Source organism: Astatotilapia calliptera, chromosome 7, assembly GCF_964374335.1.
Source record: "Astatotilapia calliptera chromosome 7, fAstCal68.1, whole genome shotgun sequence".
NCBI lineage: Eukaryota > Metazoa > Chordata > Actinopteri > Cichliformes > Cichlidae > Astatotilapia > Astatotilapia calliptera.
This window is the reverse complement of record NC_137428.1, coordinates 44,392,965-44,681,322: the sequence shown is the minus strand read 5'-3', so window position 1 is coordinate 44,681,322 and position 288,358 is coordinate 44,392,965. Positions and strand designations below refer to the sequence as shown.

Sequence of the window (288,358 nt, the reverse complement as noted above, 5' to 3'; positions counted from 1 at the left end):
TCAAAGACTGATTGTAACTTCAAGGCTGGAATATTGCAAATCACTGTCAGAAAAGGTAAGGCCTTAATGCTGGTGGTGCAGAATGCTAGCGCAAGATCCCGAGTGACACATGTAATTTGCAATATTTCCTCTATACTGCCATCTCTGTATTTGCTATCTATTGAACATATAATCCATTTGGAAATCAGATTGTTTCTTTATACATTTAAAGATTAACTTTCAGACCTGTTGCATTATTAGTTCACTCTGACTCTATGAATTGTTTTGAATCATCAGAATATTAACAGTTTTCTTGTCCCTTCAAAATACTTTCAGATTTGTATTTTGTTTCTTTACTGGATGCACAGGGGTGTAAATAATCTATATTTATCTATTTTTATATCCCTCTTGGAAAAATTGTGCTTGAATTAAAGTGAAAAGTAGAAGTATAACAAAAAATTTAGTGGGCCAACAGTTCTCCTGGAATATTGTGACAACGGTCTCTGTTGTCCTCCAAGATAAATTTAACATAGGAACTGTGTGGTCTTCTTTAAAAACATGGAGATTTTCATCATCAAAAAGTTTTGACAGACTTTCTGCCTTAACAGGCGGCATTTCCTGCGGCGACAAAAATGCGGCATGATATGCAGTACAAAAGAGAGAAACGTGGCGTTTGTTGGTGAAGCCAAAACTCCCGGTCGCTTTCATCGAGTCATCTAATTATTTCTCAGGAGGTCTAATTAGCAAAACGATGGCCGGACATGAAGCGAAACGATGGTCCTGTAAGGAGCAAATGGACTGGATATCTATGCATATGGTACAAAAGATGCTAAAAATACACAACTGCTCATGAAAATTCCAAGTAAAAGTTAGTGTTTTCCCTGAACTTTAAAAACTTTTTAGCGGTGGCACACGGATGAGACAGTTCTTTTGATGGCTACAAATCTGGAACCTGTCAAAGACAACGCAAGTCTCATTTTAGCAAATGACCAAATGCGGTTCCATCACTGCACACAGAAGTCCAAGTAACAAAGTTGTGTTGATTCCAGAAGGTTTTCGAATATGATTTAGTATAGTTATGTAATACAAGAGTCAAACATCACACAGTGCTTGTTAGATAACTTTACGAAAATAAAATAAAAATACCTTAATAAAGATATCAATTATGTTATGTTGTACACTAAACAAGCTCAGTTATACAGTGTGTGTCCAGCTTTTTATAATATGTAATCAAGGGTAACAAATACTACTTGCTGGATATATTTTAAAAATATGGGTTTATTCTTTAAAACCTCAATAACAGTCTCTACACCTGCTTAATTTCAAGAGTCATGACAAGCTCACTACTTATATGAATGTCCACCTTTGGAAAATAAACAGAACAGCTTGGATTCTCTCCAGAATGCTAGCTTGATCCTCCAGTCCAAAGACATGCATGTTAGGTTGACTGGTGATTGTAAATTGACCACGTAGGCATGTTGAAAAAACACGTTTTTACAGGATGCTATGCTGTCCTGTGAAGAACAAGTATGCTCTTAGTGCTTCCATACAAATTAAAAGGTAGCAAACCAGTGCTGCTAATCAAATGCACTTGATTAATACATCAGCAGCAGTTGTGATTACCTCTAAATACAAATTATTTAGCAGTTGTTTTGTCTGGCCTTCAGGTATCACTATAACACAATTTTCCACAGGAGCGCACATCCCAGCAAATTCCTGCAGATCATACAATGCTCCGAAATTTCAAGACAACAACAACAACAACAACAACAACCACAACAACAAAAAGCAAGAGCTCCTCATGTTCTACAGGGTTCATTTGGCAACGTTAAACATTAAAATTCATGTAGTAAAATTAGAAAAAGCTTGAACGAGATGGGACAGTGTCTTTTGGACAAATGAGTCCAGGTTAAAGATGTCTAACAGTAATGCTGAGTGACAAAAACCAGATACAGGATATCAACACAAAAACCTTATTCCAACTGTCAAAACAGTAGTGGAGGGGTGATGATTTAGCTTCTTTTACAGCAAAAGGATGTGGCATCTTGTAATCACTGAGTAGACCATGAACTCCTCTGCATAGCAAAGTATCCTAAAGTCAGATGTGAGGCCGTCTGTTTAACAGCTAAACCTTGAAATTGGGTCACACAACCGGACAGTGATCCCAAGCACACTTGCACACTGACACAATGGCTGAAAAAAAAGAGAAAAGATCCAAGGTATTAAAATTACTTAATCAAAATCTAGACTAAAATCTGAAACTTCAATGAACTGAAGCAAATCTATAAAGAGCCAAAATTGCTCCACAGTGATAAAGAGTGATAAAAATATAGAAATGTATTCCTTAAAGTTCTTGCTGCTGAAGGTAGCTATTGAATCAAGGGGTGTACTTAGTTTTTTGCAGGACTGCATAGAGTCACATGAAAATGTATTTATCACAGGTGTGATTGTGAGCATGAATGATTGTATCTCTTTGTTGGCCTTGTGATAGACTGACACTTTCCCCACTGCCGTGCCTTACACCCCACTTCCTGAACCTAGTGAGCATCCATCTTATGTTCTTTCTTTTGTAGTCTCTTCTTCTTTGCTCTACTGTGGCCAGCCAACACTCAGGACTGCATGTTAATCAAAGTTTTCTTAACAATTGATATGGGCAAGCTTAAAGCACAGACAAATGGACTAGGATGTGCCCCATCCATCACACTCGCAGAAGACTCATTGTTTGCAGATTTTAACCTAGAGGAGCTCTTCCCATTCCTCTCCTGTGAGACCCACAAATCACAAACTGACAAGAAAAGCCAGACTGAGTTGGCCAAGGGACAGGAAGCTCTCTGGTTTAACAAGGAGAGACTCTTCTGCTCTGCCTTCTTGGAAGTTTGTTCAGAGGTATGTCCTTTAAACAACCTCAACAGCTTGTTAATAACAGTTAGGTAATAAAGTTTAGCTCAGTTAACAGCTTTGCATTTATTTTTGTTTGCCTGCTAGTTTAAATATGCAGCAATGGTAAGAACAAACACTTTAACATTGCAACAGCAACAATTACTGGAAAAAGGCCCTAAGAACATACTGACAGTAAGATTTACACAACAAGAGAGTCGCACTCAGCATGAAGTCAATGTAATGTGGACATTAATGAAGCAAAATTGTGATGATGTTTGAAATTTGAAAGTTTGACCTTTCTTTTTCTTGGGAGAGCTGGAGAACAGAGAGAGTGAGCCATATTCACTGGTTGTTCCAGGAGGTTCTGTAATCCAGGAATACCCATCTCTCATCTCCCCACACTGACTGACTTCTTTATCAGTTATCAATTTTTTATACGTTTTACTCGACCCAAGCTAACGAAGAGAAGAATGTTTAAATATTTATTAGGATAGCAGTAGAAATAAATGAATGAGGGGGAGAGAAAAAACAAAACAAAAATCAAATGTACAGTCATAACTAAGTTGCTTAACAACACAGCATAAGGGCCTCATGACATGCCATTATTTGGTATACACTATTTTATTACCAAAACAATCAAATATAGAGGTGTCAAACTCATTTTAGGTCAAGGGGCACAAACAGCCCAATTTGATCTCAAGTGGGTCAGACCAGAAGCCTGTGCTATGAAGCAGGATTTGGGATTATCGACATAACTTCAGGGTTAAACCTGGGTTTTCTGTTTTATAAATAAATTGCTTCTTACTGTTATCATAATGTGATATTAGCATCAATAAGTCCTCTGACCTACACATATCTTCTCCAAAAGAAGCAGATAAAAAAAGATTACATGAATCTAAGAATGTTATTGCACATCATTCAGTTATTGCCTCGAAACCTGGATGTGGTGAGAACAAATATTGGAATGTATGTTTCTGGAATGTCTCTTAATGCATAATAAAATATTTATTTCACAAAAAATAATAATTTATTGTTGTTTCATTGTTATTGAACTATATATTCACCACTGTGCATGAGAGAGAGGGAAAGAGGGAGAGAAAAAAGAAGAGTAATGTTCCTGGGTGGAAACTCTGATCCAGATGGGAGCTACAAACCCAAAGAGAAGCTTTGATTACTGGAACATAAGCAGGTGCATCTATAGAATTTTCTACATGCCAAACACTTGTTGTAAACGTCAACAGTCTGTGAGATTCATGACCATATCTCCACCCTGTAAAACTCTAACCTGTTTAACCTAAACAAAAATGAATATGTAGTGTTTTAGTTACAGCCTTGCATTTTTATGATTGTTTTCTTATAAACAATTAATTTATTTTTTTGCTTAATAATAACACATTTAGGGGTGATACCTGGATGTGAGTCTCCCATGCCTTAATTGCAGAGTTGTGGTAAATGGACTGTTACTTGTGTAGTGCCTGTCTACACAACTCTTTCGATTTGCGAAACTGAAGTTTGTTCACTTCCACGATCAACATTTTTTCCAACTTCAAATGGGCTTAAGTTTATTGATATAGAAGATTTTTCTGACATTAGTTTTATCTTCCTTTGTAAAACCAGCTATTCTACTGACAGTATGCTTATCCATAATTATAACTGGTCAGTTTCTGCTAAATCCACCTTGGTCTTGTCATGTTGAAGGACATTGTAGAACCTTAAGCACCACTTCTCAGCCTATGTGCATTACAGAAAATCCAAAATACATTTCAACTTGTGCACCAAAGTTCTGCTTTTGAAAGACTAAATTTGTATGCTGTACAATCATTCCACCCTGAAAAGGGATATTTCAAAGAAATCAGCTTTTAAAAAGTGCCGTGACATTCATGTATATAATGAACTGTAAAGTGAAATTAATTTTGTAGGTGTTCTTGATGTATTCTGTGCTCTGTAACTGTGTTTGGCAGTGTTAAAGAGACTTTACACAATTTCTGTATCATAAGGTGAATACATGCACATTTTACTGACAATGCACTGTGTAGTTTGCACTGTAACATTTTTTCCTTTGTGTGATAGCAACAGTGCTGGGGACATCTTTTCCAGGGTCTCAGCTTCAAAGGCACTGTGAATTGTAATGTTACGGACAAGCTTGTTAAGACTTAACAAACAGTTGTAATTAGTGTTTGTTAAGATAAATAAAGGTGTGTCCTCATTGGCGTGGTAGTATTTAATAAGCTGCACCACAACAGAAGGCCAATTACTAGGGTAATGATGGGAATAAGAATTAATACCTGCTACCAGTTGGCTGATTGTAATGGTTTACAGACTGACAGATAAACAGGCAGGAGTGTTTACTTTCACTTCCACTTCCTGACATTTAAGAACCGAAGGTTCTGTTTAGGGATCACAGATATAGATAAAATACATTTGTAAAATAAGTCATTTCACTCAAAGATGCAAAAAATCATTTAGTATACAATTCTGTTTAGAATGTATCATTTTAATTAAATTATTTAATTGACTGAATATATCCATTTGTACATTTGTTGAGTCTAATCTTCATGACATTTTTTTTAAATGTTCTATTCAGTTCCCTGACTTTCATTCATAGTTTTTATTTATTCACTGAACTTCTAACTCCTCTCTCAATCCTTGGTATTTTTCGAGCTTCTTATGTTTGTTTTTCCCGATGTTGCTGTCAGCCTTAGTGACATTTATCACTACTGTCGTCTTCCTCTGGTTGTTCACCACTACTATGTCCAGTTGGTTAGCCATCACCAGTTACTCCATTTGTATCTGGTTTAGTCTTTCTCAACCACCCTGGGGAGTGTATCTTATTTTGACTTCCGGGGCATAATCGGCACAGATGTTCCTGTATACTATGCCGGCCACTTGGTTATGGCATTCTATTTATGCCCTGCTAGCATCTTGCACCCTGCTGTTATGCTCTGGGTTGTCTACAAACAGTAGATATATTTGCCTCTGGAAAATAAAATGTAAATGTGGCAAAAGATACCAATCAGTGAGATAGTCAGGGGCAAGGTTGTTTAGGCATTTGAAAGTAAGCAGCAGAACTTTAAAATCAATACGAAATTTAATAGGCAGCCAATGTAAGTCAGAGAGCACTGGAGTAATAGAGGCAAACTTTCTAGTTCCAGTTAGGAGACAAGCTGCAGCATTCTGAACGAGCTGTAATCAGTGGAGGTGAGCGAGTTGGAGTCCAGAGTAGAGAGAGTTACAGTAATCTAATCTGGAGGTCACAAAGGCACGTATCAGTTTTTCAAGATCTTTGTGCGGTATTGTTTGACCTTTGAAATTTGGTTCAATTGGAAGAAGCCAGATTTAACTACTAAGGAAACCTGTTTATCCAGCTTAAATGAACCATCCAGGCAAACACCTAGATTACTTACAGTATCTGTAAGAAAGCAAGCAAAGGGACCAAATCGGGCAGCTAGCTGGTCATGTGGAGTGTGACTATCAAACACCATAATCTCAGTTTTCTTCTCATTTAAAATGAGAGGATTGGCTGACAGCCACTCTGTAACCTCTTTCAAGCAGTCAGACAAACGATTCAGTGAAGCTGGCAGGTCATCAGACAACTGGAAATAGATTTGAATGTCGTCAGCATAACAGTGGTAGGAGATCTGATATTTGTCAAAGCTAGAACCCAGGGGTAGCATGTACAAGGCAAACAGTAGAGGGCCCAGCACAGACCCCTGTGGTACTCCACAACAAAGAGGAGCAGTGGCAGACAGAGAAAGTCCTACCCGAGAGGTAGGATTTAAACCAATTAAGGGCATAATCCTTGATGCCTATAACATGTTCCAGTCTCCCTAAAATAATTTTATGGTCTACCATATTAAAAGCAGCAGACAGATCCAATAAAATTAAAATGGCAGGGCAACCTGAGTCGGTGATTAAAAGAAGGTCATTAAAAACCCTCAGCAATGCCACTTCAGTGCTGTGGTGAGGTTTAAAACCAGACTGAAATTTGTCACTAATATTATTTGCATTTAAGTAGGCCAGTAGTTGGGAGAGGACGATTCTCTCTAATATTTTAGATAAAAACTGAAGTTTAGAGATTGGCCTATAATTCGCAAGGTCAGTGTGGTCGAGGCTAGTTTTCTTTAGGACAGGTTCCATCGCTGCATGTTTAAATGCAGATGGGACACGGCCCGTGAGTAATGATACGTTTATCCATGATAAGAAATGAGGCCCAATTACATCAACGCATCCTTTAAAATCCGGGATGGGAGGGAATCATGATCCGAGTTCGAACTTCTCGATTGATCAATTATGCTTTTAAAAGTAGAAAGTCAGATTGGTTCAAACTGGTAGAAGTTAAAGACTTCATAGTATCACATCTCCCCAGCACTTTCAGAATGCTGGTTTACTTGTGGTTCCTAGAGTATTAAAAAAGGAGAATGGGAGGCTGAGCCTTCAGCTTCCAGCGCCTTTTCTTTGGAACCAGTTCCCAGTTTGGATTGGGGAGCCAGATGGGTGTCATCACATCTTAAAGATCTCATGGTTGTTACGTTTCGGTGTTGTCAGTGTGTTGTTTTTGGCGTGACTGTTATGTGTTTCCTGTTTTACTTTGAAGGTCTGTGTTATTTTAGTGTGTTCAGTTTACGTTTTCCCTGTCTCGTCAGTTCTAATTTGCCCCAGCTGTGTTTCCCTCCTGTGGTCCATTCCCTGATTGCTCCTTCTATGTATTTAAGCCTTGTGTTTCAGTATGTCATGGTCGCGATCTCCCCCGTGCTGTAAATAGTTTGGTGTGTTTGTTGTAAATAAATAGTCTGTTGTAAATAGTTGTGAATGGGTTTGTTAATATTTTCGTTTGAGACACCTTCGTTTTGGGATTTTGGTGGAGGGCCTTCGTGGTTTTATTTTCCTTATCTTTGTTTTTCTACGTTGCACCCCGGTTGCCTAGGCCGGGGTGTAACATATGGGGGCTCGTCCAATCGCTGGAGGGCCCGGGGACCGCTTCAGCCGTCCGCCGTCGCTGGAGGGTCCGAGGGAGGGACCGCTTCGGCCGTCTGTCTTCGCTGGAGGGTCCGAGGGCCGGTCCAGCCTTCATCCGCCTTCGCTGGAGGGTCCGAGGGACCGCTCCAGCCTTCGTTTGTCTTCGCTGGAGGATCCGAGGGACCGCTCCAGCCTTCGTTTGTCTTTGCTGGAGGGTCCGTGGGACCGCTCCAGACTTCATCCGTCTTCGCTGGAGGGTCCGTGGGACCGCTCCACACTTCATCCGCCTTCGCTGGAGGGTCCGTGGGACCGCTCCAGCCTTCATCTGCCTTCGCTGGAGAGTCCGAGGGACCGCTCCGGCCTTCGTCTGCTGGAGGGTCAGTGGGACCGCTCCAGCCTTCGTCAGCCTTCGTTTGTCTTCGCTGGAGGGTCCGAGGGACCGCTCCAGCCTTCGTCGTCTGCTGGAGGGTCAGTGGGACCGCTCCAGCCTTCATCAGCCTTCGTCCGTCTTCGCTGGAGGGTCCGTTGGAGGGACCGCTTCAGCCTTCGTCCGCCTTCGCTGGGGGGTCCGAGGCACCGCTCCAGCCTTCGTCTGCCTTTGCTGGAGGGTCCGAGGCACCGCTTCAGTCTTCGTTTGCCTTCGCTGGAGGGTCCGAGGCACCGCTCCAGCCTTCGTCTGCCTTCGCTGGAGGGTCCGTGGGACCGCTCCAGACTTCATCCGTCTTCGCTGGAGGGTCCGGGGGACCGCTCCAGCCTTCGTCGTCTGCTGGAGGGTCCGTGGGACCGCTCCAGCCTCCACCAGCCTTCATCCGCTTTTGATCAAACATTTCACTTGGGGTTACATGTTTGATTTTTGGGTGGGGGGAAATGTTACGTTTCGGTGTTGTCAGTGTGTTGTTTTTGGCGTGACTGTTATGTGTTTCCTGTTTTACTTTGAAGGTCTGTGTTATTTTAGTGTGTTCAGTTTACGTTTTCCCTGTCTCGTCAGTTCTAATTTGCCCCAGCTGTGTTTCCCTCCTGTGGTCCATTCCCTGATTGCTCCTTCTATGTATTTAAGCCTTGTGTTTCAGTATGTCATGGTCGCGATCTCCCCCGTGCTGTAAATAGTTTGGTGTGTTTGTTGTAAATAAATAGTCTGTTGTAAATAGTTGTGAATGGGTTTGTTAATATTTTCGTTTGAGACACCTTCGTTTTGGGATTTTGGTGGAGGGCCTTCGTGGTTTTATTTTCCTTATCTTTGTTTTTCTACGTTGCACCCCGGTTGCCTAGGCCGGGGTGTAACATGGTACATTATTATCCTAAAAGAGTTTAAGTCTGAAGTTTAAAAATGTTCTTAACTATTTGCATATCCACATATAGATAAACTCTGTTTTGGCACTGTGAATTACTTTAGCCATAAAAAGGCTGGATGTTAAATCTTTTTATTCCACTTTTGGATAAACATGAGCCGAGAGATCTCAATCTCTAACTTGGCAGCACAATGGAAACAGAACGTACTGGAAACATTTAAACTGTTGTAGATTAGCACACTAATTAGAATACCATCAAATCCCACAGCAGTCCCACTGCTCCCACTCAGTAACACTACTCTCTGTGGTCTCCTTTTGACCTCTGACCCCTCAGTGCTGTTATGAAGTCACCTATTTCATTAATCCTCAGTATCCTCAGATGTAATTAAAGAGCCAGTAGTGTGACTGGAGGTGAATATCAATCTCTGAAGTGGTAATGATGTTGGCGGCAACTTCTGTCCACCCACATGATCGCACCTGTCTGTCAAATTCAGCACAGCAGTGGAATAAGGAGTGATGTGTATGTGGGTGTGTTAAAGTTGCCATTGACTCAAATGAAAGATTCTTAGCTTATTTCAGTCATGCAAATTATTCATGAGTCATTTCATTAAAGTGCACTAAACTGCACTTTTCAATTTATGATAACAGAAAAGGTGAAAATAATTTTAATGAAGTGGTTTTAATAATTATACTTTTAGAAGGAACTAGTGCTTTCCTGAAATAAGCAGCGCAAATAAAAGTGTGCCTTATAAAAGCACTGTGTATTTCAGGGCAGAGAGCAAGCTATAATCAGTGATAAGGTCTCACATTAAGCATGCATAGAAAAGTGTGAATAATGTGTGAATGTGAGTTAAAAGACGCCTTTGGTAAAACAGAGGGTTTAATAAGTTGGGTGAACCATAGCATTCAAATAATGTTGGACTAAACTAACTAAAGCTGAACATTTTAAATAGTCTTCCTGCATGGTCACAATCATAACCCCTCTCCTAACACTGTGTGGATTCTTCGGTGAATAAAAATGCATCTTTACACTGAATAAAAGGAGAGAAAACAGAAATAAAAATGTTTTTCCTTGTCCAAATACAGCTGTAATGAAGTTTAACAGGCAACACTCAAACTTTTTTAGTTAGAAATGCTATTTGAATACACACTAAAGATAAACAAAAACAAAAACATGGTTAGACAGCACAGTCTCACATAGCTTATAATATAGTCATTTAATTTATTCATTGTATTAACATAAATTTTATTTTTTTTACATTTTACATTTTTATATTTTGTGATTGTCATTCTATAAAAAGTGAAGATTCTTCTGTTTTAAAGGGTGAAAAAACGCCACATTTTGAGTTTGGAGGGGTTTGCATTAAAAACAATCATGCCACTGGTCACACCTTAGCTCACAGTTTGAGTGGGATAGATTTTAGGACTTTTTAATTGAGTTATTAATCATTGAAAACAGTTCCTTATAATCAGTTAAGTTAATGACATAAAAAGCAGCCGGTTAAGCCTCTAAAAAAGTCAGGTTTAAAATAAAATTATGGTGTTGGTTAGCAAAGAATAGTTTGCTATAAACTGACAATTTTTTCATGCACACAAATTGTCTTTTCATGACTATTTTACATTTTCCTATGAAATGTGTTGGTGTTATTTTTATACCACACTGCAATTATGAGTGGAACTGATTATTATATTTTTGTCGTGGATTAAAGTCCAGTGTTCGATCCTTTCATCCACCACAACCTGATCTTAATGTGGACTTTGTTGTTATGCACTTCTTTCACTACAAGATGAGCTGCACTTTAGTGTTGTCCAAACGTGTGAGCTATGACATCCCAACTGATTTGTCAGTTGCAATAAAGTTGGAGGAACAACATCAACATAGCAACTTGGTCTCAGCTAACATGCTTTCTATATAAGCTGAGACATGCACGCACTGAGAAGTGCAGGCAGATTCATGAAACTATATGTTTATTATTTCATAGTATAAGATTATGCCAAAGTAATAGGATTTGAGTTTAAAAATTAAAAGTGAATTCAGAGTTTCTGCTTCTGGTTATAGTCCATACATGCTGTCTCACCTTTAATCATCTCTGCGTGAACCTTCACCAACATGAAAGCAATATTTAAAGGTTTGTGGAGTCAGAACGAGTACAGCTTTTACTGATTCCATACATCTCTATGTGTTTAAAAGATGTCACCTTTATCTTTCACTCTGTATTTTCTTCTAATTACCTATTAGCATGTTACTGCTCTCTGTTTCTCTTTGGGCAAGGAGCAGTAGATCCGTTTTTTTTCTGACACCTTTTGGGAAATTAATTCATTTCTTGCTAAAATGTCTTAATAATTACAGCGACATTGAGGTTAATTGCTTAATCTCTATTGAATTGGAACCATCCCGTTGAAATCCCCACACAATTTGTTCTAGAAACAGCAGCCAGAAGATCCTTTGTTACCAGAGGGGACGTTCTGACCCAAATATTTTTTTTTATTCCTTGAACATGGAGTAGGTAGCAGACAGGGAGCTCAGGTAAGCTGTCGACTGTTATTAATTCTCTACTTTGATTTCACGTCTGAAACTTGTTGTGTTGCAGAGGGAGAGAGTAGCTGACTGAGGTTTTTAAAGTATGGAGGTTCACTGGAGGAATGTCAGCCAAGGACTCATGCTAGTACCTTAAAAATAAAAGTGCCACAGTTTGTTCTAATCTTAAAGTTCTGAATTATGACCAGAAATCACTTAATGGCAGAGCTTTCACTGAATCATAAAACTTGTCCTTCACATTTTGAGCTTCTTAATAGCCGAATGCCTTTTGTGCACAATGACAAGTAAAGTTTTAAGCGTCTCCATCCCAAACTCATTCAAGAAAAAAGAAAAGTGCAATTTGTTTTGTTTAAGTGTGACTCTATTGTTAGTATTGATCCACAGGTCAGATCTCCATATCTGCACGATGGCTTGCTCTTGTTTCAACACAATAATTCTTGAATTATTGTAGCATAAAAGGCAGCATAAACCTGGACTGCCCCATTAACCCCTTCACTCTATAACACATCACTCATCTGCACAGTGAACTGAATGGTGTGATTGATATGAGTGGTCATTATGTTCAGGTTCAGGCAGTGTAGGACCCAATTCTGAAATCTCTGGTTCAGGCAAAGTGGGACCCACTGGCTCAAGTTCAGGTGGCTGGAGTGGTACTGGAGATAAAGAAGACTCAGAGTTCCCTGGAAGCTCAGGATTCTCAGAGGGTTTGGGCTGTGCAGGGTTCACATTCTCCTCTGATGATTGGGCCTGCTTTGCAGGGTATGCAGTCTTGTCAGAAGGTTGGGGCTGCACAGGACCCACTGCCAATTCTGGAAGCTGAAGGTGAGGCTGGGGACTGGCTGCACTCAACTTTGGAACAGGAATGGGCTGGGCCCTGGCCACACACACCCTAGATGCAATTATAGGTGCAGGGTGTTCAGTCTTTGGAGAGACACTGAAGACTATTGCTCCAGCTGTACAGGCAAAGCTGCACTGCTACAGGTGGAGCAACAGTCTCTCGTCAGGCCTGCACATTAAACTTTCTCTGGGAAGAACCAGTTCAGGAGCATAATATACAGTTCCTGAAGGTTACTAAAAACAGCTTCTGAATCAGCAGGCTGGGAAACAGAATATTCAATATCTGAGTGAAACATCTATGCTCAGCAGTATAAAACTCATGCTGGGCTCTAGAGGATTTACAAGCATGAAACACAGATTTTGAGTGAGGTTCATATGCTTTTGTTCGAAAAGCTTTTGTAAATGTCATTGGGAAGGCACTCAAGAGGTGCTGACTCTGAAGTTAAAAACACGTCGTCTACAGTTTTTACATTAGCTGTTTCAGTTACAGAAAACATAGTGTTCTCTTTTTGTACAATGGATATCTTGGAAAGGTTTGCATTACGTTTAAAAGAAAACTATAAACAAAGGAAAAGAACCAATGTGTTAATGAGCTCTCCATCTTACCTTAAATCAAAGTAAGGACAACATTTAGAAAACAACCATAGAAACCAGCATTTCTTTCTCCTCAGTCTTGTATTCTATGTACAAATATGGTGTGATATTGGCTAAATTTTCTTCAATAATGACATATTTTCCTTATTAAAGATTAGCTGATATAAATTTGAACAGTCCAAATATTGTCTTATTTTATTCATACTTCTAAAAAATGAGACTGTTGGAGCCTTGTTATCTGTTGTAGGACTCCTTCCAAATGAAGAAGCTGCTGAATGAAGTAGGGATGAGTCAAATACTTTGGTGATGGTACTTCATCACTAAATTCATTGATTCTTTGATTCATAAGAATCAAAGAATGTAAAGTGACAAAAACACTACCCTACAAAAATATTAATATTCGAAGCACTCATATCGTCACTCTGTCATGAGGTCACATAAAAATGGCCAGCGCCGACAGCCTCAGCATGACATCACCAGTCAAAGCTCAATTACAGTCAGTGGCATTCAATTTTTTTTTAAAACCAATGACCATGCCCTTCACACGTCAACACTGCGGCAGACTAAGCCGTCCGAGTCACACCGTTTACACCAGCACTGATAGCCCATTTATCACTGTTTCAAACAGCAGCAGCTGGTGGTGGCAGCCACGGCCCCTTCGGCACTCTGACGGCAGGAGAAGGTGAACAAAGATCTTTTCTGAGTGAAAACAGCAAGCAGTCAGTGAAAATGGCTGTTGTCCTCAGGGGCAAACAATGGTTTTCATTTAGCGTTTAATAAGTTGTCATAACATGACAGATGATTTGTGAGATGATTGAATAAACTATTAGCTCAGGGAAGGGGTGGGGGTCTGTTGTATGCTGGTGGACTTGAATGACTATGAAGTTTGTTTTTGAATATTACAGCTTAACATGCAGGACAATATATCAGCAGCCTGCATTAAACTTTATGTCTTTTTTGTTGCTTTTCAAAATAAAACATAAAAAAAGTTATATGCTCCAATGACCATGTTTAAGCATACCAAATAGTATCCCCAGTGCATGTTGCCTACTGCCATCTCCAGTGAAGAAACAGATGTTTTTGACACACCTTACAAGTAAATGCAATGACATTGTGTGTAAAATCATGGGATATCTTTTCCTACTTGAACTTACAGGCTTAAGTATTTTCAGATGTGACACAGTCAAAAAGCTACGTAAGACCACAGATGAGTAGTTATTCCTGTTAAGTGCAGCTGTTTCAAAAAAATTATTATTCATATGCATTAAATACACATGATTTTATCTGTAATAACATCCTTTCAATCAGTATGTACTTATTAAGATTTGTAATTACAACAACCATTTATGAACATCTTAAACATAAAAAGGTACATCCATTATTTTTTTATCAGAATACCATTTTAAAAGTAAATATGGACAAGAAAAACATTTTTATGTAGTATCATATAAAAACCCAATCTATAGTTGATATTTAGTACTTTAAAAAAAAAAAATTTTTAATCAATATGGGTGTCTAGGTCTGTAAGATGTGCAGACTGAGTCCTGAGGTAAAAGACCCAAATACAAAAAGACAGGATTAATCTTAATAAAAGTGAGACATTTATTCCAAAAACAAAAAAAATAATATTAAAATAAAATAAAATAAATAAAAGAACTGAGAATTTCAAATTAGTAGAACTAAACTGGGAAAGTGATGAATGGCAAACTGGGAAAATGAGCTGGCAAAGCGAAAGTGATACAATGTATACACTGGAGGGTGATTAGGGGAGTGGAGACAGCGGGGAAACACAGTAGGGACAAATTAGACATAATGAGACGGGGGGAGTAAAACTGAAATAATGCACATGAGACAGGGGACTGTCAAAATAAAACACTAACATACTAAGACACATGAGTTGGACATAGACAAAAACAAACAAACATGGCAGACTTAACATGGAAGAAACTAAAAAATACAAAATACAGAGGTGAGTGTATAAGGACAAGAGGGAACACTAAAGGGTAAACTAATAAACCTGAGACATTTAAAATAGAGATGCATAATAAAGAGGAAAAACAATATTGAATAATAATAACTCATAAACACAAGGAAACCAAGGTATGAAAATAGAAGCAGGGAGCATAAACCATTTCACAAAACGTATAACAATGAAGAGCTATAAGCAGAATTTGTGGCCAGTGCAAGTTGCAAGACTGTTATTTGCAGCATACACACAGTAAAAAGAAATCCGTAAAAATACTGTACAATCTACAGTTTTTCCATGAAGGAATTTTCTGTTTTGATATTTCACAGGTTTTTATCTGTATTTCTTTAACCCCCTTAAGACCTGAACTCTTCCATGGCATGCATTTTTAATTTCTCTTTAATATTTGGGCATATTGGGACCTGATGAATGTAAAAACAAAGAATTGCCAGATTTGTTTTCACCTTATTTTTGTTTCAGACAAAAATGAGATGCACATATGAGGATATTCGTTTAAAATTTCAATAGAGCAGTGGCAGCATGATGTCCTCGTACGTGGATATCAGGCCCTTGTAGAGATAAATTTAGTATTTTCATCTAGACAACCCAAAATGTGATGTCTACATATGTGGACACCAGGTCCAAGGAGGTTAATTACGCATTGCATTGTGGAGCAGGAATCCACAAGAAGCGTGAAAATTTACAAGCAAGGCAGCTATCTTCATGGGCAGGGATTTGGAGACAATTTTGCACCTTTCTGAAGTAAATATCAAAAATATATTTTACATTTTAAAATTTATATCTTAAAAGACTTAATTTTATGTGCTTTTGAAAAGGATGTGAAAATTATTGCCTATGCTTCTTGGAACAAAGAAAAAATATATATAATAAAATAATTACAATAATAATTAAATTATAATAAAAAAATAAATATTAATAATGGATTGGATTTATATAGCGCTTTTCAAGGCACCCAAAGCGCTTTACAATGCCACTATTCATTCACTCTCACATTCATACACTGGTGGAGGCAAACTACAGTTGTAGCCACAGCTGCCCTGGGGCAGACTGACAGAAGCGAGGCTGCCATATCGCGCCATCGGCCCCTCTGGCCAACACCAGTAGGCAAGTAGGGTAAAGTGTCTTGCCCAAGGACACAACAACCTGGACAGAGAGCCCAGGGATCGAACCGGCGACCTTCCAGTTACAGATGCCATTCCCAACCCCCTGAGCCACGGTCGCCCGTAGATTGAATGTTGCTATGGCTCAATGTTTCAGAAAGACATTCTGAAACATTTAATGCCTAGTTTAAAAAAATGTGTCAACTTAATTTTCTTCTGTGACTTCCTAATATAACAAAATACTATATTCCCTAAACTTTAGAATATCTTAAACTGTTCTCATATATTGGCACAGTAGTTGCTGATGGGCGAGTCCTGTTATTAACTATTAAGTAAAATGTATTGTGTTAAAAGTAAAAAAAGATTTTAAAAGTTAAAACCCCTAAAATAGGGGTTAGAAAACTGAAATAAAACACTTTGCCTACTTCAAATTTTTCTTTAGAAGGCCAGCCACTGTTTGATTTTTTATTCATTTAAAAAAATAAATCATTCAATGGCTGCAATTCTGTTAGCTCACTTATTAATGGAATCCTAAAACAACTCCAAATTTCCACATTTCCATCTTCTGCATTTGTAAATACGGTGCTTGTCTCCATACTGAACAATGCTAAAAGTGTTCTTTGCTTGCTTCTAGCTACTCCTTACCCAAATCCATCTTTTTTCTTTTTTTTTTTTACCTTTGACTGCTGATCTACTCTATGTGCAGCCATTGGTTTGATTTGTTTTGCTGATCTATAACCAATAAATACTGCAGTAAGCAGGAGCAAAAAATCTTTTTTTTAGATGCCTACAGTTAGCTGATCTTAAGCTGCCACTCATTTACTCACTCATTCCAAGTCACCCCCAGTGACCTTGGGGGTGACTGGCAATGTCACCGGCAATGGATTGCTTCCATATTTACTTACATAACCTGATCATAAGCGCTGAAGACAAATTACTCCACAAACTGTTTCAGGCAAGACTATATATATTTATATGCAGTTTTATATTTATAACTCCAGTGAGTTATTACTCAGCAGCAGAAAACATGAGGAGAATTTGAAACTGGAGCAATGTCGGAGGAGGGCATCAGCAAAGAGCTGTTTTACTAGAGAGTTCAGTGTCATCTTCCTCTTTCTTTCTGTTCCTTAGTCAAAAACGTATGATCCTAAAAACTGCTAACAAAAAGTTATGAACTTAATTTTCCAATCCAATCAAGAATTTAGAAACTGAGTTCTTGATTGCAAGCTTTATTTGCAACAGACTTTTTGACTGTAAAAGGATTGCATTGTTTCACTGAGATAGTGTGTACAATGTTTTCTCCTTTTACTTGTTGGCAATTAGACAACAAGTAAAAGGGAAAAAGCAGCGTTTAAGGTTTAAGTAAATGTAAATGTGATTGAAACAAACATTCATGTTTGAAACATACATAAATTTGATAATTGCAGTTGCTTCGTTACACTAGTTATCTGATGATTTCCTTCAGATTTGTTGATGATTCTATCTTGAATTCTATAGCACATCTTCGGTTTGTTAATATCCTTTCAATAAAATATAACAGGGAAACACATTTAACATTATATCAAAATAAAACTCTTTTATGGAACGATCTTTTATTATTTTAAAGTGCTTGCTCTTGAAGCCTGAAGACTGATAAAAACAGCCAGGATCAGCTCTTTTGTTGTGATGGCTACCCCGACTTTAAGATGTGTAGAAGAAAATGGCTAACAGATGGCATTTTCACCAAAATGTGTGATTTTAAATACATTAGTCATCAACTTTTTTTATATTCTGTTTCTAGCTTTGATTTCAATATGTTGTTTCATCTGTTGAGACTAAATATAGATAATTGCCAATTATAAGCAGAATTTGTGGCTACTGCAAGTTTCAAAACTGTGGCATTGCAAACAATTGAATTTTGCCCCACAAAAGAAAGTAAATGAAAGGGAGAGAGCTCAAACCCTTTAAAAATGGGGGGGAAAAATTAAGCATTCAGTAAAAAAGTCAATCAGGTCATCCCATGGTGCATCAGCGTCTGATGTGAAGTCCGAAGCTGATGCAACCATTTTATTTAAGTAGAAAGTAATTTCTCCAGTCTGACTGGACTTCTATTATGCAAAGAAACAAACCTAGATACACAGTCCATTAAGTTTTATCAGCAATTCAACAAGGACTCAAAACACTGTGAGGAAACACCTTCTGAAACACCTAAAGTGATTTCAAGTGATGTGAAAGACTAAACAAAGCAGTGCTGTCACAGACACACATCTGACGGGTTTACTATGAAGGAAGAGAGTAATGGCTTGAAGTTGGAATTTTTAGTGTCACATAAGTGGCTCTCTTTTTACCTGGCTATGTCACTTTGGTAACTTTTGCTGAATATGGGATTTAGTATGTTCTGAGTTTTTGTTCACAATCATCTGGAAATGCCAATTTTATTGATTCTTTCAATCAATGCTGGATTTGCTGCTGGGCAGTTGTGTTTTATAAGTTGTGTACTGTACTAACACCAGTAAATGAAACAAAAAGTATCTGTCACATTGTCACTGTGGTACAATATCGAGGCAATATGTGTAATAGACATTTTACTTTGTTCTAAACTGAACTAAAGAGATTTCCATGGCTTTGGGACAGCAATATTTTCATTTATTTGAATGAATCCAATGTAAAGTTTTGAAAGCTCTGTGTGCAGCTGTCAATTTAGAAATTAACATCAGCACAAAGAGTACTTATTTGACTATTCTCTGACATGCCTTCTTTGGCACAAGTGCATCAGAACCATCTCCCCATCACCATTTTACCATATTTCTACTTTGGTTTTTATTGATTCTGGACACCCCCGAACCTACTTTGTAACTATGGAGTATTTTGAGTGCTGAAAGGAAGCTGAAATTTATGAATCCTTTAATAAACCTTTAAAGGTTTAAAGAAGATACAAGATATGTAGTGAAATCAAAGGGCTATCATGTGAATATTATTTCAGTGCCTAAAAAACAGATTTTCAAAAATTTTTTTGTAATTTTTTTCTTTTTTTTTTGCTTCCCCTGTTATTAGTACATAAATACTCCAATGAATGTGATCAGACAGTTATTTTCCCTTTATAGTGTTTATTTCTTGGATTGGAGCTATATTACATTGTAACTGTTACCATAAGAGTAGTAAAACATTTATACTGGTGCAGATTTGTACTGAATGATAGCAGTACTCAGCCATCCATCACCATCATGGTGGAGACATTGGAGTGGTCTCACATCACCTTTACAATCTGCCAGCATTCAGTAGTGATCTAGACACTGCAGTGCTACAGGGAACTAAACTTTAAAGAGCCAATATCAAGCTCCATTAACTCTCCTTCACAGCTTTTCATTACACTTTACTATTTGCTGGTCGACCACCACATAGCATGTTCTTACAATGTAGGGAAATGCATAGTTTAACTGCTCATTTGTCACTGTAGACATGACATGGGTCTGATTTAGTGGCCATGAGCAGGAGGAAATGTCATGTTCAAATTCATTTCCTGACTGCACTTCTATTTCCTGTTAGCTACAGGATTAACTTGTAAATTAGTTAATGTATTAGCTTTGGGATCAGATTAGCCATCCCATTTAGCATTTCTGTGATTCCTTTGGTCCTTGGAGAAAAATCGATGCAAATTAGCCATTCACTGTGATTTAAGGAGCTCTCTGCTTTTTTTTTTTTTTCTTTCCCGCATGTCCCGTTTGGTTTGCTATCAGAATTATTGTCTAAAGGCAAAGAAAGATGCCCAGCAGATTTACTTTACCAAATGGACCACCCCAGCTTTGCTGTATTGGTCTATTTGATTCACCTTTGCTTTTATTGTTTATTTTATTTTATTTTCACTTGCTACACGCGGGACAGACATGCCTGGGGGAAAGAAAAGGGAGAAAGAAAGAGGGAAAGAAAAACAGCGGAGAAGAGGGATGGGGATAAAGGGCAAAAAACAAAAACCAACAAAACAAACAGACAAAAAATGCATATATCAATCACCTGGATCACCTGTTGAGAAAGAAAAAAGAGAAAACAAGCAAAAAAGAGAGCAGTATAATAAACAACATCATCACAATAATCTATGTGAATATAACAGTAAATACTAAATACTGAATATTATTGTGCAGCATGTAAGACCGACAGCGCACAGTGTGCTTTGAGGTAGGAGCCAAAAAGGGTGTAGTTTGTGTCTGTGAGCACCCGTGTGTACACCTGTGAGCATGAGCGTATACCCCAGGTCTAGGTACCCTTGCCCCCAGAGGGGGAAACTGCACCGAGACCCAGTCAGTGTTACCCTCTTCCTGGGGTGGAGAGAAGCAGACTGCCCCGACTCCGCAGCAGCAGGGAGGCCCCACATTCCAGACCCCAATCGGACGGTGAACTCCTCCCAGCCCCCCCTCCCCCCCCCCTATATAAAGACATTTACATCCATGTTTATAAATTACATACTAAGGGGGAATAATGTTTTATAAATTATGAATTAAATATATAAAACAAAAACATGTAAATATTGTTTCATAGTTCCATATGAAGTCTTTTTCCACAGTGGCAATAACTGTGCATGGATTCTGTAGCAATGATTTTCTCCAGAACAAGATGTAGTTCCCACGTCATGTCTCAGTAATAGTCTTAGTGTTTGTTATATCCTGTTTTATTTTGATAGACGTTCGTCTCGTGTGCCTTGTATTTAGTTCTGCAACCCTTTGTCTCATGAGTCTGCCTCTGTTTGTTTTTTGTTGTGTCCTCCCATGTTTTTCCTGTTGAGTCATAGGTTTGATTTTCCTCGCCTTGTTTTTGCACTTTATTTTGTACAGCTGTTTGGATTTGCCTTTTCCAGAATACTATGCTTTGCTGAATGATGACCTGTTAATGTCCTCAGCTTTTTAGATTACAGACTTGGCATTTTACTCTCACTGCCTTTTTGGTTCCCTGAGTTTGGGTATTATGGTCTTCTGAACTGTCTCTCTTTTTCTTCCTGCTGTTAAGTTATTCTGTCTCTCTGTGCAGGAGTGTGGCTACTCACTTATTCTTTTGCGCCCCATAGCTAGCCAAAAAGCACTATTTTATTTATTTTTGTAATTTTATTATTATTTCATCTGTTTAAAATAATGGGAAAATTCTGTTATATTAAAAGAATAGCAAAAAGAACTTGCTTGATTACCCATCAGCAGATATATGATAAGATACAGTTTAGATCTGGTTAGGTTAATGTATTTTGTCTGTCTGTCTCCTAGACATAATCTGCCCTTGATCATCTCCATAACCATTTTTAAAAAAAGTCACAGTGTCTTCCTCCCCAGCATCACTTGACACCTAGGTCATTACCTCAGGACCTCCTTGGCAGGGTTGTGGCAATAGATGTGTGCCTGCAGCACTCTGCTTTGCAAACTAATATCAAGATTGTCATATTATATTATTGGACTGCAGAATGGGTGAGGTGAATGTCTTAAGAGGCTGTCTTGGCTTTGTTGATCACTCATTTGTTGCTGCTAGGATAAATGTTTTTCTTGTTTCACAACTTAAAAACATTTCAAATTGAAAAACACACTTTCACTGTCTGTAATTAACTCTAGCTAGCTCTACTATGTATAACTATGTTTGTCATTTTCTCTTTGAATCAGCAGCTTTGCATATTAGCTGCTTGGACTGCAGTTTGTTACAATGCAGACACACACAGAAGCATTAACCTTGTACAAAGATTTAGTTTTTGCAAGCTCAGTAGCCAATCGTGTCAGAGCTAATTAACGGTCTGAAATATGCTAATAAGTCAGTGTGGAGACTGACAGATATTCAATCTCTATTCCATCACACAGATGTGGTGCAGCTGAATATTGCCCAGCTTTATTTATGAATCAGCAGATTGATCAGTCATTTGACTTGATGATGAATGTGCTTGTGTGTGACTGACATCTCTCTTAAAAGATGACTTTGGCCTCCCCACAGTACAGGAGGTGAACCCTGCCCACAAAACATAATGTTTGAATCATATGAATAACTCAAGAAATTTTAAGGTGTTCTTTAAGTGAAGTTTCAACTTCTGATGATGATTTAGTTATTGTCTGTGAACAAACACCTAGAACGAACCAACGTTCTCACAAAAAAAAAAAACACGAAAAGTCCAAAGACATGCAGATTTGGTTTACTGGTAAATGGTTTCCTGAAAGCACTCAAACCAGTGGACATGTTGTCAGGTTCCAAAACAAAAAAAGCTACAACTGACTCTGCAACCGTACACTTTAGAAATGTTCAGTCTACTCCATAAAGAAGTTGAAGGGAAACAAGTCAGTTTCTGGGAGAAAAGTACAAAATCCAAACAGGATGGGAACCAGTGTCCCCTGGCCAATAAAGCTGGAGGTTATACTATATACTACCACCAGTCTTCCAAGTTTCTCATGTAGACTTGTAGGCTTCTAAAGCAGTGAGGTTATTTCTCAATGGTCAGTATCACTCTGATTGATTAGGGACTATAGTGCAAGACCAGTATAATGGTAAGACATATGCAGCCTCTGACAAAAATGTCAATGTACTGATGATGAAGGCATTGTTTTGGCCATATCTGCTTGAGCTAATTGTAAATAATTACGGAAAAATATGTGTTAAATATTTTAAGATTGAGTAACTGGCATGCAATTTGCTAATTATTGGCCAGCCAATAATGGCCTCCCTGTATTGTGTTGTGGCGCTGCTGCATTGTTTCCGATTCTTTTCATCCTGTGAGGAGTAAAACTGTCTTCCTGCCAAATGTTACACGAATATCTCACGTATCTGAGACATTTCATTAAAAATTTGTAACCTCATCCTAACAGTGGTTCTAAAATAAAAGCAAAAGACCAATCTTTAAAGTCAAGATTAATCCTCTGGCAAGCATCAACACAGTTTTGTGCTACTAAGGATGCATTAGTGAAAAGGCTCTCTGCCCTCTGCAGAGATTTTTCTTTTTTGTCTGTTTTCTTGAATCAATATTTTTCTCTAAAATCTGAAATATGTTTTTAAATTTAGTATTTCCTCTTGAACTTATGTTTTAAAATTGTCTTAATTCTTTATCTGTATATTTTTTTATAATCTATTCTCTTGAAGACATTAAAAATATATCCCATACTTTGACACTTGATGGGCTATTGTACTTATTAAGTCTTTCTGTAGACTAAGCTGCTAGCCTGAAGATAGTAAGGTCATCAAGACTGTACATGCAAAACGCAGCTGAGCATGTAGCTCAGGCGGTAGCACAGGTCATCATCTAATTGGAAGGTTGGTGGTTTGATCCTTGTGTCCTCCAGTCTGCTGCAGACTGAACCAAGATGAAGTGGAATTAAATATGAGCCTACACGTCTTGATCTTTGGTCTTTTTGAAAGATTAAATATTAGATTAATAAGGGTAACAGATAAAAGTTTAAGGAATCATCGGCTATTGTAATGCACCCTTAAGGAAACATGAATGTCTGAATTAAGTGGCATCAACAAATACTTGACTGACAGTAGTGCGCTTTTGTAGGAATATTTCACTATATTAAAGCTTAAAAAACTAAAAAATTGCTTGCGGCCAAAAGGAAAAAAGTAAATAACAAAATTAGCCTCTAAAATTATAGACCTAAAACTATAAGCCTGTCTACTATGTGTGCACAGATATCCAGAGTATCTATGAGGATTGGTGGTACCTGCAAAATAACACTGAAGACCTGGGGTTAAACCTGAAGTTACCCGCTGGAGCCTTAAACCCTTGAAAGCCTTTGAGGATGCCTTGTGATCCAAACAAAACATCCTAATCCTAGGTTATAAGAATTACTTTTTCTTTTAGAAGTCTCAGGGGTTTTGCAAGTTTAAAGTGTTTCTTCTGTTTTCTAGTATTGTTTAGGGTTTTAGGATTTTTTTTTATAATTACCAATATTTGCAAAAATTGTGCTTTTAACCACTTCTCATGGGCTTTTTTGATTCTTTGGTTACAATCCTTTCTTGGTTGCTCACCATCTGAATCAAACTATTCCTTGAATTCGTGAAAGGAAACACAGAGTCAGTACGCCTTCAGCAAGGGCTAAATTGCCCTCCCCCCGGATTGTCTCTTGGCTGGCCTGCCTCCTTCTGAAGTTTGTAACCTTACTCCAAGACAAAAATTCAATAAAAGAAAATGTTGAAAAACTATTTTCCAAAAGAAACAGTGGACATTTTGGGTTGAGAATATTTTTTATATAATGCAGACACTTGAAAAAAAATCTGTCCAATAAAAAATCTAATACAGACTAATTTAATTACACTGCTGTGTTTTGTCAGTCTAAATAAGCTGAGAGTTGATTGTTATAGGTACACCTGGTGTTTCTCCAGGAAATAGGTCCCACTGATGATGCAAATCTCCCCTCATAAATCATGGGTTTTGAGGTAATTCAGTTTAAAGATAAAAATATCTTTGCTGACTCTTGGCTTGTCTGGAAACACTTCAGAAAGTTTAAGATCCAAACATCCTGTGATTCAGACATTCAGAATCACCAAATCAAACGATTGAAACAACTAAGGGAATCCATACAAGCCATGAAGGTACTTCTTGGGACTGATATTCTATTTTTGCATCATAACTATGTATCATAAAATCTATCTTTTGGATTCTTGTGTTAGGAAAACACTTTTGATGAGTGGAGAACCTAAGGGGAGGCCAGGAGAAAAGTCAGTGTGAGAGGGGTTGATGTGAGCAGCTTTTCCTTCCCTCAGTAAAATTTATTGCCTCTTTACTTTTAATGTCTTGTCACAGTTAGTATTCACAGTCTGCTGTCATTTAGCAGTGGGTGGGTGTTATTGCTGGAGCATCCCCACTTGCCCAGAAATGACCACCATTTCTTCCTGTTTTGGATCAGTTAACCTATCTGTTCAGTGCATCACAGTGGGGTCCTGCTCCACAGTTTAGCCACTGATGCATTTATCAAGGGGTGACAAATGAGCTGTCCTTCCAGATGCCTGATTACTTGACCTTTATTCCCCAGGAGCTGAGCAGTTAGCAGGGAGCAGCGGGTGGGGTCGGTGCAATGTCCTGATGGAGCTCAGTGATGCCACTCTCATATTCTCCAAGCTGTTGTAAGAGGAAAATGCCTAGATGGAACACCCAAATGCAGACATGAACATGACTTAAGAAAGAAGTTAAGATTAACTGGTGTTGAGTTGGAGTAAGTGAAATTCTCACATTCCCTAGGAACAGCCAGAGACCGTGCACATCAGTTCCATTTGAGGCAGAGAAGCTGATGAGTATAACACATTAAAGCATGGGAGGAAAACTCTTTTTATTGGACTCTGATTCAAGATCATTACATGAATGGAATGGCATTAGCCTGTGAATGTGGCATTTCTTTTTTTTTTTTCTTCCATCTTATTTCTAGTTTTGGGCAGCAGATTGCCACTTACAGCCCTATTTATGTGTTTTCTATTGCTACTTCCCAGTTTCTGCACACAGTAAGCAGGCCTGCTGGTTATCATAAGTCCACACCACAGATAGCATTATCATATCATTAGATTAGATTATCATTAAACGCTGCATTAAACACGCAAACTCATACATGTAAACACACGCACGTACAGTACAGGCATTAACACAGTATGCTGCTGTTAATGCTCTCCTCCCGAAATTCCAACTAAATATTTTCATAGTACAACCTTCTGAAGAGGAACTGAATAGTATGTTTTCATCTTCTGCTCTTTAGATCAGAGAGATTTGGAAAACACACATGTAGTCTTACAGCAATGACTCACAATCTATAACAACTATGATTTGATGCTTCATGAATGACATACTTCAATGCTACATTCATTACTCATAGTAAGACACTGCACCTCTGCTCTTAAATAGTAAAACCTTATGCAATTCAGTTAATCGCCGCGTGCAGCTTTCAACAGAGTAGCTTATAATTTTAGATCAACCACTAGTAGTCCTGTTTTACAGGCTTTTGAGGTTTACAGTGAAATCAAAGAACAAATAGAAGTGCTACAAGGAATATTGTCATCATTTCTTTTATTTTTTGGCAGGAGTGTGCGCCTTAAATTTGATCCTTAGCATCAGGCTGTCAACAGGGATGTGAGGACCTGGAAGAGCATTCAGTTCAATAAATATTGTGCATCAGATTGTACAAATTAAACACAATGTTTCACAAGATAGACAATCTCTGATCAACAACTGCCATACTCACCAAATGTGGCTCAATCCCTTTTCCCCAATACGAAATTTACATTAAAGATTCACAGGTCCAGCGCATACGGCCAGTGCTGATATGCAAATAGTTGGCAAAACATTTAAAGAGCAATCTAAAAATAGCATCAGCACTGAATGCAGTGCAGAGGTGCAGAGGGAGATGACCTCCAAATTTAATTAGAGTAAGGTTTTTCTGAGTCTGACTGTGCTGGTCTGCTGGGGCCCCCTATATGTTGGTAACATGCTCCAGCAAGAAGTCTGGAAGTACATAATCAAAAAGTTCAGTTCAATTAATTGAAATTCAACCATATTTATATAGCACAAAATTAAAAAAACAGTCACCTCAAGGCACTTTATATTGTATAACAAAGACACTACAACAATAAAGAGAAACCCCAACGTTCAAACAACCCCCTTTGAGGAAGTTCTTGGTGACAGTGGGAAGGAAAAACTCCCTTTTTTCCTGGAAGAAACTTCTAGCAGGACCAGGCTCAGGGGGGTGGCTATCTGCTGTGACCAGTTCAGGGTGATGAAAGTGTTAGTCAAACGAAAGTGTTAATGACTGTTTTTAATGAAGAGCTTAATAAAGCAAGAAATGGGTACTTCTCTATTTCAATTAACACAAATAAGCACAGCCTTGGAGCTCTTTTTAACACACTGGAGTGTTTAAATTCTGTAACCTTTAATCAGATTATGGTGTTGATTGAGAAAAGTCTTCACTTTCTACATTTTTTCAAGTCTAAAGTTAAATGACATAAAATTCTAAATAGCAGCTCCTCATTCTTTTATTGGTGTCCCTGGCTCCCAATCTTATTTAATGACAATCTCTATGGATGAGCTTTTAAATACTGGTACAACTGAGTTGCTCCTCAAGCTGTGTCCATGTGATTCCACAAAATTTCAGTTAAATGTCACTGCACCAAAATGCTCGGAATGAATAAAAAATATATGTAAGGGAAAACAAATAAAGGTGTAGGCTTTAACATCCATCCATCCATTTCTTCTGCTTATCTGGGGCCAGGTCACAGGAGCAGTAGCTGAATCAGAGAAGCCCAGAGCTCCTTCTCCCCAGTCACCTCCTCCAGCTTATCCGCTGAAACACTTATCCGTACACTTTGCTTTTAAGGTCCCGGTATACCCGCCCCAACTATTTTTTAAAAGATTTTTACTCCCGCAGAAACAATTTGGAAATCTGTGCCTTCCTACTTGGACCTTAGACACTGTTATCAGGTTTGCTACAGTAGACTTTTCTTGAATTGGTTGTGCAGGTTTCTCTCTTATCATTTTGTCACCACTTTCTCCACTTGTGAGTCTGTTAGCTGGAGCGGTTTGGAGCAGAGTATGAAGTGGTGAGTACTGGGACCTCCGAGTCTGAGGCCTTTGGTCTCAACCGGGAAAGAGTGGACTGCACACTTTAAGTCAGGGACGAGTTGCTGCTCCAAGGGGGAAAGTTCAGGTATCTTGGAATCTTGTTCATGAGTGAGGGAAGAGGGGAGTGGGAGATCAACAAATGGATTTGGGCTACCACTGCAGTGATACAGATACTGTACCGGTCTGTCGTGATGAAGAGAGAGCTGAGTGTGAAAGTGAAGCTGCTGGTCAATCTTCGTCCTTACCCTCAACTATGGCCACAAACTTTGTATAGTGACTGAATGAAATTGTGAGTACAATTGTCAGAACCCTTAGACATAGAGTTAGGATTTCATCCATTCTATGTGGAGGAGTAAAGCCGTTGCTCCAAAGATTTCCAAAACAAATTAATCTCTAGAACAAAACATAACAACAGCATCATAAAAGATGTACATCCAGTCATCCATCTGTAATACTCATACTCAATGTATCACCTTCAAACTCCCAAAGCTAGTGAAGATGTGCACTATTTGTCCTGTCAGACAATCAATGAGAGAGCCAAGTTCAGCCAAGTTCAGCTCTGGCAGTAAGCTAATTGATTGCACTGGTCTGCTTTTGAACTGCTGCTGGTAGTTCATTTGGGCCACTGTGCAGTAATCACTCACAATAGATTATATTTCATCATCACGTAGTGGCTCAGTTATACCCTTCAACTGAAAAATAAATCAAGTACCTGTAAACAATAAGGATTGGCTGTCTATTGTATTATGCTCACTAAAAACAACATGTGCTGAAGTTACATCATGTGCTAAAAACGTAGTTTTTCCTCTAACATCTTTTGCGGTGACTCAATCAGAAGTTTGTTAAAGTTGTGCTTTTTTTAAAAAATCTGACAAGTTATAAACTTCATAGGTAAACATTTACAATTTACCAAGTTCTTGTAGTCTTGGTACTCCGGAGGCACTTTTCTCATATCAATATAAAACTTTCAGTTGCTTAGCATAAGTGGCCATTTTAACTTTGAACAGGATGACAATTTTTCATTTATTAATTTTTTTTAATCCTGTGAGTTCTTGAGAGTGAGGACAAAACTTCATTTGGGGCCTCTGCACCTTCTACAACCCTCCCACCCCAATATCTGCTGCAGATGAGGAGATCAGCAGGGTGTGAAATGGCCATGGTGATTGCTCCGAGGCCATAGGGCCTCTAGCCCATTCACAGCCTGTCAACTCTCTAATAGAGCCAGAGGAGATTGGAGACAACCCCACAGTTACCAGTGCTACCCCACCATCATTATTGCCACCATGCTGTTAAAAGTATAATGCGTTTTAGATATGGAACGGATTTTCTACCAGTTTCCTACAGTATTTAAGAATTAAATAGATGTTCCTATTCTATTTTAAGTTTGATCTCAAGGGAGAAGGTGATTTAGTATGGTAGCCCTTCCTTTTAAAGTCGCCTTATTATTACGTACCAAGTAAAATATGGTCATTTATAGTGTAGAATAGAACAGATAGAAGTAAAAAATATCAGAGCTATACCAAGACAAGGGATAAGAGAAACCAAATAAAAATTATATTGTTTTAATTTTGGATTGGATGTTGACACAAATTCTAGTGAAGTAGCTGGAATTGTGTGAAAGAAGGGATACGATAATTAAATTAATATGACATTTTTGCTCTGACAGCAGCCCTTAAGAAATTATTTTTATAGTGATGATGAAAACATACAAATTTGAATTGTATTATAAAACAAAAGGAAGTGTATGTGAACTATTCCATCAGATAATTTGGACTAAGTGAACGAAATCTTAAAATGATGACAGATCACTGACATTTTGTATCTACTGTGACTGTGCAAACTTGAGTCTTGAATTAAGAATGAACTGCCGTTAAAATATGTCATAACAGAAATGACTTGATCTAAGAATTAGATTTAGTTTCAGAGTGGCCTTCACAGAGTAAGCTGTGCATAGCGGACAAAAAAGTGGGCCAGGCTTCTTTTTGATGTGTGGAGTGTAAATACAGCCCTTCACCCCCCTTCCTCTAATTGTAACTGTGTTGTTTTCATATTGTTGAGTCTCAGAGATGTATAATTTATCACACAAATAATCTGGAACAAAACAAACTCTCCTCTCAGCTCCCGAGAGCCCGAGCATCTAATGAGTTCACTCCATAAAATATTCATACCTCTGCAAATTATACTATCACTTTCCCTGCAATATACACAAGTGCACACACACACACACACACACACACACACACACACACACACACACACACACACACACACACAAAGAGCTGTCCAACATTCCATTGGATATAATGGCAGGTTGTACAACCTTAAAAGCTCATTGATCACTGTCAAACAACAACAATGTATTCTTTATTGCTTTACGTCTGTGACTTGACTTAATAAAGACATCAGTTACTCATATTGATCCAGATCTCATTTAAAGTCTTCTCAAATGTTTGGACCCTCATCTTATTGACCAGGGTCATGCAGACCCCAGTGGTATTTTTGTGTGTTATATTTCATAGGTGTGGGTGTTTTTTTTTTAATAATTTCCTTTTTTTTAAACTTTGCAAATCAGTTTGTATCTCATAAAGCCACATCATTGTTTTCTATTTCTGCTTTAATTAGTGCTTGAAAAAATGTTCTGGCCAGATTAGCGAACCTGAAATTGATAGTTTCCAGGGAAAGGAAAAAACAGGGACTGTACTTTTTCTCAAAAGGTATTCAAACACTTACATTTCTGCAGGTGATTAATCCAAATTTGCACTGATGAGTTTTTAGATAGTGTACAATTAGAAAGATTTAATAGTAGTAATTAGGAATTAGTAGTAATGTTAATACCTCAGACATATTACCTTGAATTAAAACAAAATTTTTAAAAGAACTTAAAAATTCATCTCTCAACTAAGGTTTTATACTTTTTGGCTTTTGTCCTGTAAATCAAAATGTTACACCAATAAACAAATAAGATTTTACAAAAGTACTCTTTTTTTCTCCACCCCGTTCTTTTCACCTGGTTTTAGATTTTCTCATGTTAGAAATATGAGGAAATATTATTTCCAGGCAGCGGGAAGGTTGAAGGTGCCATTTTCATCCAGTCACAGCCAATTATGACCTGGCCATCAAGAGATGAGAAGTGGAAGAGCAGGGAAAGAAATCAGACGAGGTTTTCATGCTGAGAGCCTGCCACCCTCCACCAACACCTTTTTCTCTTCGAGGAGAGAATCCAAAAATCCAAATCAGGAAACCATCTCTCCTCTTTAAAAAAATTCAAATGCCAAGGGGCTACAAAAAGCCCATGTGACAGAAGATTGAGCACTTGCTTCAGCATGTGAGGGAATGACTGAATTTCATTAAGATAGACTCCAACACTTTTGTCTCATTAGCAGATCAGGAATCAGGGGACGAGGCAGAAGGAAACTGCACTCAGAGTGATCACACAGGTAACCACTTGCCCAAGCACTTTTTGATTGGTTAATTAGTGTGTTTTCAATCAGCCAGCTCTTGCAGCGCACTCCCCCATAATTAAAAGGTAAAAAGAAGGCTTCTAATAAAGCCTGCAGCTTCTTCTCTTTTACCCTGTAAAGCTATTATGGTAAAACCTGGACTGAATGCACACACATAAGTTAAAGTATGTATAACACTATAAGGATATGTGAGAATACTTTATGAAGCTTATACTTGATAAGGTTTGAGCTGGCAAAAAAAAAGTCCTATTTAGAGATTTAAAAAGGACAAGCCAAGAAAAAAGACAATTATAAAAGTGTTTGGTTACAGTTCATTTCAAAGTTTATTGCTGGATTTACAATCAGTCATACAGGTGTAGCAGTTGAACAGCCAATCATAAGGGGACTACAAAGGCTTAAATAGGTGATTGCAGCCAGGTGTGGGGACTGCTTCCTGCCATTGTCCTGGACTCTGGTTTGGCTCCCCTGTGGGTTGAACTGATTTACACTTTTGCCTGGTGAGCTGAAATAGTGGACTTTTTAATAGTTTTACCCACTCCAGTGTTTTGTTTTGTACTGGTATATTTCCATTTAGTAATTTGTAGGTGCCATAGCTAACTTATGTTTTGTTTTTTCAGGAGCACTGACTGCTGTTTATTCTGGGATTTATTTATTTATTTTTTAGCTTTCATTTGAAGTATTGTTTATTTAGCTATTTAATAACTGTGTTTTTCATATTTGTTGTTCTGTCCTCTTTGTTTTTAGTGCTGTGGCGGGTGGCTGCCTCCAGCTCTAGGCTTTGTTGATATATTGGGAGCAGTTTGTTCACTAATGGAATACTCCAGGTATCTCAGCAGTGGTTGGTTTTATTTATTTATTTTAACTACATATTTTAGCAAAATTCTTAATAGCCAGTTGGCAAATACAAATGAACTGAATTATATTAACCCAGTTTTCAGCATAATCCCTCACAGCTCAGACTTATGCAAAGTGCACACTAAATAGATTTTACCAGAGTTCTTGATTTAAAAACTTATTTTTTTCAACTATAGGCATCACTTCAGACTAAAGTTCCTTTCTGTGTTTTAATTTCCTTTTTACCTCGAAGAGGAAGGAATTAAACTTGGCACACTTTGTGACACCATGATTATTTTGTTGTAGCTGCGCTTCTAGGCAATAAATCTTATGCTATTGGCGTTATTTCCCTTGAAATTGTGGCACATTTGTAAGGAAAATGCATTTTGGGGTTGAGCATAAGATGTGTGAGTGTATGCACTATGTCTATGAAAAACGTGCACAATCTTTCTTTACTCTGATATTGACTTATGTTCATCATTTATTGGACTGGATGATTAGTCATATTGGCAATATAACAATTTATTGAGTTAATGGTCCCTCTGCATGTAGAGGAACCACAAGTATGGAACCACCTCCTGATGGTTACCCACTGTGGGATGGCATCTCATCAACCAGAATAAGATTGTGTTATGTGAACTTGTGGACTCAACATTAGCTGTATTGTCCCTGTAACAAGGAAAATATTGAAAGTGGGTTGTGTTTTTAACCTTCCAATCCCCCAGAATTTTTAGACTTGAACAGTCCTCCAAATCCTCCTCCATACACATGAATGCACATTCACGTTTATCCTTGCCTCTTGGCTTAAGTGAAAGAAAACAAAACACAAACTTCAACTAAAAACTGTATTCTGACAACGATATTGGTTAGGGCTCGAGTGATGCTGCATCAAACACCATGATTTTTACATAATAAAACAGGAATCCAACTGGTGCTGACAGGAAGGAGATTTCAGCAGAATTTGTCAGAATTTTAGAGAGACTGTTTCAGCTTTTTAGATTTCACTCTGGAGAAAATGTTTCATGACCTTCAACACAAACAAACAGATGCAAGCTGGTTGATTCAGCCAGCATCGTATATGCAGCAGTGGCAGCTGCATTGTTGTCAACATGTGTTAGGTTTATTGATTAGCTAGAAATTGTTAATTATCCATCCAAATGGGTAATTAACAATTTCCAACTTCAAAGACATTTAAACCCCTGGACCCTGCTTCTAATTGAAGGATAACGAGTCATCAGAAAAACATTTGAGGGACGGCTGTCAAAACTGAACCAGCAATGATAATAAAAACAAACAGCAGCCGCAGTTTGAAGAATGGAGCAGAATGACTTTTCATTTGTGTAATCATAGTCTTTCAAAGTAGTTTTTTTTTCTTCTTCTTCTTCTAGTGAATGCATACTCGCAGTGCAAATGAGTGCAATTAAATATTGAATGAAATTATATTTTCTCACTTGAAAAATTAGTGCAGTAATTTGTGGAAATGGTTCTTCCTTCTTTTGTGACATTTCAGTGCTCAGTTAACACTTAAATTGGTCAGACTTCATATTGAAGGCATGTGGAAAATGTAGTGAACCTGACATTAAAATCAACAACATCCACAGCAGAGTTGAGGTCAGGCAGACTTTGGAAGCTCCAGCTCTTAAAGAACAACTTCTATCCACATTATCAGAAGAAGCACGTGTCTCTATAAAGTAGTGCAACTTTGATTTGTGTTGTCAAACAGTGTCATGGTGATGTAGTATATGGAATGAATAGATGACTTATCCCTGTCCCCAAATGGCTACAATGCATTGAGTTCTGCATTTATTATTCTTGTTTGTGTTAATAAGACATATTTCCTTTAATCAGTTAAGGTGCAATGGCTCCATCTAATGGTCACTTGGTGATATACAGGGAAGTTGCTGAACTTGTTTACTCAATTTTTTTTTCAATATAAAAACTTCTCAGTATAACAAGTACTATAAAACCAGGCAAACAACCTTGATTTTTTTTTTCTTGTAAAGTCTGAATGAAAAATGTGTAAAAACAAAGCCAGAAGACATTCGGATTGATTTAATAACATATTTTAATTTCAGTGTTTTAGTATAAAAATCCCACCAGCCTGCTGTCAGCTGGGTTCTGTTCCCTGTTAACTGTGGTTTTTCCCAGAGAATCAGCTAAAGTACCAAATCTATTTACACACAACATCCACATTCAGAAGGACCAAAGAAAACAGGAAGTCTACCCACTGCTACCCTGCCAAAATAAAACACTGTCACCTCACCCTTCAGATTTAATGCTATCAATATGGGAAAACAAAGACTGACACAGGTAAAAGAGAAGGGGCTTCTATGTGACTCCTAGTGCACCTGTAGTATTTTCTTACTTTCTCTATAAAGTAATGCATATACATTTTTGAATTTACAATAAATTAGTACAGGCACATTCTCTTCTCGCCTACAGCTGACTGTCCACTCCAGGTTGAGAAGGTGATTCTATGACATTTTTACAGAAGACTTGAACTCATCACAGCAAACAAACAGGCCAAAAACCTGAAAAAATCTAATAAAAACCCCATAAAAGATAATTGGGGAACCTGTGGGCAGCTTTTTTTCTCCTTTGTTTTGGTGTGAATGATGCACTTTGGGCATTTTAAACTTTGAGAGTTTTATAGATGTTATATAAATATGTACAAACAGTAAAAAAAAAAAAAAAAGTAGTCCAGTAAAAACATTCAGAATTTAAAAAAAAAAAAAAAGCACACACAAAAACACATTAATGCCAAAGATGAGAACTTGAAGCTTGAGAACTCAATAACTTACAAAAAAACGTACAAAAGAAGGTGAAATAAAAAGGTTCAATACAGTATGCATGTTTGATTTTTCTCTGTAGAGATAGCACCAGCAGAAATCCCAACACTGTCAGTGCTGTTGACAGCGCGGATCATCACCTCACTGTATAAATATCAGAATGCTGTGTACCAAAACTGACTGAGGGAATGAATAAATTAGTGTCAGGCCTTGTACAGGATATTTACAGGAGCTGCTGCTGTCACACACAATGATGGACAATTTCATGGCAGTGAGATTGCAGCAGTCTTGCAGCACATTTAAGGAGGTCAGAGGCCAAACTCTGCCACATTCAACAGGTTTAGACCTGCTACTTTTCAGTCCTCGCAGCCAAGATTTGATTTGTTTTTTTTCCCCTGTCAACTTTTTGAATCCACTAACAAAGACGTTTTTCATTGCATAGCTCTTGACAAATAAGAACAACTGTTTCAAGCTACAGTATTTCAGAGAGGTGGAACCTGTGTGTGAGGAAGGGTGGAAATGATTTGGTTCCAGTTTGAAGGACATAGTAAACAAGATGTGTTTGTGTTGTGCGTATACAGCAGACACCGTGTTCTCTGCAGTGACAAAAACATGATTAAGAGATGGGAGATGGGAGGATTCTTGAGGTGGCGGGGCTTCAAATCGTGACACCAAGGCCAGTGTTCGGCTTGAGCTCTCTAGCTCGGTCTAGATGGTTCATGGCTCGATCGAAGGCGAGTCGCACAGATTTTCGGACGGAGGACGACCGAGCCTCCATCAGCTTCATTCTGTCGAGCATCTTATTGACGCCAAAGGGAGCCATTTTGGATTTAGGAAGCCATTGCCTGATGAGAGAGAAGACCATTTTGGAAAATGTTTTCACATGTGACGAAGTGGAGTTCCTTTCAAGACCTTTTGTACAAGACACAGAATGCAGTTCAGCATCTCTTTCATAGTCTGATCAGTCTAAATTGGTTTTGTTTTACATATATAGTAATAATTTGACATAGGACAAAAAAAAGGTCTGTATTAAGTGGCTAACGTGTTTTGTTTTTTGTCTCAGAAGTCACTCTTAAACAACATCAGTACAAAAGTAAATTTTTGTTAAAGTGAAGCTTTCCTTTTTTCTTTTTCTTTTTTTTCCCCCTCTTCTCCCAAACTAGGTCTCTGGAAAAACTGTTTGGGGACCACATCACAATAGTTAAGTTTCCTATTATGAACACATTAAAAAGCTGTCATTAAGCAGGCTACAGTGACTCATACATTGGCTAGCCACAGATATGACTGGTGGAGCTCATCGACAACAGCAGGAGTAGATTAGAGTGGATCAAATGTTGCTTTCCAGGTTAAATAGGTTTCAAACGTACAATCTGTCTTGATCACTTGTTTTGTTTAAGCAAGATTAATTCAATCCCAGCTAACAGTGAAAGAAGTTGGCTGCTCACCAGCTGCGCCTGCTGTCGAAGAAGTGGACGAGGAAGAGTTTCTCTGCGGACCTGAACTGCATCCGCTCTCCGGCTCTGAGAACGTCCAACGGTGGCTGGGGAAGCTCCACCCCGCTGTGCCGACACATTGTCCTCCGTGACCTGGGGTCCATGATCTGTGAAGACCAAGAAAATGGAGCGGGACACTGAGGGAGGCAGACTTCTCGCAGGAAAACGTGTGGCCAAAAATTGGCACCTGGAGTTTGGGACTTTTTTGTTTTGTTTTTTTAATTTAAATGGCTGGCTGAAAACTTGCAAAAATACTAATTTGTCTTGATAAGTACATTACTTTTGGTTTGTTTGTGTTACTTGAACAGCCCACTAACATCACCAAGTCAGTGCCATTTCTGTGAAGAGTTAAATATCTGCTTCTGCCATCAACTCCACATCTAAGCTGTAAGTTGTCCACGTCTTGCTTGGGGGAAAATCTTTCTGTAAAAGGTACTGATAACTGAGAAGTCCAAAAAAACTATTAATTCCAAATGGCTCAATTCCTACTGAGCTAGATCAAATAATTCAAAATGCAAAATTAGCTTTGTCTCCACTCGGAAGTAAAGGAAATAGAGAAGATCTAAACAGTTCTATAATTACTATTTCATTCTTACAGTAGATGTGATGTTTTAATGAATGTTATTTTTTTTGGATGGGCATATTTGAAAGTGTTTTCTGCATTAGAAAAATCTGACCCTGAGCTTTTTTTTTTCCTAATTCTCATTTCACTCGTTTCCATTCTAGCTGATCAAGTAAAGCTAAAGACATTATTTGTAGCCCTGCTACAAGTTGACTACTCGACTTACATTTTATGTCTAATTGCAGTGACTAAAAACACCCCAGTTTGTTAGACATTCAGACTAAGGAGTTAGCAAATATTATACCAATTAAATACAGAGTACTGTCTTTATTTTTAGACCGTACTGTGTGAGCAGTGTAAGTCTTACATGACACTGACATTGTGCCAGCCAAGTTATTTAGCTAAGGCTTTTGACAATGTAAGAAATAAATTACATGCTTAACTATAAGTGGACTTGATTTTCATGTTGCTAACTTTAAAGTTTGTAACTAAAACTGAAGGATGCTGTTCTATACAAACTAACAGTTCCTGTAAAGTGACTTTCTTTTTAAGTGACACTGATCGAAAGATCTTTGTTTCTGACTTGCAAACTGTATTTTAAAATCATATTAATGAACTTAAGCTCTTTAAAGAGACTATTCTGCCCAGATTTGCAAGGAGCAAATTGTTGTTATACATGATGATGTAATGTATTTGCATTAGACTGCCTCTGACCTTAAACCCTTCAGCGCAGTCTCTTTCCACCCTGTCATTGGTAACGGGGGATAGATTTTAGAATGCATTGTTTCTTTCCATATGTGAAAGTTGGGAGGTAGCTGTTGAAAAGAACTTTACTGGATTTTATTTGTTAATTCTGCCAAAAAGGGGGATTGGTTCAGTGTTTCTATTTGTTAGCAGATTTACACAAAATGTTATGGATGGGGTTAGCATGACGTTTTTTAGCAGAGGTGGGTTCTTGGCCCAACTTAAGTGATTAACTTGTGGTTCAATCAGGAGAAGGATCCAGGCTTTTTGGAACAATTCTTTACCATTGTGACACTTAGCCTTTTTCCTGGTTCTCAATGCATGTTATGGAGGGAAATTTCATCCTTTGCCCAAGTGGGCAAACTTTCAGGGACTATCCTTTAACTAGAGATCAATTTCACATTGCTCTGCAGCTCCATGACTCACTGGTCCTGAAATTCATTATCCTAATACTAAATTTAGGGAGCTGACTTTTATTATGCTGCACACAAGTGAAACAATCTGCAGAAGCCTGTAAAATTAGATAAACTAATCCAATGTAATCCCCCATCTTGAACTGACAGTTGTGTGAATGCGTGAGATTTCTTTCAACTGATGTATCTTAAATTATTGCCCTGTTTGTTGACATATTTAGTCACTTCCATGTCCTTTGTGTTTTCTGTATTCTAATTCAAAGCACTTGATTTCCAGTATTTTTAAGAAAAAAAAAAAGAAAAAAAGCTGAAGTGCATAACCTGGTGAAAGAAGGCAGCATTCAGAGAGACAAGCATGCAAGGCCAAGTCAAGCCCAATACACCCAGAGCGAAGCGACCCACACTACACACGACGACAACAACAACCATTCCACTATCAGCCAGCTGGAAGCTCCTGCGTGGCCATGAGCACAAATTACGAGCTACAGGATGGACAATGGCAGAGGGGCAGATGGGTAATGAGATACAGAGGGGACTAACACTCACTCACCAGGGCAGGGAAGGAGGGATATCCACTACATTTAGCCCAAACTAGTTTAAGAGGCTCCAGAACAAATGGAGAAGCAGCAGTGGGTTTCCACACCTCTACAGGAACAACAACAAGCAAGTTATGAAGGATACACTGCAACAGAGAGCACAACCAATCTCAACGCACACACACCGCCAATAATACTTTCTATTAAGTAGACCATGTAAACCATTTTTTAGGGTGTATATCATATGTATGTGTGGGTACTGGCTTTTTTTTTTTTTTTAATATAAATATGTCCGTGTTAATTTATATATTAAGTTCACGTACTGCTGATACTTTTCATGAATGGCATAGGAAATAACTTTCTTTAGATTTGCTTTTACCATTGCAAACACTCACACTCAAAAACAAACTGCACACGCACTCTCACAAACACACACACAATCAATCCAACTTCCTAACTTCAAGACTGTCATAATGCAATGTTCATTAACGTCGGCAGTAATGATGAACAATGCAGTTTTAGTAGTTGCACCACATCAGTTCAAGTACAATGTAGCTGACGGGCACGAGTGTATAATTCGCTTTGAATCCACAAAGAAAATACCAGTCTTTAGTTCACTTCCACCTCGTCCATCCGCGGTTTCCCGTTTCTGTTGTTCTCCTGCGTTCACAACTTCCTTTGTAGCTTGAACTCAGTGTGAGCGCAGAATATGCTGACTTAAATCCAGTACCTGATGAACCACTTAACCTCAGTTTCAGAACCAGTGTGGAAGACTCCATTGATGAATCGGTGATTTCATGGTTCTGTAGTAACCCCTTTTCAAGGATTTCTATTTAAAGGATTTTTACATCAAAACCTATGACACTCAACATGACTCATTCAACTTCAATTGCTCTGTATTACACAGGTGTAAAAGTAGAAAAGTGAAGATGTAACATGAAAGCAAGAAATTAATTTAATAAAATGCTGCATGCTTGGACATAAGAAGTATTAGTATCCCAATAAAGAGCCACTCTTTAATTAGTTTAGTAAATGTCTTCAGAAGACAGAAGTAAGAAATGACAAATCAAAGCTTGCCAAGCTGTTTCATGCACACTCATTAGGTCACAATCCAGAGCTGATCGGCTCACCTGAAGAGATCTTTGCAGCTTTGATGAACTCGCCATTTTCAATGCAGGTCATTAGAGTGCTTTTGTCATCCACAGTGCTACGTCGAGCGGTGGCCGGTCGCCCTTTACCACTTTTAGACAGGATAACGGTCCTGAAAGATGCAGGAGCAAAGGTCAATGAGGAAAATGTTTTTTTGTTTTGTTTTGTTTTTTAAAAAACCCTCATGTATGAGCTGCTGGAATGATTGACTAACAATTATTAATTTTGTCTTCACCAATTCATTTTCAAACTCCAAATCTAGTTAAGCAAGTGAAACCAAAAGAAACCTACTTCATATTATTAAAAATATATTTTTGTCTTATGACATTTTGTTCCAAATTATTAAATATCAAATTTTATACTTCAAAAGAACTTTTAGTTTTACAAAATATAAGCTAATAGATAATACATCAAACTAGGGGTGGGTGATATATCGAATATACTTGATCTATTGCAAGTTTTCCACGTACGATGGTTAAAACAATTATAAATTGCCATGGCAATACTAGGCTGTCTGCATGGGATTTACTAGGAGGTTTTTTTTCTCCCATGCATCCAATGAATCATTAATCCCCCGCTCCCTACCAGAAATGTTTCTACCTGACACACTGCACTGAGCATGTGTGTTTATATACTACCAGATAAGGAAAAACATATCGCAGCAGGAGTTTCAGACGAGCGAGGGATGGAGACTATCATTTGGATTTCACAGGAAGGATGCCGTAAAACTATTGCCACTAAAGGTAGCAGCACCACAAATGTATTCCACCAGCTAAAGTCATCCACTACAAAATGAAGCTCGTTTTAAACTCCGCATGTCAGCGTCTCCCCACACACCAAAGAAAACGTTAAATAAACCAGCTGTGACACCTGTGACTGTTCTTGGTTAGTTCTTTTTATAGACACTATCAAGACTTTTGTTTCTGTAATTTAAAGTCATCACATTTTTTATTCTACTATTTTTATATGTTATAACCACAAACAAGCACCTTTTTAATTTCAGTCGTTTCATTTTGCCGCGTGAGTTTTTTGTTGCTATGATCTTTTGTTTGTTAAAGGTCTGGTGTTGACCACAGAAGCAGACTTACTGTGACAGTATTGTCATTTGTGGAAAACCTCTATGTGCAACTGACGGTTAACTAATTTGGTTTGAAAACAGAAAGTGTCTTGGCACCTTTCGCCTTGGAGGCGCATATATTAATTGTTCTGATTATACTATAAACTTGGTCACCACAATGTTAACACTGGAAGAAGTTAAGGACAAAATTATGAAAATAAGCATAGCCACTCAGGATTTGGTTGGTTCTTTTCTCACTCACCTTGTGTCACAAAGGATACTTCCACTTGAAGAGATGCTCGACTCGGAGGCACAGCGTCGGCGTGGCTCAAGCAAACGGGGAGATTGTGAGACCACACCCTCCTCTTCCACCACAAAACCGTTTGCCATTCCTGAGAGGGATAATAATACAAGAATTGTTTTAAACTCACTGAATCTTTTTGTCACCAGCATTGTTTGCAATTGAAACAAAATAATTAATATCTGACTGGCACCTGTACCAAGGCGTTTGATCGGCGACTCCTCGTCGTCCTCACCATCAGCGCTGCTGCTGCGTTTTCTTTTCTTTGGCAGAAGGAGCGTCTCCAATCGAGGTATCACTACTGACAGGAAGGTTTTGGCGCCCAGGGGTGGGGGGGACCCAGAGGAGACCTCTTGGGTCCGGGGTAGTTTCTGTGGGCTAGCACTTTTTGACTTCCGAAAGAGCACATTGGTCCTCCGGTTATAGCGTTCCACGTAGAGGTCACTTTTGGGGAGCAACGACTCTGGGATGTGCCCATTAGGGGTGTCCGATGGCACTGAGGTAGATGTGTTGGTGACGTCCTCAAACTCTGTGGGTGACTGGTCCAAGGGCTTTGTGAGCTTCACGGGGGTCGGGTCCAAGTCCATAGGCAAAATTTGGGATGGTAAGGTTAATGTCTCTAATGGTGGTGGAGGTAAAGACTTGTCTTCCTGTGGTATACTGGGATCTGCCAGCAGTTCTCGTAGTGGTTGGTCTTCAGATTCAGCAGGAGATGGGCTGGGATCTGGAGTAGAGGGTTGTGGTGGCAGGGAATTCTTCAGGCTTATCTCACTGCGGACCTCCGTGATGGTTTTCTTGAGTAGCTTTAGCCTCTTGCTGCGGGACGGGCTGTGCTTCATGGCTATGCTCAGGTCCAGTTTCTCCAGGAGCTCCTTCAGCTGATCCTCCAGAGGAGTCTTTTGGCGGTACGTGGGAGTCAGTAAGCGGTCCACTACGGAGGACAGTGACATATAACCACGTCATTATCCTGATTACATGACTATTTTACTATTGAACTCACACTTTCACTGTTTAAATATTTATTATTATTCAATATACTTAAGAGATAACGATTAAAGATAAGTTACTTATCACTTTCAGATATTACTTCATGAAGCACTATAAGCCTACCATCTTCCCAGGTGAATGGCGGTGTTGGCTGCAGTTTCGGAACTTCAGGAAGATGCAACCCACTGGGGAAGTCGAAGCCAATCCTCTCTGCTTCTCTGCGGGCCCTGCGAAGGATGGCTCCGCCATGGTCTTGCATCCGCTGAGCCGCCTTGTAAAAGAAGGTGTCCTTGGAATTGTATGTCATGCAGTTGGATATTATGAGGTCAAAGTCTGCTTCAAACTCCTCCAGGCTCCTGTAGAAGTGAGCATCGATTCTTTTTCTCATGGTGGAGAAGTCAATAGGGTTCTTGATGATATCCAGGTAGTCAGGTACCTGCAGAGAACAGAGAACAGACATCAGGTGCAGCAGTCTAAGAGGAGGAAGAAATTCTGGTTCACGATATCCCTTTTTCAAAAGGCACGCTGGAAGGTACTGAGCCTTGACCCTCTAAAGCTTGATTTTTATGGATGATCGGTTTGGGCACTAGTTTCAGAACTTGGATGTCAATTTTTAAACCTCAAAATGGTCAACCTTTGCAACACAGGTTGTCCAAATTTAGAAAACAATGCATGCTTTCATTTATATCAAGAAGCTTTGCACTCACATAAACAAATTGCATTTCTTCGATCATTGGCACAAAAGGTGCCATTAGTTTCACTGTTTAGCTGTTCATACAACCCACTTGATACTGAGGTATGGAATCCGTGCTACATGTTTCACTGTCAGGGCAGCACGGTGTTGTGTGGTTAACACTGCTGCCTCACAGCAAGAAGGTCCTGAGTTTGACTTCACCACCTGGCTGGGACCTTTCTGTGTGGCGCTTGCATGGGTTCTCTCTTCCTCCCACACTCCAAAGACATGGAATGAGTGGGGTTAGGTTAACTGGTGATTAAAGTGTGAATGGCTCTGAGTGGTGACCTGTCCAGGGTGTACCCTGCCTCTTGCTCTATGGTATCTGGGATATGACCCTGATATGGATAAGTGGAAGAGGATGGATGGATGTTTCATTGTGGTAAATATCACTTTAAATAAAAAAAATAAATTAAAAAAAGGAAAAAAGAAAACAGTAGAGAGAATACCACAGATGCACAGGAATCGCTGATTTGAATCGCAGGCCCCTATCATACACTCTCTATTTGCACATGGACAAATATTCTTCAATTAGGCTGAAGAGAGTGTGGATCCAAATACACATTGTGGAAGTACAAGGGCCTGAAACCCTGTCTCTACCAGTTGAGCATGGTGGAACCAGACTTTATACCACACAATCTACTGCTAAACTTGCAAATATGGTGATATGGTGGTGATCCCTGATATCCCTGGTAGTATGTTATTTACACTTTTACCATTAGTCGAAACCAATACTCATTAACAACTTGGTGTCAGTGCATCTCATTATCCTGAAATGTTCATCACGTGAACATGGGACATCGTTCCTGAGTTTCAATGGAAAGTATGCTTTTAAGGAATGCAACTGTTGCTTAAAGCAACTGATAGAGCACTATAATGTAATGAAAAGCCAGTCATCTCAAATGCAATGCGTGAAATGTTTTCTGATATGAGAATACTTTCACATTAAATTGGGTCTTCTTGAACTGGTGATTTCGGTTCAGTGAACTACTTTTAGTATAATGATGGAGACACACTTGATTTGTTTAATACAGTTATGTAGATGTTAAACAGACTTTATAAATAAACATCTTTGACTAAGACTATGGCAGGAAAAAGAGGTGTTGCTAAATGTCGTTATATATTAGCCATTTCATTTGAACTGGGGAAAAAGACTTGCTTTAAACTGTTTTAAAGTGAATAATGAACAACTGCTGACCTCTTTAATGCTGACAGGCTGAGCGAAGATGCTGTACTGGTCCTTCTCCTGCAGCTGACTGAGCACAGCTCTCAGCAGGATGTTGAAGGGAGTCAGCTGGACCTCCAGCACTGATTGCTGAAGCTTCATCTGTCGAAAGAAGGTAGCCAAACAATGTTAATCCACATGAATGGCATGAGGTGTTATCAAGAGTCCAAGGTCAATGTTTATTAAAACCGAATGTGTGTATACAGTAAATCCCATTTTGGGGTCGATGTTTATGTTTTAGCGCATTGGGTGTTTGAAGCACATAAAAGGTTTTAGACTAACAGTCAAGTAGTCAAATTTGTGAGGAGCTGTCCAACTAATCAGTGGAATTTGGGATGTTGTGGGTAGTAATGAGTTAACTAAACAAGAACAAATATAATTACAATAGTGAGTAGTAAATGAAAAGTAAAATATTTAGCTTTAACTTGAGAATAAACAATGTGTCCTGAAAAGAAATGATGAAAGGAATAAAGCTCTGCACTAGACAATCGTGAAGTAGTAAATGCTGAAAGGGTTTTACCTCCTCCCTCTTCAGTTTTTCTCTCTTCCTGATGAGCTCCAGCAACAGGCGGGCTCGCTCCAGGTCGTGACGGAGGCGGTGCCACTCTTTCAACTGCTCCTTCAGTGCCTGGTTAGACTCCATATGGTCCTGCAGGAAACAAGCGTCAGCTCAATAACAAGAACTACATTAAAAAGGACAATACCCTACTGTGTGAGGTTGCTAGATGTCAACAGAACTGACCGTCTTCTTGGCTTTGGGCGGCTGTGGGTTGGCCTGTAACCGGCGGATTAGGGGCACATTGTTCCTTGACTGCCTCTTCAGCACCCAGTAGCTCAGCACCCCCTCAACAAATGAACGCTTCCTCTGAACTGATACCTGGTTGAGGATGGTATCAAAACTAACCCAACATAGAAGAAAAGGGGAATATTAATCAGTGAATAATAATAATAATATTTTTGATAATATTTTCTCCGTAGCTCTAAAATCCTGTCAGATCTCTGGCTTGTCATTTTTGACCAATCAGATATCTTTGTATTCATCTCTTATAAAAATCACTGCTGACACACCCGTGGAAAAAACCTTTAACTCCACTGTATTGGAATAATGCTGGCAAAGTTCTCTTGAAGTACTACTGATAAATATCACTTATCTCAAGTTAAACTTTCAATATTTACTTTTTCCAGATTCATACAGTTTTACTGTTTTCTGTATGTATTAAAAATCCCTACCTTAGATAGCACTCAACTAAAATTAGAAGCAGAAAAAAATTATCATTTCAAATGAAATAAAGGACAAAAGACCAAGGAGAGAGAGTGTTGATTTGGTAAGCTAAGGCTGACTGTTACCTTGAAGCAGTAATGCTAGGTCCAGAGCTGGTCGGAGTTTCAGGTTCCGTTTCTGGTTCAGGGTCTGCTCGTTTATTCTTTTTCTTCTGCCAGCCCTTGGCCTTCCCTTTCTTTTCAGCTCGCTTGTGAAAGGCTCCATTTTTAGGGTGGGGCTCCTCATAGATGTTGAGTGGCCGGCGGTCACAGCCTTCAGGTGTGTGGCTGCAACAGTAAGCAGTCTTTTTCACAGAGAAAGTGGTGGCACCAGATGCAGTCACCTCTTTGACGGGCTCCATCTTCATGCAGAGACCAGCTTTCTGGGCGCAGCTAACGTGGAAGGCAGTGTAACAGTTGATCTTGTCACACTGGATGCACGCGCCGACACCTTTCTCCTTACACAGATAGCAAGTAAGCTTCCAGCGAGCAGGTGGGATGTTGCGGACACCGTCAATGGGCTCGATGAAAACTGTGTCCGAGAAGCCAACTTCGGGCACCCACAGGGCACATGCTACATGGCCCCAGCGGTCATCATCTGTCTTCTTCAGAGCTCCTCCTCGATTCGGGCAGAAAACACACTCAGCCGGTCGTGTCGGACACTGGAGGCAGTGGCGACAAAGCCATTGGCCTTCGGGGATGTATGGCACACCGTAGCACTCCTGGTGCACGGCAATGTTGCAGGAGTCGCAGAAGAGGATGACGTTACTGTCAGCTCCATCTCCATCCATGCATATACAGCACACAGCATCCTCATCCACAAGTGACTGCAAGTCACTCTGACCCTGCGTGGCTAAGAATGACTCTTTCTCAAAGCGATCCATGAGAAACTCAAACAGGTTGTGCGACACTTGACTTATTCCCTCACTTTTTCTTTTCTCATTGATGATCTCCATCCAGGCATAGTCTTCCTCATCCATGTCATACTCCACCTCCTCATCCAGCTCCTCAGGTGTCCTCTCAGTGTATTTGTAGTAGGTTGCTGGCCTTTTCGGTACCACTGGCAGATTGTATTCAACTGTTCTAACCTTCGGCTCCAATAGGCCACTGGCACTGCTGTGGGTGGCACTACCACCATGTGAGGTGGTGAGAGCTGCATTCTTCTTCTGCTGGTTGTTTTTGAGGCGGACAGAGCGCACCAGAACCTGCTGGGGCTTCTCGTTATTCTCCTTGTTGCTGTTACACTCCATGATCTCTTGAGCTGTGGGGTCGTCGTCTGTGATAACATCCAGCTTGTCGTAGATGCTGAGCCGGTGTACACGGCCATCCACCTCCAACTCCACCATTCGCTGAGCTTGTGCATATGTCAGTGTCTCCCGGTTGGGCGATGGCTTGATGGGAGAAGTCTCTCTCTTAATCACTGCTGGTCGTTGGTTTCGACTTTTCTTCTTCATGTTTGAGCTATGAGGACCCTGAAAAAACCCAAGCAATGAAACAAATGTGTAAATATATGTTTTAAAATTTATACTCTTTTGTAAATCATCGTTGGGTTTCTTGAAAAGCGCTACACAAAAAGTTATTATTATTATTATTATTATTATTATTATTATTATTATTATTATTATTATAAATAACTCGCTGATCTAGCAGCTGCTGAGAAAGCTGTCATGTCATGGATTTCACTGTACATTTCTGCATGTACACAACTGGCTGCTGTCACATCTTCCAACCCTTGTTTACAGATAAGGGAAAAAATGTCCCGAAACAAAGTTTTCACCTCTGTATTTTGTGTCTTCTTCGTCAAGCCTAATTTAAAGTAGTAGTAAGCCTTCTACATTTAAATGACCGACTGCTGTCTTTTGATCCTGATGGTGCAATTGTTTTGACTATATTAAAGGAGTGCTATGTTAAAGTTGCTAAACAAAACCCTGTTCATTACATTAGTTAGGGAATCATATCAAAATACTCCAAAATGCTAATTAGTAAATATTAAATAAAAACCTTAATGTGAGATCCAGAATAAAGTTGTGACGTAAATTTTAATCCTACAGTAAATCTGATCCATTGACAGCTACAGAAAAACAGATCAGGACTGGGGCTACTTGGATTTTAATTTCTTGTGCTCTTTATGAATTTGTTGACACACCATTAAAAAGATCTATCTTTCTGTAACCAAAACGTGAAAGATATAGTTAAATGTCATAGACGAAGAAAACCACCAAAACCTACTTTCCAAGCGTATCTATTATTGGCCAGGTAAACCATTATCAAATGAATTATTCCAGCCATGTTTGCATATGTATATCGATTTCCCTGAAATCCAACTCCCCCCAAATAACGCTATTACTTAGATTTGTACCTTCGCGACACACACACTTTATTTTATTTTTTAAACCAGGGCAAGTGAAGTTAAGCTAGCAGCTTTGAACATAGTGCTCCAACGTGTGCTGGTGCACCTTTAACTCGTGAGATCAATGCGCTTTCAGCCGGCTGCGCTAACAGTACCTTCAACCTTCACTGGACAAATGAAAGAAATGCATCGAGAGCAGGAAGCAGCAATGCCGAAGACAAGGAGCCTCCGATCTGCGCAACCTGTGTGGTTTGTTTCCTGAATAACAGCGGCTCCACGTAGCTGCAGCTTGTTACTAGATCCATGTCCGGTACGGGTAGGTACAGTAAGTCCGTCTAGACAGTGATCCGTGCTATGTTTCGAACCTGCTTTAGAACGACCAATCAAACACTGGCGGGTTACAAGAAAAGACAACCATGTTGTTCCCCTTAATAAACAGGCGGTGGCCTCTCTAGTTGCTAGTCCGTCCAGAAACCGGGCTAACATTAGCCTGCTACTACAGGGACTTGAAGAGGAAGGAAATATGGCGACCAACACAAGAAACTACCTCAATTAAAAAAGTTGTCTTTTTCTATGAGTAGCACTGTTTCGTTTCTAACTTAAAGGTATCCAGGGTACAGGGAAAAACATTAAACGGGTAAAACGAGAGTGAGGTAAAACTTACCTCGCTATTTTCAAGAATTAAGCTTATAAAAACAGCAGCAATGGCGGTGCGGCCTGCGGAGCGAAGCAGCAGTTAAATCCACATTCAGTCTGGTCATCCAAAGGCGACCGCGGCTCGCGCTGAACCGAGTGAACCTTAGAAGTAACCGACAGGTATCCAGGGCGACGGGAGCGGTTTCAAGTGATATACTAGGATATGAGGCTTAAAATCGATCGCTGGGACTGTGGAAAAGCAGTAAGAAGTGGCAGGGCTCAGCGGCTGCCTGAGCTTCTCTTCCCCCACAACAATGCGGTTGTGTGAGTCGCTATGCCGCGACGTCACCACGCAAACCAGGAAGTGTATATATATTTATTATTGTTATTATTTCATATTTAAATACGAGCATATGATCTCTAAATACGATACGCAAAGATTATTAAAAACATTAAAGTCGTTCTGGCATCCAACAGATGACCGATCGAAAGGGTATGGACTTTCCGACCGCATCGCTTCCATATGGTACACGCGCTAACCGCTTGTGGGGTCGTCTGAAAGACGTTTTGAACGTTTTGAACCTACCCTACCTACACTTTAGTAAAAGGTAAATTACGATTCAAGGAATATAAAACTATGAGCCGTATGTATTTGTGATTGTAAATTTTCTTTTTCTTTTAAATGATTGCATTAAATATATACATTTAATGTACATTAATATATCTTTTATGACTGAATCTGAATTTATTTTGAATTTTCTCTAATCCATGTGGATTTATAAGTATACATACTGGCCCAAATATATACTCAGGTAGTGATGTTGAAAGTTCCACAATGCTAACCTGAGAAGGCGAAGGCATATTAACTTCTCATTAGTGATCGTGACCGACTACAACTGGTAGTTTCTCTTTGCATAAAATGATTTTTGACAGCCTTTATGTATACTTCTGGCACTGCCAATAATATCAGTCAACCATATATTGATCTATTTTTATGATCCTGAAAAAATGTCTCGTGTTTTTAAAAAATATATATAATAAGTAAAAACTGCACCAGTATAAATGCGGAGCAGTGAGTTAAAAATACCATCCGTAAGTTGAGACTTACGGTTTATATTAGGTATATATTTTAAAACTATTACTGTTCCAAGTAGATAATCCTTGGGGTTATTGGCAAGAGTGGCATTATTAAATACTAAACATCACCATAGTGAGTGCTTTTATTTCACTTTTTTTTTTTTTAAATACAATTTTATTATAGTGTGACAACTGAACAATTATTAGTCATGGAAAAAATAACATAACATTGACTGTGCCTGGTTTGGCTTAAAATAATATTTTTCTCAATTTAAAAGTAATGGATAAAAACATTTGTTTCAAAGAATTTTGCATCAAAATACAAACCAATAAAAACATACATCTCTGCTTAGAAAAAACATTCAAAACAGCCTCCTGTGTCTTTGTTGATAGACATGCCACTACAGGCCTCATAGAAATTAAACTGTTAGCCATCTTCTCATCTGTCAGGAAAGAGTTCTTTTAATAGTAACTATCCACCGTATCCGGGTGTTGGCCGATTTTGTTTTTTGTTTGTTTTTTTTCTTCAAACCACCAAGAGCATAACTGATTTGGATCAGGTTGATTCAGCGTTTGGCTCTGGCTCATCTTGGCTCTGGGTGGGACAGACTGATGGAGCATCCTCTCTGGACAGCAGGTTCTTTTTGCGGAGATGGCAGGCCTGCTGGTATGGGGGACGTATGGGTGGCTGAGCAGGGGGCGTATACTGGTACTCTTTACCAGCATCAAGCTGAGGAAAGGCAAGAAACAGCCAGGACAAAGACAGCAAAGAGAAAAATACATTAATTTCTTTGGACAATTTGTTCAACAGCATTTATGTATGTAGGTAAATAAGGATTATTTTTGAACGGTGAGTCAAGCAAAACTGCACCCCCTATTATATTTCACTCATTTATTACTAAACCATTAAAATTCAGTATTAAGATATTGGAATAATTATGCATTCCATATTAGAGTGAAAAAAATATAAAGCAAGGGATAACCAAGACATCACAAGAAAAACAAAAGTTTAATTAAAAATTACACTCAAACAGAAAATTTTTTCAAAATACATTAATTAAAGTGGACATGAAACACTACACATATAAAGACTAATTTACACCATGGAGCTCTGCTAAAAAAAGTAAGTTTTTAAAACATGTTTAATGTCATCTTCTGTCAGTATACACATTGACCTACTTTCCCTGCAGACGTGCTGATGGGATTCCCGATCGTGCTTCGGTAAGAAACATAGTTACGTTTGTGGTGTGATGTGCATGTAGCGTGCTGCTATGTTGTAAACTGTCTGGGCGTGCTTGAGAAAAGAGATTTTATTGCATAAAATAGAGCTTATTGCATCTGCTGATTTCCCCACTCAGTACACTCGGCCAGAGGAGGAAATATCAACTTCTGACTCCAGCTTGTTGGGCTGGTGAACCACCTGTCACCTGGCTCAAGCACACTCTCTTCCACACAGTTCTCATTTATAAAGTGCTTTACAAACCTGAACATTACAGCTAACAGCTGGATTTCCCCGTGTCACAATTAGCTAGCAAAACAATAACAAACCACTGATTGCTTAAGAAACAGAGTGAAAGTGGACAGTATATCCTCAGTTTTAACATAAAACTCATTGTTGCAGCCAGAGACAGCACAAAAGTGACCCCCCCTCCCCCTTTAGACTGATTTTTAGTTTTAGTGTAGTTTAGTGCTTTCCACAGATTTATCAGTTCTGTCACTAGTTAGCTAACACAAACTAATGTGTCTATTAGCCCCAACCAACCAGTGATGACACGTTCCGTACTGGCACAAGATGGCGCTAAACATGTTATAAAATCTGTAAGCACTTCTATCTTAAATACAGCTTCACAGACGGAGTTATATCTGTCAGTTTTTGAGAGCAGGGCTCCATGGTGTAAATTAACCTTTATACACATACGGTTTCATGTCTACTTTAAGTTTGGTTGGCAAGTTTGACTCTGTATCAGGATCAAGAGGATAAAGCAGCTCACCTGCAAAGGGTAGGTTCTGTCAGAGTCAAAGGCACTGAGGTCACCACACGCCAGGAATGGGACAATGACACGGTTTGGACCTTCTAACTGGTTAAAATCCACATCTTAAGCACAGAGACCAGAAGAGAAACTTATAGGTGTGAATTTATGCTGCAGAAAGAGACTATGCAAAAGTTAATTCAACATTCAAAGGAAGAAGCAAAAGATGTGTAATGCAGTGCTGCACAGTCTGAGGTTCTGTTCATGCAATACACCATGGTTTGGTATCTAGCTTGTGTTGGCTTAATGTGCAAGCAAGGAAAAAAGGAAAAAGAAACACGTGGCAGGACCTACAGATGCAAAAAATGTAGTATTTAAACTTTAGCTTTGAATAAAACTTACTAAATATAACTTTTGCTTATGTGCAAGAAAACTCCACAGGGTATTTTTTAAAAGAATTACCAAATGTGGCCACAAAATTATTGTTAGCATACACTATTTTGCCAAAAGCATTCACTCACTCATCCAAATAATTTAATTCAAGTGTTCCAACCAACTCCATGGTCACAAGTGTATAAAATCAAGCTCCTAGGCATGCAGACTGCTTCTACAAACATGTTTGAAGGAACGTCTCGCTCTGAGGAGCTCAGTGAATTCCAGCGTGTTACATGATAGGATGGAAGTCCAGTGGTGAAATTTCCTCACTACTAAATATTCCACAGTCAACTGTTAGTGGTGTTATACCAACTAGTGGAAACGATTGGGAAGGACAGCCATGAAGTAGTGGCCATGTAAAATGACAGAGCAGGGTCAGCTGATACTGAGGTGCATAGTACGCAATGGTCGCCAACTTTTGCTACAGACCTCTAAACGTCATGTAGCCTTCAGATTAGTTCATAAACAGTGAATAGTGTTTCATGGAATGGGTTTGCATGTCTGAGCAGCTGCACCCAAGCTTTACATCACCAAGCACAATGCATGTCATCACTGGACTCACTGGATCAGTGCAGAGGTGTCTCTTGAAGTGACAAATCACACTTCTCCATCTGATGGAGAAGTCTGGGTTTGGCGGTTGCCATGGGAACGGTACTTTTCTTACTGCAGAGTGCCAAGTATAAAGTAGAGGGGGGATTATGGTGTGGGGTTGTTTTTCAAGACTTGGGCTCAGCCCATTTGTTTCAATGAGAGAAACTCTTAATGCTTCAGCATACCAAGACATTTTGGACAATTTCATACTCCCAACTTTGTGGAAACAGTTTGGGAATGGTATTTTCCTGTTGCACCATGACTGTACACAAGTGCACAAAACAAGGTCCATAAAGGGATGGATGAAAGAGTTTGGTGTAGAACAATTTGACTGAGTTCTGACCTCAACCTAATAGAACATCTTTAGGATGAATTAGAGTGGACACTGTGAGCCAGGCCTTTTTCATCCAACATCAGTGTCTGACCTCACAAATGTGCTTCTAAAAATATAAATACACTCCTAAACATTGTAGAAAACTTTCCAAGAAGAGTCAAAAGCTGTGATAGCTGCAACGGGTTGCCCACCAATATATTAAACACTATGGATTAAGAATAGGATGTCAGTCTAGTTCATATGTGTGTAAAGGCAAATGAACTAATACTTTTGGCAATACAATGTATGTTACACACTTAGTAATTTACGTCTGTAAATTTTAAGACAACTTATTGTCTTGCAACTAAAACTACATGGTTGAAAACATGAGAAAACTATTATTTAGACTTGGTTTACATTTTTTCAATGACTAGTTTGAACACATAGAACAGGGTGATAATTCTGACCCAAGTACAGTTTCCTGATCCAGTTCAGATAGCAAAGTAAAGACTTATGTGGTTAAATGATTGATAATTACCATAGGAGTGATCCAGCAGAGGATTAGACATGTTGGGGATGTAGCCTTTGGGAGGAGAGTAATTCTGACAGACCACGAAGGCCTCTGTACACAGAAAGACAGATCATTCACGCAGTATGTCAACAGAGGTCATTCAAATGTTTGAGATGGGAATGGGTGTGTAAAATCAAACAATGGATACTGGATTAGAAAGTTCCTCAGAGAGAATCTCCAAACGATTTTATAAGACCAGGCAGCCATTCATAATTAGTATAAGATTTTGTGTAGCCCACCGCCTGTGTGTGAGTGCTGCTGAAACATGTAATAAAATCCACAGCAAATATAAATTTCTTTGCTTTGGATTTCATAATAAAATAAATAAATGAAATGGAGATGAGATTTTCCTTCTATTAGATCCATGCGAGTGGGTTATGACTGTGGTGGCTCACCGATGCTGGAGTTCCTGCTGCTGCGAGGCTTGGTGCAGGTCACACCATCGAAGAAGAGCTTCAGCTGGGAGTACAGCAGTGTCACATCTTTACCTCTGAAAATCTGTCAGAGAGAGTAAAAGCCCGGCTGTCATTACAGGCCAATCTGACAAGAGACATGAAACCCAGGACCCACAACAGGGCTAATTCAAATGGTGGAAAAGGAAGGTTTTACGCAGCTGTGTAAGAAAGCCAACCAAACCCAGGTAGAAAATATTTTTCAAATTCAGTTTTAGCGTGCAACATTATTGTGCCGCCTCCTGAAGAGTTCCAAGGTTTGGTTAGTTTAGCTAAGTTTTACTTCTTGTTAAGTAAACCAAAAAGTTATGCACTTATGTTATACTTAAAATTTCATGGGACCTTGGATGCTTTAGTGCTCACATTTGATGTACAATACTTTTGATATATACATTTGACATATAATACTCTGTCACTATTGTTGCATTACAGCACTACTACTGCTGTGGCAATAGCTTGACAGTTCGTCTGTCATAAATGACAGCAGGAAAAGAAGGACGGGAAGTGTCCATGAGACTTTAAGAGAATGGGTGGATGGATTTTAAATGACTGTCACCTCTCTGGCAGACAGGACTCATTTATTTAACATCAAATGTTATAAGTGTACATTTATGAATTACCACAAATCCTGAGCTCACCTTAGCCACAAACGTTCCTCCAGGCTTCAGGACATGTGTGGTAATGTTCAAAGCCTAAGAAACAAACAGCTGTTAGCGTGACATCACAAGAAATCTGACAGTGCAATCAAACACATCTCTGTACTCACAGCTAACAGGAGCTGAGCCTGGATGTATTCATCCACATCGTGGAGTCCAGTTACTAAGAAAAGAACATAAATAGAATAAGAATGACAAGAGGGGGACAGAGGAGACTTAAGAACCAACGACGTCAGACAGAAAGCAAGCCTCTCACCATCTGGAGCTCCGTCACACACTACAAGGTCGGCCGGGTGACCCTCAAAGTGGCGAATTATTTCCTGAGCTGTTGACACCTAGGAGAAAGACATTGACATAGGTCTTCACTCCTCCACGCCTACGAGTTGAGTTACTGTGATTACTGACATCATTGTGCTTATGTCCCTACCTTGGTGATGTCTCCCTGGATTTGAGTAACTCCGGGCAGAGGAGCCATGGCCTGAAGGTCCACTGCCACAATCTTCACTTCCTCACCGCTCTCACCCTTTTCAGCTTTCTCCGCACACCCTCTTTTAATAAAAACAATCAAACAAACAAAATGCACAGAATAGTTTTTTAGTAAGTAGACACATTTTATGAATATATCACATATCATAATCCAAATACTTTATAATAGAAATAAAGCAGCTCCAAAAAATTCATTTAAACACATATTCACACAATTTACATAAAATATCACAGCAACAAACTGTCCTCCATCCACAGTCCCAGAGATTAGGCGTTGAAACTTAATAAATGTGTTCAGATTAGATTTAAAGACAACCACAGCTGATGCCAGTCTAGGGGTCACTTGGTGCAGAAACAACAAGAGCAGCATAAGGATGGTGTGTTATTCTTAGCATGATATTCTGGTATTTCCAACACCTTTTTTAATCCTATAGGTGTTTTCATACCTATAGTTTGTTAATTTGATCCAAATCAGTTGATGAGTTTGTAAACTTGTAGCTTTTTCCTGTGGGTTAGTTTGTTTTCATACTGAGGAAGATCTAAAATGCGTCACTATAAACCACATGAGAATGTTCAGTCAGCTCATTAGCCAGATGTGTCTGGGGCAAGTGCAACAAAAGTAAATACAGGAAAAAGGTGCTGTGTTCTGGTTTATTGGAGAACACAGAATTTACTTTCATTTCAGAGCTTGTTGCTAGCCCGTACAGACCTTTGCACATCTATAGTACCTTTCTGCACTGAGAAAACAAGCATACATGGATGGCTATGGGGTGGGGTTTTTTATAGCTCAAACTCGTGACGTAGTTGGATCAGGTTGACACATAAACAAACTGCTCTGGAGTTTATTTGTAATGGTACTGAGACCACCTCCTCCAAATTGTCTTGGTGGGGTTGTTTTGGTTCACATCTCATTACGAATACTGTGTTCACACTTGCACAAATGAACTGCACCAGGTAGGAAAATGAACCGGGAGTTCAATTGAAATGGATTAAACACCGCAGTTGTGAAAACACCATATAAATATGAGAATACACCCCTGCAGCAGTTTATATGCTATAAAAAGAGGAATAGGATAAGAGTTCAACTCTAAGGCCCATGTTATTTCTTTAATGGTATATTTCTAAAAAAAAAAGATTTGTTGTATAAAAGTGTAATATACTGCAGCCATGCAAATCATTTTTGCTCAGCTAGGATATGTTCACTATATGTTGGCATATTAAAATAAGTAACATGTTACCTGAGTTTCCGGCTGAGAACCTGACTCCAACTTCCAGGGGCTGCACAGAGATCCACTGCTCTGTTTACACCTAAAAAAGAAGAAAACTGACATTTATCAACAGACACAATAGTACAAGGGCTGGCAGTGAGTTTTTCATGTCACTGTGGAGAAATTTTGGCCCACTATTCTTTACAGAATTATTTTAATTTAGCCACATTAGAAGGTTTGTAAGAATGTATGCCCTATAAGCTCATGACAAAACATCTCAATACTAAATCATTTTATATCATGAAAAAGTCACATCAGGGTTTTCTAAAGAACCCCTTTTCTACATATTATACATATACTAAACTATTGATAAAAGTCTTTCTCAGGTGACCTATGGGTCTCACCTGTGAACAAGTTGAACTCTTGATCGAGCTGCAGCAGCTTGAAGGCGCTCCTCGCTCTCCAGCCCTCCTCTTTGGCCAGTCGATAGTAAATGTCTCGTTTGTCTTTGGAGGACCGACCCATATTGACCTATGACCCCTCTGAAGGAAAACACACAGTCACAATGGCCCCTATTCTTTTAGAGCTATTATCGCTATAATGGAAGCTGTCTGTATAACACAGGCTGTATTTCTTGAGTATTGTTGCATTTGGATTTCGGTTACTACAGGAGAAGACCCGCTGCATGGCTGTCCGTCCTTGTTGTTTGAAGGTAGGTAAGCGTCTTTGTGTGAATTAAATTCAAGTTCATACTACACAAAACACGTAAAAACACAAAGACTGGTTCACGACATCCAGACTCACTTACTTTCACGTGGGCTTTGCTGTTGTCGACTGTGAAAAGGCTCTTCTTCTTTTCGTCCTTCCGCCTCTTCTTCTTCTTTGGTGTTTAACGGCAATTCGCATCCAGGATAGTGCATTACTGCCTCCTGTAGGATTGTCGAATCATTTAAGGTCACTAGCCAATCATTTTGCTTCTTGATCCTCTTATGTCGCCAGAGGTGGGAAGTAACGAAGTACAAATATTTCGTTAATGTACTTAAGTAAAGTATAGATACCTGAAAATTGTACTTGAGTATTTATTTTTCTGAAAACGTTACTTTTCCTCCTACATTTTCACATAAATATCTGTATTTCCCACTCCTTTCATTTTCAAAATAGACTACTTTCGGTTTAACATATTTGAAGTGATTTTTAATTTCATGCCACAGCGGGCCTTCAAACATTAAACCGATTTGAGCCAACACAGTAAAACATGAAAGATAGTCCTAATGGTGTGTCAATCACCAGGGGTTAGCGTACTTCAGCATCTACCTAGCTCTACAGAAGAGAAGCATGTACAAAGGGGGTAACATTTTGTAAGTGTAAGTATTTTCAAATGTAAGGTTTATGTCAGCTCAACAAAGACACAGACTGTTTGTTTCTCACACAGTGTGTCTGCTAGCTAAAGGTGTATCTGCTGCTACACTTAACTTTACTCAGAGGTGGAAAAAGATAAGAAAGTCAGGACAGGATAGGAAGAAGAGAAGTTGTATTTAAAATTAAGGCCTAGCCAGTGGGATTTGATGAGGGGGAAATTTAAAGCTAACATGTAAATCCTCATTTTTAAAAATAAGATATTTGGTCTGTATATGACATTGTTTTGCAGGATGTTTCATATTGTGAAACATCCTGCAAAACAAACTGAGGTATAGCTTAGTAACTTTGTATTATTGAAAGGTTGCATGAAAATACTGTGCAGTTTAATGCAGGATAAACAGGTTGGTTTGCTGTACTGTGTCGGACTGGTGCACAGAAGCTGTGATGTTCTTGGTCATGGGTAGGTTAAATGAAGGGAATTGGAAATTATTTTACATTTTTGGTGACGACACGTAGATTCATTCACTGAATTCCACCTTCATACCAGTTTTATACTGTTTAGCATAAAGCATATTAGGACTGAAAGTTTATATTCCTTTGTACTAATATAATTTTATCATATTAATACAGGATTCAGTTGGCTTTGCACAGTAATAACTCGTAGCCTGCAAATGGCCTTAAAAGACTACTTTTTACTTTCTTACTTTGAGTACATTTCAGAGGCTGCACTTTTTCACTTTTCATTGAGTAAAGAAGTAAAATCAGTACTTTAACTTTTACAGTATTTATAACATAAGTATCTGTACTTCTACTTAAGTACAGAATGTCTGCACTTTTGCTACCTCTGAGGAAAACTGAATAGTGCTGCCCTTACTAAATCACTGTACGCCACTTCTACGTTGTACATTATGTCCTTGACTCAGTTTCCATCATTTCTTTCCTTATTCTCATGGATTGTCTGCATGACAGAAGAACACACTTAACTGCCTCAGTCTTGTGACCGGAGTTGTTATAGGTTTGTAGTTTCATAACATTTTTCAGACTGAAAGTGAAATATTATAAAATACTGACTCGATTAAATTGCGTTAATATTTAAAAATATCTTTTCTAAAAAAAATTAAAAATCCCAAGCCAATAAAAATGTACATGGGCCAGTAAAACTGAGCCACTGACCTGAGGGATTTGAACTTGGACACTGAATTATTGTTAATATTGATTAACATGTACACCAACATACCCTCAACACAAGAACTTTGCATCAAAGCACAGGGCAAACTTCAGAATGCTAATATACTTGCTTCTCAACATTGCAGCCACCACATTTCACTTTAAAGGCTTGCAGAAACAAACTCACTCATTTACTTGCACACTTAAACACACAGACGCACATGTACAAAAACTCATAAAGCCTTCAAGGAAGAAAACGTAAAGATGAATTTTTACGCTTTACTTTAGATCTTTTTTTAACAAATGAAACAGATGTTCCACAGCCCTCAGCCTCCAAATTACAGCATGTACATCATTTGATGCAGTCCAGTGGCAATCCTAGACTTGCTGGGTCTCTTGTCAGATGGGGGACTGGCCCTTTGCCTTAGCTAGGTAGGTGCATGATGTTGTGGCCAGGTGGCTGCAGCCTGACCCTTCCCCGCGAGAAGTTTTCGTGCTGAACATGGTGGTTCTGGAGCAATCCATGGAGGGGCTCCTGGCTGGGACAGCAAAGTGAATCCGCTGTCACCGGTCCTCGAGCCTTGAGATTGCCGTGACCCTGGCTGAGGACCATCCGGCAGTGCGGCTAGCTCCATCGCGGGAGCAGCCGAGGCCAGCGGCAGGAAGTCAGGCAGACCTGGCCTTAACAAGGTTTCTCAAGGTTCTGCTGAGCAGCAGCCATTTCCTTTGATTAAATGCATTGTCTCTCCACAATTCCCGGCAGCCACAGAAACTGTGCCCAGCTGTTCAGAAGCCGTGCAATTGTCAGGGCAGAAGTGCTGGAGATGCGGGCAGCATGGACACATCCTCATGATGTTCCACGGCACCAGCCCTCCGACAACTTCCCCTGGTTCAGGAGAGACATACTGCAGTCCAGTAACATACTAAGAGGGTATATACCAGGCAATGGTAAACTCCGGCTACATGCAAATCCTGGTTTGCACAGAGTAGGACTGTGTAGGATTTCTTTAAGTTAAAAAAGTGTTTTTAACCTTTACCTATTTGTTATTCAGTCACATAAAAATTAACCATGTGAAGGAGAGATTGGCACCTGTCTGGCAGTTGTCAACTTTTAGCTTTCCAGCACGCAAAGTAAAACAGTTGCCATATTTTTACATGACTACATGTTTCTGCAGAGCCGTACAACATAACCTACATGAGTGGCCAACATTACTGCTGGCCGTCACGCTTGTGTGTAGAGTATTAAACAAACTTATTATATTTGGCTTGCCATAAATGTTCCTGTAGACAGTTCTGCTCTTCAAAGCTGATCATACCTACATTATGAGGGCCTTGACCCTGATTGACAGCTATTAATAGAGAAAGACTGAGTCAGAGTACTGGTGGTGGCAGCTGTGACAGGGAAAAGCTGTGTAGTATAGTGAAAAGAATTGAGACCAATATTATCTGCTTCTATATAAAAAATATATATATAAAAAAAAGTTTAATTGGAATAATGTCCATGAAGAAACCTTTCCTGCCAGGATTCTACATTTCAAAATGTCAACAAATAAAATATTTTAAAAAACAATAAAGAAGATAACAAAATACAATAAATGCATACAAAAGTATATACATATAACAAAAATGCATGTTTTCAAAATAAAAAACACAATATTTGCATTGACTGTGCATCTTATACCCTGACAAACAGATGAGGTTGACTGCAGGTATTCCCTGTCAAGCACACTGGATGTGGACACATTTTAAGTAAAATCAGCCCTGCGAGAAAAAAAACCCAATCAACTAAAAAAACCAACTGTCCAGATGATTGTTTAACCATAGAAACAAGAAACAAAAAACAAACAAACAAAAAAGTGTTACATTGCAGACTAACTAAATATATCTGGAAGACTTAAAATCCCCTGCAGCCTTACAGACGATTAGATGTTCCATTGCCCTGATGTGGCTGCACACAGCAGAATTTAACCAGATGTTCAAAAATGTTTTCATTTTCAACGTCTAGAGCAGGGGTGCCCAATCCCGGTCCTCGAGAGCTACCGTCCTGCAGCTTTTAGATGCATCCTTGTTCCCACACACCCAAATCAAATGAATGGCTTGTTATAAGGCCTTTATCAAACATGATGGCATGCTGAAGAGGTAATCAAACCATTTGATTCAGCTGTGTTGGAGTAGGGATGCATCTAAAAGCTGCAGGATAGTAGCTCTTGAGGACTGGGATTGGGCAGCCCTGGTCTAGAGATTCTCTCCCTTTGCAGTCTGGTTTTTGCCAATGAATGACACTTTCCCCATAGCAGCTTTAAATAAACAAATTCAAGGCACTTTTAACGCAGCACAAAGCTGCGCCACAGCAGCAAACTTCATCCACAACTGTGAACAACTCCCACCGACATGTCATAGACACTGAAGGACAGCTGTCAGTCAAGTCCAAACCATGCCCACCATGAGATTCTACTGGTTGGGAGGGGAGTAGGAGGAAGATGGATTCAAGAAGGAGCAGGAGGTGTTATCTTTGACAGCATGAAGTGTGATGGCTGCCTCGTCTGTTCGCTGAGCCCTGCTGCCCATCAACCAAGGGTGGAGGAAGATCTGCTCCAGGGTTGGCCGGTCGGACGGCTGCTGGCACAAACACCAGCCAATCAGCTGCTGGCACTCTGCAACAGAAAGATAAACTACTAGTACAAAAGCTTGAGGCACAACACACTGACCAATGACCAATCATTTATATCAGGGGTCTCAAACTCCAGTCCTTGAGAGCCGCTGTCCTGAAACTTTTCCATGTGTCCCTATTGCAGCACACCTGAAGACAATTAGTAGGTCATTAGCAAGACTGTAGAACTTGAGTGCATGCTGAGGTGGCAATTCAGCCATTTGATTCATCTTACAGCAGCTCATGAGTGAATGAACATGGTGCAAAAGTATTTTTAGAAGTACATTTTTCCAAACACTTACATTAACTTAAATTTACTTGAGTAGGGTTAGGGGTTGACACTTCAGCATGCAGTTCTATGCTCTTGCTAATGACCTAATTTTATTCAGGTGTGTTGCAACAGGGACACCGGCCCTCAAGGACTGAGACCCCTGCAATAGGGTGAGTCACAACAATCTGAGTTTCCAGCTCTTATACACAATCTTGTCATTGCACTGTCTTTGTAAATACTGGCACTTCTTTTTCTGCCATAATCCAGCTTGCACTGGCACAGTGTGTTAGTAAATAGAGTCAATCAACTCAGAGTGGATGAAGTTGTTTCATGAAACAGAGCCCAGGATAGCCTCTTTCATGCTTCATGCTTGTGAGCATTTGTGTGTATGATGTCAGTTCATTGGTCAGTTTTCCCACCCTCTTTGCCACTAAAAATGCCAATGCTGCAAAACAGGAACAGAGACAATAGACAATTTCTATCACTGGGTAGACTGACCCGAGGAGACTTTCCGCCTGAAATAGATCTGTCCCGTTAGGATCTCCTCGTCATGTTCAAAGGGGATGTCGCCACACACCATGTCATACAGCAGCACACCGAGTGACCAGACGGTGGCTGGTCGCCCATAGTATCGATGGAATCGGATCCACTCTGGAGGACTGTATACTCGTGTCCCTGCAGGGAGGACAAATACAGAAAAGCATCAGGCATTTTAAAGCCAAGCAATGGCTCCAGCTGCAACTCCTGGCTGCCTATAGAGTCAGGAACATGTCCTCCTCATCAATGAAGGCAACTTTCTGAGCATAATGATCCATCTCTAAATAGTAATTTTGTGTGTGTGAGTGGGGGATGTGTGGGTGGGAGCACAAAATAGTGACAGACACAAAAACAGTGACAGATAATGGGACATTTGGACTCACCATCAAACTCTGTGTAGACAGTGTCTTTAAGAACAGCCCCTGAGCCAAAGTCAATGAGTTTGACCTGCTCGGTCCTCAGGTCCACCAGCAGGTTCTCGTCCTTAATATCACGGTGGACAACGCCACAGGCATAGCAGTGACGTATGGCCTCCAGTACCTGCAGGAAGAAGCCACGTGCTGCCTCCTCATCAAGAGCGCCACGCTCTGTGATGTAATCAAACAGGTCCTGACATGGCTTGGGATGCTCCATCGCTATAAACCAGCCATCCGCCTGCTCCCACCAATCCAAGAGCTGCACCACGCCAGCAAAGGTCCCACTCACTTTCTTCAGCAGCACAATCTCTAAAGGAATTAAAGCTCCGGACTGAGAGAGCAATTTAAATAATCAGGATGTCGTCCTTTAAATTACATCAAGTTAAATACAGATAAAAGTATGCAAAGAAGAGGAAGACGATCATGTGGGTTTTTATGAAGAATGGCACATGAGGACCAACAGGTTGCTGGAAATCCAAACAAATCCAAAAACAAGGAACTAAGGTGTTTGGGGTGTTTTGCTTGGTAAAAAAATTTATGATTATAAAGACAAGATATACTTTATTTGTCCCAACAGTTGTGATGTTCCTTTGTTACAGCAGTTTATAAAGTTAAGGTAAACAAAACCTATATCCTGATTTTTAAATCATTTAATGCATTCATGCAACAAGCACCTCATCCTACAGAAGCACACGCACTCTGACAGTGGCTTTTTTGTCTAATGATAACCAGTCATGCAACTATACCAAAGCATGCAAAGAACACAAGGAAACTGGGGGCACAGTAAGAAGCTTCATGGGCCATACATAGCAGCAGTAGAAAGTTAGACTTAGTTATTGACCAGACATATTCATTAGAGGTGGGAATCACCATACATCTCACGATACGATATTATTGCAATTTTTTAAAAATATTTTGCGATATTCAGATTCTGTACATAAAGGTAAACTATCAATATTCATTTTATCTAATATCAAAGTCTCACACTCAGTCTCTCTCTCATTTCAGTCAGTTTTATTGTTGACAAACTGATCGGTTTGTTTTACAGTCTAGTCCAACTTAACTGAATGCAACCATCTGGCACAATTATAGCTATTCTGAACTATGCAATTTGTGAAACCTATGCAGCCTCTTCAGCAACTGAAGAATTTGAAAGTAAATTAAAACAAAATATAATTTTACATTAAATAAAGTTTTAAACTTAATTAAAATAAAACATGTCTTAAATTAAAATAAGTAAACTGTCATGTTTATTGCTGCCAAAAAAAAAGTTAAACACATTTGGACAGTGAAGGAATGTCAGGATTCTTGCTCAGAAAAAGGATCAACATGCTCTGAAGTCGGAGCATGTTCCAGTCCACAAAAACTTTTTTTGTAAAAAAAAATCTATTTCTGCTGTCCCTGTATCGATACATTATTAGCAAACAAAATATCACGATACTACACAGTATCGATTTTTTCCCCCCACCCCTAATATTCATTTTATTCATCTATTTGTGAACACGAAAGATAATTTCACATAGTAATAGAAGCTGAAGTGGTAAGAAAACAGGTAGTAAGGCAATTAAAACTGTTAAACTGCAAGTAGAAATGCAGGCAGCCCTTACCAGAGAATCCCACTCAGTCACCCGATCCTTGCTCACATGTTTCACTGCCACCTACATGTAAATAAACACCATCAAAATATTATAAACATATCCTCAGAATAAAACTGAATAAATTCTCTTTCTATACTAAAATACAAACCATCATACAGCAGCTTTAGGGTAGATCTGTGCATGCTGATAATATGAATCTTTTGGTCTAACAATGTTGTTCCTGATTTATGAAATAACTTTATTTTCCCACTGTAATTAAAATAACTATTATTGTCAAATTCCTACTTCCAATAAGTAAAGATTTAGCAGAAGGAACAGAGAGTAAAGCACTTTTGTTTAATAACCGGCTTTCTTTGTGACAACAAAGACATGAGCCAGGCATGCCAGCACTGAGTCAAGCTGCACAGCTGATAGCAGTAAAAGAGGAAGTAAGAGTGACAGATGTGGGTTTTAAATAAAAGCAGCATCTGAAAAAGTTTTTTTTTATTCCGAACTGACAAAAAGAAACGGAATTTTCAATTTTTTGTTAATTACATAATAAAATGATGATAGATAAAATTACAGCTATGGAAAATTGTAATGATAATGTAGGCGAGAAGCCAATACTTTTAACAGACTAAGGAGATGCTGTAATTGAAAACAACAATTAAAAAAACAAAAACAAAGCCTAGATTAATTGAATTCATATGAATGTGACACATTTACTGGAGAAAACAACAAGATTTAAGTTCAGAGCAGACTACAAGTCATGTAGACACTGGTCTTAAATAAAACAATGCCTCTTCATTCTGGCTGTTGAAAGACTGGACCAAATTAACAAAGACTGAAAAATTAATGACTGTCAATTCATTATTTCAATTCAATTAATTCGTATTTGAGATAATTGTTTTCATTTAGTCTCAAATTCAGTCTTCCTTTTTAATGCAAGAACCTTGAGGCCTAATACAAAATATTTAAGTAGGATTGTCAGTTATTGTTTTTAAACTCGAACATTCAAGTACGGCTTGATTTTGAAGGGTCAAACAGGAAACTCAGCTGTCTGCTACAAGGCATCTTGACAATGAGAGTTGGCCATGTGCTGCGACCAAAACAAAGCCGCCCCTCGGTTCTTACCGGCAAACCATCAGCGAGGCGAACAGCTGAGTAAACGGTACCGAATCCCCCACTGCCGAGAACCGGACCCAGCCGGTACTGCTTCTCAAGCGACTGCTTCTCTGCGTTGGCTGCAGAGCACAGGGAAGAAAAGTCAGGGCTAATCAAAGTCATGTCAACTTTGCAAATAAACCCCAACATAGTACGTCCCGCGATTAGAACTGCGTGTAATCGTCGACACAAACGTACACATCACCGAATACACTTGCAACGTTTAAAGCAAAGACAAAAACTCACTTTACGTTATACAAGACACCTAGATGTCAAAATGGTCCCGTCCTTGGCCTGAAAATGTCCTAATTTAAACAATGATCGCCATGTATTCGGCAGATATATGAAACTTTAAGTGGTTTAAGTCCCTCCGATTGGGGTAAAGGTGTCCTAGCTCCATTCAGGCTGAGTTGATTTCAATACTTAAAATAATAATAATAATAATAATAATAATAATAATAAATTCATTTTAGTTTAGTCACATGTTAGCTAAATGAATAACTAAGTCCAGAAAAATCTGTATTTTGTATCAGATGACCCAGATTTTCCAACCCGATTCGAAATCCCGGCTTCGAATAATCCATTTCTGATTAAGACTTGAAGCGTGGCGGGTAAAATAAAGTGACGTGAAATGGACACAGCTGCGAAGTCGAGGCTGTTACCTTGCAGGAGCTTCACCGGCAGGTCCATGCTGAACGACATGTGTGAGAGGGTGTCCAGTTTAGAGAGCAGCATGCTGCTCCTGACTTCTCCCGAATAATTCAACCGCACCGAGAAATTATTGGCGCTATACATCCTCAGGAAAAAAAAAAAACAGTCCTCGGCTCCTCTCACGGGAGAGATAAACATAACCTAAAATCCATTCCGGATGTGGTCCACAGAGCGCAAACCCAGAAGTCTGAGGTTGCTCCGCTATAACGCTGCTGCCAGTATATACAAGAAAATCCTTCCGCCTGACCCCCGCTGACACACCAAATTGTACCACAAAGCTTGCTGCATTAAAACTACACGAACACACTTAAATGGAATAAAAAACAAAGGGGCCCCATGTTTTAGGTAAATGTGAAGTCATTTTCTTGAAAATGTAGTCGTAATTCAATGAGAAACCCACGACCTAGTTTATTCTTTACGCGACTAGTGCAGGGATTCGGAGACGGTCACTCGGCAATGCTGCAGCACACCAAAAACGAAAAAGCGCTTCCCCCAACAATAAACGAATAAATAAATAAATAATGTTAAAATGCAATGATTTTAATATTTGAATTAAAATGATATTATTGTTTATGGTAATAAGGTTGGTTGGACAATGTGAGAGAAAGTTAATATGATGTCGTTTTTGTTTTGTTTTTTTCCAAACCATTCGCTAAAGACTGGTAATGGAGATGATTTGCTATTGGAAGCTCCAGTTACTCATATGTTACTTTTTGGGTCAATGTGAAGATTTAATTTTGTTGTACCATTGATTGTCCATGTTATGTGTAGACCATCAAGACCACTGTTGTTAAATACCATAAAGTAGCAATTTTAAGTTATAAAAGTATTGTACTAAAAAAAGATTTCTTAAGGCATATTTGTTTTATATCAAAAAGCAAATGTAAATTTGGGGCAAACTGATTTTTTGATTTTGTATCAGCAACAACCACTAACCCTGTATTCACCCCTTTCAGTCCTGTCCACTACATGAATGTGACCCCGATCATTTGTTCTCTGCTATATTTAGCTGCTTCTATTTTAAAGCCTGTGCAATAACTGATCCACTCTAAAGAGTGAGTCACTGCTCTTGTGCTCTACTCCAAGAGCTTTAACCTGTTGTGTAATTTTTACAGAGGATATTTGTTACTGCCAGCAAGTTATAATGTCAGTGTACAATGGAGAATCAGAGGACAGTGACCGCTTCAATGGTGCAGACTGTGAAAGGTATCTACCATGTGCTGGCTCTGGTCTCGTCTCGGCTAAACTAACTATTGTGGTTGGAGACAGACAGTTCTCTGAGGAGAAAATGTTACTGGTGCAGAGCTGCGACTATTTTCAAGCTCTGTATCGCTCCGGTATGAAGGAATGTCAGCAGGAAGAAATCCACCTCAAGTCTCTGCGAGCTCAAGGATTCCTTTTAGCTTTAGCAGTTTTACATGGAGAGAAGCCAATTCTGGATGAGGACGACATTGTGGAAGCCATTGAATGTGCAGCTTTCTTGCAGGTGCCCCCACTTACTAGGCATCTTATTGACCTTCTTGATGCAGAAAACTGTCTGCTGATGTATCACACCTCTGCAGTCTTTGGACTTATGGATCTGTACCATGCAGCAGCACTGTTCATTCGAGACATGTACACTGACCTTGAGGTAGAGGTCAAGAAAACCTTACCATTAGAGCTTATCTCTTATGTGGAGTCTTTGACCCCCCATGTTTTCATGGCTGTAGGAGCCCATGTGACCTGTGGTTTGGATGAAACTGTACATGCTGCCTCAAGGACCATCTGCTACCTCAATGAAACTGGCAATACTTGGAAAGTGTTAACAGATCTTCCACTAGAGGCCAGCACCTCAATGGCTGGAGTGACTGTTTTAGACAACAAACTGTTCATAATTGGTGGCATTCATGGCATCCATAAACAAGTTGTGGAATCTTGTTTTTGCTACAGTGTTGAAAGCAACAGCTGGAGCAGGATTCCCAGCCCAGCACAGCTGCGTTACAATCTTAGCCTTATGGGTCTCCATGGTCATTTATATGCCATCGGAGGAGAGTATGAGCGAACAGTAATGTCGTCTGTGGAAATATACAATGTAAAAAACAGAACGTGGACATTTGCTGCTAACCTACCTCGGCCGGCAGCAGGAGCAGCTTGCACCAAAACCATGAGCAGGATATTTGTGTGTTTATGGAGGCCAATGGAGACCACTGAGATCTACGAGTATGCATCTGGGGAAAATGAGTGGCATCTAGTTACCACACTGATCAGGCACCAAAGCTATGGTCACTGCATGGTGGGCCACAGGGACAACCTCTTCATCATAAGAAATGGCCCATCTGATGACTTCCTAAGATGCCTCATAGACTGTTATAATCTGAGCTTGGGCCAGTGGTCAACCCTGCCTGGACACTTCGCCAACAGTAAAGGTTCACTATTCACTGCTGTTGTAAGAGGGGACTGTGTGTTTACACTGAACAGAAGCATGACTCTAGAATACGTAGTGGAAGGTAAAACCTGGAAGCCTAGGCGGCAGATGAAGGGTTTCCCAAGAAGTGGATCTGTGTGGACATTTCTGCTTCAGCTGCCAAAAGCTCTCAGCCTGCAGTAGTGACACTGTCTGCTTTTTGGATTATCAGTATTATTTAAATTAAACTCAGATGGGGTTTTGTTAGTTTTTTGTTTATTACAGCAATATTACTATTTTTAATCCTGATGCATGCTCAATCATCCAGGTAAGTGAATAAAAAAGTTGACTGAACCAATAAAATGAACTCAGGTTTGCTCGGTAGTGATTTTATCTCTTTATGAAGTGCTACTGGTAAGAGTACATGTTTAGAAAATGGACATGTGAAACAAGCATAGTAAAAATGATAACATTTTATTATCAGCATTACCCACAACAACTGAACAAAATGTGTATGTTTTTGCAAAATTTCAAACACTGAATTTTATACAAGGTGCTCTTGCTACTCTGATTGCAGTTTAATTACTTCAGGTGCAGCTTTTCATTTTTTTTCTTGTTCAGTGAGACAAATCTCTTCTATTTCGGCTCACTGAACAAATGCATTAAATTTAGGTTCAGTTTCTAAAGTTAAAATGTGGAGGGCGCACGACAGAAGACCTGCATTTGCTGTGGATTTCACAGTCCTTGCTCTTTGACTCAGCATTTTGTGTGCGTGTGTATGTGGGGGGTCCTTTTTAGTTCTTATTATTATTTTTGTTTAATTTAATTCTTAGTTTGTCTGCTGTTTAGGTCTTCTCTATCATGTTTTCCTTTCTGGCTCTTTCTTGTTACTGTTGTATGGTGTTTTGAGCTTTGCATCATTTCTCTTGTAACATATTGCTTGGTTATACTCTCAGTTTAGTATTTAGGGTTCTGGTTATAATTTCCATGTGGCTTTTGTTAGTAAGAAAAAAAATGTGGTGCTTGAATGTGAAATATATAGTTTTTAATCCATAGCTAAGATTATTGATTCTATTTTTTTTATTCTTTCTAAATCCAGCCACACATTTTTCTCCTATTCATGTTAATGGGATAATGGTACATGTAAACTCTTATTTCCAAGTGAATGAAGCATCCCCAGGCAGCTCAGCAGACAGCAGCAGACTGTATAAAAGTATAACAAACTGGAAAAAGGACACAAAATACCTGACATGCTATTCATTTTCATAGTTTATTATTTATTATCAATGTATATGTTTAGAAAAACAGAATATAAATATGGAGTAAACCCAGTCACTTATCCAGGCCTGACACTGAACTAGGATGGACACCTGTCCAATAGACTGGCACTGGTAGAAGGCAATGTGCCTTCTACCAGTGCACAAGAGTCTTGGAACAAATGCAATGATTTAACAGAGAAAGTCCCATCAAATATATATGAGGCAATCCAGTCTAATGAAAAATGAGATAAATGATTCAGGCTATCTTCATAAGGGGGGAGACTGAAGGAAAACCTTGACCCTTGTTTTGATCCAGGTGGTCAATGTGGACATTGTGGAGGACTATAAATACCTTGTAGTACACATTGACAATAAACTGGACTGGGTTAAAAACACCACTGCACTCCACAGAAGGGCCAGAGTCGACTCTATTTTCTGATGCGGCTGAGGTCCTTCAACATCTTTTTGACAATGCTCAGGATTTTCTATGAGTCTGTTGTGGCCAATGCCATCCTCTATACTGCAGCGTGCTGGGGCAGCAGGTTGAGGATTGCAGATGCCAACAGACTAAATAAACTGATCCGCAAGGCCAGTAATGTTGTGGAGATGGAGCGAGACTCCCTTAGGATAGTGTCTGAGGGGCAGATGTTGTCAAAGATAAATGGAATGCTGGATAATACCACCCACCCACTCCATGACATGCTGGCTAGTCACAGGAGCACGTTCAGTGAGAGACTGAGATTTCCAAAAAGCACCACTGAACCACACAGGAAATCATTCCTGCCCATGGCCATCTCCCTGTACAACTCCTCCACCTAATGCGATGTAGACTGAAATAGTTACACCTTTTGCACAGTACCTTTGTACAGTAAAATAGCAAATGACAATGTTCACAGGTTAGAGGTACATGTCAATCATATATATTTCACCTCTGTGATATTCCCACCCGTCTAATATTCTTGATATTTATAATTGAGCGCTTTGTATATATTGGTGCTATTTCTTAAATGTGTTAACTCTGTAACATATTGTATTAATTAAGTAGTTTAGTCTATTACTGTTACTGTCTTGGAGCAACTGTAACCCACATAATTTCCTTAGGGATTAATAAAGTATTCTGATTTTGGATCTCAGGTACACAGCCTTATTTTGAGAAAGACTGAGAACAATAATGTGAGAGAGTAACAGAGCTGAGGTGGGAGAGAAACGACAATGTTAATTGTGTCAAATACAACCCTGGGACTGTTCCTAATACTATCTTCTTATAGATCTTCTGTAATGGTAAATGTGACCAAGAATAAGGGGAAGGCCAATGTCTGGTCTGCACACATGAAGCCAGGACCCAGCCTAGGTGATGGATGAACGTCTGTCTATAGACATTAATCTTGTCATGAGTGTTGGGGGCATGCTCTGTCTGCTCTGCGTCTCTGCAAACACACATGAACCAATCCTACTACACACTTTAAACAAACAAACAAGAAAAACAAAACCCAAACTACCAAAATAAAAAATATTGATTGTCTTCTTTACTTTAGTATTTCTATTTTATACTCCAGCTGATCTTTGAGGTCAAATACAACAGCTTATTTACTTTTTTATGCAGGTAACAGCAGTTTTTAACCAACTTATGAATTGATTCATTTGATGGAAAGAGAACCATAGTGCTCAGAGAATATTAACTAAACCTAAGCTTAAGAATGTACCTACCATGTTAAAACTACAATGTCCAGAAGATGGACGACAAAAGGAGCATGTTCTTTCATGCCAATTTGTTGTTGATTTGTTTCATGCAAGTTATAATATATTTTAAAATATTAAGTAAAATGTAACATATAGTCAAAAAAAGAAGATAAATCTTAGTATTTATCGTGGTGGATGAGTGGAAGCCAAGAATAAAATAAATAATGATCGATCACACTAGATCTGACCTAATACGCCTACCTATATCTTCACTTAGAGGTGGAAATAGCTGGGGAAACCCCTTAATATACAAGCTGCAGATCTCAAGTTTTTGGACACACACACTTAAGTGAAGGACAACGTCAACAAACCTAAACAAACAAAATGAAGTGTTTTGTTTTGGTAATAAGGCTACTGAAAACAAGTCACGTTTCCCAGCTAACACAGGGAAAGAGGCAGGGTAAAGCCTGGACAGGTTGCTGTTGCAGGACTAACACAGAAAGACCAACAACCATTTATGCCTATGGTACTTGGTGGTAGAACATGCAAACTGCACACCACAGAAAAGCCATGGCCAGATGGTGGAGTTGAACTCAGGACCACACCATCATGCTGCCCACGATTCCTTCTATGGATTGATTCAGTGCAATGGATTGAGAGTGCCTGGTCGAGATCCAACATTTGGTGCTGAAAACCAGGACAAGTTTTGACATGAGGAACCCATGACATGGGCACGTACTCTCTGGACTCTGTTCCTTTAAGATTCCACTATTCCAGTAAAACCCAAAGATGCTCCATTCCATTAAGATCTGTTGTCTGGGGAAGCACCTAAAATCCATTGACACTAATCGTCATGTTTTGGAAGCCAGACTGAGAAGATTTCACCTTGTTAAAATGATGCATTGTCATGCTAAAAGTAGCTATAAGATCAAACACTATACCCATATCAGGATACACATTAGCATTATGACTCAGACATAGTTTAGAGTTCAGATCATCATGAACTGGCCATAAAGGGCCTGTGGAACACCAAGAAAACACTGTCCACAATCATTACACAACTAGCCTGTACTTTTGATATACGGCAGTTCTAGCCAGTCATTTAGTAACATGTTAAAAAATAATGGCAGTTAAAGCTTATGTAAGCTGGTAGAAATGAAATTAAATCAGTTGTTGTGATCAAAAATAAATGGTATGTTTTCCCAAAGCACTTCACTTACATTTCAGTCTTGTCTCACTTTTCAGAGAAAACAATCAGTCCCCATGATCACAGATGTTCCCTCCTTTGTGTCTTTTGGTTTTCAGACTCCCCACCCATCCCACCCATGTCAGCAGAATAACCTGTGACTCTGGTGAATATAAAATGTATGAGTTGCTGAGCTTTTCTGTCTGTCTGTCTTTAATTAGTCTGTGTTGTCAGGCATTGTGTGCATGTTTCTTTGGACAGAAAAGAGGCGTGGCTGAAGACATTTTTCACCATGTCAGTCTCTGCTGACCTTTGACCTCTTAACTCATCTCAATATGCTTGTTTTTCCTTACGTAGTTGTTACTATGATTAGCTCGATAGCATCCAAGAGAGTGTAGGTTGATAAACGGCTAAAAATAAAGGAAGATAAGACTAAGACAAACTCCTAATGAGATGATGGATGGTGTCCTATGAAAAGCAGAGGGCACCAGTTGTGGATCTGCCAATTCTTGTGTTCTGTGGTAAATCATGATTTACACTGTCCCGGGCAATGAGCACAGGGCCCACAAGAGGACGCCATGCCCTCAGGCCACACTCATGAAGTCCGTTTATAATTGGTCAGAGACATTCACACCAGTGGCCTCCTGGAGGTCCTTGCATAAAGGAACTGATATTGGTCTTGCTGTTGGGTTAAGGACCGTCAGGCACATTGAGATAGCTTTTGGGCAGGTAGTTAGACCATGTATACACACATATGTATATACATATACATATATACATATAAATGTTTGCATGTGTACCCTATCTCCTCTTTAAAAGGTGATCAATGTGAGCGAAAAAACTTTCCCCCCCCCTTTTTTTTTTTTTTTTTTTTTTTTGTTTCAAAATTAAAAATGCCAAAGATAACATGGTTCTACAGGCAAACTAGTATTTTTGGACCAACAAGGTGATTTCCAGAGAGCAAGTGGCTGAAAAATTGGAATATCTTGGAATGGTGTGTAGTGTGTTCTTTGAAAAAAAATAAAATAAGAAAAGCCTAACAAAATCTCAACAAGGAGAGGACAAATGATAGACTTGTAGTCAAGACCGCCTAAACTGAGACCAAGACAATACCAACACCAGAGGGTATCGAGACCAAGACCAAGACAGAGACAAAAAAAGTCTTTAATCTGCAGCCAGATGCTGCTTCGTCTACGGGTGTCAGGCATATTTATGTGTTTTTGCGATGCACTCGCACAGCCCTCCTCATCGCTGTCTACTGTCTCACTCACTTACTGAGAGGACAGACACACACTCCACTTGACTGTCGCGTCTCTCACGCTCTCTGTTTTTCACATAATGATATTATCCTATATCCTCGCATGTGATTGGCCACAATACGGAAGGATTGGAGCATAGCTGAGCCACTGTGTGAGAGCTGAGCAGCGAAAGGAAATTAAGTGAGGAGCTGGCTCTCGCTCAATGGGAGTCCACTATGATTCACTATAAAGCACTCTCTAAGCACGGCTCTTAGAGCTGATGCTTTTGTGCATGACACATTATCGAACGTGATGATGTGTGTCATGGATACTGTTGACTGACTCCAAATCTCCCGACCACTATGTCGATCTGAGAAAGCAAGACCTAGACAGCGAGACCAAGACCAACACCAAAGTCCGTCGAGACCAAGACAAGACCACATAAAAGTGGTCTCGAGACTAAGACCAGTCTCGAGACATCCAACTCTAACAAGTGAAGAAATGGCAGGCCTCCAAATGAGCATCAATATGTAGACTGAAAGTTAGGGGAGAGGTACAACAGTATATCTACAGCCAACTACATTAAAGGAAGTGGTTTGGGGATCTTTCAAAGCAGTCAGCTTCTTGAATGTACATCATTGGCTTCATTTTTCAGCATGACAATGGCTTCACTGTTTTTAAAGCAGCATGGGATCATCATGGCAGTAAAATAGCAAAAACACCTAAAGAAAAAGTTTGCAAATCCCTTCAAGAAGCCTTGAGAACAATTGATGAAAAACTTAAATTTCAAGCAAGCTGCTCAAGATAATTTTGTGTGTGCGTGACTTTTAAGACAATTAGATTTGTACATGTTCTGTATTTGCCCCACACTGCATTAACCTTTATGTTTTTAGATGTTTCAGTAAATGACTACAGCAGTGTTTCCACTTTATAAAGGTTGACTATTAATATTTTAGTATAATTCTCTATTGATCACATGAAGCCCTGAATGATGACTATTTTTAAGTTTTCCCTTGGGTGCCCTAGATTATGAACGCTTACCACTGTCTGATAACGCCATCTTGTGTCCAGCGGCGTATACATGGTAGTGAGCACTAGTGATGATAAATTTGATTATTTTTACTGAATCGAGTTTTAATGAGTCACTCACCAAAGTGAATCGATATTTGAGTCATTTGATTCACTGAGTCAGTCGACCAGAGAGTGCAAAAAATGTACATTTTCACTCAAACTCAATTTGTTTCTCTTTTCATGTAAATCCTACTGCTAAGATGAATGATTCTAAAAGAAAACCACTATTTTATAGAAACAAAAAAGAGCAAAAACATTTCTAAAATTAAGCAATTTCCTATCAAAATTGCTTAATAAACATTTTATTTTATTTTAATATATTTTTTATTTTTTATTTTATTAGTATTTTCGTTAAATGTGTTAAATATATATTTTCTCATCTAAATGTCCACTGAGCTGTGAGCCAGGGGGCGGTAATGCTCCTTAACATTGGTTGACAACCAAGAAAAAGAAGAAGCTGTGAGCCAGGAGGGAGGGGGTGAGTGAGTGAGTGATTCGTTCGCTTTATGATTCAGCACAGGAGGGAGAGGGTTAGCGAGTCCTGAGTGATTCGCTTACGCTTACGATTCAGCACAGGAGGGAGGGCGTTAGTGAGTCCTGAGTGATTCGTTCGCTCTATGATTCAGCACAGGAGGGAGGGAGTGAGTAGCTCAAAGTGCTGTTAGCATCTTAGCAGAGCGATGCTACTGTGAACCGAGGAGCTATTTTCTTGATGTGAGCTTCTACTCAGGGTTTTTTCTTCCAGTTCAGAGCAGAAATTTTTTTGTTACGATACTGGATGTTGTCTTTTTCTCCACAATTTTAATTATAAGCTAGATACATTTCTGCTAACAGCAACAGGGATAAGTCAGTGAGTCAGTTGGGCTTGTGAATCATGATTCATGAATCATGATTCATGAGTCAGTAAAGTCATTCTCGAGTATTGAACGATTCGTTCATGATTCGCGCATCACTAGTGAGCACGTCCCTGTAGGAGGAGACTGTAGCTCCCTTTCACGCAGCTTGTGTGGAAGCTTTGAGTTCGCAGTTTTGTTGACTCAACTTTTAAAGCTAGATTCTTCGGTAAGTTTAAGACCCTTATAGGGAACTTGCAGACCAAAAATCGACGGAGAAGCAACAAACCCGAAGACACCAGCTCAAAGGTCTGCTGCTAACAGGAAGTTGTTCACGTTATTTAACAAATAAAGGTAAGAAATGTTCCACATTCGCTACAATGTTTATGCAGCTGTCATTGAGACTTAAATGTGTTTTTCCACTGATGTGCTAGACTACTATCAGGGTCTGTTATATCACTTACATTCAGGTCACTATATTTCATTTAGTATTATATTTTTTCCAATACATGTGTAATAAAATTAATATAGGTTCCAGACAGGTCGCCAGCAAAAACTAGTATTTTAATGACTTGCCCAAAAATTTCAAATGTTTTGGCATTTTTAAGGTATACAGCGTAGATCAGTGGAGCACAGTAATGACACTGAATAATTGCAAAAAGGAAAAACAAAATGTAACAGTTGTTCTTGTTATTGACCACATTCTACAGTAGAGGTGTCAGTCATGTTAAAGGTCCAGTCCGTTTTTTGGAGGTGTGGTCTTAAACTTTTGATCAGCTGTAAAATAGCTGTTTTAGTTTAAATGTTGTTTTCAATAAATTGCATGCCCCAAAAATGTTTTCTTTCACTCCCATTTCTTCTTGTTTTCATGTTGAAACTTGTTCAGATCCAACCATGCAAAATGTGATTTTTTTTTGCCATTTTTCAAGTAGTCTTAAACTTTTGATCGGAACTGTATTTAATACAAATGCATATAATGCTTGAGTGATTCAATTCCAAATCCAAGTCAAGTAATATGTTTGTGTATTTAGTTCAGGATGGACAGGAAGCAGTATTGTGTGAAGCTGTCGGTTCAGCCATCCAGAGGCCTCATGGATGAGAAATTCATTGTCCTCGTCCAGAATGCCCTGCCTGGTTCCCAACTGACCATCCGTGCCCTGCACCAGTGTGAAGATGGACACAGCTGGGAAGCGTTTGGTCACTACACTGCTGATACCACAGGGACCATCAATGGTACATTGTTCAGTACTGAGACCTAGAAAACTAAGAGAAGAAAATGTAGAAAGATGTAGAAAGACATTATATATAATATATACAATAGGTGAATGTGCAGTAGTAGCATGTATGCAGCAAGCAGGTGAATTCTGTACATTAAGTGAATTAAATAAGAATAGACAATCTGACTATTTTACAAAATAGACAATATGAACATATTTAAAATTAAAGGAATTTGAAATGTACATTGTGCCGGTGGGTTTAGAGTATCTAGAAGAGAGTCCTGTCTCAGTCACTTATGGATGATGTGAGAGGGCAGGTGTGTGTGTGTGTGTTGGGGGGGAGAGGAAGCAAGAAGAATGAGTTGAGTAAAATTTGACTTATCTGACTGTTATGTTTCACATAATGTGCCTTACAATCCGGTGCGCCTTATTATCAGAAAAAAATGGTAGCCATGAAAGCTACCCCCAAATTTGGGATTATAGATGACAGAAATAACATAATGTAATGAGGTAATTAAAAAGTTAATTACATAACTGTCGTCAACAAAAGGTGCTTTATCTCTTGGCTATTACTGTCGCCCGGCAAAAGTTGCAGATGATATTGCTTGCAGCCGCTGCAATGCTTTCGACCAAGACAGGCGCAGATTGATGATACCATCAACATGCGCTATCGCGGTAGAGCGGTATAAAATGGTAAATGGTCTGTATTTGTATAGCGCTTTTACTAGTCCCCCCTAGGGACCCCAAAGCGCTTTACACACCCAGTCATCCATCCATTCACACACACATTCACACACTGGTGGAGGCAAGCTACAGTTGTAGCCACTGCTGCCCTGGGGCAGACTGACAGAAGAGGCTGCCATATCGCGCCATCGGCCCTTCTGGCCAACACCAGTAGGCGGTAGGTGAGGTGTCTTGCCCAAGGACACAACGACCGAGGTATAGTCAAAATCTCTACCGTTGGCCAAATTCATATCGCTTCTACCATATACCGTTTATACCGCCAACCCCTATGTGCACGTATCTAAAAGATTGTGTTTTATTTGACTTTTTTTAGTTTCAGAGGATCCCAGTATAGGTGGGACATATTCCGGAGTCGAACAGATGGGTCTACTGTGGAGCTTCAGACCAATTCCAGGCAGCAAATCTGGACTGAGGTAGTCTTTTTGTGGAGATGACACCAACGCAGAATCCAGTATTGGCACCATAGATAATTCTCCCATCTCTCCTCAGGATGCGAAAGAAGAACATCCAGACTCCCATGGAGGTCACAATTTCTGTTTATCAGGGTCACCAGACAGAGGGCTTCGCAGATCTGGTGCCACTCTCTGGTGTGGCGGTGGAGCGCTGGTATATGGCACCTGGTGTGCGTAGGATTCCAGTTACAGAAGGTGGACTCAGCGCAGCCCTTTTTCTGCCCTCGGGTAAGTCCTGAAGAAGGTCCACAGTGAGATATCCTGTGGGTGTAAATTAAATCAGCACATGTTTGTTAACTTGTCTTAAGGTCCTGGACCTTTTCCTGGCCTGCTGGATCTATGGGGGGGTGGAGGGCAGTTGGTGGAGTACCGTGCAGCGCTCTTGGCCTCTCATGGATTCGCTAGTATGGCCATCGACTACCTGACCGCTAAAATCACCATGGAAACTGGAAAGATTGTGGACAACCAGTATTTTGAGGTACATCTAACAAAGTTAATGTTTTGGTTACAAGGAAACAACGTTAAAAAAAAAAAGGAGATGGGTTCAGCTAGTCTCTTTCACCTCTATAGCAATGTTGACCACCCTGGGCTTCCACCTGAGTTATCCTTCTTTTTGACTCCAATGAAGACTGTAGTTTACAAAATCATATTGTCTTCAAAAAGACTTGAAACAAGCAATTAAGCCAAAAGCCAAACAAGAATGTTTACTGATGTCATAGACTGAAGGATTTCAGGTCCATTCCACAGACTTCCATACATGTCTTTTTGCAACCAGATGAATCACCATATGGATCATGGAAAACAAGGTATGTTTTAATACACTTAGACTTCTTGATACTGTTGCGTACATCAGTGAATAAAATCGGTTTTCATAGAGTCTGTGGTAAAAATGAAGTAGTCATGCATTTTGGATCTGATATTAAATGATCTTTAATGCCACTTTCCTCAAACAAAGTCTCTGCAATGTCTGATTACATGCATGCAACAGCATCCTGCCTCCAGCATTTCCTACCCAAGCACTATCTTTGTCCTTGGTTAAATTCTCTTAACCTTTCTGATGTATGAAAACAGCTCAGAAATCTCTGTATAATGTAAACCAGATGAAGTTAGAATGACAGCGAGACAGTTTACAGCCTGAAATACTTTGAATGCTACAAAGCTCTGGGCTTTTAGATGCACCATGATTCATGTCAGGTTGATTAAGACTGAATAAAACATTTGGGTGATGTCACGAGATGCCACAAAGAAATGGGACATCTGATCATCTCAAATCATGTATGCCTTAAAAGATCTTCAGTTTCTTTAATTTCAAATACTGAAATGCAAACTGCCCTTGAAGCTGCTGTCACTATGCTGTGTGTGTGTTTATAGGTAACTAGCCCCATGAAAAACTGTCTCAAAGTGTCATTCTCTTTCACACACGTCTTTAATCAGACCACAGAAACGAGAATGAAAAGTGTTGAAGTTGTTTTAGTTTAAAACGTTTAAAATCAATTAAAATTTGTTGTTCAGGTGTTATGGCATGCATGGTCCCTGCATGATTTTTAAAATATAGATGATATACCATGGACTATGGTTTCTGTCATTCTCAGTTTTAGTTTATATCTTTTGACTTTTGTACAAGATTTCGTGTTTTGCCTAGTAATTATGTTGGTACCTTTATGTTTTGAGGAATTGGGTTTGACACTTCCTGGCCCTAAAAATCCTCTTGAAGAATTTGTTTATCTAACCTCAAAGATCAAAATGAAAGTCCTGGTTTTGGTGTTACCTGTTGTCTGATATATTTTTCCACCTACAGACAGCCTACAGAGTCCTGCAGCAACATCCTCAGGTCTGCGGCAGCAAGATCGCCATGATAGGTCTTTCCTTTGGCACCAGTATCACCCTCAAGATGGCTGTTTACTCTGAAGTTATAAAAGTAAGACATATTTTTATAGTGACACTGGAGCTGGAAAATCAACATCAGTCTATTTTCAGCAACAATGCATGGTCAGGATGAAGAAATAGGTTGACCACTGGCTGTGTTTTTAAAGTCACTGGTTTTGGCAAATTGCAACTTCATCATTTCTTAGAATATTCTTGTCTACCCATCTTATTCCTAATCAGGTCTTTTTGTCAGTTGATAACATCTGTGTATTTTATGTGTTTTTTTTCCAGCTCAGTGCTGCAGTCTGTATCAGTGGGAGTCATGTGCAGCCAGTTGATGGATCTGTGAAAGAGATATTGAGATTCTTTCAGAAGTAAGTTTACGTGTTGTCAGTTACTTTTTAGTTAAAGCCAAATTGGAAATCTAATATATTGAAAGATGTTAGAATAATCCTTTTTAACTTTCCCTTTTAATTTTTTGTCCCATCAGAAATGGTGAAAAGACTCGCTTCAGTGAAAAGAACGAGGTGATCTGGCGAGATCTGCTGTTGCCCATCCCCACCGACCCTTCACTCAAAGTCAATGTGGGTACCACCAGCTAAAGCATATTTCTGTCTTAAAGCCCTTACACACGAGAGACAATAAATCCATGCTTATATTTTGTGCATTAAAAGTCACCTTTGGATTCATCTAATGTAGCCATTCACACCAACCCCGTAATTATTCCTGCTGCTGAGGTAGGATGCAGTAAGATAAACTCATCATCGCTTCACTTTATTTCTTTCACAACTAGGGCTGGGCCATATTATACCGTTCACGGTAATACCGGTACAATGTTAGGCAACGGTAAGAAAATGAAATACCGCGATAGAATATGGATAAAACGCGCATGCACAGTGCCTTTGTTTTCATACGCACATGGCCGATTGTTGAGTGAAACGGATGAACCAGAATTGGTTTCTCTCTCAGCTCTCAGCGAAGACGGTCGCACTTTCTCCTCTCCTCCTCACCCTTATCTTCCCTGCTTAGCCTCTATGTCCTTGTCCTGTCTTGCGTGCATTACTTTCCCTGGAACAGCCTCTCACTGTCGTTCTCTAAACCTAAAAGAGAATTATGGATTTGATCAACTGGTCCCTGAGTGCTATTGACACCCTTTTCTCAACGAGAAGTCGGGGCTCGGGAGAGCCTGAGTGCCCTGGAGGGACTTTCCCTGCCGGTTACACGATGGACGGGTGGCAGAACTGGAGGACCGTGTGCCTGGCGGGACTGTCGATCGAGGACGCTGAAGATATCTACCTATTCGGAACCATGATAACAGGGTTCATGCTGATCGGCGTTGGCCTAGCCCTGCTTTATCGGAGAAATAAGAGAGCGGAACCGGCTGTTCAAACCCCCACATGGCTGCCCGCTGGATTCGAAGCGCGGGGACGAGGTGCGACCTCTCACAACGAACGTAATATGGTCAACACCTTGGAGACGCTTACTGCTGCTGTGAAGGCTCAAAACAACACCATTGAGCGTATGAGGGGAAACATCAGAGAAAGGCCTGCTCAAAATGACACCCTTGAGCGACAGTTGGAAAACATCGCGGAACGGATCACTGCAGTTGTGAAGTCTCAGAATCAAAAGACTGACAACACCTTGGAACTGAAGTTTGATACCATCATGGGGAGGCTCGCAGCTCTTCAACGCGAAGTTGAGGGACCTGTCTCAGAGTGCTAAAATTCGAGCTGCTCACAAAACAGAAATTAACAATATTCAACATTCGGACACCACGGCGCCAGCTGCAGGCCCAAGGCTGGAGCCCACCAAAACAACTCCCTGATAACGACTGTGTGATGACTATTCTTCCCGTCCCATGAAGGCCACCTGGGTTGGCTGGCAGACTGTTTACTTAGCCTGATAGAGCGAAGAACACTGTCTCCGCTGAACTCTGGACACGCACACACATACACTTACACTGATAAGCACACACTCATCCCCCCTCCCTTCCAAACGCCTTCGATGCTTGTTTCCTGAAGGGGCAGCACGGCGGGTCTGTGTGCCGCGCTGGAATGGTAGCGCTGTGCAGGGTGGCTGCTGTGTTCGCTTCGGATTACTCCTCAACCCCCACCCACCCCTGTGGCTTGTCATGTCTTCACAATGTTGTGCTGTGGACATTTATGTGCTTCTTGTGCAGAGGAGTTTTTTTGTTTCCTGTTCTCATGCTGTCCTACCATGGAAGCATAGCATGAGTAGGGGTCTCTTTTTTTCCTCTTGTACTTTCCCCAGTGTAGTGTACATTTCAATGTTTTTTTTCTGATTCTACCAATCTCTGACCTGTATCCCCATGTAATGTTTGTGCTATATGTGTAAGGTCGGGGGGGGGGGTCCTATTTCACTGCAGGGCAACCTGCATGTGACGAATAAAGCTTTGATTGATTGATTGGTTTGTAAAAATGGTGCAAGTTCAGTGATGTGGAACTGGTTTGGTGTTTGTCCATCAGATACACAACAAAGCACATTTTTTTGTAGAACATGCAAGCGGGCCGTCGTTATTGCCGTATTTGTCGGACTAAGGTGCTCGTAAATCTGGGAGTAATCTGGATCCGAAACTCCGTCCCCTTCAGGTCCCAAAGTCAAACGAACACACAGCATCACTGAGAGTTAAAAACTGTCTAAATTCTTTCATCTTTAATAAAACGATCAGCATTGCTGCTTTACCAGGTGTAACTATGAAGTTGAACATCCAGGCATCCATGAAAACAGAATTTATTACATTTAACGGAGTTAGAAGTTAGCAGGAAGCTAGCGGAAGTTAGCTCGCTAGTTTCGCTAGTTACCTAAGCATGATATAGCATGTTCTGACTGAGAGATTTCTGAGAAAATTCAAACGTACTGCTTTGCTATCACTTCCAACATAAATGAAGACGGGAAACTAAACAGCAGTGACGTTTGTAGGGTTACTGAAGTTGGGCTAGGTGGTATATAATGATGTGCTACGTGATCGCTAGCGATACAGCTATGTTAGTGTGAGGGCGCATGCATATAACTTGTGGAAAACTGTCAAGTAGGGCCTTTAGCGGCCTGTCTGAATAAGCCAAGAGGAAGTGACATATTGAAGAGAGCCTGTGGGCGCGCGAAAAAAAAAAACAGGGAGGTGCGCTGTTGGGAGCGAGCGGGGTGTGCGGTACTGATCCCGCGCGTACCATTACAGCGGAAGACACCAGGAAAGCCCCGCGGTCAGAACAAACCTGAACGAAAAGTAACCGGGAGGTTAGTGGGGCAACGGACGGGATCGCAGCGAGTTTATGTGGAGTTTCCCTCCGTGTGTGGAATCCGACTCAGGTTACAGCAGTTTTTTGTTTTTTTGTGAACCCGAGTCTGGATATCCTGCTCCGGCTGTGGAATTTCTGGGCAGCCTAACAGACGGGAACTCTGGTTCACGACAGCTACACCTAGAACTGTTTATTGGTTTCACATACCAGGGACAATTCACTGGATCGGACTTTACTGTAAAGACTGGAACTATTTTTTTTTTTTTTTTTTTTTTTTTTTGCTGTTTGGACATTGCAAGTAATGTGATGAAGCTGTGTTAACCATTCTAGATAAGAGAATTTCTGTGTTAACCTGAATTGTTCTGCTGTATTGTGATCTTGGCGCCCTTTTCCGGTGGCTAGTGTGGTGGGAGGGGTCGAGAACTCGAAACATTGGGTTACAACAGCCTGTTTGATTTATTTTATTTTACTCTTGGGGAGTTTCCTTACTGTCGCCTTTTGTCTCCAGGGCACTGTTAACATCTATAATCAATCTTGGTTCACGAGGGCCATCCGAAAAAATAAAAGGGGCCACGTTGTTTAAAAAGTCATTGTATGCTTCTGTCTAACTTAGGTTGCCTTGGAGTAGGGGCACCCGAGTTGTCTGGTTAGGTACAGAAAAACGGAGGTAAGCGAGGCTGTGTTAATATTCAACAGTACAGTGCGCGCCAGGCAGTCGTTGTTTCACAGGTTTGGGCCCCGGAGCCTTCTTCTGTGCCTGTAGCAGCCAGACAGCTAAAACCATTCTTACAGAAGTAAGTATCAGGGTCAACTGTACTGGGGGGGGGGGGGGGTCACTGACTCAGATCCGACCACCCTTTAGTCGTTCAGGGCAGCCTGTGCGCCTCTTCACCCCTACATAAAGGGGCTAGTAGCCCCTTACACATTAGCATAACATAAACAGTGAAGCTGGAGGATGAACGCTAACACTTTTCCCCTCGATAAAAGTTAACGTGAGGGTTCCTGGTGGTTAGGGACAAATGCAATCGCATGGCAGGATGCTGTAAACGGACCAAACTTCAGTCAGGAGAACAACTGAGATAATCCTTCCACAATACGAGGTTAGTCATTAATATATTGCAACAACACGGGAATAGAGCAGCTGTGATAGAGTACAGCATTAATGAATCAATGGTACAGAAGTGGAGGAAGCAAGAACAATGAGTTGAATAAAGTTTGATTTCTCTGACTGCTTTGTTTTGCTTAATGTGCCTTATAATCCCGTGCACCTTATGGTCCGAAAAATACGTATTTGACTTTTTTATTTGGCACACTGTAGTTTAATGTTGCAAAGCACCACTTTTTAACTTCAGTGGATATTATACATGGTTATGCTCAGGATATGTCAGCCCATTTCTACTGGAAATGCCTTTTGGTTAAACTTTGAGCAAGGAATTTGCATTTGCACTGTTACATTTTTATAAAGCTTTAATGCATGTAAAAAAACAGCTGCTTGTTTAAGTGAAAATAAATGGATTTGGGGGGGGGTTTGCGCTAGTAATGTTGTGGAGTTGTATTTTGTCTCGCATCAATTATATCGTCAGTTATATCGTTATCGCAAATTTTCAAATATATATCGTGATAAATATTTTTGGCCATATCGCCCTGCTCTATTCACAACACCCAATTTTCCACAAAAAAGCAGTGCATTCAGTAGGCATACATATATGTGTATATATATATGTATATGTGTGTGTATATATATATATATATATATGTGTGTGTATATATATATATATATATATATATATATATATATATATATACACACACACACACACACACACACACACACACACACACATGTATGTATGTGTATATGTGTGTGTGTGTGTGTGTGTGTGTGTATATGTATATATGTATATGTATGTATGTATATGTAGGTAGGTACCTATTTAAAATAGGACAGAGCTGTAGACGCACAGTTAGTTAAAAAGGGTTTAATTTTTAATACAAAATACAAGTAACAGTGTAACAGCGGCACCCAAAAACAATTAAAAACTGTACTTTATTAAAAACAATAAAACTGTATGATTGCCTGTGAGATAGGATAAGCACTGTGGGGAACCGTTTAAGAACAAATCAACATAGCACACACGTTAAAAAGGGACTGCAACTCACACATAACCCCAAATGTGAAAGACACTATAGAAAAAGAGAGCAAACCTTCAGTGCAGTCTTCACTCGGGCCCACCGCGGTGCTTGCAAAACGCGGCAAGAAAAAAAAAAGGATTCCATGCAGCGCCTCTACCGTCTGCAGCGATATATATATATATATATATATATATATATATATATATATATATATATATATATATATATATATATATATATATATATATATATATATATATATATATATATATATATATATATATATATAATAAAGATAAAACGCTAAAAACCATCAATATCTGCGGTGCCTTCTGATACAGAAAATAAAACAGGAAACAAACAAAATCGACAGCCGCACCTGTCACAGTCTGTCGAATTACCATCTTCATCCGCTTTATCCGGGGCCGGGTCGCGGGGGCAGCAGCCTAAGCAGAGAAGCCCAGACCTCCCTCTCCCCAGCCACCTCTTCCAGCTTATCCATTCCCAGGCCAGCCGAGAGATATAATCTCTCCAGTGTGTCCTGGGTCTGCCCCGGGGCCTCTTCTCGGTGGGACATGCCCAGAACACCAACCCCAGAAGGCGCCCAGGAGATGCTCGATGCTCGAACCACCTCAGCTGGCTCCTTTTGATGTGGAGGAGCAGCGGCTCTACTCTGAGCCCCTCCCGGATGGCCGAACTTCTCACCCTATCTCTAAGGGAGAGGCTATCCACCCTTCGGAGGAAGCTCATTTCCGCCGCTTGTATGCACGATCTCGTTCTTTCGGTCACTACCCACAGCTCGTGGCCATAGCTGAGGGTAGGGACGTAGATCGACCGGTAAATTGAGAGCTTTGCTTTTACACTCAGCTCCCTCTTCACCATGACGGACAGGTGCAGCGTCCGCATCACTGCAGCCGCTGCACCAATCCGTCTGTCGATCTCCGGCTTCCTTCTCCGATAACTCGCGAACAAGACCCCGAGGTACTTGAACTCCTCCACTTGGGGCAGGAACTCATCCCCGACCCAGAGTGGGCACTCCACCCTTTTCCGGCTGAGAATCATGGCCTCAGATTTGGAGGTGCTGATCCTCATTCCCACTGCTTCACACTCGGCTGCGAACCGTTCCAGTGTGAGCTGGAGGCCTTCACCCGATGAAGCCAACAGAACCACATCATCCGCGAAAAGCAGAGATGAGATTCTGAGGCCACCGAAGTGAAAGCCCTCCGCCACTTGGCTGACCAAAGACCGACTGGACCAAGAGTGGTGTGTACTCTCCCTCCTCAATTTTGAATCTTAACACTAGAAATCCTGTCCATAAAAATTATGAACAGAATCGGAACAGAACCAAGCTCTTGCAACGGTTGTATAGTGATCGAATGGCCCGTAGCAATGGGCCAGACACCCCATACTCCCGCAGCACCTCCCACAGGACACCCCGAGGGACACGGTCGAATGCCTTCTCCAAGTCCACAAAACACATGTAGCCTGGTTGGGCAAACTCCCATTCACCCTCAAGTATCCTTGAGAGGATAAAGAGCTGGTCCAGTGTTCCGTGACCAGGACGAAAACCGCATTGTCCCTCCTGTATCTGAGGTTCGACTAGCGGGTGAACTCTCCTTTCCAGCACCCTGGCATAGACTTTCCCAGGGAGGCTGAAGAGTGTGATCCCCTGTAGTTGGAACACACCCTCCGGTCCCCCTTCTTAAAGATGGGGACCATCACCCCGGTCTGCCAGTCCAGGGGTACTCCCCCTGATTTCCACGCAACATTGTAGAGGCGTGTCAACCAGGACAGCCCGACAACGTCCAGAGCCTTCAGGAACTCATGGTGGACCTCATCAACACCAGGGGCTCTGCCACCAAGGAATTGTTTAACTGCTTCAGTGACCTCGCCTCCGGAAATTGACGGGTCATTCCCCTCATCCCCAGACTCTGCTCCCTCCTCGGAAGATGTGTCAGTGGGATTAAGGAGGTCATCAAAGTATTCCTTCCACTGCCTGACAATTTTCTCAGTCGAAGTCAGCAGCGCTCCGCCAGCACGATACACAGTGCAGGTAGAGCACCACTTTCCCCTCCTGAGACGCCTGACGGTTTGCCAGAATCTCTTCGAGGCAGTCTGAAAGTCTTTTTCCATGGCCTCTCCGAACTCCTCCCACACCCGAGTTTTTGCTTCAGCCACTGCCCGAGCTGCATTCCGCTTGGCCTGTCGATACCCTTCGGCTGCCTCCGGAGTCCCACAGGCTAACCAAGCCCGGTTGGTGCCACAGCAGGCACCAACCACCTTGCGGCCACAGCTCAATGCAGCAGCTTCGGCAATGGAGACGCTGAACATGGTCCATTCGGACTCATGGTCCATTCGGACTCAATGTCCCCAGTCTCCCTCGGAATGCTGTTGAAGCTCTGCTGGAGGTGTGCGTTGAAGATATTGTGGACTGGGGCCTCTTAGGTGTACCAGGTCTGTCCAGCGTCCTCCCCCGCCACCTGATCCAACTCACTACCAGGTGGTGATCAGTTGACAGCTCAGCCCCTCTCTTTATCCGAGTGTCCAGAACATATGGTCGCAGGTCTGGTGATACGATTACAAAATCGATCATCGACCTGCAGCCTAGAGCGTCCTGGTGCCACGTGCCCTTATGGACACTCTTATGTTCGAACAGGGTGTTCGTTATGGCCAAACTGTGATTTGCACAGAAGTCCAATAACAAAACACCACTCTGGTTCAGATCAGGGAGGCTGTTCCTCCCAATCACGCCCCTCCAGGTCTCGCTGTCATTACCCACGTGAGCATTGAAGTCTCCCAGCAGGACAACAGAGTCTCCAGGTGGAGCACCTTCCAGCACCCCACCCAGGGACTCTAAGAAAGCTGGGTACTCTGAAATGCCACTCGGCGCATAAGCGCAGATGACAGTCAGGACCCGTTCCCCGACCCTAAGGCGCAGGGAACAAACCCTCTCATCCACCGGGAAAAACCCCAAGCCGAGGGGATATTAGTATACCCACCCCAGCCCGCCGCCTCTCACCAGGGGCAACTCCAGACTGAGTCCAGCCCCTCTCCAGGAGACCAGTTCCAGAGCCCAAGCCATGCGTAGAGGTGAGCCCGACTATATCTAGCCGGTACCTCTCAACCTCACGCACTAACTCAGGCTCCTTCCCCACCAGAGAGGTGACATTCCATGTCCCAATTGCCAGTCTTGGCAGCCGGGGATTAGTCCGCCAGGGGCCTCCGCGCCTCCTGCGGGTGGTGGGCCTGTGGGAGGATGGGCCCATGTCCCCTTTTCGGGCTGTGCCCGGCTGGGCCCCATGTCGAATTACACCAGTTTAAAACAAATTAAAACACACTGATGTGGCGGGTCCTCTACCCGCAACCAGAAATCCACTTGGCAAAGCAGCAGCTCGGTACTCTGTCCACAAGTTTGCGTCACACTCTAATAAATGTGGGTCAGTGGCGGTGAAGTTCACTACTCTCACAGGAACGCAATGTTTCCCACCATTCTAACAGAAGTTTAGTGGGACCCGCATCAAGCTTTCATAGAAAGGAATTAAAAACACCAACTTGCCCAGCTTGGACCAAGCACTCACACCTTCAGGTTTGCTAGAGAATAGTTAATTGCCCACACCTGAGCTTATGAAAGGGGCAAAGACCAGGGTTCCCAGACTCAGGTCTCACCTGTCACAAACAGCATTTAGAAAAGTTGATGCTTTGTTTTCATATAATTAATGCCTTTGAAAGGAGTTGGTGTTCAGATTTATCATGTTCCTTTTTGGTTGTGGTTGTGATAGGATGTGTTGTGACCTCCTAGACTATGAGTGACTTTCATGTTGTGTAGTTGTGCTTGCTTCATTCTACTTTTGTAATTTACATTTCCTACATAGCAACACCCTCTGCACGAGCAAGACTTGCTATATGCATAATTCAGCTCAGCTTTTAGTATTAAAAGATTAAAAGCATCCACTGTCCTGAGTTAACAAGTGGTATGCATTATATTATCTATTGATACAAATCACATTTGTTCAATTCAATTGGCAGCAAATCACAACAACAGTTGCATCCGGGTATTTTATATTGTATTTTAAAGACCTTATAATGCAGAGAATGTTGGGAAAAGAAAACTCCCCTTTTAACAGGAAAAAAAACTCCATAAGAACCAGGCTCAGGGAGGGGTAGCCAACGCAACGGGTTGTGGGTGAGGAGACAGGAAAAAAGACATACTGTGGAAGAGAGCCAGTGATTAATAATAACTAATGGTTAAATGGAGAGCAGTGTATAAACACAGAGTGTGAAAAGATGTGAGTGAAGAAGAATACTCATTGAGTCATGGGAAGGCCCTTGCAGGTCTAGGTCTATTGCAGGGTAACTAAGCGAGGATTCAAGGTCATCAGATTCAACCCTAACTATAATATTTGTCAAAAAAGAATGTTTTACACCTAACCTTAAAAGTAGAGGGAGCGGTCTGTCTCCTGCATCCAAATTGGAAGTGGTTCCAAGCTGATTAAACTAACTCAAGCAGTGAAACACTAGGAAACTAAGACCAGGGACCAGGACAAAAGCATGAACATAACAATACACTCTGACAAAGCACAGTGGAAGACTAGCACAGTATAAACAAAGAAGATGATTAGGAGAATTGGAGACACATGGGAACACAGCTGGAGCAAACTAGTAATAACGAGACAAAAAAACCTGAACACAATGCACACGAGACGATGGCTGTCAAAATAAGACACGAAATAAGTCAAATACAGAGACAAAGACCTAGACTCAAGACACACAAACATGACGCCAGAGTAGAAAAACAAACACATGACAAGGCCAAGAGAAAGAGGGGAGAGACAGATACATAGGGAGACAGCGAGAGAGAGAGAGAAACAGAGAGTGGGAGCACCAGATATACAAAGGGCAACATTACGGGCTGGGGAGACTAAAGGTAACTGTGAAATGCACTTCACACATGTACACACACGCACAGTTGTTTGTCGCCAGATGCCACGTTTATTTATCGTTTTCATTTGTTATGACCGACCACAGTCTGACAGCTCCGGTCTCAGCTGATTTCCAGTCTCCCCTCCGCTCCTCTCCCGTCTCACTATAAAAGGGAAGGAAACCATGATCAGTCCAAACGCCATCAGCTGTTCTCACCTGCGTCTCCAGCACCGCCCCGTTGAGCTCACTGCACCACTCCTCCCCTGCAGCTGCGCCCGGGACCACACCTCCGCCACAGTAACCAAGCACAGGCATGCTGAAGACAGAACACAGAGATAAAGACTAGGAACCACAAGTAAGCCAAGACAACAAGACTGAATTAGAAAAGGAGATCCTAAAAAAAGAGAGACTGAAGAACAGGAGGGGAACGCTAAAGAAAGCTAAACAACCTAAAGTCATATGAATTACACAAGAGATAAATAATACTAACAGAGAATTCATAAGAACAAGGAAACTAAACAATACCAATAGAGACTAGGAAAAATAAATCACTCCTTGAGATCAAAATAATAACGAGTAACAAGAATCAACACTCCATAAATACACAACACTGGGTCAGTGACCCATGACAATCTGACTTTAAAAGCAGAAAATTAGAGGTAATCCCAGTTTTTATGTATTTAAGACATTTCTGCAGTTTACTTAATTAACAGTGCTGAGCGCCTCAGACCCAGGCCTACACACGCACACTGCACAAAGATACATCTTTCCATATCCACCCTAACCTCTGAAGCAGATGAACACATTTCCTTTAGAGCCAGCAGTGACCTTAGTGTGTCAGGAAGAATCCCCATTTACATGAACAAATTGAAGTCTGTTAGACATAGGGTTGCCAACTCCCTGAAAAATAAATAAGGGACACCTCGTGGCCAGGGCCGGGCAACCCAGTTGTCTTCACCCTTCCCAGTGTGGTAGCTCTTTTTTTTTGTGTGTGAAATAATTTTTTAACCATTTGACTTGAATTTGATTTAAGCAGATGCATATTCTTTGTGATATGACCATATGGGAAACAAATGATCATTCAGCCATTTATTTTTTAGCTCAAAATGACAACATTAACACAGTAAAACAGGTCTCTTTCTTAAACAGAAGCCTGTCATGCTTAACTTTTGAGAATATAAGTAAAACTTTCTTTAAAATAACTCTGTCCTGCTTAACTTAAAATTATATAAATTAATAGAAAACAATAGAACAAAATCATTCTTGTAACAGTGCACATATAGTGCATTTAGTACAATTGGCTTCAGTTGAGGTATTATTTCAGCTTTTCTAATGCTAATCAGCTGCTCCTGTTTGTAAACCCGCTTGTTCCCATGATTACGTATCTTAACTCATCATCATTATTCATCTATGTATTACTTTTATGTATTAGTCATCTATTTGTTGTAATCATCTATCCTTGCAGTTGTTTATTACACAAAATAAATTATCACACTTCTGGCCACATAGCGCTGATATTCACTGCACATGCCCATATTAACCTTAACCAGAGGGTTTTAAAAAAACAAACCAATGTTTACATGCCATATCTGCTTCTGCCGTGGCCTGGTGGACAAGAAATTGGTTAAAGGTTCCCCGAGCTTTCACGCCCCTCATGTTCTTCATGTGCCCACCATTAGAAGCATGCCTATGGAAAAAGTGCGCCGGCACACAGTGCAGTGCGCTTTATAGGTGTTATCGTGCACTTTTCCAGCCAGGTGTTTTCCTTTTCCCATTCCTCCCTGTACTTTTGCAGCCTATTTTTCTTTCTCTGAGGGGAACAAACATTGCTGCTCTAATGCTGCTCTAATGCTGCGCTTACACTGTGCGATTTCTGGCCCATTTTGAGCCGATTTTTGAGTCATGCGACCGATTTGGTGATCTGCCCAATTTTGGCCTTCATTGTGCATCGTGTAGTATACGTGGGGTAACGAGAAGCGATTAACACCTCGAGCAGCTCCCGATCATCAATCGCTCGTGAGGGTGTCACCGCAGCTGCTCACACTGCTCACGCGCAAACATGTAAACGTCGGTGAAAAAGACGGAGCAGCACGGCAGTGCAGCGTGTGATCTGGACACAAGCGATGGAGGCACAACTTGTAGAACTTTGGAAAGCTCATCCGAGCCTTTTCGATGTGGCATCACAAAATTATCACGACCACAACAACCGTGAAAATAGTTGGATCTACACTGCTGCTCAATCACAGCTGCCTGATCAGTGTTTTTCATTAGCAATTTAGCAAAGTTGATGGTGGTGGTGTGCGTGTCTGTGTGAGTGAAAGAGAGGGGGAGCGAGCGACAGATTTTCTGTTATAACCTTCATTTTATGGAGGCACAGTGTGAGCACTCAGGTCGCATCAGAGCATCGGGCCGTATAGTGTGAGACCCTGCATCGTGACCTACCAACTTCTAACCCCTGCGAGTCAATCGTGCAGTTTGAAAATCGCACAGTGTCTGCCCAGCTTTAGGTCTACTGTCATCCGAGACTTGCACCGCAGTGTCGGCGTTTGTTTCCCTGTTGGCCATGCTTCTTGTTGTGGTCATCTGTTGTCTTCCGGTATTTTCTCCGTAAGCGACCTTTCCTCGACCAATGAGATGAGCGGTAATCTGAATTGTCATACTCGAATTGTCATAAGTGTGCTGTCAGCTCATTGGTCACAAAGCAGGAGAGGGGCTGGGAATTATGTTTTCCAACAAAGCGTTAATTCCATTAAAAGTTATAGACTACTTTTGATTCTCACTGTATTACGGGACAAAGTGCGTCCCTTATTAGCTCAATACGGGACGTGTACTTTTGTTTCGAAATACGGGACTATTCCGTTTTTTTAAGGGACGGTTGGCAACCCTAGTTAGACAGATGTGATTCAACCCAGTGCTGCATACTAGTTTTAATACCTACAGCATGCAGTGATCTGTGTAATATAATGTTATGGTTAACAGTGACAAATGCTGCAGAGATGAGTCCACTGTTAGAGGCCATAAAAAATTATTTATAACCTTCACTACTACTATTTCTGTACTTTGATAAATTCTGAACCCTGACTCAAATTCTGCAGTAAACCATTCCTTTGCAGATAATCATGTAGCTGTTTTACAATTATTGTTTCAAGATTTTTTTTTTTAGATAAAAGAGGGGTTGGAAGATAAAAGGAAGGTTGGATTTGTGTAAATAAATAACCAACAGAGAGCCAAAAGTCCAAAGTCGACATTAGTCAAAAGCACAAGAGGTGAGGGTGACACAAAGCTAAGGTGCTATGAAATAGTATTTGTCCATTTCCCAATTTCTTTTATTTTTGTATTTATTTATTTATTTTTTGCAAATTTGTCAGACTTAATGTTTCAGATGATAAAATTAATTTTTATATAGCAAGGATAACCTGGGAAAATATGAAATTGAGTTTTTAAAAGGTTATTTCATTTATTAAGGCTATCCAAACCTACCTGGCCCTATGTGAAAAGGTAATTGCACACCTTGGTAAATCATGAATTAACTAACCATACCCAGGCCTGATGACTGCCAGACTTAATGAATGAATGTTACGGCCCTGGGCCTTGGAGGGAGTGAGACTGCCTTTTTGGTGTTCATGCAAATCCATGTGTGCCATGACTTGTGTGTGATTGGTTACTGGGAGACCCGTGCCAACCCTCTCTTATGCAGAATGAAGTGTGCCAGACCACACGGACGATCGGCTGCCCGGGGATCCCGTGATGCTCCAAGAGGCAATCAGTGGCTGATCGTGCCCACCTGTGGCTACAAAAGGCTGGAGGTCCTTCACTCAGTGGCTGCTGCTTAGGACTGAACATGCAGTTTGCCCTTCGTGCCTCCCGCGTCGATCTTTGTTGAACTTGTTCATATTGCTGAACTTTGTCAAACCTTGGTGCATGCTTTAAACTCAGCCTGATTAGAGTTTTGAGCTGCTAGCTGGCTGTGAGTAGAATTTTGTGATGCTGGCTTGCCTTAGTTAACCCCTAGCTTTTATTTTGTGTGCTGCCAGCTTGCCTTAGTTAACCTTTAACTTTTACTCTTGACTGTTCTTTCTTTATGTAATAATTGTTTGCCCAGTGGTCTGTTGAACAGCCCTGTCGGTTTTCTGTTTAAAGTTTGTAATTAAAACCTTTTTCTTGTGTTGCGGGCTCATGTATGTTACTCCTTCCCTGACGCCTAGCAGAGGGGGTTGTAACATAAGTGGCGGCTCGTCCGGGATCCTCCTTTTCCCCATAAGGAGAATTCCCTTTTGTGAAAGAGAGAACGTGTGTTTTGCTCAATTTTGGGATTTTTTTCTTCTTCTGCCCTTTTCCCTGTTTTGAGCGCCATGTCGGCTCCATTTTGTTTAGAGGATTTTTTGAAAGCTCCATCTGTTGTGCTCCTTGAGAGCTGCCGCAAATGCGAATTGCTGAAAATTGCAGAACACCTTAAGCTACAGGTCTCTAAAACACTCCGTAAGAGTGACTTGAAAAAGCGGGTAGTAGACGAGTTGGTGGAGGCTGGTTTAATGCAAGTCCCTGATCTGCCTGAAGTGCCTATGGTCTCTGGTGAGCCTAGTCAAACTTCCTCATTTGAGGGGGACCATAAAGATGGTACGGGTCATGACAGTGTGGGAGATGAGCGGGGGAAGACGCCGCGCACGCTCCCTCGCTATGATCCCCTTTCCTCTGGAAGCTCAGAAGCACGGGACGGGGCCCGGCTAAAGATGCGCTTGGCACGGCTCCAGTTGGAGGCCGAGGAGAAGGCTCAAGCCAGGCGAGCTCAATTACAGCTTGAGATCAGAAAGCTGGAAATAGAGGCAGATAAGACAATGAGGCTGCGTAAGCTGGAGCTGGAGTCTCAGCCACGAGCCTCATCTGTCTCCGCTGATGGTCCAGGTTCTGCCCCCGTGTCTACTACTCCTTATGACATTAGTAAGTGCATTTCTTTAGTGCCTGCATTTAAAGAGGCTGAGGTGGATTCTTATTTTGCAGCATTTCAGCGCATTGCTGGTGCTTTGCGGTGGCCTAGTGAGATCTGGCCCCTTTTATTACAGTGTAAACTGACTGGAAAAGCCCAAGAGGTGGTAGTTGCGCTTCCCTTAAAAGACAGTTTGGAGTATTCTTGTGTTAAATCAGCTGTGTTGCAAGCATATGAATTGGTTCCAGAAGCATACAGGCAGAAATTTCGGCTACAGAGGAAACTTCCCTCCCAAACGTATGTGGAGTTTGCCAGGGAAAAAGGTATCCTCTTTGACAAGTGGTGCTCTGCGTCAAAAGCCAGTGATTATGATTCATTGCATGAATTGATGTTGCTGGAAGACTTTAAAAAGTGTCTTCCAGAGAGTATAGTGTTATACCTGAATGAGCAGAAAGTAACCACTTTAGCAACTGCAGGAGTTCTCGCAGACGAGTATGTGCTCACCCATAAGTCCTATTTTCTGGTTGGAATAGAGATGGGTTATGCTCCTAAACCAGTTCACAAAGTCTATATCAAATCAGAACTCGTTACGGGATTTTTCCCCGTCGCAGTATGCCCAACCTTACCCATAGAGGGGGTTGCCATGTTGCTAGGAAATGATATTGTGGGCGGATTAGTGCGTCCTAGTCTAGAGGTGCTGGATAAGCCCCTCAGTTCTGATGCCCCAGAGATTTCTGTGACCCCAAAGCTGTACCCAGCCTGTGTGGTTACTCATGCCCAAGCCCGTAAAGACGGTTACGTTACCCTCGCTGATTCTGTGTTGAGGACCTCATTTTCTGAGGAGGGTGTCGCGTTATCTGAACAAAACAATGTTTTGTCTCCACCAGACTTTGTGAACCCTGAGGAGCCTGGTCCATCTGAAAAAGATATTCCACTGCCTTTGACCCGAGAAAACCTGTCGACAGCTCAGATAGCTGGCAAATCATTAAAGCCATGTTTTAAGCGTGTGGTAAGTGCTGAGCAAGCCAGCCATGAGCAACAAGCCTGTTCCATAGAACAAAATGTGCTAATGCCCTTCGTGCCTCCCGCTTCGATCTTTGTTGAACTTGTTCATATTGCTGAACTTTGTCAAACCTTGGTGCATGTGTAACCACGGTAACTTCTGTCCCTACTAACTGCCAGTCCCTTTATTGTGGCGGGAATGAACCCTGTAGAAGTTCCGGGTCAATCAGCTGCATGTCCCTGCTCCTCTGGCTGCTGTTGTCCCTGTGGTTGGCGTACTTGTGAGATATCGACAAATTTTACACTACAGACCAGTTGACAGCGTGCAATAACCCGGCCGATTCATTCATCTTTACACCACCTCACAATCGACTCAACGGTGAGTTATTTGTTTGTTTTGTTTTGTCACAATCAATGAAAATGCGGAGCCGCGATCGCACATCCTAAAACGCCGGTAAGCTAATGCTAGGCTACCGACAGTAAGTGCAATTATTAGTTTTATTTATTGAATATTGTTTTTGTTTATTCCATTATGACCGAATGTTGACTTAACGTATCTAGAGTTGAACGAGTGATTTGATTTTTGTAGTTTTGTCCGTTTTGGATGTTTTTTGTTACTTCTGATGAAATGCCAAAACGGCCTATGAGATTATTGAATCTGTTGCGCAACACCTGTGGTTAAATGAGTTTTGTAAATATATTTGAGTAACTTTGGATAATGTTTATTAGCTTTATTGCTGATATACTTTGATGGGACCCATGAGAATGTTTTTCTATAATAGTATTTTGAATGAAATTCATTATAAGGGAACAATAAGAGAACAGCACCACCAAGGCTGGAGACGGAGCAATACTGGAAGAGCATATGGGAGAAGGATGCAACCCATAACGGCAATGCTCAGTGGCTAGAGGATCTGAGGGCAGACCACAGCGACCTCCCTGAACAGGGTCCAGTAACCATCACAGTGGCAGATATCCAAGAAAGGGTCTCCAGTATGAAGAGTTGGACAGCACCAGGGCCCGACATGGTTCACGCCTACTGGCTGAAGAAGCTAACTGCACTCCACGAGCGTCTGGCAGCACAAATGAACCAGCTGCTAGTTAACGAGAGACACCCGGAATGGCTAACTGAAGGCCGGACGGTCCTGATCCCCAAGGACCCCAAGAAGGGACCGGTCCCCTCCAACTACCGACCAATAACCTGCCTCAGTACTACATGGAAGCTCCTGTCAGGCATCATATCGGCTAAGATGAACAGGCACATGGGTCAATACATGAGCGGGACACAGAAAGGAATTGGCAAGAATACCAGAGGTGCAAAACACCAGCTACTGGTAGACAGAACAATCAGCCGAGACTGCAAGACCAGACTGACCAACCTGTGCACTGCCTGGATTGATTACAAGAAGGCCTATGACGCAATGCCCCACAGCTGGATACTGGAATGCCTAGAATTGTACAAGATCAATGGGACCCTAAGAGCCTTCATCAGGAACTCAATGGGGATGTGGCGTACAACACTAGAGGCCAACTCCAAGCCCATAGCACAAGTCACCATCAAGTGCGGGATCTACCAAGGAGATGCTCTGTCCCCACTGCTGTTCTGCATAGGCCTGAACCCCCTCAGTGAGATCATTAACAAGACTGGCTACGGATACCGACTACGGAACGGAGCAGTTGTCAGCCACCTCCTGTACATGGATGACATCAAGCTGTATGCCAAGAGTGAACGAGACATCGATTCACTGATCCACACTACCAGGCTATACAGCAATGACATTGGAATGTCGTTCGGACTGGAGAAGTGTAGTCGGATGGTAACAAAGAGAGGGAAGGTAGTCAGAACTGAGGGGATTGAACTACCAGAAGGCAACATTGCAGACATAGAGGACAGTTACAAGTACTTGGGGATCCCGCAGGCGAATGGGAACCATGAAGAGGCCGCTAGAAAAGCTGCAACCACCAAGTACCTGCAGAGGGTCAGGCAAGTCCTGAGGAGTCAGCTGAATGGTAAGAACAAGATCCGGGCCATCAACACGTACGCCCTGCCCGTGATCAGGTAACCTGCTGGGGTAATAGGCTGGCCAAAGGAGGAGATAGAAGCCACTGACATAAAGACAAGAAAGCTCCTTACCATGCATGGAGGGTTTCACCCCAAGTCCAGCACCCTGAGGCTGTACGCTAAGCGGAAGGAAGGGGGCCGGGGACTGGTGAGTGTCAGCACCACAGTCCAGGATGAGACAACGAACATCCAAGAATACATTGGGAAGATGGCCCCAACTGACCGAGTACTCAGTGAATACCTCAGACAGCAGAAACCCAAGAAAGAGGAGGGAGACGAGGAACCATCATGGAAGGACAGGCCCCTGCACGGTATGTACCACCGGCAGATAGAGGAGGTGGCTGATATCCAGAAATCCTACCAGTGGCTGGACAAAGCTGGACTGAAAGAGAGCACAGAGGCACTAATCATGGCAGCACAAGAACAAGCTCTGAGCACAAGATCCATAGAGGCTGGGGTCTATCACACCAGGCAAGACCCCAGGTGCAGGCTGTGTAAAGATGCCCCAGAGACAATCCAGCACATAACAGCAGGGTGCAAGATGCTAGCAGGCAAGGCATACATGGAACGCAATAAGCAAGTGGCCGGCATAGTGTACAGGAACATCTGTGCGGAGTATAACCTGGAAGTCCCGAGGTCAAAATGGGAGATGCCCCCAAGGGTGGTGGAGAATGACCGAGCTAAGATCCTGTGGGACTTCCAGATACAGACGGACAAAATGGTGGTGGCTAACCAACCGGACATAGTGGTGGTAGACAAACAGAAGAAGACGGCCGTAGTGATCGATGTAGCGGTTCCGAATGACAGCAATATCAGGAAGAAGGAACACGAGAAGCTGGAGAAATACCAAGGGCTCAGAGAAGAGCTCGAGAGGATGTGGAGGGTGAAGGTAACGGTGGTCCCCGTGGTAATCGGAGCACTAGGTGCGGTGACTCCCAAGCTAGGCGAGTGGCTCCAGCAGATCCCGGGAACAACATCGGAGATCTCTGTCCAGAAGAGCGCAGTCCTGGGAACAGCTAAGATACTGCGCAGGACCCTCAAGCTCCCAGGCCTCTGGTAGAGGACCCGAGCTTGAAGGATAAACCACCCGCAGGGGCGTGCTGGGTGTTTTTATATATATATACATACATACATACATATATACTAGGGGTGCAACGATATTCGTATCGATATTGAACCGTTCGATACAGTGCTTTCGGTTCGGTACGCATATGTATCGAACAATACAAAATTTTTAATTTATTTTATCAACTTTCCTTCTGACGATGCTGTCTGTGTTGAGCGCTCAGTGAATCTGCGTTCGACTACTCCGCCTAGGCTGCACTGTCGAGCCTAGGCGGAGTAGTCGAACGCAGATTCACTGAGCGCTCAACACAGACAGCATCGTCAGAAGGAAGAGCGCAGGGCAAGCTAGCGAGACAGAAGTTAAGCTCTCCTTGCAACATGGACCTCCCCCACCCTCATTCAGATCTGGCGTTTGGAATTATTTTGGTTTTCATGTGACGTATGACCCTGAAGGTAAGCGAGTCATGGACTAAAGTAAAACAGTATGTTGGATGTGCCATGCAATGCTCAATTACATGGGTGGGAACTAGTGTGTTAGCGCAGTTAGCTCGTTAACGTGTTGGCCGTCTAGCCCCATGCACGGGGCGATTGGCGGTAGCTCGTTAACGGAGATTTGCCGTGTTGTGGCGTTAAGGTCATTTCAACGAGATTAACCTGAAAGCACTAGTGGGAACACAACGAATATGACTGCACATTTACACCGACATCATCCTAGTGCAAAGACAAGTGGAAGCAGAAAAAAAACAAGCAAGCATGCCACTAACTTTAGCCGAGTCATTTAGACAGCTGTTAGCACATGATTCTCCTTATATGTTTAATATGCTGCTGAGAATATAGCCCAGAAGAAGCGGATAGTATAGCTTTTATTTTGGAAAGAGACATTTCTCTGTAATAAACTCTCTTTTCCAAACTATAAGGCAAAAAGAAAGTGCAGCTTTATGGTTTCATGGACAAAATAATTTCTGTGGCTGCAATATGACGAGCTAAATAACCAGGGCTGCACATAAGTGGTCCGCAGGTGCGCATTCGCTGTCAAAATAAAAAACACGCACAAGGGCTAGGGTTAAATTTAAAAACTGTACTTTTGAGTTAAAATATATATTTATAATTTTAATAAATGACAAATTAAAAAGGCATGAACATTTTTTTTGTATCGAAAAAATATCGAACCGTGACACCAAAGTATCGAACCGAACCGAACCGTGAATTTTGTGTATCGTTGCACCCCTAGTATGTATGTATATGTATATAAAAGACAGTACACCCGTTTGTTTATTTTCGATTACTTGTATATTTTGGGGGAAAAAAAAAAAAAGATCATATTGTTCAATATACCTTATATATCTAATACCTAGGCAACAATGTGTATGAGAGAGAGAGAGAGAGAGAGGATTATAAGATCATCTGAGTGTTGGAAGCTACATCATGATATACAAAGCCTGCATTCTATATATAACCATAAATAAAACTTCAACCATCAAAAAAAAAAACAACTCCTCGCAGGTGAGATATTTCAGGCATGTCCTGAGGGGAGGAGGCCCTCGGGCAGACCCAGAATATCCCATCTCTTTAGCTGGCTTAGGCATGACTCAATGTGTGCCAACAAATTAATCAAGGAAACCAATGGATCAACTTGATTTTTTACCCAATAAGTTAGACGCAATGTGTCCTCCGAATGAGCTGGAAGAGGTAGCTGGGTTGAGTTCAGGCCTGACCGACTCATCTCAGACTGTTGCCCCCGTTACTCAAATTCAGACAAGCAGTACAACATAGATGGATGAAAATTGCTTTCTGATGGCTTATGCTGCAAGCTCATCAGCCCTACTTTCAAATCCCAAGGAGGGACAGGCAGTCCCCAATCTCACTACTTTAACTTCAAACACTAAACAGTAAAACCATCCATTCTCCTCCACTTATCCAATTCAGTGTTGCAAGGGTGCTGGGGCCTACCCCAGCAGCTGTAGGATGAGAGACAGGGTACACTATGGATAGATCGCCAGTCTGTCTCAGGGCTAACACAGACAGACAACCATTTCCATTTACCTTCAGGCCTATGGCCAATTTTGAACCAATTAACCTAATTCAACTATTTCCATGTCTTTGGACCATGGGAGGAAGCTGAAGTACCCAGAAAAACTTCTCATAGAAAGGCCCAGGCTAGATGGTGGAATCAAACTAAGGACCTTCTTGATGTGAGGCAACAGTGCTAACAACAACGCCACTGGTGGTTACAACTGTCCAACAATGAAAAAGCAAAACTTAAAAATATTCACTAAAAATCCAAAGCTGAAATCTATAACTAAGAATTCAAAACTCAGAACAGAAACGAACAACAGAAACCCTTAGAACCATGCCAGCAAGAGGTGATAGAAAGCCATGCATAATTTCATGAAACTTCCATAGTTGAAAACGGTGAAAAAAACAAAACTTCTGCTGTTTTTGTCTGTTCAGGTGGGACGGCTACAGTGTCCTCTGCTGCTGGTTGTAGGTGAGGATGATCAGAACTGGCCATCCCAAGAGTCTGCATTGGATGTAAGTTTCCTGTCACAACTTCCTATGTAAAGAAGGTGGTTGAAATAAGGTTAGAAATGGGATTAACCCTCTCAAGGCAGGCGTTGCAGATTTGCAACAGTTAAAAACTAACGACCTGATTACCCCACATACATATTTTATGAGGTTTTTTTTACTCAGAAGTACCACTGCAGGACTTGGTTGTGCATTAGCAATAAAAAGTTTAAGTTTAATTTGAGCCTGAGAGGGTTAAAAGAATCTGCATGCATTGCTTTGAACATTCCTCAGCAAACTGCCCTGGTTGATGTAGCACGGACTCCCAACAGAGTAGTAACCACAGACTGGGGCAACCTGTCAACCTCCAGTTGAGGTTCAGGCTTAGGTGTTCTAGGCAATGCCCCAGATCTCCAAGCGATGCTGCAGACATGTGTAAGCCAAAATAGCCTCATGATTGTCATCTCCCTGATAGCCCTTCCTTGTCAGAAAAGTGGAGCTTTCCATTGCTTGAACCCCCCCTTGCTGAGGATGTGTCACCATTGGGAAAAAAAGTGGTTAATGCCATCACTGATGGCCAACACAGGAACTATAAATGATAACCCTGCATCATTTTATAAACCATCGAAGGGTTTGCCCCCAAGAGTCTCCCAGGACAGCTGATGCCCCAGGGGACACTGGGGCAGCTCCAAGAGTCCCCCAGGACACTGGCCACCCAGGGAGGTAGCAGGAAGAGGCTTGGTCCTGAAATCTTTCAGAAACAGGGAGGAGGCTTTTGTAGCCCCTGGCTCCAACCCTTGTTTTTCTGTGGGCTTTGTTCAGCTTTACCACACGGAGTGCTGCTTCCTATAGCATCGAGCTTGTGTCTGGCTCAGATATAGCAGATGGAACCACAAGTAGTTTAAGTAGACAGCCATGGTTTTCTACCTAAGATAGCCAGAGGGCAGTGCTTTGCTATCCAGAAGGAGGTCATAGCCCTGCTGGTTGCCACTCCCTGCTCCTTCATTACCTTTACCAAAAGTAGAGAGGTTAGGACGTGCTGCATTTCTATGGCATTTCAGATCCATCCCCCAGCAGTTTAGTCACTCGGTACTGGTACATCACTTGCGTTATCCTCCCGTTCCTGGATTGTCAGTTAAATATATAATTGCCTGCAACATCCAATTGGAACAATATTTCACTTCACAAAAATCTCAAAAATATATTTGAAAAAATTCTACTAAATAAAACAGAAAATAAAGCATATAGGGGGTAAAGGGGATCAAAACTATAAAATTCAAATCGAAATTTCTCAGGTTTTTGGTGCATTACATTTGGGATGGGTAATAACTTATTGAAGATCATTAGACATAATTTTGTGAGTTCTCTGGCTAGTAAGTATCAACATGATTTTTTTAGATAAAATGTTTTCAAGTTTGTGTCTGTAAAGAATAAATTATGTGACAACTAAAGGGCTTCACATAAAAAAGACACAACAAAACTATTTCAAAAATATAAGAACGTTTTACTTTCATGTTTTCCAGATTAAGGAAATGATGGCACGAGCGGGGAACAGTCATCTGCTCACTGTCCTGTCATACCCAAATGCAGGTCACTTGATCGAACCGCCCTACACACCACATGCCAGATCTAGCACCTTAAAGACCGTTGAAATAGAAGAGAAGGGTAGGTTCACTTTCACACTGCAAGGTTGTAGACTGTCTCAGTTGTTCTTTGAGGACCAGAGGGGTCCACATTTTGGCAGGTTTGAGAAATGAATGTTATTTAAAGTTGATGTTCAGGTAATTTTGTGGCAAGAAAATGATTGTGAAAAAAACTCTGGACTACACATGCAAATTATCAGTAAATTTCTTGCGGTACCAGTTTTGGTAACAGCAGTTTTTTGGGGAGTCCTGATGTCTGTTTTGTTTTTGCAGTGATGTGTCTGTGGGGTGGACAAACGGTGGAACATTCTCGAGCTCAGGAGGATGCCTGGAAAAAGATGGTGGTTTTTCTCAAAGAGAATCTGTATGGTGGCAGAAACCCTACCTCATTTTCTCACCTGTAGTCAAGATGATGACATGAGTTCCAAAGTCAATCCAAGATGAAAATATTTGGCTAAAGACATAGTTAGGTGAGACGACAATGGAAGCTCTTCTGTGGCAATCAGTATATAATGCATTGCTATGAAGATATTGATTATGACCTTTGGATTCAGTTTCAATATTACTTATTAAAAATGTCTTCTTAATAGAAATAGTTAACGGGTTTAATGGCTTTTGTAGTAGGAAGCTGCCACTTCATATGATCATTAAATCATAAACTACTTTTACAGAAAGACAAGCAGAGACAATTGTTCCCCCACCAAATACTCACACAAACCAAAATATCTTCCTGCACTATACCGATTTAACAGGATAAACTGGATAAGGTGCACTGCTTTTTGACTGATGAATTCTAAAATGTTTTTACTACTATAATTAAATAAATATCTAATATATTACAAAAAATTATTAGTGAAAATGACAAGTGGTGAAGAAATTTTTCAAACCATTCCTTTAGGAAAAGAAGCAATAAAATACTGAAAGCACATCAGTACACATAAAAATGTACTACTGAAAACTGTGCATTCAGACTGACTATAAGTTTAATTTCCAGCATCAAATTCTATACATCATGTCTGCAGTAGTTGTCCTTTGGGGATCTCTGGAAAAAAGTTGTTTGTGAAAAATAAATATGTTGGCCTGTGTTTGTAAAGTGTATTAAAATGTTAATAACAAATAAAGGCTAAATTAAAAGGTTTGATCATTACATGACATGGTTAACTGTCAATATCTATAGGGACAATTAAAATATGAATGAATGTAGAGTGTAACAAAGTACAAATACACCGTTACTATATTTAAGTTAGTTCATAGTTAATCAAGTTCAAGTTCATCAAGTTCATCAAATTTTATTCACCACATGCAGTGGCAGGTTGCCCTGCAGTGAAATGAACCCGCCCCCCGACCTTACACACACAACACAGACATCACATGGGGACACAAGTCAGAGAACGGTTGCATTACAGAAAAACCACTGAAATGTACACTACAATGGGAAAAGTACAAGAGGAAAAAAAGAGACCTCTACTCATGCTGGGCTATATGAGAACAGGAAACAAAAAAACTCCTCTGCACAGAAAGCACATAAATGTCCACAGTACAACATTATAGAGCACGTGACCAGCAACGGGGTTGGGTAGGGGATAAGGAGTAATCCCAGGCAACACAGCAGGCATCCTGCCACTGCGCCGACTCTCCAGCAAACTCTCCCCTCCTCGATTCAGAGATGGTCTTTCCCTTTTCACGTAAATGGCCTCCTTGACTGCGCGCTCAAACCAGCGTTCCTCCCTGTCCAAGATGTGTACATCCTCATCATTGAAAGAGTGTCCACGGGCCTGTAGGTGTGAATAGACTGCAGAGTCCTGGCCTGACGAGGTGGCTCTTCTGTGTTGTGCCATCCGCTTTGCCAGAGGTTGTTTTGTTTCCCCGATGTATAAATCCTGACAATCCTCCTGGCATTTAACAGCGTAAACTATGTTACTCTGTTTGTGTCGGGGGACCCGATCCTTGGGGTGGACCAATTTTTGGCGCAGTGTGTTTTGGGGTTTAAAAGCCACAGAGACCTGGTGTTTAGAAAAAATGTGTCTCAACTGCTCCGATACTCCTGACACACATGGGATCACTACAGGTTTTTGCTTAGGCAGCGGTTGTCCTTTTCTCCTGGATCGGCTGGAACTTTCTTTTGGTGCCTTCCCAGCTTTGACAAAAGTCCAGCTGGAATAACCACATTTACTCTTCTTGAGGTGCTGTTCTTCTGCTTGCCTGGCCGCTGTGTCTGTGGGGATGGTGTTCACTCGCACGATTTGATATCCTCGTGTCGGTGTTGTTCCCACATCATCATAATAAATGTTGGTTCAAGGTTCAACATTGCAAGTGACCAATCAAATTGTTGTGACGTCATACTTTTGCGACTTTGGAAAAAACCGCCTTAAAAAAAATCTACTTAACTTGCGAGAAACCGCCTCTGTCTGCCAATCCAGCACCGACACGAGGATATCAAATCATTCCTTTTGCACACAGGGCCATGTAGGTTTGGATTTTTTCCCCAATTAATAATAAACACCTTCATTTAGAAACTGCATTTTGTGTTTACTTGTGTTAGCTTTGTCTAATATTTAAATTTGTTTCATGATTGGAAACACTGTAGGAGCAAAACAAGAGCAAAAACTATTGGTCTTGTTTTCAGCAAATGATTGGCATCATCATGTATTGCTTTTTGTCCTGGCAGGCAAAATGAATTGTGGCACACAGAGTTATATTTTATGTCCAGCTAGTTTTGTTGCAGGTAGATTACAACCAAATTCTATACACCATTATGATCATAAAAAACAAGATGCAGGTGATCATAACAAAAACCTTCCTAAGAGGCTTTTTAGTTATAGTGTTACTTTTTACTCACTGCATTTCATTTCATTAAGAAATCCAGAGATCTGTGTGTTTGTTTGCAAACAGCTGACATTATGTATGTGTTCTTGTAGCAAATAAACACCTCTCCCCCACAACAAACAGCAAAAAAACAAACAAACTGAAGAGAAAACATAAACAAATGTTGTCCTGCATGGAATAATTAAAAATTGGATTTTGTATGTTTTTGTCTGCATGCATTTTGCATTTCGATGCCTGCAGACACACATTTTTAAAACCAGGTTTTAGGTGCCAAGTTTATAACGGTTTCTGGTGGATGAAATGTTTTTTTTTTTTTTTTTAAATAGCAATACTTAAAAAACAAAAGACAAAACTCCTTTCCTATTTTGAAGTTGTATATATACTTTATCTTCATTTCCATATTTTGTGTTTTGTTCTCTATGAACTCATTTTCTCTTCTCTTTCCACTCAGTCCCAGCCAGTCGGGGCAAATGGCTCCCTCTCTGAGCCTGGTTCTGTTACTTTCTGTTAAGAGGTTCCTTCACACCATCGCCTTCCCACAGTAATAGGATCTAATTGTCTCTTTATCTTCTAGTGTAACGTACCTTAAAGTGACTATTGTGATTTTATTTATTGTAGACATAATGAATTGACATCGGAGAACCGGCATCTAGTTGTAACTACGACTTGTGTCCGCTAGGTGGCGTCTTTTCTCCATCTCTGCTGCTTTAACTTCGGAAACCCCTCTACCTGTGCAGTATTCTCTTAGCTTATTAACCTTATGTGTGACAGCACCAGTCGGGCTTCTTTTCTTCTCTTCTATGATGTGACTGACATCATTTCAGTTTGGTCCAGGATCGTGCAGTCCCTGCACAAGTCTGTCACTGGTTCTGTTAGGGGGAGCTTGACATGAAACTCTCATCAGCTTCGTGTGACGAGCACGAGAGCCGCCAGTGTTTTCTGTGACGTAGGCCAGCCGCACACTGCACTTTGGAGAGCTGCGAGAGGCGAAGAAAAGCATGCGCTTCTCTCTTGTGGACGCAACCGGCTGCTCTTATAAGGTCCATTCTCTGAATTGTCGGACACTTTGATATGAGACCAATCAGGACTGGAGAGGGAGGGTCCTGGGATTTTCCCGTGTGAGTCGAACCTACACTTGCAGGCGATCAGGGTTGATATTAACCTGAAGACATGACAATTTCTCTGACAGAACTATGATCAGCGCTGATCTCTAACTAAAGACACGGAGGAAAAGGTGAATTTTCACATCACTTTTTTGTTTGCGGATGCTGGATCGAAACTCAGTGGAGGAATTTGACTGAACAGGTTTAATGTGATGTTACTAACTGCTGGAGACACAAGACAACTGGCTGACTTGCGAAGCTGACGAAAAAACCTCTTCTTACTAGGATAAAAAAGATTCCTGAAGATTTACCGGTGATATTTGGCAGGTAAATTTTAATTACATTACATTTAAATTATCTGTAAATGTAGCTACACATGTCGCATGTAATTGATAACGTTTTTGTGATCTATGGGAACATGTTGGAGCTTCGGATTCTGCAGTCAATAATCAGTTAATCATTTAGTAGCAGTTTACAAAGCTGCCAGTTTGCTTCTCAAGCTGTTTGTATGTTTAAATTAAAAAGAGATTTTGGGACTGTAGCTAGTTCTGAATGCATTTGACTCAATCGTGCACATGAGCCCACAGTGCTGGCACGCTTTTACGCCCCCCCCCCCCCCCCCGCCACCACCCCTCCTTTTTTATGGATGCGTCTTGGTGACTTCGTGCGCATACCTGAAAAATGCTTGCGTGTTCTCCATGTTCCCACTGGGAAAATGTTCAGGCACGTGTGAGTACGCTCAGCTTAAGAATCTACACTGTACTTAGGATGAAAGGTGTTTGCTCCCTATTATGATGAGTTTGCGTGTGCAAGGCTCACTAAGTGTGTGTCTTAATGGCAAAGAGGCGTAGAAAAAGGGGCAAATAAATAAAAAAATAAAAAAATAAAGCAGAATTAACTGAAGGAAAGGATAAAAAGAAGTCGGTGAGCTGCACAGAAACAAAGTGCAGCTCACAGAGACAATGCGTGTGTATATATATATATATATGTATATATATATATATATATATATATTTCTTTTTTTTCCACTGTGCAGCATCCAATAAGAAGTTGCTGGCTTTATCTATTTACCTGGAATCTACTGCCATCATCATCATCACCCATCATCTAGTTCTGATGGATACAGCAAAGTTCATAAGGCAGGTAGAAACTCGCAGTTCAACCATTGTTTAGATACACTTATAGCCAGGTGTATGTATGAACTTGAACAGACTTTGGTATATGAGGAAGGAAGGGTTGTTGCAATACTGGGATCTCCAGCTCAATTTTGATCCCTGGGGAAAACGGTAAAGAGGCTTTTTTTTTTTTTTTTTAAAGAAGAAGCTGAAAGCAATACAAAAATAATAATGAGGATGATGATGATGATGATGATGATGATGATGATAATAATAATAATAATAATAATAATAAATCTGTCACAACACTATTTTAAAGGTGACTGGTGTAGACCAGAAATATGTTAAGAAACTAGTAAAGTGTGTATATTATATATATATAATTTTTAATTCAGTTATTATAGTGCCAATAAACAAACCAAAAAACAAACCAAAACAAACAAAATAAAAACCACTCTCGGACTAATAAAGGCTTTCTTATTTTATTATTATTATTATTATTTTTGTTTTTCAGTGGTTGCCACAGCAGATGAGCGCTTGATTTATCAAAGATTTTATGCTGGATAGGCTTCCTGACACAGTCCCCCCAATTATTCGGGCTTGGCACTGGCATTAAGAGTACATTAGCTTGTGTTCCCTGAGTTTGTGGCTACATGGTAACCTCTAATAGTTAAGTGGCTAACATTAATTTGTATCCTGGCCAGGTAAACATTTATAACAACTGTTAAGAACTTTTTGTTCAAACAGGAGCTTTACTGACTTCTCAAAATTCCTTCTAAAGTGTTGTTCATAATTGTGAATGCCAACTACTGTTAGTGAGAGGAGGTGCTGTGTGCCTGACTGTCTACACAGTGTTGTATTTGTCTCACCTGGAGGAAGCAAAGACAGCACTATTGGTATTGATTGTGTTATGAAAAAGTATCTAATCTGATATCTGTTAAATTTTAATACTGGTTAGTATCTGAGAATAATATTTTGACAATATTACGATTGTCTGTTGTTCTCCAAATACAAATTTGTCAGATTTTCCAAACTGGTGTTGTTCTTTTCTCTATAGTCTAAATGTGGTGTACTTTATTGTCTTTAGAACAACAACAGTGTCCGTCACTGTCACAAGGGCTCCCAAATGGAATACTAGTTGTTTCATCTGGAGAAGGTGAAGACTACTCAGTGTTGCTTATCTTTGTATACGCACTTGTCTTATTTGTAGGTTTATCCCCCAGAAAGAAATCTGCTGGCCTCTCAGCTTGCCTAGGTCCAGTTATTGTTAACCAGAGACAGATGGATAAAACGGAGTTAGCTACAAGCAGAGGTGGGTAGTAAGAGCTACGTTTACTCCGTTACATTTACTTGAGTAAGTTTTTAAAAAAATATATACTTTTTAAGTACCTTTTTTGCACGATACTTTTTACTTTTACTTGAGTACAATTATGAAGAAGAAACGGTACTTTTACTCTGCTACATTTGCAAAATTCGACTCGTTACTTTAAAAAAAAAAAATTAGTTTAACACATTAGATAACATGCCGTCAGTGGAATTTCCGGTAATTTTTTCACCAATAAGATGTGGCCATGTCGGTGTCTTCAGTGAGAGCCAAAACAACAACTTTTCAGCATGAAACAACTCAATTCGTGTAACCTGAGGAAATGGTAAGTTTTCTCTAAATATCTTTTTAGCTGTGGTTAGCTGGATGTCAGTCTTATGTTACAGCAGCTGTGTCGAGCTTGAGCTGGCAGTAGTGATGTTCAATACTCGAGAATCACTTTACTGACTCGTGAATCATGATTCACAAGCCCAACTGACTCACTGACTCATCCCTGTTTCTGTTAGCAAACTAATTTGCTTAGTAGAAATATATCTAGCTTATAATTAAAATTGTGGGGGGGGGGGGACAACAGCCAGTTTCTTAACAAAAGTATTTCTGCTCTGAACTGGAAGAAAAAACCCTGAGTAGAAGCTCACATCAAGAAAATAGCTCCTCGGTTCACAGTAGCATCGCTCTGCTAACATGCTAACAGCACATTTGAGCTACTCACCCCCTCCCTCCTGTGCTGAATCATAGAGCAAACGAATCACTCACTCACTCACTCACTCACTAACCCCCTCCCTCCGGTGCTGAATCGTAAGCGTAAGCGAACCACTCACTCACTCACTCACTCACTCACCCCCTCCCTCCTGGCTCACAGATTCTTCTTCTTGGTTGGCAACCAATGTTAAGGTGCATTACCGCCCCCTGGCTCACAGCTCAGTGGACATTTGGATGAGAAAATATATATTTAACACATTTAAGGAAAATACTAATAAAATAAAAATAAACAAAATAAATGTTTTGTGGTCAGCAGACTGCAAACACAATCACCGAGAGCCCTTCTCATAATATCAGGGGACTTCAATCATGCCTCACTGGACTCCACACTGCCCACCTTCACCCAGTATGTGACCTGCCCAACCAGAGTCAATAAAACACTGGACTTACTGTATGCCAATGCAGAAGAGGCATACAGTTCATCACCTCTCCCTCCCCTGGGCAGATCTGATCACAACCTGGTGCACCTTGTCCCTGTGTATGAGCCCTTAGTGCGCAGGGTGCCACCAGCCACCCGCACAGTACAGAGATGGTCAGAGGAGAGCGAGGAGGCTCTTAAGGATTGTTTTGAGTCGACTGTGTGGGAGGTGATTTGTGATGACCACGGTGAGGACATCGACAGCCTTACTACATGCATTACTGACTATATAAACTTCTGTGTGGATAACACTGTACCTACCAGGACTGTACGGTGTTTCTCCAACAACAAACCTTGGATTACCCCAGAAATTAAAACCGTCCACAAGCAGAAGAGGAGGGCCTTCAAATCCAGAGACAAAGAGGAGTTGAAAAGGGTGCAGAGAGAGCTGAGGGGACTGATAAGGAATGGGAAGGAGAGCTACAGGCAGAAGATGGAGAACCAGCTTCAACAAAACAACGTTGGTGAAGTCTGGAGAGGCCTCAGAACCATCTCGGGCCACAAACAGCAGAACTCTCTGCCTGGGAGGGATGTGAGATGGGCAAATGAACTGAATCATTTCTTCAACAGATTTGACTCAGCCATGAGGCAGTCTGCAACATCGGCTGCAGACTCACCCACCCCCACTGCTGCTGTTCCACCTCAGACACTTCACACCTCCTCTATTCACCCTGCTCACTCCCCCCCACCCCCAACAACAGCATCCAATACACACTCAACACAAGGCTCCAGCCTGTCTCTCTCAACCACCCAGGTTAGGAAGGAACTGAGGAGGATTAATGGCAAGAAGGCAGTGGGTCCAGATGGCATCAGCTCGAGGGTCGTCAGGTCCTGCGCGGACCAACTGTGTGGGGTGATGGAGCACCTCTTCAACCTGAGCCTGAGGTTGGGAAGAGTCCCACAGCTCTGGAAAACCTCCTGTGTTGTACCAGTGCCAAAGACTTCACGCCCCAAGGACCTCAACAGCTACAGGCCGGTGGCTCTGACATCCCACCTGATGAAGACCCTGGAGCGGTTGGTCCTGGCTCAGCTTCGGCGCCTAATAAGCTCATCACTGGACCCACTTCAGTTTGCCTACCAGCCTGGCATTGGAGCGGATGATGCCGTCATTCACCTCCTACATCGTTCCCTCGCTCACCTGGAGACCGCTGGAAGCACTGTGAGAATCATGTTCTTTGATTTCTCCAGTGCCTTCAACACCATTCTTCCCTCGGTTCTAAAGGACAAGCTGGTGAACTCTGGAGTGGACCATCACCTCACTACCTGGATCCTGGACTACCTCACCGACCGACCACAGTATGTGAGGACTCAGGGCTGTGTGTCGGACAGGGTCGTCTGCAGTACGGGGGCCCCACAGGGAACGGTTCTGGCTCCGTTCCTCTTCACCATCTACACTGCAGACTTCTCCCACAATTCCACCCAGTGCTTCCTGCAGAAGTTCTCTGATGACTCTGCAATAGTCGGCCTCATCACTGATGGGGACGACAAGGAGTACAGAGGTCTGACCCAAGACTTTGTGGACTGGTGCCAGCTGAACTACCTCCAGATCAACGCCAGTAAAACCAAGGAACTGGTGGTAGACTTCCGCAGGCACAAGCATTCTCCACTGCAACCACTGAACATCCAAGGTATGGACATTGAGGCTGTGGACAGCTACAGGTACCTTGGTGTTCATCTGAACAATAGACTGGACTGGACTCATAACTCAGACGCCCTCTACAGGAAAGGGCAGAGCAGGCTGTACCTGCTGCGGAGACTCAGGTCGTTTGGAGTGGAGGGCCCACTCCTGAAGACCTTCTATGACTCTGTTGTGGCTTCTGCTATCTTTTATGGTGTGGTCTGCTGGGGCGGCAGCATCTCTGCTGGGGACAGGAAGAGACTGAACAGGGTGATCCGAAGGGCCAGCTCTGTTCTAGGATGCCCTCTGGACCCAGTGGAGGTGGTGAGTGACAGGAGAACGGCGGCTAAGCTGTCATCCCTGATGGACAACATCTCCCACCCCATGCAGCAGACTGTGACAGCACTGAGCAGCTCCTTCAGTGGGAGACTGCGGCACCCACGGTGTGGGACGGAGAGATTTCGCAGGTCTTTCCTCCCCACTGCTGTCAGACTCCATAATAAAGACTTTAACTGATCAAGCACACACATCCATACATATGCAATAATACTAAGTGCAATAATCCTTTCTGTCATCGTTGTATTTTTACTCAGTTGTATATAGTATTTGTATTTGTATTCTATTTTTATCTTATTGTATATTTATTTTATTTTATTCTACTGTATATAGTATTTTATTTTATTCTATTCTGTACAGTTGTGTACTGTATTTATTCTTATTGTATTCTAATTTTTGCCTCATAACTTTTGCACTGTCCACTTCCTGCTGTGACAAAACAAATTTCCCACGTGTGGGACTAATAAAGGTTATCTTATCTTATCTTATCTTATTAAGCAATTTTGATAGGAAATTGCTTAATTTTAGAAATGTTTTTGGTCTTTTTTGCTCTATAAAATAGTTGGGGTTTTTTTTTTTTTTTTGAATCATTCATCTTAGCAGTGGGATTTACATGAAAAGAGAAACAAATTAAGTTTGAGTGAAAATGTACATTTTTTGCACTCTCTGGTCGACTGACTCAGTGAATCAAATGACTCCAAAATTTGATTCACTTTGGTGAGTGACTCATTAAAACTCGATTCAGTAAAAAGAATCAAATTTACCATCACTAGCTGGCAGTCATATTTTCGGCGCTAAGTTGTAGTGAGATAAGTTTGTGGGTGTTTTGTGCAGCCTCGGCTGTCCTTTTAACTGCTCGCTTGTTAGTTAGCGTGAGCTATAAGGTAACAGGTAGCCTGGTTAATGACCCTGGAGTTCAACGCACATGCAAACAGCTCGTGTCTACTGCTTTAACTGTTAAAACAGAAGGCAATACTGCGGCTGACAGGGTTTATTATGTCAAATAGCAGCTTGTTTAGTTTAAACAGTCTGCAGCTGGGTGGCAGCTCTCCGCTTACGTACTCAGATGAGCTTGCCTTATCCTACAAGTTGTGCCTCCATCTCTTGTGTCCAGATCACACGCTGCACTGCGTGCTGCTCCACCTTTTCTTTCATTTCTGTGTTTGTGCGTGCGCAGTGTGATAGGCGACAGGATTTCAAACTGGTTTGATTATCATGCGACCATACGATTGATGATTGGGAGCTGGTCGTGAGGTGTTAACTGCTCGTTACCCCAAGTATACTACATGATGCACACACGATTAAGGCAAGACACAGGCCGATCCCCAAAACGGTTGCACAACTGAAAAATCGGCTCAAAATCGGCCAAAAATCGCACAGTGTATGGCCAGCTTTTGGAGGCTAGCTCCAAGCAAACATCTGCAGCTTGGCAGTGTATACAGCACTATAATGACCAGACCTAATTCTTTTGAAAACCATACATCTTTCCACAGGTCTCCACTTCATCAGACATCACCTAGACACAGAGCTGGATGAGGCCAGCACAAACAGCAGCCTAACTGACTAAGATGATGGATCCATGGGGTCAGGAAAGCCAGAAGCAGAGGAACTGGAGAGGTACCTTTCATATCCATTCACTGGAGGTATGGATGTATTGTATGGCTTTCCTCAGATCAAGAAGCTGTCGATCAAAGTCAATACAGCTCTTCCTGCATCTGCAGCCTGTGAGAGATTTTTTAGTCATACAGGACTCCTGTTCACTGCCAAACGGTCACAGCTTCACAGCAAGAACCTTGAGAGCCAACTGCTGCTGAAGCTGAACCACCATTTCACTGACTGAAGAAACAATTTACAGTAAAGTGAGCCATACACATATGTACATCCACATAGTGGAAATTTGTATTTGTCTTTTATAATTAGTTTTTCTCTGATTTCAGTATTTGTGAGTGTAGTTTTTACATTTTTACATATTACATTGTGTTAATCCACTGTCTATACTTCAGGGTATTTTAGTATACAAAGAACATTTTATAGTTTTGTTAGAATGTCTATTCCTGTGGAATTTTAGCACAGGTGTGTGTGTGTGTTTAATTCCTGCTGTCCGCCTTGGGAATAAACTTTTACTGATTATATCTGTTGCATCTCTGTGTCATTTGTTTCTGATTTACTTAATCCATCCTTGTATTTAAAAGAACCACCCCTAGTATGACATTTTGGCGCATCAGCTGTAGCCTGTTATGTTGAAGTTGCCTCGTTCTAATGTTTTCGCTGAGGCTGCTGTAAATGCGAATATATTTACTGTGTGTTTTGCTTGAAAAAGATTTACGTTGTGAAAAACTGAAATCTTGAAATTAGAATTGTTGTGCCTTATTTTGTGGATCTTTTTACATATATTCCTTTTGAAAATACTAAAATTTGTATATTTATTTATTTTTGTTTGTCTGATAGCATTTATTTATAAAATAAATCGGACATTTCAAACAGTTACTCGCTACTTACTCAGTACTTGAGTAGCCTTTTCACCAAGTACTTTTTTACTCTTACTTGAGTAGCTTTTTTGACGACTACTTTTCACTTTTACTTGAGTAATAATATTTTAAAGTAATGATACTCTTACTTGAGTACAATTTTTGGATACTCGACCCACCTCTGGCTACAAGTAAGTAAGAAACAAGCAAATTTTAGTGGCAATTGCAACCTTGGCCAAAAGATGGCAGTAATGTACAGGATGGATACAAACAGAAGTAGCTTTATGCCAGCGTTGTCTGTGATGAAAGAAGAGAGACTGCTTTACTTTGGTAAATTTTAATTCATGTATATTTTTAGATATGACAGGGAAAGCACTGCTGGCCTTGCTTGTCCTGACGGAATGCCACTAGTTTTAATATTTTCTAATGTATGATGACAATCTGGAGACCAGGTGAACTTTTTGGGGGCACTTAACCATTGAGTGGAGCAACAGGGGAAAGGTTTTTGCAGAAATGTCTATAATAACCCACCATCCCCCAGAAGTGCTGCAACTCAAACCTGGATGAAGGCGACGGGAAAATAAGAATAGCTTAATGGGTATTTTTGTCCACTACCCACTATTTTACACATGTACACCACCGTAGCTCCCCAAAACTCACACTGCACAAATTTATGGTCAGATTTGCATCTGCCACCCTCTCAAACACTACTCGGCTGTTCAACATGCTCAAACCCACAAAATCACCATATCATCTATATATGTTTCACAGCCTGGCACCCTAGTCTGTCATGGTTCTGGGTCGGTGACCCCGTGTTTTTGATTTTTGTACTCTTATTTTTGATATTATGAATTATGACAGTTTGTGTTTTGGTTTCCCAGTGTTTATTCGGTGCTCCCTCTGTTTTCCATCGTCTCTGCCTGTGTATGCCTGTGTATCCCCTGTAATGTAGTCAGGTCTCTGTGTTAAGCCCGTGTCTCTTAGTCTGTCTTTGTGTTTGTGTTTCCTGTTTTATTTTGATAGTCCACGTCTGATCTCAGTGTGTGCAGTTATGCTTCCTTGTCTCGTCAGTCCTGATTTCCCCCAGCTGTGCTCTCCTTCTGTGTCTCATTCCCCTCGTTACTTCCCAGGTCGTGTCCAAATTCATGGGCTGCATCCTCCTGAGGACCCAGCCTTCGCGGTCTACGTGGGCCGGGTCCTCAGAAGGTCAGGTAGGCCGGAAGTAAACGGCCGTGAAATTGGACGGTCTAGCCTTCTGATTAGCGTCACCGCTGTCTCGGTGGAGTTTAATAAACTCAGCCGTCTGCTTCTTGCTATCTAAAATATAACAGGACACTGGCGTAAATTCTCGACTGTCTCATACTTCTGTTTAATCAGTTTTCTGTTTGACGTTTAGTCAGCTGTGTAAAAACCAAGGCGGAACCCAGTCGGGGGATTAATAAAGTTTTATTTTATCTAATCTAATCTAATAACTTTAATCTCAGCCAAACCGATTTACTCACGAACAAACAAAACACTGAAAAAAGCCCAACAATAACATTTTTAGGTTGTCTAAGTGAATTATATATCACGTTTAACCCGAGCAGCGAAAGTCCGCGGGGATCTGAAAATGATGTGCCAGGAGTTGTGCCGTTCTCAGCCGCATCAGTAACCCTCGAGCTCCCGGCTAGCTATCGAGCTGGTGGGTAGCAGAATCCTCCGAAAACGTCGATGCACTTTTGCAGATATGCGATATCTTGATAAACCGAGCAGATATTTGATGTTTACACAACTACTTTCTCGCCTGAAAATATGTTAAAAGTTTATTTTGTGACCCAGAAAGATTAGTATGAGTAATTTTAAAACTTAGTAGCGGCCGCCATTGCTGGAAACTGGAGTTTGGCTGGGCCGCGCTATTAATTCTGGGATATGGTAGGCCACGAAGGACACACCCGACCCATCCTTCAAATTCGGGGAAAAGGAGGACGCATTTGTCGGCTGCATTCGGAGGAGTCTACGAATTTGGACAGCCTTCGGCGCGTTGCTGTGACGTAATCGGTCTACAAATGCGGCCTCAGGAGGATGCAGCCCATGAATTTGGACATGACCCCAGTGTATTTAAACCCTGTGTTTCTTTGAGTCAGTGTTGCGTCGTCCCTCATGCTGTGTGGATCTCTCTGTGACTCACTGTGAGTTTAGTTTGTGAGTTTCCAGTTTAGTTTAGTTTAGTTTGCTCTTGTATGACTTTCCCCTGCCAGCAAATAAAGCTGAGTTCTTTGTGTTTAAACCTCGTGCCTGAGTGCCTGCACTTTGAGTCCAACTCCTGCCTGCTACACAGCGATTCATGACATAGTCAAAACCAGGATGTGGCAGGTGCTTTGCGGACTCCAAAGGGTATAACTGTGTATTGTAGAGAACCATCTGGCATCACAGTGCCACCTGCAAAGAGCCTTTTAAGAGGTCCAGCTTAATCACAAAAGCTGCTAAACCAACACTGTTCCCACAATCTTCCAATTGTGGAAGAGGGTGACTTTGAGACACTGTTCCTGTTCCTATAGTCTGTATAAAAATGGCCAAAGCTATAAGACTTATTGGCTATTCGGAAGGAGGAACTCCATGAGCTACAGCTAAATTCTGCAATACCATGTGCCAACATATAGTTGTCCTCCTTTTGTAAATGTTGCCACTTCTCTTAGTTCACTGTATATGGATGTTGTTTTATGGAGTAAGAAACCGCCAAATCTACATCATATGTTAACATATGCATTTGGGATTGCATGTCAGAGAACAGAGACTAGAGACCCTTGTGAATAAATAAGACTAATCATGTCAGTTTGCTGTGACCCACTCAAATGTTTAAAACATGAGTTAAGCTTTGCCAGAATCTAAGAATTATTTCAGTTGCCCTGTACCAATGCCATAGATGGTCCATCAGCATCACCGATTTAGTTATCTGCTGCTACAGGCATGCCGGTGGAAATGCCAGCACATCACATGCAGGTTGGCGGTGAGAAAAAGACGTCAAAGCAGTTTTTACTTTGACGACTAAGTTTGAACCAGACAAATCATTGGTCAAAATATGGTTTCAGCATCTTTATGTGACACAGTCTGCTTCGTCATTTGCAGTAGAACATGGCAATGAAGTCATAAGTGTCGCAAATTATTTTTTCCTCCACTACAAAAATGCTGCTGTAATGTGCCAACAGACTAGTACTGGAAATGGGCACGGAAACTAACACCCTGTCACCTGGCTTTGGCTTTTTTTTTTTTTTTTTTGTTAAACCAACTTTTCATCCTTTTTGGGACTGCAGCCAGATTTTGTTTTGCAATCTATCAGGCCCAGCGGTGTTTAAAATGGAAAGCACTGACACAACCCAGGATATTTTGTTTTTTATCATTGTTAAGCCATTTTTCTTGCAGGAGTTTCAGAGGCCAATGCACAATGCACACGAGCAAACACAAGCTCAGCTGGGCTAAAGCCAAATGACTTGAACTACCTCCCGTTCAGCAATAAGATGAACCTCCTGTTTCCGGTCTTTATCAAACTCAAAACTGTATCCTTGGAACGTGTTTGTGTGTTTGATCAAACCTCCTGAGCGTGTGCTGGCTTTCAGGGTGGTATGCACTGCAATAATGCTGAGAGATGCTGAGCTGATTAATCACCTGTGCAGAGAGTGTAAGTTGGTGCCTTGATCTTTTTGTACAACTGTTAGAAGGCCAAAAATATCTAAAAACTTTACTAAAGCCTTTAACACTACAGAAACAGTAATTATTCCCGTGAGAACTGCCTCTGCAAACACAATTTGATGCACACATCATCATCAGTAAAAACTTGTGACCAGCTTTGGTGCACAGAAATGGACTGACACGATCCTCAAAAAAAAAATTAAATGGGGTATCTAGAATTCAGAGCAAAAGTTTTGCGGAATTACACTTTATATCATAACGCTCGGCTCATCTTTGCAGCTTAGAGGTTTTCAATGCCGCAGTGGCAACTTTTTCAACTTTTATGAGTTGAAGCAGGGTTGTCTGAAGGAAGATGTGTCACAAATCAGATAGTAGGAATGGCATTTTGCTCTCATAAGACCCTTTAATTGGCCAGTGTTTCCCATATGTAGTTTTCTAAATGCTGAAATTAGAGCCATGGGGATGTAATCACATCTTTGCTTTTTAAACACCGAGACAGAAACTCTGCTCCTGTAGGAATCTTTGTTGTTATTATTGAACAGAAAAGTTATTCTGGTATTTGGCAGCACAAATATTTAAAGGTTGTAAAGCAGAATAACAAAGAAACACCGTGGCATGCCTTTGCTCAGAAAAACTTGTGCAATCTCTTGTTTAAAGGTTCTTTTATTTTTATTTATCTGGATTTATTTTTCTCTCAAGCAGGTCTCTGAAAGAATGTGAAGCTGGAGCTGTAGAGACGAGAAAGGTGTTCTTGCCACAGGAACCTGTACTACAGGAAATCTTCAAGGTCACTGCTCCAAAGTGGACCTGCCTGCAATGGTCAACCCTGCCCCAAGTGAAGGGATATTCCATGTTCTGGCCCAGCCTTCCGTTATCACACAGCCTGCACTGTCATTTGACTGTTGATTGTGTGATAATATCAACACTTACTTTTTCCACACCTCTTGTCACTGCAAAAATGGTGAGTGAGTCAAAGCCCCTGACTCTTTACAGTCACTGCTTTCTCTGTGTGCTGATGCTAAAGAGCTGCTGGCTGCAAGGTTCCACCTCCCAGAAGCCTGCTGTGTTAGCAGACTCCCAGCAGGGCTCACAGGAGTATACCCATTCAATCCGCCTGGATGGTGACATCATTCTGGGTGGGTTGTTCCCTGTGCATTCCCGTGGTGAGAGGGGGATGCCATGTGGTGAATTGAAGAAGGAGAAAGGCATCCATCGACTGGAGGCCATGCTATTTGCCATTGACCTCATCAACAAAGACCCAGACGTGCTGCCCAATGTGACACTTGGGGCACGAATCTTGGACACATGTTCACGTGACACCTATGCCCTGGAGCAGTCCCTTACTTTTGTCCAGGCACTAATTGAGAGGGATGGCTCTGATGTTCGCTGCACTAATGGTGATCCTCCCATCTTTGCGAAGCCAGATAAAGTTGTGGGAGTCATCGGCGCATCGGCCAGCTCTGTATCGATCATGGTGGCGAACATCCTGCGACTGTTCAAGGTACAAGAATGCTGTGTGATTCCTTGAAGTTTTTTGTTTGTTTGTTTTCAGTCAACAGACGTTTGTGGTTGTTGGAGTACGGTGGGGTACATTGTACCTCACCATATGCTTGGTAGTCCTAGTACTTGTAAGGACCAGTCTCTAAAGCCATAAGTTCTGAATATATATGTCGATAAATACTTGTATGAACAATCAAATGTTATTTAATTAATATTTAACAGCTTCATACACTGTCACTAACTCCATGACAACTCCAAGAGTTAGAAAGCTAATATTGTTATCTCAAAATAATGTTTAGAATCATTATTTTTACTAATGATTTTTTAACTGAAAGAACATTTATACCCATTAAGTTGATAAAGTAAATCATGTGTATATACAAGCAAGATACAGAATCTTCTGTATGTCAGTTTAATGCTAAATGTACTTGTTGAAAGCATGTAAAATATTTACATGTAGAGAGATTTATTGTGTCAATCAATCTGAAGTGTATTTTAAGATGTAAACATTGCAAAACACAAAAGTGAGGATGTACACACTGTACACCTCAGTACCGACCTCAGTAAATACTTTGATAAGTTTATGGCCTCCATCACTAGCTTCAGGACTTATCTAATAAATAATTACATTTATTTTCATAAATTGTGAATCCATCTAAAATTAAATCCACAGTTAATCAGGGTATGCTACCGGGGATGGCTGCCCTGTGACTGATGAGTTGCTACCATTTGCTATGCAGTCTCATGGTTCCTAAGATAATAAGATTCAGCCCTTGCTTGTCATGTCCACTATGAAAAAACAAGATACTTCTCATGGGATCTTTTATGTACAGCCTTTGGTCTTACAGTGTATATAAATTATCTGTCAGACACCTTTTTTAAAACCAGATATTATAATATCATAACATCTTCATCTTTGGGAAAACTTCTGGGAGTATCCTGCAAAAAATTAGAATATGCTGACAAAAGCATCTTTAACCCAAAACAGAGGGACAGGTGTATATTTGGTGCGAGAAGCAGATTACTGGGTGTTTTCACAGCCTGGCTAAATCTTCTGTTGACCTCCGCAGTGTGAAAAGATTCACAGTGTGAAGAAAAAATCGACTTGTCAGCAGCTGTGGATTCAAAAAATCTTCAAGCTGCTTGAGTCAAGTAAGGTGAACATATTTTCATTTGAGACGATGCGCTGATTATATGAATAAATATTAGTGATGTGCCTGTACTTTATGTTTAATCATGTTTAAAAAGCACAAGAAAATCTGACTCCAAACAAAGCAAAGAAAGGAGTCAAAACATTTGCACACTTCTGTATCTGCTAAAGATTTCTCTTTGCAAAAATCACAATTTAAGACATTAAAGTACAATTTAATTCTGTGATATTGCAATCATCTTCTATTCAGTCATGATCCATTGTGTAACATGTATGAAGTGGAAAGTTAAGCATTTACCTTTGTAAATTAACTTGACAATGAAGTAGGAGAGATTTTCCTCTACTGTTTGGTAATTTACGAAGATAAATTTTATTTGACATGCCTGTCAAATGCTTTCACCATCTTCCATCATCATCCAACAATACTGTGATTGCGGCCATTCCCCAACTCTCTGTGAATGGTACTCATGGCCATTGATCACTGAGCTTTGATCAGTGGTTGTTGATCAGTGGTCATGAGAATTTGCATATTAATGATCAAGGGACCAACCTCCCAGCCCATTGTTCATTCAGTGGGGCCAGTTTCAGTCATTGTGCAAATGTATTGTTTATAAGATTTGGGGAAACCTGCAGTCAGCTGAGACTGAAGAAGTCACTTGGATGAGTGACGAAACATTTCTCCTACTGAAAACGCTACGTCTAGATGAACAGAACTTTTGGGATTTCCTTTCCTGGATTATTGAGCATGCATAACGAGATAAAAAAAAAAAAGAACCTGATTAAACATACACCTGTATTATTGGAAAATTGTACATAAAGTATCAAATAATAATTATTTTACAGAAAAATGTTTCCAAGCACTGTTAAATGGATTAATAATACTGTTGCATATGTTTACGTTTGAGCTTGTTTTAAATACCTAACATTCTGTTGAATGTCCAGCAACATATTCTGGACCACATGTCTCTATAAAAAACACCCGCAAAAAAAAGTTAATGAGACACAGGCCTACATCTTGATTTTTGTTTGTTTGTTTGTTTTAAAGTGTAATATATTAAATATATTAATGACAAAAGAATAACCAGTTTAATCAAAAACACAGAGCAGTGTGTGATACGGTATGATATGTTTAGAATAGAATAGAATAGAATAGAATAGAATAGAATAGAATAGAATAGAATAATCCTTTAATTGTCCCACAAGGGGAAATTATGGTTGTAACAGCAGTCAAAAAGACACATATACAAACAAACAGTACACAGGACACAGAACAGAAACATACACAATTTTTCTTACATATTTACATTAAGGACAATGGTTACTATATACAGAGAGTACTGTACAGTTATTAAATTAAATAAAAATAACTACAGATAAGAGGCAAACTAGGTTGTAGTGCAAATCTGTTAATTAACTTATTGCAGTTACAGCGCAGATGTAAACATCTATGTTTGTTGGGAGCAGTTCTGCAGGCAACTGTCAATATCTACAGGGGGATTCAAATCATTAATCTTAAGTCATTGCTAATTGCACTAATTAACAAAGTTTTTACACTCCATCTTCTCTAAATTACACATGTTAGCTAAGGTGGTTAGCAAGTTGAAACTCATCTGTTCCCATGATAAATCACAATTGTTTACTTGCTAATGCAAATTGGGTTTCCATACATCATGTGGAAGGGAGTCGGAAACAGCTTGACTTGTATGCTAGTCTTGCATTGGTTTACCAAGAAAGATCAGAGGTTTATCAACAGTGTGCATGCATAAACCACCAGAAAAAAACTCTGGGTTTGTCAGATTGCCCTGTTTCCGCCATTGTTAAAACCCTTAAAATGGAGACTAATCTAAGCTAGCCTGCTTTCCTATGACTATGAAACAAACAGCACTTTCAGCAGCAATAGCTGACTGCGCCCCCCAGATGTCAGTAATGTGCAGGATTGATTCCAAAAGGCGTGGAGCTTATAACAGCATGTTCTGATATGAAGGAACACATTTTAATTTGTTTGTTTTTAGATTTGACACTGCAAGCACTTATTGCCTTGCTCTAAAGCTGACAGCTGCTTGCTCGTGGATATTCTAGTTAAATTGGTAACCTTACAACCATAACCATATGCCAGTCAATAATATCCTACTCTCTCTTTGGCAGCTACTGGAGTTGCTGGTCTGAAATTTCAAAAACCTTTACTTCAAATACCACCCACTTCATGTCACCACTGGTTGTTTTTCCCGTAATCACTCAAATTTGATGAATGTTATTAACTTTCTATGACCTCTGGTCAACATGCCAATGCTAATGGCTTCCAATTGAGGATGTAGCTTCAGTTTTATTCTTCTCTTAGCTGGATACAGAATAGATAACGTGTTTCTCACTGACAAAACGTTGATCTCAGCTGTTGCCTCATTCTCTGCACAGACAAACTGTGTCTGAAGGCAGCGAGTTGCTGTGCACAGCAGCAGACATACTCCACTGCGTTAAATTAGTCATGAAGTGTATGATTTTAATGTGTGTGTGTATGTGTGTGTGTGTGTGTGTGTGTTAGAACCCTAACAGCTTAATGAGGACGGAAAGGCCCAACAACATCGCTTATCTAAAATTAGCCAGAGATGCCTCTGGGGGCGGTGGGGGAGGGGGTGGTGGTGGTGATGGGAATAGCCAGATAATGCTGACGCAGAGGTTTCCTCACCAGTGCTGTCACAGCCTTCAGCTATAGTCACAACACTGACAGATAACAAGGCTTATTGAAAAGGCTCTTTTTAGTTGAGGATATTCTGAGTAAAGACACTACGATAGGCATCCCACTTATACCCCATTTGGTAATAACTAAATAAAAATAGTGTAACCACATATCCAGATTCTGCATCCAGATAGAGTTGTATTGTTTTTAAGCACTTGACTCATATTTTTAATGAGTGTGCTATTTCACAAAATGAACATTCTCAATACAATCATGGACTGTATATAAATTAATTTCAATGACATTACCCATTTGTTAGTTATGTGCTGTTGTGAAACCCTGTGTTTAGTGGGTTTCCTTTCCCCATCAACCACGTGATGTTTTGAAACCAGGCTTGATAAAATGCACTGCACAAAGTGGCAACTTTATAAAAGGGATACAACTTATTGAAATTGTATTCAATATGGCTTCAGAACGACCAGCTTAAACTCATGGAAATTGTTTACTGAAGTCAAACATCACGTGACCCTGTACAAGCCATCATCCTTTTCAAACCTCAACTTTCTGGCAATTAGAAAAAAAAATGCAGGTGTAAGAAAGGTCTTGTTATCAATAATATCATTTTACAGATTACTTGGGGACAAACAGAAACACAACTATGAAACATTTTATTGTGACTTTATTTTTTAGTGGTCCTTTTTATACAGGTAATGGCCATAATGTGTTTATATGGTAAAGAATTTTGGGCTTAATTTTAGATAGGATATTACTAACACACAGCAGTAAGTGATAATCGGCCATTTCAATAATAAGTCATCCATAGATTGTGCTGATCTCGTTCCTTCTCTCCAGAGGATGAACCTTTTGATGACTTTACAGCCTTTCTTCTTTTTCAACCTTTTACTCCTGAGGTTAAATATGACACTTTTATTTCCTCCATCAGTAAAAAATATTAATATTTCCAGTCTCGATTGCAAAGAGATTTGCTTTTAATAAAAGCATTTTTCTTCCTCTTCAGACACTTCACTGAGGATATAAGGGGTGAGATATTCCATCTAAAACTGTGAAATCCTCTAAGTCCATTTGCATAATATTTGCGCATCCTTTTCACACTGTAACACACAGCGTGAGCACAGTCTTGTGTTCAGGACACTCTGCTGCTACATTCCTTCATGCTGCTGCGTTATATTTCCATCTCTGCTGTCTGCGTGGGAGGAACTCAACCATGGTGTCTGTGTTTTGAATCTGCTGCAGGTTTAGCCAAAAACACAAAATAAAAAAGGAATCAGGTGGGAAAATACCAGAAAGAGCAATGAAAACAGAAGGAACCTTCTATTTGGCGCGATATGGCAGCCTCGCCTCTGTCAGTCTGCCCCAGGGCAGCTGTGGCTACAATCGTAGCCTGCCTCCACCAGTGTGTGAATGTGAGAGTGAATGAATAGTGGCATTGTAAAGCGCTTTGGGTGCCTTGAAAAGCGCTATATAAATCCAATCCATTATTATTATTATTATTATTATTTGAACAGTCAGACGAAGAAGAAGATCTGAGCCTCCAGTGTCATGACTGGATATCCAGTTCACAGAAAATGCTCATCAGTCTCCCAGCACTACGACAGCATTGTAATATCAAATGTAAACAAACCACCAAATCCATTCCAGTGCTGATAAAAGTAATTATCAGGAGATTCATCGCATCTGGATCCAGTGGTGTTCAGAAGCTGACTACTATAGATTGTTGGGTTGTAACAGTATTGATATTTATCCTGAGCTACAAGATTTTTGTCATGGTTCCTGTTATGTTAAATTTGATGTTTTCACTGATGACATATTTTTTGTACATATTCTAAATGCATTTACGAACAACCTTCAGTTTACTTGTGAGTTTAGCAAGGATAAAATACATTTACTCAATATGTGGGTCGTTTTAAATAATGGGGCACTTTCTACTGCTACTTTCTAATATACTGTTGTTGGTCAATAGCATGCATACTAAAACATTTAAGAAGGGTACACCTAAAAGCCAGTTGAGGACATTGTATCAACCAAGAGAAGAATTTATAGCAAAAGCAGTAGATTTCTTTTAGTAGATTAGAGAAGTCACTTAGTGACTTGGTGACCTTGCCCTTGTAACTTTACAGATTGACACTAGGGGTGGGTTTTGATAATCGATTTATCGATTAAAATCTATTCTGGCTTGGATAACGTGATATCGATTCATTAAAATCCTGAATCGATTTTTTAATATAAATTTTTTTTACCCAAAATGCCAAAATCACAGGTTAAACCTCACAAAATTTTGAAAACCACCAAACAGCTAAAACAGCTTTAAATGAGAGCAGGTACACGGATTCTGCACAAAGATGTAAACACAAAGCGCGACCCACCGACTGAACAAATTTAAACTTTTTAAAATTATGCAAAATGCTTAGCTGTGTCTCTAATAAAACCGCTGTAACTTTAGAGGTAATGTTCATATGTTGATTAATGGTTTTCTTTCATTTTTGATGTACTGCAGAATATTTTTATAAAATCCCAGGCCAGGAAAATCACCTTCATGTTTTTCTGTGTTTTATCCCCAGCTACTTTGACACAAAGGCATCTGCTGTGATGCTCACACCTTTGATAAAGTCTTGCGAGTGTCAGCTTCCTTTTTATAGATACAAAAATATGTAAATGTACCGATCTGAATTACAATATTTCTGACTGTCTGAGGCAAAATTTCCCAGATTCGAATTGAATTGAATTGAATTGAAGCGAATCATGGATCAAATCGATTCGGGACCTTGTGAATCGGAATCGAATCGATTCTAGAAATCAGTGACGATGCCCAGCCCTATTTGACACCTGTCAATCAGGAGGAAATAATAATCATACAGGACTGTGATTGGGACAGAATCTTTGGATTGGTGTGTTTACATGAAGCATTTTCATTCCAATCAGATTTTTAAACTGGTTACTTGTCATACACCTCTCCAACGTAAGCAGCAGTTCTGTGGCTAGAGACCTCTAGCTTTGTCTTATCTGACCAAAGGGCACACTTTCAACATGCATAGTCTTTCTCCAGGTTTTCCCTAGTATACTTCAATCTGGCTAGAAGACTCCTGCATAAGTGAAGTTTTTCTTGCTCTTCAACCACAGTCCATTCCTGTGCAGGGTTTAAGTGATTGTCTTCTTTGAGACTGCAATTCCAGACTTGGCTAAGTCATTCATTAGTTTGTTGACAGTTATCTTGGGTCTTTACACACAACTCGCACTAGTTTTTGGTTCAGTGTTTCTAATATTAACAAGGGTGACACAGCTAATTATTAGGTTTGGGTGGGGGTCATTGCTTTTTCACATAAGGTGACGTCGGAAGCTTAAACTACCTAATTTGTTTGATGAGCTGAAATATGAAAGTGTGACAGATGCGCAAAAAATGGTATTATCCTATCCTTACCTAACGACCATTTCTGGGTTCATTTCACACTCTGCCTCTTCAAAATGTGAAATGGACATGTTGGACTGGCACGTCTCCTACATGTTTTGCTGTGATATTGGGCTGGTATGTCCCTTTATCTTCTGTTGGTTGCTTTGATGACTTGTCAAGGCGTTTGAAACATCTCAAAATGTTTTTTTGAATATGACTATGAGTTTACTGTACTCACACGGCCTCTGCATAGAGCCAATTGTGATATGGTGGAATGGGAGGTTTGCATCATTGATGCATGTGCAAATGCACGATGCTATCATGTCAATATGGGCTGAAATCTAGGAGGATTTTTTTCAGGACTTTATTGGAAATATGTAAAATGAAGAATTAAAGCACCTTTGAAGGCAAAGGGGATCCAAACCTTTTCGGCAAGTTGTACCAAATACAGTACCAGTGAGAGTATTTCTATGGTAAACATTCTTATGAAGTGACACAACCATCTTGACCTGAACTGAATACTGGCTAAAAACCAAGAGTAGGTGGCACTGGTTTAACAATTTGTTAATGACATCGTTGAATATCTAACAGTGTGACCTCTTAGTGGCACCATCACACAAGATCATCTCTTAATAATGTCCTAAAACTGTGAATGTGAGGGTGAAATCACTCCTGCCTCTATAAAAATGAATGCACACTGAAGGTGTCCTGTGGCTATTCTGTCGTGTGTGGTGTTTCGACAGAAGAACGGAGACGGCTTGGTTTGTAATGGAACGTATATATTCAGCAGTAGTTCGCCATTTTACCTCTCACCATACACTTCACTTCTTCTCTCCTTCCATCATCCTTAGTCACAGAGCCCCCTACTGGTAACTGAGTATATGTTCATATTCAGTCCCCCTTGTAAGCAACCCTTCACCATCTTAGCAGTGTATGTAAACACAACATCTCTCCTCATTCTCACAGAATTCTACTACCTCAGTATTACTTACTTAGTATGGCAACATTACTATTTGCACAGAACATTATCAGTAGTAAACTTTGCAACCAGACAGCATTTTCAATACCTATTTCACTTATAACATTACTGGGTGTTTGAACTATACCCGTGATCTTAACATACAATCTTGTTATGGTGCCTAAATCGTCCTTTATAATGAATACTTGTACCGTTAAGGTTACTGTAGTAACTTAACAACCTTAAGTCACAAAACTCACAAATAAATCACAGTAAATCAATCCTCTATTATACTTGGACCTCAGAACTAGCAGTATGGAACTTAACATTAGCACCCAACAGCTCAAGCGTGTTTTTTTCACTTTTTTTTCTTTTCATTTTTTTTTTTTTAAACTCATTTCATAACATAATCCTTGGTCCAAGCTGGTAACTGTCTCGGTCTGTTAGGAACAGAAGGTGATTACCTAATCACTCTATTGTTTGAAAACAAATGAAACTGTGAGAGGAAAGAAATATAGGAGAGGGTGGACAGAAGTGAATTGCAGGGAGAATTTGCTCATTGTAGTAGCAATTTATTAGTGTTTAGTTGATAATCACAACCTCATTATGCTGTCTGAAGCTGCCATTCTCTCTTTTTGTCTTTGTGTTAATAAAGCTTTTCATAACTTATTTTTATGGTTTCAATTTGTAATTCATCCAGTTTTAATGAAACAATTTTTAAACTGTCAGACTTTAACCAGACAGATAAACTGTGTATCATGCAAGGTAATACATGGAGATATTCTCATCCCAGTTATATTGGTCAAAACAAAAGCTGCACAATGTGAACACTAAAAAAACAGGTAAAAGTACCAGAAAATGTTGCAATTAATATCAATAATCAATCAATCAATCAATCAATAAAAGCCTTCACAATAACAAAAGGTTTGTAAAAGTCTCCACTTAAAATTTAATTTGTCAGTAAATTTAAATGAGTTTTTATCTTATTATTGAACTCAAGTTTGCTAATAAAGACAATGTCAATTTTTCACTTTCTGTGGAAGTCTGCAAAGTGATTATTTTTAGTTTTGCACAGTTATATCAACATTGTGTTCCTCAGACCTTTACCATCTCTGTGTAAACGTATTGCACTTTCTCTTGTTTTTCTCAGCCTTTCTCAAATGTATAAAAAGGCCATTATTCTTCCACTGGGTACCAATCTTAGCCATTTAGGAATAAAACAGCCCCGAGTAGGGTGGGGTTAATGCTCGAAAATCTCAAGCTGCTGTTGGTGGTCAGTATGACCTGCAGAGATCATCTATGATCAGCTGAACCGGAATAATGGTCAGAGGTCTGCTGGTTTTAAGAAAAGACTCATATTCAAGCACACAGACTACAGACTTCATCTTTGATTCAGAGCCACATCATTTCAGAATGATAGTTGAGCAAAGTGGTGTGATGGTGTTTGGGGAAATTAAATTAGTAAGTCATGTTGACTTCACACAATTACAACCTGCAGGTGTGAAACTCCAATTTAGAGGGCTGTTCGGTAAATTGACATAACTTCAACACAGATGCAGAATAAGATGAACTATTGTTTGTAGTTGGATAATACATCACGTAAGCCACTTCTTTCTTATAGTCATTTCTTCCTGTTCAGTGAAATTATGGTTAAGCTTTTTAATTTTAATAAAATGGTGAAATTGTCTTTATTGAAAAGTGCAATGCTTTCTGCCAATACACTTGAATTGGCTCATTTGTGACTTTGAATGAAACTAATTGATGTAGAAAATACTAAAATTTACAGTATACACACCCAACGTGCACCCTCTGTTTTTTTTTCTTAAGTTGTACTCAGCAGGACAAAATAAAAACAAAAATCCCCTGTCCAAAGATAATGCAACAGAATGGCTGAATAAGAAAATAGCCAAGATGTTTCAGTGAAACTGAAATGAAACAACATTGTAATTTCCACAATGGTGTGAGAGGCTGCACAAGTCATACAGAAGACGACTGAAGTTACTTGGTTATTGTCGATAAAAGTGGTTCTACAAGCCAGTGTATTACATCATGTTATACTGTACATATGCGGTTTTATTTAAATAGAACCTAGTAAAGACCAGATATTTTTATGACTTCAAACATAAAATCTTAGAATTTAAAGAGGGTGAGCTGTTTTTTTCACAACAGAGGTTTTTAATTTAGCCAATTAATAATAATAATAATAATAATAATAATAATGATGATGATAATAATAATGATAATATTGATAATGATAATAATAATAATATTGATGATAATAATAATAATAATAATAATGATAATAATAATAATATTGATAATAATAATAATAATAATGATCAGCTAGTCCCAGATAGCTGAGTCACATTTCATTTTATTTTATTTTTTTCTTGATGGGGAAAAATAATAATGGAGAAAAATCAGCATAATAAAATAGTCATTCTATGCAGACCTGTTTCCTACCAACAGTCTATGCTGTAGATAGAAACCAATTTTGGTAAAAGGCAGAACGTGACAGGATGCTTCAGGAAGGACTGGGAAAAACTGGGAACCTATCATGTGATAATATTGCATCACTGCCTAGCTGGCTGTGTGAACTGAAGCATTACTAAAAGATAGAGGGAAAGTTCGCAGCTCTTGAATGGTGGATGGGAGCCCTACAGGCAACTGCTTACGCAACAGGAATAAGTGTGACTCCTCTTCTGTCTCCTCAAATTGTTATTTTAGATTTGGATCAAGACATGCTCAAGGAAGTGAAACCCCCTACAGTGAGTCACAACTGCAACTGGTTTGTTGACCACTGACCCACTCTTTATCATTCTCTCAACACTTTATTACTGCTTAGAGACAATCTAACCCAGTGTAAGTGAAGTGTGATGTCATTTGAAGTTTTGACTTATTGGTCATTTGATCTTAAATGAAATGACCCATAAGCTTGACCATCTGATTTGAATAAAAAAAATTGTGGTCCAGATTTTGAACATATAAAACGAGTGTTTCAATGAGAGCTTCATATATCAAAGAAATGAAAACTTTTCAAGATATAATTTTTTGAAAAATGGTCTGTCAACCCACACATCTTTTGCATATTGAAATGGTTTGCTGTGTCTCCCACTGTCAAGAGGACATTCCAGGATTCAGACAGCGTTACTCTAGGAGGCCTGGAAACCTCTAGAAAGTCTTTAATTCTTCAGCAGAACTAGTATCTGCAGCTTTATGTGACAAAGTAACCTACAAAATAACCTCCAGCAGGTGGTCTGAATGTGTTTGACCAAACAATCAGAAACAAACTTCATGAGGGTGGCCTCTGAAGGTTGTAAAACAGCTAACTGATCATTTGCAGAGCAATGTCCTTTTTAAGTAGTATCAGTTGAGTATTAAAGGTACAGCATAGCACAAGTTTCAGTCATGCAGGTGTAACACTTCTGGAGTCGTTACAGTATACTAGGACCAGTTAGGTTCGACTACTAGAGCAGTAATGAGCGTAGCATGTAATAAAGACCACAGACCAGTAAATACGTTTAAATTGCCGGCTTATTATTTTGTGAAGACAGAGAATAGACAGTTATAGACACATTACATAAAACATTCAACATCACACATTTAAGGAAAACAAGATGTTTTCTTTCCCCTTCTTAGTTCAGTATGTTCTGTCAGTTCATCCTATTTATCTCAAAACCTTTTATTTGGCTTTAGAAGGATGTTATTCTCAACCTAGGTTATTGTTTTATTTATTTCAAGTTCTAAGTTCAAGTTTATCCTTTGATCTATTTGCATTAACACTGTGTTATTTTAAATCAAGTTCAGTTCTTTAGGCCCAAGATTTAATTTAATCCTGGTCTAGGTTCACCTTTAAATTCTCAACCAGTCCTTATTTTGTTTTAACCCAACAAAATTATTTACATTTCCATTAACACCATTACAGCATTAAAATGTAAGGTTGACCAAAATAAATTACAAAAATAAATAAATAAATGTAAAACTGAAAACAATTCAGCAAAAGGCTGAATAAATCCCTTAAACAAACAAATAAACAAAAGAAAGTTGTCTTTGTGTCCTTTAACTATTAGTCCTGGAATTACTCCGAATGATTATCCAGTGCTTTGAAAAGTCCGCTGTTCTTTTGCAGAGGTGTATGGATTAATCCTACCAGTTTTATCAGCGAAAGAGCTCAACGTCCAGCAGGGGGCGTTTTCCTTTTTCCTGCTCGGTACAGTTCAATGGGTCCGTGGGTGGCTCGCCATCTTGTTTCTCGCTCAGCGGATCAAACTCCGATTCTAGCTCAGCATTTCCCGATCCAAACCTTAATGGCCTACCATAACAACAAAATAAAGTGCATAAACATTCGAAAATAACACACGGGTAGCCCTTAAATAACAGTAAAAGTCCGTTTTTTCCAGCTTATTTAGCCGTAAATGAGGTGATGCCAATATGGCGCGCTGAAACACCGTCAAAGGCCTTTGAACTGCAGCCTGTGTGTCGTTTAAGCACGAATCCACCGTTTTTAACATAAAACAACATAAATCTGCTACCTTGGCTCTCCATTTGCATGAAATTAGCAATATAATACAACAAAAATTTCTTGCATGAAATAAAAGACAATTTCTGAACTCACCAAGTCCCGTTCGGTTATGTTCACAATGTCACCAAGGCAAGGACAGGTCGGAAAAAACAAAAATACATTCTCCAGAGTACAAAAATGGCTTTAAGTAGATTTTTGGCTTATTTTTACTATTTTTTTCACTCATTTAAGCAGCAGCTCTGCAAGGACTGTCTGCATTTCTCCCTCTCGAGCATCAAAAAGAAGGAACAACCCGATTGGGTGTGGCTAATCACAGGAGTCACGCTGCAGCGTGCCCTTTCACAATAAGAGTCTCAACACATATTTTAGCCATTTTACCTGAATTAACATAAAACACCATGAATTAGCAAGTTCTGTACCCTTTTAACATGTTTTTAAACACAAATGAAATCCTATACCATGAATTATATCATTGCTGATGTTTTTAATGAATTTTCTAACCATTATGATCTATTTATTGACTATTTATCACCTGTAATATATTTCTTATGACTGTTTTTACTAACAGGCTTTTATTTGTTGTTAGCTATGTTAACCAGGGTTACACAGGGATTAAAATAAGTATTGAACATGTCACCAGTTTTCCAAGTAAATATATTTCTAAAGGTGCTATTACAGTCAAATTCTCACCAGATGACAACAACCACACTCATTCATCTTCATCAACCTGGTAGATGTTAGCAGATTTTTTGTCAAGAATATCTCTTTTCTATTTATCTATTTTCCATTCATCCTTCCTTCAATTATATGAAGCGTGCCAGTATCATATGCTGAAAAAATGAAAAATTACTGATAGATTTCAGCTTGTGTCATGCCTTCTCGTGCCTTTTTGCACTTCCTTTTCTTTATGTCTTCAATTACTTTTTCCCTATGTCATTTTTCATTATGACACATACCATATCAGAAAAAGTTGATTCTGTTCATATGGACATAGCATTTTTAGTGGGAGAAACATTTCGTCACTCATCCAAGTGACTGAAAACTGAAGAATTCAGGATTGAGTGATGAAACATCTCTCCCATTGAAAAGGCTTCATCAAGATGAACAGAATCAACTTTTTGGAATTTCCTTACCTGGATGATTGTGCATGCGTCAAGACACATAACATAATTTATGGATATGGTTTGATTGAAAGGGTTGTTACAAACATTGAGAATTTCATGTAAGCAGCAGTTGTAGACATATCTGCTTACGAAATCGCTGACTTGTTCAATACTTATTTTACCCGCTGTATCCGTCTAATAAAATCCAGTTTGTTCATGTAAATGGGGAGTCTGCTTCACACACAAAGATTAATAATGGAGTTCGACAGGTTTCTGTGCTAGGACCAGTTCACTTTACATTATAGATGCTTCACCTAGGCAGTATCATTCGATTGCATAGCCTACATTTTCCTTGCTAGAAAGAAAGCCAGATAACAAACACCATTTAGTTAAAGTGCAGGAATGTCTTAACCTGCTAGGACCTGGCGTCCACATATGTGGACATCACATTTTGGGTTATTTAGACCAAAATACTCAATTTTGCTCTACATGGGCCTGATATCCTCTTACACTATACTGCTACTGTTCTATCAAAGTTTTAAACAAATATCCTCATATGTGGCTCTTATTTTTCTTAAAAACAAAAATAAGGTAAAAAAAAAATAAATCTGGTAATTCATTACATTCATCGGGCCCCAACCAGCCCAAATATCAAAGAGAAATTAAAAATCCATGCCTTGGAAGAGTTCAGGTCTTAGGAGGTTAAAGACATAAAAACCTGGATGATCTCTAATCTTGAATTTAGTTTTATCTGAATTCAAATTAAACTAAATGTACTTGGCTCTATAAATCTTGGAAACAGTGTCTACACTGAAAAAAAGGGACTGGCCATCGCTTGGATTTATGTAAGCATCTTGCATGTATTTAACACAATTGCCTCATGTTTTAAAGTTAAATGTAACTATATAGTGTAAAAACTACATGATATGCAGAAAGGGTGTATTAAATTGTTCATATCATGTTCAGGTGAAGTAAGTCAATAAGATAGCAACGTTAAATCTCGTGAAACCACGCGTGATTTCATCTCGCGGGCTTTGGATCGTGGTTTAAAAAAGGCATCCATCTCAGTCAAGTCGAGCAGCCAACTCTACATTTTTGGTATGTCTTGATTTTTTGAATTAATATTTACCATATTTCAGCCAAATGTAGTTAAACGTCTAGAGTGTCGCCATGTAACATGCTAAAAAAGAGCCGTTAGCTTATTTGCTGTTTTATCTGTTGTCAAAGAATTGGCGCTTTTTCATTTGAATTTGTCTTTGGCACAAGAGCCGTAATATCACATTAAACCTAATTACGAGGCACTCATAACATAATTTGGTTTTCTGTGTGAATAGATTTGCCAACTGACTCTTCAGTTACATTGTGTATTTACTGCACCGTGGTGTTAGTGAGATTTTGGACATTGAACAGCTTTAGCTAATATCATCAGCGGCATTATGCTAGCTTACATCCCTACCCCTCCTGGCCTCACCTGCTGTCCTTTTGTTTTTGTTTTTGTTTTTTTTGCTGCACATTGAGAGACGACCTCTATTCTGCATTTCACCAGGAGTCAGCTGATGGATTGTGGGTTCAAGGTGTTATGGTAAGAAAGTATATTCTATTTTCGTTTCTGTAACTTAATTATAATGGGTTTTTATAATTATTAGGTGCATGCATACTCACCCTATTAATACAACTGAGAAATCCAAAATCTGCCATAGGTTTAACTTATACCTGTATGTATTGCCAGAAAGGTGATTACTGGACTCGCATTAATGCACACTTGAACTGAAATGAGGTTGTAACTTGTGGGTTGTTGGGTTGCAAATCAGAAACAAACATCTTTGGATTTTTTTTAATCCCATAAGATCTGGAAACACAGTTTTTATTCAACAAAACATTACTGATTAACCAAGCACAGTGCCTGCTGTTATTTCAAAATAATTTTATGTCATTTCAGATAAAATGCAGCATTCCAGTGCATCCCAACCATGCCTTTACAGTCAAGGTTTCTGACGGAGCTGAGTTTCTCTCTGACAGTCTGCTGAAAGTGTTTGCAAAGTGATCGGGGGAACAGGGCACAAAGCTAAAGGATGTAGCTGCCATTATGACAGTAAGAACTTTAAAATTCTTTAACTACAAAGTGTATATGTATTGCATTAGGTCAGTAAAATTTTTATGCTACATCCATTGAAACAGTCAACTATTACCTGTGAGTAATGATTCCACTAAAAGGATGCCATAATTTTCGTCATGCATTTACTGGCCCACTGAGAAAAATTTATCTTTTTTTAAAAATAAATGTTCTGGAAACTATATATCCATAAAGTTGATGTCAAACAGGAACTTTTGATATTGCTTTGTAGATGCTGGTGTTGCATGTTGACTGGTTTAAAAAGTCAAGAGTTTTTGTCTGGGATCATTTTCTTCTGTGCTACTGAAAAGTTCACAAATCTCTGTTTTCTTTGTTATAATAGTCAAGGATGACATTAATGCTCGGAGTCCCTCATCAAAGTGCTCCGCATCTGTGTGAAAGACAATTGCAACATCTTGGTGCAGGAGTTCATGGTGAGTGTTTTATGAGTAGATTGTGGATTTGCAACCTTTAAAAATGCATTTAGTTATCCACTTGATCCTCATTGGACTGGTTAGGACCAGTAGTCCTCTTTAATAATTTGAAGTTCACATGAGGCCTGGTAGTGAACTCGGCCGCCGGCCCTTGAGGCCCCACCACCACCTCTGTATTAGGGGTCACATCAGTGTGAAAAAACTTTAAATTTGTCATTCTAATGAACAAAGGAAAATCCCACCAGTATTTACATTAGCTTTTGTTTGAAAAAAAAAAAAAGACCAACTGACCAACAGCTAACCAAATTGTGGGGCTGAAAGTCTAAATTCTAACATCTTCTGAGTGACATAACCTGGATTTCTGATGGGCCGGTGTCTTTCTAACAAAAACTAATGTAAAGCATTTGAAATTATTATGTTTTTCACCCTCTCTTAGAAACTCTGTTAGACCATGAATGGCAGCATGGCAGGCCACTCTTTGGCTATAGCTATTTACTATGTTGCTTGCATTGGTTTAAATTACTCTAACATTAGAACTGGTAGATTCAAAAGAGATGAGTTTAAAAAGGAATCTTAAAGAAATGTTTTGTGTTTAACCAGGACTTGACTGAGGCCACTGCACAGATTGAGAAAACCACAATGAACATCTGTCTCCAGAGATGCGCCAGGCAATGACTTTTCTGATGTTGTTCTTCAAGATCTGGATAACGTGACCTTTGCAGTAGCCATGCTGTTTGGACCTTTTTTATTCCTTCAACATGAGTTACCCATCACAACTCTGCTACACTTTTGAGGTGATTCAATGGGTGGTAATGGAGTTGGATGCAACTCAGCTCTCAAGAAAAGCTCACAACTAAGACAAAACTGCTCCTGCAACGAAGCTCACTGTTATGCATGTGAGGTGACCAGCTCTAGGTGAGAGGACATTTAAATCTCACACTTGTTCTGCTGCATTTTTGAAGCTCAATTCCAGGAACGGATCGCAGGGTTCATTTTTATATACTCTGCAACTGCCATGAGGACGAGCCGTTTTTTGTTGTTGTTTGTTTTTCCTTTTGCTCTGTACAAGTTCTGTTTGTCTGTTTGGCAGCATTTTTAAATTTCTCTTTGTATTTTTTCTTTCTTTTACTAGTGAAGAGATGCAGCGTGAACAGTTATACAGTCTAAATATCCCATATGGGTCGTGTGAAATGGTATTTTCAGTTTCATTCAGTTGAAGTAAAGAACGTTGAATATTTCTAAGTGTGCTGTTTTGAACCAAGATGTCACAGTATGATCAGTGCTGTAATTTTTGACAGTCACTGTATCAATGTTATTTTTGCGTCTCTTGAATAAAGTTTTTGACCTGCAAGTGCTAATTTCTTTAGTTATTGGGGTAAAATGGGTAGTGTTAATAGGAAGGTGTTTGCCAATTCAGTAACCTAATTTAATGTTAATGGAAACTAACATTACCTCAAATTGTTTAGTTATAATTGTTGTTTAACTGAATCTTGATGTCAGAGGCCTTAAATAGAATGTTTTGTATTGTTCTTTCCCAACATTTTTCAAAAGAAACAGTCTAATTTCTTTGCTGCGATTGATTCCAGAGAACACGGAAGAACTGACATTATTTAACTGTTGATTTATATAGATTCAGTAGAGGAGTAATGTCAGTTTAATTCTTTACCTACTGCAGTGAAATTAGACATGTTGTTTTGAAAGGTTACTGGTGGATGCCAGCAACCATCTTGGAAGAGAACAATACAATCTGTTATAAGGCCTCCATTTGAAAATTGTGTATTTGATACTAGAATATAATAGCAAAATGTAATTTGAAGATAACATGTAGTATTTAAGTGACCAAGTAGTATTGGGTAAAAGTTATTGAATCGTGTTGGGATAACGTGAGAAAATTGTGAAGGATTAAAATATTCCAAGAGCTCAAATTACTTCATCAAAACATGTTTAAGTCACATTTTATCAACACAAATTGCACAGGTTTATTGAACATGAATAAATTGTGTTAATTTAACTCAATTGTTTAAGTTGCTGCCAAAGCAAAACATCTGTGTGCAACAAATGTCCACCATTGAATTAAGTAAATCCAACAACATATTTTTTTCAGTGTAACCAGATACTTGATCTGGACGGCATTAACTTGGCCTTTAGTAACACTGTTAGGAATCTTGGATTGTATTATTTTAGGGTCTTTACACTACAATAGAAAAAATGCCTTGAGGCAACTGTTGTTGTGATTTGGCAGTATATAAATAAAACTGAATTGAGTTGAATTTGCCTGAGGGCCCGACATCTTTTACTAGGCTCTGTGTTCACTGCCTGGGACAGTGAAGCTCGATTTGCATTTGCCATAGACTAACAGAACAACACTGGCGCACTGTGCTTTTCACAGATGAGAACAAATTTTCCCTGAGCACATGTGACAGGTGTGAATTCATCTGGAGATGCCACAAAAAATGATATCCTGCCTGTAACACAATTCAGCATGAACAGCCTGGGTTCCTGAGAGTATGCAGGCATATCTTGTCCAGATCATATCTGTCCAGATCTGGAAGGAGCCATCATCTGTCGTCTCGTTAGGAGCATGCCAAAAAAAACTATTGAGTTTTTTCCATTTTTAATTGCTATAATAAAATTTTAGCTAAATGGACTAGCATGGTATATCATTTATTCATTTTGATTTTTAGAGTTTATTTGAATACAACCGTCTGTAGGCTGATAATTTTCCTTTCCATCAAATAACATGGCATCCTTTCTAACACATTACTCAGTTCAGCATAAGTATCCAGGATGTGTTTTTTCTTGCCATTGAGATGCGTGTTTTCAAAGTGTTCCTTTAATTCTTTTAGCAGTGTAAGTTGAGTCAAAAAAAGGAACATGCAACTATTTCAAGTCTTAGCCTGGGCATTTACATGTAGTTTGACTTTGAAATTGCTAAAATGCCTTCCAGTTAATTATTTCTTACTCTGGAGGTTTTCATTCAGCCTTATTTCCCCACTCCAGCACTTATTTGCCTTTCTCACTCCCCTCCTGTCCATCTCAGAGAATTTCAATTAACATGACTCTTTTACCTCTCCTGTTGGAATTGAACATGCATTGTCTATAGACCTTCTGAATGTCAATGCAGCTGCAACTCATTCATAACCACCAACCAATCTATCGCCAATCTTTTCACTTCACCTTATAGATCTGCGCTGCAGGAGTGTATATGTTTCCAGTCTGTTGAGATATTGCTACACTGGATTCTATCACTGACATGTTTCTGTGTTGCCGGAAGTAATAAAACAAAGCAGCTCTGTCAATGTTGTATTTCCAAGGTTTTCCTAGGTTCCTAGGCACTTATCATTTTCCAGCTCGGCTGCAGGGGTTGCAAAGTGAATGTGGTGAATTTTCTACCTACTGAATGAACTGCAGTCACTCCTGGAAAATACAGTTGTCCCTTTCAATAGTGATACTACCTCCACTACGCTGTACCCTGTAATTATATACTTTAAAAATAAAGTTTAGTAATTTTAGTCATGTTGTAGATCAATCAGAGAAAGTTATATTTTCTGACATTTATTGACTGAAGATAGTGTATTTTCATCTGTTTAGATTCTATCTTAAAGTTTCATGTTTTTCTCAATCAAACTTCTTTAAACTATGTCCTTCAGGCGTCCACCCACTCAGCAGATGTTTTTTTTTTGGGAAGAGTCCGTGTGTTTTTCCATTGGATTTCTATAACTAAGTGATGATGAATACATTATTTGCTTAAAAACTATTATTTGCCTTGAAAAACCCTTGGCTTTGATGCTCTCCTTTAAGTGCTCTGAGTCACACAGAAGATGTGAATGTGTGTTTGACTTAAACACATTCACATGCTACTAATCTTTTTTTTCCCTCAATATCTGAAGTGCTCAGATGCTCCTGTGCAGCTGTTTTTTGTGGCGATTGGTAATTTGTCATTCACTTTGCTACCTGATTTATCAGATAAGCTCAAGGGTTTGGTTCCACCCTCCCCATCACCACGGACACGTTTTAAAATGCATTGGTGATGCATGGCAAGTGTTGAGTCAGGGTTGGAAGTGACACTGATGAGATCAAACAGTAACAAGACATTTATTGGAACGCCGAGGGTTTTTATGCTTGAATAAGTCGGTCAAACGGGGAGGGATGGGCTGTCATCTTGGGAGACTCTGTCATAAATGGAGGAGCCATCTTCTTATTCTGTCTTTGTACACACTTCATGCTTCATTTGTGTTTCTGACACACTCCCATGCTCGTCTCTTCCTCTCTGCTGTTCGGCCGTCATGTCTGAATGTGTTAGTAGCTCTAACTGCTGTGGGAGAGGCTTTCCCTAGTCCGCTCAGTGTTGCCAGTTGTACCTCAGCTATGGAACAGGAATGAGATTTTTTTTGATTAACTGAGTAATTAATATGTCTAGAACATATCATAATTTATAGAAACATCCTAATTCAAGTTTCTAAAAGGCCTAGTTGATGTCTTAAAATGTCTCTCTGGCTAAATATAATTTGTTTACGATGATATGAAACCAAGAGAAGAAGCAAATCTTCTCCCAGCTATTAAGTTACATCACGTTACATACATTAATTTTGATCAGCAACTTTTGTAGTTGGTTTTTAGCTCTTTTGGGTACTTTTTAAAAATATGTTTTATTTTACAGGACACTATACCGTATAGAGGCACTTTGTGTAGTCCCCTTATTTCCCAAGGGGTTGCCACAGTAAAGGGATCTTCATGTTTGCATTAGCACAACTTTCAAGTTTAACTCTTTGTAGTCATTGCACAGTTTTATTTTATACAATAGTACAAAAAATGTTAGTATTGTCCCACATCGGTGATGACGACAGACAAAGCACAATAAATCAATGCCACTTATACAAAATAAAATACATACAATATGTGAAGAAGATAAAATATCCAGTATGTTCAGAGATGAAATGCACAGTACGTGCAGGTAAGAAAATGTTTGTGCAAAAATAACATCAGGTATCAGCATTGACTAAGGCTATAGCCCTGCTGTAAAAGCTTTTCTGGGCCATGTTAATAACCTTTTGTAATGCGTTTGTGTGTGCCGTGGTGCAGCTCGAGAACCACGTAGAAATGCAATACGTCAGCACACTCTCAATTTAGCAGCGGAAGAAGATGGTCAGCAGCTCCCTCTTCAGGTTGATCCCCCTAAGGCTCCTCAGAAAGTGGAGACACTGCTAGGCCTTCACAACCTCAAGAGGTGTTTTGTTAGATACTCCTCCTTGGAAAAAACATCCCTCTTATCCAAGCTTTGGACCAGTGCTTGAGAAGTACACTAGCTCATTACCCCTTGAGGCTGAGTTTTTGCCTCCTTCTAGAATCAAGCCAAAGAATGGATTTTTCATAAAAGAGGCAAATGTGGCACCACACAGGCACTAAGGAGGGCCACTAAGATAAGAAGCCACTAAGGTATAATGTCCTAATTACATTCAATTTAAATATAGAGTAAGATAAAACATGACTATAATTCTGTAAATCAGGTAAGGAGACATTGTTAAAGAAGTACCCTACATCCCTTTATAATGTATTTAAAGCATCAGAAGGGGATGTGTCCTCTGCAAGAATATGAACGAACATCGATTAGCTGACCACATAAAGGTAGACGACAAAATAAACTGTGGTAGGGTGGTTTTTGGCTTTTGGGGCAGTGTCAGGAGAGGCTGACTAGCACAGCCATCATCTAGTAAAACTAAATGATCGGATCATGATCATCAATGATCATCAGAAGGCCTAGCATACATTTTCCCTGCTATGCAGATGACACACAGCTTTAACTGTCCATGAAGCCAGACAACACACACCAGAAGTCTTACTATGGATGGCATTACTTTGGTCTCTAGTAACACTGTGAGGAACCTTGGAGTCATTTTTGACCAGGACATGTCCTTCAATGCACATATTAAACAAATATGCAGGACTGCTTTCTTCATTCTGTCTCAGAATGATGCTGAATGTAATTCATGCATTTATTACTTCTAGGCTTCTAAGATATTATTATCAGGATGTCCTAAAAACTCTCTGAAAAGCCTTCAGTTGAGCCAAATTGTTGCAGCAAGAGTCCTGACAGGGACTAGAAAGAGAGAGCATATTTCTCCTATATCGGCTTCTCTTCATTCGCTCCCTGTTAAATCCAGAATTGAATTTAAAATCCTGCTCCTGACACATACAAGGTCTTGAATAATTAGGCCCCATCTTATCTTAATGATGGATATCGTACCATATCACCCATTAGAGAACTTCGTTTGCAGATTGCGGGTTTACTTGTGGTTCATTTAAAATATTTAATATTTAAAAGTAGAATGGGAGACAGAGCCTTCAGCTTTCTGGTTTCTGTGGAAACAGCTTCCAGTGTGGATTCAGGAGACAGACACCCTCTCTATTTTTACGATTAGAAACTTTCCTTTTTGCTAAAGCATATAGTTAGGGCTGGATTGCGTGACCTTGAATCCTCCCTTAGCTTCGTGGCAGATTCTCCCGTATTCATCCCCTATCTAGACATTTAGTTGTATTAATTTGCTCGTTTTTTTAGCACCACAGATAGCAGATCACTTCAGTCTGTTTTTATGACAAAATGCTGACTACATAAATACAGTTTATGGTCATTCATTCTGACCTTCTTCGTCATTCCATCATATCTTGATGTTAGCTGGTGGCAGGTTTGAGGCACAAGTCCCTGCTGTTTTCTTTCAGATGAAATGGGCCTCTTCCTGTGTGGGAGCTTCAAGAAATAGTGAGCATGTGTTAACACCTAAATCTGAAGTGAACAGCTGCAAGTTTGAATGCGCTACAGGACGTCAGGACTTATGTGCCTTTACTAAATATTCCACTTTTGTTAAATTCCAAACCTGAACTGATACCCCCTCCTCCTCCACCCAATCCCCCCCAACCCGCCACTTCACTGTCTGAGTTTCTGACTTATTTCAAATGCTTGTGGAGAGGAAACACAATGTGCTTTGACGACAGAGACAAAACCTTTAACCTCCTAGGACCTGGCGTCCACATATGTGGACATCACATTTTGGGTTATTTAGACCAAAATACTTAACCTTTCTCTACAGGGGCCTAATATCCACTTACGAGGACACTATACTGCTACTGTTCTATCGAAATTTTAAATGAATATCCTCATATGTGGCTCTCATTTTTCTTAGAAACAAAATTTAGGTAAAAAAAATAAAATCTGGTAATTCTTTGTTTTTACATTCATCAGGTCCCAATCAGACTAAATATGTCATGGTCCTGAGTCTGCCGACTGAGTGTTTTGTGTTTCTTTATGCTTTTGTTTATTCTGAGTATGTATTCTGTTATGATTTGCCATTTGTTAGGTTTCTGTTCTGTGCCTGCCCTGGTCCCACTGTGTTCTGTCTGTCTATGGTGTCACACTGTCTGCTTGTGAATCTGTCTGTTTAGTTCAGTGTCTTGTCTGGTTGTGTCTGAGTTTCCTGTTTTATTCTGAAGGTCCCCCTCTCATGTGAGTGTGTTCAGGTTACGTTTCCCCTGTCCCGTCAGCTCTGATTTCTCCCAGGTGTGTTGCCCTCCTGTCTCTCATCCCCTGATTACTGGTGTGTGTATTTAAGCCCTGTGTGTTCTCCTGTCTGTTGCTGGTTTGTCTGTGTTCCATGGTGTTCAGTTCCTCTGTCTGCGGCAACGCGCCCCGTTTCTTGTGCTCTCAGGTTTGTTGTTTAGTTTTCCCAGTTTAGGTTTCTCCAGTCATTTGTCATTCCTCACTGCCTGTTCTGTCACTGCCACTTCTGTAAATAAACGTCACTCTCATCACCAGTCAACTGCCTGCATTTTGGGTCCTTTTCCTCCTTCACCACATGGCTCGCCCCGGCAGCCGTGACAAAATATCAAAGAGAAATTAATAATGCATGCCATAGAAGAGTTCGGGTCTTAGGAGGTTAACTGTATTTTTTTCAAGCAACCAAACAATTCACTACACACCCCACTGTGCTTCTAGCTTTCAGCTAAAGCTCTCTCTCTCTCACTCCCTCTTGCTCCGTGTGTGTAGAAAAGGCTATTACCAAGCCAGTTCCATCTGTGATGGTTTAATCACTATGTTTATTCACCCTTTTTGCCCCAGATTCCATTTTCACATTCCTAATGTTAATATTGTTCTCTCTATATCTCTGCCAGTTTTTTATGTCAGAAGTCACAATTCGCACCGAGAGGATTAACTGGACAATGTCTCAGTGTTTACACTGATGTGAAACATTAATCTTCATTTTTGCGGGAATACTTGGAGCATAAAGATAATATGCTATAATAATAAAGATAGTTCTTGAAGAACATGCAGTCTTTACGGGGTTATCTGGAATTTTCAAGGTTATGAAATTATTTGATATCTATTTTAAAAAACCTAAGGAGTCATGAAAGACGTAGTTTTTGAACGGTTCTGCATTCAGGAAAAGAACCGTGAAAAATCATGCCATAATACAATTTATGTTGTGTTGTTCAACTTAGATCTGTATGTTTGTGTTGACCATTTATAGTAAGCGAAATCTTTTATCATTGATCCGTTCTGTCTCACCAGCAAAGACTATGCTACTTTTGCTTCATGCTTTATGTGGGATAAAATCCTGTGTCTCTCCCCCTCTTTTTATCAGTAACAGTGACTGTGCAGAAGGACTAATGAGATCTGCACCTACCAGCTCTGCTGTTCCATCAGTATTATAAAAGAGAGCACATTAGTTAAAAACAAAACAAGATAGCGAAACAGTAATAATAATATTTGGTCTTTTATCGACGTTTTATTAAGTGTGCCTATGCCAAAAGGCACACTTATTACTATTGCTCGGATTTATTATTATTATTTGAAATTTTGGACCGTAATTCGCCCCACAGTTTTGAGACAAGGTTCACATATGTTATATCATTTTGTGTGGCTGGAGCTGGAATGAGTTGCTATGACTTTTGGTGTTTATTACTTCTATAGTTTTTTAAATATGAATATTTTAATGCAAGTTTTTGCCCATTGAAATGAATGGGAAGCAAAGTGAAACTTAGCAAAGTGAAACTTAACTTCAAATGTAAGTGAAACTTAATTTGTGGTGTGTTGGCTCACTCTAGTGCAGTGGTTCTTAACCTGGGTTCGATCGAACCCTAGGGGTTCGGTGAGTCGGTCTCAGGGGTTCGGCAGAGCCTTCGCCATGACATGCATGGCTCATTTTGTGCACCAGTAAAAAAATCACATTTTATTTTTCACTAAAGAGGGGTTCAGTGAATGCGCATATGAAGGTGGGGTTCGGTACCTCCAACAAGGTTAAGAACCACTGCTCTAGTGGTATGTCCCCGTATTTGGATTACCATAATGATGACAATATCAACGGCGCGCACAGCGTCGGTGCTTTCAGGAACCATTGGAATTCTTAAGGTTGCGCGAAGCATTGAATAGTTACGGTAATGGCAAGGGTGTATGCTTGGTGGGAAACTGCATATCCTACAAATTCATAGCACGCCTCTACCCAGTCAAACAATGGCGGCTGCCACTTGATTTAATATATTCCTCTTATTCGTGTTTCTAGGTCACAAAGTAAACTTTTAAGATATTTTCAGGCGAGAATGTAGGTGTGTAAACGTCAAATATCTGCTCGTTTTGTCAAGACATCCCATATTGGCAACAGATTTTTCACGATGTTGGCTAGCTAGCCGGCTAGCGCCGCTTCACTCAAAAGCACCCAGGCTTGGTGTCTCTAACTCCTTTCATCCCCGATCGCTCTGCAAACAGTCTTTGTCTTAGCTGGACTTTTTTTTTCATTTATATGGGCCGATGATGCTGGTCGATGAGAAAAAACTGAGTTGTTTGGTGGTGGCTAATGCGGAGCTAGCTAGCCACCGGTATGTGTCTCTTTCCCCTCGTATGTGGGGAAAGAAACATGCGAGGCGGCCGCTGATCGACCGGTTTTCAGGCGAGAATGTAGGTGTGTAAACTTCAAATATCTGCTCGTTTTATCAAGGAGTCCCATATTTTATCAAGAAGTCCCATATCTCTCACGATGTTACTGCTAGCGCCGCATGGCAGCTAGCCGGCTAGCTGGCTAGCGCGGCTTGTGTGACACCCAGGCCGGGCTGGCTCACACATAGGCCGGCTCACGCTCTCGTTCCACCCCCTAGTCTTTCTTAATGACTCTTGGTTGGCTGCTGGATTTATTTTTCATTTATATGGGCTGGTGATTCATGTATTCATTTTAGTAACGGTAAGAACAGTGAAAGGTGGTGGATTGTCCAGATGCTGTTCGATGTGGAAAAAATAACTCGGTTTGGTGGTGGCTAACGCGGAGCTACAACGGAGGGCAGCGGTTCTCTGTCTGGTTTCACCCCCCTCACCCTCACGCCGCCGGTACGAGTGTCCGGTGAACTGAATGTCAGGTAAGATGTTATGTATATTTTCGTTGTGCTGACTTTTTACAATCAGTTACACTGGTCGTGTCCAAATTCATGGGCTGCATCCTCCTGAGGAGGTCGGGTAGGCCGGAAGTAAACTGCCGTGAAATTGGACAGTCTAGCCTTCAGATTAGCATCGCCGCTGTCTCGGTGGAGTTTTATAAACTCAGCCGTCAGCTTCTTGATATCTAAAATATAACAGGACACTGGCGTAAATTCTCGACTGTCTCATACTTCTGTTTAATCAGGTTTCTGTTTGACGTTTAGTCAGCTGTGTAAAAACCAAGGAGGAGGGGGATTAATAAAGTTTTATTTTATCTAATCTAATCTAATAGCTTTAATCTCAGCCAAACCGATTTACTCACGAACAAACAAAACACTGAAAAAAGCCCAACAATAACATTTGTAGGTTGTCTAAGTGAATTATATATTACATTTAACCCGAGTAGCGAAAGTCCGCGATGATCTGAAAATGATGTGCCGGGAGTTGTGCCGTTCTCGGCCGCATCAGTAACCCTCGAGCTCCCGGCTAGCTGTCGAGCTGGTGGGTAGCAGACGTCTCCGAAAACATTGAAGCACTTTGGCAAATATGCGATATCTTGATAAACCGAGCAGATATTTGATGTTTACACAGCTACTTTCTTGCCTGAAAATATGTTAAAAGTTTATTTTGTGACCCAGAAAGATTAGTAAGAGTAATTTTAAAACTTAGTAGCAGCCGCCATTGCTGGAAACTGGAGTTTGAAACTGGAGGCAGGGGGCTCCGGTCCATTCGCACCAGAACCTCTCGCCATAAGAACAGTTTCTTCCCCTCTGCTGTTGGACACATGAACAATAACCTTATGACTGTTCCCACCCCTAACACATGACCCTACGCTGTGTTGACTGCATCATTCCATGTTTGGCACTGATCACCACCTGCACTCATGTGTATATATCATGTATATACCTATCTATTTAGCACTTTTAATTTTTAACTTTTAATTCTTATTCTTATTTTCATGTCTATTTAAGCATAATTTATGACAGTATGTCTGCACTGAAGCACCGCAGCAATTTCTTAATGTTGTAAACCTGCCCAACATTTGGCAATAAAACCCTTTCTGATTCTGATTTGGCTGGGCCGCGCTATGAGTTCTGGGATATGGTGGGCCACGAAGGACACACCCGACCCATCCTTCAAATTCGGGGAAAAGGAGGACGCATTTGTCGGCTGCATTCAGGTGCAGTCTACGAATTTGAACAGCCTTCGGCGCGTTGCTGTGACGTAATCGGTCTACAAATGTGGCCTCAGGAGGATGCAGCCCATGAATTTGGACATGACCAATAAGTCGTACAGCTGGGTGGGTGCTGTGTTACTGATGGTGAACTTTATTGTATTCATAAGGTTAGTTATTGGGTTGCCAACCGCCCCGTGCAAACGGAATCGTCCCGCATTCAGAGAAAATATTACACGTTTCGTATTGAGCTGAAAAGGAACACAGTTTGTCCCGTACTTCAGGTAGAATGGAAGAAGACACAAAGCTGGATTTATTCAGAACACTGTGTAAAAATAACAAAAAACAAAAAGTGAATGCAAAAGTGCATAAATATTTATTTTACGTGTTTGATGTGTGTGGCAGGGCGTGGTCTGCAGTGCCGCTGCAGGGGAGGTGGACCCATCTCAGCGGCATCTGCAATCACGCCTCTCAGGCGTAAAGTCTGTGCTCTCTCTTCTGTTTTTTTTTTTTGTTTGTTTTGTTTTTGTTTTTTTGGGTATGTGTCGGGCTGTAAGATGAAAGCTACAGCCGGCTGTGTGGGTACAGCAACTATGTGTGAAAAGTGGTCCATAACGTAATGCTTCAAAGCGTGTTCATGCAAACATTGTCGGGTCTGCTTATGAACCTCTGCGCACAGCGTCTGCAAATCGGGGCTGTACGAAGTCACCCCATCTTTACACAAAACTGTAAGCTGTCATCTGTGAGGTGCGAGCGGTGTTTGGTTTTACCATAGTTCATGGTGGAGAATGGCTGCTCTGCTGAGTTTTGCTCTCTGTAGCCGTTTGAATGGCAAACTACACTGATTAGTGGCGGCATAGGCACACTTAAAATTTCTTCAGAAATTTTCGCTTTCTAGTTTTTATTTTATTCTTGTGCTTTTGTTGAGCTTACAGGTCAGAGGGTAGAGAGATTTGTCTAAAGCATTGAAGTTGAAGGTGCTGTAAGAAAACCGCTATAATATATAACAATAGATTTCCTCAAGCTAGTTGTCAAGCTCAGTTTTGTTGTGTTCCTGTTGTGTTGTTGTGTAACACAAAGACATTTTCAATCAATTCTTCTATTTTTCTAGACCTCCTTTTATAGAAGTAGAATTAAAAAGCTGGCTTATTTTTAATGCTGAATGTGTCACTGGTCACACAGCTATGTGTGTAATGGACTAAGTTACTCCACACATGCATCCTGATGTTCCCAGCTGCAGGCTTCAGATGGGATGCTGGGTCAACACAAAGATGTGTTGCATTAGTTCTCTCAAAGCCTTAGGATAATGATGTCACAGCATGCCGTTGCTAACATTGTTGATTCAGATTATCATCAAATGTTTCTTCAGATTCATCTCCTCACCTCTCGCCACAGCAGCCCAGTGTAGCCATGACGTTTTTGGGTTAAGCTGTGGGAGGGCGGTGCTCACTGCCTGCCATAGGATGTGATCCCTACTGACACGTGTGTGGTGACACACAGCCAATGTTCAACCATCAAACTGAGCTACAGTATATGACTGGACAAAACTGCTTACTGCTTTCACTTGACAACAGTTTGCAGCTTTTTTGTATCTGAAAACATCAAATTTCAGGAGTCAGACAGACATATTTGAAATGAAACCAATAGTCAGCAGTAAAGTAAACAAAAACTGCAAAGTCCTTTATCCAAACCAAATACACAGAAAATCTTCAAGTTTATTTTTTTGTTCTCTTGGATAGAAAACTCAGTAGTTTTGTGTTTGGAAGTGAAAACAAACAATTTGAAGATGTCATGTTGGCCAAGAAAAATCACTGACCATACTTTAAATAGTCTAGAAATCCTTTGAGAAACTGGTCCCCACAAGTGATAAAAATCTTATGTCCTGTATAACTAATAATAACGGGTTTCTGTACTAATCAGACCCAGTTTTCCTGACACGCTTTTCTTTTCTTACTTGTCAATTTGTCTTTACAAAAAGAACTTTTGTCAAGTTTCTTACGAGAATGTGAAGAGTGAGGAGTGAGAACTTGTAGCAATCAAGCTAGCTGTTATCTCTTCTTTTTATGAAAATATTGGTGATGAGAATTAACTCCTGATATGTTTTTTGTCACATCATCTTCTGCAGCCTTTTCCTTAGCACTGATACAGTACTTGTTGGTCCTGACAGCTTCTTAGTACTGATTAGTATACCAACCCTGACTCCCCAGCTCACCCTGTCCGTTTCCATCCTCAGGGCAAATCCTCCTGCATCACTCCAGATCAGCGGAAAACCTGCTTCCTGTCATCACACTGTTATTGTCAGGGAGAAATAAACTGAAAGTACAAACAGCTCATATTCATGGTGTTGTTGTTTGTTTGTTTTTTAAATCATGCTGATATGATAAAAAGAAAACAATGCTCCTGTCAAATGGAGCAGTAAATATTGCTGTAGCTGGCTTAAATCTTGATATTTACTTATTCATTTTAAAGGGACAGTGCATATTAATGAGCATATGCAAATGTCCATGGCAGGTCAGAAAAAAACTATGAATAAGAAAATACACATCATGAGACAATGTAGAACAATTTAATCCAGACAGCAAATAAATCTAATTACAACATCAACTCCCTCAAGTAAAACAGTAGTGTATATAAGATATCATAGAGTAGAGAAACACTCTAAAATTGAGTCAGTTGAAATGAATGATTTTATATATGTTAATAACATGATTCTTAAGTACATGGAAATATGTCAAAAGACACGATTTCTATAAATTTATGGAAAGGTTTGCTGAATAAATGACTAAAACAGAAATGCCTTGTTTCAGAGCCAACAGCAATAGAATATGATAGAATAGAATAGCCCTTTATTGTCATTGTACATTTACAACAAAATCATGGGTTCTCCACGCTAACTCTGCAGGAATAAAATATAAATAGTAAGACAGCAGGAATAAATAACAAACAGAAGAAATATATACAGTTAGGAGGAATATATACAAAACAAGAGAAAGGCACACATTGGAGCGCAAAGTGCTTGGAAGCAGTGCAAAAGGATTTGGTCTCAGTCCATGTGTCTGAGTGATGAGAGTTACTTAGACCATGGCCCAGATTGGTGAGGTGAGTGGGCAGGGGTGAGGTGTGGGGGAATAATGATTGTTAAGAGTCTGAATGGTCTAGGGGAAGAAGCTGTTTGTGAGTCTGGAGGTGTGGGACCTGATTGACCTGAGGCGTTGACCACAGGGCAGTAGATCAAACAGGTGGTAGGCGGGGTGCAAGGTGTCACCTGTGATGGCCCTGGTTTCCCTGAGACAGGAGGAGCTGGTAATAGTGTCCAGGGGTGACAGATTGCAGCCAATAATTTTTTGGTCTGTGTTAATTACCCTCTGCGCAGCCTTCCTCAGTAGTGGCCCTTGTGATCAACTTACATGGGGCTGAAATGAAAAACACCTCAAAAATCAAAGTTAAAAAATGAGGGCAGAATAGTCTATTTTCCCAAAATTTCATAGCAGTAACTCAAAATGGTTTTCAGTAGTTTGTATTATCTACAAGGAGTCTCCTCCCAGATTGGAACTTCTGGACAATCGGGCGTGTTACCTGGCGGTGTTGGATGTTCCAAAACATAATATGCTAGTGGTGCTCTGTTGGATTTAGGTCAGGAAAGCATGTGGGCCAGTCAGTGGTAACAGTTTCCTTATCCTTCAAAAACTGCTTACTGGATGAGGTTGGGCATTGTTGCACACCAGGAGCAACTGAAGATCCACTGCACAAGCTTAGAGTCTGATGATGGGTCCAGGATTTCATTCTGACCCCTCATGGCATTCAGGGTGCTGTTGCCTTGCCTGTAGAGGTATGTGCATCCTTCCAGGGATATGCATCCCTAGCCCATGACTGGCCCACAACCAAACTGGTCATGTTAAACAATATTTTAAGCAGCTTAACATCTTCCGTGGCTTTTCCAGTTTCCACTTCACTTCCCTCCCATATATTCAGGTTAAACCTACTTGCCTGCCTGACCCTGCTCTTAAAACCACAGGATGCCAGTTATGGTATTCAATAGCACTAGAGGGCACTGGCCCCTGATTCCACCCTCTTGAAGCCCTGACCAGCTCTCCTAGAGTAACTGCCTGTCTCCCATGCATTTCAGATCATGCTGAGATACAAAGCAAACCTTTTGGCAATGACATGTGTTGATGTGCCATTCTGTACAGTCTAGGTATGCCTCAAGCTACCAGCAAGGACTCTGACCTGTAGTCAAATGCAAAAGAGAAAAGATGAGGAGGGAAAAATGTCCCTGGTCCCTGACGTTTGAAACTATTCCTGTTTTGTTGTTTGTGTCATTGTTGCTCGTCAAGTGTACCTGTTGTTAATTTCATTAACAACAAAGCAGCTGAAACTGATTAACACCCCACTTGGCTTAATTAACCTGAATAATAATTCAGAAGTTTAATTGATTTGATGCCATACTCTGATTTAAAAAGTGCTCCTTTGATTCTTTCTCCCTGTCTAAAGTGAAATCATCAGTTTAACAAAAACCTGACAGCCTCTGAAGGTAGATTATCTTTAACTGCTTTGCAGCTTCTGATCGTAAGATTTGTGACATTTGTCATGAATTCTATTTTCTCTACTTCACATTCTATTCACAATCTATTTTCACTGCTTCATAGTGGTAAAAGAAGCAGCAGCTACTTAGTTTCCATTTTATAGTTCATATCATTTTGGGTTTCTGTCACACATTTCACGGTTTCATTGCTGTCTAGCCAGCAGTTGCCAAGTGTTTGCTGACAAGTTGACGTCTTCCATTTGACCCTGACAATGTTAGGGGGTTATTGACAGACTTCTAGCCCTGTCTTCCTGGGGTCTAAGATAAACTCACAACTGACAGGGAAGAAACAAAACAACAAACAGGGCTGATTGTACAGCACTAATAAGTATGGAAGCCCGTTTCCACCACAAAAAAAAAAAGTATCCATAACTCGAAATTTCGACTTACTTTTTGCAAATATTCTTTAGTTAATAACTCGAAATTTCGAGTTAGTGCTGAATGATGTCATTTTCTTGTTACCTGGAAGCTGAAGCCCTCAGCTACAAATGCTACAGCTAAGCTACCAGTATTACAGCCAGTCATGAACGCACAAATTGCTGATTATTTTCAGCGTGGCTTCACAAATGATGAAATCCTTGTGTTATTAGCTGAATCACGTGGCGTTACTATCAGCAAACGTACTCTTGCGATCCGGTTTTGAGTGCGCATTCCATGTACAGTGGGGCAAAAAAGTATTTAGTCAGCCACCGATTGTGCAAGTTCCCCCACCTAAAATGATGACAGAGGTCAGTAATTTGCACCAGAGGTACACTTCAACTGTGAGAGACAGAATGTGAAAAAAAAATCCATGAATCCACATGGTAGGATTTGTAAAGAATTTATTCGTAAATCAGGGTGGAAAATAAGTATTTGGTCAATAACAAAAATACAACTCAATACTTTGTAACATAACCTTTGTTGGCAATAACAGAGGTCAAACGTTTACTATAGGTCTTTACCAGGTTTGCACACACAGTAGCTGGTATTTTGGCCCATTCCTCCATGCAGATCTTCTCGAGAGCAATGATGTTTTGGGGCTGTCGCCGAGCAACACGGACTTTCAACTCCCGCCACAGATTTTCTATGGGGTTGAGGTCTGGAGACTGGCTAGGCCACTCCAGGACTTTCAAATGCTTCTTACGGAGCCACTCCTTTGTTGCCCGGGCGGTGTGTTTTGGATCATTGTCATGTTGGAAGACCCAGCCTCGTTTCATCTTCAAAGTTCTCACTGATGGAAGGAGGTTTTGGCTCAAAATCTCACGATACATGGCCCCATTCATTCTGTCCTTAACACGGATCAGTCGTCCTGTCCCCTTGGCAGAAAAACAGCCCCATAGCATGATGTTTCCACCCCCATGCTTCACAGTAGGTATGGTGTTCTTGGGATGCAACTCAGTATTCTTCTTCCTCCAAACACGACGAGTTGAGTTTATACCAAAAAGTTCTACTTTGGTTTCATCTGACCACATGACATTCTCCCAATCCTCTGCTGTATCATCCATGTGCTCTCTGGCAAACTTCAGACGGGCCTGGACATGCACTGGCTTCAGCAGCGGAACACGTCTGGCACTGCGGGATTTGATTCCCTGCCGTTGTAGTGTGTTACTGATGGTGACCTTTTTTTACTTTGGTCCCAGCTCTCTGCAGGTCATTCACCAGGTCCCCCCGTGTGGTTCTGGGATCTTTGCTCACCGTTCTCATGATCATTTTGACCCCACGGGATGAGATCTTGCGTGGAGCCCCAGATCGTGGGAGATTATCAGTGGTCTTGTATGTCTTCCATTTTCTGATGATTGCTCCCACAGTTGATTTTTTCACACCAAGCTGCTTGCCTATTGTAGATTCACTCTTCCCAGTCTGGTGCAGGTCTACAATACTTTTCCTGGTGTCCTTCGAGAGCTCTTTGGTCTTGGCCATGGCGGAGTTTGGAGTCTGACTGTTTGAGGCTGTGGACAGGTGTCTTTTATACAGATGATGAGTTCGAACAGGTGCCATTCATACAGGTAACGAGTGGGGGACAGAAAAGCTTCTTACAGAAGACGTTACAGGTCTGTGAGAGCCAGAGATTTTCCTTGTTTGAGGTGACCAAATACTTATTTTCCACCCTAATTTACGAATAAATTCTTTACAAATCCTACCATGTGGATTCATGGATTTTTTTTTTCACATTCTGTCTCTCACAGTTGAAGTGTACCTCTGGTGCAAATTACTGACCTCTGTCATCATTTTCAGTGGGGAAACTTGCACAATCGGTGGCTGACTAAATACTTTTTTGCCCCACTGTAGATTACTGATTGGCAGAGCTAACTCGAACTCAAAATTTTGAGAATAGTAACTCGAAATTTCCAATTAATAAGTCGAAATTTCAAGTTAATAAATCAGAATTTTGAGTTAATAAGTCAAAATTTTGAGAACGATGACTCGAAATTTTGAGTAACGGATACTTTTTTTTTTTAAGTGGTGGAAACGGGCTTCCATAAATACAGATAAACACACAAAGACAAAAACCAAATACAAAAAACAACAGTGTGCGCTTTGTGATGATTTGCAATTTTTTTTTTTCAATTAAACATAGCCAGTGCTTTAAAAAAAGCAGAAAAACAATGCAAATATTGAATTCAGTTGATGAAGATGAAAAGCAAATTGGTACACTAGTTTAAAACCCACCCTGTGCTTTTCACATGCCAGTTTAGCTCACAGGGTTAAGCAGATGAATCTTATGCGGCAAGGCTTATACAGAGGCCTGTGTTTAAGTCGGCCCTGAGGCCATTCACTGTGTGTTTCCCCCCAGCTTTCATGTCTTCTCTCCACTGTCCTAACAAAAACAAACCCAAAAGACTAAAAAACCCCATAATATATTTTAAAAATTGTGCTGTTGAATGTTTTGTTGACGTGCTCTTTGCTGGTATTTAAATATAACCTCTGAACTTTGATAAGAATTACCTTTTATGACTCACTGTATTTGTAGCGATTTGTCAGCTTCATTCTGTAAATTATTCTACTTCAGTAGTGTGAAGCACTGTGTCGTGTTCAATTCAAACCTTTTTTTATAGCTACAACAGTGTGCAGTTGGTCAGATCAGCTTAGTGGGTATGTGAAACATTATTACTAAAGTAATAAAGTCATTCGACATAAAATAGGGTTTGAGAAGAAAGTGCCATGTAGATTTAATATCTATGTATGTACCTCTTCTCTTCTTCCTCTGCATAAGTTTACCGACACACCACAGTACTAGTTTGTGTTTTGACTGGTGTTAGCATGCCTCTCACTTTTATTCACACTTTCAATTCATTAATTATTCCTCAGAATTTAAAATATGGTCCGAGAGTCACATACACCAGCATTTAAATCATTTTGTTGTCATTACATTGTTGTGTTGTATTTATTAGCTTGTCTGTACATTACAGACGTTAATGCCATTGTGGAGATTAAAAAAAAGTGTGTATGTTTTTTAGCATTTATCAGAGTTGCTGAAGTTAACTCTACCAACAGGTATTTCATTGCAGTGACAGAGAGAGCCCTTAAATTCATGCCTCTTACATAACAATAATGATGATTGAGTGTGTGCATTGTGCAGACAAAGGTGTGCAGAAACACTTTGAACCAGGCCACAGTTTTACTGCAGCCAAGAGAAGATATATTCTGAAGGTCTCAAATTTGGTTTTGCAAACTAGTTGTATGTATAAATTCAATTTCTAGGACACAGGAATTGGCCACGAGTATTCATGAATGTGTAATACTATAGTGGCAGCAAATAATAATTAAACACACAGAAACTGTAATTCTAGTCTTGGTAAAGTTTCTTCACCTGATCATCTAGTTGGATATACTGTAGGACAGCATCAGTTGATTTTTTGTCCCATTGAATCCCCCCTGATTTTTATAAAGTAATGGGAGATAGAGAACCAACCTCAAAGGGCCCCTGTGGAGCAGAAACTCCAGTTTCAGAAAGATATCAAGTTGGCCAAAAACAATTGGCAGGACAGAAGGTATGTCAGAAATCCTGTTAAACTGGGGTGTTTTAGATCAGATGGAGACTGGCTGCAGAAACATGGAGACTTTGTAAAGTGTGAAACTGGTCAGACTGGAAGCTAACTTGGAATTTAAATCTGTTGTGTGAGAACATAATGTCCCTCTCATAGTTTATCGCTTGGTGGAAGTATCATCAGAGGATTTAGAAATGTAGGAAAAATAGTACAACAATATATTTTTGTGTGTTGGGAGAAAAAAAAAAGCAAATTCTGATTTAAATGGGAAAAAAGTAAATGGGTGTTTTAGTAAAAGTTTCTTAGTATATCCTCTTCACTTTAAGAAATAAAAAGCCTAACAGCTACACTTAACATTTCCTTGCTTCATTCTAAAAGGTGGTAATTTTCTTCTTCACCCCCATCAAATCCTCCAAACCTGCTGAAATTCTGCACTTACCCATACGTAATGAGCTGCAGCTCTCGCCTCCACAGTCGCCCCTAAAAACCCAGCAATTAAATCTGTCTGCCTATTGTTATTTCAAGAATGGTTAGTAATTAGCTGTGTTGAGCCAAGCTCTCAGAGGAACTGCATGTTTCCTCTGCCGAAAGAACCTTACCTCATTGCTAAAGATATAACGCTGAACACAGTAGAAACCAAAATCCTGTCTGTGTCCAGCTGTGTGTGGGGTGGTTCAAAAAGTAGCCTTATGATTGTTTGGGAATAACAGTTGTACCCCACCTTGATATTTAAAACAAACAAAAGTTTTAAAATGGTTTTAACACACACGCACACACACGCGTACACACACTCACACACACAGTGCCTTGTCTTTGTAACCAAGGGGGGTTTTATGAGGGGAGGTGCTTGTGCTGTGATGTGTACTGTAACTGTCATGTCAATAAAAAGGCTACGAGGACAGCTACTCTTTGAAGGATTTGGGCTAGAGACAGGTGATGAGTATTATGCTCCACCGCCTGGTTCTGACCAAGGCTTCCCTCGTTAGCGAGTTAAAAGACCGGTTGAAGGTGTTCTGTTATGTCTTGTGTTCTTCATGAGGAATAAGTCTCTAAACTAGCGGGGCATGTGGAAACACAGACCCAACAAGTTCTTCTGTGCTGTCTTTCAGACAGCCACTTCTTCTCTCTGCCGGTGGTACATACAGTGCATATTCCATGATGGTTCTTCTCCTTGCTCCTCTTCTTTCTTGGGTTTCTGCTGCCTGAGGTATTCACTAAGAACGCGATTGGCTGTAGCCATCTTCCTCCATGCATGATTTTGGACTAAAACAGTTACCCTGCAAATTTAAATCTGGATTGACAGTTTCATCTCACTGTTTTTATAACTGGATATTTACCACATGGCCCCCAATGTTGTCCATAAATGTGACAAAGTGATGGTAAATAGTAAATGGACTGGTTCTTATACAGCGCTTTTCTATGCTAAGCACTCAAAGTGCTTTACACAACTTGCCTCATTCACCCATTCACACCAGAACTTTTTTACTATGCTGTTTCTAAGTACTTTCTGTCGAACAATCACATGTATTCATGTGATTGCATGAATAATGTTAAACGTATGAATCGATTCACATTTATTTTGGTTGTTTTAAGTTATTTAAGTTAAAAACAGGCGATTCACGAAAATTGCGGAAAAATCTTCACCTGTAAACTGTAAATTGCGAATTCTAGAGCATTCGCAATTTACAGTTTTGATATGCAAGTAAAATGGATTACTTGCATATCAATAATCCATTTTAATAGCAGAAGTCTGTATGCCAACTTCAACAATATAAAGGAATATCTAAATGAGTTGACAAATCCATTTGGAATTATTGCCATTTCTGAAACATGGATCAATGCGGAGAAAGGAATGGACTTTGGACTGGAGGGATATGAAGTGAATTTTGTAAATAGAAGGAACAAGAGTGGAGGGGGAGTAGCTGTGTATGTGGATAAAAACCTAAACTACAAGGTGGTAGAAAGTATGACAACTGTAATTGATAATTTACTAGAATGTATAACAATTGAAATTTATAAGGAAAAAGAAAAAAATGTAATAATTAGCTGTATATATAGAACACCTGGCTCTAGTATTCAAGTATTTAATGACTTCATAGAGGAAATATCCTCTAAAACAAATCAAAAAGTTATGTTTATCTGTGGTGATTTTAATATTGACCTGTTGAATCCAAAAAAGCATAAAATGACCGACGAATTCCTAAACACTATGTACAGTTTGAGTTTACATCCTAAAATAACCAGGCCTAGCAGAATTACACCACATTGTGCCACCTTACTTGACAATATTTTCACTAACAATATGGAAAACAACATTGTGAGCGGAATATTAATTAATGACATCAGTGATCACCTACCAGTTTTTGCAGTTTATGACACTAATTATAAGAAAAATCAGCATGAAGAACAACTGAGATACAGACGTGTAAGGACAGAAGAAACTATGACTGCATTTAAGAACGATCTATTAAATCAGGACTGGGACAATGTGTACAAAGAAGCTGATATTGATATTGCATATGGCATATTTTTAAGAATATTCATGGAGTTGTACGATAAAAACTGTCCAACAATAAAATACAACAGAAAGCACAAATATTCAGATAGACCATGGCTCACTAAGGGTTTACAAAATGCATGTAAAAAGAAAAATACACTCTATAGGGAATACCTAAAACAAAGAACAAAAGATGCTGAAAATAAATATAAAAAATACAAAAATAAGTTGACCAATATTATACGTGTATGTAGAAAGGAGTATTATAGTAAAATATTGAACAACAATAAACATAATATGAAAGGAATATGGGATGTTTTAAACGGTATCATTAAAAATAATTCTGGACAACAAAGTTATCCACAATACTTTATCGATAATGGCAATATTATGGAAAACACTGCTGATAAGGTCAACAGCTTTAATCATTATTTTGTAAATATTGGACCAAAACTGGCAGAACAAATTCCTGAGTCACTGCCATCAGTAGAATGTAGTGAAAACCTGATTGATAGGAACCCTAACTCAATGTTCCTCACATCAGTGGAGGAAAAAGAAATAATTGACATTGTACACATGTGTAAATATAAAACATCTACTGATTGTAATGATATTGACATGAAAATCGTCAAGAAGGTCATTGAAGGAATTGTAAGACCTCTAACATATATTTGCAACTTATCATTTCAGACGGGAAAAGTGCCAAACAAAATGAAAATAGCTAAAGTTGTGCCGCTGTATAAAACCGGGGATAGACGCCACTTCACAAATTACAGGCCTGTTTCTTTACTACCACAATTCTCCAAAATCCTAGAAAACCTGTTTAATAAACGATTAGACAAATTCTTAGATAAATATAAATTACTCTCTGACAGTCAATATGGATTCAGATCAAAAAGATCAACATCTCTGGCATTAATCGAATCAATTGAGGAGATTACGAATGCTATAGATCAGAAACAGTATGCAGCTGGAGTATTTCTGGATCTCAAGAAAGCATTCGACACAATCAATCATGACATATTAATTAATAAACTGGAACGGTATGGCATTAGGGGGGTTGTACTGCAATGGGTGAAAAATTATTTAAGTGACCGGAAACAATTTGTGAAGCTGGGTGTCCATTCCTCATCATGCTTGGACATTGCTTGTGGTGTTCCACAAGGCTCTGTACTGGGTCCAAAATTATTTATTATTTATATAAATGATATTTGTAAGGCATCTGATATATTAAAATTAGTATTATTTGCAGATGACACAAATATTTTTTTGTTCTGGGGGGAATCTAAAGGAGCTGCTGGATACAATTACTTCAGAAATGTGCAAAATTAAAAAATGGTTTAACAGGAACAAACTATCGCTAAATCTAAGTAAAACTAAAATTATCTTATTTGGGAATTCCCTTAGAAATGCACAAGTGCAGATTCATGTAGATGGTGTGGAAATTGAAAGAGTACTTGAACATAAGTTTCTTGGTGTGATTATAGATGATAAATTAAACTGGAAGTCTCATATAAATCATATACATAACAAAATTTCAAGAAGTGTCTCAATCTTGAGTAAAGTAAAACACATTCTGGACCACAAATCACTCCACATTCTCTATTGTTCCCTGATTGCACCGTATTTGAATTACTGTGCAGAGGTTTGGGGCAATACTTACAAATGTTCGCTATCATCAATCTTTATATTACAAAAAAGGGCCATAAGGATAATCCATAAAACTGGTTACAGAGATCATACAAATCCACTATTCTTAAAATCAAAAATTCTAAAATTCACAGATCTGGTTCATTTTCTCACAGCACAAATTATATATAAAGCAATAAATAACCTGCTTCCTGACAATATTCTAAAAATGTTTTCTAAAAGGGAACGGGGATACAATTTGAGGGGGGAATTAAATTTAAAACATCCTCGTATCCGTACAACATTAAAAAGTTTTTGCATCTCTGTGTGTGGAGTGAAGCTGTGGAACAGACTAAGTAAAGATATGAAGCAATGTCCAAGCATGGCGCAGTTTAAAAAGCGGTTTAAGGATATGGTTTTTACAGGGTACAGGGAAAAGGTAGAGATTTGATAGGGTGTTCTTGTCTAATATTTTCATGTGTGTGCGCATGCACGGGTTTGTTGGTATGGGTATATATATATTAGGGGTGCAACGATACACAAAATTCACGGTTCGGTTCGATCCTTTGGTGTCACGGTTCGATATTTTTTCGATACAAAAAAAATGTTCATGCCTTTTTAATTTGTCATTTATTAAAATTATAAATATATATTTTAACTCAAAAGTACAGTTTTTAAATTTAACCCTAACCCTTGTGCGTGTTTTTTATTTTGACAGCGAATGCGCACCTGCGGACCACTTATGTGCAGCCCTGGTTATTTAGCTCGTCATATTGCAGCCACAGAAATTATTTTGTCCATGAAACCATAAAGCTGCACTTTCTTTTTGCCTTATAGTCTGATTTGTCATAACTTCTCCGTTTTGTGGTAAGCTTTTCTTTGGCTGTCACTTCTTCACCCTGACCTGTCTTATTTGGCTCAGCAGAACTAAAATATATATACTGCTGCTTTTACACGCGCACTCACATAAGCTCAGCGATTCTCTGCGCGATCAACCTCTCACATGTTTAAGCTGCGGGAGATTTCACTTGTCATGTTTGCATAGTAAGCTAACGATTAATAAGACGATGTCAGAGGAATTGGTGCGCAAATTATCATCACTCACTGATCAGTGCTGTCGCTCTCTATACACAGTTCGCACGATTGCAAAGTGAAAGCAAAAAAACAAGCGCAAATTCAAACGCGATTTCAATATGTCACATATTGACAGTGGCTCACCAATGCCAATGACATAATTACCCAGCTACATTTCTGAAAGAATGCAAAAGCATTGACATATATTTCTCCTTCCTACAATAGCCCAACGGGCAGGGAAGAGATAGATTTTGGTAGCCCGACTGAAAAAATCGCTAGCTCCGGGACGTCGGGCTAGCGATATTGCAAGCCCTGTATCTGATTGAGGAATCATGCATCTTTGGAAAAGAGAGTTTATTACAGAGAAATGTCTCTTTCCAAAATAAAAGCTATACTATCCGCTTCTTCTGGGCTATATTCTCAGCAGCATAAGGAGAATCATGTGCTAACAGCTGTCTAAATGACTCGGCTAAAGTTAGTAGCATGCTTGTTGTTTTTGTCTTTGCACTAGGATGATGTCGGCGTAAATGTGCAGTCATATTCGTTGTGTTCCCACTAGTGCTTTCAGGTTAATCTCGTTGAAATGACCTTAACACCACAACACGGCAAATCTCCGTTAACGAGCTACCGCCGATCGCCCCGTGCATGGGGCTAGACGGCCAACACGTTAACGAGCTAACTGCGCTAACACACTAGTTCCCACCCATGTAATTGAGCATTGCATGGCACATCCAACATACTGTTTTACTTTAGTCCATGACTCGCTTACCTTCAGGGTCATACGTCACATGAAAACCAAAATAATTCCAAACGCCAGATCTGAATGAGGGTGGGGGAGGTGCCCTGCGCTCTTCCTTCTGACTATGCTGTCTGTGTGGAGCGCTCAGTGGATCTGCGCTCGACAGTGCAGCCTAGGCGGAGTAGTCGAACGCAGATTCACTGAGCGCTCCACACAGACAGCATCGTCAGAAGGAAAGTTGATAAAATAAATTACAAATGTTGTATTGTTCGATACATATGCGTACCGAACCGAAAGCACTGTATCGAAGGGTTCAATATCGATACGAATATCGTTGCACCCCTAATATATATATATATATATATATATATATATATATATATATATATATATATATATATATATATATATAATTGTAGGTTGTGTATCCTTGAGGTGTTAATGGGGTTATTGAAAATGTGTATATGTGCGTATGTGTGTATATACGTATGTATGGCTAGATAGAAACATATATGTGTATATATAAAAAAAAAAAATTACACATAACATATAATGTAATTGCAAGGAGGTATTTCTGTAGTCTATTGATACTAGTGGAAAAGGGGTGGGATTAAATAAGCTTATGTTTCTTCCTGCTCCTTTTTGAACATGGACGTTATTTGGAGTTGTGGTTGCTCATTTTCCTTTTGTTTGCTTTGTTCATTTGTCTCTTTTAATTCTATTTTTTTTATACTTTTTCAACATGTTCAAAATAAAGATTCAATCAATCAATCAATCAATTCATACTCTGGTGGATGTATCCGAGAGCAACATTTTTCTTACCTTATTTTTGCTTTTAAGAAAAATAAGAGCCATATGAGGATAGTCATTTAAAATTTTGATAGAACAGTAGCAGTATAATGTCCTCGTAAGTGGATATCAGGCCCTTGTCGAGCAAAATTTAGTATTTTGGTCTAAATAACCCAACATGTGATGTCCACATATGTGGACGCCAGGTCCTAGGAGAATAAACCATGCAATATGGATATTCTCACTGCCAGCATCAAAGCCAACATGATACAGGAGTCCAAAGAGAATGGATATGGATATGGAATAGTTGCATAGCAATTGATGCTCTGTTGTATGTGCAACACCTGAGGTACGAAAAATACAGTAACTATAGCCATCGACTGTTCCATGTGTTACGATTCGGTGTTGTCAGTGTTTTGTTTTAGGCGTGACGGTTGTGTTTCCTGCTTTACTTTGAAAGTCTGTCTTATCTCAGTGTGTTCAGTTTACGCTTCCTTGTCTCGTCAGTTCTGATTTGCCCCAGCTGTGTTTCCCTCCTGTTGTCCATTCCCTGATTGCTCCCTCTATGTATTTAAGCCCTGTGTTTCAGTTTGTCATGGTCGAGATCTTCCCCCCGGTTGTAAATAGTTTGGTGTTTTGATGTAAATAAATGTCTTATTTTGCTTTGATGTAAATAGTTGTCGATACTTTTGTTTTGGGATTTTTTTTTGTGGAGACCCGTAGTAGTTTTTTTTGTTTTGTTTTTTTTCCCTTATTTTTATTTTTTCTGTGTTGCACGCCGGTTGCCTAGGCCGGGGTGTAACACATGAAACATAAGCGACGAAGAGGCTGCCACACACCGAGCATTAGCATTGGAAGGAGATGCACTGCAGGTACTCCTTGACCTAGCCCCGGCAGAGCAGCATGAGCTCCAGGCCCTCACCATGGCACTCGAGAGGCGATTCGGGCAGCGGCACTCCACTGATCAAAGCAGGGAGCAGCTGACCAACCGGAGCCGTCGGCCGGGGGAGAGCCTGGGCGCCTTTACAGCGGATGTGTTGCTGTATGCTCGTCGTGGCTACCCGGAGTTCCCAGCAGCAGCCCGTGAGGAGCTTAGCTTGCATGCTTTTCTGCGAGGACTTTTTCCAGAGCGACTATGCCAACACGTCCGCCTGGCCATGCCTCAAACTCTCCGTGAGGCGCTCCTTGAGGCTGAAAGGACCGAGCTGGTGCTCACCTCGCGACCTGACCAGCAGGTGCCCCCCCCCCCAAACTACTCCCAAATCAGAGCCGCATACTGCGACGGGGAGGGGGAGGTCGCGGAGATATGCCAGCTGCAACCCTCGGTGCCCCAGAGGCGTCCTCGTCAACCGACCAACCGCTGCTACCGGTAAGATGAGCCTGGCCACGTGGCGCGTGACTGCCCAGCACCTGCCCCGAAGACCAGAACTACGCAGCCTCAGGGAAACGGGGAGGGAGCGGTGTAGCGAGGGGACCACTGCTCCAGTTTCCTGCCCCCCTCCAAGGACGATGCACGGTGGTGGGCCGAGTCGGGCACCTCAAGAGAGAACTGACATGCGGGGGAAGAAACCGTTGCGGATCCGAGTGAAGGATCTGGAGCTGGTGCACGACTTCTGGCTTGCTAACATTCAGGACCAGTGCATCATCGGCCTTGATCTGCTGACCCTCTGGGGGGCCTGCGTTGACACCGCAAAGCTGGCTATCACTCTTGGCGCAAAGACTTTTGCCCTCCAGCGCGGCCAAAAGCAGGGAGCGGAGGGGACCAGACGAGACAGGCGTCGGGCAGCTGCTGCTCAGCAGATTTCGGATGCCGGTGGCTCCAGGTCATCACCACTCGCCTCAGCCTCTCAGCCTCTCAGCCCGACAAACCTCCATCGACCGAGACCATCGAGGCTGTTGATGACCTTTGGCAGCGCAGCAGCGTAGGCCTCAATGTCGACCAGCGCCAGCGGTTGAGGTGCCTCCTGGACGAGAATGTGGACATCTTTGCCGCCAGTGACAAAGACTGCAGGCAGACGAGTCTGGTCTAGCACACCATCGACACCGGCTCTGCTCAACCCATCCGTCTGCGCCCACACCGGCTGCCCCTCTCAAAATGGCAGGTAGCGGAAGAGAAGATCCGTGAGATGGCTGCGGCTGGGGTGATCGAGCCGTCCAATAGCCCATGGGCCGCACCCGTGGTTCTGGTGGGGAAGAAGGATGGCAGCCCGAGGTTCTGCGTGGACTTTCGCCGTCTCAATGCAGTCACCAAGAAGGACTCATACCCGCTTCCGCGGATCGACGAGGCCCTTTATTACGTTACTGGCTCCAGCTGGTTCAGCTCCCTCGACCTACGCAGCGGTTACTGACAGGTGGAGCTAGCCCCCGAAGCAAGGCCTAAGACTTCATTCACCATTGGACAGGGGCTGTGGCAGTTCAGGGTCATGCCATATGGGCTCTGCAATGCGCCAGCGACGTTTGAGAGGCTGATGGAGAGGGTGCTCGTGAACATCCCTCGTAGCCGCTGTGTTGTGTACCTGGATGACCTGTTGGTGCACGGTGGTGACTTCGACAGTGCACTGTCTCACCTGAGCGAGGTCTTCAGTGCCATCCGACGAGCTGGGCTGCGGCTCAACCCTGCGAAGTGCCGGCTGTTGGCGAGAGAGACCACATTCTTGGGCCATGTGATCAGCACTCAAGGTATCGCCACCGACCCCGCAAAGGTGGCTGCGGTCCGGGACTGGCCGACTCCCTCGAATGTCAAAGAACTGCGGAGCTTCCTGGGCCTAGCCTCCTACTACCGTCGGTTCATCAAGGGGTTCGCGACGATGGCCAGCCCCCTCCACCGCCTGACTGACAAGTGACAGCTGTTTGGCTGGGGGGATGCCTGTGCTGCGGCTTTTGCACAGCTGAAGGAGGCCCTCACCAGAGCCCCAGTCCTGGCCTACCCCGATGCCCGGCAACCTTTCATTGTGGACACTGATGCTAGCAATGTAGGAGTCGGGGCGGTCCTTTCCCAGCAGGACGAGGCTGGAGAACGGGTGGTGGTGTACTTCAGTCGTGCTCTGGGACGAGCCGAGAGGAACTACTGCGTGACTCGCCGGGAGCTGCTGGCCGTAGTGCTAGCGGTGTGGCACTTCCGGCCATACCTGCACAGCTGCCGGTTTCTCCTGCGCACTGACCATGCATCTCTTGGCTCCTGAACTTCAAACACCCAGAAGGTCAGGTGGCCCGCTGGTTGGAGGTCCTTCAAGGCTACGACTTTGAGATCCAGCATCGGGCAGGTCGACAGCATGGCAACGCTGATGCCCTCTCCAGACGGCCCTGCATGGCCGTCGAGTGCCGCTACTGTCTGCGACAGGAGGAGCGGGCCCAGGAGGCGCTGGGGGTGGCTACTGCTCAGGCCGCGGTCAGCGGAGGGGGATGGCTCCCATTGACCATGCAGCAGCTGAAGCGGGAGCAGGAGGCCGACGCGACGTTGGTTCAGGTGGGGGCCTGGCTGGAGGCGGCGCAACGTCCAGACTGGACGGGGGTGTCGGGACAGGAGCCCGAAGTGAAGGCCTACTACACCGAGAGAGTCTGTGTATTAGCATTTATCATGAAACATACTTGAAAAACAAGGGTGAGAGACAATACCCCCAGGCCCCAGAACCACCTGACACCTGGCATCTCCATCATACAACAAAGACGCCCAAGCCACCCTGGACCACAACCCTCAAGGAAGCAGGCCAGCACCCATGCCAAAACCCCCAGTCAAGTACTCCAGAGCCCCTAAGAACCTAAGTTCCAAGGCAGGGGGAAGGCGACCACCAGTGGGCAACAAGCCAAGGAGGGCAATCCCCCACCCTTAAAAACCAGGGACTAAGGCTCAGCGACCCACAGACCCAGGTCTAACCACACAGACACAGGTTCCGCCATAGCACGCAGCATTGACAGCTGGAATAGATGGATGGAATCCTGGGAAAACTCTGCACGCCTAAGCTATATCTTATTTTATTAATCAACTGAAATATGATTTAAAAGCAATTTGGAAAAAGAGAAGGGAACCCTTCTTCTCTAAATTTTTTGCCCAATTCTTTACAGATTTGTTTTAATTCATTGAGGGTTGGTGGGGTTTTTTTGTTTTGTTTTAAACTCCTCCTCTCCGGCAGTTGTAGCAAGCATAATCATGGTCTGAAAGCTTTGTTCTGACAAACACATTTGCTTTCCAAAGAGGAGCACCGAGTGCAACTATAGGCTCATCTTGTTAATGTGTTTGTTTTATTTATTTATTTATTTTATTTTATTATTCATTTTATTAGCTATGTGTATATTGTGCTGGAGTAGGCATGGCATGAAGGCCAGATTGGCAAAAGATAGGAGAAGAAAGCAAAAGAATAGATAAAGAAAAGGGACAGACATAAAGAGAGAAAGGGGGAGGGAGGGGGGTGTTAAGGATGAGGCAAACAGACATGCTGGGTCTCCAACTGCTGCATCTGTAACAAACCACACTCAAACAATACTCAAACAATACAAAGCACCACAAAGACAAAACAGAGGGAAGTGCACAAACAAATATACAGTTTAGCTGTGTGTGTTTGTGTGCGTGTGTGTGAAAGAGAGAGTCTGTGTATTAGCATTTATCATGAAACATACTTGAAAAATGAGGGTGAGAGACAATACCCCCAGAACCCAGACCCCCAGCATGATAATATATTAAGTAATCCAAAGTATTCAGAATACGTTACTCACACAGCACCTCCAGCAAAGCCATATGAATGGCCCTAGCAACTGTGGCCTATGTACCTCATGTTCCCCCCAAGACCCTCCATGTGTGAGTGATGTGTTGTCGGAGGATGTGGAGGGAGAAAAAGGCTAGAGATGATCAAGAATGGGAGATAGAGGACCACCCCCAGAAGCAGAGTCCCAGCAAAGCTTGTTTAGTAAGCACCCATATTTCCTACATCCCACTGTAGGGTGAGGAAAAGTGGAACTGGGAACCGTGTCATCCGCAACCCAGGGCAACGCTGCACCAAAGCCCAGCACCCATCATCCCCACTGCAAAGGGTAGTCCGGCTGGTCCACTCAGAGCCCCAGCACCAGCACCTCACCCAACAATATAGATGAAAAAGAACAAGACAGAGTAGCTACGTATGAGACAAGGCAGAGCTCTAGGCGACCCAAACAATCTCAGCTGCTCCCTCTCCTCAAGGTCCCGCTCTCACCGCCCACAATGGGCTAGCGGGCACTGTAGACTCCCAGTTCCTTTGGCTTACTGCTGTACTGAGCCTGTCAATTTCTGGATTAATATGGCGATGCTTTTTTGTTTTGAGTTGTAGCAGGATGAGTGCGTGTGAGAGAAGTAAGTGTGTGTGCAGATGTTTTGGGCATATGAGTTTCCTGTAGAAAGATTATACAGTGGGGCAAAAAAGTATTTAGTCAGCCACCGATTGTGCAAGTTCCCCCACTCAAAATGATGACAGAGGTCAGTAATTTGCACCAGAGGTACACTTCAACTGTGAGAGACAGAATGTGAAAAAAAAATCCATGAATTCACATGGTAGGATTTGTAAAAGAATTTATTCGTAAATCAGGGTGGAAAATAAGTATTTGGTCACCTCAAACAAGGAAAATCTCTGGCTCTCACAGACCTGTAACGTCTTCTGTAAGAAGCTTTTCTGTCCCCCACTCGTCACCTGTATGAATGGCACCTGTTCGAACTCATCATCTGTATAAAAGACACCTGTCCACAGCCTCAAACAGTCAGACTCCAAACTCCGCCATGGCCAAGACCAAAGAGCTTTCGAAGGACACCAGGAAAAGTATTGTAGACCTGCACCAGACTGGGAAGAGTGAATCTACAATAGGCAAGCAGCTTGGTGTGAAAAAATCAACTGTGGGAGCAATCACCAGAAAATGGAAGACATACAAGACCACTGATAATCTCCCTCGATCTGGGGCTCCACGCAAGATCTCATCCCGTGGGGTCAAAATGATCATGAGAACGGTGAGCAAAGTATTTAGTATTTATTTATTTATTGTCATTGTCAAGAACAATGAAATTGCGTTTGGGGCTTCCCAGATCCCAGAACCACACGGGGGGACCTGGTGAATGACCTGCAGAGAGCTGGGACCAAAGTAACAAAAGTCACCATCAGTAACACACTACAACGGCAGGGAATCAAATCCCGCAGTGCCAGACGTGTTCCGCTGCTGAAGCCAGTGCATGTCCAGGCCCGTCTGAAGTTTGCCAGAGAGCACATGGATGATACAGCAGAGGATTGGGAGAATGTCATGTGGTCAGATGAAACCAAAGTAGAACTTTTTGGTATAAACTCAACTCGTCGTGTTTGGAGGAAGGAGAATACTGAGTTGCATCCCAAGAACACCATACCTACTGTGAAGCATGGGGGTGGAAACATCATGCTATGGGGCTGTTTTTCTGCCAAGGGGACAGGACGACTGATCCGTGTTAAGGACAGAATGAATGGGGCCATGTATCGTGAGATTTTGAGCCAAAACCTCCTTCCATCAGTGAGAACTTTGAAGATGAAACGAGGCTGGGTCTTCCAACATGACAATGACCCAAAACACACCGCCCGGGCAACAAAGGAGTGGCTCCGTAAGAAGCATTTGAAAGTCCTGGAGTGGCCTAGCCAGTCTCCAGACCTCAACCCCATAGAAAATCTGTGGCGGGAGTTGAAAGTCCGTGTTGCTCGGCGACAGCCCCAAAACATCACTGCTCTCGAGAAGATCTGCATGGAGGAATGGGCCAAAATACCAGATACTGTGTGTGCAAACCTGGTAAAGACCTATAGTAAACGTTTGATCTCTGTTATTGCCAACAAAGGTTATGTTACAAAGTATTGAGTTGTATTTTTGTTATTGACCAAATACTTATTTTCCACCCTAATTTACGAATAAATTCTTTACAAATCCTACCATGTGGATTCATGGATTTTTTTTTTCACATTCTGTCTCTCACAGTTGAAGTGTACCTCTGGTGCAAATTACTGACCTCTGTCATCATTTTGAGTGGGGGAACTTGCACAATCGGTGGCTGACTAAATACTTTTTTGCCCCACTGTATGTCTGTACGTCATTTAACCAATTAGTCATTTTAAATCTCTTTTCCCTGGAACCAACTCCACATACATTCCATGTGACAAACTTCGGTGTGATCATGTTTAAACTAACTATCCGAGTGTTAAATGTTTACTTGCCCACTGGGACACCTTGGTTCTTTTCATTTTCTGTTTTTAGCCCTACTGTTGTAGATGTACTGCTCTGCTTTAGTATTGTTGTATGACACAATAACAGACAAGCTTTAGCTGTTGGACAAATTGCCTCACATTTGACCCTAGAATAGTCTGATATGCAGAGGTGTTAATGGCTGACTCAGTGACTCAATGCAAGGTGTGCGGGTCTTGGGGTTGCAAAACATGCCGAAATCATCACCCCTCCTCCAATATGTTTAATACGTGGTATGAGGTGTTTGATATGTGTTTGGTTTTCACCAAACATGGCATCATGTCCAAAAATCTCCATTTTCATCTCATCTCTCCAAAGGAGATTGTTCCAGTCTAGTCATTTTTGTTAAGATGAAAATTTTTTTGCTCTAAAGTTCTGAACATCACTAGAGTGTATTCTGAAGGAAGCATGGAAGTCAGGGGTTGAGAGAGACAAAGCATTTATCCTGCAGAGTGTAATGACTAGAGAGTCAGCATGTAGGAAAAAGCAGCATTCACATCAATGTGTTGAATTAAAGTTCTAGGAACACAGAACTTCTTAGACTGTAAGACAGTTCATCAGAACATAGACTATTGACAGATGAGGACAAAGAAGGCCTCTGACTTTTTGTTTCTTTGTCAGATAGATGTGCCAACTTTCCAAGATCTAATTGAAAAACCAGAACAGAACATAAAACCAGATGAAAGGATTAGCTGTCAGTGCTGAGGTAAAACATCAAAACAGTTTAACTGTTTGCAGCACTGTTCAAGGTTTCCATTCACAGCAAACAGATGTGATTATGGCACAGCCTAAATGAGATGTTCACTTTTCTATCAGTTCATTCTGACATAAGCCAGAATGTTTACAACATTTATCTTTATTGTTGCGATTCATTAGCTCCTATGTTAGTATCCATTAGTATCCACCTTTAATATATGACTCTGTGAAGCAATCATTAAGCTTGTCATTCTCTCACTGTTTTTCTTGGAAACCATCCATCATTCCCACTGTGTGAAACCTCACTCTTTCGTGTTCGATCATCACTCTATTTTAATGATAACATAATACTGCTTCAGCTCCTATAAGCATGACAGCAGTGGGCAATTTTTAAATCCTTCTTCTTTTGATAAATGTGAACTGTGCAGAAAAAGTCCTTCACGATGAGTCTTGCTATTAAAAGGATCATTACAGGCTATGATTCTGCATATGTAATAAAGATCATGCAGACTACCATTACAGCTAAATACTGGTGCTGCTGCTAGGTCTACCAGTGATTATCATGAATGAATATTTACACCTCAGGACTCAAACATTTCAAAAAGTAATGCAATCAGATTACTTGCGTACCGCGATGAATGACACACCCTAATTTTGCATCATCAGTGTTAGTTGTTGAGCCTATGTTTTTCCTTCCATTGCTGAATTATTAAAGATACTCTCAAGTGTGTGCATTTAGAAGATGTGAAAGAGAGTTTCTAGTATTTGGTCATTTTTTATTGAGTCTCCCAATCAACACTAAAATCTGATCCAGAATCATTTCATCTCATTTCTAAAATAAGTAGCCTAGCTACTTGTCAAATACACTTCAGGGCGAATAACCACTCACATTCAGTGCTAATTTAAATGTCTTCATTTCAGTCAGTCAGTTTATGATCGTGTGTGATCAAAGCTATCAATAACAGCCCACATTAGCTCAATAGCAATAGCTCAGCAACTTCTTAACAAGGAAGCACTTCAAGTTCAAAACAGTTTAAACAAACTCTCAACAACTTTTAAAATGAATTTGATGCAAAATTGCAAAATCTGAATAAAATAGACAATAATCTTGTCTATCACATAGCTCTACGATAAAGCAGCTGGTATTCTTGACTGTTCTACATGTTATTGCACACAATAATGCTGATTTACCTTCACATTTACCTTCACATTCATACCTGTGTGTGTGTGTGTGTGTGTGTGTGTGTGTGTGTGTGTGTGTGTGTGTGTGTGTGTGTGTGTGTCATGGGGGTGCGTTTGTGTAACCTCCTGATCACAACTGTTTCTAACAACATCCTTGGTCATAAAAAGGTAATCTCCCCCACACCCAATATATGGCTCAATTCCTGTATTGGTTCACCATACACAACACAGTGAAACCATAAAAAGGGCAGGAAGCTTACCAAACATCAAACAAACCTTCACAAGGGATGTGCTTGTGATAAAACACTACAGCCTCCCCCCAGAACCTCGAGAGGCGGACAAAGGAATGCCTTGATCACAGAATTTGAAACAATGTACACTGTAAACCCGAATCAGTTGACTGAACTTAAAACATTTGTGGAAACTGATTACCTCAAAAGTTTTAAGTACACAAACTCATCTTTTCTAAGTATGGGGTACTCAAAATTTGTATTTATTGTTAACTTAAACATTTTAAATTATATTTTTATTTTATTAATTGAGCTTTACTTAAAAACTATATACTTTAATTTTAATATTTTTGTGTTTTTTGTAGTTTACTATTTTGATCCAACACAATGCAATTATATTACAAACTAAACGCAAATTATATGATTATTAATTAAAAGATATTTATTATTAAATGTTTGAGTGTAGACTAGTAAAAAAAATTAGAGAAATTCATTTACTTTACATTTTGTTTATTTAACATTTTTTATGGAAATGTAAAAACATCACTTAGTGTTTTTATAAAACCACTAACATGGACATTGAATTTATAATGCTCACTTTATGGTGCCAATGTAGAACATGTATCTTTTTATAAAATCACAAAGGACAACATCAGTCCTAATTGCATCTTTCTCAAAATACATAAATTCAAAATAAAAAGTCAAATACTAATCACTTTTGTTTGAAAAAGAAATGAAAAACAATTTTATAAAATGGGTACAAATAAAGATGATCATCTTCCAAATAACCAGAGCAAAATTAGGTAAACTGATGGAGTTAAATCCACCCAAAGTCCGTAGTAAACTTAAAGTGCTTTAAATAAAGTGCTTAAAACAAAGTGCTCAGTAACAGAGTGCATGTCCTAACAAACATTGCCTTATATTCCTTCCAGAACTACTCTTTCAGCAACAAATCATTTTTAAGAGCATGTAGGCAGGGTTTCAGAGGTTTGCCGTCAACAAGCCCCATGAAGATTTTTTGGACAAAGGTAAATGTGTGAACGTGCTTCCTGGGGTAGTCTAAATGCAGAGCATAGATCAAGCCAAACAATAAGGCAAATGCATCTGCAAATCTGGGAATATCACGCATCACCAAGTCGCCTTCCACCACAATGGCCATGCTTGAGGAAGTAAAATGGACTGGACTGGTCTGGGAAGCGCCGTCGGTAACCACTGTGAGAAGGGCAACTGGAGTGTCAATGAGGGTCGACTCATCCAATGTGTCCGCCTGGAATAGACACAGTATCAATAAGTAAGGTTGGTTTGAGAGAATGTGACAAGCAAGACCTGTAATCTAGCAAAAAATTCAGCAGTGTAGTGGGTTACTTTGTAACGGGTTAGGGTACTCTACTTTTTTGAAAAATGTACATTAACGCGTTAGCTTCTTGCATTACATAATTAGTATGTTTGTTATTTTTCTAAAAAAAAAAAAAAGAAGTCATTTTTTATTTTATGACTTTATCTCAAAAAGAAACTAAATCTTGACTTCAGCCTTGTTTTTGGGGCCACCTGCAGCGTAGCCGAAGTGCTGTGATACGCCTGTGCCCTGCTCCTGACCCTGTGTGTGTGTGTGAGGGTTTTCTAAAGAGAGGGTATTTTGCTTGTACAATTTGGTAGCTGCTAGGGTATTAAATTGTATTTAAGAAAATCCATGGTGTTTTATCTCACTGGCAGAATTTAAGTGATGCAAAAATACACTTACATTACATGTCTTAAAGAATTCTGGGTCCTCCTCCCGCAGGTATACAGGAAGGGCACGAAGCACTGCAGTGCGTTTCACGTTGATATCAGGCGCCTCCTAAAAAGGGAAAAGAAAAGTTCATTGAACACAAAGTTTTCAGGTGTCATTCTTTGGGGAGAATACATGTTTATGAAACTGCATGACATGTGACTCTACATAATTTTGGAGACATTTCTTTTAAGACAACCTTTCTGTCTCTTATGACAAAGAGTCTGTATCTTACTCATTTGACAAAAATCCTACACAGTATTTTAAAGTAACATACCAGATCAGAGCTGTAATCTGTATAAAACACAGATGTTCAAAGCAAGGAAAAATTGAGTTTTTATCAGTGAAACTTTTAATTTGTGTTAATTTTATCATTATCAATATTCACCTGAAGATCATAATGATTCAGGATGGTTCGCAGAGCCTCTGATATCTTGCCAGTCTGTGCAGCCTTCTGTCTGTATAGAGCCATAAGTCGTGGTGTGTGTCTGTCAAGTTCAGCGTAGAACTGGTTCCGCAGGTTAATGTTTGTGACTCGGTGGAACTCCGCACAAATCTAAAATAAAACAGGACAAAAACATCCAACATGAAGCCAAATTACTGACCAAATTTACATCTTATCATTAAAGAGGAATTGCCCAACTTCTGTCTAACCTTGCTTTATAGATGTCCTATGAATTTTTTTTTCTTTAAATTGGACCCGAACCACAAGCACAAATGTATCACAAAGCTGAAATATATTTTTGTTTGTTATCTATTATTTATTTATGTGTTATTTATTTATTATCTGAATCTGAAGAGATCTGCTGAACTTGCATTGTTTCATGTTAAACTGAAGAAGAAGAAAAAAATCAAAGCACAGACCTGAGAGTCAAATCGCAGAGCAGGCCATTTCTCTAAGAAGTTCTTTACCATTGGGTTGTCTTGAACAATTTCATGGCGACGAAGTGCGAAGGTAGTCTGCATCAGTTTTTCAATCATTACTTTGTTGGGCTCAGTCTTCTCAACCTCATTTTTTATCTGGACTCTCATATCCTCCAAACTGACCTGATCTTCTCCTCTTGGAAAGTTTGGGAGGTAGTTCACCTCAGCTCTTCTGGCTCTTTTTATGTTTGAGTGGGGATGCTCTCCTTCAGGGTTGTTAACACTCCTCCTGCCAGCGTTGACAGACACCTCCACACATCCAGATCTGGCTAGCTTGGTGCGATAATTTCCCATCTTGAATTTTAAACTGGTCTTCCAACCATAACTTCCATTCCTACTTCCAGGCTCTTTAAGACATGGATGAGTGGTAACAAGAGCTTCTGCTGCCAAACCGACATCTCCATCACTCGGATAGGCTTTGAAGGTGTGCATCACTGAAGCCATGGTCTCCAAGATGTTGTGCTTTTGGGCTCGAGTCAACTTCAGATGTTTTCCAAACATCTCAAAGGCTCTATTTCCCTCCTCAAGGAGATGTTCAACTTCGTAAGAAAAGGTAGGTACTGGGAAAGTGTCAGGCCAACACTTCAGACGCTGAGCTAAAGGCACATGAGGAAGGATGTCTGTATCAGAACTTGCACAAGAACTGACATCACTTTCAGATCTCAGTACTTTTAGTGTGCCCTTCTCCGGCAACTCTTGAATATCCAGTAGGCAGGTAAGTTGCCCATTAAAGTCGGGGTCTTCGTATTGTAAGGTAAACTCAAAGTCCAGCCTTGGGTTGAGCTTCTCACGGAGTATGGTGATTAGTACTTCTACCGACTCAGGCCGCTTAGTTAGAGAAACCTTCACAACAACATCTGTGGTGAGGTGAACTCTCAGCAGGAACTTTTGGGATACTGCCATCATCCTATGAATAAAACAAGGAATGGAGATGATTTTTAAAAAATGAATCGTCTCATATATAAAAACACTGTACATCATACCATTAACCTTATTATGGTCAGTGATAATTATATACTCAGCCATCATTACAGCTTTCAAAAATTTCAAAAGTACACTGTACATTTCATGACAAAATAAACACTTAGCATGGTAAAAAAAACCCTTACAATTACTGCTGTTTACTTTGAGTGCAGTCTTGAATTCTATGGCCGATCATCCAACAGTCCAAAACATAGGTAAGAATTTCAGATGTTACAAAGTCACAGGCCATCATTCCATTTAGTCATGGTAAACAGTAACCCTCTTTTAGTTTTAAGTTTTTACCATATAATCAACATTGTCTCACCATGTATAAATTCTGTTAAGTTGGGAAAAAAAAAAAAGAAAAAAAAAAAGCACAGAATACATATGAATTTACACTGCAGTTATTTTAAAAAACCAAGCCAAACTGCGGGATAAATCTTTGCAAAGACACATTGTTATGCAATAGTACATAATACATCAGTGAGATACTTGTAATATTACACAGAACTTCTACTTACAAACTACTTCTTTTACAGGCTGCTGCTTAAGATAGAAGTTGCCACTGCTAGCTAAGTCACTTTTGAATGATGCTAATGAGAAGAAGAAAAAAACCCGGCCGAACAATGAGGCTGCTGTTGTAAAAACGCCAACTTTCTTGCGTTGGCAATGGGTCGTTAAAATATCACTAAGACACTTTCTTTATGTGCAATTCTTATTAAAACTGTGTTTTAATCGGTTAAAACTGTAAAACTGACGATATCATCGCTTTGAAAAAGAGCGCGAACAACAGCGAACAACAATTCACTACCTGGGTCTGTGCTGTTTAACACAACGGCGCATTCAAAAACAAGTTAATGGCTGCAACATATTAATATACTTGCTTTTTTACGGAAAAAATAAACATAACGAAGGTTCCGTTTTACTTACAAGTTTCTCCAAATGTGCTCTCCGGTCGCTCGAGAAGGGCAGCCATATTGAACAGAATTTTCTGTCAACGTCGTTCAGGTTAGAGAGAAAACGTCATGACGTCATGACGTACAAATGCGGAGCTCGAAAAAAAAAACATTTACTCAAAAATCATAATTAAAAAAGCAGTATTTACTCTTAACTTCTAAGCCATGTACAATTAGAACTGTTTGAATCGTTAAGAGAACAGAAAAGTTTTAAGTTGTTTCAACTTTGTGACGCATTTTAATTGTTGTATCCACAAACTTTATAAGTCAGGTGGACTGTTGGGGTTTACAGTGTAGAGGTGGTAAGCATAAAAATGACAACATTTAAGAATTCACTTTAACAAACTAATCATGGCACCACAGGAACAAGCTCTAGGTACAAGCTCCACACCAGGCAAGACCCCAGTTGCCCCTAAGACAATCCAACACATAACAGCAGGGTTCAAGATAGGACATACATGGAACGCCATAAGCTAAGTGTCTTGGATTTCAAACCAAAATTACCATAATGGCACACACAATTCTTCTTGTATGCATATACGTACAATAGTAATATGGACTACCAGTCAAAAGATGATAAATGGTAAATGGTCTGTATTTGTATCTCTCAATGAGCTTCATGAGGTAGTCACCTAAAATGGTTTACCAACAGACTTGAAGGAGTTCGCAGAGATGCTGAGGACTTGTTGGCCCTTTTGCCTTCACTCTGCGGTCCATCTCATCCCAAACCATCTTGATTGGGTTTAGGTCAGGTGACTGTGGAGGCCAGGCCATCTGGCGCAGCACTCCATCACTCTCTTTCTTGGTCAGTTAGCCCTTACACGGCCTGGAGGTTTGTTTGGGATCAATGTCCTGTTGAAAAATCAATGATGGACCAAATCGGTCTTTATACAACCAATGGAAGAGCTTGGTGCGCATTGCCAGCAATAGGTTGGACTTGTTCTCGGTGGGTGTTGAACTCTGCCATGGCTGCCCTTTGTCACCAATTCTGTTCATAATTTTTATGGTAAGAATTTCTAGGCATAGCCAAATGGTGAAAGTAGTTAAGGAGTTTAAGAATCTCAGGGTCTTCCTCAAGAGTTAGGGTAGAGGGAAGCGGGAGCTCAACAGACGGATTGGAGCTTAATGTAAAAGTTAATCTCTCAATTTACTGGTCGATCTTCGTCCCTACCCTCACCTATGCTCACTAGCTCTGGGTAGTGACCGAAAGAATGAGATCACCGATACAAGTGGCAGAAATTAGCTTTCTTTGAAGGGTGTCTGTTCTCTCCCTTAGAGATAGGGTGAGGAGTTCATCCATCTGGGAGCAGCTCTGAGTAGAGTCACTACTTCTCCACAGTGAAAGGAGTCAGTTGAGGTGGTTCGGGCATCTGACAAGTATGCTTCTTGGGCGCCTCCTGAGTGAGGTCTTCCAGACATGTCAAACTGGGAGAAGGCCCTGAGGAGGCCTCGGGCAGATCCAGACACGCTGGAGAGATTATATCTCTCAGCTGGCCTGGTAACTCCTTGGTGTTTCCTTGGAAGAGCTAGAAGAGATGGATAGGGAGGTCTGGGCTTCTCTGATTAGACTGCTGCCCTCATGACCCAGGCCCAGAAAAGCATGGAAAAAGAATGGATGGGTGGAAAGATCTGTGACAATACTACTGAAATGATCGTCTTCGGACTGGGTGAATTTTCCTCATAGTTTTTATATGAACAGCTATTCAGTCATGAAATGCAAACAGTTTCTTGTGTATTGTGTATTTCGCTGTCTGTTTTACTTAAACACTGTTTGTTCAGACAGTGTCCTCTCTCTACTGTCTGAGTAGAAACATTTACATACATGCTTGAAATATCTGAATATATGTCCATAATGTAACAGCTTCTCATCACACTCCACTGAACTGGTGTGTTGAATACAAATATGTTGCTGAGCTGAAGGACCATCCTTAAAGTTGAAAATGTTACAAAATACTCTCAGGGTGGAGATGAGATAAACACAAGCATCTTCAATAGAGCCATTGAGAGAATGTAACTGATAGCTAAAGCCCTCAAGTTAAGAGGACTTCTCAGCATCAACCTTTTGTTTTTGTTTGTTTACCTTGTTGGTAAAATTGATTGGCTGGCTGAGATATTAGTTACCACATTTTTTTGTGATGGTTCCAAATCTCCTCTTCAATGACATCAAGTAAGGCCGTAAAGTGAGGTCATCATCAGTGGAGATCTTGAAGTTTGTCTGCTTGCCTGCCCACCTTTAACAGCTGGCGTTCACAATGAGAAAGTGTAGGACTGGATAGAGCTTACAGTCAGATCAATAGACTGACAATAGTAGAAAATTAATCTGGTGTAAGTGTCAGACAAATAAGGAAGATGGGGAATAAAGGGATTTTTATAATTTGGAGAATAATCAATGAAAACAAATATGTGACAATTTTTACAAACTTATGTTGTTCATTCAAACTGAAAGAAACGCCACAGAAATACTAGTGGAAATTTCAGCATTTCGAAGATGCCAAAACTGTCAGGCTCAATTCTGGAAAGATGTGTCTGAAACAGTACATTTACATTTAAAAGTCTTAGAATATGAATATTTCATTCAGTGGAAGAAAAATGTTTATTCTTATTACTGTGATTAAAATTCTGATCAGCTTGTGGTCTTGCTTCTCCCGTACAAATTGTATTCATATCGTACTAATTAGGGATCAACCAACTTGCGTTTTTTAGGGCTTATGAAAGCTACTTTTGGCTGCTCAGTCGTTAGAAGGGTCACCGCAGCAGGTAGCTTTATATTTATCTTTTGCAGAATTTTTTTGCTAGATGTCCTTGCTGACCCCTGAGAGTGTTTGTATCTCCAGCTTGAAACAAACCAGTAATCTTTGGCTGAATGTATAAACAACGACACTTTGGACCCACGAAAAATTATTAATCAAAGGGAACAAATTATAGAATATATATGACATCGTTTTGTGTACAGTAGTGTAAATCCAGCAAAGAAGTTATCCTTGAATCTTTTCTTCCACTATTTAGTTCACCTTTATCACCACCTGCTGATATAAGTAAAGCTGCTAATGCTCTCATCACTGATGAGAGCATTAGCAGATGAGAGCATTAGCTCTGAGCTGGGAGAATAACGCAGGTCTAAATCCACCAGTTGTGAGATGAATATGAAACATAGATACTTTAAAAAGTTGCAAATTAGTTATACTGCAAAACCTAGGAAAAAGACTTTTGTGCAAGAATTGTGTAGATTTTTGAAAGGATTAAAAATGCAAAATGTTTTCATGTGATTGGGAATCTCTCTCATGTCACTTCTGTTTGGCAGAAAGATTGTCACAATATCCCAAATACTATTAGGTCAGGCACTTAAATATAAAAAATAACGAATGAGTAAATTAGCACACCTTTTTAATAATTTCATATTTTATGAGGTGGTGTACTGCAGCATTGTTAGAGCAAAGTTTAGTATTGTTAGCAATTGCATGCCAAAATAGTATCATCTACTAACTAAGAGCAAGGGTCACCTTCCAACGTGACATGAGGGACTGCAACATTCTGTGCTTCACGGAGACATGGCTGACCCCCACAGTGCCGGACCAGGCCGTAACTCCGTCGGATTCATTCTTTGTGCTCCGCGCGGACAGAACGGCAGAGTCGAACAAAACCAAAGGTGGAGGAGTGTGTTTCATGGTAAACAGAAAGTGGTGTGATGCCAGGAGCATTTCTACTCTCTCCAGCGGCTGCTCGCCACATCTGGAGTTCCTGAGCATTAAGTGCCGCCCTTTCTATCTGCCCCGTGAGTTCACCTCAGTTATCGCCACGGCGGTCTACATCCCACCCCAAGCGGACACAGGTATGGCTTTGTCCGAATTACATGATGTGCTGAGCTCGCTTCAAAACAAGGACCCGGGCGCAGCCCTCATTGTAGCAGGAGACTTTAACAAAGCGAACCTCAGACAAGTCATGCCAAACTTTTACCAGCATGTCTCGTGTCCAACGAGAGGGGATCGGATTTTGGATCACTGCTACACGCCATACAAGCAGGGCTACAAAGCTGTCTCACACCCGGCTTTTGGGAAGTCTGACCACAACGCCATCTTCCTCATTCCCCAGTATAAACAAAGCATACGGAGGGAAGACGTGACCACAAAGGAAGTAAAACGGTGGACTGCCCAATCAGAAGCTACGCTACAGGACGCACTCAACGACGTAGACTGGGACATGTTCAGAGCATGCGCAGTCGACATCAACGAGTTTACGGAAGTAGCAGTATGCTTCGTCAATATGCTAGCGGAGGAGATTATCCCCACTGCGAGAGTCACCACATTCCCAAACCAGAAACCGTGGATGGACAGATCGATCCGCACTGCAGTAAACGCCAGGACCGCCTCCTACAACGCGGGTCTCGCCACTGGCGATATGAGCGCCTACAAAGCGGCCTCATACGGCGTGCAGCGCGCGGTGAGAGATGCCAAACGCAGGTACCGGGAACGTGTGGAGTCCCGCTTCCACCAGGGCGACACACCATTACGGACTACAAAGCCAGGGACACTGCGCCGATCAACGCCGACTCTGCATTCACCAACGAGCTGAATCGGTTCTACGCCCGTTTCGAGGTTAGCCAGGCGGCTAATGCTATCTACCGCCTGACTACCGAGGACAGTGACGTCATCAGCGAGAGACCGGTGACCAGCATCGCGGAGCATGACGTCCGAGTGGCACTGAGGAGAGTGAACACAAGGAAAGCGGCGGGGCCAGACGGCATCACCGGCCGTCTGCTGCGCTGCTGTGCTGACCAGCTAGCAGGTGTGTTCACTTACATCTTCAACGAGTCCCTGGCGAAGTCTGTGGTCCCCACATGCTTCAAAAGATCCACCATCATCCCTGTGCCCAAGAACAGCAAACCCTCATCCCTGAACGATTACCGGCCAGTTGCACTGACCTCGGTAGTAATGAAGGTGTTTGAGAGGCTGCTGAAGAACATCATCTCCTCCGCCATCCCAGACACCACAGATCCGCTGCAGTTCGCCTACAGATCCAACAGATCCACAGAGGATGCCATCGCCCACGTCCTACACACCACTCTCAGCCACGTGGACAAGAAACAGGGTAACTATGTGCGAATGCTGTTTGTTGATTACAGTTCAGCGTTTAACACAATAGTGCCCTGCAGACTGTTCACAAAGCTGAGGGATCTGGGACTTAACAGCCGTCTGTGTGCATGGGTGTTGGACTTCCTCACTGGCAGAAGGTGGTGAGGGTGGGCAGGTGCTTCTCCAACAGCATCACCATCAACACAGGAGCACCTCAGGGATGTGTCCTCTCGCCACTGCTCTACTCCCTCTACACTTCAGACTGTGTGGCCACCCATGGCTCCAACACCATTGTGAAGCTTGCTGACGACACAGTGGTGTTGGGTGCCATCTCCAACAACGATGAGGCGGCCTACATGGATGAAGTGAAGAATCTGGCATCGTGGTGCCAGGACAACCACCTCCAGCTGAACGTCAGCAAGACTAAGGAGCTGGTGGTGGACTTCAGAAGGGGTCAGCACAGAGACTACAAGCCCATTATCATCAATGGAGCTCCAGTGGAGAGGGTGCAGTCCTTCAAGTATCTTGGTGTCCACATCTCCTCAGACCTGACATGGGCTGCCCACATTCAGGTCCAGACCAAAAAGGCTAGGCAGCGCCTGTATCACCTACGACAACTGAGGAAGTTCAGGGTCTCTCCAAAGATCCTCAGGATTTTCTATACAGGCGCTGTGGAGAGCATCCTCACACAGAACATGACATCGTGGTTCGGGAACAGCTGTGTGAAGGACCAAAAAGCTCTCCAGAGAGTGATCCGTACAGCAGAACGCTGCTGCAGGATTGCTCTCCCCCCGCTTCAGGACACCTACACCAGGAGATGCCGGACTAGAGCAGCGCAGATACTGAAGGACCCGTCCCATCCAGGCAACAAACTGTTCCAACTTCTGCAATCTGGTAGAAGGTTCCGCATCTTCCGGGCAAGGACAGAGAGACTCAAGAGGAGCTTCTATCCCCAAGCCATCTGTGCCCTAAACACACACACCCGCCCTCTCACATCATCTATAATTGACTGAGACAGGACTCTTCCAGACACTAAACCAAGGCACAATGTACATTTCAATTCCTTTAATTTTAAATGTGTTTATATTGTCTATCCTGTAAAATAGTCAGATATCTATTCATATTAATGTACAGAATTCACCTGCTTGCTGCTACTACTGCACATTCACCCAGTGTATATACTATATGTGTATATATATATATATATATAATGTTCTTCCTCTACACCCCCCCCCCCCCCCCCCCCCCCCCAATTTTTGCACATGTCGAGGAGCGTGTCAGGCTACATTTCACTGTGTGCTATACTTGTATAACTATGCATGTGACAAATAATAAAGAACCTTGAACCTTGAACTATGTTTCACTTCCTCCAACTTCAAACTGTTCTTTTGATTGTTTGACTGTAGATTTAAGCTCACTTTTAAATAGCAGAATGCCAAATGTCATGTGGAGATGGGCTGACTTAGTGTCAAAGCCTACAAACTGGTTGATCTGGCTACATTTAGACAGTAAGCTCTGAGAATTCTTTGGAAATGAAAGGACCAAGTAGTTAATATTGGTATAAACATTTCATTAAATAAGAAAACTCAATTTCTAGTTATTGACTTTTTTGTGCCTTTCCAGAAGGGAGAATTTTCTGAGATAGTCAGTCATTTTGAATCTACCCTGAATTTATTTTGATCACTGCTAGAAGAAAACATTAAACATGAAAAACATGCAACAGCAGGAACCATGCAGAATTTCACCTCTAGGGGAAAGCTGTTTCTTGTCCAGGGCAGAGGCAGTTGATACTAAACAGCTTAAATCATAAAAAACAGAGCACAGAATACAAGATGATGGATGAGAGCTGTCACCAATGATGGATCCCTTCTTTTATTGTTCAGTCAAGTGGAACGCTTTAGCTGTCACAGAATGACAAGCATCAGTCTCTGTGACAGAAAGCAGCCTGAGATGGCGGAAAACAGCAAACATGTCCACATATGGCTAAAATGTGTAGAGATATCCTAAAAAGAACATATGAGCTCAGTGTCAGATGGATCTGTTCCTGTTCCAGCATAGCAATATTCTAGTGTGGAGGGTAATGATTGTTGCCATCGATCAAACTAGTGGGAGAATTCACCACGATTCCAAAATATTATATAAAACCAAAGTCATGAACTTAAAATAAGATCATATAGATAGATGGAGCGATATGATATTTGGATTGGATATCAGTAAGGTCAGAAACTTGTATCAGATATCAATGACTTTGGGTCAATTCAGAGCCAATGCAATAAAGTTAGCTGTAGTATTGTGATGTTTTGTTAAAACTGATGATCACACGTCTGTGTTGAGGGAGAAGTGAGTGCTTGGAACTGACCAGCAGGGTTTCCAAATAAGCTACTAACTAAAATTACAGCCCTTCAGCTTAGCAAAGAGTCCTCCAAAAGCCACCAAAAGGGCAAGAGAGTTTTTTGTCTGTGAGTCACTGCAATTTATTTAACACACATTTGGAAGGGGCCTCTTATTTCACAAACTGTAACACAGTAATCATTATTACTATTATTGTTATTATCATTGTAATTATTCTTATAAGTCAGTTTTATCCCCCACAAAGCTTGATCTATTTTTTCACCCTGTAGAGACCTTGTTATTATGTTTTTGTAAAAGCAAAAAGGCTTTGCTTACATGTATGATGCCAGTTGAATTTCTTCATGCTTTCATTAAACATTCAAGAAAGAACACTCTCATGGACCACCTGTTTTCCTTTCAAACTGCTCCACTCACCCTGCACCTAACAAGGTAAATTTGAGTAATTGGGGTACACAGGTGCAGAGGGAATGTAGCAGGAAGAGCTGCTGCTAGAGAGCAATTTGTATATTCATTAATATTCTGTATTCATCAGTCTGCACAAAAACCCCAATGCTAAGACACACACACACACACATATATATATTAGGGGGGCAACGATACACAAAATTCACGGTTTGGTTTGGTTCAATACTTTGGTGTCACGGTTCGATATTTTTTTGATACAAAAAAATGTTCATGCCTTTTTAATTTGTCATTTATTAAAATTATAAAATATATTTTAACTCAAAAGTACAGTTTTTTGTCTGCTTCCACTTGTCTTTGCACTAGGATGATGTCGGAGTAAATGTGCAGTCATATTCGTTGTGCTCCCACTAGTGCTGTCAGCGTTAATCTAGTTAAAATGACATTAACGCCATAACGCGGCAAATCTCCGTTAACAAGTTACCGCGGATCGCCCCGTGCGTGGGGCTGGACGGCATCCACACGTTAACAAGCTAACTGTGCTAACGCACTAGTTCCCACCAATTGAGCATTGCGTGGCACATCCAACATACTGTTTTACTTTTGGGGAGGTTCAATTTCGGGTAGCAATTTTGGGCCGTTCTAAAACTTTTGACTGATTCTGTATATGCAGTCCTGATCAAAATTTAAGACCACTTGAAAAATAGGAAAAAAATCATATATTACATGATTGGATCTTAACAAGGTTCCAAGTAGAGCTTCAACATGCAACAAGAAGAAATGGGAGTGAGAGTTTTGTCTCACTCTCATTTCTTCTTGTTGCATGTTTTCTACCAAGCTGCAAGCTTCTACAGTTCCTTTGGTATAGCTACATCTATCACTGCGGCTGTCTTCTTCTGCTTGTCCACCACTACTATGTCTGGTTGACCAATTTTTCCGTATGTATCTGAAAGTCCCACAGGACCTTAGCAGGGTCATTCTCAACCACCCACTTATAGGGGGCGTATCCCGTTTTGATATAGGGACTTCCAAACTATACTGGGATGTTACTGGGTATACTATGCCATCCTCCTGGTTATGGTTTTCAATGTATGCCCTGCCTGCTAACATCTTGAACCCTGCAGTTATGTGCTGGATTGTCTCAGGGGCACAGCCTGGTGTGGTAGAGCCAAGTCTTTATGGATTTTGTGCTTAGAGCTCATTAATATGGTGCCATGATTAGTGCCTCTGTGCTGTGTCATTTTAATAAAAACAAGAAAGTTTAAGCAATGCAATACCAGGAGAGAAACTTTAAATCAGCTAATCACCAAAAAAGTGAAAAGGCCCTTTAAAGCAGGTATTAGTGTAACTGGTGCTCATGTTAATAACAGTATAATCATACAGAAAAGACATACTAGGGGCTCCTATGCAGCTTTGTTTCTTGGTCCCCAATTACAAGATGTTTTACTTCTCTCTGGAGCGTGTTATTGTTTTTTAGCCAATAATGGTTTCTTTCTTTGACATCTATTTACTTGAATCTTTTAAATCCTGCATTGTTTGAGCCTTAAAATGAAAACTTGGTTAAGAATTTTGCAACATACTGTAGGCCCTGTGAAAGGTTTATGCATATTAGTTTTATTTTATGCATTGGTATTTGTCAGTCTTGATTTAAAACGTATGATTTTTGTGCAGTACCTACATAGAAAATATTTCATTTCCCAAAGTCTGAAGGAAAACATGATAAGATAAGATAAGATAAGATAACCTTTATTAGTCCCACACGTGGGAAATTTGTTTTGTCACAGCAGGAAGTGGACAGTGCAAAAGTTATGACGCAAAAATTAGAATACAATAAGAATAAATACAGTACACAGCTGTACAGAATAGAATAAAATAATATACTATATACAGTAGAATAAAATAGAATAAAAATATACAATAAGATAAAAATAGAATACGAATGCTATATACAACTGAGTAAAAATACAACGATGACAGAAAGGATTATTGCACTTAGTGTTATTGCACATGTGTGGATGTGTGTGTTTGTTCAGTTAAAGTCTTTGTTGTGGAGTCTGACAGCAGTGGGGAGGAAAGACCTGCGAAATCTCTCCGTCCCACACCGTGGGTGCCGCAGTCTCCCACTGAAGGAGCTGCTCAGTGCTGTCACAGTCTGCTGCATGGGGTGGGAGACGTTGTCCAACAGGGATGACAGCTTAGCCGCCATTCTCTTGTCACTCACCACCTCCACTGGGTCCAGAGGGCATCCTAGAACAGAGCTGGCCCTTCGGATCACCCTGTTCAGTCTCTTCCTGTCCCCAGCAGAGATGCTGCCGCCCCAGCAGACCACACCATAAAAGATAGCAGAAGCCACCACAGAGTCATAGAAGGTCTTCAGGAGTGGGCCCTCCACTCCAAACGACCTGAGTCTCCGCAGCAGGTACAGCCTGCTCTGCCCTTTCCTGTAGAGGGCGTCTGAGTTATGAGTCCAGTCCAGTCTATTGTTCAGATGAACACCAAGGTACCTGTAGCTGTCCACAGCCTCAATGTCCATACCTTGGATGTTCAGTGGTTGCAGTGGAGAATGCTTGTGCCTGCGGAAGTCTACCACCAGCTCCTTGGTTTTACTGGCGTTGATCTGGAGGTAGTTCAGCTGGCACCAGTCCACAAAGTCTTGAGTCAGTCCTCTGTACTCCTTGTCGTCCCCATCAGTGATGAGGCCGACTATTGCAGAGTCATCAGAGAACTTCTGCAGGAAGCACTGGGTGGAATTGTGGGAGAAGTCTGCAGTGTAGATGGTGAAGAGGAACGGAGCCAGAACCGTTCCCTGTGGGGCCCCCGTACTGCAGACGACCCTGTCCGACACACAGCCCTGAGTCCTCACATACTGTGGTCGGTCGGTGAGGTAGTCCAAAATCCAGGTAGTGAGGTGATGGTCCACTCCAGAGTTCTCCAGCTTGTCCTTCAGAACCGAGGGAAGAATAGTGTTGAAGGCACTGGAGAAATCAAAGAACATGATTCTCACAGTGCTTCCAGCGGTCTCCAGGTGAGCGAGGGAACGATGTAGGAGGTGAATGACGGCATCATCCGCTCCAATGCCAGGCTGGTAGGCAAACTGAAGTGGGTCCAGTGATGAGCTTGTTAGGCGCCGAAGCTGAGCCAGGACCAACCGCTCCAGGGTCTTCATCAGGTGGGATGTCAGAGCCACCGGCCTGTAGCTGTTGAAGTCCTTGGGGCGTGAAGTCTTTGGCACTGGTACAACACAGGAGGTTTTCCAGAGCTGTGGGACTCTTCCCAACCTCAGGCTCAGGTTGAAGAGGTGCTCCATCACCCCACACAGTTGGTCCACGCAGGACCTGACGACCCTCGAGCTGATGCCATCTGGGCCCGCTGCCTTCTTGCCATTAATCCTCCTCAGTTCCCTCCTAACCTGGGTGGTTGAGAGAGACAGGCTGGAGCCTTGTGTTGAGTGTGTATTGGATGCTGTTGTTGGGGGTGGGGAGGAGTGAGCAGGGTGAATAGAGGAGGTGTGAAGTGTCTGAGGTGTCAGAGGTGGAACAGCAGCAGTGGGGGTGGGTGAGTCTGCAGCCGATGTTGCAGACTGCCTCATGGTTGAATCAAATCTGTTGAAGAAATGATTCAGTTCATTTGCCCACCTCACATCCCTCCCAGGCAGAGAGTTCTGCTGTTTGTGGCCTGAGATGGTTCTGAGGCCTCTCCAGACTTCACCAACGTTGTTTTGCTGAAGCTGGTTCTCCATCTTCTGCCTGTAGCTGTCCTTCCCATTCCTTATCAGTCCCCTCAACTCTCTCTGCACCCTTTTCAACTCCTCTTTGTCTCTGGATTTGAAGGCCCTCCTCTTCTGCTTGAGGACGGTTTTAATTTCTGGGGTAATCCAAGGTTTGTTGTTGGAGAAACACCGTACAGTCCTGGTAGGTACGGTGTTATCCACACAGAAATTAATATAGTCAGTAATGCATGTAGTAAGGCTGTCGATGTCCTCTCCATGGTCGTCACAGATCACCTCCCACACAGTCGACTCAAAACAGTCCTTAAGAGCCTCCTCGCTCTCCTCTGACCATCTCTGCACTGTGCGGGTGGCTGGTGGCTCCCTGCGTACTAAGGGCTCATACACAGGGACAAGGTGCACCAGGTTGTGATCAGATCTGCCCAGGGGAGGGAGAGGTGATGAACTGTATGCCTCTTCAGCATTGGCATACAGTAAGTCCAGTGTTTTATTGTCTCTGGTTGAGCAGGTCACATACTGGGTGAAGGTGGGCAGTGTGGAGTCCAGTGAGGCATGATTGAAGTCCCCTGATATTATGAGAAGGGCTCTCGGAGATTGTGTTTGCAGTCTGCTGACCACTGAGTGGAGAGTGTCACAGGCTGCATCCGCGTTGGCCGAGGGGGGGACATACGCTGTTATTGCGATAATGATGCAGAACGATTTATGTTTTAAATAAGGTCTTGGAGTCGCTGCATCCTTAACGTGACAGGTTGTTTTTCTGAGTCTCTGAATTGCTGACATTTCGCCCCGAAATTAATTAATTCCTTGTTGAATGGAAAATGTGGATCTCCACTATTAACTCCAGAAGAGAAAATGTAAATCCAGCTGTAGGATCACTGATATGGAAAATACAAAAAAGTTTTTTTTATTTTTTATGTTTTTTATTTTGTGTTGTACTTTTTATGATTCATATCAGCAATTAAAACAAGCCTATTATAATTTCTGATAAACTATATTGGATGACTTCTATCAGAGTTGTAACTTAAATAAAAGTAACTGCATTTATTTTTTATATTCTCCCTTCCCTTTTTTTTTTTAGTTTCTTTTCAATATGAGCAGAACCTCAGGGATGTTCTTCATTTCTGCAGGAAATGTAGGCTCTGTAGTTCTGTAGGAAATAAACTTCAGCTTCTCTCTGATGTGTTAAACCTGCAGTGCTCTGATAGTGTCAGCTCTCAGACAGGGTTGCATTTACAGTACAGTGTTTAATTTGTAGACTGTCACTGAGCAAGTCAGGCTGAGTGACATTTGTGTTGCTGTTAGGCCCCCAGCTGTCTATCTTCCTCCCTCTTCCTTTCCCTCTGTGAATCCTGATGAGGTGTCCAGTGGTGCTCTGTTCAACACACTGAAGTTGAAATCAATCAGCTCTTCAATCTTTCTCTAAAGGACCATTATCCAGCCCCGGCAGGCCTGTTGGCCTGCCTACAGCAGGATCTATGACTTCTCTTTTTCACACCGTAAAGCTCACTAATTTGAATCTGACAGGAGTTGGAAGTTTGTTTAAATCTTAACAAATCAACTGTTAGATGTTTGAAAATGAATGTGGACAATATTTAACAGCCTGAGTAAAATCACTACTTTATTCCTCCATATCTTTTAAGTTCATAGTTTGGTTTGTATGACTTCTGATGTCTTCAATAAAAAAAAAAAATAAAAAAAAAAATATATATATATATATATATATATATATATATTCTCCACTACTCTTTTGATAACTTCGATGGGTTAATTTTTGCATGTTTTTGTGAGCTACAGTATTTCTGTTTTTGAGATTGTCTGTCAGTTTGCATCTTCTATTCCTGAAATCTTCTCTTAGCCTGTTGCGCTGAAAGTTTTTCCATATATATTGATTATTATTCTTTATTTGTTGTACAGCCAAGTTTTGTTTTTTTACATGCAAATGAATGAACAATTAAGAACATGTTGCAACTATTTTTCTAACAGATCTGTTATATTTTCAGCTGGGAGAAGCACATTAGAAAAATGGTTAAAAATGTACAAACAAACAACACTGATACATATCATTTGATCAAGATGCTTAAGCATGACATATTATGGTTAAAAGTTTTCTATATCATCCCAAAATTATAGGACATGTTATTGTCTGTTTTATTAGTTTGCTTTTTGCAGTGTAATTTTGAGTTTTTCATGATGTAATGGAAAGTTGCAATAAACTAAAACCGGCTTATACAGTAGCCTGCATTATCTGCACTTCTATGGGTCTAGTGGTTTTAACCTTGCTGTTTCTCCACAGATTCCTCAGATCAGCTATGCGTCGACAGCTCCAGAGCTCAGTGACAACACACGCTATGACTTCTTCTCCCGTGTGGTTCCTCCCGACTCCTATCAGGCTCAGGCCATGCTAGACATTGTGACAGCGATGGGCTGGAACTACGTGTCCACCCTTGCCTCAGAGGGAAACTACGGCGAGAGCGGCGTTGATGCTTTTGTCCAGATCTCCAGAGAGTTGGGTAGGAAACTGTAAACAGATATACAGTTAATTCAAGTCAAAGTGAGATTTAAAAGTTTTTTATACTTTGGTACTCGAGAGAGCTTAATTAAATATTGAACTTTTAAAACTAATTGAGTTAAATGGGACCAAAAGCTATTGATCTGATAAATTTGCTGCACTCTGTTGATGAATGAACAGAAGATGTCTTCTAACTGATTATTGATCTTATTATGCCAGAAGTTGACACATTTCTCCTTGACTGGTCACTGTGAGGTAATCAGGTTTGGCGCTTACTGAATAAAATGTTATCACATGGAGTTAAGCCCTTACATTAATTAATATAAACTTTTGAAATTAACCAGTGACCACATGTTTGATAGAGATTAGCATTTTGTTTGTATGTAGTTGTTCAATTCAATTTAACTGATTCTGTTCTGTTTTGTTACTTAAATTAATCAGAGGCTGGGACTGGCTCTATCACACTTTGAATGATGACGGCTTATGATATGATTTAAACAGATGAGCTTGCAATGCAGGGCAGCCAGCTCTAGGAGGAGTCTTGGTGTTTCCAAAATTCTTCCATTTATGGATAATAAATGATGAGGCCACTGCGCTCATTGGAAAATGACGATATTTTTCGGTATTCTTTCCCAGATCTGTACCTTGATAAAATCCTGTCTCAAAAATATAGAGACCTCATGGCTTGGTTTCTGCTCTGACATTCAAATTGTATCTGTATTTACTGAAAAACATAATTTACCACAGGTAGATTCCGATCAAGTTCTAGAAACATATGACAGATGATTAGTTGAAATAGGATGCACTTTCATCTTCCTAGCCACCTCTTCCTGCTTGTCTGGGGAAACACAGAGTTGTTCCTAGGCCAGCCGAGAGATATAATCTCTCCAGCAAGTCCTGGGTCTACAAGGGGGCCTCCTTCTGGTGGGACATTGCTATAACCTCTCACCCAGGAGGCACCCAGGAGGTATCCTTTCAGATGCCCCAACCACCTCAACCTGCTCCTTTCAATGTGGGGGAGTTGCTGCTTTGCTTTGAACCCCTCCGGATGGATAAACTTCTCACCCTGTCTCTATGGGTGGATGGCCCTTGCCACTTTGTATCCACAGTCTGATTCTATTAGTAACTACCCAGACCTTGTGATCATAGGGGAGAGCAGAGAGATACATCAACCAGTATACTGAGAGCTTTGCTTTCATGCTCTTTTTATCACAACGGAATAATGCAACATCCACTTTTCTGCAGCCATAACCTGAATCCATCTGTCGATCTCCCACTCTCTTCTCCAGTTACTCATGAACAAAACCATGAGTTACTTAAACTCCTCCACTGTTGGCAGCAACTCATCCTTGACTTGGATTAGGCACTCAACCCCTTCATGGTTGAGGACTCAGACTTGGAGGTACTGATTCTCATTTCCACCGCTTCACATTCAGCTGTGCACCACTCAAATCTGAGCTGGATACAATCTGATGAAGCATATAGAACCATATCATCTTCAAAAAGCGGAAAGATTCTAAGGCCACCAAAGTGGAAGCCTTCCACCACATGGCAAGACATTCTGTACATAAAAAGCATTAAAAGAATCAGTGCCGGAGTTCAGCATGTACTGGGAACAACTTAATGTTCCCGACTTATTGCCGGCAATGCAGAACGAGCTCCCACAATGTTTATATATAGGAACTGAACGGCTAATAGCAATGGACTAGACACCCCATACTCCCGAAACACCTCCCACAGAATACCCCACCCACACTATACATTTGTTCATATATACACACCATAGTGTATTGTTCTTCTTTGTTCTATTTGTATCTTATTTTGAGAAGGAAGGGGATTCATAGTTTATGTAGAATTTGGACCCAAAATACAGACTCCAAGACAGGTTTGAACAAACGAAAAAATTCACCTTTATTCAGGTCAGGCAGCAGATCCTGGTGGCTGAAGCAAACAGGATTCAAAAGTAATCTGAAGCAGGTAAAACGTGGGGAAAACCGCAGGCAGACAAACAGTACAACATGACAAAGAACTAAGGAAAACTAAGGGTTAAATATACACACAAGGTAATCAGGGAAAGAGACACAGCTGGGGAAAACAAGGCGTAGGTGAATAGAATCAATTAACAAGCAAGAGGGGAAGCAAAATTGAACATAATGCACTTGAGATGAGAGGCCATTAAAATAACACAGGAAGCATAAACACTGCGATGGAGACTAAACAGATAAACTTGACAGACCAAAGTAAACAAAGACAAAAGTGACTATGGACATGGAAGACCTAACAGAAACAACGACTGGGCATGGGGAATATTGACATTTTCTGTTTGACAGAAACAGAGCGTCCAAAACTGAAAACACTGGGTGAAAAACCTGGATTCGTGACAAAGGGCACTCTATTTATTATACGTCCAAAATGTCACGAACATACTTTGCTGATATTTATGATATGATATTCAAGCAAGTGCTGAATTATTATATATAGTTCAGATTATAAGAGAAAAAGCTATTTCTCTGTGCATGACTTACAGTAAAAAGAAGAACTATGACTAGAAAAAGTTAATTTAAATGTAATTACATTTTTCATTTTCCATCTGTCATGTATTCTGCTTTATCACCTTGTTGCTTTATTGCTGACACATTTATCTGGCTTTGCAACACTGCTGTAATCTCTGCGCAAATGATGGCAGCTGTACTAATGATGAAAAATGGCTGCGATGGAGGCTTTTAAAAGCATCTGATTAATAACTGTGCAGAGAGCAGCTGTGGCTCCTGTGTGGGCTCAGTGAGGTGTCATCTATGCTGCTGTTGTCACTGTGCAAACACACGATGCTGCACATGCAAATGGCTTCATTAACAGAGTGAATATGTATTTACAATACTGTGCAAAAGTCTCTTGCTTCCCCTGATTTCTTTATTTTTTGCTTGGAAAAAGGAAAATGGATGGAGCTATTTATTGAAATGTGCAGACATGAGTAGAAATATAAAGGTAAAGAACAGTTTGTAACAAGCCTGAATCTCAGTAACGGTATGACCACCTTTATGTTTTAAGTTCAACCTGAAATTTCAAGAAAGCTTGCTCGTAATTTCTTTGATCAGTCTTAGTTCTAGAATAGTTCTCCAGGCTTTCTCAACATGCAGTTCTTTGCATGTTTGCAACATCGTATTGCATAATTATTATAATAGGGACGGTATTATGTACTGACAAGTACAGTGGTAAAACAATTCTTGTCATGAGGTTTGCACACACCTCAGGAGTAGATTGAACCCACTCCTCTTAGCTGAAACTCTCTAAATCCTTTAAGTGTTTTGGCGGGAACTTGGCACCCTGAAGCTTCACTTCCTTCAACAGACTTTCAATAAGGCTGAGGTCTGGAGACTTGGTAGGACACTGCATGACCTTAACGTGGTTCCACTCCTTTGTTGGCATGGTTGTCTGTTTTGGGTTGTTGTCATGCTGGAAGACCCACACAAACCTGTCTTTAGTGTTCTGGTTGAAGGAGGGAGGTTCTGTTCCAAATTGTTACAGTACATGGTCACATCCCTTGGCCTGTCAATGTGGTGAAGTTGTTCTGTACCTTTAGCAGAGAAACTTTAGCTGTTTCTCTGCTAAACATTTTCAACTCTGTGCTTGACTGTGTGTGTTCTTTGGGTAACACTAAGCATTTCTCTTCCTCCAATCATGGGGGATCAAGCTGGTGCCAAAGAGCACGATTTTGATTTTATCTCAATTTTGAACACAGGAGTTTCTCCCAAGCTTTCTCTGAATTATTTAGGGGTTCACTCACAAACCTAAGATTGGTCTGTACGTGTGTTTTCATGAGAAAGGAGATGGGCAGCGCAAAATTTAAATCCATTCAGTGTATTGTGTTAATAATGGTGTTCTTGGTGACTGTGGTCTTGTTATTGAGATATGAATGGGAGCAATGTTAATCTTAATCAAAATAGCTTGTTATTATACTCATTTTACTCAATAACTTGCAAATCAATTTATAACTTTTATGAAAATGTTTGGTTTTTGGATTTTTAATTGATATTTTTTTCTCTGTCCATTAAAATTAAACTACCATAGAAATGTTCATTTCTCTAATGAAGGCTCTTATCCTGTTGATCTTGTATAGTTATAGGTTTTCCAAGATCCATGTGTGAGGCATTATTTCATAGCCTTTCTGGTAGTCAATCCAAGTAATGCTAACTTGGACCAGTCTGGTCCTACAGTGTTGACTGACTCCTCTATCTACCAGTAGCTGGTGTTTTGCCCCCCTGGTTTCTATGCCAATTCCTTTCTTGGCCCTGCTCATGTATTGAGCGACATGACTTTTCACCTTAGCCCCTATGAAAGAGAAGAGGAAAGAAGTGTCTGTCCAAAGGAAAAAGAGAAAAGACAATGAAGGTGGTAAAAGTGGAAATAGGTTTATCTCTGAGGTAACTCCCTGCACCCTGTAATGTGGTTTTCTTTGTGATTTGATGATCCAACTTCTGAGATATTGCCAGATGTTACTAATGTGGGTAACTTGAGGGCCATAGAGACCTGCTCAACTACAACATAACACAGGATTGCTGCCACGACCACCTTATGTAGTTTGTCTCCATGACAACAACTGCAGCTCTGACTGTAGCGTGGTGAGCAGTTCAGGGTCAGATTGATGAAACCCCCATATCCCCCTTGAGTTGATGCCTTTACCAAACACTCATCAAGTGAGGATATTTGAATAATTGTTATTTAACAAAAGCAGAAACTGAAAAATCATCTGGCTTTAGGCTATCTCAGTGTCTTTTGTCTTTTCTACAGTACCTATAAAAGATTAATCTAGCCACAATGAACTATTTTCAAGCCTTGATTATTTAATTTCTTTTCTAAGCAGAAAACTCGCAAATTCTTTATTGAAAGAGAAAATCTGCACAGCCTTGGGAAAACCATGCAACCTCCAAACAGAAGGGTCTTGCCACAATTAAAAACTTGGACCTTCTTGCTATGACACAACAGTAGTGACTATATTTAGATCAGAGTTTGAAGTGCTAAGTTATATGGACTCATAGGCTCCATAGTAGTGACTCACGTTTGTAGTGAAACCTAGCAGACAGTTAGCAGTTACAGCTGCCAGTGTCAACATCCAGCCAGCCAGTATAAAACGATCTTAAAATGTAAACTTTAAGCTTGGGGAACGTTAGAGAGAAAAATACTTTTTGTAGGAGCTGTAAACGTGCTCTTCTGCTGTAAAGTTGGGCATTTAAAGTGGCAGTCTATTTGGATTGACTCACTTTTGGGACCAGCCCAAAGTGATCATTAGAAGAGCTGCAGTTTTTGGCACTCGATGCTGAGATCAGGCCTCTGTGAGGTTACTCAGTTGCTGTTATTTAACACTAGTTCAACATGCTAAATTGAATATATGAATGTTGGACAATGCAACAGAAATCACAAGTGTCTGGTTTGAATTTTATCATGAAGTAATTAACAAAAAAGCAAGCTGATGATAATATTGCAAATTATACACAGAGAATGAATGAATGCATATTTCATTGTGTGGTTAGAAAATGAAAACCTTTAAAATCCAGAAAAACTTTAAAATAAAAAAATTCCTTCCATCTTCTTAATCTTTGTAAAAGTGTGACAGCTGGCCGATGGAGAGAGACTTTCCATCTGTAAGGCCACCAGCTGCTCTCCTGTGCTGCTGAGAGGTGCTTCCACTTCAGTGAATGATATTACATGACTCTAGGACAGAGGTAAGCAGGTAATTTTCCCAAGGGGCCACATGAGAAACTGGAACGGTTATAGAAGACCAGAGCAATAAGATGAACTCAGTTTTAATTGTATCTCTTCACAAACTGCTCTACTGGTAACAGTAAGCTAATACTCACAATTAGACAATGAAAAATATGAAACAAGAATAGTAAAAACAACATTTTATCACTATTCAGTCAACATTCCCCAACATTCCTGTTGTATTTCCTTTCATTCAGTATATTGCAAAAATGTGAAAAAATGTCCGCTTTGTTTTTCCAGTGAAATTCCTGATGTCCCACAATATCCGTGATCTGTGGAGTTGGGCAAATTCTCAAATGTTTCCTCTTTCTCAGAGCATGTTAGCGTAAACAGGTCAACCCAACACAACTCCCCACCAAATAATGGCTTACTCTTTTTTTAGAGTTTGGTTGGGAATCACAAAACTAGTCTTGAATGCTCCATCCCTGGATAAAGCTCGGTAAAACGTCATTGTTGCTTTGGAGCTTTGCTAGGAAAGGTTCAGATGTTTAAAGCCGACCCTTGTCCTTTGTCATGTGTCTGTAATGGAATCCTGTAATTCATATAAGAGGCTGAAGCAACTAGTTTTTTATAGATGATTACATTTTAACCAAGGCCTTGGCTTCTGGCTCTACGTCTCACAGCTTCAATGATAAACTCTCAGCAAAGGAAAAATTTGCAATATGAACTAACCCTAACAGGCAGCTTAGATGTGTGCTTCTTCCTTTGTCCTGCAACCCAATGCTGAATTTTCAACTCTGCATCCCGACAGCTGTCTGTTGCTGCTGCAGCCTGACTGCTCATTGTTACCACCAGAGCAAGCTACCCACAAATGTCACATGATGTGTTGAATGCGGACCCAAATAGAGACTCTAAGATAGAGTAGCATAAAGAAGCAACACAAAATCAAGGCAACAGGGGGAAACAAAGTCCAAAAATCCAAATGGGAAGTGGCAGAAAATGAAGTTCATAAATCAAAGCATGGGAAAACACACTGGTAATGCACAGAGAATAAACAGTATGACATGACAAGGAACTAGGGAAAAGGTTTAAATACACAGAGATAACGCAGATATTGGAAACAAGTGGGGAACACTGAACCTAAAACGAATCATGGCAGACAAAGCAAGGGGAGCACACGAAATAAAGAGCACACAAGATGAGAGACTAACAAAAATAAGACGTTGCTAAACATCGGACATGAAAACTAAAAGAAACAGAATACAAATAACCTATGACTAAGACTAGAGGTGGTCACTAAATTAGTGAGATTTCCTCTGCAGCTTACTAGTTATCTTTGCTTCCATCTTCGCTATCTGTGCTTTAAGATGCACATTTGAGAATTATACCAGGGAGTCAAATACTTTCTTTGTCAGAGGAGCCACAATAGTAGTAAACATGCTAAACTATTTACAAGATAATCGACCTCTGTGGGAGTAGCATTCAGGTAGCTGTTCTGCTCTGTGTTGGCACATAGCATGGAAGAAGATAACAGTGGAGCAATTCTTAGACTTATTTAAAGCACATTCAAAAAGGCATCTACTGTGATAAAATGTATTCCCCATTACTGTGAATTTAAATGTTATTAGAAAATGATCTGACAAAAAAGGGTTTTTAAGGAATACTGTTAAATGTACAGTTTCTATGCCATATGTCAGAACAAGATCTAGAGAGTGATGAAAGTGGTCGGTGGGTTCTTTTGCATTTGAGTCTAATGGTAGAATAAATGCTCTGCTAAGGCTGTAGTTTTCAGTATTTCAGTATTTTGCTGAGGATATTACCACATCATTTAGAAAAGATATTGAGAGAATAACAGAACTGTTTTGATCTCTGACAGTGAAAAGCTGTTGTGCTTTCTTCAGTCTGTCACTGTCTCACCACCGTTCAGTTAATCCTGGAGCCTCCCCACCAGGAGAAGTGTGATCTTCCTGCTTTCTTTCAGTGGGAAATCGTAGCTGTCAGCAGACTGAGTCCTATTTGAACTTATATCAGACTGAGATGACACCAACTGTCTCCAAAATGACATCCAGCTCAGAAGCTGTTAATTATGTGTTCATGTTCGAAACCTGCAAACAAGTGTTGTCTTAAAATGATTCTGCTTTAAAAAAAAAAGAGAGTACACTATATATAATGAATCGCTATAAAATGAGTAAACTTTAACAAGAGTTTTGTAATGTATTCTAAAATTTTCACAAGGTGTAATGATGTAAATTTGTTGTAATGAATAAATATCCAGCAGCTTCAGTCATCTTTCGAGGAAGCAAAGATGCAGAGTTATCTGCTGTTTTTTCCTTGACTCAGGGTGAAAGTTTAGCATTTTAATAATGAAAAACTGTCACAAGAAAATATTATTTTTTGAATAGCAGCAGATATTCCCCCTCCTTCAGTTTTTAGTCAGATATAGTATAGTCCTCTGTGTATTTGTGTGTTTGCAGCAGATTAACTAGAGAAACTGATTGTTTGTATTTCCACTGGCTTTCTGTTGGATCAGCTGTGGAAAAACTCTGCTGTCGTTTTTCTTCTTCTGAAGTGTAAAATCCTGTACAAGATAATCTGCTTTTGTTTCTCTCAGTTCCCCATTTTCTTCTATCTTCTCATCTGTATTTCTTTAGCCCTTAAACTTTTTTCTTTTTTTCCCATTCTACCGTATGGCATACATGCTTTCTGTTAACTGTCCCCCTGTTAAATATATGCTTTTCACATTTGCTGTTGTCCAGTCATGGATGAAATGTATTTTCTGACTTTTACCCTATTTTCTTGTTATCACTCATTTATTTATTTTCATTTTTTCCTGAAGAGGAGTTTTTTTCATCCTTATGCTCTGCATGCAGTCAAAGGAGTGGATGAATATTTCATGGGAAGGGATTCCTCCACCTTTCCTCCCTTGAGAGGAGAGCATCTGCAGTTAGTAACTAACCTTTTCTCCAACACATAAAACAGTCCATTAGTGGCAGCCAGTCGGACACAGTGAGGTGAGGGGGAGGTGAAAGTCATTTGCACTAAGAAGGAAGGGTGTGTCATTTGGGAGCTTAGTCCCAGGATTTCAGTAAGAGGCTGCTGAAGTAACAGGACTGTTTACAGCAGAATTTTTAAGGACAGGAACAGCAAATTTCTAGATACTTTGGGGCTTTTACAGGTCTGGTGGAAGCTAAATTAGCTTTGATAGCTGTAGCTTACTGGTAGGAATTAGCAGCTGGATACCATTTGCTCTCAAGAAATCAAATGTTAGAAGATTAATAGACAAAGCTGAATTATAGAATATCATCACAGACCAAGTTGGCACAATAGCCCTTGGAGAATGTTGCATAGCTCAGATGATCTACAGAAAGATGCAGAAAAAGAAAATGCAAATGCAAAAAAAAGGGGAAAGACTCATAGTAACTAAAGATATAAAAACAGTCCTCCAAATTCCTAAATCAGCTGCAAAGGGACATAAAACAATCTCAAGGAAAAACAAAATCAGTGGGGCTGGCTGCAGCTCAAGAGGTAGAGCAGGTCATTTGCTAATCAGAAGTTTGATGGTTCAGTCCCTCGGTACTGCAGTCTGCATGCCAAGTACCGTTGGGCAAGATAATAACCCTAAGTTGCACTCTGATGCATCCATCGGAGTGTGAATGTTAGACAGAGCACAGACACAGACAAGCAGTTAAAAAATATATATAGAAAAAAATGTGCTTATGCGAATGAGGCAAGTTGTGTAAAGTGCTTTGCATGCTCAGAAAGTGTAGAAAGGTACTATGTAAGAACCAGCCCATTTACCATATTGAGGTATAATGTCAGACATAGATGCAGCTTGAATAAATATCCCAGAATGTGCTTCTTAAAAAAGTACATTAGGCCCATTTAGAAGAAACTTGTAGCATCCTCACATTTCAATAAAGCAGCGTATTTTCTTCTTTTCCAGACACATAGAGCAACCATGAGAGGTATCACACAGGTCCTGACTGAGTCACAGTGATGAACTGTTGCTGTAGATTTCATCACAGCTTATGCTTGCACTGAAAGGACACACCAAACCCATGTCATCATGATGCTTGAGTCGGCAGCTGCAGTGTTTGAAAGGAAAAAGGAAGACACTAGAAGTAAAATGAGAGCTCAGCTATGTAGGAATTAAACATGACTGTCACCTGACTCTAGTTCTACCATCAAAGGATCATACCAACAGAAACGTACTGCAGGTTTCTGGAATGCCAGATACACCAAAGTTGTGTGCACAAAATTATTTCCAAGTTTGTAACCACTGTTCCTACAATGTTAAGTTTGCCTACATTGGTTGAATATAACTGACTTCACAATCAGATGTTAGAGTAATCTTATGAATAGTTTATCTGTCCTTAGCAGAGATGGGCAGTAACGCGTTACTTACTGTAATCCGATTACTTTTTCAAGTAACGAGTAAAGTAAGGGATTACTATTGCAAAAACGGTAATTAGATTACCGTTACTTTCCCGTAGGAACGCTGCATTACTGCGTTACTAAAACCGTGATTTTTTTTTGCGAGAATGTGTCATGACAGTGACGTAAGCAAGTGCGACGTTCATGACAACCGCTGTGTGCAGATCAACAGTGGATAATATATCGAGTGTGGGAGAGAGTATGAGCGTGCAGCGTTTAAAGCGTGGAAGTACTGACCTTACTTTAAGTTTGATTCCATAAAAAGTGACAAAAACATTAGTGTCCGTTGTGCGTGGGAAGAAAACTTATTTTTACAGCGAAAAAAACCCCTAAACTTCCAAGCAAGCACCAAGTGCGCAACGACGTAATGGAAAACTCACAGAGAAACTCGCGGATTCTTCAACTGACCGCCGCGGCACACCTGCACCAGGGTAAACCTCCGCCTACCCTGCTCCTGCTTTACAGGTGAAAATAGAGCAAAAGGACCGCTAGTCTTTGACTTTATTTATTTTCTGCTGTGTTTTACTTGCATCTATTTGAAAGAGTGAGTGTAAACACAAAAAAAGAAAATTATGCGCTGGAATGTGCAGAAAATAGGTTTAAATATTAAACAAATTTCTTCCAGTCAGAGAATGTTGCATATAATTAAATTTTTGCTTGATGCATAAAGTTAAAAGATTAAAACTGATAAAACAAGATTTAAAAAAGAGACTTTTCCATTTGATTACATTTTGTATGATGGATTATGTAGAAAAAGTAGAATTGGGCTGAAAGATCTATCACTTTATCACCTATTCAGGTTGTAAATCGTGTTTTTAAAAAGTAACTAAGTAATTAATTACTTTTGAAAATAAGTAATCAGTAAAGTAACGGGATTACTTTTTGGGGGAAGTAATCAGTAATCAGTTACTGATTACTTTTTTCAAGTAACTTGACCAACACTGGTCCTTAGCGATGGAATAAATGAATATAAATGTAGTAGTATGCCTTGCTATGTTTTGGTCTTCTGTCTTGTTCATGTGCTGCCTTTTGACTGTCTTTGGATAACATCTGAAAACCTCCAGCCCATTGATAATCTCCAGGAGAGCTAGGTTAGAAATAACAAGTTGCTTTTTTTTCTGGAAGTACAAAACGCTTTTGTTGGTAGAAGTAAAAATGGTAGTTTTATTGTTATATGCACATGCAGAGTTTGAGTTTATACTGTATAATGAAATTCTTATTTTACTGGAGTTCCTTCACACAGCACACATAAAAACAATCTAATATGATAAATAACATGAAATAAAACTTCTAACAATATTAAAATAAATGAGATAAAAAAAAATACAGCTAAAGTAAAAGTAACAAATGCAATCAGTGAAAAGTGTTAGAAAGGACACAATAGTGGTGGGATTGAAGTGGGCACAGTGGCCTGGGAAAGGGACAGCTTGAAAATGTCTCCAAATATGTTAGCTAGCACCAATGAGCAGACTGAGCACATGTCTAGAAGGCCTTAAGATAAGGGCTTTGCTAATGCTGGGTTTAGGCTTTAAACTAGAGTTGCTTATTAGTTTCTCTTGTTTGTCAATCTTTGTACAAACCTTGTGTAAAGATTTTTCTTTCAGGCTTTGACTCTGTTTCAGTCAACCCCTTAAAGCCTTAAAGCCTTGTGCATCGAATTTGATGCATGAGTATTTGTATTGAGACTTCTACATAATCAGTGTAATTTTTTCCCTTGAAAAGGCCAAATAAATTGCAATAAATTAATATGTTTTCCAACAGACACGTCCCAACTCTGTATATTCATGTCTCAACTCTGTATATTTTTATATATTTTATCATGTCTCAACTCTGTATATTTTTCTGTATATATATTTTTTTTTTATTGTTTACTCTATTTAATTTGTAAAATATGTGTACACACACACACACACACACACACACACACACACACACACACACACACACACACACACGTAGAAAAATATTTAGTATACACATCCAGAAATGCATATACTATTATATATTGTACATATATTTATTAGTTTCAGATGTAGCCATTCTTGTATTTTGCTTGTTTATATTATTGTATTTTGCACAACTCTGTTGCTTGTGAAGCTCGCACACAAGAATTTCACTCACATGTGCTGTACCAATGTACCTGCACATGTGATGTGACAATAAAAGTGATTTGATTTGATTTGATTTGACACTGGTGCAGGCTTTACAGGGTTAAGACCATCAAAGCATTTTTAAAGTCACAACAAACAGCAGGTCACCAGTGACTTGTTTGAGATAAAGACTAGAGTTTTGCTTATCTCTTGTTAGGATGTCGATGAACAATAGCAAATGGATTAAAGTAGATGACAGGAGACAGAGGTGAGGTGTAGACCAGCCGATTTATTCACCAATACTGAAGAATACACAAACATGACAAAATAAAATAAAATGATATGATGAACGAAGCATAGGTTAGCTCTAGCAGCAATCTGTAACATTAACTGGCAGCATTTTATAGACTACTGCTAACTAATCCTCAAGCCTACCACTGTATAAGGTTAGATATTGAACTAAAGTAATATACTAAATGCACACCTTGCCAGCTTTTCTGGTTTTTAGTCTTGTCCTTGTCCACAGTCATTTTCAAAGGAAAACATTTTCTTTTTGTTTGTTGTTTATCTTAAGCCACTTACCACTGACCTATGAATTATTCAAGCATAAAAATTTACTGAACTCAAGGGCTGAAGTGGTGTCACATCTATACATGTCAGACAATTTAGCAAAGAGCCAATTTTAAACGGTAACTTTTGCCACTTTATTATTACTAGCCTTCTGGCAGTGGCCGACCTAGAAAATCCAGCTTGAACCAAGACACATCTGCTGTTTACCAAAATCTAATCAGAAAAGGCCTCAGTGGAAGCCATTCTTCAGGAAGGGACACAGTGAGATAAGGCATAGTTATGTCAAATGACATTTTTCTGGAGTGAAAAGTAGCGGCAGTAGGTCTTCTGGAGTGACAAATGCAAACTTGAGGTTTTTGGTTCAAATTGTTTTCAGTATGTACAAAAGAGACTGATGAGAGCAGCAGTAGGTGTCTACAGCTATCTGTAACATAACAAAGGCTCTGTTGTGGTTCGGGGCTGCATTTCAGCCAGTGGTGTTGATAACTGCCCAAACTGATGGTACTTTTCTGCGTTTGTGATTCCAATAGATTTTGATCCACCATGAAATACCATCTGGAAAACACCTAACAGACAAAAGGCAGCTTCGTTTTGAGCATGACAGTGATGCCAACCACAATTGCAGAAAAAGCATACCTGGATAGAAAAACACACACAGTGGAACAACTGAATAGACTAAAGTAAAGAAATTACCAGAAAGCCTGCACAAGAAAATTCAGGCTGACGATGATGAAGAATAACGGTGGTCAGCAAATACTGACTTTCGAACTTAGTTAGAACTGTACAAACCCTGTTTTTGCCCTGTTGTATTTACTGTTTTTCCATGTATTGTTGTTTTAATTCAGTTCAGTTTTATTTATATTGAAACAAGATTTTCCTCAAGGAACTTAATATTGTAAGGTAAAGACCCTACAATACCACATAGTAACCCCAACCATCAGACCATACAGTTATATAAGGTCTTTAAGATAAGATGGGACCTGATTGAAGACCTTGTATGTGGTGAGAAGTATTTTAAATTAGATTCTTGATTAATCAGAGAGCCAGTAAAGGGAAGCTGATATAGGAGAAATATGTTGAATCTGTCTCTTTATAGTCTAGTTTCAAGAAACTACTGCATCTTTGTGGTAGCAGAATATAAATAACTAATGGGTGGCTCAAAACTTTTGCACAGTATTGAAGCATAATTAAATAGAAATCAGAAGGATGTGAAGGCCACAATGCAAATAAGAAACTTGATAGGTAACAGTTCCTAATGTCTGAAACCACAGTTGTTTAGCATGTAGTTATAATGCAACCTAACCATACCCAGGTTCACTGGTGATCTGATGGATGTAAAGAGTTTTAAACTGGGCAAAAGATCTCATACAGTATTCTTTATGGACTTTATTTTTGTCCTCTTACTGAGCACTCATAGTGTTATTCTATCCCTGTAATGTCATCAGGACTATGTTACTCACCTTACCTCCACAGGAGCCTAGGTACAAGGTATTTTGTTATTATTATTACCACGGCCTTTATTTTCTATGTCTGTTTCCATTTGATTCAGTAACTGCTGCTTCTTGTCTTAATCATCAGAGCTGGTTGAAGCAGACAGAAACCTAAGTGAACATATTTTGAACACATTTCCCTCACAAGAAAGGATCTCGCCATCTCTGCAAGCCACCTCAAATCAAATCAAATCAAATCACTTTTATTGTCACATCACATGTGCAGGCACACTGGCACAGCACATGCGAGTGAAATTCTTGTGTGCGAGCCCCACAAGCAACAGAGATGTGCAAACACAACAACACAAACGAGCAAAATACAAGAATGGCCAACCTGAAACTAATAAATATATGTACAATATATAATAGTGTATGCATTTCTGGATGTGTATACTAAATATTTACCTACGTGTGTGTGTGTGTGTGTGTGTGTGTGTGTGTGTGTGTACACATTTTTACAAATTAAATAGTAAAAAAAAATAAAAATAAAATAATAATAATAATAATAATAATAATAATAATAAAATATATAAAATATACAGAGTGAGACATGTGCAAAACAGTGGCGTTACTGTACAGTATGGAGTGCATAATGTTAAAGTTCCAGTAGTGAAGCTGAGGTGTCTATGACGTGTTCAGCAGTCTGATGGCCTGATGGAAAAAGCTGTCTCTCAGTCTGCTGGTACGGGACCGGATGCTGCAGAACCTCCTTCCTGATGGAAGCAGTCTGAACAGTTTATGGCTGGGGTGACTGGAGTCCTTGATGATCCTCCCCGCTTTCCTCAGGCAGCGCTTCCTGTAGATGTCTTGGAGGGAGGGAAGCTCACCTGCAATTATCCGTTCAGAGCACCGCACTACTCTCTGGAGAGCTTTGCAGTTGTAGGTGGTGCTGTTGCCATACCAGGTGGTGATGCATCCAGTGAGGATGCTCTCAATGGCACAGTGATAGAAGGTCCTGAGGATGCGGGGGCTCATGCCGAATCTTTTCAGTCTCCTGAGAAAGAAGAGGCGCTGCTGCGCCTTCTTCACTGTTTTGTTTGTGTGTACTGACCACGTAAGATCCTCAGCCAGATGTACTCCAAGGAACCGGAAGCTGCTCACTCTCTCCACAGCAGCGCCGTTGATGGTGATGGGGGTGTGTACTTCTCTGCACCTCCGGAAGTCCACTATCAACTCCTTTGTCTTTGCGACGTTGAGGGTGAGATGGTTGTCTTGACACCAGTGGGTCAGGGCGCTGACCTCCTCCCTGTAAGCCGTCTCATCACCGTTGGTGATAAGACCCACCACTGTAGTGTCGTCCGCAAACTTCACAATGATGTTGGAGTTGTTAGTGGCTGTGCAGTCGTAGGTGTAGAGTGAGTACAGGAGAGGGCTCAGTACACACCCCTGTGGAGCACCAGTGTTCAGTGTGATGGGGGATGAGGTGATGCTGCCCAGTCTGACCACCTGGCGTCTGTCAGACAGGAAGCTAAGGATCCAGCTGCAGAGGGAGCTGCTCAGTCCTAGATCCTGCAGTTTCCTGTCCAGCTTCGAGGGAACGATGGTATTGAATGCTGAGCTGTAATCTACAAACAGCATTCTCACATACGTGTCTCTCTTCTCCAGGTGTGACAGGGCAGTGTGTAGTGTCAGGGCTATGGCATCATCAGTGGACCTGTTGTGGCGGTATGCGAACTGTAGAGGGTCCAGTGAGTCGGGTAGTGCAGAGCAGATGAAGTCCCTGACCAGCTTCTCGAAGCATTTGCTTACGATGGGGGTCAGGGCTACAGGTCGCCAGTCGTTCAATGAGGAGATGGTGGAGGATTTGGGTACAGGGACGATGGTGGCCATTTTGAAGCAGGCTGGGACTACAGACAGAGAGAGGGAAAGGTTGAAGATGTGCGTGAACACTCCAGCCAGCTGAGCCGCGCATGACCTGAGGACGCGGCCGGGAATCCCGTCCGGACAAGTAGCTTTGCGCGCGTTCACCTTCCTGAAGCACTTCCGCACATCCTCCTCAGACACAGTGTGCGCACTGACGTCATCCGCGGTGCGCACACTGTCCGGTCTCATGGTGTTCGCTGTGTCGAATCTAGCGTAGAATACGTTTAGATCCTCACACAGAGAGGCCGTGGTCTGCGGTGTGCTGGTTTTCCCTCTAAAGTCTGTGATCGTGAGCAGAAGGATTTGACCGGGTGCACGTTCGCATAATCACACCAGCTGTTGTTGATCATGAAACACACACCACCGCCTCTGCTTTTCCCAGTAAGATCCTGTGACCTGTCCACGTGGTGCACGGAGAACCCCGGTAGTTGTATTGCGGAGTCCGGTACTTTGTCCGATAGCCAGGTTTCTGTGAGGCAGATCACGCAGCAGTCCCGCATCTCTCGCTGGAATGAGATCCGTGCCCGAAGCTCGCACAGCTTGTTCTCCAGAGACTGCACATTAGCCAGTAATAAACTGGGTAACGGTGGTCTGTAAGTGCGCCGTCTCAGTCGAACCAGAACGCCAGATCTTCTCCCTCTGCGTCGGCGTTTGCGGCCTCCAGGGCCAGAGAACAAAGGCGTCTCAGGTGAGATGAATGGGGCAGAGGTGTGGACTCGAGTCACATGACTTGGACTCGAGTCAGACTCGAGTCATTAATTTTATGACTTTAGACTTGACTTGAAAAAATGTTCTAAGACTTGTGACTTGACTTGGACTTTTACACCAATGACTTGGGACTTGAATTGGACTTGAACCGGTTTACTTGAAAAGACTTGATATTTTACCCCAAATATAAAATTTAACATGCATATTATATAGAGATTGAAAATGTGACGTCATTCACGGGTAGAACCGCAAAGGATTCTGGGAACTCGTGGCAAGCGGTACTAGCGCACGCAGGCTTTCAATTGAAATCAGTCACACAGCGATAAAAAGAAACACAAAAATGTCAAGAAGCCGTTGTATTATTAACTGCAATAGCCGGTCGCATGACAGCCACGGGAAGCCGACGGGTAAAGAGATCGGTTGTTATCGGATTACGTCGTTGAAGAGAAATTGTTCAAGCCATGTTTCCGAAGTAACAAAGACGCGACGGATGGCCTGGATTGCAGCCATTCAAAGATCAAATATAACGTCCCAGAACCCTCCAGCTCACAGGTTAGTCTGCTCCAAGCATTTACACGAAGGTCAGTCTGCTGTTGTAGTTAATGCGTCATTTTTCTTAACATAATTGGTGATATAGGTTACAAGCAAGTCTGGCGCTGAACAGAAATTGTCGCGCTATGCTCCTTTATTTATTGTGCATAAATAGTGAATTGTCCTGACACAATATTGTGTTTCGCTTCTGTTATTATGGTACATTGACAAAAACATATACTTTTATTCACAGGATAAAACAGGTTTTTGTATCACTAATTGCCCAGTACGATTACAACATACAGTATTGTTGTCACTGCTACATTTCTGTGATGGGTACCAGAAATTATTTCCACTACTAATTAATTACCGTTGAGCTCAAAGGTCCTATTAATAAACGGTTAAGGAATGTGTATTTATGATGACGATTTGTGAGACTGGTAAACTTATGATACGTACGATGGTCTTTACTTTCTACACGGTGCATTTCAAGGTCCTGCACCCATCCGTCGGTAAACTGTACCTGGGCTTGTTGCAGTGACCTGAAGTTACTAAACTTCATGAGTGTATGCACTCACTCCAAGAACCGTATGATTATAAATATGCATATAAATATGCTACGATGAGATAGCTGACTTCATCTAACTAGCAAATGTTGTCCAGGCTACGTTGGTGATGCAGTTTTTTTTTAATGTGTATGATATTTTTGTCATGCGATTTTAAAGCTGGTCCTACAACCGCATCCAAGAATAACATGCAGCTTATCTCAGAACTGTCGGTGAAAATTATTCTTGGAGCTAAGTTTAATTGAGCTGCATTTTAAAGAGGTGCAATTTCACAATTTGTGTATATTTTCTAAGTTCACTATTTTGTCATGTGTTGAGAAAAACACAGATTTTAAAATTACATGGTCTAATATTTACATTTAGCATAAAACTGCAACATGCTTTTTTTCATTTTTTTTTTAAAGACTCGAAAGGACTTGAAATTCAAAGTTTCAGACTTGTGACTTGACTCGGACTTTTACACCAGTGACTTGAGACTCGACTCTGACTTGCCTGACATTACTTGAGACTTGACTTGAGACTTGAGGATAAAGACTTGAGACTTACTTGAGACTTGCAAAACAATGACTTGGTCCCACCTCTGGAATGGGGGGTCTGCAAACGGAGCGTCCGTGTTGCAAAACTTGAACTCCGGAAAGTTATAAGAAAGACCGTCTTTTATGTCCAGTAAGGTTTGTCGGTCGTACACAAGGAGACAAGTGCTGCTCGTGAAAAAATAAAGGAAAAGTAAAATTAAACACAGAAGAAAGCCGTTGCTTGGGGGAGCTCGCGACGAGGCTGCCATACTCGGCGCCATCTTGTCTAAATACTCACTCACTGTGGGTTTGTTAGTTATTTTCCACTGAATTTCTTTAGTATCCTGGTACACATACTACTCCTTTTAGGAAAAGGCTGAGAGTCTAATGGTTTTTTCCCATTAATTCATTTCCTTCATTTTGTTTGGAGACAGATGTGGAGGCAAACTGCAAAGCGCAACCAGAGTTGGCAGCCATATGGTCTATCAGCATACTCGTCATTTGCTAAACTAGTTATAGTATGATGAAGTTTTTCGGTGAAACTGAAACCTATAGAAAAGTTAAACTGAGGGATGAACAGTGTTTGACAAATCCAAAATTTGCAAGATGTCATGTGAGAGCTTTTCCTAGATTTGTCTTGGTATAATAATGATTGCAGATTAATTCCAAAGCACGTTTTGTCTATATCTGTACAAAAAAACCCATTTTGTGTGAAAAGGTTAACTTAATTTCAGTCAGTAACCATCTGCAGATTCTATCTTCAGTTATTTTCATTTATTTGGTACTATGGCTCTGTTCTGGGACCCCCAAGAGACCCAAGACAGAACAGAGCAGGCATCACTGACAACTGTTATTATTTTATTTCACTGAATAAGTGTGATATAGAATGAAGCTGCTTGCTGATATTTGCCAACTGAATGCAAAGAATGCTGAAAGCCACCTAGTTATGCTCTATTTTCACCAACCAATGTACTTAGAACAGATTTCTCTGTTATATTTCTGACATGTCAAAACATTTTGATCACATCAGCAAAATATGCCGTTGGTCTTTTGAGCACCTAACAGTAGCATCAAAAGCTAAACATATAGTGTCTAAAAGACTTCTGATGATGCCCTGTCTGTCTCCTACACATCCTGCAGTGACTGCAAACACCCCACAAGCTTAACCATTGCAAGACAAGCTCTGTTTAAATGATTCCTGCAACTGAGACACTCTTCTTTTATCCTCATTTGCATTTTAAAGACATGGTGCCCACTTTATGAAATTTTGGCAAATGAGGCCACTTTAGACTTTATTCAAAGGCTATACATAGCACTGTAAGCTGGGTTTTTTTTAATGCGGATACATGAGACAGAGCCAAGCTTGTGCCAAAATTTCTGTTTCTGTGAACAACAAACCCAAAGTGAGGCTAAAAAACCTTTCATACTGCAAATGAAAGTGTCCCATTTTTGACCAATTCATTTTTGTCTTCTCTTTTATAAATATGTGAAGTTCTGGTCCAAACCTTCTGGGTTTGACTGCATCTGATCCATGCTGAGTAATAAACTGGGATGCCTCATTGTGAAATCCCATCTCCAATATGTTTTTTAACATCTGAGTCTGTTGCCAAACATGTACCAATGAAATTTTAGATGGTTGAAGAAACATTTTTAGCTCTGGCAGTCCACCTGCCAACCCTGAAAGTTAAGAACTGGGGATGATTGGCTCCTTAGTGTATTAGTTTAGTTTCATTGGCCTGGGTCTTTGTCTCAGGTTTTTGAGTTTGCCTAGTCTGTTGTTCAGTTCTTGAGGGTTAATGAGATGCTAATGTTCACTTTGGAGAGCCGCTGAGTTTTGTTATGATTGTAGTTCTTAGTTCTGGTTTATTCTCTTTCCTTATGTGTCCAGTCTGTCTCACTCTGTCCTTGCTGTGTCCTCCCCTGTGTCCCCAGTATGTAGTCTATTGTGTCTGTTAATGAATGTCAAATTTGGTGTCACTCTCTGTCTCTGTCTCTCACCCATTCGCTCTCTCTCTGCCTCTGTCTCCCTCTCTGTCCCTCGATCTCTTCCAACTCTTGTCTCTGTCTCCTTCCTCCCTTCCCTGTATTTAGTCAGTCTGAGTCTCAGTATGTGTTTCCCTTGTTTCCTGTGGCTGGTCTCAGTCTGTTTCCTGTTTTATTGTGATAGTCTTTTGTCCCGTGTGCATTATGTTTAGTTTTGCTTCCCCCGTCTCGTTTTGTCTTGTTTGCTCCAGCTGTGTTTCCACTTCACCCTCTCATCTGTATCATGAGGATTCGTCACTTTCCCTCCGTGTCATTTGGCTCTGGTGTTACTGTTTTCTAGCATCTCTAGTTTCACATTTTTCCAGTTTAGTTTTCTTAGTAGTTTCCTGGTTCCCTTTTATGTGCTTTTATGTGATTGGCTTAGTTTTGTTCATGTTTTAACTTGAACTTAAAACACTTTGACAAATATAAACCGTACTTATTTTTATTGAAAACAGGATGTGAATTTCTGAATGGTGAAATGTGTAATATACACATTGTAAAGTAAATATCAAAAAAGCAAATTGGTATTTTTCTATAGACAGAAATATATTTTTTGTTACTTGCTTGTGATGTATGTATGTGATTATGTACTGTTTCTTGACTTTTCTTGATTATGTTCTCTTTATTAGCAGTAATTCAGTTTCTACTACAGAAGTATACTGTTTGGATTTTACAGTCTGTTGGTGTTGCCGTTTAATACTCTTTTTAAAAACTTTTTTTTACAGTTTGTTTTTTAAAAACAGCAAAATACTTTTTCCATCTAAGACACTTCAGTTTAGTCGTAACTTGTTGTTGTTGTTGTTGTTGCTATTATTATCATTAATATTACTGCCTTTAAACGTATGCTTTCCTCAGACACAATTAAAAATTGTATTAATCCCACTGGGAAAGGGTTGGTACTTGGATGGGAGACTGCCTGAGAATAACAGGTGTTGTAAGCTTATAATTGCAGGGTCTTTACCTTCAAGTACAAAGCACCTTAAGGTTACTGCTGTTGTAAATTGGCTCTATATAAATCAAATCGAATTGAATATTAACAAATGGCTTAAATGAATTTCTAATTAGTTCTGTTATGTATACTTTATTGATCCCCATGGGGAAATTCCTCTCTGCATTTAACCCATTTACTCAGTCATGCATGTTACATGAAAACCTTATAACTTATGAGCTGATTATCGTGAACATGAGATAAGCAAAGTACCAAAACCAGAGAATAACTGAGAGCGAAGCTGCTGAATATAGAGAGAACACTAGAAACATAATACTGGGAAAACAGAGCTAAGTCTTCCCTTGACAGAGGAAGACTGAGACAATATATACAAGTGGTAATGAGGGAAGAAGTGCAGGGAGATTAATTCACAGCTGAGGAGAATCAGGGAATCAATAATGGGAGGGACATGAACATAAGCTAGAGAAGATACAGAATAACAAACCACTAATAGAATAAATTGGAAATTAAACATCTAAATGGGGGAACAAGATTAACTTGACACGAGCGATCACTGAAAGCCAAAGCTGATGTGACACGAGAACCGAATGGAAACTAAGCAAAACTAGCCAAATACAACCTGAAAGACAGAGCAACTAAAACTAAGACCAGAGGATTCATATAAAAAGGTTAGAAAATAAACCCTTAAGAATGAACAACAATGTAAAAAAAAAAAACACGTAAGAATAGTTTAATAATAGAACCCAGACTTATATATGACTCCGTCCAGAATACTCAGACAATGGGCTCAGCATATACTGTACAACAGTCACTGGGGAAACAGTAAGCAATATATATAAATATGATACAACCTATATTACCTTTATTACAAAAGAAATAAGGAACAAAACTCCATTTGAAATGACTTTTGAACCCGAAAGGAATCATAAATTCATTAAATTTCAAAAGCCTGGCATATGAGACTTGAGGACTAAACATAAGTGTCACAGTCTCTGACATACAGGGTGGGCCATTTATATAGATACACCGTAATAACATGGGAATGGTTGGTGATATTAAAGTCCTGTTTGTGGCACATTAGTATATGCGAGGGGGCAAACTCCTCAAGATGGGTGGTGACCATGGTGGCCATTTAGAAGTCGGCCATCTTGGATACAACTTTTGTTTTTTCAATAGGAAGAGGGCCATGTGACACATCAAACTTATTGGTAATGTCACAAGAAAAACAATGGTGTGCTTGGTTTCAACGTAACTTTATTCTTTCATGAGTTATTTACAAGTTTCTGACCACTTATAAAATGTGTTCAATGTGCTGCCCATTGTGTTGGATTGTCAATGCAACCCTCTTCTCCCACTCTTCACACACTGATAGCAACACCGCAGGAGAAATGCCAGCACAGGGATCCAGTATCCGTAGTTTCAGGTGCTCCACATCTCGTATCTTCACACCATAAACAATTGCCTTCAGATGACCCCAAAGATAAAAGTCTAAGGGGGTCAGATCGGGAGACGTTGGGGGCCATTCAACTGGCCCACGACGACCAATCCACTTTCCAGGAAACTGTTCATCTAGGAATGCTCGGACCGGGCACCCATAATGTGGTGGTGCACCATCTTGCTGGGAAAACTCAGGGAACGTGCCAGCTTCAGTGCATAAAGAGGGAAACACATCATCATGTAGCAATATCAAATATCCAGTGGCCTTGAGGTTTCCATTGATGAAGAATGGACCCACTATCATTGTACCCCATATACCACACCAAACCATCACTTTTGTTGTTCCAACAGTCTTGGAGGGATCCATCCAATGTGGGTTAGTGTCAGACCAATAGCGGTGGTTTTGTTTGTTAACTCCACCATTCACATAAAAGTTTGCCTCATCGCTGAACAAAATCTTCTGCGTGAACTGAGGGTACTGTTCCAATTTTTGTTTTGCCCATTCTGCAGATTCTGTGCGCCGATCTGGGTCATCCTCGTTGGGATGCTGCAGTAGCTGGAGTTTGTAAGGGTGCCATTTGTGAGTAGCTAATATCTGCTGAAGGGATGTTGGACTAATGCCCCTCTCCAGTGACATGCGGCGAGTGCTACGCTGTGGGCTCTTGCTGAATGAAGCTAGGACAGCCACTGATGTTTCTTCATTAGTGACAGTTTTCTTGCATCCACATTTTGGCAAATCCAACACTGAACCATTTTCACGAAACTTAGCAAGCAGTTTGCTAACTGTAGCGTGGGAGATGGGTGGTCTCGTAGGGTGTCTTGCATTGAAATCTGCTGCAATGACCCAGTTACTGCGTTCACCAGATATCAACACAATTTCGCTCCTCACGTGTTAACCTCTTCGACATGTCAATGGCTGTGAACAAAGAGAAACAGTGTGTGAAGAGTGGGAGAAGAGGGTTGCATTGACAATCCAACACAATGGGCAGCACATTGAACACATTTTATAAGTGGTCAGAAACTTGTAAATAACTCATGAAAGAATAAAGTTACGTTGAAACCAAGAACACCATTGTTTTTCTTGTGACATTACCAATAAGTTTGATGTGTCACATGGCCCTCTTCCTATTGAAAAAACAAAAGTTGTATCCAAGATGGCCGACTTCTAAATGGCCACCATGGTCACCACCCATCTTGAGGAGTTTGTCCCCTCGCATATACTAATGTGCCACAAACAGGACTTTAATATCACCAACCATTCCCATGTTATTATGGTGTACGGCATTAAGAAAAACCTTTATGAGGAATATATTTATTTTTGGTGCACTTCACTTGAAAAAAGTAAAAGAATCCTAATGACACCAGAAATGAAACCTTCCAGTACTAAATCAGTTTTCAGTGCTGATTAAATAACGGAATAACTGCATCCATGCATCCATCCACACTATGGCCACAGGTCTGTATTTTAACAGGTCTGGATATAAATAGTGTGGTGAGGTCAACAAATGCAAATCAGGATTCTTCTGCTCCCGAAGTTGGCAACTTAAACAGTACAAGAACTTACTACAAGGTTTGATTTAGTCAGTCTGCAGTACCCACAACCCTAAACAAGAAATCTGTTTCAGCTCTCTGATAGAAAAGAAAAGTCCTAATCTGTTACACTATAAGTCTTAGATGGTAAATTGACTGATTCTTATATAGTGCCTTACACATTGCTCATTCACACAAGCCCTTTTTCTTCTATTCTCTTTCTACCTAACGTTCACAATGTGATGAATCAGAGCATCTTGCCCATGCAGACTGGAGCAGACGGGACTCTGCTCTACCACCTGAGCTACAGCCACCCCCTCTCAGGTAATGCAGAGCCAATGTGGGTGAAGGGACTCGCCCAGCCTGACTGCCTTGATGTCCAGGTGTCTTCCCTGCCTGCCCTGATATGAGAAAACCTGTGTAGCCTTGCAGGTCACATTGCATCAGTCACAGCTGTTATGGCAGCCCCCCTCTCAGTCGTGGCACTTGTTAATCTGGACTGGTTATAGAGGTCCATACCGTAGGCCCCAAGGGACTGTTACCTTTAGTGGTCCTCAAAGAGTGAAAAAGTGAATGTCAGCAATGTAGACTTTAAGGAACAGGAAATTTTATCATAGCAATTTTGCAGGACTAATTCAAAAGGAAAATAAAATAGTAAAAAATCACTAAACAATAATTAAATCACTTAAACTATACTTATGTAGCTAACGCTGAGCATTTTCTTATCTTTGATGAGGAGAGGTAGGAGCACAACTGGATCCAAAGATGCACTCATCCTCTTGTTCTAAGTCCATGATAATCACCCAACAGGAAAGCAGCATCCCATGGGCATTCAGTGGAAGTAAATCAAACTCCTTCTGAATTGACCATCTAACACAGTAAAAATGAGCATTGAGGATAGCTGTCAGAAAAATGTTCTTAAAAAGTGAGACACGCAGAGCAGAAATTTTAATGAGCAGCAAGTTTAATGTGTTTATATACTTGCAGGGGAGCAACAGCATACACAGTGAAAGTCTATGCACGTGCTCATCTAGGCGATCCTGTTGATCCTTTTTATACATTTTTCTAGTCACACACTAAATCTGAGATAAGATATGTGAGACTTTCTCATACATTCCTTTCGAAGCAAACAGTTTATTCTTCTTAAAAAGATATACAACCAGTTTGCAGGTTCACAGGTTGGCCTGGGTCGATCCCCTGTTCACCTCCCTTTCCCACTGGTTGTCACATCTTTTTAACCTTACCCATGGGGACATCCAATCACATTATCAACATCCAATCATCTGATGTCCACTCACACTTTCTGCTCTCGTATGCTCTCTCTGTCAATCTGACTTACATGATTTAAGACAAAATGTCAACTTTGAACTACTTTAATCCATAAAAGTTAATTTTTTCATTCTTAACACAGAAATTCTATCACATTTAAGCACTGAATCACATATAGATATAATTCCCTTAATGTTTCATTCAGTTTATGTGATTCCACTTTAATTTATCTATTTATCTTTAGCACATAACATTCACTTTTTAATTCAGATCCAGGGGAATACTTTCTTTTATCCTTTTAAACTCTGTGTTTGTCAACCACCATTTATGCATTCACCACACACACACACACACACACACACACACACACACACACACACACACACACACAACAGGGCCATTAGAATAGTCATTTTACCTACTCAAACTACATTTCTCATTTTGATCAAAAATAATGTTATTATAACATGATAATATATCGTATCTTTGATTAAGAATAAAAATGCTTTATTATTAGGAAATAGAGAAAAGCTCTTTTTTAGCAGTCGCATAAAGCTGGATGCTAAGACCTTTGACCCCCTGAGAGGGAAGTCAACAATATTGTAGGTAGAAGACTGTCTTCTACAGTCTTTTCACACACAGTAAGTGAAAAGAGGACTGAGTACACTGTAGTTGATGAGACAATGACATTAATTCTCTACAGAAGCTCATTTGATAAGACTGCAACATGCTTCTTCAGGCATGTAAACCCATCAGATATTACTCAGACATTGTCATGGCAGATCATAATGTGAAAGTGTGTTTCTATCATTTGGCTTGTTTCTTGAGATTAGGATCTTGTTTGTATGTCAGCCCCTCAGCAAGCTGCTACAGTTGCCTAACAGTCTGTTCTTCTTATTCAGTAATACACTCAACAAAAATATAAACGCAACACCTTTGTTACTGCTCCCATTCCCCATGGGATGGACGTAGAGACCTAAAATTCATTCCAGATACACAATATAACCATCCCTCCCAAACAGTGGTCACAAATCTGTCCAAATGTGTGGTAGTGGGCACATCTGCCATATTGAGATAATCCATCCCACCTCACAGGTGTGCCACATCAGGATGCTGATCTGACATCATGAGTAGTGCACAGGTGTACCTCAGACTGCCCACAACAAAAGGCCACCCTGGAATGTGCAGTTTTGTCTCACAGCAAAATGCCACAGATGCCACAAGCAATGAGGGAGCGTGCAACTGGCATGCTGACAGCAGGAATGTCAACCAGATCTGTCGCCCGTGCATTGAATGTTCATTTCTCAACCATAAGCCGTCTCCACAGGCGTTTCAGAGAATATGGCAGCACATCCAACCGGCCTCACAACCGCAGACCTCGTGTAACCACACCAGCCCAGGACCTCCACATCCAGCAGGTTCACCTCCAAGATCGTCTGAGACCAGCCACCCAGACAGCTGCTGGAACAATTGGTTTGCACAACCAAACAATTTCTGCAAAAACTGTCAGAAACCGTCTCAGGGACGCTCAACTGCATGCCCGTCGTCCTCATCGGGGTCTTGACCTGACTCCAGCTCGTCGCCGTAACAGACTTGTGTGGGCAAATGCTCACATTCGATGGCGTCTGGCACGTTGGAGAGGTGTGCGCTTCACGGATGAATCATGGTTCACATTGTTCAGGGCAGATGGCAGCTGAGAATGTCCCAGTTCTTGCATGGCCAGCATACTCACCGGACATGTCACCCATTGAGCATGTTCGGGATGTGCTTGACCGGCGTATACGACAGCGTGTACCAGTTCCCACGAATATCCAACAACCTCGCACAGCCATTGAAGTGGAGTGGACCAACATTCCACAGGCCACAATTGACAATCTGATAGACTCCATGCGACGATGTGTTGCACTGCATGAGGCAAATGGTGGTCACACCAGATACTGACCGGTTCTGGGTCCCCAGACCTCCAATAGCGCAAAAAACTGCACATTCCAGGGTGGCCTTTTGTTGTGGGCAGTCTGAGGTACACCTGTGCACTACTCATGATGTCAGATCAGCATCCTGATGTGGCACACCTGTGAGGTGGGATGGATTATCTCAATATAGCAGATGTGCCCACTACCACACATTTGGACTGATTTGTGACCACTGTTTGGGAGGGATGGTTATATTGTGTATCTGGAATGAATTTTAGGTCTCTACGTCCATCCCATGGGGAATGGGAGCAGTAACAAAGGTGTTGCGTTTATATTTTTGTTGAGTGTATTTAGAGTTTACTTTAGATCGAGTAGTTCATTTTAAAGTCTCATGTGTTAAATAATATGCAACATTAGGGTCCTTAAATTTGTTCCTATAGCTCGCCTGCAACAGTGTAGCATCTGGTGTATCATTCAGTACAGCTTCCAGCGAGCAGACCATCTTGTCTGCTCGCTGAGACAATAACGGGAAAAAAGAAGAAAAAAATACACACAAGTGTTCAGGCGAACTAACCGAAGCTTATTTAGAACTTCCAGTGTCACTGGCGCAATAACTCATCGGGCGCATAACAAACATCACAAAGTAAAAGGCTTGTTTATATTTTCATATGTAAAGAGGCATAACCACATTCACTCTGTAACTGCCTTTGAATCTGATACCACATTAGGGCAATTGCCAGGGTTAGGGTTAAACATCACAACAGCTAATTTAACATCTCAGTGCAGCATGACAGGGCACAGAGCTTTTAATGTACCATGCTCATTTTGAAAGCTAACTCCCCAGTGGAGTTCATGTAACGGTGAATGCCTGTTGGACTCAGCACAGCTTCAAAGTGTGTACAGCCACATGAAATTTCACTCTCAACACATTAAAACTGATCAGTTTGCACTAGACAGCTGCTACTTACATAGCAACTCTACATCACTGTAATGTATTCAATACAGTTCAGTTCAATTCTATTCTATTCAGTGCAGTTCATTTTGATTTAATTACAATTTATTTAGATTGTATCTAAATAAATTGTATATATTGTATATTGTATATTGTATAAAAAAACCCCTTTTAACAGAAAAATTAACACCAGTAGAACCAGGCTCAGGGACGGGCCGCCATCTGCTATGACCAGTTGGGGCTGACGGGAGTAAGACACAACAAAAGACACACTGTGGAAGAAAACCAGAGTTTAACTAATGATTAATGACTGTGAAATAATCTGAAATGTCATACTCCCTCAAATAACCTGAATTATATATTGGAAAAAGGTTAAAAGTTCACAAATCTCACATCAGACAATTCACATATACACTTCTAAAAATGACTGGGTTGAGGAAAACGTTTTGCATTTAAGTAAACCACGAAGAGCTCAATAATGCTGTAACTATACAATACTAAAAAAAAATATAGTGCTAATTAACACATTTCTGGTGCTCTTATCAGTACTGATAAGATCCTAAGTAATAGAATTAGATAGTGTGACTATAACTAATAAATCCAAAACATGCGTTTTGCATAAGTGTTGACAGTCAGTTACATTTCATCTTTGTTTTTGCTGCTGTTGTAAACTGTTGTTATTATTAAACTGTTCAGAGCTGCATCACATTCTATGAAAGGTACTGAACCCAAAACTTGCTCCTAATTCACCATCATGACCTTAAAGAAAAAGCAATTGTGCGCATAAATGGGTGAATTGTCTTTGTAGTATAAAGAACTTAAAGCAAATAATTAGACTAGAAGTGTTACATGAATGCAGCTTGTTCACCATTTCATACAGAAAAGAGGTGAATAAAAAACACTGGAAGCAATGAAAGGCCCAGGCCACATATATTCTGTTCATGTTAGAGTTTGGGTTTCTCTTTTGTTGAGAGATAAAATCAGCTCAGAGGTTTATTGAATGATTCAGGAGAGTGAAGGTCACCTCTGTTCATTACTGATGTCTGTAAAGAATAATGTGAAACGCCTCCACATTCTTATGAATCCAACACTGATGAGCATCTTACAACATCATATTATATTACACACAGTAGCTGTAATGTAAAGACGTATTATGGCAATAGCAATTAGTATATTTCTTCCATACAATTACTGTTTACAGTGACTACTGATATTAGATACAATTCGTAGGTTGTTTTTCACATATCACAATTCATATTTCAGTACACAGAATGCAAGGAGCAGCAAAAAATGAAAAAGATTTAAGTGATGTCTGAAGTTATAATTTTCAAAACTCAGACATTAATAAAATAATTCTCTTTTTCTCATCATGAACACACATGCTGTTGTTTATTTTTTACTTACTATTTTTTCACAGCGTCAACTGTAGGTTAATGAAAGTAGTCCCAATTAATGTACTAGTTCTTCCTGTTATGCAGGAAATGAAAATTAATATTCTTGCAAATAATACAATTTAATAAAAATAAAAAATATAACATGTAGGTAAGTAAACACAGCTTTTGCTCATTGCTTTGTTGAAGCACCTTTTGCAGCAATTATAGCCTCGACGCTCCTATTTTCTTTGTAGAAGTTCAAAAGCTCCATCAGGCTGATGTTCCAGAGTGGTCCTGGAGCCACTCGTTTATTATCTTAGCTGTGTCTTAGGGTCATGTCCTACTGGAAGATGAATCGTCACCCCAGTCCAAGGTCCAGAGTACTCTGGAGCAGGTTATCATCAAGGATGTCTCTGTACATTACTGCTTCATTATTCCCTTGACACTGACCAGTTCTTGCTGCCAAAAACATCCCCACAGCATGATGCTGTCACCACCATTATGCTTCACTGTAGGGATGGCATTGGCCAGATGATGAGCGGTGCCTGGTTTCCTCCAGACATGACACTTGGTTTTCAGGCCAAAAAGTTCAGCCTTTGTTTCATCACACCAGAGAATTTTGTTTTTCATTGCCTTAGAGTGGTTCGGTTGCCTTTTGACAAACTCCAGGTGGGCTGTCATGTCCCCTTTACAAGTGGCATCTATTTGGCAACTCTACCATACAAACCTGATTGATAGAAAGGCTTGTCCATCTAGAAGGTTCTCTTCTCTTCACAAAGCAACAGTGTAGCTCTGTCAGAGTGACCACCAGGTTCTTAGCCATCTCCCTGGCTAATGCCCCAATCTACCCCAATTGCTCAGATTGGTTAGAAAGAGTCCTGGTTGTTCCACATTTCTTCCAGATTCACAGGCGATAGTGGCCACTGTGCTCAGTCAGACTTTCAGTGCTGCAGAAATGTTTCTGTATGGTTCCCCTGATCTGTGTCTTGATGAAATTCTGTCTCAGAGGTGTAGAGACAATTTCTTGGACTTCATGGCTTGTTTTATGGTCTGACATATCATGTCTGACTTCATGACTTGTAGCGTGACTTTCCAAATCATATCCAGTCAACTGAATTTACTACACAAATTATGCTCTAAAATGGCAAAATGTGGAACAAGTGAAGCATTGTGAATACTTTCTGGATGCACTGTATAGTGTTAAAGCCTTATGTGCAGCTCAGTAGAAATATCTAAACTATGTAAAGACATCAAGTCCATGTTATTATAAACATTTTAAAGGGGATCATTATTGTTTTACAGACAGATGATTGATGGGTTTTAACGGGAGCTCAGTTGCGTTTAACACCCCAAGTTAAAGTTATGTACAACACTACATGATGCAATGATCTCAGTGTTGTGTTATCTAAAGAGCCCCCTTTTATTCTGTCATAAAGTAGAATAGTAATACTTAAGTGTAAAGAAGAGATAATGAAAACTGAGTTTTTGAGAGACTTCAAGTAGACATGAAACATGTGTAAAGGTAAATTTACACCATGGAGCCCTACTTCAACTTTAAAGACTTATTTCTTAAATCTAGCTTCACAGACAGTGTTAACGTTTTTAAGAGCATGTTTCTATGGTCCTAGTTCCTAGTGATGTGCTCAGTTTAGTTTCTGTTACACTGTAAAACCTAATAAGTTCACAGAACTCAAAAATTGTTGTGTAACAGATTACACAACAATTTTTTAGTTGTGTTTTTAAAAGTTTTAAGTTTAACTAAAATAAAAATTATAGTTGCAGTTGCCTTAAATTACCTCAATGTTAACTCATAAATGTTGATATTCCTCAACTTATAATTAGGGAGTAATAAACTCAAAATGTTCAATATTTTTCAACTTAATTAAGGTGGGAAATACACTCAAAATATTTTAGATATTGCAACTCATACGATGTGGGAAATAAACTCAAACTTTTTCATATCTTCTAACTTATAATATGGGAAATAACCCTTAAAATCTTCAATATTTTTAAAATACGGTGTAAAATACACTTATAAATAATTCTAAACTGCCCAGTAAATTATAATCAGCTAAAAGTGTTAGAAAACATGAAATTACACATACTAACAATTTAACAACTTTTTATTAAACACAATGTGCTTTTAAAAAGGCACAAACAACAGAGCTCACTCATAAAAAAGTGCTTCATAAATAAAACAAGAGAAAAAGACTCCAAGGGTCTCCATCTCAATTCTAAAATTCAATAACATTTTCAGTATTAACAGCAATTGCAGCTATTAGAACATTGAGGCATTTAACACTTACTGTACCTTGACAGCTGCAGCTCACTTTCTTTTTTAAAAATACATAAAAACAAACAGTACTGTTTCCACTGCTGTACTTATAGGGAACAAACATCAAGGCAGTGCATTTACGTGTTAGGCAACAGAACATTAAACATGAATAGTGCATGAACTGAACAGTCATTCATCTTAAATGTGAGGTAGAAGAGGCAAATGATTAGGAAAAAAACAAACAAAAAAAGCTTCCTCAATACTCAGCTCAACAAGTAGTCAATTCTGAGTGATTCACTCATTGAACAAATCATTCTTCAGCATCAGTAGATGCCCTTTCAGTGGTTTGTTGTCCTCAAGGCACATCACAACCTTCTGGATAAATGTGAATGTAAGCTCAAGTTTCTTTGGGTATTGTAGGTCTAGTGCATAGATGTACCCAAAGAGCAGGAGAAATGACTCAGCCAGATTTGTGGGACCATTCACAAGTATTTCATCCTCAACGACAATGCAGATGCTTTCGGGACTGAAGAGGGCCGAATCAGTAGAGTCATCCGTGACAACTGTCAGCAGAGCCACAGTAGTGTCAGTGAGGTCTGGACCATCTGCTGACTGCAAAACAAAAATAATATAAGAATGAGTTCAGCCCCACAAGGACACAAATCATGCTACTGATTAGAGGTGTGAATCTTCAGAAGTCACACGTTTCTTTTAGGATTATAATGTCAACGATTTAATTTGATATTGCGATACATCATGATGCATTACAATAATCTTAATTTGGGTTTGGTTTTAAATGTTTTCAATAAATATATGCCAAGATATTTGTTTTTGTTATTTACCAAACATTTCTCTGACCACAACATGGCACCTCCAAAAAAATAGAACACTTGAATTTTAAAAGGGAGATAGTTTTTATCTGTGGATTTGTTTTTGTTTAATAATCTTTCAACTATTTTCATGTTTTCTGGTTTATGCGTAACAATCTTATTCAACAATAGTTGATATATGGGAGAAAACAAGTCAAATGAGGACTGTGTTGAACCTCCTTCCTGATATACACCCTGGTTCTCCTTGAGTTCTGAGTGATGTCATATGTTTGACTGAACAGCTAGGCAAAGGGGTTGATGCTGAGGCCAGTACACTTACATCACAAGTCCTGAATAACGTGGAGGCATCTTCACGCAGGTACACAGGAAGTGCACGAAGGACGAGGGCCCGTCTTGTATTTACATCATGCTGTTCCTAGATGAACATACAATATCTATTAGAATAGTATTTACACAAATGCAGAGTAAAAACAAAGTGTTGGATAGCCATGTTCTGATTGTCATTGTTATAGATCAGGGGTGTCCAAACTTTTTGTGTAACGGGCTAAACTTGTCAATCTAGAAGGGTAACCCAAAAAAATCTAAAAAATTTGAATTTTTAATTCAGGGCAAAATTCTCTAATTTCTTTGTATTTATTTTTTATTTAAATTAGGACAAATTATAAAACTCACCCACTGACAACTGGTGAAATGTTGACTCTCTGTAGCTCTTTGCAGTCTGATATCTGTAAACAATATGTGCACAAAGATGACTTATTAATGTTCAAAAACATTTTTTGCACAGCACACACGCATGTAGTCAGCTGATCTCATCTGATGCAGATCTGCTCCTTGATCAAGTGACATTTGTCCGGATTTTTGGCACGAGTGACGTCGAATCAGCATCGCAGCTGGATGGCCCGATTTACATACCCAGCGCAGCTGATACTCACCACAATAATTTACTAAGATTATATGCACTCCTGTTATTAAGTCCAGTTCAGTCTGTTAATGTTAACCGTTTCGAACTAATGTTGATAGGTGTGTTGCTAAGCTTAATAACTTAAATAACAAACTTGAAATTTACCCGTCCTATTTTCCCTTTTATTGTTTTTTTTCTCTGTGCTGTAAATCTTCTGTCTAAGAAGAAATCTGAGGCTGCTGTTCTGAAAATAAGCTACCAAAGCTTTTTCTGAATGAATCAATAAAGATCCATTTATGGAAAGCTGTGATGAAGGCAGTTTTGTCTTTAATTATATTCAACAATATAACATATTCGACCACTTAAGTGATTTTGTGATCTTTAATACACTAAAGTTAAGGGTATTTACCTAATTTCTAGTAAGTGGCCCTCAGTGAAAAAAGTTTGGACACCCCAGCCTTACAGGTTAGGGAGTATTTGTGATCCGCACAGTCTGCATCAATGATTCTTTCTTAGCCTGGGAGCAGAACGCGGCTCTTTATTTTCATTTCAATTTATCTAGCAAAGATCGATAGGGTCTGGCTTAAAGGTGTCAAGGAGGCGCCTCAGTCTGGTTGAGCCTTGTCGAATTAGCGTGAACAATTTAGCTGAACTTCGTTCGTAGCACCGAGTTCGACCAGTGTAAAATGTTAGGCTGAATCAGGCGATGCATTTTTCCGCAAGCCTTGACTTGTAGAGCTCGCTTAGTGGAATACCCCTCTAAACTGTTAAAAGGATTTCGAGATTATCTCACAACCACACATTTGAGACTACGAAAAAATACAAACGTGTCTAATTACCATAATGATAACACACTCACGTTGTTTATTATTGTTCGCTTCATGCTAGCACACACACACACACAGCTCAACAGCGTAAACTACTGACTGTGTAACACGGACACTTATTGAAATAAGTATACTCACAATACGCACGTGCATTACCGGCGAATACGACAACCGGTAGAAACGGACAGTAGAAAGTTTTAGTAGAAAGTTCAAACGCATGGAGCTAGAACTGCCAACCGTCAACTTCCCGGGCAAGAATACAATGCATTATGGGAAATGTTGTCCCCCACGGAAAACCGCCAAAACGTTACACCATTCTAATTTGAAATAACATTACGTATTTGTCACATTCGAAAACTTCTAAAATTACAATTACTTGGATTCGAATTCATTTATAACAAACATTCACTGTGCACAAAGTACGAATATATTTCCAGTAAAAAATTAAAAAAGAATGTTTATCTACATTAACTTTAAACAAAACAAAAACACGTAGACTTACCAAATTTAGGGCAGTTGATGAAAAAAAATAAGGTGGTGGGTTGAAGTTGGGGACTCTTAATCCACACGGGCTGGCCAAATCTTCCCCGCATCAAGGTAAATTCAAGATGGCTGACTCAGCTTTCCTGAGGGAGCGACAAGACTCCACCCACCAGAACGTCACTAAACTAAGCTTCTTAAACTTTTTGAGCTTTCCAAAAAAATTAGCTAAAAAATATTGAGCCCTATTCAATTAAAGCTGCATAAAAGCCAACAGAGCTCAATACTTTATAGTTTGCTCAACTACAAAACGACATTTGAGTGTTATGAGCTTAATAGTTATGAGCTAGGACAACTGTTAGGGATTACAGTGTAGGAAAGTCTTTTTTCATTTGTTCTTTATTTTTTTGGTATGGTTGACCGTCAACCTCAATAAATGGCTTGTGCTCAGTGAGTTCATTCTTACATCCATGTATACGCTGCATTTGGCTGGCCGATTAATAACACTAGAAAAAGGTTTTGGGAAGCTAAAGCCTGGCATTAAAAATAGCATCTCTGCAGTTACCTCTATATTCTGCAGCTTGAGTCTTGCTGAGGTTTTATTAGGGCTTGTAATGAATAACCGATGTTGTCACATGTTAGACGCTTTGTCCATCCATCCATCCATCCATCCATCTTCTTCCACTTATCCGGGGTCGGCTTGCTCAGCCACCTCCTACAGCTTGTCCGGGGGAACACCAAGGCGTTCCTAGGCCAGCCGAGAGATATAATTTCTCCAGCGTGTTCTGGATCTGCCCAAGGCCTCCTCCCGGTGGGGTGTGGCATGCCGGAACACTTCACCCAGGGGGCGCATAGCAGGCAACCTTGTCAGATGCCCGAACTACCTCAACTGGCTCGTTTCAATGTGAAGGAGCAGCAGCGGCTCTACTCTGAGCCTGTCCCGGATGGTCGAACATCTCACCCTATCTCTAAGGGAGAGGCCAGCCACCTTTCAGAGGAAGCTCATTTCTGCCGCTTGTATCCGAAATCTCGTTCTTTTGGCCACTACTCAAAGCTCGTGACCATAGGTGGGGGTAGAGATGTATCGACTGGTAAATTGAGAGCTTCGCTTTTACGCTCAGCTCTCTCTTCATCACAACAGACCGGGACAGCATCCACATCGCTACGGCCGCAGCAACAATCCGTCTGTCGATCTCCCGCTCCTTTCTCCCGTCACTCATGAACAAGATCCCAAGATACTTAAACTCCTCCACTTGGGGCAGGAACTCGTCCCCAACGCGGAGTGGGCACTCCACCCTTTTCCGGCTGAGGACCATGGCCTCAGATTTGGAGGTGCTGATTCTCATTCCCACTGCTTCACAATCGGCTGCGAACTGTTCCAAGGCGAGCTGGAGGCCATCACCCGATGAAACCAACAGAACCACATCATCTGCGAAAAGCATAGATGATATTCTGAGACCACCCAAGTGAAAGCCTTCCGCCACTTGGTTACGCCTAGATATCCTGTCCATAAAAATTATGAACAGGATCGGTGTCTTATCTAAATTTTCACATTGAAATATTAGTAGCTTACAACGTAGAGAACATTATTACATGCTCATACCAGCTCTTGTTTTTTGTATTCAAATGAGCACTAGTTAACTTTACTGAACAGCACGCTGAATAGTTCTTTTAACTTAAAATGACATTTCTGTAGTTGTTATCATTGCAGAAGAATACAAATTACATGTAAAGAACAAATTGGAAACAAAAACAACTGTTGTTAACAAATCCTCAATTTTATTCAAGTGTGAAGAAAAGCAGATTTTAGTTGAATGACAAGATGTGCTCTCACTAAAATGTGAGATGGAGCATCTGCAGTCACACTGTCAGTACCATGACCTTTAAACCCTCGAAAACATAATTCCTTAAATTACAGACAGCATCTCCAATCTGATGTGCTGATGGGTCTGTGTAGTGCAGAACTGAGTTAAGAATGGAGGTTTTAGTCTGATTGAAGCAGTCTGGGGAGAAAGAGTAAATGCCCTTTCAACTTGTTGTTAATGATAATGGCAGCAGGGTCTTAAATGTTTTATCTCCACCTTTCTCTCTGCAGCTCTGAGCTTAGCTTTAACAGGTGACACTGTTCCTCTCTCTTCAAATTGTTTAACAAGTCTTTGTTTAAGAAGATATGGGAAACAACTATTTATTTAATATAAAGTACAGATAATATTGATTTGAAAGAACTGATACATTCAAGTAAATTAATTATTTATTCTCCATATTTGTTTGCTTGGCTGTAGATAAATCTCACAGTATCACACATGCAGCTGATCATTGCACCCCTACTGAGCTGGAATTAATCACTGAGTAATCTATCAAAAATATTGTTCTGTTTTCTTGGCTGCCACTAAGTAACTCCAAGCTTCAGTTCCCTCCACAGATTATTATAGGACTGAGGCCTGGAGACTGACTACGCCACTCAGTGCCCTTAATGTGCTTCTTCTATTGCAGTTCTCTTGTTGCCTTAGCAGTGGGTTTTGGGTCACTGTCATGCCGGGAAGACTTATTCATGACCCAGGTCTTCCCGGCAGCAGTATCCAGACTGAAAGAGTAAAAAAACAAATTAAAAATCATACATGAAAAACTAAATGTAAGAAATCTTTAAACAAATTTTAAGGATGATTCAAGGGATGTTAAATGATTCACAAATAATCTAAGATGTATTAATACAAGGAAATGCAGAATCACATTGGTGCATATGTTTCACTGACAGCAGATAAAAGTGTGATGATTCATGTGCTGTCATATGTGAGTATCAGAGTAAAAATTTGACCAAGATAAAATAAATTTGGGTTGTATAGGTGCAATAGTTGGCGAATCATCATTCTTTTCTGTTTGTGCTCCTTTATTTTATTACATTTTCCAATATTTTCTCTCCTCTTCCTATTATTATTCTTTTCTCTTTCATTTTGTTCACATTGTCATACAACACATATAAAGTAATAAATGAAATAACACTGAAAAGAAATGATTAACTAAAAAGATAAAAGTAGCACACGAACAACAGTGTATTCAGATCATAATTCTAATTGTGAAAGCTGCCAGACAGGACAGAGTTAAAAAGAAATCACATCATGTCCTTATATGAATATACATGAGTAGACTTTAAGACTGTAATAGAATTGTTTTGTAATAATTACCACCTCAGAAGGTTAAAATGAGGCTAGCCCTAGCAGTCTCAGTCTTGTTTATTAAATATTTGTTTTTTCTCCCTCTGTCACTCTCAGGAGGGGTGTGCATTGCTCAATCTCTGAAAATTCCTCGTGAGCCGAGACCTGGAGAGTTTGATAAGATAATCCTCCGTTTAGTGGAGACACCCAATGCCCGCGCTGTCATCATGTTCGCCAATGAAGACGACATTCGGTAAAGAAAAAGGTTATTTCTTGTGCATCTAACATGTATTCCAAGGTCCTATTTAATTTGTACTTTATTATGATTATATGATTTTATGGTACTACTAGTACAAAAAAGGGGAAAAACTATACTGTAAATGTTGAAAGAATTTCTTTACTTAAACATGATGAAAGACTTGAGTATGACTGTAGGAATGTGTTCACATAACTGGGCCAGCTATTAGTATAAAATAAAATATTTTTACATGTGCATTAACATGAGTAGGACATGAAAATGTCTTACCCATTCACTAATTGCAGATCTAAATCTTAATAAAAGCCTGAAGCTCATCTTTTTGATAAGCAGGGATAACAAACAAAAAGTCAGGTTTAATTTTAAGCTGATTCAGGACAAACATGAAAAACAAAAGTATTGGAAGAGTCTAAAACTTAGAAAAAGAGACAAAAGCTTAATGGAAGAGCTATCACTGAGGATGCACGTGTGTATCCTCTATCGAAATGATGCATGAAAGTGTCACGGTCATGGGTCAGTGACCCAGTGTTTCGAGTTTGCGTTGTTATTGAACTTTGATTTTGTCAGTATTTATTATTTCTAGTATTTTGGTTTCTATGTTAGCATTCTTAGTATTCTGGTTTTTCTCTCTGTGTTCCATGGATGCTCTGTGTCCCCCTGTCAGCTGTCTCTCCTTGTCAAATCCGCGTCTATGTGTTGTGTTTCCTGTTTTACTTTGTTGTCTAGTTTGGCTTCCTCTGGTCTTATTGTGTTTGATTACTCCCAGGTGTGCTCTCCTCCTGTGTCCCATTCCCCCGTTATCCCTCAGTGTATTTTAGCCCTGTGTTTCTCTCAGTCAGTGTCGTGTCGTCCCCTCATGCTGTTTGGTTTTCCCTCTGTGTGCCTCGTCTCCAGGTTTCTTACTGTTTAGTATTAGTTTCTAGTTTAGTTTCGGTTTTTGGAAGTTTATCGTTTATGGAGTTTTTTTTGTTACTGGAATAAAAGCAGCCTCTTTGAGTTTACGCTTCTGTCTGAGTGGCCTTCATTCTGGGCCCTACACCCTGCCTGCCACAGCCGATTCATGACAGAAAGAGGCATACCGCCAAAAACTGACACCTTTCCTTTTATGGGCTGCTGTCACTCCCCCCTCCCAAGTGATGGTCAGCTCAATGAGCAGAACCCTCTTCTCCACTATGTACCTGCAGCTGGATAGTGTAGTGGTATGACTACACACATTTGGAGTGGGAGTCACAAGTTTGATTCCCACCCTTTATCCAGTAAGAGTCCTGGCTAGACCCCCATGCTAAAAAACCAAGCCCTGCAATGGGCGCGGCTAGGTCTGCAGCCTGTTTGCAGCTCGGACTTCACTACATGTTGTACTCTGTATAATTGTGTATGTGACAAATAAAGGTTGTTGGTTTTACCACATGGCGAAATCAGATCAGAGAGTGGTTGTCAAGACCTTTCTCATAAAGACCAGGTCTTTCCTGAGGTCTACCAGCATTTGCCACCTTTTTACCTGGCTGCCAGTCATGCTGCCAGGCTTCACAAATCCTTGTAGGGCATAATTGGCTGCTGGTTTGCAGTTTGCACAGTAGACAACTGTGCTTTTCTACTTTGTGATAGTGTGGAAGGCAAAGTACACCATGGACCAGTTACCAGTCTAAGAAAGATGGGAAACCAGATGGTGTGGGGGCTGCAGGAGACTCCAGCACAAATCTGAACTAAATAAGCAGTTATAGGATGTATGGAGGATGTATGCTATCTAGTATGTTAAAAGGGTTTGGAGTGAGAAAATACTTGTTAATTACCAGCTGCCATACATTAAATTATTCATAAAGCAATTTTTTTTTTACACAAAAAATTAAAATAAATAAACTTAAATTATTCCGTTAATAATTAACTACAAACATTATTTCCTCATTTCTTTCTTTGTAAAATAACAATTTAAATAACCAGTAAATTACATTAATAACAATGGTTGTTTAACAAACAGCTTCATCTGGGAAATTCTTTTATTTCCGAGTAGAGGGAATAGTTTTATTTTATTTATTTATTTATTTTTTTAGTAGTTTTAGTTTAGATGAAGACAGTTTTTAGGCATCAAGCATGAAAGATCTGCAGCGTCTTGTTTTGTGGTGCTTTGGTTGTGTATGTCTTGTGCGTATACTTTCTTGATGTCTTTTTACGCTGCATGTTCATGCTACATACGAATAAAATATTGAATGAGAATTGGCTCCCTCTTCTCCCCTTTGACTGTGTCATCCGTCACCTGTGATGCTAAAAGGAGAATCCTGGATGCAGCAAAAAGCAACAATCTGACAGGTCACTTCCTGTGGGTGGGATCCGACAGCTGGGGGTCCAAGATCTCTCCGGTAGTCCAGCAGGAGCGGGTAGCCGAAGGCGCCATCACCATCCTTCCTAAGAGGGCATCTGTGGATGGTGAGGCCAGAAACAACCTTGACTTGACCAGATTTTCAGGATGTTTTGAAAGAAATCCTGATTTTAATTATGTTTTCCTTCTTTTGGTAGCATTTGACCGTTACTTCAAGAGTCGCTCTTTGTCCAATAACCGCAGGAACATATGGTTTGCTGAGTTCTGGGAGGAAAACTTTAGCTGTAAACTGGGCATGCATGGCAAGAGACCTGGCAGTCCCAAGAAATGTACAGGTATCTTTGTCTTTGTCATTATCAATGTACAATGACATTTATTCACACAATGCACCATTGCACCAATAGCCCATAACACTATTGCATGAGAACACCATCACACATGTGACGTTAATAGATAGGATACACAAATCATTTCTCTTCTTCTTCCTTTCCTTTTCTTCTTAATCATATATTTTCATTTACCTCTGTGACCCAGCTATGGGTTGAAGACATATATTTTCCTTTTTTTTTTTAATACTTTAGTAGTTTGAAGCTGATGTATGATTTTAGCCAAAGCAGATTTGACTGGGAAAAACTAATAATTTACTTCCTTGATGATGTTCTCAATACACAAATTAAAGAAAACACGTTTTTGCCTTATAAACACTTGTTTCTTCATACCAGAACACATGCAGTAATCTTCTCCCTAAAGTGGCAGCCTAAAGTCACATCATGGAAATCTAATGTTTTCCTGCACTCACTCTGATTTCAGAGGCCTAAAACAGGAAATAAAAAACAGGTACTTTCCATTTGTTACATTCCCTGATTTTAGGAAATGTGTTCAGAAATTTGCAGCCGTGCAAGGTCCAATATTTGAGTACACACTAATAAAATCTTAATCTTGCAGAACACAGCTGCAAGTGGCAATTTATGAAAAGTATATTTTTATATTTCATGCTTTAATGACATTTTTTCAATTTATATAAAAAAAATTATGAAAAAATTTGAAAAAGTTTGATATATGAAGCTAAAATGTCATAGCAATAAAAAAAAATGCTTTTCTAGATTCTTTTTTGTTGGTGGTGGTGTTGTTGGTTTTTTTTTTCTTTTTAAGGCCCAGACCAGCTGACTTGTTTTGAATACAGATAAAACCATGATAATCCTGCAAAGGCCCAGATTTGGAAAACACTAGTTAAAAAAAACAACCTTACATCGGAAAAGACAACAGTTTGCTTTTTATCCCAAAAGACAAACAGAAGAAATCTGCTTGGGACTGCCATTAGCACTCAGCACTCCTAACCAGGAGTGCAGAGAGGAAAGAGGAGGAGAGAGCAGGGGAATACACAAAACAAAAGGCCCCAGACTCAGCCTGGGCCACTTCTACTTTGGCCTTAAGGCATATTGTACCTGCTCACCCAGTGAACTAAACTCTCACCAAAAAATTACGAATAAGGATTTATTTATTTTTTTAGGTTCTGAAGACAAACAAAATGATTGCATAAAATTTGGACTCATTAACTGATAGTGAATCTGATCTGAAATGAGTTTTTGTTCTCGTTCCATGTCTCATGCAGCTGTTTGTTACATGAGAAGCCCTGAATCAGGACTGCAGGGAGACACTCAGCAGAGGTGCACTATCGGCTAAATCCCTTAAAAACTTGTCTGACACGCAAAACAGCATTTGTGGAGGTGTTTGGCTAAGTACAAACAAACAGAGTACCTCCAGCTGGAGATAGAAGTAAAACAGCAGAAGGCAATGTCAGCACTCTAGAAAAAGCTGCAGTGTTCCAACTGCTTCCCTGATAATGTTACCTGAGCTTTGATCAGGCTGCTGCTGTCGGGCAGATCTCAAAAGATTTTATTAGAAGTTCCAGATTGAGTTTTGGAGCTGCATCATCACACAGACAAAACAGCTGAGTTGGCAGGTCAGCAGTCTTAATTGTGTGTGTGTGTGTGTGTGTGTGTGTGTGTGTGTGCGTGCGTGCGTGTGTGTGCGTGTGTGTGCGTAGTATCTTTGTCAGTGCTGTAAAGTGCTGAAAGACTAAATTGTACCAACATGAGTGTTGAGTGGTATGTGAGTATCAAACCTTCTTATTCTGAAGACTGATGGAACTGTATTGTGTGCAAAGAGCCTTGCTACCTAACAGTGGTAAAGCCCAAGGGGATGGGTGTCATCTTTGCACTTCATTAATTTGGCACTATCCATCCACTATAACACATGCTGTGTGGCACAGATGAATGAGCAGAACTGCGTAGGTGCAGTTCTCACTTGTACAGACTGATGAGCGAGACACCAGGGACTTTATTTCCGACTTTGAGGATGAGGAAAAAGTAACTTTAGCTTTACCAGAGGGACAACACTGAATCATGCAGTGATGAGTGACTTAATGATTTAGCCTCATGTAATTAGTGATTATAGATAGGTATTAAGCTATTCCGGTATAAGCCATCACTCTCCTGAATTCTCGTTTATAATCCTGATCATTGCAGTCACAGCATTTTTCTTCTGAACCAGCTCCGGCAATGGTTTTAGTAGCACAGCAATGAGTTTGAGTTGTTGACTTGGCCTCCAATTTCCCCTGAACTGTGATCTCTTCTGTAACAGGACTGCTTGCACTGAAAATGAAATTAGTTTATGATTGGATTTCATGTGCAAACTCAAGGCTGTTTCCAGATGCGTTGCTAAAAGTCAGAAGATAAAAACTAGTTAACAGAGTCTGGAACATGAATACAGGGTAAAGCTGTATTTCTGCTCCAAACCAAGAAACACTCCTTTTTGGGGGGGTTTTGTCACTCACTGGACATTGAGCTCCTCAGTCCTGCGGATGCAAATCAGCTGAAATCAGGAGCTTTATGGTCTTTGTGGTTGCATCTGTTTGTGTCAGGAGACTGAAATAATTTCCCCCAGGGATCAATAAAGTATTCTGATTCTGATTCTGAAAGATAAAAACGACTTCACCATCAACTGTTTTCAATACATTGATTCTTCTCTGTTAACAGCTACTAATTGGTTTCTGTCACAACCAGACTAACTGCAAACTACGTTCACCCTGCAGGTGCTCAATTTCGATTTTCTGATCAAATCCGATTTTTTTGTCTGCTTGTTCACACTACAAATAAAATGCGACAGCAAACGCGCTCTAGTGTGACCGCTCAAAGCGGCCCGCATGCACAAAATAAGACGTCACACACAACGCACTCTGTTTAGACCCAGAGCAAACAATATTGTTTGACTGATGGCCTTAATATAAAGACTTCGGACTTTACGTTTCCCAATTTTTGCTTTAAGTTATTTTGTTATTTACATAATGTAGATAACCTAATAATGATCCTTATTGCTGTTTTTGAGAGGAGCGGTGCTTCAAATGATAGTTACAGATTTCTGTCAGAATCTGCAGATTATACAGTACAAATAAAATGTTCACGTTTAATATGACATGACCATTCAAACAGCAGTCGCTTTCTAAAACATCAGATATGTATCAGATTCAGTACCACATACGAAAGTGACCCAGATCAGATTTGAAAATATTGGATTTGTGCCGTTCACTCTGTCATACGCAGGAGGTTGGGAAGCACATCTGTAACCGGAAGGTCGCCGGTTCGATCCCCGGGCTCTCTGTCCTGGTCGTTGTGTCCTTGGGCAAGACACTTTGCCTACTGGTGTCGGCCAGAGGGGCAGATCGCGCGATATGGCAGCCTCGCTTCTGTCAGTCTGCCCCAGGGCAGCTGTGGCTACAACTGTAGCTGCCTCCACCAGTGTGTGAATGTGAGAGTGAATGAATAATGGAATTGTAAAGCGCTTTGGGTGCCTTGAAAAGTGCTATATAAATCCAATCCAATCCATTATACCATGATTGGATATGGGTCGCATAGGGTCAAAAAAATCAGATTTGATGCGCTTTCGCCTGCAGTGTGAACGTAGCCAAACTGCACAAACTAAAGGAGACTCAACTTCTATTCCTTTTTCAAATATGTAGTGAAGTTTACTCACAGCTTTGCTCTTTGTTTTGATATAACAAGTTTTAAATGTAAGTTTCTGTATAATCTTTAGCCAGGTCTTAATTTTTGTAAAATCCTGAATGAGATCACTTGAGGGGAAATGTGTTCAGTGTGTTCAAAACTTCAGTGTCCGTGTGATATGTTCTATGAGAGGATTTGCTTATTAACTGTAATTAACTGGGTTAATTAGGAATAATCTGTTATGTCTGTCACCACCTCCTCTGAGCTCAACTCATGTGGTCAAGTGTGTCGCTCTTAAAAAGAAATTCATTCAAAAGCAAAGCATTTTTCCCCAGCCTGCTTGGATGGGAGTATTTTCTTTCTATCCCATCTTTTACTTGAGTTTACACATTGGATAAAAATTTTTCCTTGAAATACCTTTAATAAACCTAATTTATGACACTTTCTTATTTTTTTACCATTCAGTAATTAGCTAAAATAAGTTTGCTGACTGGATTTTCTCAATGGTTTAATGTTGAGACTAATGCTTTCAAAGGTACAAAAACACTTTAAATTATACAAATTATACTTAAATTGTAAATGTAATTCTTAGAAGATATGAATCGTGTTTAAAATGCCATAAAACAATTCTTTGAAATCGTGCTGATTGCTGTTTTGCTCTGACTTAAAAAGAAGAAATGCTTTCTTTATGGTATTTTAATTACAGCTGAAGGAAAAATAACAATGGGGTCATTGTAAGGTAGGAATTTAATAGGAGAACATGTTTTTCAGTTTTTTAATCATATTTGTATAAATACGTGGATTCTAAATGTGGCTTAAAATATGAAATATTTCTGTTCTTTGAAAAAAATTGCCAGTCAGTGATTTAGCAGAGGTGCTGTTTTTGTTTGTTTGTTCTCAAATACTAATACTAATATTAATGAATCTGTTAATATTTCTAATTCCATAGGAATATGAAGGGAGTTTTTAAAGTCCAAATAAAGAAAAGACATTTCATTAATTCCATTTTGTTACAAAAGTCTAAACAGCCCTTAAACTGTGCAAGCTATCCAATAAAAATGTGCATATATTGAAATCATTTAATCTTTCCACTCCACTATAATATGATTAAAACACATCAATAATGTTTTGTTAATGGATAAATTAGGGGGGTTAATGAAAATGAAAGTATTCTGTTTGAAGTGTAGCACTGCAACAGAAACACATCACACTCACATGCTCAGATAAAAGCAGCTTTCAGCCAAATTACCTGACAGATGCTTTCCACAGGTGAGCTTGTCGTCTTCCCTGACATCCTCCCCTGCATGCATGGATTCTCTATCTGTCTGTCGTTGATTGCAATCACCATTCTGTTTGTTTTTGTGTGCGAGCTGAAGCAGCTTACAGAGAAGCTTGTTTAGATAATGGGAATGACCATGTTGTTTTCTAATTCAGGTTGTGAGATGGATGTTAGAGTAAGAGAGTGAAGCCTAATGTTATCCTAATACACATTTAAAGGACAAACTCAACACTTTGGCCATTTGTAGGGTAACATAAAAAAGCTGCTGCTGTGTTTTTACTTAGTGTACACAGATTATATTGAAGTTGCAAATATTAAATTAAATGCTGTTCATCAACTTTGATAGACTTAAATGATAACTTAGGGCACTAAAAACATCAGTGTTGTTGTTTTTATTCTCCATTTTACACTTGAATGCACCAGCTTTTCCTGTTTTAAATTTACTCCTATTGCTATGATTATAATTTCAATCATTAGTCTGGCTATGTGCATCTTAAATTTTGATAATTATAGCTTCCCATATGGAAAAGATATATATAAATCTTATAAAGTTTGTATCTGTTGTGTATGAAAAGCATACAAGAGTGAAAACAGATATAAGATCCCTTGAAAAATTATATAAATGAAACATGTATGTTTTGGATACTTACTAAAATAATATATGAAAGTAATGAGAAAGTGGCCACTTTCATGAGTAAATCATATATGCCTTATATGATTTACTATATGAAGTAGGCCACATCTTATGCAAGTCTTTTATAAGTTTTTACTATTTTTTTCCATATGGGTTTACAGACTGTTCCTAGTTAATCAGATAGGTTAAAAAAAGAAAAAAGTGTTGAATTTTAAAGTAACACGTTTTTTCGAACTCCTAGTGGACAAACTGTCAAACTTTTCTGTGTGGCAGGCAGGCAGGACCTGGAGGACAAGGCATAAAACTAAAAAATAGTTTTATTGCAAAGGCCTTATAAAAACACAATGAAAAACAAAACAGGTCAGAAGCAAAAGTATATAACCAAAAACTCTTCTAACCCTAACACACGAGAAGGAAGGACACAGCTAGAAGGGAGAACATGACCAAGAGCAAAAGGAAGACTGAGACAATGTATACACCCAGTGTAACAAGGGAAAAGGGAACCGAAGCTAATTACAGATGAGAGATTGCATTTGAATGCCTTGTGTTTTCTTGTGTACATGTTTCTGTTTGTGCTGCAGTTTGCTCAGTTGGGGACATCACCAGATGAACTGATGTACCTAGACACAGGCTCAGCATCTTTCCCTCTTTCCTTCTCTGTTTGAAAGCAGCAACAATGTCTGAAGGGTTTAAGCAGCTGTTTAGTATTTAGCGCCACTCAAAAATGCGTTTCAAAATGTGTGTGTGTTTGTCTTAGTGTGTGATGGTGTCTCAGCTTCTCTATGTCGTTGTGAGAAGCTACATTCAAATTTTACTTTGATGATGTTGCACCGACTCTTCAAGTAAAGCGCTATACAAATACAGGCCATTTACCATTTACATTCTGTCAGTCTCGGTTGTTTGACATCCTGTGCTGTCTGCTCACCATTCATGGGTCAGCCATATAGATATGTAATCACTCTTTATCTGTAATTAGTCAGAGCAAATGTCTCCATTTGGACAGATCCTTCCTCTCTTGTCTGCCATCAAAATTAAATTGGATTTTTGAAGCTCCTGTTAATCCAACAAGGCCTTGTCTCTTGTCTATGGAGGGTCCAGTCCAATAGTTAGTCTTCCCCTCCTGTCTTTCTCTTTTCCTTTTTGGCGTGCACCAACATCATGGTGCAGCGTGCCTCTAGTAACACCAATAATTCTCTAGAAAATCTGGAAAAAACTTTGCATAATGTCTTCTTTGATTTATTTTTAAATCAACAAATGAGATCAGGTATCTTTTTATGTTAATGGGTTTATTAGAGGAAATGTTGCTCTTTTCATACTCCCATGATCTTTGTTAGTAACTTCTTGCCTAACGGAAAGGATGAGTGCCGTAACCTTTGGGTTAAAAGAAAGAGATCAAATAAAGAGGTGGGATGAGATTGACTCAGATATATATTAGTAAAGGTAGTTGAACAGTATTGTGCTTATTTCTTTGCTCTCTGAATGTGTGGTGTTTTTTTTTTCTTTTCTTTTTCCCCCGTGGAGCCTAAAGATGAATATGTCAGTGCTTTAGTTTCTTAGTCATTTTAATGTTGCTGCCTGAATGAAACCCACAGTGATATTTGTGGTCCTCAGTAAACAACTCCTTTTAAGGCATTTTCCATGGCAGTTTTGACTTGCTTGATTTTTTTCAATGGAGTGGTACCAAAAAGACCAAGAACTTTGCCAAGGAAACCATTTAATCACAAATATGTACAGTTGGCACACAATAGAAAAACACTGGAAAAAGTGACACTATACATTTTTTAACATAATAACTATTTTGCAAGTGGTGAATTTATTTTTTTACTCCTTACTTAAGAAAATCATAATTCTGCTTAATCATATTTATGGTTTTATATAAAAAAAAAACTTAAGTATCCTAAAGTCAAAGTATTAATTATGCAGAATGTTCTCTTTTTTATATATGATATTATTGGATGATAATTATTAAGTCATTTGTAAGTCAGTCATTCAAGTCATTACTTTAAGCAACCATTAGAAGGTCCAAAATAGACCCCAGCTGAGTTCCCCATTTAACCATAGTGAGTTCACTGAACTTTCAGCCTGCAATATATTTTATATGTTTGGTAATTTAAGTCGATCAACTTTGTTTCAGGGTTGGAGAAAGTTGGCCGTGACTCCATCTATGAACAAGAGGGGAAGGTGCAGTTTGTGATGGACGCCGTCTACGCGATGGCCCATGCTCTGCACCACATGCACCGTGAGCTCTGCCCAGGGTACCTTGGCCTGTGCCCTCGTATGACCAACATTGATGGAAGAGAGCTGCTGACCCATATCCACGCCGTCAACTTCAATGGTGAGACTTTGGAGTGATTCAAAATTCCATAGCCAAAGGTGAACACAATTCATTCTTGAGACCTGAAGATCTCAAATTTTTTCTTCTTTGTAACGGTATAAAGAATGAAAGGTGGTGGATTGGCCAGATGCTAGTCGTTGTATAAAAAATAACTCTGTTGTTTGGTGGTGGCTATGGCGGAGCTTCCTCAGATTCAGTAAAATTAGCAAGTGGTGGAGGCCAACAGGTGGATGAGAGAAAGGGGAGGCAGGAGGAGAGACCTAAGGCAGCCGCCGGTCCGAGTGTCAGGTGAACTGAACTTCAGGTAAGAAGTTATGACCTGCAGTCTATCTGTGTCAGATATAATGCAAGTTTAGGTGGAGTTTATTTTCGTTGTGCTGACTTTTTACAGTCAGTTACAATAACTCGTACTGCGTGCTAGCTAGCATGAGGAGTTTCTATACAGCTGGGGGGGTGCTTTGATTTTACTGATATCGTAGTGAACTTTATTTTATTCATAAGGTTAGTTAGTAGAGTTGCCAACCATCCCGAAAAAAAACGAAATCTCCCGTATTCAGAGAAAATATTACGCGTTTCGTGTTGAGGTGAAAAGGAACAGTTTGTCCCGTACTTCAGCTAGAATGGAAAAAGACACAAAGCTGGAGTTATTCTGTCTTTATGCTGCACAGCTGCCTCTTCTCCTCTCATTCTCTCCCCTCTCTCTCCTGTTTCTACTTCAATCATGAAACTGATCAATGATCAGCTGATCGGCTTTTCTCTCTTGTTTGTTTATCGCCCAATTTGCGCCAGAAAGAAGAAACCGGCAAATGTCGCGCTAAACAACAGCAGCGCATTTAAGCTTGATAAGCTTTTGTTAGAATTTATTTAATATTAATTTCTAGTATCAGCTGATGTTTGCTGGAGCCACAGCTGTAAAAGCTGCTGGTCACGATATCGGTTTGGATATGTGGTGAGAGGGAAACATGAAGATGAAACCAGGAGATGTCCTTACTGAATCATCAGAGCTGAACAGGTGATGGAGAAACAGGTTTACCTTTTAGGTGACATGAATGAGTTGAAGGGAAGTTATGAACTGTTTCTGAGAGACAAATAACACCAGGATCCTTTTTTTTACGTAGCTGACAGCTGACACTGTGCAGGGGCGGATCTAGCAAAGTTTTGCCAGGGGGCCAGGTAGGGCATTAACAGGGAAAGGGGGGCACAAAGAAATACTTTCTTATTCTCATTTAAAATGTCTCGCTTTTATTAAATACTTATCTTACTTATCTTACTTATCTTACAACCAAAGTTTTTATCTGACGTAAAATGTGTAGAAATCATACATATAACATCGAAGCAGTTGGAATACATAGATGTGCGTGTTCATGGAGCTGCATTTTCACCTGCTGGACATCACTACCTGACAAGTTTAACTGTCTTCAGAACATTGCAGAGGCATTATTGACAGTATTTGGCTCTACATATCTGTGTGAGCAGATTTTCTCTCACATGAGTGTCCTCAGGTAACCGTCTGAATGCTGGACACTTGGAGACCTGTGTCTCTGAGTGGGAGACCAGAGATCAGAGTGTATTAACAAACATGCCATTTTGACCCAGTTTATTTTTCTTATCATTGTTGTGAGGAGACCATAAATAGCATTTGTATTTTCTGTTGTACAGTTCATTTGCTGTTATGGAGTTCTTGTTATGTCTGTTGTGTCTTTTTTTGTTGCAAAACAGCTGATAACTATTCACTGATAGCTGCCAACATCTGCGAACAAATATAATTCTATAAAGTTGTCCTATATAGTGTGTAACTGTTAACATAGAGCGTTATTAAATGTATTGCTAATGCAATCATATGGCACACTGACTTCTGAGGAAATTTTAGGGCGGAGGCTGTATTATGGGGTGACTTAATCTTTCCTAAATCTAGGCATTTTACAGGGAAGAACACACAAATTGTATTGCAAGTAATTTTAAGCGCGGCATACAATTTTTAAGTATGACTTAAGTAATTTTACATACACCTTAGGTTATTTTAAGTACTATGTAATTTCATGGTAAAGTAATTTATGTCCATTAGGTGAACAGAGGTTCTCTTAAAGCAAAAAAAAAAGAGTTTTTCTTCAAACGGAAAGTGATATTTAAATTGCTTACTGTCTTTCTATCTTGTGTTTTTCAAGCAAACATCTCCTTGTGTGTGCTAGGACCTACAAAAAACTAGTGTGAAATATCAAATTGAGTGGTAAAAATAATGACAAAAAATCCATCCACTTGTTTAGCTGACCTATTGTCAGCTGTCTGGAGACAGCAGGGTCTAATCTGCTGATAATAAGTAACTGCGACAATACTACTACATATTACATATTTGGCTGCTCTCTAGCCATGTGCATAAAGTCTGATTAGCCCTATAATATACTAATACCTCATTCACCTATTCACACCCACAAGCACTTTTGTCTCTTCTTTTTCTACCTAAATGCTGTCTGTCTAACAATCACACATTCATATGAGCAACTTCCGGAACTTCTCTTGCCAAAGGATATTTGGCTTGCCGGCAAACCACCAACCTTCCAATTTGTAGATGACCTGCTCTACCTCCTGAGCTAAAGCCACCTCATGATTCGAATGAACTTACAAATCATGGACAAAAATGGAACATTTACTAAAGGTTGAGTGCAAAGGCGCAATGGCTGCTGGCTTACCAGCTGACATTTTGGGCAGGATGTGCACTATCAGTGAGCCCGCCCTGGATGCCCACCCTTAAAATGTTGCCGTTATTTCCTCCAGAGTATTTCCAGCTGTAAGGATTTTTATGAATCACCTGGAATATCAGTTCCCAACAGCTTTTAAGAACTGCCCCCAACATCCCCATGCACACAAAGAATTTCCACATGCTATACCTGTCTCGGGTTCCACATGCTATACCTGTCCCTCCCAGACTGGGGGAACATGCTGGGATGCTGAAGATGTAAAACATCTGCCCCACCTCTATCAGTGCACACTCCCTGCAGAGATATCCCAGACACCCCCACCTCCAGCACTCCTGCCCCAGCATCTGTGTGACTCCCCATGAAATGGGTGAAGCGCCTGTAGCCACCAGCACCTGAGGAGGGGAAACAGATAAAAATGAGTTAGTAAGGCTCCATGGTAGTCTGTGACACCGGAGGTGGACTGAAGAGCCTTTTCCGGCCAGCGCTGGTTCATTTCCACTGGCAACTGTATCTACATGCTGAGCTGTTCCAAGACAATAAGCTCCAACAGCCACCTTTCCTCCTCCCCAGGGCCTGGCTGCATCTGCCTGGCTGCTGCATGTCCTGACTCTCTGAGCATTGGCGACGGGGTGATTCTTTGCCTCGATTCAGCACCCCTTGAACTGGCGCCGGTGATCTTCCAGGGTTGTGCCCCAGACAATCGAGAACACGTCTTCTCCATGGCTTGACGGTGATCGAGGAGGGGACCCAGAAAACTTGTAGATGTCATTTCAGGCAGGTTTACGTGGGTAATATCAGTTTAACTAAACCTGTTAAACATAAACCAGTCAGTTCACTGATGAAGCAAATTAACTGAATCGGTTAACTGTGAATTAATCTACAGCCTCTAAAAACATCAACTCAGCTTAGCTTTGCAGCATCTATTATGCACCACCAATTAATCCTGGCTCACCAGTATATGGCCCATGTGCGATTTGTGCCTCAATTAGCTTCTTTTTATTGCAGTATAGACACACACAAACACTCATGTCACACATGTTTGAGGCTTTTTAATGGCTAATGGCCAATTCAGCCGTCTGCTCACTGTGCTTATTTTTAGAGGAGCGTCAGAAGGTTAATCGGAAAACTTGTCCTAATGTTAGTGCTCAGTGCAAAGTAGCCATCTGTATGAGGCCTTTGTACCAACGTTCTGTTTGAACACATTTAGCTAAGCAAAGTAGAGAAGTGGGTGAGGGAGAAAGAGGGAGAGGTCAGGGAGATTCCCTCAGATTTAGTTGGACATTGGATGCGTATTAAAAATCAATAAGACCATTCTGATGTTTTAAAGCAGTGTGATTGACCCTGTGGAGCAGCAATCAGATTGGAATTGTGAGGGATGAGGAGAGATGTTTTAAGTGAGTGAACTGATGAATATGTGACAAGTGCATCTCCTGCTGCGACTTCACAAAAAAAGTGCAAAGCAAGGCATAAGGAGGAAACAAATAATTCAGCTGTTTTAGTGGACTTTTAATCTCAACAACAGACATTGTTGAAACAGACGTCAGCTTCTCTTCCGTTTTATTAAGCTAAAATACAATTCTTTATACTCTACTTTGAACAAGACATCTTGAAAGATGTCTTGAGATCAAGACATCTGAAAGGAAAGCAGGAGGAAGCAGGAAAAAAAAAGGTTATGGTCATGCTTTACCACCTGAGCCATGGCCATCCTTGAAGTGGATGTGGCTCAGGATGTTGTGTGAAGGTAGCAGAACAAATGTGAAAGCTGCAGACGAGTACACATTAAAGTCAGAGCAAGGATGTAGAAATACGAGCAGAGTGAATATATAGGTTCAGACTCATTATCACGCAGATGAATGGACGACCTGGCAAGCTTCAGCTGTAGCGGTTCCATAAAATCCAGATACCTTGCTGCACTGTGCTTCCTGGCAGTGTACTAAAAAAGATGCGGTCCTGTTGGATCCAGGTTGAACAGGAGAATTAATAAAGTATGAATATTTATGGTCAAATTCTCCAGAGATTATTTTCTTAAAAATAAATCTCGTTACATGTGTCAATGCCCATCAACACTTTGGTGTTGATATGATGGACTGATTTTTATTGAATGTATAATAGAGCTGATGCATCAAAACTTTTTAACTTTCCACCGTAATAGCTAAGTGCTGAGATTTAAAACCTTAGTTAGTTGTCACGTGATAAAAACTTACCAAAACTCATAGAAAACCAATCTGGACTCAACATTCTAGTATTGAAACTATCTTATTTTATGTGTAACCAATAGTACAAGTTGTTTTTGTTTGTTCACAGAATGTTTATTTGTAGTCTGTTTCTTATTGTGTTAAATGACAGAGATCACCAGTGAGTTATTGTGATTATCATGTTTTGAAGTGATGTGAAGTCAGGATGTTAATTCTGTATCAAAGCAGAGTCTGTGAAGTGAAGTGAAGGGAAGTGAAGTGAAGGGAAGTGGGGGAGGAGATAGGAGGTGGTGGAGGGGCGTTTGTACATCTTGAGGCAAGCTGTGCTGATTCATCTCCGTAGTGATGTGTTATGGACTACTTTTATTCATGCTGAAGAAAGAAATCAGGACAGCATCGAATCAAACTGCCACCCACTCACTTTATTATGAATGTGAATTCTTTTGTTGTTGATGTTCTGCAAATTAACTTCTATCTTCTGCTCTTCCTCTTTCCACATCTAAACTAATGTGCCTCGAGTCCCCAGTATTATTTACCCCACAGCAAGTAATCCAGCTCAACTATATACTAACACCACAATACAGTAAATATAGCGGCTGCAAGAAAAATAGAGTGAATCCATTTAGTGAATCCAAGACTCTGAATGCTCTTCCTTAATGTATAAGCATTGGGATCTAGCATTTGGGTTTACAAATAGTGCTTTAATATGCCAGTCAAAACTGTTTTTTTCTTTATACTTGTATATTCATATTACAAGCAACTATGAATGGCAACAACTCAGCTATGAAGTGCCCTACAAAATCACAGAATAGGGTCAGTGGATGCCAAGGTACAATCTCCAAAGTCAGTCACTATAAACCTCCAAACTTGACGTTGCCTTCAGATTAGCTCCAAAACAGTGCATACAGAGCTTGAGGTTTTCATGGCCCATCAGCTGCATCCAAACCTTACATGACCAAGCACAATGCAAAGTGGTGCAGTGTTGTAAAGCACAATGCCAATAGACTCTAAACCACTGGGGACTTACTCTTGGGAGTGACAAATCACGCTTCTTTGTCTAGTAATCCGGTGGACTATGTGCAATGTAAGTCTGATTTTCATGTTCCCCCGGAGAACATCATTTGTCTGAAGGACTGATGGCATTTGCAACAATGCATCAGTGATGCATTGTTGCAAGTATATTTAACTTTGTTAAATTAAAATTTATGCATGCTGTATGCATTTTGTTCTTTCCTACACCAGCCAAAATACTGTCTTTGGTTATTAACATTTGAAATGATGAAGGCACTTGAAAAGTAACACAAAATTAGCTGCCTTTCCAGAAAAACAAAAAAGCTTTTCAGAAGCACTTAAGGTTTGCATAAAACTCTGTTTACTCTTTCCCTCCCAGGCTTCTAGACTTTTGATTGGCCAACATTTCTACACAGCTAGGATTTGGTGTGTTCTTGACAAACATTTGACTGCATTTTTGGCTTTTACGTGTGGGATTTGATTAAACAAAATTTTTTGACATAAAAATAGGGTACTAAGATTTTAGTTTAATTTTTGCTAATAATTAGTGGTATTTGAATTCCTGTTACAATGGATTACTTTGTGAGCATCAGCAAATCATCAATCAGGACATCTGGAGAACATTAAACTCCAAATTGCTTAAAACGTGAATATAAGTTATAAAATAAATATACAGTTAAAGATTTTAATTTTAAACTTGAGTATTTTCTGGCACTTTTTTATCAATACCCGTTTTTTAATTTAATCTGATATCTCTCTCTTTCCAAATTTACGTCTCTTTCCGCGTATTAGGATAACTCTTTATCTTGTGTTTCCCTTTTCCATCAATTTCTGAAAACAGAATGTTCTGCTCTTTTTTGTTGCTTTGTTGCTTTGTTCAGGAAGTGCAGGGACTCCAGTCATCTTTAATGAGAATGGGGATGCTCCCGGACGCTATGACATCTTCCAATATCAGATCAACAACAGGTCGGTGGCAGAGTACAAGGTCATCGGGCACTGGACCAATCAGTTGCATCTAAATGTAAGGGCCGCTAACTTGCAAGGGGTAAAAAACATGAAAATAACAAATATGCTCCCCAGTCAAGCGCAAAGAAAAAGTTTATGTGTTTCTCAATTTGATTCTTCGCACTGCATCAAGAAGAATCAGTATCTTATTTGATTGTGTTCTGTTTAGCTCTATCTAAAAACTGTTGCTGTGTGCAGTTCTACAATATATTTGAACTTTGATTTAGACCCAACTATGATGGTACAGATTGCTTAGTTTCCTATTCCCTCTCCTTAGATGGAGGCCTTACAGTGGACAACTGGGGACTTGTCCCTTCCGGGTTCAGTATGCAGCCTGCCCTGCCTCACTGGTGAAAGGAAGAAAGTAGTAAAGGGTGTGCCGTGTTGCTGGCATTGTGAGCGCTGCGAGGGATACCACTTCCAGGCCAGTGAGTTCACCTGTGAGCTCTGTTCCTACGAGAAGAGACCCAACCAAAACCGTACTGGCTGCCAACCAATCCCCATCATCAAGCTAGAGTGGCACTCGCCCTGGGCAGTGGTGCCTGTCTTCATCTCTGTTCTAGGCATTATCGCTACAACCTTTATCATCGTAACCTTTTTTCGCTACAATGACACACCCATTGTGCGTGCCTCAGGTCGGGAAGTGAGCTATGTCCTGCTGACAGGTATTTTCCTATGTTATATCATCACCTTCCCCATGATTGCTGCTCCTGATATTGTCGTCTGCTCCTTCCGCCGCATTTTCCTGGGCCTTGGAATGTGTTTCAGTTATGCTGCGCTGCTCACCAAGACTAACCGTATCCATCGCATCTTCGAACAGGGAAAGAAGGCAGTGACAGCACCACGCTTCATTTCGCCAGCCTCGCAGCTAGTTATCACTTTCTCACTCATCTCAGTTCAACTGTTGGGTGTCCTCCTGTGGTTTGCTGCTGACCCACCACATACCTTTGTGGACTACGGGGAGCAGCGCACACAGGATCCTGAGAATGCACGGGGTGTCCTGAAGTGTGACATTTCTGACCTATCACTTATCTGCTCCTTGGGATATAGCATTCTCTTGATGGTCACATGCACTGTTTATGCTATCAAGACCCGAAGTGTGCCAGAGACCTTCAATGAAGCCAAACCCATTGGATTTACAATGTACACCACCTGTATTATCTGGCTTGCCTTCATCCCTATCTTCTTTGGCACAGCACAGTCAGCAGAGAGGGTGGGTGCACATCAGCATAATTCACCTTCATATTTATGTAATATTTACCCATCTAACAGCGTCTCCAAATAGAAACTAGACAAATCAGCAATGTCTAAATATGCTCTCACACATGCTGTGTGTACACAAATGATAAATGACACAAGATCAGTTCATAGAAAATCATAATGTATCTTATATTGGGCTTAGATAAAACCTGTTAATTCATTCACTGCATGTAACAAGCTCTTTTTCCACCTGCCTTTATATCAACCAAAAAATTACAATGCCAGAATACCAGGTAAGTGTGACTTCTGTGTTCTGTGCCTGAGATGACCATAGTAAGGAGGATATCTCCTCTCCACCAGAAAAAAACTGTTTGAAACAGAGTGCTTAGAGCTTTTGCTGTTGATGTACAGGATCTGCTGGAATATCTACTGACATCATCATCTGTAATTATAGGCCATTCTACTATTAATCACCATTAATTAATCATTAATCATTTAATTATATTTGGATTGAAAAATGGGAAATATAGTGAGATATGCCAAGGTTCGACTAATAGTTCTTTGTTGGCGCAAGAATGCTATTTTATGTCTTTCAAGATAAATGTGTTATCTTTGCTATTTTCTTAGATTCAACAGGCTGTAACTAAAGATAGAATTCAAAAGTTTTCTGATTTTTCTGCTATGTGTAACTACAATTTTTCCTTTCATGCTTTAATGATTCATTGAAGCATGGGAAGACAGTGAGTTAACTGGCGTAAGAAAAAAGACATTCCTCTGAAAAGCACTAGATTTAAAATGAGTGAAAAAGGAGCCAATGTCCAAAGAAAAACTACACAGTGCTTTATACTGCTAAAAAAACAAACAAAAAACATAGAACACTTTCAAGATGTATAATATCTTAACAAGAAAGAATTCATGTTGGATATCTAATATGATATGAACTGGATAACTTTAAAATGAAAAGACCCACACTTTTTTGATGAAAATGAAAATCAACTTACAGGGGGCTGAATTCAAATATACCCCCAAAATCAAGGTGAAAAAATTATGTAACGGCCTAGTCCATTTCCAAACTTTTCTTCACAACTCAAACTCAGAATGGTACTCAGTAGTTTGTATGCCCCCCATGTGCTTGTATGTATGCCTGATAATCTTGGGGCATGCCCCTAATAAGACAGTAGATGGTAGCCTCGGAGATCTCCCCCCAGATCTAGACCAGGTCATCGTTGAGTTCCTGGACAGTCTCAAAAGAAACTTGATGAAATTCCTGATACTAACCAGTCCTCTGTAGTTGGTGGAGAGGAATGTGGCTTAGCCACCAACTAGATATCAATAAGACACTGTACACAAGAGAATAGAATAAAATAAAAAACTATATACAATCGAATAAAATAGAATAAAATAGAACACAAATGCTATATACAATTTAGTATAATACAAGGATGCCAGAAAAGAGTAATGCACTTAATGTTATTGCTATCCCAATGCAATTTCTCCAGGAACTGAAAATTCTAATTATTATTATTGTCATTCATGATTTTTCAAATTTACATCCATCCATCCTTCTTCCTCCACTTATCCTGGCCACCTGGCCTCCTTCTCCCTGGCCACCCCCTCCAGCTTGTCCGGGGGAACAGCAAGGTGTTCCCAGGCCAGCCGAGAGATATAATCTCTCCAGCATGTCGTGAGTCTGCCCCGGGGCCTCCTCCCGGTGAGACATGCCCAGAACACCTCCCTCAGGAGGCATCCTTGTCAGATACCCAAACCACCTCAACTGGCTCCTTTTGATGTGGAGGAGCAATGGCTCTACTCTGAGCCCGTCCTGGATGGCCATCCTTCTCACCCTATCTGTAAGGGAGAGGCCAGCCAGCACTTTTGGCCATAGCCTCAGATTTGGAGGTGCTGATTCTCATTCCCACCGCTTCAAACTCAGCTGCAAACCGATCCAGTGCGAGCTGGAGGCCATCACCCAATGAAGCCAACAGAACCAAATTATCTGCAAAAAGCAGAGATGAAATTCTGAAACCATCCAAGTGAAAGCCTTCCACCACTTGGCTATGCCTAGAAATTCTGTCCGTAAAAATTACGAACAGAATTGTGACAAAGGGCAGCATCCGTTAGGGCTCCGGCAGTACCCTGGCACCCTCAAGTATCCTTGAGAGGGTAAAGAGTTGGTCCAGTGTTCTGGGACCAGGATGAAAACCGTTTTGTTCTTCCTATATCTGAGGTTTGACTAACTGATAGACTCTCCTTACCAGCACTCTTGCATAGACTTTCCCAGGGAGGCTGACAAGCGTGATCCCCCTATAGCTGAAGCACACCAGTACCCCTTCTTACAGATAGGACACACCATCCTGATCTGCCAGTCCATAGGTACCGCCACAGATCTCTATACAACATTGTAGAGGCGTGTCAACTAAGACAGACCTACAGGCCTTCAGGAACCCAAAGAAAACCTCATCCACCCCCAGGGGTCCTGCCACCAAGGTTTTGGTTAACTTCCTCACTGACCTCACTCCTCATGATGGATGGGTTGTCCCCCTCATCCTCAGACTCTGCTTTCTCTAGAGAAGACATGTCAGTGGCATTAAGGAGTAGGGCTGCCCCGATTAGTCGACTTCTCATGATTACATCGACGATCAAAATCGTCGGCGACTAATTTAATAGTCGACGCGTCGTTTGAAGCTGTGTAAAATCCTGAAAGACGCAGGAATAAGTAGTAGGATTTAAGAGTGTAATAACAGACTGAAACAGAAGATGGCAGCACTGCATGTACAAGGATGCCACCTGCCCTTAAACCCAGAAGAGAAAGAAGCAGTCTCCAAGATCGTAGCTGTCCAAATTCAGGGGCTGCATCCTCCGGAGGCTGCATTTGTTGGGCGATTGCGTTACAGCGATGCGAAAGCTGTCCAAATTCGAAGACACTTCCAAATGCAGCCGACAAATGCGTCCTTCATTTCCCCAGATTTGAAGGTGTCACTACCTGATCCGTACGAAAGGAAATCAGGTCAGGTGTATCCTTCAAAGCCCAGCATATCTCAGAATTTATAGTGCAGCCCAGCCAATTCCAGTTTCAAACAATGGCGGCAGCTACTTAGTTTAAATATTATTCTTATTACCCTTTCTGAGTCACAAAATAAACTTATAAGATATTTTCAGGCAATAATGTAGCTGTGCAAACTTCAAATATCTGCTCAGTTTATCAAGACATCACATATTTGAAAAAGTGTTTCAACGTTTTCTGAGACGTCTGTTACCCACCAGCTCGATAGCGAGCCGGGGTTCAAGGCGCACTAGAGCCGGCGAGAACAGCAAACTCTCGGCACATCATTTTCAGACCCCCGCAGTCTTTCGCTACTCAGGTTAAACATGATATATAAGTCACTTGGATAACTTAAAAACTGTTATTGTTTGGCTTTTTTCAGTGTTTTATTTGTTCCTGAGTAAATTGGTTTGGCTGAGATTAAAGTTATAGTTTTCACACAGCTGAATAATCGTCAAACAGAAAACTGATTAAACAGAAGTGTGAGATGGTCGAGAGCTTACTCCAATGTCTTGTTACATTTTAGATAGAAAGGAGCAGACGGCTGAGTTTATTAAACTCCACCGAGACAATCTGCAAATTTCATTAAAAGTTTAATAAACTTTCGTCTTATCTTTATTTTTAGTTAGCACGTACCTTAAACACTTAAAGCTGTAAGCTAATGATAGTTATATAAGACCACATGCATGCTGGTGCAATAAGCTGTATGTTTCACGTCCAGTGGATACGTGATCTGATTAGTCAACTAATCGCAAAAATAATCAGTGACTAGTTGACTATAAAAATAATCGTTTGTGGCAGCCCTATTAAGGAGCTCCTTGAGGTATTCCTTTCACTGATTTTATTGGCTGCCTCCAAAGTCCCCCAGGCTAACCAAGCCCGATAAGACGCCTTCTTCCGCCTGATCACTCCCTTCACCTCTAGTGTACACCAGCTGGTTCAGGGTTTACCACCACGACAGGCACCAGCCACCTTTATCGACAACTCAGTGTAGCAGCCTCACCAATGGAGGTGTTGAACATGGTCCATTCAGACTCAGTGTCCCCAGTCTCATGTGGAGTTCCACAGGGCTCAATATTAGGTCCATTTACATTTTAATGAAAAGAAGACTGAAGTTCAAGTTCAAATTTTATTCGCCACATGCAGGTTGCCCTGCAGTGGAATGAACCCACCCCCCGACCTTACAGTAGAGAAGTGTTGGTGTTTAGACCTATTAGTTCCTGTGAGTTTCCCCATGTGAATTTTGAGCCCATGGGTTATGCATGTCATGTCCACAGTTGCAAATCTGGGCTTTATAACAGATGGTGAGTTTAAACTGGAGCAGTAGTGAAGTCTAGCTTCTTTCATTTAAGGCCTTCTTTCATTTCATGGCCAAGGTGAAATCTATCCTCTATAGGCAACATTGGAGACAGTAATACATGCCTTTATTTGTCATGTTTAGCTGTAGTAGGCAGGATGAAGGACACAAATGCAGGACTCTGCACAAACACTCCATAAAATAAGCTTGCAAAAAACAAACCTGAACTTGAAACTGAAAACTAATAACTAAACACTGGGAAACTAGAAAACTAGGAACCCAGGAAACTAGAGACTAGGGACGAAGATAATAGGGAAGCACACAGCACATGGGGTAATGATGTGACAATGGAAAGAGGAAAACAGGGCTTAATGAAACGAGGGAATGAGACACAGGAGAAGAGCAGAGAAGAGAGGGACACGAGACTGTCAAAGTAAAACAGGAACCAAGAGACATTCACAAAGATGCAGACTTGACACTGAGACATGGAGACAAGAGGGAAGGGTGACTAGACATGAAACATGGAACACGGGGAAGGCAAAGTAACAGAAACCAAACAGAAATAGAAAATAAGACTATAACACACAGAGAACAATAAGGAGAACCAAAACCATGAATAACACTAAAACAAAGAATATCAGTTAATCAAGAAACACAAAACACTGTGTCCCAGACCCAGTACTGTGACATTATTATGTCTCTGTGGGATTACTGTAGTGCGCTATATGAACCAAGAAAAAAAAGAATATTCCCATTTAATGTTATTTGTGATTTGCTGCCTCTTTGGAGCTAAAAGAGGCTACTCAAACACATGAGATATCAGTGGAAAGCCCAAGATGTCGTCTATTTAATACATCAGGACTTAGTAAGATAGCTCAAATAAGTCACAAGATATTGACCAAAAACAAATGTCCATACAGAGGACATAATAGAATAGGCTGGGCCTCAGGAGGTTATGCAGGAGTTAGACAGTTTTCCCTCTCACATCTCCAGTTGGTTCAAAATGCCACTTTTGACTGCAGTGTGTAGAGAAGTGAACCTTAAGCCTATTATGGCCACACTCCATTGGCTGCATGTGCACTTTAGTTCTTTTGTTTTTAAATCCTTAAATTATTTAAATCCTTAAATAGTTTGGGCCTGTGGTACCTCTCTGAGCTGCTTTACTCATACACATACACACATACATGTCCGAAGTCAAGTAATCTGACCAGCTGCTTATACATGCACAAAAAGCGGAAGTTTGGAGGGTATTTTCTTTTGTTGACCCCAGATTATAGAATATATTGTCTTTGCACATTAGACAATCACCTACATTGTCCATTTTGAAACTCATCTTAAAACTCTCTGGCTTTTCAGCCCATCATGAGACATTGATCTTACTTGTTTTGATTTTGTTTTGTTGTTTTATAGTTGCTAGTTTTTGTTTTTATTATAGTTTTTTAATTGGTGTTATTTTTACTTTTTGCTAAAGTGCTTTGTTTTTTTTTTTGCCTGTCCTGTCTGGCACTGTAAAAATCAGAATTATTGTCTGAAGGCCAAAGAAAATGCCCAAAGTGCTTTAAAAATGAAGTTGTATGGCATGTATGGTATAGTACATTTCAATGCTGCCCAGGTAGCTGGAGCCAGACTGTCCGTACGTGACCGGCCTTCAGCTTCAAAGCAATGTGCGACAAGCAAATTACTTCCAGTTTGGAAATAGCTTAAGAATGTATCTGTAGTTTGCCATGGAGTGGCAGATCGTGTGAACTAGCATAATTTCACAGATACTCCAAAATCCAAAGTAATAGCAGTGGTGAATGGACTGGTTCTTATATAGAGTTTTTCTACTCTACAATACAAAATCTTTAATTTATTTTATCAACTTTTCTTCTGACGATGCTGTCTGTTTTGAGAGCTCAGTGTATCTGCGTTCGACTACTCCACCTAGGCTGCACTGTCGAGTGCAGATCCACTGAGCGCAGCGCAAGCTAGTGAGACAGAAGCTAAGCTCGTTGCAACATGGCAGCCGCCTCAACGCTACCCGAAATTGAACCTCCCCCACCCTCATTCAGATCTGGCGTTTGGAACTATTTTGGTTTTCATGTGAAGCATGACCCTGATGGACTAAAGTAAAAAAGTATGTCGGATGTGCCACGCAATGCTCAATTACATTGGTGGGAACTAGTGCGTTAGCGCAGTTAGCTCGTTAACGTGTTGACGCTGTCCAGCCCCACGCACGGGGCGATCCGCGGTAACTCGTTAACGGAGATTTGCCGCGTTATGGCGTTAACGTCATTTTAATGAGATTAACGCTGACAGCACTAGTGGGAACACAATGAATATGACTGCACATTTACACCGACATCACCCTAGTGCAAAGACAAGTGGAAGCAGACAAAAACAACAAGCACGCATGCTACAAACTTTACCCGAGTCATTTAGACAGCCGTTAGCACATGATTCTCCTTATGGGGACCTGATATGTTTAATATGCTGCTGAGAATATAGCCCAGAAGAAGCGTATAGTATAGCTTTTATTTTGGAAAGAGCCATTTCTCTGTAATAAACTCTCTTTTCCAAAGATGAGTGATTTCTCGATCAGACAGATTTTTTTTTTAATCATTTTGTTGTTTCAGCAACATTAAATATAAAAACTGTACTTTTGAGTTAAAATATATATTTATAATTTTAATAAATGACAAATTAAAAAGGCATGAACATTTTTTTTATCGAAAAAATATCGAACCGTGACACCAAAATATCGAACCGAACCGTGAATTTTGTGTACTGTTGCACCCCTACTTTTTACCCTTCAACACCTCAAGTTCAGTTTGATTTGAAGAATTCAGGGAGCATTTGATCCTGAAAATTGGCTATTTCTGTTAGGCTTAATAACAGGATAACCTATATCCTTTTTGCACAAATCTGAAGTTTGGTAGACTAAGACTATATTTGAGAGTATAATTGTAATGCCATTTCATGTTAAAATGTTCCTTTAAAAACCAGTGTGTAACTATGAGTACGCTGCTGGCTTACCTTTCTTCTCTATGTTTTCTAACACTTATTATTAGACTACTGTGACCTTCAAACACTGGTTTTATAGTAACAGATTATATCTAAGAGGCCACATAAATTACTTAAGAACTTGTTTTTCCCTATATTTTAATTGTGTCGTGCATTTTCATAACGATTCCTTAATGCATCACTGGAATCACTGCCACCTACTTGTTTTGGGCTTTTACAGTTTTTTACAGACGCTAGGACACATTTCTCAATACTTAGGTCACTTTTGCAAAACTCTTCACACAATTCTCCTAACTGACCCTCAGCTTGGCAAAGAAGTTCATTCCACATTCAAAATGCACTACAACTACCAAAACACTTCATTCAGGTCTCAAATAAAAACATTCCTCCAGAACACTAGCAAAGGTTGACAGCCGACAAACACACTTTGTCACCCACAAAACAATGACCTAAAAAACACTAACAACATGTAGCATTACACAGTGTTTTCTTGTGTAAAACAAGGACACATCTCTGTTTATAATTTCAATATATGTTACTGGAATGAATCAGACATCCTGTATTTATGTTTATGTATTTTTATTTTTTTGCACTAAGTAATCCCAAAATACAAGAATTCGTATACACACCATCCACTGATACACATACAATAGTAATGCTAATCTACTCGGTCTTCCCTATTTGGCCACAGATTCTCATCCACATCACATCTTATGTCATCTAGGGCAATACACCTAGGAAAGAATCTTCTGGCATGCCAGAATTGAAGGAGTTGAAAAATTGAAGGAGTAACACCTGTGTAGATGTTCATCTACAATGAGAATCAGCTGTGGCTGGTTAAACTGCATTTTTAGATTTAAAATATGTTTCAATAAAATATTGCCGTTGGATTTTGCTGTCTTTTCAAGTTTTGCATTGTGTTATTGTTTTGACCATGAGTTTAACAGTTTTGAAAACAGTATGTAAGCACATGCAAAATGTCCTGTCCGTACAAAGGTTTTTGGCAGTTGTTGTGTCTGAGTGAGAAGATGATTCATGTAATTTGAGAGATGTAGTCATTGAATGCATTTTGTGCCAAAACAATGATAACTGGTCCTCAGTTTAGCCCACATAGACTTCTGTTGTGCTCACTGTGTGAGGAGTTTTGCAAACGTGACCTAAGTATTGAGAAATGTGTCCTAGCGTCTGTAAAAAACTGTAAATACGGAACTCACCATCTGTCGCCAGTGTTCCTTCCTCCCCTTTACTTCCTCTCTTTCCTGGTGGCTGAGCAGAGCACCACTGAGGAATTCAGCTGTCAGTTTGACAATCGGTTAAAAGGGCCATTAACCCGGCTGTGCTTCCTTGAGGTGGTTGTCATAGTAATGAAGTTGGTGTCAAAACAGTCAGTAACAGCAGGTGGCGTTCTGTTTTGGGAGCATAAGCGAAGGTGTGCTGTGACAGATGTTGTAAGGCAGGTATGAGCTTTTTGGTGCCTGGTTGAGCTCCCCACACGTGTGTGTGTGTGTGTGTGTGTGTGTGTGTGTGTGTGTGTGTGTGTGTGTGTGTGTGTGTGTGTGTGTGTGTGTGTGTGTGTGTGTGCGCGCGCTTGAGTCAGGTTGAAAACTGTTCTCTCTCTCTTTCACTCTGTTAACTGAGTCAACAATTTCCTTGCTGCATCAGACAGTTGGTTTTCATCCCAACACAGACTGCAGCACATCTGTCAGCTGACGGAGAAGACAAACACTTTAATACTTCCTGTTTCAATTGAGACCACAAAGATGCTTTCCATTTAAATCCAAGAATCTGCTCAATGCTGCAATGTTTCATTTTGGTTCAGTTAAAGCAGTTGGAGAAAATTTGCTGCAGTGATGTCCACCTGATCTGTGACTTCATTGTTTAACTTGCACTGGTTTTCCTGCTCAGCTATCCCTATTTTATTCATGCAGCAGCTCATGTCTCTGCTGCATAAAATCCACCTGAATGTACAGGAGTTACTGTTTTTCTCAATAGCTAACTCAAAATCAGTACTCTCTGGTGCAAAATAATTCATTATTTGGTTTTTGTACATTTTTCCAATAAAGCCAAATAGTTTTTTGTTTCTTTCACCCCTTCTGGCCAAAGTTTTAGAAGGACAAATCTTGTTTAAGTTAGTATTGTGTATGTTTAACTTTGCATGCTACTTACGTCACTCATAGTTTTCATTTTCAGCTCCATGTTTTTATTGTCGCTAGTAGAGAAGCTTCTTAGCAGTTCAAAATAATTTTAATTTATCTTATGTATTTCAACCAGTTTATCCACTGTCAGGTTGTTTGCTGTTGGGTGAAACTGGTTGCAAAAAACGTACTATTGACTTGGTCATTGTCATTTGTTTGCAAGGAAATGACAGCATGTCTGCAACTACTCAACAACTAATTATTAAGCAGCTGTGAAACTGAAGAGTTCCCATTCAAAGTAAAATTTATGCCTTACCACTTCAACAAATAAGGCTTTTAGTTTGAAGCTGAACAGCCTCTGGTTTCTTCCAGTTGGTGGTTAGTTAGCAGAAAAGTTGACTGCTTCAGTGCAGCTAATGCTAGAATACAGGTAAATGCAACAACCTAACGAGCAACCAAGTAAACACAAAGAGTACCCTCGTTCCAACTGATTTCACAGAGCAATAGCCAGCACCCTCTAACATCTTCACCTCGTTTTTCAACTAGCCAAGGATCGCACATTTTTCTCTGGCAGCAATCTCTAGGCCTGTGTGACTGAGGTCTTATATTAAAGATATCACCTTTCACTGACATCATACAGTTCAGCAAGTAGAAAAACTGTTTACACCACTGTGAAGCGGGAGTTTCTAGATCATCACCATTCAGCAATACTTCTACATACACTGACATCATCATTGGACGCTTTGGTTATTTTTTGCATGTGAGCATGAAACATACATTATGTGAAAAAGAACATTTTAGTACTGTCGAGAGAAGTGGGGCAGAGAGAGATTGAAGTCCCCCTGACTTTCCCCTGTCATCACATCTGAGAGGTGGCAAAAGGTTTCAACATCCAGCCTTATCTTTTAAAAATGATCAGAGTGCTAAAATATTATTATTCTCAATCAAAGATAAATCAAAATCAAAATGTAGAAAAGATAACAAATATTGTTTAGTACTGATCAGAATAGAATCAGGTATGTTAAAATTAAGTACGTTTAAGTTTAACCCATATAGTAAATAAAAAAATATGGTTTATGAAATTACACTCATAGCAGACTGCACTGTTAGGCTCTACAGAAAAGGCCTGCAGAAAACTATCTATTATAACAGCCAGAATAATTAGCTCTTCTAAAAAAATTCTTCCTAGGGTCTCTTTTATTCTTCGGATGGACCTTGAGGGCATGGTAGCGCACTTAACACTTTTTCCTCCTATCCTGACTCTACAGCCAAAACTGTGAGGATCAGAAGAATTTGATTTGTCACTGAACAGAGTGAGACAGGGGACATTAATGACAGTTACTACAGTAATCATAATACTTACTCATAATGCATAATACAAACACTTTAATTTAGTGTTGAATTAGATTAATGCGAGCCTTCTTGGCTTCTCATTGGTTTGTGCAGTACAGCCAATAAATGACAAAATATCAAATCACATTCTTTCTGTATTTAACACATTACATTAATCTCTGAATTGGGAATGATTGTGAGCTGGATGAGCTACTAGATCACTGAAATTAAACGTCCATTCTTAATATAAACTTTGTTTAAATGTAATCCTTGGAATTATTATAGGTCACTAAAAGCACCAACTGTTTCATAGTTTCTTTGCACCGCAGTTGAGCATTATTAGGAGGTTGATGTCTTGGTCATTGTACTGCCTCTTTGAGTCTCATTCTCAGCCAGTTCTTCCTCCTGTTTTATCCACAGATGTACATCCAGACGGCGACACTGACGGTGTCTCTGAGCCTCAGTGCTTCTGTCTCTCTGGGCATGCTCTATATGCCAAAGGTGTACATCATCATCTTCCACCCCGAGCGGAACGTCCCCAAACGTAAACGCAGCTTCAAGGCCATCGTCACCGCTGCCACTATGACCAGCAAGCTGTCACACCTGGCAGCTGAGCGGCCCAACGGCGAAGTGAAGACTGAGCTTTGTGAGGGTATGGAAGCTAGTGGTAAGTGTGACCAGGAGATGTTTGATAGCTGGCATTAAAAGACCAGGAGGAGACAGGGAACAAGATGATCTAGTTAAACATTATCCTTTAAATTATGGTAAAAGTATTATTGTTAGAATCAGTTAGAACGGACAGATGTGCAAGAAAATATATATTTTGTTGATGAGGTGATGTCAGAGGCAGAATGAGTTTCTTTCTTCTTTTCAGTAATAAGCATTTAACATGAAGTGGCTGGAGTTTATTTAGACGTCACCTGAGACTGGATTTGAAGCCAAAACTGCTTATAGCTCAGAGTTACACTTCAAAGCTACTTCTTAGTCCATCAGCAGAAAATCATGAGACGTCAGATTGTTTACTCATTCGAGATGTGCTGACTGAATTGCTCTTCTTTCTTTAACAAGCAGGAGCTTCCACATCACTTTTAATTTCTCTACCTTCTGATGTTCTTATCCTGTAAGAACATCAGAAGGCTGATGTTCTTACAGGATAAAAGAGGTCTTCTTTTATGCTGCAGAAGTAATAAACATTCAATTTTCCAAGAGAAATAAGAATTAAGGTGGTATACAGAATATAATAATCAGTCATTTTTTGGTCTCAGTAGAATCCAAGAATTATGTTAGAATTATTCAAATCATAATCTTACCATATAGGTATATACAGCGGAATTGTGGCTAAAGAAGATTGATGAAACCATAAGAGACAAAAAAAAATACCAATAGAGAAGAGTTGTCTGTTGCTGTTCTAATATCTCAACTCATAAACCTGCTGTTTTCTATCCTCTTGTTAGTGCCACCTCCAAAAACGACCTATGTGAGCTACACCAACCATGCGATGTGAAGATATAACAACTTTGGCACAAAGACCTTTTGGGACATTTAATATGCACATTTTTGTCAGATTTTGAGGAAAGGACACCACCACAGGCTATGACAGAAACGAGGTACTCTGAACAATTTCAAGATCAGAGGGAGTCTGTGGAGTTTTTTGTTTGTTTGTTTTTTTCTGTTTACAGACAGCAGGGAACAGACTTCAGCGGAGCAAAAAGCCTAAAAATAAAGTAAAATCCATCTGAAAAATATTAAGGAAACAAGAAGATGGTAACTGGAGACTCAAGCAAAATTTTTGTTTAAATACATTTTTTAAAAATCTTCTGAAAGAAATTGTGGGGACTAACTGTATTTGTTGCTATTCTAATTGTATGTTGACAACAAAAACAACTTAATAGTGGTTGTGAAAATTCTGATTTTGTCTGATGTTGTGTGTCCATTGACGTGCATTTTGAGATGATACTGTCACTGTTTTTGACTAACTGGTTGGCAGGTTTTGGTTGTGATATGATTAAATGCCATGGTTTAACTAACGCATGCACTTTTTATACAAAGGCTCTATTTATAATAAAAAAATGTTTCTCAAGTCGTAGCCATTCTTTGTTCTATTTGAAGGGGGAAGTCTGAAAAAGAATAAATGGACAAAATTAAAACTTTTCTTTTCATAATGACTGTGGCAACGTTTTGATTTCCCATTTATTTCAAACTGGCATTGTCATCTCAATGACAAAAAGTTTATGTTATGGAAACACTGCTGATCCCTAAGTGCAAGGCTTCAGGAGTGCATTTTCTTAATGTTCTTGATAGAGGGTGGGTTGATTTCTTATGTCAACATGCAACCTGGTGTTAGGGAAATGCTATTGAATAAAATAAGTGTATATTAAGGTGGTCGTAGATTCAAAAGTGAATCCAATTAATGTCCTAAACATCTCTTTCTAAAGACCAATAGGGCCAATTTGTTAGCAAAAGAAAGAGTCTTTAAAGTGGACATGCAAGGTTAATTTGAAACATGGAACCCTACTCTACAGTCTTCTTCATTTACATTTGAGCTTCAATTCTCCTCCCTTTTAATATGAAGTAATCCACTCAGTAAGAAGTAGTGATATAAGAAATTCTTAACCAAAGCATGTGAATAAGGTCTCCAAAAAGTATGGCATCTCTTCTCTGGAGGCTTCTTTTCGGTCTGTCACACACACGTCAACCTATTTTCCCTAAAGACCTGCTGATGGATGTTAGGATTCCTAACATGGTTCAGTAAGAAATTTTGTTATGTTTGTGTTGTGACATATATGGTAATCTGAATGTATAAAGTGTTTGTATGTGCTTGGGAAAAATACTTTTATTGCATAAAATGGTGCTCACCATATCTTATGGACATCTGCTCTGCCAGCTGATTGTGCCACTGAGTCTGTTGACCTGACCCAACAAGGAAAAATCAACACTCTCAACTTAAACAGACTCTTCTCAACACAAACCTCATTTATAAAGTGCTCTAAAAACCTGGGCATTACAGCAAACAGGTGGATTCTCTTTTTTCAGTGTGGCTAGCCAGTAAAAGTTTTTATTTACGAAATTACATACAATCACACCTCTCCAGGTCTCACTGCCCCATTGCCCACCTGACCATTAAAGCCAGGGACTCCAAGAAGGCTGGATACAGTGTAAACCACGGTCACAACCTGTTTGCGGCCCAAAGGAGCAAGTGAACAACCCTGTTGATGAAAACTTTAACGTGCAGGCAGCAAGCCTCCTGCAAGTAGTGGGCCTACATGCGCTGATTATTTGTCAAAATTGTTACAGATATTTTTCTATTGTTTATAACAGATAAAAAAAATTCCACCAGTTAGCAAGCTCAATTGCTAAGGTTTAGCGTAATCTTTCATACTGGAAATGCTGCATCTCGTTAGTTAAATTTATATTTATTTCCAGCAATGCAGTGCTCTATTAATAGTAGTAATAGTATAGTGGATATTCTGTCAGGGTTAAAAAAAACTGCATTGATTTACCTTTTCTGACATTAAAGTTGGGTTCATATTTATACCATACTGATACTGGGGCCTCTCACAGAAGCCTTGTTGTTGTTTCAGTGTTGTGCTCCCAAAGATAAAAAGAGTTGTGCTTCCACAAGACATTAGAAAAAAGTTGACTAATCTCAGTTTAATCAATTTATGCTGTCTTCTAGTAACAAAGACCAGCTGGTAGTCCTCAGTATTTACACGGAGAACGTATGAAATCATTCATTCTAGTGAACATGAGTTAAGTAAAGTTGCTCATGCAGATCACTGAAATGGTTCCTGTCTGCAACACCTGCTGGGCATTTGTCCAGAGACTCACTAGAAGAAGGTCATGTAAAGGAGAGTCCTAGCAAGAGAGAATAACTTTCATGTGATATACAATAGAGGAAATGTGAGAAATCAGCCAACACCACAAGATCCACAAAAGATTTAAAAAACTACTATATTATATTTCTACACTGGATTTGACCTTCAACATCTTAACAACCTGGCAGGAAATTCAGCACAGTGGGCATCTCAATACAAAAAAGACAGTCAGTGGGATCAATACATTCTGTGGAATCAGAGAGGGGGGAATCAATACAAGCTGCTGGAGAGAACTCCTCGTGCATGTAATGAATATTTCTGCATGTACTGGCAGGAAAAAGGAACAAGTAGAGTCTGAGTGATGAAGCATCCAGACTACTTTCCCCGGACGTCTCTCATTTCTTGTATTTGCAGCCAACTGAAAGAACAGAACTACAATGAATATAATACTGAAGATGAAACAGCTCAGCTAAATTTCTATACAGGTTCTGTTTTAATATTTCCTGTTTGACCAGGTTCGGCTGCTCACACGTACTTTAGAGATTGTATTTCCTGCTTTGAGATATTCATATTCAGTTCATTTAACAAAGAACTACAGTTTGTCTTTAACCTACCACATACTTAACATAACAAGATGCAGTAATGGTTAAGTTGCAGCTGGTTTGGAACCGGTAACTGCAACTTACTGCTCTCACCATCTTTTCTATTTGGAACTATTTGAGGTGGCTGTAGCTCAGGAGGGTTAGCAGGCCATCTACTAACCGAAGGGTTGGTGGTGAGTGCTCAGGCAGTGTGAGGAAGGTTACTTTTAAAATGTATTCCACTACAGATTACAGAATACATTCCCCAAAATTTAGTTGTAACGTATTCCGTTAAGTTACTCAATGTGAGTAACGTATTCTGAATGCTTTGGATTACTTAATATATTGTCATGCTTTTTACAACAATATCAATGTACTGTTGCCCTGTGATTTATTCCTATTACTGAAGGCTACTGGCCACCGAGCTAACATTGTTAGCTGGTGTTCGCTGAGGTTAGCTCATAGACCGCTTTCAGAACTGCACATGATTATTTGCAGCTAGCGGGTTGTTAATGCTATCCATCATGTCTAACAGTCTGCAGTCTATGAACTAACCTCAGGTAGAATAGAAGAGGATTATATAAGAATCATTGCACTACATTTGCCATTGCACTAGGTCATTCCAAATATAATCTGAGGCAAACTCTAGCTTGCCTCAGGCAAACTATCCACTCTGGGGTCAATTGTAATTTCAAGCTACATTATGCCAGTGGACTGTTAATAATTAAGTGCCAAACAAATCTAGGGTTACCAACACCTGTGAGTGTCTTTTTCATGTCAACAATATTATACAATATTCATTCACTGTCTTTAGGGTTCGCTAGCTTAGCTTAATTCATAGCCAACTCGCTAGCAGCATGGCCTCTTCACCTGTCCCTTCTGTTATCTTCCTGCTCAGTGTCTAAGATGTTTAGTTACTTCTTGGCTTCCTTTAGTAATAATGGTGCTTGTAATACATATAGCCTGTGAGGCTAGTAGTAGTCATTTTATTTTGAGCTTGCAATCAGACATCGTCGTCTTAAAGCTGTATTGCAGAGAATAAAACACCTACCATCAACCTATTCATTTGTTGACTCTTTGAACACTCTCTAACATAGGCTATTGTTTACAAAGATAAACAGTCCATTGTAAGAGTGTGAGGTGGGGACATAAGTTTTAGAAAACTCTCCATTGGCAGGCAGTGCAGGAAACTTTACACACAGTGAGAGGGAGAGCAAAGCAATATCAGTAGGCAGCAGCTTTTGTGGGAATTTTATATCAACAGTCAAATAAAAAGAAAAAGAAGAAAAGCAAAAAGCAAAAGGGCTACACAAACAAAAACCACATTGAGTCTCACTGCTGTGAGCTAAGACCAGGAAATTGAAGCTACAGTTTCCACAGGGTCACAAAAATTGGACAATAGAAGACTGGAAATAAAACATTGCCTGGTCTGTTGAGTTTTGGCAATGGTTGCAACATTTAGATGGTCAGGTCTGAACTTGGGATAAACAACATGGATGCCTGTGCATTGTATTTACAGTTCAGTCTGTTGCAGATAGTGTATAGATGTGTGGGGTACTTTCTTGGTATAATTTGGACCCCTTGGAAATACTACATTGAAATGGTCCCTTTTAACAGAAGAAACCTCTGGCAGAACCAAGTGCAGGCAGGGGAAGCCATCTACTGTGACCACTTGGGGATAATGGGAGGATGACAGGACAAATCACACTGTGGAAGAGAGCCAGACGTTAACAATAACCTCTGACTACATGCAGAGTTGTGGGCTAACACCATATAATAAGTTAAAAAGGTGACTAAAGAAGAAACACTCAATAAACCTATTGCAGTGTAACTAAGAGAGCTTTCAGGGTCACCTGATCCACCCCTAACTATAAGCATTGTCAAAAAGGAAAGGTTTAAACCTAATTTAACACTAATGGGAAAAAAAGTATAGGAGAAATATGCTCTCTCTTTATAGTCACTCAGTACACTTGCTGCCGCATTTTGGACCAACGCAGCCTTTTCGGGAAGTTTTTAGGACATCCTGAAATCTTGCCTTATTGGTTTTATGCAAAATTGTCTACCAGTCTCACCATCAGCTGGGTAAATGCTCTCAATGTACTAAATCATATTATCAAACTGGTCGTGCATGTAAGTGAAAGTGTACATCACAATAAATAATTTAAAATGTCTTCTTTGACTTGGTATTTTTTATTTTTGAATAAATGAGTCTGAACAGAGAACTTTTAAGATGTGGATTTGTCAAAGTGGAACACAGAAACCCAAAACTTCTCAGTTTTGCATTTCACATTCTTGATTTATGACTTGAGCCTGTATGGAATAAAATATGTTTTTAATTGAATCCAAAATGCCATCTTTAGTGAAGCAGCAGAAGTGTCTAAAGTAACAGAAATAATCTTTTTAAGTCTCACCATCAGCAACTTTTTTTAATAGAAATGGCTTTGAAAATTAGTCTTGGAACAGAATAGAACTGAACATAATACCAGTGCAAACATGAACTGACGTATTCATACTCAGATAAGGCTGGTCACAGATCATTCACTGGTATTCTCGTCATATCAGCATGTAAATCATATTCACGATTAGCATGAGAAATCTGCCACTGGCATCACACTGGCATCTGACTTGCCTATTTATAAACCATGGAAGACTACTTCAAGAAATTTTTTTAATGCATATATATGAGTGTGAAGAAAGCGGAAACACAACTACTCATTTCTTTACATACAGACAGCAGAAAAAGACCATTCTGATCCCTCAAGTGTGTGCTGGATAAAATGGATCAGCTTAGAATCATATGTACAACTACATATGACTCCGGAGGCAATTAGCTCCATAATACTACATGTTAATAGACCTCTCTGCATTCAATCGTACCTGTTATTAATCTCTGTCTCTCTTCCACAGCATGTCTTTATCCTGTTTTCCTTCTCTCACCCCAACTGGTTGCATCAGATGGCCGCCCCTCCCTGATCCTGTTTCTGCCGAAGGTTTCTTCCTGTTAAAAGGGAGTTTTTCCTTTCCACTGTTGCCAAAGTGCTTGCTCACAGGGGTTTTTTTTCTCTCTGTATCTATTATTGTATGATCTATAAAGCGCCTTGAGGCGACTGCTGTTGTGATTTGGCGCTATATAAATATAATATAATTGAATTGAATAATTTGTATTAGACACAATTTTTGCAGTTTTGCCTCTGCACGCCACATTAAATGAATATATCATTGAAGTATAGACATTCAACTTTAATTCAAGGGGTTTACCAAACTTTGTGCATGCTTTGGAATTACAGCTAGTTACAACATAGTTCTCCTTTTTCAGACACTCAAAAGAAATTGAACAGTTGACTTAAAGACACTTTTCTGATCAGGAAGGCCAGATTAGATTTTGCCAGAAAACAACTAAAAGAGCATTTCTGAAAAATAAACATTTTGGACAGAAGAAACCAAGGGAAATTGAACCAGACTGATTGGAAAAGAAAGTATGAAGAAGGAGAGGAATATTCCATAATTGGAAGCACATCACATCATTTGTCAAACATGGCAGAAGCAATGTTATGGTATGGGCACAGATATTGCTGCCAATGGAACTGAGCCAGTAAGTGTTTCTTGAAGTGTCTACATGTAGTCTTATACTCACTGCTCAGATTCAGCCAAATGCTGGGAAACCACACAGCACTTGACAGTGCAAATTGATAACGTTATTAATAAGAACAACCCTTATTTATTTAAAACTATGTTAGTTTGCCCACTTATTTTTGAGCCACTGAAAATGACAAACTACAAACATGGATGAGCCATGCTGTTGGCTCACCTTTATCCCTGGGACTAAATTTGAAATATTTTTAGTTTACTGACCTTTGTCTACTACTTAATATTATCTAGCTCAGTGATGTCAGCTAACTGTGATCTCCATTTCAGTTTTGTTTTGTTTTTGGTGGTTTTGATCTCACTGTCTGATTTTCTAATTACCCTAGTATACAGTAATACTATAACATCCCAGCCTAATCATTGTTCATGATCACACAGTCACACACTATCTCGTCCTTTGCCTGCTTTTTGGTTGTTTGTTTTGGGTTTTTTGTAGTCTTTTAGCCTGTCTTTGTTATTTTAGGATAAGAATATTTCCACACACATATTAGTAAATTAGAGACAATGTGAGAATATATGTACTAAAATGCTGTTTAAATGAAAGCTGACCTTTTAACATGATAATAATCACACAAGCATATCACAACAAATTACATGCGTTATGTAATGGCTGAGTCAAAGACTAAATTTGAAACAACGCAGAACACATTCACCATCTTGCAAACGAATACATTTTTATGAAATGGTGATACAAAATTACATCAACTTCTAAGCTATTTTTGTTAAACAGCACAATATTTCTGACACCAAGAGTGTGGCAACTAAATCCGAAAAAAAGTTGTTGTTGTTGTTATTTCTTGTGTGTGTGTGTGTGTGTGTGTGTGTGTTCTTATTTATATACAAGATTTATCTTATTTGGTAGGTCAAAGAGTCATCCATTTCAAGCCAATTAAATTACTGTATTGTTAAGATACCCAGCATATTATTCACAGTAAGACAAACTAAACTAAAAATGCATTTATTTGCTGAATGTGCACGACACATGCAATCACACTCACTGAGGCACACCTGCACATTCAGGAATAATAAAGCCAATACATGATGGAAACACTCTCTTGCTTTAACAGCCTCCTCTTCATCTCCCTCCCGGGCAGTGGCTATAATTAGCTCTGGCCCCCTGGGCTCCCTACAGGCATAGATGACCCATCGTTGAAGCTTGAAATTAATGAGCCACATGCTGTCCTGTTATTATTTACCATTAGCTCTGGCTGTGGAGGAAATGCTGTATTTTTCTTCATTACGGCATAGCTCCCAGGCAGCGTGCTTATTCAGAAATACACCCCGAGGACTGTGGGAGACAGAAACCTGCTCAGGAACCAAGGACACGTCAGTGCTGATAGCTGTAGGTCCTTTTCATTTTCTTTCTTTCCATCCTACCACCTGTCTGCAGACGTCATTATAGGGAGTTCAGTGCTACAAATACTGCAAATAGGTCAGGGCTCAAACTTTTCACAAACTTGAGCCCATGCTGCTCCACATGTCATCCAACAAGATGAGTTGATGAAGCAACTCGAGAAAGCCACACAACAGAGAACAAATTGCAAAGTGCTTGGAAGTAGTTCAAAGTTCAAAGAAAAAAGATTTGGTCTGAATAGAGTCTGTGTGTGAGTGGCCTGAGAAATTGAGGTTACTCAAATTGGTGAGGTGAGTGGGCAAGGGTGAGTTGTGGAGGAATAGTGTTTGGGAGGGGGTGTGGTTTAGAACAAGTTAGAACATTGTTCCTCCCTCCCCAGATTGATACCCAGCAGTCCCGCAAACTGCCATATTTGAGCACACATAAATATGAACGTTCAAGTTGGAAAAGACAACTAGTCACAATCTCTGAATGCTATTACATTTATTTTTTTTTAACTATGAGATCTGTGAGATCACAATATGTATGAAAATGTGAGCATGTGTTGTCTTCCTCCAGCTGAGATCTGCATCCCACTTAGCATCTTAATCTTGGGCTTACATTCAAGCTGCCAAGTGTTCTACTATGACTCCCTTAGTCCCTAAGTTAAAGTCAGTATTCCTATACCACAGATGTTTATTCAGTACACAAGTACTGATTGAAAACACAGAAGAAAAAGAAAAATATGAATGAACCAAAGATATTAATATAATATATGTGCTGTTTCATTTGTTATAAAAAGATGCAAAAATACTTTCAAGTGACCTTCAACTGTGATAGAAATTTTCATTTAGTTTTCATTTGCAGTCCTTCCCATTCCCACAAAAGTACTTCTACAATGGTGAATTTAAATATTATCATATTATGTGTTACATTACAATAATATTCTCTTAATGAAAATCAGGACAGAAAGGAGTTTTTCCTTCCCACTGTCGACAAAGTTTCTGAGTATTATTGTTTGGTCTTTACCTTTCAATAATAAGCACCTTGAGAAGACTATTATTGTTACGGCTAATGGGGTAAGCCGTATTGAGGAATAAATGAGGAAACAAGAGCAGACACTCGCTGGGATGATAAGGAGGTTTGTTGCAAAATAAAACACAAGGTGAATGTGACAAAATGGAACTAAAGATAATCTAAACTGGAAGAAACTAAACTACTAAACAGCAAACATGAACATGAACATGAACATGAACATGAACATGAACATGAAGGAGGGTGGGCAGAGGCACGTGAAGGTGGACAGCAGGGAGAACACACGGTAGAGACACAGACGGACCAGCGACCAGCACACGAGTTGACACGACTTAAATACACACTGAAGAACACAGGTAGATTACACACAGGTGGGGGACACAGCTGGACCTGATGAGCCTGACGAGACGGGGGGACGCAAAACTGAATACACTGACATAGGACCTGGACCTTCAAAGTAAAACAGGAAACAAGAAACAATTCACAAAGACACAGACTTGACACTGAACTAAACCTACACTAAACACAAGGGCACAAAAGCAAAACCTAAGAACTAAACTCTTAACCAGAAAATCTGAAACATAGAATTATAATATTCAAAATAGGATAACTAAAGAATCAGAACATAAACCATAATACAGAAATATACCAAAATACAAGAAACTGAAAATGCTGACCCAGATCCGTGACAATTATTTTAACTTGGCACTATATAAATAAAATTGAACTGAACTGCAAATATATGAAATGCCAGGACTGCCATAATGAATTAATTAAATACACCATTAAATAATTAATTAAATGTGGCAATAATTAATTAAAATTGGAATTAATTAATTAAATAAATAGGTATGACACATTTCATTAATTATTTAATGATGTATTTATTTATTTCATTTTGGCAGTCCTGGCGCCTGGCTCTCATCTTGAATTAATTTTTATCTGTCAGCCCCACCCATCAAACTCAGGGGGCGGGGTTAACACTGCCCATGCAGCTTCTCTAACATTTGATTGGTTGCCGTGCAAAATAAGTCAAAACAGGTCGATCCTAGATAATCGATTGCTTGTGTAGACTGGCTTGTGTAGCCAGGTGTCCCAGAATGCATTTCAAATCACAGGCAACAATGGTGGTGGTGTAGTTTTAAAATACCCCCTTTTCCTTCACCAACTACACTTTTAACAGTGTTTTAGCCGCGAATGTCGCGCCGTAATCTTCACATGTCTGGTCAGGTTGTCAACATAGAACACGTTTGCAAAAGTGCTCAGATGTTTTCAGAGATTTCCACATGTTGCATTCGCAGATTCTCATTTTCACAGAACGATCGTCTCTTTCCGCCTGGTCTTGTGTCTCTGTGCTTCTGCAACATAAAGAACGAGCTGACATTTTTCTCACGAAACCAGCGATCAGCTCAACAGACCCTCAGTTTACCTGCATGCATCCTCCTCCTCACCTGTCAGTTGTTTAACACCTGCTGCTAATTCAAGAAACACGCCCACGTTACCTGGTGATAGTCACAGTTTAACTGTGCAGCCGGTACTCGATATAAAGCAATGTCAGCGCATTTCTCAAGGTTCAAGGTTCAAGGTTCTTTATTTGTCACATGCATAGTTATACAAGTATAACACACAGTGAAATGTAGCCTGACACGCTCCTCGACATGTGCAAAAAAATTGGGGGGGGGGGGGGGGGTGTAGAGGAAGAACATTATATATATATATATATATATATATATATATATATATATATATATATATATATAGTATATACATTGGGTGAATGTGCAGTAGTAGCAGCAAGCAGGTGAATTCTGTACATTAATATGAATAGACATCTGACTATTTTACAGGATAGACAATATAAACATATTTAAAATTAAAGGAATTGAAATGTACATTTTTCTGCACAAGATAAGTAAATATAGTATTTTTCCCGAGCGCAGAGCTGCTGGAGCTTGTTTCCTTACAGAGCACTTTATAGGCGAACAGCTTCATCAGCGGCTGATGTCCAATCACCGGCACACAGCTTTGAAACCTCAGCTGAGTTTTAGCTCTCAGTGGTTAAACGCTGGACTTCATTCACTCAGGTTCTGTCTGTCGGGTCACGTTTACTTCGCTGTTTTATTTACAACTGAGCAAATCAGTTTGGCTGAGGTTAAAGTTACGTTTCAGAACTGCATAGTTTTACAGACCTTTAATGGTTCACTGGCACATGTGTTAGACTGAACTATTCGCTTTTCTTTATCTGGTGTGTTTTGGATTTATTAGTGAATCTTGAGAGTAAACTGACTTTTAAAATGTTTTAAAGAAAGAGAAGAGAAGGCGCATTTCCACCGAGAGGAGCAGAGTTTGCAACAGCGTGTTCATCATGAAGACTGCAACCTGGATAGAAATATTATATCATCTGTTTTTTAATAGTTATTCAACTGTATTCTAAGCACCAGCTGTCTGTTAGAATATTTAGAGTTTACTTAAATAAAAATAAATGAAGTTAACATATAATTTGTGATTTTTTTTTCTCTTTTTTTCTCTTTTTCGGTCATGTTATGTTTACCTGTCAAAGGCTTGTTACAAACTATGAAACACATCGTGCAGACTTCTGGATGTTTTGTTCTTTATGCTGTAGATTTTCACGTCTCTGGAATAGTTGGCAGTAATAAGGATGATTTTCTGTAAAATCATATTGATATGACCCGTGACATATTCGTAGATGACCGTTAGATTAGTCAGCTGGGAAACTCCGTGTTAACTCATAGAGCTGAAGATATCGTGGATATGCTGACCTCGCTCCGTGGTGTACAGGTCCGTTTACCCCCAGGATTAATATTCACAATAAAAAGATTAGGAATATTACATCATGAAGTCTGTATGTGTTTCATAGTGTCAAACAACCTTTGTACAGTTAAAGCCAGCAGTTACTACATGACGGAAACACCAACGTTATCTCTTTTATGCGTTTATACGCAGGTCACACTGGTGACTGAACAAAAACCCAAAGATCAGATGTTAAACAGATTTATTTGCTCTCTCTCCTCCTTAAACATGTTTTTAATGTTAGTTGTAATTCAGAATTGGCGACTGAAACACGTAGGACACATACGAACATCAGGAAATAAAACCTCGATAAAAATAATCTTAGTAAAAGAAGTCAGTGTCAACGGGGGTTATTACAGCTGTGTACCGGGGCCTGCGCTTTGTCGGTGGTAATAACAGCTCGATTGCTTGCGAGGCGAACGGGTCTATCCACGCTTTGCCGTGAGACTGGGCAGACATCTCCGAAATCATCGAAGCACTTTTGCAAAGAGGCTGTATCTTGACAAACAGACCAGACACATGAAGATTAAACCACTACATTCTCGGCTAAAAAAATATTAAAACGGTATTTGGTGACACACAAACAGGGTTTTTCAAAGCTCAGTTCTGTTAGCTTCCACATGCCGGTTGTTGTGTGCTAGAAACAATGGCCACCAGGCCAAAGCAATGGTTTTGACTCGATCAGCGTTAGCCCCGCCCCCTGAGTTTGATGGGTGAGGCTGACAGATAAAATTATTTCATGGTGAGACCTGAAGGAGTCAACTGTGCAATAATTAATTAAAATGTGAAATAAAGAAATAATTAATTAAATGTGTCATTAATTAATTAAATATGTCAATAATTAATTAATTAATGACATGTGTCATAAATATTTATTTCCGGTTTTAATTAATTATTGCCACATTTAATTATTTTTTTAATGGTGTATTTAATTAATTCATTATGGCAGTCCTGGCGTTCCATACAAATACCACTATTAGTGGTTTCCACTTAATAAGAACATCTCACAAACCTTCAGTCACAGAATAACAGGCATCTCACTTCACAGCACAAACCTGTCATATCAGTCTAAATTGTTTTTCAAGTAATTCTACATACTAAACAGACCAACGTTTAGTCACATTTTAAACAGATTTTTTTTGTTTGTTCCTGTTTTACCACTTGCATCTGTGGACAGTCTCAGAATGAAGACATAGCTATTTGTGAGTAAATTTATTGCTTTTGTGTTCGAAGTGGAATCAACAAGATTTATGAATCATTTGAAAGTTTCTGGCTCAAATAGTTGCAGCTAAGAAACGATGACCTGGATGACTGAGAACCTTCACAGACATGTAGAAGGTTTGTTAGACATTATGAACATTACAGATCTCTGGATTTTAGAAGAGAACCAACAAGGTACATGAATAAGACTGGAAAAGAAGGAAAGTGTCCTTTAGATCTAGTTTATCATCATAGTTTATATAGCACTTGTATGTTATTTATATGTTAAGTCTGTTGATTATATTTCAGTAATAGCCTGTTTATTTCAATATAGTGGAGCACAGTTTTTTTTTAACAGTTTATACTGCATCCTTTTTTCTTCCTACTTGGAAAGCCCACAAGTGTCCACGGCTTAAGCACTGGAGCCAGTTTCTTGGAGAGGGGCGAGACTGTCCCAGTCTGCAGTTGCCTTTGGTGAGAGGCGTTGGGCTGGGTATCCCCTTAGGTTTATGTCTGTATGTTGGAGTTATTCCCAGTGGATTAGTGGGTTTGTTCCCCGCGCCTTCGGGTCAGGGAGCAGGTCCTGACTGTCGTCTGCACTTTTGCACTGAACGACCGTTCAGAGTATCCATCCTTGCTGTAGACCCTGGATGGGGTGCTTAAGGGTGCTCCACCTGGAGACTCTGATGTTGTACTGAGATTTCAATGGTCACATGGGCAACAACAGTTGGAGGGGCGTGAATGAGAGGCACAGCCTGCCTGAGTTGTTCTGTTATTGGACTTCTGTGCAGACCACAGTTTGTCCATAATGAAAAACATGTTTGTGTCCATAAGTGCACATGGCACCAAAACACCCTAGGCCATAGGTCGATAATCAGTTGTGTAATTGTATCATCAGATGTGCTGCCATATGTTCTAGACACTTAAGCAGAATGTGGCTTGGGCAGTGGCGGAAGCAAAAATGGTGAGGCCATGATAAAAGACTTTCGAACTGCCTCGAAACAATTCTGGCAAACCATCAAGTGACTCAGGAGGGGAAAGCGGGGCTTTATTGAGTTTTATCGAGTTTTCCCTCTTGATGTGTTTTCTGTGTTTCTGCCAAAATGATTAGTTAATAAGTTCCTGCTTTCTGCTTAGTATGAGTTGTTTTTCAGGGGGGTAAATATTTTGTTACCTTAATACTCCTGTTGCAGCTGGTGGGTCCACTCATTAGAGCAGGCAATAAACTTGAGTTTACAACTTATACTGATGCTTTACCTTTAAACATCTTTTTTTAATGATATTTCTATGTTAAGGAATGTTTAGCAGCACAGACTTTAAGTCTTTCTTGGCTGAAGGCCTTCCTCATCAGACAAGCAGTGTGGGCCGTGTAAATAGAGCAGGGATAGAAAGGAAACAGTGAAGTGTATCTGGGCATACAGGTATACTGGTTGACATGGGATGAATGCTTTTTGAGTAATGAATTCAGAAAGAGGCAGAAGCCAAGAATAACATATGCTGCAGACAGATAAGTGTGATGAGTAACACCTAAACAGGTTCAGCAAATAATTTGTTAATTGTTCAGAAATTTACCAGCGGATCACAGGTAGGATGGTGGGATGACACCAACTTGCTTGTGTTACACCTTCAAATAAAAGACACATTCAGTACCTTGTTGTGTTCATATGCATAAACAAGGATTTGAGTTACTAAATATAGTCCCATGTTTTGTTTTGTTTTTTGTCTTTTTCAGAAAAGTCAGTGGAACTAAAAATTAGATATGTTCATGCCAATAAATGGAGGAGAAGAGAGGAAAAGAAAAAGGAAAAAAAGGCTGAACTATATTTAGGCGTTGGCTGCTAGAGATTCCCATGATGCACTGACTATTTTTTCTTCAATCTTGGTCTTGTCTTCCTCCCATCCCCCCAACCAGTTATGGCAGATGGCCACCCCTTCCTGAGCCCAAGTTTCTGCCTGTTAAAAGGGAGTGTTTCTTTTCCACTGTCGCTCGCTTATAGGGGGTCGTATTATTGTTGGGGTTTTCTCTGTAGTATTATTATAGGGTCTTCCTCGGGCAACTGTTGTTGTGATTTGATGGTGGATAAATAAAATAAAATTGAACTGAATACTCTCCAAAAAAAAAAACCTTTGGGACAAGTTGAACAAGACTTACGGAAGCCGGCACACCTTAATATTAAGTTTAAGATAACTATAAAATAGAGGTAACTCATTCAGTTCAGGAATTTTTAAAAACATGTTTAGTCTTGTAAACAGTGCTGTGAAAAAGCCTTGAACCACCAGTGGCCCTGATGTTCATGAGCCCATATCTGGTCCAAGACGTTCTCGTTGTATGGCAAAGCCCAAAGTTAACTAGCAAACAAATAAAAAAAAGAGCACATAAAAAAACACAGAGGCAGCCGTCACAGGTGACACCTTGTAAATTTTTTTTATGTTTAAAAATTCCCACCATGCCTTGAGGGAAGTGTTTATAAGGTTTTTAAAACAGTTATGAATCTTAATGGTCAGAAAGATCCCCGGCAGGCAGATCAAACATTTTGACTTAGAGTGCTTGGTTTAGGCCTAGCCAAGGACTGTCTAACAAACTTGATTTGATCCATTTTAAAACATACAGTAATCTTTTAGCTAAGAAGTAGTGATACAAAATTTGGCATTCCAGACCACCAATATTTTTGGAGTTTTTAAACTTTTTTGGTAAATGGTCTGTATTTGTATAGCGCTTTTAGTAGTCCTCCCTAGGTACCCCAAAGCGCTTTACACACCCACTCATCCACATAATTCACACACTGGTGGAGGCAGCTACAGTTGTAGCCACAGCTGCCCTGGGAAAGACTGACAGAAGCGAGGCTGCCATATCGCGCCATCGGCCCTTCTGGCCAACACCAGTAAGCGGTAGGTGAAGTGTCTTGCCCAAGGACACAACGACCAAGACTGTCCGAGCCGGGGCTCAAACCGGCAACCTTCCGATTACAAGGCAAACTCCCAACTCTTGAGCCACAATCGACCCTTTTTGTGGTGGTTTGTCTTTCTATAAGAATTTTGAGATGTTTGGGTCAAGTGACTTTGTGATAACACATGCATTTGGAGAGCTGTATAGTATTTTTATCCAGTCAATGAAGAATGAGCCAAACCTAATTTCTGTGGAACTTCTTATATAAATTTCCAGTTAACCCGTTAAATGCTTTTATCTCCATCTAAATAAACAGCTATTCCTTATTTACTATTAATAAGTTGACATGGAATTATTGCCATGTTCAAAGTTTTCCAAAGGCAGCCTTTCAACTAGAAATTGCACCATCTTATCAATTATTTCATTAAATTATCATTTTTGTTTTCTTATGTTCCTAATTATATGTTCTCGTGGTGAGGCAGCATAGGCATCTTCTGATTATGTTTTTGCTGTAATTTTAATATTAAAGAGTTTTTTTCTTAATTCAACAATAAGATACTATTTTACTCTGCATTCCCAAAGAACACATTTGTCATTCTTGGCAGGTCACTGTTTTCAAAGTATGTTACTCACTTGTTTTTGAAATAGTTAAGAAAATCTTGCTCTTTAAATAATGATGTATTAAATCTCCACTTCCTTTTATTTGTCAAAGAGAGACACTGGTGCATAATCACATTATAGTAATGGGATGAATCTGAGCATTTTGGATGTCCGTTATAATGAAGCTGCTAAAAAGTAGTATAAGCAAAAATGTAAGAGGTGTACTGATGAAAAGAAGTTGCAATCCTTGAAAATGTTGCATTGTAAAAACCAAAATGCTTCATGTACTGTTTAAGAATGGTTATAGACTACCAGTACCTCTGACTCAGTGCTTTACTGGACCTATCAATGGATTAAATGCTAAGCTGATACTTCCTCCTATTATAAGTGTGGTACCAGAGCAATCAAAAAGTGAAGTGAAGAAGGTATGAAAAAGGAGGGGTTATCAACATTTCATCCATGGCAAGAAATAAATTCATATTTTGAATATATAAATATTATATGTTAGTATAAGTATTATAAATCAACCTTCTGAATCTATGATAGTGTTGCTAATGGTGAAGTTTATAACGGAAGCTGATGGTTTTCATTGTGTCCTCTAATAGTTTCAGGTGAGTCTGAATAACATCTCTTACTATTGTTTCTGGGCCTTCTTCTCCCTTTGCAAGCGACCATAACCATGACTTTAACCGTAACTTTAACCATAAACTTATAACCTTAACCCTATCACATAGAATTTTCCAAAGTGATTCAGGATCAGAATGTAAAACACATTTACATGTATAGATTCATTCCAACTGGCACTCTTGCCTCCGAACATACCGACGGTTTGTCACATTCGTCGGTATGTTTCACGTTGGGATGAGAACGTGTTGACAACTAACACTGTCACCCTGACAACTATCAATACGAAGCTGCAAACTGTCACTATATATGGCTACTGTAAATCCACCAAACTGTCTATAAAAGTACTTAATATATTAAAATATGAAGACATTATCTCTTTGCTAAGATACCTGTTTGATAATAATCAGGGCAAATATGATGTTTTCATAGCATTACCTTTACCTTTTTATACCTGACAAAACAGATTATGAAATGTGAATATTCACAACCTGAACCCTTCGATACCAAAGATAAAACATGCAGTTCCTGTTGTTGTTATTTTTTCCTGAGTATTACTAATGAAGATTACGATATGCTGCGAAGTTGCCGTCCTGAATCTGTCAGTGCAGATGAAGCCTGGAGCTGCACTGGAGCCTTTAGTTCAGTTATTAGTCATCAGTCCTCTCCTGCTGTCATCTAACATGTTGTCTTCACTTCATGCTAAGATGGAAGAGCTGAACTCCATCATGTTGTCTAGATATATTCAAATCAAGCCTTTTGTTAAAACGGTTGTCACAAGCAACAGTAAGTCAGAAAAATACCCTTTTCCAAGTCGTAGGCATGGGTTGCTATTAATGCCGGAAAACCATTACTGAGTGTGACAGAACAATTTCACTACACTGACTATTCAGTGGAGGTAATAATACTGCAAACTGTTGCTAGTTTACTCTCTACCACACCTAAACTTTGAAAGTTTTTGGATGCAACACCAGAAATTCCATAAGTTGCAGTTGCCATACTTCAGTATCTAGCTAGCGCTGCAAAAGCGGAGAAAGCATAAAGCGAATAATGTTTTTTAAGTAGCAGGTAATTCCTAAGTAGCATAATTCTAAATGCAACATTTCTATCAGCTCAACAAACACCAGCAAACACAAACTGTGTGTGCTGTTTGTCACACACCTAAAGGTGCAGCTGCTGTTTTTCACAGGGAGAGAATGAGACTGCACTCAGAGATGAAGAAAGGCAGGAAAGACAGCACAGGAGAGGAAGAAGACAGGTTAGTTTCAAAGGTAAAGACTGTTCAGTGCGATATAAAAAAAACCTTGAAATTTAAAGTTTACATTTAAGTCCTCATATTTTAAATCAGATATTGGGTGTGTGCGTGTGACAATATGCTTTTTCATATTGTAAAACATGCTGCAAAACAAACTAAGGTAAAGTATGTTATTTAAAATTTGCATGAAAATACTCTGCAGTCTAGTGCATGATAAACTGGTTAGGTGCATTAATGTTAAGAATTTAAAATAAAGCACTGTGTTGGACTGGTGCACAGAGACTGTGGTGCTCATGGTCAGAGTTGGATCACATTAAATATAGTAGAGATGAATTTGAAGTTAAGCTGATGGTGCTTAGATTCATTCACTGAATTCCACTTCATACTATTTGGTATAAAGGCAGCGTGAACAGTGTACTGACAGTGTAGCGGATGGAACAGGACAACTCATAAAACACCTTCTTACATCTTGTTAAATTCACAAAGAGCAGTAGGGCAGCAGTAGTCCAGATCAGCTGATCACAGCATGTACACAAAGAAAATCTGCCGGAGCCCATAATAGAAATTGATTCTTTTGCACATGCTGAGCCACTACAACCTGTTTCAGGGTTCTGCCAACTGCTGACTTCCATATTAACCTCTAACTGTACTAATTTTCTGTTTAGAATCAAATTCACTCTCTAAAATGTAGGCAACAGAAATAAGAGCTATTTTGTTTTCCTTTTTTGTCTGCCTTTTTTCTACTTAGGTGATTCAAGCTAAGTAGACCGATTAGAATAAAAATGTAAACTCAATTAAAATTTATATATTATTACATTAATATAGTGCATAGTTCATTTAGTTTTGTACAAAAACAGCTCAAAGAAATGAAAATCAAAGACTTACTTTTTGCTTACTTATTCTGAGTACATTTCAGAGCCTGTACTTTTTCACTTTTACTTGAGTAAAAAGGTTGAATAGGGGCTTTTACTGGAGTATTTTTTCAACTCTAGTGTCTGTACTTGCATACAGAATGCCTGTACATTTGCCACCTCTGACCATTACACAACAGCGCTTGTAACAACATGCCCTGTATTAAAAGATAAAGTCCCTACAATGTGATAAAGAGAACAGTCAACCCCCAGCAATGGAGGAAGCAATAGTGACAGTGGGGAGAAAGAACTCACTTTTGGTTGGGCAGCACAGTTCCTGGCAGTGCACATTTTTCAGAACTTCTCCTGGTCCAACAACACAACATCACTGGCCAAGAAGGCTCAGTCTGCAAGATTATCGGTGTCCCTCTGCCCTCCTTAATAGACATTTATGAAACCAGCCTCATCAGCAGAGCCATCAGCAATGCTGGCAACCACCTCACCCTGAGCCTACTGCCCTCAGGGAGGAGATATCGGAGGCTCAGTGCTTGCTCCATGACACTGTTGAACAGCTTTATTCACCATGCTATAAGGAGGCTGAACTTTGTTTACCCCATCCACTGTCACTGTGAAGTTGTCTTACTGATGTCTTCATTTTATTCAACTTACTATACTTATTCAACTATTGTGTCATTGTTTTATTATGTGTTTTATCTTATTGTACAGTGTCCTTTGGTGTCTTGAAAGGCGCTTTATAAATAAAATGTAGTATTATTATTATTATTATTATTATTATTATTATTATTATTATTATTAATAACCTCCTAAGGACAGAATAAAACCTTCATCAAACTAGGTTGAATGTGTTTTATTCACCCTAAAGGAGAATGAACTAAGAATGATGTGAGCATACACACTGCCAGCATGGCTGTGGACAAATGCAGCATTTTACTGTTCTTCTAATCCTGTTGTCTGCATAAGCTGAGAATACCACCTGCAGCAGACTTTAATATTTCCAGTTGATTTGTTTGTTTGTTTTTAATGAGGACCCTTCATAAGGGTTTAATCTCCAGTTGGAGACTACACAGTAAACTACAATGTATAAACAATGGTACAATGTACCATGTTTACTGAGGCCTAAGTTAACATCCTCCAAGCCAATAGCCATCATCATCTTGAGCATCATAATAAAAAAAAAAACATTGAATGTATTTAAGTGTAATTTATTGACAGTCCAGATAACCTTTTGCTAACCCCAACATGGAATATCTGCCACTGCTGATGGAGGAGTTTATTTTAGGATACAGTTATGTACAAAACTGCTCTGCAGTATATTAGGTCCATATACAGTGGGGCAAAAAAGTATTTAGTCAGCCACCGATTGTGCAAGTTCCCCCACCTAAAATGATGACAGAGGTCAGTAATTTGCACCAGAGGTACACTTCAACTGTGAGAGACAGAATGTGAAAAAAAAATCCATGAATCCACATGGTAGGATTTGTAAAGAACTTATTCATAAATCAGGGTGGAAAATAAGTATTTGGTCAATAACAAAAATACAACTCAATACTTTGTAACATAACCTTTGTTGGCAATAACAGAGGTCAAACGTTTACTATAGGTCTTTACCAGGTTTGCACACACAGTAGCTGGTATTTTGGCCCATTCCTCCATGCAGATCTTCTCGAGAGCAGTGATGTTTTGGGGCTGTCGCCGAGCAACACGGACTTTCAACTCCCGCCACAGATTTTCTATGGGGTTGAGGTCTGGAGACTGGCTAGGCCACTCCAGGACTTTCAAATGCTTCTTACGGAGCCACTCCTTTGTTGCCCGGGCGGTGTGTTTTGGATCATTGTCATGTTGGAAGACCCAGCCTCGTTTCATCTTCAAAGTTCTCACTGATGGAAGGAGGTTTTGGCTCAAAATCTCACGATACATGGCCCCATTCATCCTGTCCTTAACACGGATCAGCCGTCCTGTCCCCTTGGCAGAAAAACAGCCCCATAGCATGATGTTTCCACCCCCATGCTTCACAGTAGGTATGGTGTTCTTGGGATGCAACTCAGTATTCTTCTTCCTCCAAACACGACGAGTTGAATTTATACCAAAAAGTTCTACTTTGGTTTCATCTGACCACATGACATTCTCCCAATCCTCTGCTGTATCATCCATGTGCTCTCTGGCAAACTTCAGACGGGCCTGGACATGCACTGGCTTCAGCAGCGGAACACGTCTGGCACTGCGGGATTTGATTCCCTGCCGTTGTAGTGTGTTACTGATGGTGACCTTTGTTACTTTGGTCCCAGCTCTCTGCAGGTCATTCACCAGGTCCCCCCGTGTGGTTCTGGGATCTTTGCTCACCGTTCTCATGATCATTTTGACCCCACGGGATGAGATCTTGCGTGGAGCCCCAGATCGAGGGAGATTATCAGTGGTCTTGTATGTCTTCCATTTTCTGATGATTGCTCCCACAGTTGATTTTTTCACACCAAGCTGCTTGCCTATTGTAGATTCACTCTTCCCAGTCTGGTGCAGGTCTACAATACTTTTCCTGGTGTCCTTCGAAAGCTCTTTGGTCTTGGCCATGGCGGAGTTTGGAGTCTGACTGTTTGAGGCTGTGGACAGGTGTCTTTTATACAGATGATGCGTTCAAACAGGTGCCATTCATACAGGTAACGAGTGGGGGACAGAAAAGCTTCTTACAGAAGACGTTACAGGTCTGTGAGAGCCAGAGATTTTCCTTGTTTGAGGTGACCAAATACTTATTTTCCACCCTAATTTACGAATAAATTCTTTACAAATCCTACCATGTGAATTCATGGATTTTTTTTTCACATTCTGTCTCTCACAGTTGAAGTGTACCTCTGGTGCAAATTACTGACCTCTGTCATCATTTTAAGTGGGGGAACTTGCACAATCGGTGGCTGACTAAATACTTTTTTGCCCCACTGTAAGTTGTGCCTTCATTTGAGAATGCTATTTGTGCAAAGAGAGTCTTATATAAGAAGCATGTTATGAGTGGTTTAAAGTAGACTGGAATGCAGAACAAGACAGAGATGGACAAGTTGAGCAAACAAAAGATTTAATGTAACAAAAGATAATGCATCAGAAGTTAAAACAACAAGATTAATTCAAAAGGCGAAAGAACCAACACAAACACAATCAGGGAGAAATGGCAGGAAACCCAGGCAGAGCCAGGGGCATCAGAGGTTGATTCAGGCCATGGTGCAGATAGGAAGCGTAATCTTTAATGAAGAGTGTTTTGGAAGTGAAAAGATTGTTATGTGAGGGAGCTACAATTGCGGGTACCACCAGAAGACACATGTTAAGTGTGTTCTATGTCTTCTGCAGAATAAACCGTGAAAAGCCAAGCTCTATGAGCGTCTGTGATTTATGAAGAGCTGGAATTGTTACAGTTAGACAGATTGAAACTGGATGGATTGATGTTGAATTATTTTGGAGTATATACCCCACAAGTTGGATGCCAAGAGGAATTCTGGAATAACTTGATTTAAGCAATATTATTGAGTAAGCAGGTGAAGACTTGCCAAATGGCTGAAATGCAGCGACCCTGGTTTGAGTCCAATCCCTTTCCTGCATCTGCTTTCCATTCTATTGTTATATACTGTATGAACCACGAGTATGCCTGTAGTCCAAGAACAAAGTACTCTATTAGGATGATATAGTCCTAACTGGTGTTCTGGATTTAACAGGGAGTCAATAAAGAAATGGCATAAGAATATGGGAGAAATATGCTCTCTCTTTCTTGTCCCTGTCATTACTCCCACTGCAGAATTCTGGATCAACTGAAAGTCTCTCAGTCAGCCTAAATTACAACCTGGTAATAATGAACAGCAGTCAAGCCTAGGACTAGTAAATGCATGAGCTACTTTTTCCAGCATCATTCCAGTTTCTAATTTAGAGATATTGCATAAATGTAAGAAAGCAGTCCTACACATTTATTGAAGGGCATATTCTAGTTTAAAAATTACTCCAAGATTGCTCGCAAATCCAAGAAGAATTCACAGGAGCAAGGAATACTAAATACTGTTGTAAGTAAAACTGGGCACTAAACATATAGGAAACGTATTACCAAAATAAAACATGAAAAAACAAATAGAGACAAGGTCTCAAACATATGAACTTGACACAGAAAGACAACCATGGACTCTGGAAGGCAGACAAGAATAAGGGCACAGAAAGAAAGCACCAAGAGGACTCATAAGCCAAGGAACTAAGATTAGTGCCACAAATAATTAAACCACAGAAAACCAATAATAAAGATGAGAGTGATATCAGAAACCTTATGAACATAAGGAAACACAAAATTGACTGATTTATCACTTTTTGAGAGGTAGATATCCTCTGTTTCTCTGATATAGAGTCCCTTTTGTTCCTATGGGACCACAACGTCAAACATGGAGCACATGGTGACTGTAGCCACCAACATTTTTTGGTATGATTTCTTAGGTGTTGGAGAACTAAATCAATGGAAGAGGGGCAGACACGGAGTGAGACAGAGACTTCAGTTGCAAGGCCATTGGAGGATCCCTCCTGTCACAATCATCCATGCCAATGCACAATCTTTACGCAATAAAACTGACTGTCTTCAGTCAAATGTCAGTTTTTTAACAAAGCACAAGAATGTCAGCCTTATTACCCTGATGGAGGGACTTAAAATAAGGGCTTAATCAATGGTTTTAAGTCCACTTGGTGTGTGGTCAGAGGAGATACTTGTGTTTTTCTTGTATTGACTGAGCCTTATTCTAAAATGTTTGCTATGACTTGAATGAAATAACAGACTGTCACAGAATAAGTGTGAGGACCTGTCAATCCCAAAGGAGGAAATGGACATATTTTCAAATATCAAACCTTGGATGTGTAAAGCTTTGAAAAAATATTATAAATCAGAGGACTGTTGCATTTAACAGTCGGTGATGGTTGTGTTCAGGGCAGAGAGTTTTCTGGAATTTTTTCTATTTCTCTTCTCAGTGTCTCTTGAGCTTCCGGGGGTTCTTCACATTTTAAAAGGACTGCATTACTGATGTATAATGCATTCTTGTGAAAACTTCACTTTTGTGTACCACTCAGGAAAAATTACCCCCCCTTCAATTTGCCAGTAGATCGGTTTGAACCTTAACCAGCAATGAGTTCATGAATTTCTTTACAAATAAAATTTTAACTATTTGAGAAAAAATGATTTATAACCATCTGACAGACATATCATTATGTACAGCTACTTTGAGTACTGCTATTACATAGACCCTTTCTAACTGATTTGATTTACTGAGTTAACTTCAATAATTACTTCCTCCAAATCTCAACATGTTTATTAGACGTCATTCCTACAAGACTGCTCAAAGAAGTCCTACCATGAATTAATGGTAGGATTGATCATATTAATTTACAAATATGATGAGTCTGTTCTCATTACTGGGCCACAGGCCTTTAAAGTGTCATGCTTAAACCATTACTGCCATGGTGCTGGGTCTGGAGGCCCAGTCTATGTGTTTTGATTATTGGAATTCTGGGATTTAGTGGTTTTTCATGGTTTCGTTTTTTATTTCTTGCTCATTTAGTCATCCTTTTCTAGTTGTTAGGTTTTGTTTCTGTGTCTGTAAGATGTTTGAGATCTAAGAGAGGTGATCAGGGAATCGCAGGCTTCTAAGGGCTCACAGGTTTGGGAATCACAGAGAGAACTGGCTGATGCAAGGAACTGGCAATGATTAAATCTTTGTTCAAGCCTTGAGTAGCCAGCCGAATAGACGATGAACAGCGGGTGAGTCAGGACAGCTGATTACTGACAGGTGAGCTGCTGACAGGGAGACAGAGAGACAGAGAGACCCAAAACGAAGTACAATGTGCACAAACACCAACACAGAGAAGCAGGGAAGTGAGACTCAGGGATCATGACACAGAAAAACGTATTCACACTAAATGTAGGTGCTGTGGACCAAACTGTTCCAGAAACTGCCTCTTAGTGTTGAACTGACAGTAATAAAACTGTTATAGAGCTTTACTTACCGTTACCCTGTGGTGGACTGCTGAGCTGAGATGCATACACAAGGCTTTGTTTGTGTTTCAATATCACAGTTATTTAAATTTACCTAACATCATTATTTATCAAGTGCCTGTAGCGCATCAGGAGGTCATCTACTAGTTGGAATGTTGGTGGTTCTATCCCTGGCTGCTCCAGTCTGCATGCCAAGTATTCTTGATAGAAAGCATCTCAGTGGAGAGAGAAAATAAGGCATAGTGTTTGTATGAATGTGTTTGAATGGGTGAATGAAACAAGTTTTGTGTAGGAAAACTACATAGGAAACAGTCTATTTACTATTTAATTAATGTTGTTCCACAAGCAACACTTAAACTGTCCAAACACTTTGCTGTGAACACATAGCTTTGCAAAATAAAGTTTCTGCAAAGCCGGGAGACATTTTCTGGCAAAAACAAAGAAGCTCAAAGATACCGTTGCTTTTAAAAAAATTTCAGTTGCAGTTCGTTCAGATTTAGCGAGCAGAACTACTCACTTAGATTTAGGTTAGCTTAATAACATTTTTGGCTAACACAGAAACCTGAAAAACAGCACACATTATTGACCTTTTAGTGCATGTAGTAGGAGGGTTTTTCAGTACCATCTAATATTTTTCTGTTTCCCTTATCAGAAAGAAATATAGTCATTTGCTTCAGTATCAGATTTTTCAGAAGACAAATCTTCTATTCCACATCTTATTGCAGTTCTCATACCTCCTTCTCCATCTTTTGAGCTTTACTTCTATCCTACTTCTTGCACCAATAACCCATAGAGCTCACTTTGCATTTCCTTTCATGTACACATGCAGGAGAAACCTGGATGTTAACTTTGGGATGTATCGGAAAGATACCCTAGATATGTCGAACTTACATCATACTACAGGACCAAGCCAAAATACAAAACAGTTGAAGTAAGGAAACTGCAGAATGGATGTGTGGAGAAGGTGACTTGAGTGTGATGATGGAAAATCAAATGCTCAACTTACTTTTATAACTTCCACTTCACTTATTCCTGCCTTTTCTTATTTGTATCCCTTAAATTTCACATAACGTGAAAATATTTGATTGTGATATGTTTAAATTGGAATAAAGTGTCATTTGAATTGTTAATTTTAAATTTGAGTGTTGAAAGCAGCTTGTATTTTAATTGTAAGAGAGTGTGGCTGGAGTGTTCACACACATCTTCAACCTTTCCCTCTCTCTGTCTGTAGTCCCAGCCTGCTTCAAAATGGCCACCATCGTCCCTGTACCCAAATCCTCCACCATCTCCTCATTGAACGACTGGCGACCTGTAGCCCTGACCCCCATCGTAAGCAAATGCTTCGAGAAGCTGGTCAGGGACTTCATCTGCTCTGCACTACCCGACTCACTGGACCCTCTACAGTTCGCATACCGCCACAACAGGTCCACTGATGATGCCATAGCCCTGACACTACACACTGCCCTGTCACACCTGGAGAAGAGAGACACGTATGTGAGAATGCTGTTTGTAGATTACAGCTCAGCATTCAATACCATCGTTCCCTCGAAGCTGGACAGGAAACTGCAGGATCTAGGACTGAGCAGCTCCCTCTGCAGCTGGATCCTTAGCTTCCCGTCTGACAGACGCCAGGTGGTCAGACTGGGCAGCATCACCTCATCCCCCATCACACTGAACACTGGTGCTCCACAGGGGTGTGTACTGAGCCCTCTCCTGTACTCACTCTACACCTACGACTGCACAGCCACTAACAGCTCCAACATCATTGTGAAGTTTGCGGACGACACTACAGTGGTGGGTCTTATCACCAACGGTGATGAGACGGCTTACAGGGAGGAGGTCAGCGCCCTGACCCACTGGTGTCAAGACAACCATCTCACCCTCAACGTCGCAAAGACAAAGGAGTTGATAGTGGACTTCCGGAGGTGCAGAGAAGTA

At 40.2% G+C, this 288,358-nt stretch overlaps 8 protein-coding genes and 3 long non-coding RNA genes across 20 annotated transcripts; 5 read left to right on the top strand and 6 right to left on the bottom strand.

Annotated features, from left to right (window-relative positions):
* Window positions 1-31,509: 31,509 nt before the first annotated feature.
* LOC113026225 (uncharacterized) lies at window positions 31,510-36,326 on the top strand. Its single transcript, XR_003272892.2, has 4 exons — window positions 31,510-31,643; window positions 31,891-31,970; window positions 35,933-35,969; window positions 36,187-36,326. It is a non-coding gene; the product is annotated as an uncharacterized LOC113026225 (long non-coding RNA).
* On the bottom strand, window positions 34,028-48,541 carry LOC113026224 (bromodomain-containing protein 1-like). Of its 4 annotated transcripts, none has more exons than XM_026174751.2 (12): window positions 48,244-48,541; window positions 45,317-46,701; window positions 44,712-44,868; window positions 44,490-44,618; window positions 43,943-44,071; window positions 42,135-42,447; window positions 41,218-41,955; window positions 40,986-41,115; window positions 39,648-39,778; window positions 38,532-38,626; window positions 36,215-36,369; window positions 34,028-35,614 (listed from the first exon to the last, which is right to left on the bottom strand). In XM_026174751.2, the coding sequence occupies exons 2-12, from the start codon at window positions 46,681-46,683 to the stop codon at window positions 35,428-35,430; spliced, it is 3,531 nt and encodes a 1,176-aa protein (XP_026030536.1). In that variant the 5' UTR covers window positions 46,684-46,701; window positions 48,244-48,541; the 3' UTR covers window positions 34,028-35,427. The 4 variants fall into 4 exon arrangements, with proteins under 4 accessions (XP_026030536.1, XP_026030537.1, XP_026030539.1 ...); XM_026174752.2 differs by having other exon boundaries at window positions 41,224-41,955; XM_026174754.2 differs by lacking the exon at window positions 38,532-38,626.
* Window positions 48,542-49,420: 879 nt separating this feature from the next.
* ftsj1 (FtsJ RNA 2'-O-methyltransferase 1) lies at window positions 49,421-56,920 on the bottom strand. Its single transcript, XM_026174755.2, has 11 exons — window positions 56,783-56,920; window positions 56,379-56,516; window positions 56,005-56,074; window positions 54,708-54,828; window positions 54,537-54,615; window positions 54,391-54,443; window positions 54,263-54,316; window positions 53,568-53,670; window positions 53,140-53,223; window positions 51,284-51,387; window positions 49,421-50,022 (listed from the first exon to the last, which is right to left on the bottom strand). Exons 2-11 carry the CDS (start codon window positions 56,497-56,499, stop codon window positions 49,849-49,851), a joined length of 963 nt encoding a protein of 320 aa, XP_026030540.1. The 5' UTR covers window positions 56,500-56,516; window positions 56,783-56,920; the 3' UTR covers window positions 49,421-49,848.
* A 3,022-nt stretch (window positions 56,921-59,942) lies between these two features.
* On the bottom strand, window positions 59,943-66,110 carry LOC113026229 (serine/threonine-protein kinase pim-3-like). The gene is made up of 6 exons (XM_026174757.2): window positions 65,778-66,110; window positions 65,086-65,195; window positions 63,982-64,032; window positions 62,342-62,705; window positions 61,920-62,096; window positions 59,943-61,154 (listed from the first exon to the last, which is right to left on the bottom strand). The coding sequence occupies exons 1-6, from the start codon at window positions 65,962-65,964 to the stop codon at window positions 60,952-60,954; spliced, it is 1,092 nt and encodes a 363-aa protein (XP_026030542.2). The 5' UTR covers window positions 65,965-66,110; the 3' UTR covers window positions 59,943-60,951.
* A 757-nt stretch (window positions 66,111-66,867) lies between these two features.
* On the top strand, window positions 66,868-68,558 carry kbtbd13b (kelch repeat and BTB domain containing 13b). Its single transcript, XM_026174756.2, has one exon. It carries the CDS (start codon window positions 66,971-66,973, stop codon window positions 68,411-68,413), a length of 1,443 nt encoding a protein of 480 aa, XP_026030541.1. The 5' UTR covers window positions 66,868-66,970; the 3' UTR covers window positions 68,414-68,558.
* A 6,435-nt stretch (window positions 68,559-74,993) lies between these two features.
* Window positions 74,994-104,415, top strand: LOC113026230 (peroxisomal succinyl-coenzyme A thioesterase-like). 4 transcript variants are annotated; one of them, XM_026174759.2, is made up of 11 exons: window positions 75,600-75,830; window positions 76,513-76,709; window positions 77,751-77,850; window positions 77,927-78,117; window positions 78,198-78,367; window positions 79,688-79,807; window positions 80,047-80,129; window positions 80,246-80,339; window positions 101,570-101,650; window positions 103,147-103,288; window positions 103,540-104,415. In XM_026174759.2, exons 2-11 carry the CDS (start codon window positions 76,514-76,516, stop codon window positions 103,668-103,670), a joined length of 1,308 nt encoding a protein of 435 aa, XP_026030544.2. In that variant the 5' UTR covers window positions 75,600-75,830; window position 76,513; the 3' UTR covers window positions 103,671-104,415. The 4 variants fall into 4 exon arrangements, 3 of the variants coding, with proteins under 3 accessions (XP_026030545.2, XP_026030544.2, XP_026030543.2); XM_026174758.2 differs by having other exon boundaries at window positions 75,603-75,830; window positions 76,508-76,709; XM_026174760.2 differs by lacking the exons at window positions 101,570-101,650; window positions 103,147-103,288; window positions 103,540-104,415 and adding an exon at window positions 93,763-94,231 and having other exon boundaries at window positions 74,994-75,830; window positions 76,508-76,709.
* Window positions 104,416-106,890: 2,475 nt separating this feature from the next.
* On the top strand, window positions 106,891-262,639 carry LOC113026231 (metabotropic glutamate receptor 8-like). 2 transcript variants are annotated; one of them, XM_026174762.2, is made up of 11 exons: window positions 106,891-107,522; window positions 119,605-120,403; window positions 191,439-191,655; window positions 230,152-230,287; window positions 232,557-232,711; window positions 232,802-232,939; window positions 240,653-240,853; window positions 247,637-247,776; window positions 248,038-248,973; window positions 260,191-260,437; window positions 261,225-262,639. In XM_026174762.2, exons 2-11 carry the CDS (start codon window positions 119,753-119,755, stop codon window positions 261,272-261,274), a joined length of 2,871 nt encoding a protein of 956 aa, XP_026030547.1. In that variant the 5' UTR covers window positions 106,891-107,522; window positions 119,605-119,752; the 3' UTR covers window positions 261,275-262,639. The 2 variants fall into 2 exon arrangements, with proteins under 2 accessions (XP_026030547.1, XP_026030546.1); XM_026174761.2 differs by having other exon boundaries at window positions 119,602-120,403.
* On the bottom strand, window positions 132,107-133,925 carry LOC145430129 (uncharacterized). The gene is made up of 2 exons (XR_013910548.1): window positions 133,206-133,925; window positions 132,107-132,902 (listed from the first exon to the last, which is right to left on the bottom strand). It is a non-coding gene; the product is annotated as an uncharacterized LOC145430129 (long non-coding RNA).
* LOC145430128 (uncharacterized) lies at window positions 135,048-138,113 on the top strand. The gene is made up of 4 exons (XR_013910547.1): window positions 135,048-135,797; window positions 136,155-136,307; window positions 136,672-136,762; window positions 137,363-138,113. It is a non-coding gene; the product is annotated as an uncharacterized LOC145430128 (long non-coding RNA).
* LOC113026233 (uncharacterized) lies at window positions 173,598-177,882 on the bottom strand. Its single transcript, XM_026174764.2, has 4 exons — window positions 175,617-177,882; window positions 175,141-175,308; window positions 174,726-174,821; window positions 173,598-174,251 (listed from the first exon to the last, which is right to left on the bottom strand). Exons 1-4 carry the CDS (start codon window positions 176,739-176,741, stop codon window positions 173,919-173,921), a joined length of 1,722 nt encoding a protein of 573 aa, XP_026030549.2. The 5' UTR covers window positions 176,742-177,882; the 3' UTR covers window positions 173,598-173,918.
* LOC145430127 (uncharacterized) lies at window positions 223,675-227,386 on the bottom strand. 3 transcript variants are annotated; one of them, XR_013910546.1, is made up of 4 exons: window positions 226,541-227,386; window positions 225,351-225,399; window positions 224,994-225,089; window positions 223,675-224,456 (listed from the first exon to the last, which is right to left on the bottom strand). XR_013910546.1 is itself a non-coding variant. In XM_080304539.1 (4 exons), exons 1-4 carry the CDS (start codon window positions 226,993-226,995, stop codon window positions 224,139-224,141), a joined length of 558 nt encoding a protein of 185 aa, XP_080160665.1. In that variant the 5' UTR covers window positions 226,996-227,370; the 3' UTR covers window positions 223,675-224,138. The 3 variants fall into 3 exon arrangements, 1 of the variants encoding a protein (XP_080160665.1); XR_013910545.1 differs by having other exon boundaries at window positions 225,347-225,399; window positions 226,541-227,381; XM_080304539.1 differs by having other exon boundaries at window positions 225,347-225,399; window positions 226,905-227,370.
* Window positions 262,640-288,358: the final 25,719 nt, after the last annotated feature.

Excerpts from the sequence above, each read along its gene's own strand:
- LOC113026231 (XM_026174762.2), top strand. The coding sequence starts at position 119,753 with ATGTTCTGGCCCAGCCTTCCGTTATCACACAGCCTGCACTGTCATTTG. Across the intron at positions 120,404-191,438 it reads ACATCCTGCGACTGTTCAAG|ATTCCTCAGATCAGCTATGC; the intron begins GTACAAGAATGC and ends GTTTCTCCACAG. Across the intron at positions 230,288-232,556 it reads GCCAATGAAGACGACATTCG|GAGAATCCTGGATGCAGCAA; the intron begins GTAAAGAAAAAG and ends TGATGCTAAAAG.
- LOC113026224 (XM_026174751.2), bottom strand. The coding sequence starts at position 46,683 with ATGAAGAAGAAAAGTCGAAACCAACGACCAGCAGTGATTAAGAGAGAG. Across the intron at positions 44,072-44,489 it reads AAAAACTGAAGAGGGAGGAG|ATGAAGCTTCAGCAATCAGT; the intron begins GTAAAACCCTTT and ends TTCTTTCGACAG. Across the intron at positions 35,615-36,214 it reads TTCGACAGCAGGCGCAGCTG|GCAATGGCTTCCTAAATCCA; the intron begins GTGAGCAGCCAA and ends CTCTCTCATCAG.
- LOC113026233 (XM_026174764.2), bottom strand. The coding sequence starts at position 176,741 with ATGTACAGTGTACTTTTGAAATTTTTGAAAGCTGTAATGATGGCTGAG. Across the intron at positions 175,309-175,616 it reads CTCTGCGATTTGACTCTCAG|ATTTGTGCGGAGTTCCACCG; the intron begins GTCTGTGCTTTG and ends GTTTTATTTTAG. Across the intron at positions 174,822-175,140 it reads TGAATCATTATGATCTTCAG|GAGGCGCCTGATATCAACGT; the intron begins GTGAATATTGAT and ends TTCCCTTTTTAG.
- ftsj1 (XM_026174755.2), bottom strand. The coding sequence starts at position 56,499 with ATGGGTCGGTCCTCCAAAGACAAACGAGACATTTACTATCGACTGGCC. Across the intron at positions 54,444-54,536 it reads GTGTGACGGAGCTCCAGATG|TAACTGGACTCCACGATGTG; the intron begins GTGAGAGGCTTG and ends TTCTTTTCTTAG. Across the intron at positions 53,671-54,262 it reads GAGGAACGTTTGTGGCTAAG|ATTTTCAGAGGTAAAGATGT; the intron begins GTGAGCTCAGGA and ends TCTCTCTGACAG.
- LOC145430127 (XM_080304539.1), bottom strand. The coding sequence starts at position 226,995 with ATGCGGGGAAGATTTGGCCAGCCCGTGTGGATTAAGAGTCCCCAACTT. Across the intron at positions 225,400-226,904 it reads CATCAACTGCCCTAAATTTG|ATATCAGACTGCAAAGAGCT; the intron begins GTAAGTCTACGT and ends TATTGTTTACAG. Across the intron at positions 224,457-224,993 it reads CGTTATTCAGGACTTGTGAT|TCAGCAGATGGTCCAGACCT; the intron begins GTAAGTGTACTG and ends TTTGTTTTGCAG.
- kbtbd13b (XM_026174756.2), top strand. The coding sequence starts at position 66,971 with ATGTCAGTGTACAATGGAGAATCAGAGGACAGTGACCGCTTCAATGGT.
- LOC113026230 (XM_026174759.2), top strand. The coding sequence starts at position 76,514 with ATGGACAGGAAGCAGTATTGTGTGAAGCTGTCGGTTCAGCCATCCAGA. Across the intron at positions 77,851-77,926 it reads GGCAGCAAATCTGGACTGAG|GATGCGAAAGAAGAACATCC; the intron begins GTAGTCTTTTTG and ends ATCTCTCCTCAG. Across the intron at positions 79,808-80,046 it reads TTTACTCTGAAGTTATAAAA|CTCAGTGCTGCAGTCTGTAT; the intron begins GTAAGACATATT and ends TTTTTTTTCCAG.
- LOC113026229 (XM_026174757.2), bottom strand. The coding sequence starts at position 65,964 with ATGTTTATCTCTCCCGTGAGAGGAGCCGAGGACTGTTTTTTTTTTTTC. Across the intron at positions 64,033-65,085 it reads GCCTCGCTGATGGTTTGCCG|GTGGCAGTGAAACATGTGAG; the intron begins GTAAGAACCGAG and ends ATTTACATGTAG. Across the intron at positions 62,097-62,341 it reads TGTCTACACAGAGTTTGATG|GGACACGAGTATACAGTCCT; the intron begins GTGAGTCCAAAT and ends TCCTCCCTGCAG.